The sequence below is a fragment of the Glycine soja genome, chromosome 10, assembly GCF_004193775.1.
Source record: "Glycine soja cultivar W05 chromosome 10, ASM419377v2, whole genome shotgun sequence".
In the NCBI taxonomy this organism is placed as follows: Eukaryota; Viridiplantae; Streptophyta; class Magnoliopsida; order Fabales; family Fabaceae; genus Glycine; species Glycine soja.
Genome location: NC_041011.1, coordinates 42,465,848 through 42,694,596, shown reverse-complemented (window position 1 = coordinate 42,694,596; position 228,749 = coordinate 42,465,848). Strand labels below are relative to the sequence as shown.

The window sequence follows — 228,749 nt, the reverse complement described above, 5'->3', positions numbered from 1 at the left end:
ATTAGTTGCGAAATTTGGATATATTTAACGGATTTTCAATATATTCAAGCCTTTATTTATTTTTAAAAGAATTATTGTCATATATTTGTGATTTTGATCAAGTAAAAAAAGCATGAGATTCTGCTTATTATTTAGTTCAAGAATTATTGGCATTTGAGGGTGAATAAATTCTGATTTTATTATTCAAATTTTAGCCGTGCAAAAGACAATTGGAGCTTTCATGGTCTCCATCTTTTATATATTATCTTGTCATATAGCTGCTGTAATATTCAAATAATTAGTTGTTTTTATCATTTTTTTGCCTGAACTAAGCTAAATGAAGACTACAACACAGCCTGCTAAATGAAGACTACAACACAGCCTGAAATACAACATTCAGTTAATTACGATGTTGAAACTTGAAACAATGTCATGTCTCTCCACTACCAAACTAACTTTTGGATCAGACCATTTAAAATTATATTTTCACAACCACTTTAACTTGAATTGGTTCCAAAGTATCCTTAATTTGTCCGAATCATATCTAAATTTATTGTATTATAATAGGTGCAAGTGTGCAAATATTTCGATGCATTTCTTGCAATATCTTGATGCTCTATACCTCTTAACTTCTTTTTCTTTGTTAATACCCAATACCATAGAGAAAACTATATCACCCTTTTCGGCTAAAGCATCAAGTATGAGTGGAAAAAGGAAAGGAATATCATGGAACTATTTCTTAATGGTAAAACTTGAAAGTCAGATGAAAAAGGGATTTCTACATTTTTATTTATTTTTGGTGGCAAGAGATTATTTCTACATATGCTGCTTCGTAGCATGCTTCTAGACATCACTTTTTCCCCTTATCCATGTGACTGTTAGCTAGAATTAACTTCCAAATCGAAATATGCACCGAATAATTGTTTTACAGTAATAACTATGAAAGTTAAAAAATGTCATATAATCTGTAATTATAATTGAATGATCGATCGTATAAAAACGTTTTAATGTGAGTGCATAGAATATTTACTTCGTACCAAATCACTCTAATCCTCCTGCTTGAGTAGGGTATTTCCCAAACACTAAAGAAAGTAATTTTCAGTTAGAACTGATCATTCACTAAGCATTGTTTCTAAGACATTTCCTTCAATGATAGAAACATAACATAAAAAACAGTCTCTATTCACTAAAAACGTTTCAAGAATGAGTGGAACAGCCAAACAAACTGGTCATATAGATCAAAATTCTACTCCAAAAGTTCCTTATTATTATTCTCACCCCACAACAAACTTGATGTGCTCAAATGTTCTGCTTTCCATCCTTCATTAACTCTCTCTATAAACTCTTCCACTCTTCTCTTCAGCTCATCATCATCTTCCTCACTGTTGCAGTCGCAATTATCATTACCTTCACTTCCAACTTTGTCCACCACCACTTCTTCTTTGGCATGTTGTGACACTTCTCTTGCTTGTGGAGAAAATGTGTTTTTGTTTACTAAACTCTTGGAAATTGCTCCTTCTATACCTGTGTTTGTGGGCATGGACAAACGGATTTGTTCACTCTCTTGATCAAAACTAAGCTTGGGCTTCAAGTCCACTAGGATAATGACTATGATCAAATTGCAGAAGCAGAAAATGAAAGCATAGCTAGAAGCTGCCTGAGTGATGTACTCAATCACAGAATCTAACATGGCTATGGAATATGAAAAAGTAAGAAGGCGAAAGTGGTTTGCTTGAGTTAGACGCGAGTTGAGGATTTTAGGTCTATTTAAAGTGGTGTTTGGATAGACGCAAACGTGGATAGAACCTTCTTTTTTTTTATATATAGCAAATTTTAAGGTGAATGCTTTCCGAAAAGAACAATACAATATATATATATATATATATATATATATATATATATATATATATATATATATATATATATATATAATTTTTTTAACTGTGTTATGATTAATTTCTATAAAAAATCTGATTAATTATTTTTAATGAAATTTTATTCTTTCAATTATATATTTTTTTCATTTACAAGCTAAAACATAAGAATCAGTCTAGTTCTACTCGGACTAACGAGGTTGATGCATATCTGTAAGTGGGATGTTTGATCCAACTGTACGTGGGGCTTTTATTCTATTAAATTAATAATCAAAAGTCTGTTGTACTCACATGCAATGCAACTTTAATTCTTAATTGGTCATAGCCACATTGCTCTATGTCATCAACTTAGGCATCACCCACCAAACTTTATTATGCAGCATTCACTTTTCTATCTCTGGATCCTTGCCCTGATTGACTTGTTAGTCATTTTCTCTCTCAATAATCATGGGCAGTTAGAATTAAAATAATACTAGATTGATTGCGATTTTCTGGGGTGTTGAAGATCTTCAAAAATTTGGACCATGATCCACTGAAAACGACCAAGGACCTAAGTAACTAAACCATTTTGGCTGTTGTTGGCTAATTGTTTTGTCTTGTTTTGTTTGCTTGAAAATGTTACAACTGATGTTCATGGCTTGTCTATTATATTTGGTGGCCATATAAGAAATGTGGATATATAAGCATAACCTCATTGAAGGCAGGATGCAACGAACCAAAGAAAGAACTATGTAAGACAACGAAAGCAGTCCTTTTATTATTGAGGATGAATAATGTATGACAATTTTGGAATGAATTTTTCTCCTTTGTTTTTTGTTTTACCGAGTCATCGTCGTACAAAGGAAAAGTGCATACAATCACTCTTGACTCATTCTTTTCTTTTTTAGATAAATACCTTTAGTTTTGAATCATCTTAATTAGTCCTTTTGCTTAAGAAATTCTTAAGTTAGGAATCTTCTGACTTTAAAAAGCATTTATAAATAAATTTATATTTACTTTACTTCAAGAAAATCAGTGAAGATTTGGTGTATACGTCTCGATAAATTTTACATCCAAATCAAAATATTGATGCCAGAGTCAATATAATTTGCTTCAATAGAATCTGCCTCAATCACCTCTAACATGAAACCAAATAGGTTATAAATAATGAACTCACCATGAAAAATTATTAAAGGAGAGTGCTACTGATAAAGGCAAATGCTTTTGCTAGAAATTAACGCAATTTGGGGCCAAAACAAATGAGTAAATTTGTTATCAACTGATTAGGTTTTTCTTTACTCATTTATGGACATAACAAATTAATTATAATTAAAATGAAATTCTACCATTTTTTTTTATTTTATTTTCATTTCTAACGTAATAAATGATATATTATTTTGTAGTATGTTTGAAAGGCAGCTTCTAGTTTAGTTTTTTTTTAATAAATGAAAAACTTATTTGACTATGGTAATAGAGTTTGATAAACAATTTTATTTTAGTAATTTGTAGCATTTCCTGAGACGATAATAGCGTTTTAACTTGTAGTTTCTAATATACTATTTCTTTTTTATATTTAAATTACTTATTAACTTTACTTTTTATCTTCTTTTTTATAAGACAAATTAAGTTTTATTAGTCCTTTTTTATCTTTCTGCTTTCACAAACCCGTACATTTTAATTTTTAACTACAAGCTAATTTTTAAATTTCAGTTCACTTATTAACTACTTTTACCAAACATGAACCGATGGTTTTGACTTTGTATTTGCTTACAATCCAAATTAGATAGTTTCAATGATAATATAATGACTTTGTATATATTCATCAAAATTTATCTTTTAAATTGGGAATAGGGATAAACAAACACATCAATATCATTTTTTAATAGGGATAAACAAACACATCAATATCATTTTTAATAGCAAATGGGTAGTCAAGTAGTTATTAGATTTCTTTTACTTGCCAACGTTTCAAATTAAAAATAAGTTTGAAACGAAAATGATACAAATAAATTAAAAAAATGAAAAAAAAAATATTTAATGACATTTACAGGATAGTAGACCAAAGTTTGAAATTTGTTTTGTGCACCACACAAGTGTAGTCCCCTCCCTCCCAAGACTCCCCTAGCACCAGGCCTATGCTAAGGTCATTAACAACTTCAATGTGAATTATATCACCTTCACTAACTCAGACTCTGGTGTACTTGGTCCCTTGTTATCCTCCATCAATCTCCTCATATCTCTATGCTTCTTCTCTTACCCTCTCAACCAATTGGCTAAGACCATTCATCAACCCACACAGTTTTATGTCAACTCCAAATCAGTAGGTAACACTACCCCCCAAAATAAAGTTCTCATCGTTCTTTTTTTTTCGGAAATTATGTATCTCTCTCTCCTTTAAGGCTAGGCCTAAAAATATTGTTGTAACTAACGTATAAAAAGGACAACAAGTTGTAACTCTAAGTAACAAATGTTAACAACCAACCAAAAAATCAAGTATTGGAACTCACGTGAACTCAAATTTGTGAATCCTGATAATATTTAGTATTAGAGTATGTGTGTGTTGTTGTACTTGAATTGATGTGGGACTCTACTGAGTAGTGAGTATGTTATCTTCTCCCCCCCCCCCCCCCCCCCAAAACATTAAAGAGAGGTGTGGCTCAAATTTCTTCTTTCATACTTATCTTTATCTTTTAAAAAAAAATCCACAGAACAAAATGGATTGTGAATTAAAGTTCTATTTTCATAAAAAAAATAAGCAATATTCCCTTATAAAAATAAATAAATAAATTATATGTAGTATGTGGTTCACAATTAGTTTCTAGTAATTGATCCATATCTTGCATGCCCTTTAGTTGTACAAAGTACACTGACCCCAAACATCATTGTTCTCCGACATTAGGAATTAGGATGTTGAGAAGCAATAGAAACATCTGCTGAGTACTGGGTCAGTGCAACTTTGGTTTCTGTTATGTTTTAAGAGTTGCTACCAGTAGGATGATTGGTAAGCATTTAGTAACGGTATCACAGTTATCAATATTGAAAAATGGACCTGCCAACTGAAACAGCGAAGTTTCAATAATTGAAAAAAGAAAAATTATAATTTAAAAATATATATAAAAATAGTTTGAGTTGATATTTACTTAAATAGTGAAATACATCTCTAATTTTATCCATAAAATTAATAATAAATATTTTTGAACTTATTTTTATTAAATAAGTATTTACTAGAAATTAAATATTTAAATAATTATGTGGAAAAAAAATTTCGACTCCTCCTAAAATACATTCCTGAATTCGTTTATGCCTAATACCATGTTAAGATCATTATTAACTATTAACTATTCAATGATAATTGTATCACCAACTCAGACTCAAATGCACTTTATACTTGGTTCCTAAGGTTAGCAACTAAACAAAAATAAAATAATACTATCCAAAGCGATTTGATCTAGTGAAAGCATGTTAGGTTCATAAGGTTCAAGTGTGTATAAGAATACTCCATAAGAAGATCTTTGGCATGGGAAAAGTATATCCGCGGGAGTATCATGTCACTCATTTTTTTTCTTTTCTTTTTCCCCACACAAACCAAAAAAGAAAAAAAGAAATTTGGGCGTGAATTCAATTTCTATTTTCATTATAAAAAAAAACATGTTCTCTCCTTATAGAAAAAAAATTGTATATTTTGCATGTGCCATTTAGTTGTACAAGCCCACGTCATTGTTCTCCGACCTTAGGAATTAGGATGTAGTGCTGAGAAGGAATAGAAACATCTACTTGCATGTACCCTTTGGTTGTACAAGCCCCAAACATCATTGTTACTTTGGTACTGTGTTTTTTAAAGGTTGAAATGTGGACATTTACTAATGGTATCGCAGTCACAGATATTGAAAAATGGACATGCAAACTGAAACACTGAAGTTTACGACAAATTGAATGTTTTAATTGATGGGTTTTGTTATATGTCCTTATTTTCTCTATGCAAAAACATTTAAGAAAGTAATTCGTGATCCATTGTCTAACAACTTTTAACTTTTCTTGGAATAATAGGTTCTTGATATGCTTTCATTCTTCTCAATAAAAAATAAGAGTTAAAATTTCAGTTCATAGATTGGGTTTGAGCATTGTCCATACTTCAATTCCATTAACCAACAGAGTTTGTGAGTGTTTCTTAACCTAATTTTGGAAGCAGAGTGTAGTTGCTGCTTCTTATAATCTCGTTAGTAAATATGGTAAATGGAAGCAACTGGTTAAAAGCAATATTATTGTAGTCATTCCCTGTTTTAGTGAAGTGTGATTTTTATATTGTTGTAGGGATTCTATTATTTCAATAGAGAGGGTGATACTTCTATTCCTGATGCTACGACTAAAGCTGAAGAATTTGCTCAAAGGTGGGTCTCTTAATACGTCCCCTTTTCAGTCCACTTTGAGAGCTTGGCTGCATGACAAAGACTTTTTTTTTTTATAAAATAAACGACAGGAATAATGTTTCTAGTGAATCTTAGGCTTGTACTGTTTACTTTGTGTTATATTTATATATAATATTTTAATTCAAATTAATATGAATTAGTATTGCATCTTTTGCTGACACATTTCCTGCAAAAAGGTTTGCTAGAATTATTGAAGATTTCAAAAAAGATCCTGCAAGGCAAGGCGTGCCTCTTGATGTCCTTGTATGTTCTTTAGCTATATACAAATAACAAAATAAAATGCAGCAGTTTTGGTTACATGTCTAATTTCTCCCTTCTTCATTTTCCTTTATTTCTCTCTTTTTTCCCGGGTGTTCTAGCTTCCATGCAAACTTCGTGAGCAAATCCTTAAAGAACTGGGATTCAGGGATATCTTTAAGAAATAAAGGTAAGATTAACTGTGCAATATGGGATTCTGTGTGCAAAAAGCTTATACTATTCAGTTAAAATGTTGAAGAAAAGCATGCATATATTTTATTATAGGGGTGAAATAATGTAACATCTGACATGAAGAATACAGTGAAATTTAATGGCATTCTTCTCTTAATGTTGTTGGCTAGAGGCCTAATATATATTAGCCAAAGTCGAAGAAATTTAACATCATTAGTCTTCAGTAGGAGGGGGAGGGGGAATGGTCTTGTGACTAACAATAGACCATGTTGTTTTAATTTACTCAAGATTTGTAATTCCTCTTTGATTGAATGCAACAGGATGTAGAGAATGCAAATGCCATATCCCTATTTGAGAATGTTGTTCGTCTTAATGATGCCATTGTAGATGAAGGGAAACGACTAGAGAATTTAGTTAGAGGAGTTTTTGCAAGAACATACTTGATCTTGGTGCTTCACATGTTGGTTGATTTTCTGTGTGTAATTTTGGTCACTTCTGTCGTAATGATTCTCAATATAATAAACCCCACAAACTGTGAATAGGCTCAGTAAGAAATTAACCAAACTCAATACAGAGTTGATTTAATACTCAAGGAACAGTAGCTGTAAACTTGCATTCAGTAACAGTAACAGAATTACATAAAAATGACTTGTGTTGAATAAAGGTTCCAGAGAAGGAAGAAGAAAGTTCAGAGAGGAGGAGGAAAATATCCAGAGAGGGAAAGGGGATGAGTTCTCAGCATCTTCTTGCATAGTTCTTTTCCCCTTCCGCCAGTGACTTAAATCCTTTGGTTAGAAATCTTGCTTCTGGTGCTTTAAGTTGTAGCAAGCTGATGAGTCATCAACTCGTATCTCACATGCTGCAACTGATTTATCTCATTCAGCCTCTGACCTGGCACCTTTTTCAGCTTCATTACATGTCAATATCTGAAACCATGAGTCTTGGAATAGACTGGACCAGCCTACCTGTTCATGCAAACATTGATTTTAGTTGCTTAATGTTCCTTGTTACTGTATCAACCCTTAATTGCTCCACTTTCCCATTGTCTGGTTTGGTTAAGTCACTCTTCACTATAGGAGTGCATGGTGTGGCTGATGATGTTGAGAATATGATGATCCTTTGCTACTCTCGATTGACATTTGACAGTACTTGGCTAATTGTTAGTGACATTTACTCATTTTCTTATCTATCATCCATGTACAGAACCATAGGCTGACAATTTGAGTAGGAAACCAAAACTAACTTCATACTAAATTTATTTGCCTAATTGAAGAAGCCAGTTCTTGTTATTTATTACAATCATGGCAGAGTTTGGACCTTGGAGGATTATATAACTAGCTTTAGTTGATCGTTACCTTTTTCTTCCCTCAATTTCTTGAAGCTTGCAGAGGTTTTCTCTAGGGATGGAATGTCTTTTTCGGTTACTTGTCAAAATCTTGTCACTTGACCTTGGGTTATTGATGATCTTGAATCTTTCAAAATGAAATGGAGCAAGAAGTCCTGGAAGAAGGCAAGTGTCGTATGGCTAATGAAATATACAATTTTATGATGGATTTTATGTCTTCTGCTGTTTTTTTCAGGGGTGGTATCCTAATCTCTTTTACATTGGCAGGTAATCATATTTCTTGATAATTCTGGTGCAGATATCATTTTGGGTATTCTGCCATTTGCAAGGGAGCTACTTCGGCGTGGGAGTCAGGTTCACTAGCATTTTTTCCCTCTATCGTTTGAGTTTTTTGGTCAGGCTGTTTAAAACCTATACCATAACTAAATATTGTCGTTTGTGGTTCATCTTTCTTATGTTTTACTTTAGGATTTCAAATAGGGGAGGGACAGGGAAGGATATTGGTAGCCTTTTTATCATTGAGCACAGTAGATCAATGTCTTGAAATACTTGGATTTGTTTTGCATTATAGGAATATAAAGGAACTAAGGATTTTTTTAATTTTAAATAATTTATAGTAAGTATTTTAACTAAATCAGCTTAACTCTTATTGGTGGTTGACATGATTCATTTTTAGTACTGCCTTGCTTTAGGTGTAATAGTATTTGCCCATTTTTTAAGATCTGTGTGAAATTGCTCTTAATGATCGTCTGCTTCAACATATTTTATGTGATCTGAATGCAGGTTATATTGGCTGCTAATTACTTACCTTCCCTCAATGATGTGACTTATGCTGAGCTAATTAAAATTATATCAAAGGTAACAAACAATTAGGTCTGGCAGTTTATGGTATGACAAAGTTCTTTCCTAACTCTATCATGTTGATTGCCAGTTAAAGGATGAAGAAGGACGTCTCGTGGGTGTCGGTACTTCAAATCTTCTAATTGCCAACTCCGGAAATGATTTACCTGTAAGAAAATTAGAAGTATATTTTCTGTTATATTAGGAAAGTTCTGGTTACTATGTAGTTATTGGCCTATGATGTCAGCTCATTGACTTGTATGGTGATTACATTACTTTCTTCTTTCTTGTTTTGTTCAATGGATTGCAGGTTATTGATCTTACAAGGGTGTCACAGGAACTTGGAAACCTTGCCAATGATTTAGATCTTGTCATCTTAGAAGGGATGGTAAGCTCTTCCTTCCACATTATATGCTTTCTGTTGGGTTAGACAAGTTGCATATTCCAACAGTTGGGTTGAGCAAATTTTAAGCTCTATTTTTGGGTTCTTAGTTTCTTCAATTTTTGCTTCAGTGATGCCTCTACACTTATCCAATTAGCTTTATCACATTGGTGCTTCGTAAACATTAAACACCGACTTATTTCTTTTGACAGGGTCGTGGAATAGAAACAAATCTCTATGCTCAATTTAAATGTGATTCCCTCAAGATTGCTATGGTAATGCATTTTATCATTTTTTACTTGCTTTTTAGCAAATGAATAATTGAATTCTGATGATTTCTATTCTTTCATATTTCTTTTTTGTCATTATTTTATAGGTAAAACATCCTGAGGTTACAGAATTTCTTGGGTCACGTTTTTATGATTGCGTGATCAAATATGATGAAGTTTAGAGCTTAAAATTAAGGCTGATTCTTTACTTTGATAAATACCCAACACTACATTTGCAGTTAGTGTAGGCTTATTGTTTCAACTACATATGCTTCCAACTTTCCAAGTAATCAAAATTCAAAATTTTAGACCCCGTTCGGAGTGGTAGTAAGTTTTTAATTTTTTGTTTTCAAATGTAATTTTTAAAATAAAACGTGTCTAATAAAAATGAAATTAAATTAATTTTTAATTCAATTTCAAAACAGTTTTATATTTATTATCAAAATTAAGAATTTTTTTTTTGTAAATTTGATTTTTAGTTTTAATTTTTTAAAAAACATTTTAACCACCATCACTATACCACTGTCACATGATTCGACCTTTATTAAAAAATAAATAAATTTATATTCAACCTTAATTGATCCATATGACCTTACACATGCTTTCTCCCTTAGGCATGATCTTAGTTAGATCGGTGAGTCACCAATTTAACCGCAAACATGATCGGATCGTACTGGATTGCATCGAGTTCAATGCATGATTGATTCGATAAGCAACTCAATTGGCCAAACCATCGGGTCGCGATCGAACCAGTTCAGCCAGTCTGATCGATTCAAGTTTTAAAACATTATCATCACCATTCTATTGCTACTATAATCACCATCACCATCGTCGTCATCACTATTTCAGCCCCACTATTAGCGTCATAACTACCACCACTCTGTTACCTCTGTCACCACCATTATTTCATTATAAAGTAAGATAAGATAAAATAATTGACTTATTTTATTTATCTTCAATTTGTAACATCTTTTTAAAAACTTAAAATAAAGAATAAATCCTAACTCAAAACTAAAAACAAGAAATCAATTGGGACCTTAATTTCTCAAATCTTACTATGACTCTTTGTTCCAACGCTTATAAAACTTTAGAGTTCATGAAGTTACAGTGATTGTTGAGTTAAAAAGTTATTTGGTTCATTTAATTTCAATTATTGAGAAACATTTCCCATATCATATAAATATTGTAAATACTTTTGAGTATAGACTATCGTTTATTATGATTCACCATTCATTGAAAATAGTATAAGGTTTGTGTTTTTATTAAAACTTAGTTTGTTGTATGAGCTTGAAGAGACTTGAGATTATTTATTGGAGAAGCAACTGAGAAAAAAAATACTAGAACATTATTTAGTGAGAAATGTTAATAGAAAGTTAAGCATTAAAAGTAATATTAGGTTGTGAGAAAGTTCAGTATAAAGATATTGCATGCGTGCACCCTTTCCCCCATTACTTATGTATTCTATTGCACTAACATAGAAGGTAGGTTAGCATTGTATAGTTGAAACACTTGATTTTAAATTCGAAAGGTTTTATAAAATTGAACATCATCTGTCAGATGACAGTCCTTTCTTAGCTTTGTCTACTTATGTGTTCAACCATTTCAAACTTCTAATATTATCTACTTTAGAATTATTTAAAAAAATATTTGCAAAACACACGCACAATTAAGTGCCTTCTTTATATTTTCTTTTGTCTTGACAACAATTATACAAGTTTGTTCTCATGCACTATTCACAAATTACATTTACCTTGAATTTAACGTGTTCCGCTAAACTAATTTTTGAGGAATTATTTTTTCGCTTGTTAGTTTGTGCGGAGCTTGTGAAAATAAAGAATATTAATGCTTGTTTAATTTTCAAGAATATTTTTTTAATCTTTATTAATAATTATATAAATATTATTTTTTTATACAAAATCTTTAATAGTATTTTTTTTAGTTGTTTATGAGATTTATTTTTCACCATGTTTATGATCCTTTTTGAACATCAATTGAATTTCATAATTTTTATTTAAGTGAATCTAATAAAATAAGTTTTATGTATTGACTTAGCAAAAAATAGTTTAAAATTGTGTCCCAAAATTGAAACTATTAATATTTTAGAAGAATGATCACTTTGACTTTAACAACATAAATGATTAAATTGAATTTTTTTTAAAATAAAAAATTAAATTAAATATAATAATATAAAAAACATAAAGGACTACAAGTTTATTTTAACCTTATATATTTATTATATTTGTTTCCATTGAACATGATTGGGACTGTTCACATGTTAATTTGAATCAGATTTTGGGGAAAATGAAATTCAGACCAATCAATTTTCATGGGTTTGTATTAGTTTAAATTTTCCAAATCAATCCAATTAAGAATAAGTTGGTTTGGTTCGAATTCATCGAGTCTCCTACTATGCAAATGTGCAATTTATTTATTATTCTAAAGAAAAAAGTACCATGCTGTCATTAAAATGTGTAAATATATTTTGTTATAATTGACTTGCATCAACTAAATAATAACAAAAAATTACAAAAACCAATATATGATTATACCATAAAATTCCATGCATAACAATTAATAAAAAAAAATCACATTATTGATTTATTGGATTGGTTCTTGTTTATCTTGTTTGTAAATCACAAATCTAATATTCGAATCAATCACCATTAGATTTAATTGATTTGGATTGGGTTAAATCTCATTAGACTAAAAATCTGAACTAATTTATTGATTTGAATTGAATTCTTGGATTGGTTTGGTTGATCCAATCCGATTAACACCCTAAACCCAATGCTTCTTTTCTTTCCCAAAAGTGGTGGGTGCAATCCACATATGTGCAAAACAAACTAAGCAAACTGGAAAAAAGAGGACACAACCACTTTACAGTGCGTGTGCTTTAATAAACAGAATGAAACGTATTCCATAAGAAAATGGATTCGTATAAATGGCTATGATTAAAGCAAGATTCTGCTTTTTCTATTTTTAGTTGCAATTTTCTTTGTCAAGCCCTTAGTAAGAAGACTCACAACTAACTTGTTGCGAAAAGAGAAGAGCATCGGTGAATTGCAACAAGGATGAAGAGCATAAACTAATCACCCCATAGACATAGCTTGGGTCGTATTAAAGTCAAAACTCTTAAGAAATCAAATTATCGCATGTGTCTGTCTCATATATCAATACAACTAAAATAAAATTATGAGAATAATTGTTGATCTCTAACTCTCTTCAAAGTGGTATTCAAGGATTCAAATGCTTGCTTTGGGAAGCTAGAATATCCGATTAACCAACTCAAATTAAAAAGTATTGCTTTGGGAAGCATTACTTAATTTACCAACTTACATAACGGTGCTTTTTTTAACTAGTGTTATTTTAGGTGTGATTTATATAACGTTTTTGTAAGCATTATCTAAAATTACACACATGTTTAGATAGTCTTAATTGCTATCATTAAACAGGTGAATCAACTTAAAAGAGTTATTTTAACTTAATAAAAGGTTTTGGGTTTGAGTTTGAGTATGAATATGCAACTATGTTAAATATTTGAAGGGAGAATTTTGTCGTCCATAATAATTTTATTCAACTTAAATAAGATGGTCTCTATTAAAAATTACATGTAATCTATACCAAAAAAGATAGTCATATCTCTTATGCGCTTTTAAGGGATAACTGAAGCCAAAAAAAATGGTACTATGTGAAATACTTTTTAATATAGTAAAGTGTTTGACATTATGTGCACATTCTTTGGTGAAACATTCATTCTAGCTTTGTTGTTGTTATTGTTAGCAGTGGGTGGGTGGGTGAGAGTGGGGGTTAACATTTCGACCTTAAGGTGAGTTGTTTTGGGAGAAAATTTGGACAGAACATTGGTCGAATCCAATTCCAAAGACGCCAAGAGGCGATTTTGGTGGTGAGCTAATGATATATGGGCATGGACTCAATCCTAGACAACTCCTTGTGGTACTTGAATAATTGGGTCTAAGGGCCCTCGACCAAGTTTTGAGTTTTTGTTTGAATGTTGGTTTCATAACAGATTCGAACCCCACGAGTCCATGATAGCTCCCTTCTGTGCCTTATTATGTTCAATCAATGCTCTACCGTTTCTTTTATTTTTCTTCATTTTGGACACTATTTGATTCTAGCTAGCTAGTTCTTTCTAGTTTCTAATCAATTAAGCTCCCCTTGCTGGATTTGGCGGAATGCATGTTATTGTTGGATGGTTAAGTAGAGCCTAATTGGAAGATCTTTTATTAATGGGTTAGAAATCCAAGATAACGGGCTCTGTCATCACTTATATACCAAAAGAAATGCAGATGGTTTAACTATTTGATAATTTTTAATTAGATTTTTGAATTATTTTTTAATTAGGTTTTTTAATTTAGATTTGTTTTTGATTAAGTTTTTGTCGTTAACTTTCTTTAATGCAATTAACGGCAAACACCTAATTAAGAAATCAATACAAGTTCAATGTTTTTTACCCCAAAAATATAAAAAAAAATAAAAAAATTACCCAAATAATACAAAAGTAAAATTATTTGCTTAAATTATACAAAATATCGTTTGGGGGTGAGAAATTGATTTCTCACACCCCAATTTCACAAAACACAACTTTTTAAAAAATTGTTTCTCAATGTTGAGAAATCGGAAGCCAATGCAGTAATTTCTCATCATGCTTTTTTATTTTTTTTCATTTTTTTATAATCTTTTCTTTTTTATTTTTTAATTATATATTTATTTATTTTATTTTAAAAAAATTAAACTGTTTTTTGTTTCCTTTTACTTTCCAATTTTATCAATTTAATTTTAAAAAAAATATGAATTACTTAATTCCTTTAATAATTTTATGGGGGTGAGTTTTTGTATTTTTGTGTTCATGTTTATGCTTTTTATTGATCAAATAATGGTTTAGTCCCATAAATTTTATGTAGATGAATTTGATGGTATATATAATAATGCTTCAAAATTATGTCTGAAAATGCAAAAAAAAAAAAAAAAAAAAAAAAATTGGACTTGTGAATTCCTTTAATTGTTTCATGGGTGTAGTTTTTTTTTTCAATTTTGCTTATGTTTATGTTGTTTTTTTTTTTTTTGATCGAACAATAGTTAAATCTCTATAGATTTCATGCATATGAATTCAATGATATAACTTTCACATATAGGATATGTCTAAAAATATATGAAATTGTTGTTCTCCAAAATGCATAAAAATTAGTTTTTTTGACTTAGTAAATTCATTTAAGTTTGTCAAGGTGATCACTTTTTGCTTGATTTTGCTTCTGTTTACATTATTTGTTGTTCGGCCTATATTTTTCATCTAGATGAGTTCAATGATACAATTTTTATAAGTTGAATCTTCCTAAAAAAATCTTTCAAAATCGAGGTAAAAAAATTGCAATGCTTTATCTTTTGTCACTATAAATGAATGATCTTGAGTGCATCATTTTCTAACAACCCAACTTGAATTTTTTTAAATGTCAATATTAACTACATGTAATTATTAATAGTATTATTTTGTATTATTTAAGATGTCGTTACGTATAACATAGGTTTATGTAGTACATTAATAAGAGTAAATTGATATTCATAGTACACGACATTATATTTTACTTAAAAAAATTAATGTCGTTTGTTTTCATTGGTTTCACATATGTGAACTTGTCTATTTTTTGTTGGATTTTGACGAAGTTATCCATGTTTATGTAGCTAAAATTATTCATGGGGAACAATATATTGCTCTTCCTGAACCAACTCATTATAATTAAGTTTAAGATTTATTTGATTTATTGATTGGGAAGTGAGATTGTTAATAATGGATGTTGAAGAACTTCCCACAACTTATGTTGATGTTAATTTAAATATTATGTTCTATTGTTTGTAATTTAATTATTCTATTTCATGTAAATTTAATATTTTTTTAATTAAATCGAAGCTGTAGATTAAATACAAATTTTATTAACAATTAATTTAATTTAATTTAATTTAATTTATAGAAATAGTGAAACAATTTTATAAAAAATATGAAAATGAAAATAAAATGGAAGTCCACTAAAGAAAAAATAAAAAGCAAAAAAAAATAAGATTATAAAAGTGAAAAAAAAAAACATGTTGAGAAATCAGTGGATATGCCACCGATTTCCCAACATTGAGAAACAAAATTTTTCAAGTTATTTTTTGTTAAATTGAAATGTGAAAAACCGATTTACTCACCCTTAATTTTATTTTGTATTATTTCAATAAATAATTTTGTACTTGTATTATTTGAATAATTTTTTATTTTATTTATATTTTTGGGTAAAAAACTCTACAATTTGATGGATCCAATTGAAAAAAAAAATATATATATATATATAGAAGTCTAATTAAAATTTTAAATAATTCAAGGACTTACTGAGTAATTCTCAAATTCTTTTCAAGTATTCTTCTCGAGCCTTTAAAGGTTATTTATAATCCAGTATTGTTACCTCTCTAGGCGAATATTATTACCTCTTTAGGTTGTAAACTCATTATTCTCAACCTCTACATGTTTTTTAACTAGTATTCTCATATTTCACAAGCATCAATCCCCTAATTGCACTTTTAGTTTTCCCTTAAAGATTGTGTACCTAATGCAGCCCTTCTAAATAAAGTCTTCAATTAAACAATATTTTTCTATGATTTTTAATTTACTTTTAAGTTAATTAATAGGTCCCTAAACTATATAATTTTTTTTAATTAAGTCCAAAAATATTTTTTAGTTAAGTCTCTAAACTTTTATTTGTTTTTTAATTAAATCTTTATCGTTAATTCTATTTAATGGAGTTAAAGATAAAGACCTCATTAAAAAATAAATATAAATTTAAGGACGAGAAAAAAATATAATTTATGAACCTAATTAAAAATGATCAAAAAGTTCATAGATGTACAAATTCATTTAAACTTTTTGATATAATAAAATAAAAATAATATATGAGTGATTTTATATGTTTTAATCATGATATAAAAAATTTAATTATTTTAAAGGACTAAATTATATGTTTTAAGATAAAAAAATAATAATAATTAGACAAATAATATATACCTATGTGTAATCCTTAAATGAGTGATTTTATTTATCTTAATTTTTTAGATTAAATTAAAAAAATAAAATTATTTTTATAAAATGTTCAAACTAGTTTTTTCACCATATTTTTACTAATCTTTACTATTTTTGGAATTAGTCTCTTTTTTTTTTTAGTTAACAGCCTGGTCAGTGGATTGGTGTTTTTTTATTATTTATATAAGTCAGTAGATTGGTTTTCAATAAAACCAGCCAACCCAGTTTTTTAAACTATGATATAGTCTAATGGTCTAACCACAAAGTGATATATTGATTTATTTGCATTATAAATTTATAATGACAAGGAATATTCTAACAGATTCATTCAACAATACATACCACAACTAATATATCATTATCAACATTATCTAAAACCTAAATCGCATTAATCATTTCAATTTTCGCAAACAAAATCTCATAATTAATTGGTGTTTTGTGAATCTTCCATATGTATAGCGATATCAAAAGAAACATGTGAGAAAAATGAGGATATACCTATGTTCATTCAGTATTTTACAGACACAATTAACATGGAGCGTTTAAATGTTGTTCATTGGCAACGTTATTTTTTATTCGCGAATAGTTTTCACATGGCATGCTATGTTGGCAAGTTGGGTTATCGTAGAATTAAAGTCATTCTAATTATTACACTTTTACAAAGCCAAATCTCCGGACCAAACAAGGAAAAAGGGATTATTGATTGAGTGTTTGAATTATTATCTGTACCTTTCTTGTTGATAACAAATATAAGGCCAATATTTAAGAGATACACATGTGGTAATATTAATATGTATTGTGTAATCATTTACGACAATGATAATTAATTATAGCCACATATAATACGTGGGAGGAGGAGGGGTATCTGACCTTTTTTATCGCGTGGATGATGATGGATTTTGATTAATCTTTATCCTCCAAAAAGTTGAAACATGAGTTTCAAAAATGTTTTTTTTTTACCACCCATATTCGATAATCATCTTATCTAATTCTCACAAATTGCATGTATCAACTTGTGGTGTCGAATTTAAATTCAGAATTTAGTTATATAAAATACTCGGAATCAAAAGAATATTTTTATTGTTTTTAATAATTCTATCCTACTTTAGTTTATTTCCCTTAGAAAATACAAGTGGCCGGCCTATATTAAAATAGTAGACATCTAATTACTTAAAGTGAGCCAATAATGTAACTGCATTTTCAAAAATTTGAATTCAAAATCTTTAATCAAGTTAAAACAGTTTAATTAGTTTCCGTACATTTTTACTGGTAAAAAAATTATTGTTTTGTAAGAATTCAGAGCTGTGAAAATTGTTGCATGACTCATGTTATGAGCGCGCAGAATTTGGTATAGTACATGGTGTTATTTTAGATGTTTAATTCTTATAAATTGGTATAACCCCATTTGTTATGTAATTAATAGGAAATAATCGCTATGCTCCTCATAATATAAACACACTTGCTTCATCTCATAAATTATCTTGTGTTTGTGGGTGCGCATGTGTGTATTTACTCTGTTTTAGAATTCTGATTATTATTATTATTAACCGAAAGACATATTAGCATTTGCAAGTTGGTTAAAACACTCAAAGTAAATAAGGTATAATCATATATGTTATCACTTTCAAATTATAAAATGGAATTGTGTTTTTAAAATTACATATAAAGTTTAGAAAAAAATTTGCAGAAAGTTTAGAAAACAAATACGTTAGATTATATATGTTAAAAAACTATATTAGGTTTCACTATTTTTAAACAGTATGCTAAATTATCTGTAAGAATTAAATAAATAAACCACATATCTAGTTTATTTAAATATTTAAAATCTCAAGACATGTCATACTTTTTCTGTGGTGTCAATATAAAATTTTCTATTAAATTTCCGCTGAGTTTAAATCAAACAAAAAAAAAATGCTTAATGTTCAATATTCTATTTTTTTAACTTCTTTATTAATTAATAAACATAAGAAAAAATAATTATACATTAATAGCATAAATATTTTTATACAATCATCTAATCACATAATAACTTGTCTTTATAGCAATAAGGTTAGAACCTGTAAATATATCTAATTTGTTCAAAATTTTCACTACTAAAACCTAATTTTTTATGATGAGTGATGACATTTGTTTAGTAATATCTCTCATAGAATGCAAATATAAACTTGATTATAGTGTTCTAAATGCTTAATTATTTATTGAAATAAAAGACAAGTATATATTGTAGACTTTTTTTAGGTATTTTTGTCACATTTGAATATGCAAAAATTGTTAGAAATTTCATGTTTAAATATAAATTCATCTTAATGTGAATGAGAAGTTTAAGAGAAAATGTATGTTATTTCAATTTATTACTTATCTATAATTAACACGGTTGTCAAAATTAGATTTGTTTAGTGGAAGAATCAGAAATTCGCTTTGGTGGTAGAAATACGCATAGATCTTAGACAATGGTGTCCAATGTCAGGTGGTATGTACCTACAAACACTCTTTTTGAGGGAGAAAAGTAAGTAATGAGATTAGAATTAGTTCTATACATGTGAGCGTTTTACTTATATACCTAAATTTGGGCAAGAAAGTTAATTAAACATTTATAATCACATGACCTTCATGACTTGCCTTAAGGGTCACGCGTGTCATGCATGCCCCCTACTAAAGATATATGTCAGCATGTTGATAGTTCTTAGTTTGCTAGTAAGTCATGTTGAACATCGAAGGTCTTGATGATGCAAGATCACACCAAGATATGGTCCAAAATAAGATAAAAACAAGACAATTCATCTTATTAAATCGAAAAAGAATCAAGTAACTAGTTCAAAAGCCAAAAAAATCAGTGGAGCAAAACACCAATCAACTCAATGAAGAATCAACCAAAACTAAGTAAGAATAAAGAGCAAATGTGGTTCGAAAAAATGTTTTTATCATGATTTTTTACTCTAATGTATTTTTTAAATAAATAAAGGTTTTTATATTATATTAAATGCAGGAGAGTTTTGTGGAGCAAAATTATCTCCAATACTAGAAAATCATTTATTTTGGTCCCGATACATACTATTTCTATTTATTTATTTTTTACTTTCTATAAATACCATTTTTTTTTATCTCCTTTAGTCCCTCTCATCTAAATTTAGAGGGACTAAAATTGATTGAAAATATTATGTATATAAAGACTAAAATTGATTATTTTTAAGTACAAAGGCTAAAAAGTAAAATTTAAGCCATTATAAGGATAAATGAATAATTAAACTTAAAAAAAGCTTATATATCTTTTGTTATCTGATTTAGAGCCAATTGACTTAAAGCCCCGTTTATTCTTAATTATTTATAAAAGTTTTACTCTCTACATTTCTATTGGTTTGTTGCGGTTCCTAATTATTTTATAGGTTCAATTTTGAGATATTGTCTCTCTTCAAAAAATAAATATTGATATACTGTGGTTGTAAGAATATTTTACCATGTCAATAGTTGTAAGAACATTTATCAAGTCAATAATTTAGAAATAATTTTAAATATAATTTTTTAAGTGATTATTATAAATATTAATTATTTTAATTACTACAAATGGCAATTCATAATTATAAAATAGTTTAAAGTCATACAAATTGTAATTGAACTCTTATTTTATAGCTATGTTTGCAAGAATATAGCGTGAATAGGATTTGGCTTAAGTTTTACTCAACACTAACTAATGAATAATTTGTCTAAAAGACATAAACGGAAAGGTAAATATACTCAAATGGACATAAAAGAATAAACACGAAAAAGCACTCAATCATGTTGGTTTGCTTGATTATCTGAGTACATCACTGCATAATTTGCAAAACTTGAGCCATTATATGACAATAAAATGCCGTCCTTGCCTTGCTAAATAATTATCAATACAACGTCTTGTTCCCACGCCCCCTCTCCTTCTTTTTCTTCTCTTTTTAAAGCCGAATAAGACATTACAACTTATAATACTTGTAAACTGAAGTCTGTTGTTAACAACCACATGTTTTAGGTGAGGTTATGCCATCGACCCTCCTTACCAAAACCAGGTATTTAAAGCTTTGACTTATCATCCTGATCATTAGCATCGTCCCCCCCTTTTCTCTATGAAGCTTATTAGTATCATCAATTGCAAGGGATTACCTATTTATGTTTTGAATAATTCATTGTGTGACAATTTTAAAAGAATTCCAACAACACTCTCTTTAATATATTTCTTTTAATCAAGGAGTTATTGATCTGAGTAGAGTTAGATTTGACTTTCTTAAACAAAATATTATATTTGAGTTGGGGATGAAAAACATAATAATAAAAAAAGACATCACTAAAGTGTCAACTAAGTTCTTCAATTATTTAAATAAAATTAATAAATACGTATGTTGCACTAATAATATAACTATCAATATATTTCTTTTAACACACTATTATTAATTAATTAATTACACAAGTAAGACTCATTAAATAAAAAAGTGAGACCTAGAAATTTTGTAAAATATATCTTAACTAATAGTAAAGAGTGAGTTATAAAGTGTGAACAAGTATTTCTTACAATTTTATAAGGTATAACAAAGGAATGAGATGGGATGGTTTTCTGGTTGGCTATACATAAACTCCAAAGTATTTTGAATTAATTTTTTCATACTTAAAAAATTTCTATATATATATATATATTAAAAATATTTATTATGATAGTCAATAATTAATATTTGAGCATCAATTAAAATTTAAACTTTGGATAACTTAACTAATTGACGTGAGTTTCACTTGTATTAATCATTGTTGAATATGTAAATATTTATTTAAAAAGTATAATTATGTTTTTTTAAACTATCCATCTTAAAAATATTATTATACTAATTTGAAGTGTATTTTTGAAATGTATATAAAAAAGTGAAAATACAAATAATCATACACGAACGAATATCAATTCTTTTTATACTCAAAATAAAATATTATATACTCGTAGAATATTGGCACGCTGGTTTCACCTAATTATATAGGAGAAAGAAAAGAAAAAACAAACAGAAGTGAAAGAAAGGCATGCATGGACATGTACATGTTTGTTGATAAAAAATACAAAATGGGTTGACTCGTGACTCACTCATTCCTTCCACTCTCCACCAAACCCAACAACAAAACGACACGTAGCTTGGCCCCCTCCTTTTCCTTTTCCTTCTTCTCTCCATTTCCATGCCATGCATCCAATTCTCCAAACACCAATTCTCTCTCTCTCAATATATATATATACACACACATACCAAAACCAACTCTCCTCCTGTCTTGTTCGTTTCACTTTTCACTCACACAATTCTTCAAACACCTTGCACCAAAAAACAACGACAACTTCTTCCAGTGCATGGAACTCCGGCGACATCGGTGGCGCCGCTAGTAATTAATAATGGCTTCCACAGTCGCTTCCGCGATGGCTTCCACCTCCGCCGCCGAGCCCGACCCCGATGCGGCGGCGAGGAAGCGCTACGAGGGCCTTCTCACAGTTCGCACGCGTGCCATCAAAGGCAAAGGCGCGTGGTACTGGGCCCACCTCGAGCCCATGCTGCTGAACAACGCCGTCAAGCTCAAATGCTCCCTCTGCGACTCTCTCTTCTCCGCTTCCAACCCTTCCCGAACCGCTTCCGAGCATCTCAAGCGTGGCGCGTGCCCCAATTTCAACCACTCTTCGTTGCCTTCACCTTCTCCTATTTCCACTGTCCTCTCTCATTCCCATTCCAACAACGGCAGAAAGAGAACCTCCACCTCAACCTCAAACTCTCCGAACCAGGACCACTCTGTTCAGCATTTGGTGTTGTCTGGTGGAAAAGATGATTTGTGTGCTCTCGCTGTTTTCGAGGACAGTGTCAAGAAGCTCAAGAGTCCTAGGAACTTGTCGCATGTTGCTCCTCCTGAGTTGACCAAGGACCAGGTTAACTCTGCTGTTGAATTGCTGGCAGATTGGTTCTACGAGTCTTGTGGCTCTGTGCCTCTCTCTGCTCTTGAACACCCAAAGTTTCAATCTTTTCTCACCCAGCTGGGTTTGCCGGTGACTCTGTTAAGACGAGAGATATATGGGTCTAGGCTCGATGATAGGTTCGGATTGGCCAAGGCTGAGTCCGAAACTAGAATGAGAGACGCTATGTTTTTTCAAGTGGGGTGTGATGGTTGGAAGGGGGAGGATGGTGTGGTGAAGTTTATAGTGAATCTTCCCAATGGTACTAGCGTGTTCAACAAGGTGGTGTTTGGTGGTGGTGGAGGAGTGGTGTCTTCTAAGTATGCTGAGGAGATTTTGTGGGAGTTGGTGAGTGGCGTTTGTGGGAGTGATGTGCAGAGGTGTGTGGGGGTAGTTGCAGACAGGTTTAAGGGGAAGGCGTTGAGGAACTTGGAGGTTCAGAACCATTGGATGGTGAATGTTGCTTGTCAGGTTCAGGGGTTCATGGGTTTGATCAAAGATTTCAGCATCGGTCTACCACTTTTCAGTGTTGTCACTGAGAATTGTCTCAAGGTTGCTAATTTCATCAACACTGAGTCTCAGGTTAGGAGTAGTTTCCTCAGGTACAGGATGCAGGAGCTGGAATGTGCTGGGCTGGTACGAGTTCCGTCTCCGAAATGTCATGTGTTGAAGGACTTTGCAGCATCTGTGTTTCCAATGCTGGAGGACATCCTGAGCTGTGCTGCAGTGATCCAAATGGTGGTGTTGGAGGACACGTTTAAGGTGGCGTGTATGGAGGATCCACTGGCCAGAGAGGTTGCTGGAATTGTTCAGAGTGAGGGGTTTTGGAATGAACTGGAGGCGGTTTATTCGCTGGTGAAGCTAATCAGAGGAGTGGTTCAGGACATTGGGGCGGAGAGGCCATTGATTGGTCGGTGCTTGCCTCTTTGGGAGGAGGTTAGAACCAAGGTGGTGAAGGAGTGGTGTGTTAAGTACAGTGTTGCGGAAGCACCTGTGGTGGAAATACTTGAGAAACGGTTCAGGAAGAATTATCACCCTGCATGGTCTGCTGCATTCATACTTGATCCACTTTACTTGGTTAAAGATGCAAGTGGAAAGTACCTTCCTCCGTTCAATTGCTTAACTCGTGAACAAGAGAAAGATGTAGATAAGTTATTGACAAGGCTGGCTTCGCGAGAAGAAGCTCATGTTGTGTTGATGGAGCTCATGAAGTGGAGATCAGAAGGGCTTGACCCACTTTATGCACAGGCTGTGCAGATGAAACAACGAGACCCGGTTACCGGGAAGATGAAGGTTGCAAATCCACTCAGCAGTAGACTTGTTTGGGAAACTTGCCTCAGCGAGTTTAAATCCCTTGGGAAGCTTGCAGTGAGGCTCATTTTTCTGCATGGAACCTCAAGTGGATTTAAGAGTAATTGTTCTTTCATCAGGAAGATTTCTGCAAATAAGCACTCCAGAGTTTCCTTGGAAAGAGCTCTGAAAGTGGTGTATATTGCAGCTCATGCCAAGCTTGAAAGACGAGACTTTTCCAATGAGGAAGAGAAGGAAGCAGAACTGCTTGCCAGGGAAGGTAGTGATGATGGTATGCTGGCTGAGGTCTTTGCTGATGCACCCCTGCTGTAATGTGCCACTTTTCAACCCCTATAGAATTCTGTAATTTTAGGATTTATCATATTTTTTTTCCAGAGCTGTTCTATTATTTCCCTTATTCCACGTGAAAAATATTTTGTGACTTGTGATTGAAACAAAAAAGGATATTGGAAGACACCTGACTGTTATGTCATCTTTTATTCAAATGAATCATCTCCATTTTCCCCATCTTTTATTTGGATTGCTTAGGTTTGTAAAGGAGGAACAATTGCTCGTTAATTAGCATAACAACAATTCAGGGAAGAGGATGGCATAAAGCCTCTACTTGAATAATTTGTAATGAGAATTGTTTTGAGCCATATTCTAAAATTAATTTATAATTTATGATAACTTTTAAAGCTAAGCTTCATTAGATCTTGCCAATGAGACTGTATAAAATTGCTCACAGTGAACTAAGTCCAAGTTCAGTCTCCACCTCGTCTGTGAAAATCGAAGTACTAATTGCCAGAAATATTCACTACTAAAACATGAATTAGATCAGTTGAATTACTGAGCCATAGTCTCAGCATCTCTCTGGATTAATTATTATCGTTAAATTTCTGTGGATCTGTTGAAACTGATATGATGTTGATGCCAAGCACTGAAGCAAGATATTAAGAAATTTAAAGCAAACTGAATTGGGGGTCTGTATAAAAAAACACAACCACAGTAGGAAATATTGTGGCTGGAGCAATTTCCTCTTTTTGCGTTAAAAGACCATTTTGTCTGTGGAGGAAGCTATTAACTTAATGTCCTCATTTGAAAGTGGAAAAAGCATCCTACAATAGTCAATGACTTTTGTATACGCATCTAATTGATGCTTAATGTCTTGATATGACATTACACTCTGCATAGTCTAGATTCTGGTTGTCCTGATCAATTGTTTGAGTAGAACAAGATGAAATATCTTACAGTTTGACCAACTGACCTTTATCACATCCAAAGACCATAGTTTTCAAGTTTAGTTTCCGAAGTCAGTTGACCAAAAGATCCAATTGCTCGATATAGGATTTTGAGGTACACATAGGTTCTTTACCAAAAAAAAAAAACTTTCTTCGTGTTTGTCAAGTTCTGAACTACTTCAACAATGACGCACTAGCTAGTTGGACTTACCCCTAAAGTTTTGAATTTTGATTGACAAAGAAGGGCATATATCAGCAATTATTCATATTTTGTTCAAAGAGAATTCTCGTGTTCTTACTTATTACCATCAGATGAAACATTTCGCATTCAGTAAATCAGTTAACATCATTCCATGAGTCAACAGATATTAAGAATAGGAACCAGTGTGAGCCGGCAACTAAGCATAAATCCACTTTCAAGAATTCTCAAATTCCAACTTCCAAGTGCAAGAATTTCTGAACAATATTTGTTATTTCTTAGTCTCTCTTTTTCTGAAAAGACTGTTTATACATGTGATTGCTTCCCTATTGTGAAGGGGAAACTTGTCGCAAGCCAGTTTTTGGCCTCACCGTCTAAAGTTGATACAAGTATAGGATTCTTCTATTTCCAACATTTCACAACATTCTCACACTACCATCCCCTTCTAATTTCTTTTGAAGTTCTAAAAAGAAAAAAAATATATCAACAGGAATAATCCTAGTAATGTTCCATCATAACGAAAGATTATATAATTCTGTTAGTATATGATTCTGTTATCGCAGTTCTGTTAATCAAGAATTTTTCTATCAAAATGCTCTGAAAGACTAAATCAATGAAGAAAACTGCTGAAATTCATAATATTTACGTCGTTATGGAAACACATCTAGCTCACAGAATATATGATTTACACATGCCAGTATATGTTCTTGTTAGATGAAGTTTTCGTCATGTAGAAGGAAACTACAAAATGACCCAACAGTGGCAAGCAGGCCCCCAAAAATGAAATGTTACTTTTTTGCTGCAGAGGTGGAATTGCTTGAAGCAGTAGGGTGGGTGGCAAACCGGACTTGGTCATGACGTGGGTCAACCTCGGAAGAACATGAGAAAGAAAGAATCTTTGTTGCCGCAGAGGCACTTCTTCTTATAGATAAATCCGGCATAATCTACTGGAGTGTTTGTTTCTGACAAAATGGTGAGGTCCACCATGGAGGAAGTGGCTGTCCATGTCACACTGCTTTGGTTGTCATGGTCAAAGAAAAGTGAGGTATGAGTGGCCATCCTTTACATCAATCCACTCTCTGTTTCTGTGTGTATTATTGTTTTGGCTTAAGCTAATGTCCCACAACCACAACCCCCCTTGGTTTTCAAAACCATTAATTTTTGTGATAATATATGCTTTTTCAAATGGGGGCCTGATGTTAACTGTTTATCTTAACGTTGAAAATTGTATGTAGGTTTGCAGAATGAACCGTTTGGCTTACCATGATTGCTAAAAAGTCTAGGGGAAAGTTGAAACAAGGAAGGAGTGTAGGGAAAGAAAAACAAAGGGAAAGCAAGGAGGCCTGTCGGCATAAGGTGGTGCATAATAGGGCTCAGGTGAGGGGATAATATTGAAATATGCTACATAAATAATAAAAGCATTTTTTGCATGAATGATATTGTTTAGGGGATATTTCTTGTTTTTAACCATGAACAGTAGGCTGGTAGTTCTAGACTTGTGGTGGTGATGATATCTCAATCTCATAATATCATTCTTTACTCTTCTTGTCATAGTCATATCATACGTACATGAGTCCATTTTTTATGTCATACTTTTGCAAACTTGAGAAATTGATGTAACCGTATTCTGACATATGACGCATACCATCAATTTAATGCATGTAGTCTCCACTTGCCAATAATTAAATAAATTCTTTACCATATATGTTGGATGAAAATGGAACTATGCTGACCTCTCCATTCGTGGATACAGTGCTTTCAGAAATATCCTGTGCATGCATGAGGCAACCTTTAATGAATTTATCTCCCAACGTTTCAGAGATTATAAAAAAGGCATGTGCATGTTAGAATTTCTCCTCACACCTGAATGAAGGTTGGAAATTATGGAAGTTACTGTGCCTCCTTAAATCACTGGCAAATATTCAAATACGGATGTGAATGAAAAAGTTATGTTGGCTGACTGAACTCATTAGTAGATTAGAATACTGTATTGCTGATTTGATAATTGATTTAACATTGTAATCAATTTGGTGTAGAGACGGTGGATCATGTCGGCAAAGGAAAGCAATTCTGACTGCCTACCAACTCAAAGGTATTTGTGTTTTTATTATTATTTTTTAAATTTTCCTTTTATTTTTGTTAGTTCTTAATTTTCCTTTGCTTGTGTGGTATAATTTCATTTTTCATTACAGACTGGGTCTTGTATTAGAGAGCAGAATGTGATGATTGGCACAGGAACATGGACGTCTTTTTTGCAAGAGTCTTCATATTTGTCATGTTCCCTCATGATTAATCTTCTTTTTCAATGCCTCTTTTTCTTCCTCCTACTTAACACAATCCTTCTTGTTTCAAATTTGGGTATGGTGCTAGGTGGGCCATACTTTTATTTATAGAGAGAACCAAAGTTCAAATCTTGCATAAGGTAATTGTTGTTGGCGAGGCTTCCTAGTCGAGGCAGTGCTCGAGGGGTTTAGTCAAACTTGTAGGAATACTTGGCAAAATAAATATTGAAGAAGGGAAGATACATGTATGTATGTATTGTATAATTTCAGTGATATGTTCTAGTATTTTGACACCTAAAAGTATTCCATTTTTTTTTCGTTATTGCTCTTCATTAACAAAGGTAAAAGGAGCTTTTTACTTATCATGTTTCTGGTGATCATGGAAGTGATCATGAAAGAGTTAAGTATGGGAACCGTTGGAATCACGCACGCTGTTCTAGAGATGCAAATTATGGGGTTTTAGACACAGTTGATATTCCCTACCTGTATTTATAATGCTAATCACCTGCAACAATAACAAAATCTTGTCTCACAAGATAATGTTAGCTATATGAATCACAAGACAATATTCGACATGGTTAAAAATCAAAATTTCTAGAGTATTATTAAGCCTAAGCCAGAGATCTCTCATGATGATTTTTTTTTCTCATGTCTTTTTTGGTAAACTCTCTTCTCCTTTCCACAAGACTAAAAATTATGCAATCACTTTTTTAACTTGTGCTTCTTGTAGCTTTTTTATATATATTTGAACTACCTTAATGACTGTCATGTTTTTATTTTTATTTTCAAAGGGTGTTACATTAATATTTTCTCGTATATAGTTATTATGTATTTTATTATCTTTTGTATGATCACACATTCATCTTATGATGCAAATCAACCGATAAGCAAACAAACTTTGGACTTTATAGTAGTATTTTGTTAGATTTGAAATTAAATGTGTTATGATGACAGTGATTGAATGTAAGTCCAAATTCATCTAGGTTTTGCTTTTCTATCAACCAGCCCTAGGCTCCCCCTTCCCCCTTCAAACAAAATCTGAAACAATGAAACTCCCCAACCCATGTTCATCTTTGTTTATATTTGTGCTACAATGGGCTAAAAGTGATTAGAGAGAGATGTGAATGAGATGCAATTTGGATCAAACACTTGCTACTAATTTGGAAATTTTATATACTCCATTGCTACCAATTGATTGGAGTGTTTCATTTTATTTTTTTAAGCTTTAGTGCTTGTTTAGTTTCTTAAAGTCATCGGGACTTTCCCACCTCAAAAATATTTTTCCTTTCATATTTTGTGCATGGGAAACCAAATTTTGGCACTATTGCGGGGTGAGAAAACAAGCAAACAAACAGACACACCGTTCGTAAAGCTCTTCACTGATAATTTTGTTTCAAGAAAAAAGAAAAGAAAAATTCCAATAATGATGCTGCAAATATAGTAGTGTTCAAATGCTTAATTATTTAGACATGACATGTTTTGCTTTTAAATAGGCAGACAAGGGAGTTAGCTTTATTTTATTATTTTGTTATTTTGTTCGTAACTACTTCAGCTAATTTGGATGTATAGTAGGTTGAGTTTGTTTCAAGGAAAGTTGCTTCTTTTTTTTTGGTTTGGAGTGGAAAGTTTCGACTAAACGTATTTTCCATTTAATGTATGAGGAAATTGTTATATCAATTTTTTATTGGAAAACGTACCATGTCTTGCAAAATTATTGGAGTTTTTTCTCTCTTAAAAAAACCTAAATAATATTTTCAATGAAATTATTTTGCTAATTTTCCCAAAAAAATTACTGAAAGTTGGGTCATTAGACTGAAGCATTTTTTGTATGGAAAATAAATGGTCAATTTAGTCTAATATTTGAATTTGTAACTCACTATTTTAGTCTTAGAAACAAAGAAAAACTTAAATAAGTCTTCAATGTTTTTAAGGTTTTATTTAAGTCCCAGAAAGTAACATGTTTTTCTCATTTTGGTCTCTAAACTAATGTTATTGTTACTATTTAAGTCTCCAAAATGAGAAAAAAAATTCAGAGATTGATTATGCCTGAAGTTTGTGTTTGCCAAATACGTCACAGGGAAAGAAATGTCACGATTCTGGGGCTCATACTGAATTCCAATCGAGGATATCTCAATTGTATGGTTTTTGTTTTTGGTCTAACTAGCTATTTGGTTTCAAAGAAATCAAGTATCAATTTCATATAGTACGAAACAATGACATGATATCATACTATTCTCAACTAACAATTATAATTAACTCGGTTAATAATTCATCATCTCCCAATCCTCCTTTTTTATCTGTTTTAAGCAAAACTAACAAGTGGTTGATGAAAGTGGCACTAGGCTAGGCTTTGATATCTTAAGCATAATAATTAGGTTCGAATCCTGATTCATAAATATGAAAAATTCTTGTTAGAAGGGGGCAACAATGCTAGCAGATCTTTTGGTAGAGATTTAAAATTGTTGATGAAGGGCTGAGGATACTCCTATGTAATAATATGCGCCAAAAATAAAATCTGCCTTAAGCAAATAATCCAACTGGATAGACATTTCCCATAATTAATGGCAGAACTGATTATAACTTGTCAAATTAACTGCATGCAATTGTTATTTTACTGCTTTTCACTTGTTAGGAGACTTACTTTAAGTACAAGGCATTATATATTTGCCATTTCTATCACATGGTATGTAATTACTTTTGCAGTTTCCACTTAACGCTTGACCCTACAAACATTGCCAAGACAAATTCTCTCTGCATAAGATTTCTTTCTTTTCTCATCCTGTCTTCTCTGATTCCCCCACCAATCTTTGCCATAATTGGCTCTTGTATAAGTGGCCCCGATTTAATTTGAAAAGAAAAATTTAGGAAATAATGGTGGTACCATATACTATTATTTCTTTATTACACATAGACCCTCAAATTTTACATTGATTATTACATGAGAGGATGGGTCCTAGCATATTGGACAACAGACAGACTAATACATAAAAAGGGGATGGGGAGCTAACAATTTAAGGGTGCACACATGATATCACCAATCAGCAAGATTTTTAATACTCAATAAGGTTAGACTACTTTGGGAAAGTGAAACAACCAATAATCATTCGCACTTGATAGCTAACTATACCCTCAATCTGAAAGCAATGGATGGAGATCTTATAACGACACATAGTTCTTCATCCCAAGATAATGCTGTGTTCCAAATTTTTATTTTTTTTTCATCTTGCTATAAACAATTCAAGAAGGTTCGAGCTCAAGGATAATACAGCTAGCTTAGCATAAAAGGAGAAAATAAAAAAGACATTAACATTTAGAAGGGAAATTCCGCTTTAATAATGAATTCTTGTCGTTTTTACAAGTTAGAACTTAACTCTCAGAAGAAAGAACAAATTAAAGTAATGTAGCCATCAAATTTCCGTTATACCTTACCTATAATGATTCTTATATCGTGTGTGATCATTACGAAGCTTCATGTTACTTATCTATAGCTTCCTCAATTTCTTTCATAGCATTCCTCTCTATTTCCATAATTACTGTTTTACATCTCAAACAATATTGGGTACTTCAACTGACCCCCCCCACACACACACATATATATAAACTAGATAATTTCAAAAGGTCTAAAGTCACCTAATTAACCATATGATGCTAAGATGCTTAGTTTTAATGTGTATTATATATAGTTTGAAGTCTTCCATAAGTGCACATTACAGTAACCTATTTTGTACTCATGATAACATGTGTAAATAAACTTTTAATTAATTGATTTTCAAAATTTATTATAATTTTCTGCAATAAACTCCAAGCTAGTGGGGATTTTAACAAAGTTAACGACAGATATGATGAGTTTCAATAAAATCATTTGTACTTAATTTTATTAAAATACAATCATTCATATCAGACACGGAAACCCTTTCTTCGAGCTCGTGTTAAATAAAAACTTTGCGAACAAATATTATTGCACTACTTTGTGCGAATTTCATAGCTTTAAGCCTTTAACTACAACTTCCAGTTGTCGAGAAGTTGTATGATTAAGAGAAGAGATAATCACGGATCTTGTTTTTCGTTGAAAAAATACACTTTCAAGCATTGACCTAGCCCTGAAGCCCCACTTAAACTCAAAATCGGAAGCTTGATTAGTGAAAGGTGAAATAAGTTAATTTAATTATACATCTGTTTAGTTTTGTAAGTGATAAAAAAAATTATACAATTGTTTACTAATTTTTGCATAATTTATTTATTTTTAACAATTTTTTTTAATGTATACCAATAAAATTAGTCAATAAAAGAATTTTCTTTTTTATCTTATTACAAAGTGTAATCTGTTGACTAAAACATTAAATAAATGTTATGTCTCTTTTCAATATTGTAACTCGTGACTACGATGCTTACAATTGTATATTTACATGATTCGGAAATTATAATAATTTTCTATCAATCCAATGTTGACACTAATTTGTATGAGATTTGAAAAATAAAACTTTTTTCCATCCAAGAAATTAGGATTTAACAATTAGATATTAACAAAGCCAAATAAAAAATTGTTTATATAATAACTAAATTTTAATGAAATATAATATTTAGATAAAATTACTATTCACTTTGTAATTTTAAAAAGTTAGGAGATAAAATTGATTATATAAACTTTAATTTGATAAATATAACATTCAGATAAGATTTCTTAAAAGATATATTACTATTGATTTTATAAATAAAAAAGTTAATGGATAAAACTAATTATACTATAATTTTAGTTTAATAAAATATAATATTCAGTTATAAATCAGATTTTTATTGAATAAAAAATAAAATTTTATTAAAATAAACAAATAATAACCTATTAATTTTTTAATTTAAAAAAATAAAATCAAGGGGGGCTAAGGCCCCCCACGGCCCAACGTCCGTCTGCCCCTGTCACAAATTAAACTAAATAGTTTATGAAATTCAACTAGAAAAAATAGTGAACTTAAATTAAGTTAAACATAAATTAAAAATTAATTTGTATACAACTTAACATATATAACTTATTAGATTACAACTGAACTTAATCAATTCTTATTATGTTGAATTTGAGACAGGTTTAATTCAACTTATATAATTCGATCTTGATTGCTTTTGGTTAGTGAACAAGTATCATTGTAAATCATACTCAAAGGCTCAAAGCTTGTGACATATTTTACCAAACAAAATTTTTTTTTAAAAAAAAAGACAAAACCAAGCGTTGACTCAGCTTCTGTGTGGCATGCCCATCTGGCCATCTACTATCTAGTACCACCTAAAAATATTTTTCCCTATTAAATTACAACAAAAATAGTAAGGAAATTAAAAAAAAAAAAACAAAGGAGAGGTCCAAAACACTAAGAATTATAGACATGTCAAAAACCCACAAGAGCTAATCGGCTACTATACCTAGAACTCACAAAGAGGGAAACCAGAAACATATAAAAGTAACGTTAGCTATGCTCTGTCTTCTTCTTCTTCTTTTTTAAATCCATTCTTAATTAGTTAAACGATTCAAGAAGCTTAAAGTTCAGCGAGAAGAATAGAAAGGAGGGAATAAAAAAAAGTTATAAATTGATAAAGGAAAATTCTATGTAAATAATGAATATTTTTGTCGTTTTAGTTAGAACTTAACTTTCAAAAGAGAGAAAAATTAACGGAGTAATCAAATCCCCCGTTTACCTTGCCTAATAATGCTTATCGTGTATGATCATTACAAACTTTCTCTGCTTCTTTATTTTTATTTTTATTGTTATAATTCGAATTCCCAAAAGATATCATTGTGCTCGATTTCGTATGAAAATAACATATATTCCATCGGCCACTTTAAACGTCCTGAAGCTCCACCTAATCATATGCTAATGTTCTCATGTTTACTTGTTTCATTATAGTTTGTAATCTTATCCACATATCCAAGCTTGTCATTTTTGTTCATTATACATTACTTAACCTAGCTATTCTATAATCATGACCTCATGTGCAATATTTTTTTCTTCATATTTTATTCTGTCTACTTTCACAACGTTGCAATCAACTCCAAGCTGCAGTGGATTTTAGCAAAGTTGAGGACATTACATGATAAACTCCAATAAAGTAGTTTTGCATTTCACTTAAATTAATATGTTTTAGAAGCTGCGTGATTAAATTTCTAAACCTCTTGAGTTAAAGTCGAATAATTGTTGTTGTAGTATATAAAAGTACAACTGTTCACATTTTTCATTCATCATCATGTATTGCTTTAATCTATATATGTACGTTTAACTCTCATTGCTTTACCTCCAAACTCCTTTTTCTTTTTCTTTTTTTGCATTTCTAAACTTCTAGTTGAGAAATAGCTGCATGATTAAAAGAAAGCGAAATCACGGATCTTGTTTTTGGTTCAAAAAATACAGGTTGTTGATCAAGCATTATAGCCTAACCCTGAGGCCCCATTTAAAGACCAAATTTTAGACCAATTTTTTTAAAAAATAACTACTTTTCATCATAAAAGTATAACGCGACAAAGTGATAAACAAATTACGACAAGAAAATGTTAATAATTTGAGGCCAAAGATTTTGTATTACAAAAATTGTCATCAGAAAACAAAGGCTTTTTTTTTTTAGAAAAGGACGATAGTGAGAGCTAACTTCTAAACAACTTTAGCTTTTTAAAACCTTCATGAAAGCTTGGTTGCTACGCAGAACATTTTGTTGCATTATTGGTGCAATTGTCAACTTACGTTTGTATTCTTCATCCAAACTAACAAAAACAACTCTCCTGCCAACAAAACATTAAAAATTTAGAGAGAAAAAACAAACATAACAAAAAGTGAAATTAAACAAAACTCTAATTAATTAAGAACAAAAAGATCACTCGTATCTATAGGAACAATGCTTGCGTATCTGTTCATCATATTAATTTTTATTAATTGGAGCCATTAAGTTTGATCGGATAATGTAGTACCCAGAGGTGTACCATGGATTTGGAAGTTTACATGGATATATCGAACAGATTCAAGGTGAAAATGTAATTTACAGCGGATAAATTAATAATCATGACTTAATTAAAGACGGGTGTCTAAATTCTAATCCATTTGTTAACTCGAGATGTCCAAACCTACTTGATTTTTCAAGATACATAATCATCAATTTAATATTCTTCCCATAATAAATATATACCATAATAAATATATACGTTATCCCTTCATTGTCAAATTTTAATAGAGTCTTCCCATGTCATTTTCTTTTACAACAAATTAGTCCTTGGTCCTCAAAACGATCAAGATCAATATTGTTAAAATCTAATATTCTAGGATGATTTGATACATTTATTATTGTCATAATGTATTTTTAGAACATTAAAATTAAAGGCAACTAAATTTATTATATTATTATAATATAGTGCCACCACTGATGTTTATTTTAGAAATATAATAAAAAAATTATGTAAAATATGATCATGAAAAATGAGATCAAGAGCCAGTAGTCTCTTTTTTTATAAAAGCCAGTAGTCTCTAATCCAATTATGCAAAGAAAGTGTATAAAACCTAACTGTAAATACATTCATTAATCAATAAATAGCTGTAAAAATTACTAAACATCTTAACAATATTCTTGTTACCCCTTTTAATTAAGTAGAAAACTGACGACTGTAAAATTTATGGGCTAATTGATTTTATTTAGTAATGGTGTTAATAACAAAAGTGATCGTGTTAATAGTAGCTCCCAAGATCTGGAACAGACCAACCCTTCCAAGCCCAAACTGAAAATCCAAAAAGAAACCAAACACTGATTTAAAACTATAAATATGGACATCTTGACAAAAATATTAGGCAATTACTATTTTCACTCCCCTTTATACTAATGCACTCCCCTATAGAAACATGAGACGTGATCAAAGTATGAATATGATGGAGGGTATGCCTGAATGGATTTCAATCTCACGTTAATAAAGAAAATATGATAATATCATGTTACAAGGAATTGCAAAATTATTATAGTAGAACCTGTTGGAAATTTTCTATATATATATAAAAAAAGAACCTGTTGAAAATTATATTAACTATTGTAGAAATCCTATTTTTTGTAACAATTATACTAATTTATTTCAAATTTCAATGGCTATTTTTGTTGTTGTTAATCAATGGCTAATTTTAAGTGGTATAATTTTAGTGAGTCCATAGACCGTGAGATTTGTAAGTGACAGGTGTCTCACTATTTTTATTTTTTTTCCATCTACGGTCATAAATCATCCAGAAGCATATCCCAACAGGAAATGGTTAAGTCGACAACATGTAGTTATTGGCTCAGATGACATGCGTGACCCATGACATGAAGGAAAAGGAAAGAAAAGAAAACACATTCTAGAGCAATTTCTTCAAGTTGTGGGCTGTGGTTTGAACTTTTAGGGAGAAAAAGAAAAATATATATATATTAATAAATATTAATTATTAATTTATTAATTTTTTTAATAAAAAAAATTAAACTTACGATATGTTAATTATTTTCTTTCTTCATATTTTTTCATTTAATTAATCTTATATCTCCTAAAAAATGTATTAATTCAACTAATTTTCTAACCTCACAATCGAATACTAATTACTAACCCACTTATCTAAGGCATATATGGTAACGTTAATCTTCTTAGTTTTTAAGAAGGAATAAGTTAATAAATAATATCTGGATGTCTTTAATAATTAATTGTAGTTATATAAAAATATTTATGCGGATGATGTATTCTAAATTCTAATTAAACTCTAAGAATCTTAGTGAATATTCAGTGAGAAAACTAATTTATCGTGAGAGTACACACTTTAAATTTTAAATTATATAAACAAAAAGAAAAAATATATATTTTTTGTCGTTATATTTTTCATTATTTTTTTTTGTCCTTGAACTTGCATATCTTCTAATTTAGTCCCTAATTTTTTTTATAAAAAAAAACTTATTTTTAGTTCTTCCTCACATAATCTTCACTAATGGGTTGTGTCTAGTGTGGCAAGCAATGTATTTTTTTTTAATTTCTTTTTCTAAAAAAATTAATTAAAAATATGTGGAAAATTGATTATTAATTTTTAAATGAAATTATCTAATATTACTTTCAAACACATCGAATCCTAATTTTCAACGACTTCTTCTCTATCTTGATTTCAACTTTCATTCTTCAATATTTTGTGTCACATATATGTTCTTACATCTTCTAATTTTGTTTGTTTGTTGAGTGTAATTTTTAAACAAGATGAGAGTCCCCCTTAGTAATTCCCATAGATTCGTGGACACAAAGAAAACAATTAAGAAAGAGTAAAGTTTTTTTTTATTTTATTTTGATTCTCTTTAAAAATAAAGCCTTTAGTTTTTTAATTCAAAATACCACCTAGAATAATTCATTGTCATGTTTATAAAAGAAAAATAACAATAATCGTGTAATCTATGTGTCACATAATAAACAGCATCAACATCATATGTGAGGAGGAATTAAAAACATATTTTTAATAAAATTTATGAACATGGAACAATATGAAGTTTCATAAACTAAAAATATATAAAAACTAAAAACATATTTTTCTTAAATAAAAATTTACTTTGATATTTTTAAAAGTCTCATGCTTTATCTTGATTGAATTTATATATATATATATATATATATATATATATATATATATATATATTCAATCAAGATAAAGCATGAGACTTTTAAAAATATCAAAAAGTAAGCTTTAGTTCCGTATAAAAAAATAGTTTATATATAAAAGACACAATTTATGTAATATCAAATTGTTGATATTTGTTGTTAATAGTAGTCTCATAAATTAATGTTTTCTTCAGGAAAAAAGAGTTATTTTTTCTCTTGATTTGTTTCGATGATAATGATATAAGAAAAGAGACGTGGTAGTGTGTTAGTAACACGCTTTAAAATATATTTTCATTAAATAAGGAGTGTGATTCAATTTTTTTTAATAAATAACAAAAAATGCGTTAAAAATGTATACGTAACATAAATGAAAAACAGAGAATGAAAATAACCTTTCAAATACAATGTTATGAACCTAGCTAATTGCATGTAGATCGAACGAGCATATTTAATCTCATGGCAGAACATCGAAATATGCAGATCACGAATTATTTTGTTCTCCTTTTTTTTTTCTTTCTTTTATGCTACGGATATGTTTGAAGACGAAGATCGTACAGATACATGCATGCATGCATAAATTACAAGAGGTAGATGACAATGGTACCGGATAAGGTACCATACTTGGCTCATCAATGAGGTATGCTGACCCATAAAAACGTGTCCACTTCATGGATACACCCAAAAACTATTGAACCATAATGTATAGACCATAGACCCACAACTTGTCTATACTTTAGTTTTTTTTTTTTTTAATGTTTTACATGTCTCATTAATTTAATTCTTGATCATATATTTGTATTCGTGTGTTGAATTCGGCTCCGATACATTTTGCGTCCTTCTCAGAACCCCACGTTCTCATATTCAATATATTGCTATATCCTATTAGATTCTTCAAATATCAAATTGGAGAAAACCATGGAATCGGGGAATTTGTATTAGAAAATTGTAAAGAGAAAAACCAAGGAAATTTCTTTGTTTAAGACTTCATAAACGGTCCTCCAATTTTTTTTTTTTTGCACCATCCTCCTTAGTCCCCAGCAGAATCAGACAAATGGGGGGCATATTATAATGCAATTAAATTAGAGACCAGTAGACAGAAAATTTACTCACCCTTGTAAACAATGTTCTTGGTAGGGGAAGCAATTGAATGTGATCTAGATCTTTGTTTGCTTTCTCTAATGCAGAAAGAATCAAACAGCGTTTTCTTAAGTACCATAGCCAGCTAAGTCTATCTTCTCGAGGGTGTTTGGCGTTGGCATGTCTCTAGGGTCTACCAATCCTATATTTTGCTTACAACTTGGTGTTTCTCTCCCTAATTTAATATAAAACCTAAAGATTTTGCCCAAAAAGTTGGCCTTTGGACGTTCAAAACTAGGCCAATTTAAGTTTCATGGACCAATAGAGTCACTTAATTAGGAGACAACACTTAATTTAAGAGTCAGGTCTTTTGTAAAACTCAAATAGAACCAAGCTTTTTAGTTTTTAGGTTTGTTAAAAAAGGTCTGTTTATCATGTTTCTATACAGATTTTATATTTCATACAGATTTCATAATGATTTGATACTTTATAAAAGAGATACAACGATTTATTTAATCAATTTGAAAGTCATTGTTTAATTAGATACATTGTGATTTTTTTTCCATATCCTATTTTATTAACATACTCCTAGTAAACGAATAGGAAAAATATGTTTGGACGCTGAAATGCTAAGTAGACATTTAGCTAGTTAGTGAGATAGAATATATATATATATATATATATATATATATATATATATATATATAAAGTATGATAAATGATATAATGTGATAAGAAAAAAAAAGAGATATTAATGATGGATATTTAAAATATCATTCACAAGATAAATGATATTTAAAATATGAACACCCATATATCACAAATACATACTTGACATTCTTTTTTTCTCTTTATCCTTCTCTTTTTATTAAATAATATCATCTACAATAATTATATTTTTTTCTGTTCATTCTTTTTTATCTCAAGGTGTCAAATATATAACTGTTCATAAATATTTTCCTAAATTTTGTACTTAATAGTTATTATTTTAATTACTTTTAATCATAATTACTCATTTTAATTGCATGGTTGAAATTTGATTTTTTCGCATTCTCCTTTCTTCGTGATACATTTCCTCTCTCTTTTCTTCTTTTTAATAATTTCTATAATTTTTTGTATTAATTTAACTGTTAAATATTGACATATTATTTCAAAGATAATGTATAACAAATTTTAGATAAACCAGACATTTGTAGTTATGTAATTTTATCATTTATATTTTTCTTGAATTTCTTTAAAAATAATATATGTTAAATTGAATTTATTTGATGAATAAAAATTTGTAGACTTGATCAACTTAATAATAAATTTCCATTTAACATTTAGATTAATAAATTTAATATATAAAAAAGTTATCGAAAAAGGTTATTTTTAATTAAAGTAATTTAATCAAGTTTTGGTTATTGAGAGAAATAAGATAAAGTGTGTGTGTGTTTGTGTTTATGTATGATTATATATATAATCTAAATTTATAATTCTCAGTTGGCTGATAAATATATATGTGTTCCAAACTTCCAATTTTCATTTATTGGCTTCCATTTTCAAATTAGTAAAACTCAACTAAATTTCAACTAAAGAGAAGAGTAGTGTATTAAAAAGTGTGTTGGATAATAGGTTTCAGATACTCCTCTTAAACTAGATATTAATTAATTTACTCTCCCTTTGTAGTTTATTTTTCATTTTCATTAATTATCTGTTCAAAATTACGAGAACATTGACGTTAAGCTTTTTGCTACATATCCGTGATTCAGTACATTTTTCGTTTGCGTGAATCCACACTGTGATAACAACTTCCTGAGCAAGAGCAATGTACAGACAATCCGTGCAACCAAGACACTGTACATATTAAAGATGAATGTGCTTATGTCTGCATGAAATATATGATTGTTCTTTTCTGCCTGCACCTAACACACGTTTAGTTGGTGATCGAAGACATTAATAGGAACAAATTCGTTTAAACCTTTCATATTACGGAATGGTTTATATATATTGTTGTCTTTCTATTGTAAGGCAACGTTTATATTAATATTAATGAATGTGTTTGGGGACTAATGTAGTAATGGACATGTCCGGTTAAAAATATTGAATGTATTTTTCTTTTATGTATACACATTTGTATTGTTTGTGCCAAGAATGAGAGCCTTGAAGATTATTAGTAATAGGTACGAGGTATACCAATTTCTTAATTTTATGAATTTTTTAATGCTAATTAATTATTATAATTTTGGATATATAAACTCTTAGAAAATTGTTTTGGGAATAAAACTACCAAATATTGAAGAAATTAAGGTTATTTAATTCATTAGTTTCGTCTCATACTAACAAATAATTTAAAGTTTAAATTAGGATTTTCTTCGGGTAGAAATTATTTCATATAAATATCATAGTAAAAAAATATCTTAATGAAATTGTCACTTTAAGAAAAACATTACCTAATCCTTCCTTCATGCTGAAACTACTTATGTAATATTTCCTAAATAAATAGAAATCTTGATTAATAAACTCTTAATGAGTTTATCTTTTTAACTATAAGCCAAGGTTATTATTGAATATTTTTCTAATGCGTTGTCCCAATATCCAGGAAGCTCGCCTAATTAAGCTCCAGTTGGTAGACAGAAAGATTGATGAAATCAATTAGTATATATACCTACTTCGTTTCTATTTGGCATGGAATATATGTGTGCATGTGTTTCGTCATTTGCCTTTTTTCTTAATCTCAAATCTTTTTCCGTGGAAAATTATGTATTTTCTTCCTGTTAAATTCGTCTAATAGAAGAAAATTAGCAAAGGAAGAACTGTTTTTTACCTGAAAGAAGGGACGAATTTGGGTGTATATATATATATATATATATTGAAGAAATAATCTCTATAATTAATATATTTAATGATATATACAAAAAATTCTATTATAGATAATAACTAATTAATAATAATCTTCAAATAAATAATCCAACATAGGAACCCCGACAAAATCAAATAAGCATTGTTTTTTGGTACATACATGTCATTTTGCATATTATCATATAATTTTCTGTCTAAGCTAGTTGGAATGACACATGACCCACTATGTCCAGCAGTGAGATCCCTTAGTTCCTCCTATATATTTATAGCACAAGAACCAAAGCCAAGGCACTCATCATCATTTGAATCAAATCTCAGAAAATCCTCTTCCACTCAACAAACCCTCAGAAGAGCTAAAGCAACCACTATGGCTTGCTGGTCTGCAGAAAATGCCACAAAGGCCTACCTCAGCACTTTGAAAATGGTGAGTATTGAACTGTTGATTATATTAGTCTCTTAACTCTCTAACAACATGTCTAAAAAAAACTCCTAGCCCTCTTCTTAAACTCTCTCTTTATATATATCTTCAAAAACTTTACATGATAGTATTGTTTTAACTGATTGTTGGCTTGTTTTATTCTTCAGGGTCAAAAGTGCAAAGAGCCAGATGTAGCAGAGTTTATATCAGCACTAGCTGCAGGAAACAATGCACAACTTATGGTTGTGGCATGTGGTGGTGCAGCTGACTCCACCACACTAGCATTGGTTGCTGCTGCTAACCAAACTGGTGGCAAAGTCATTTGTATTGTCCCTAGCCATGAAGAGCTAAGAGCTTCCAAAATTTCCATGGGAAGAATGGCTTCTCATCAAGTTCAATTCATGGTTGGAGAAGCTCAAGAAGTGCTTTTAGAGCACTATGATCAGGCAGCAGATTTTGTGCTCATTGACTGCAACCTTGAGAACCATGAAGAGATCCTTAGAGCAGTTCAAGAGGGTAGGAAGCAAAATGGGACAGTGGTTGTAGGGTACAATGCATTTAGCTGCAGAAAGTCTTGTTTGGCATGTGGTTCAAAAACTCAGCTTCTGCCTATAGGAGGAGGTTTACTTGTGACAAGATTTGGAGTGAGTGAAACAAGTCCAAAATATGGAAACAGAATTATGGGAAAAGTCAAAAGCCGTTGGGTTGTAAAGGTAGATAAATGCACAGGCGAGGAACATGTGTTCAGGGTCAGATTTCCTCAAAGGAAAGTGGTCCAAGCTTAATCATGTGCATGTATGGTAGTACAATATTAGCCTCCTCCAACTCCTCACCATTTTGTTCTAGGCAAAAATGAGTGCTAAATTTTGCTTCTAATATGAAGTACTAGGAGTAATTAGTCCTATTTTACAATATGTATATACCAAATTATAAAACATAAATTGGATAAAATTGGTTGAAAAGTTTTGTTGTGTTTAATTTGCATTTGTTCTAACCAAGAGAGAATGAAGGCCACGCATAATAGACCAGCAATATTTACTAACTCTTTGTCAAATTAAATTGTCCCTTTCCTCTGAGATCCATGCAAATATATTCCATGTTAATTACCTTCCCCGAAGGTTCCTTTAAGACATTTGAAATCACGGGGGCATGCATATATGCGAATCTTACTTAGAAAATCTCTATTTCGGTTGAACTTTGAATATAAAACCCATAAAGAAGATTGAGGAAAAGATTGATTCGTATCAGAACGTGTGCATACTATTATTTACAATAGAATAATCAAATTATAGATCTTTCAAATTAACAAACACATCAAATACGATTTTATAACTTTTTCAATTTTAAAATTAAGAAACTTCCTCCTCAATTCCAATTTTTTACCACTTGAGATTATGTCGCATCAAGCATTATATGAATTGAAGGTTTTTTTTTTCAAAAAATATATCAATAAATAAGCAGTATCGTTTTCTTATCTTAGTAACACCAAACATTAAATCAACTAAACGTGAAGTTGTTTCCGTTTAACCAATAATCTCAAAAGCTTTATCTTCTATAATAATCATACCTCTGACAAGATTGTCTCATACATGTAATCCATTTAGCTCAACCATAAGTCTCCAAGAGTTTTATTCCACATGATAGTTTTATCTAAGTCAAACAAAATTATTTCATACATGTTATTCATTAGTTCCAACTTAACTAGTAATCTTGAGAGGTTTGTCGCATATAATAATTTTATCGCCTCATTCCATATTCAAAACAAGCTTCTTATCTCAGTTTTCATTCCAGACCAAAATTTAGTTCATTTGTTCTGTAAAATTCTGTAAAAAAACAATAGCATTTTGTTTACCGAACAATCTCCTAAATGATCAAAGAACTAAATTGTAATAGTGTAAAAAAAATACATCATTATCTAATCATCAAATAACACATAATAATTATTTTAAAAATCATATCTAAGATAAATATTAATTGAGAGTATAAAATGTATCAAAATTAAACTTGTTCATAAGCCAACCCATTTCTACTTGATTATAGTCAAAACTAAGGCACTAAACATCCACGTGAAGGGGATTGAATAGCAAAAAACAGACCTTAGACCTAGTTGCAGCATGTCCAAGGTACACACAACAGGCTGTAAAGACAACAATAAGAGTACCTTAAATACATTGTTTTGTTTTGTGCTCCTCCAATTAAATTACAACCAACTGGGCCGGACTGCTGCTACCTGCTCCAACGTGGGGCTTGTGTAGTTTTGTCTATGAAAATTACAGCACAACCCTTGACACTAAGCTGGCTGCTTAGTTGTGTATTAGCATCAGATAAGAGTGTATTAATAATTCATTAACAAGCAGCTTAATTAGCACTCAAGAACAGCTAATCCATGCCTACATGTTTTCGGAATCACTACCAGCATTAACATGTGGAGTGTGATGAGCTTCAGAGAAATATTGTCTTCAGATGTTAATAACAATAGCTTGATGTGTAGTACTATTTTGCTGTGTGCAGTTAGTTATAGGTTATTGCAGTGTTGCTGCTTCCTAATCCTACACTGCTTCTGCTTTATGGCCTGTAATGATAGTTAAGAATTGTCAACTCTACCAACATCAATATATAGAGGACGGACACTAATAATTTGATATATCAAAATTAAAGAGTTTCTTAGAAAGTTCTATTTTTAAAAACATGATAGATTTCCAATTTACACACACAAGGACATAAAAATAAGAAAATATATTTTAGAAAAGATAATAGAGTTTAATAGTGTTATACACTTTCCAATTTTGTATAAGTAAACAAACTTATCATATATAATAATTTATAATTAGATAATAATATAAAATTATTTTATAACGACTTTAACGCTTTTTCTCAAAACAATATTCTATATTAATTTTTCTTTACTTTACTTTTTCCATGTACTTAAATATTATTACCGTCGGCCAAATTGGCCCAGTCAGACTAAACCAGCAAATATGTAACTCACAAAAAATTTGGATCAAGCTGGACCTGATTGCTTTTCATACCTTGACCTGATAGACCGGGCACGGGCAGCGGGCAGACTGCCCATTTTCATAGCTCTACTCATATTCACCTGAAAATATTCAGAATTCATCCAGTGAAAAATTTAGTATGTTTTTTGTTCTCTAAAATTAAAATGTACCATATTTTATCTGAATTACGATTTGAATATCTGAACTTATGTATTATTTTTTTATATCGGTTATACACATATATAAACAATGTAAAAAATTATCATCACAGGTTTAGGTCGAGACTAAAAAATGATACGTTTTAATTTTATGAGAATGAAAAAAATATTAAAAGAATTTACTGGAATAAACTTTGAACATTTCTTATTTATGAGGAAAAACGTATTTTAGCAAAATAAATATATAATTGTGCACTAAGAATGCAAATTATGCAATTTCTCAGTTTTCTTTCGGAAAATTGAGCATACGGTCCTGACTGACCCATTGGGCTAGGGTGGGGTTTGTTGTATTAATTATTTGACCCAGTACACAAGTGAGCCCAAGTACCCATAACATGTGGGAACATCCATCCTCTGACAAGTCTTGAGTCGCACAAAAACAAAGGTCTCCTACCCCATCTTTCTTAATAAGGGTAGGCTCTCTACCCCAGTCTCATCATATATTCATATTATATCTCCTATGCCTATCCTTTTGTTGTAACAAATATCCACTACTAATAAGGTATCCGTGTTTTGCATTTCCTTTTATATCATTCTGGAAGATGAGCACTGAGCATGGTTCCACAGGAAAAGGAAAAAATTGCAGTGATACACATCCTTCATTGAACATTTTACGTGGGATTTTTGTTACCTATATATATTTTTTAACTTAGTTTTAATGAGTTTAGCAAAATAATAAACAATTCATCCTTGATTTTAATATTTTAACTTAAAAGTCCATAATAATTTTATATGTTGATATACCCAACGCATTTAAAAGTTTTTTCATTAAGTATAGATGAGTGAGGACGAGCCCTGGTGCAGCGGTAAAGTTGTACCTTAGTAACTTGTTGGTCATGGGTTCGAATACGAAGTTTTTTATTAAGTATAGATGAGTGTAAAAAAACATCAGGACTTTGACTTGGTTAAAGGCTCGGGTCCCCCCACATATAATTGGTGGTAGTAGTAGTTGTACCAAAAAAACTATTCATGTAAAAATCTTCATAAGGTATGTGATGTGTGTATTGTGTAGTAAAAATACTTGGACGATAAGCACAGGAAATCATAGATCTATATCTATATCATACAACTGTGTTAAATACTTAAATAAAAAAAATTTATCATCAATAATAATCCTACCCGACTAAATCATTACTTTCAGTATAAAATACTTGTGAACTAAACCAAAAATATCTATATTCGTTAGTAAAAATAATGTTCTACCGGGTGCAAAATCATTCTCAGGATGAAGGAATGAGGTAATAAAATTTTAATGATTGAAATCCGGAGTCTAGTTCGTCGGATTTTTTGTTGCGGACTGAAAATTCTGGAAGCATTAACCTCGTACAGAAAAATACATTCGACAATCAAAGAAATGTCCATTCTCTAAGATACAACCTACTACTGTCCAAAGCATTCAAATAAAAGCTAGTCCTTGGATAAAGTTAAATCTCCATGAAAGGCCACAAGCATAACTCCATAAGCAGTTGGCACTACCTAATTATCATCATATCAGCTAGTCACCACATAGGTAAAAGGGGTGATGTGATAACTAACTTAGTAATCATGAAAATCAGAAACAGCTACTACAATTCCCCAGTTCTTGAACAATGCCTTCCATGGATGGCCTCTCAAAAGGAGACTCATGGGAGCAAAGCAAAGCTATCTTTGCCAGTTTAGCTGCTTCATATTCGAAGTATCTTCCATGGAGATTTGGGTCCATAAATTCTTGGAACTTGGAGGACTCTGCAGCAAGTCTTATTGAGCTAGTAATCTCGTGCTTCCCTGAAAGGATCTGGAAAAGCATCACCCCAAAAGCATAAACATCGCTTGTCTCAGAAAAGCGGCCAGTTGTGGCGTATTCAGGCGCCAAGTAACCCTTTGCTGCACTTCCCTTGAGTGCAGAGAAGACAATATCGTTAGTGAGAAGCTTGTACAGGCCAGAATCTGCTAGCAATGGATTGTACCGTTGATCAATGAGAACTTTGTCAGCTGAGATGTTTTGGTGAACCAAAACGGGCTTGTTTGCTTTGTATGCATGCAAATATGCCATACCTGAATCAAGAAAAAAATGGTTTAGTATATAGACCTCAAACAGAAAGCATAAGTAAGTACATTTAATTACATTATAAGAAGGTAATTTAATAAGGATAGGGTAGAATAGAATGGTAACCTTTAGCAATCCCTTTCACAATAGAAACTCTAGTTGACCATTCAAGGACTTCTCCATCTCCTTCCTTAACATCAAGGAAGCGTGAAAGGTTTCCATTAGGAACAAAATCATAAATCAGAAAGCATTCGCCTCGTCCCCTTGAACAACAAAATCCTCTCAACCTCACTACATTATCACTCCTCAGTGAGGTCAACATGTGCAATCCCTTCATAAACTCGCCTTCATCCGACTTGCAACTAGTTTTGCTGATGCTCTTCACAGCAACAACAGATCCATCTCTTAAAACTCCTCTATAAGTTGCACTAAAGCTATTCTTACCCAACAGATTCAACTCTGAGAAATACTGAGTAGCTGACTCCACTTCCTCCAAGTTGAACCTCAAACTCTGGAACATCTCTTGACTATAGCCATTGAAATTCCTACTATCAGCCAAAGGGTCCCATCCAGTAGAGTACTCAAGACTGACCAAAGGAGATCCATTTTTCCTATATGCACCAATGGCTTCATCAGTGCTTAGATGACTGTCACTGATATGAAAAGAATCTCCAAGCTTTTGTTTTCTTCGACGATATATTGTGAATGTCAAAACACCAATTGCACACAGTGCAATCATAACCACAAATATGCTAACTGTAATTGATGTGGATTGATTGGATTTTGATGAATTAAGGCACTGAGCTCCCCTGCAAGGTAACTTCACATTAGCAGTTTCTGGGATATCTCTTGTGGCTGCTCCATAAGGTTCAGGTCTGCTAGGATTAACATGATCCGAAGCATTGCAAGCTTTCAGGGATGAAAACCCAACTCCACATAACCCCAGATTGTATTCATACAGAAATCCATCATCTAGTCTCTTAAGAGCTTCATTAAACCAAAAAAATGCAAATAAACAACACATTTCAGACAAGCAAAACATATTACTGAAAAAATGTAAAGAATCAATGAGATTAAACAAGTGCAGTAACATCATTATTACCAGGAGGTACATTCCCAGAAAGGGTATTGTTGTGAACATCCAAAACCTTCAGTGAAGGAGCATCAGCTAGGCTAGTGGGAATGGAACCAAAGAGATTATTAGAGCTCAAATCTAGCCTCACCAGCATACCCAATTCACCTAGATTAGCAGGGATGGCACCAGTTAAATTGTTAGACTGCAAAGCAACAACTCTCAGCTTTTCCAAAGCACCAAGCTGTGTAGGAATGCTTCCTGTCAACTGATTATAACAAAGCTGCAAAACTGCAAATCAAGTCACAAGGGAAAAATAAGCACAATGCCAAGTAAAGTACGAATCACCAATAGAACACTATTTTGAATCAAAGCTAAAGATATCAATAGGAAGAAGTCAAATACTGGGCAGCAACTTTAGTTTTTGAACAAATACTAAATAAAGAGAATCAACAGAACTAAAACTGATCTTTCTATCTTACTATTAGTGCAAAGTTTGCCATAAAATACAGGATTCAGAAGCCAACGTTCAAAAGAACACTATTTTGAAACAAGAGAGCTCAATGCTCACCACTTGAGGGAATAAAGCAATAGAAATGGTACAACTAATAAACAAAACCAAGCTCAAGCCTTTCAGTGAAACCCATCACCAAACAAAATTTAAGTACACACAAAAAAAAACTTTTAATACGTCAATTTTTTTTAAAACAAAGATAGAACCATAGAAGTTTCAATCTTGTCCAACAAATCAAAACTACAAACCTTGCAAGTTCTCCATGCTGGCGATCTTACGAGGGATTTCCCCGGACAGATTATTCACATTCAAATACAAATCAACAAGCTCAGTCAAGTTTGCAATCTCTCTTGGTATCTCTCCATACAAAGAGTTATAATGCAAGTAGAGTCCAGTCAAGTGCTTTAGGCCAGCAATGGCTGCTGAAAGCTTCCCAAAGAGACCCTTTCCCTGCAGAGAAATGTTTGCCACCTGACCCTTCTCATTGCATGCTACTCCTTCAAAAGATCCATCACATGGGTCACCATTGATACTCCAAGAGGGTAGATAGAGGCTCTCTGGGTCCAAACTGGCCTTCATATCCATCAGTGCTCTCAACTCTCCATTCCCACACACCCATGTTGGGTTTGAGAGAAGAAACACAAGAGAATACAAAAGTGGTAGTACTGAAAACTCCATTCTCAGTTCAAAAAAGGCTTAGGATTCAACAAGTCCTGAATTTTTTGGTTTTTTAATGACAATCTATGTAATGTAACCGTAACGCTCTATGTTTCTGTGTAAAGGAAAGAGGGTTGGAGAAGGAAGTGGAAAAGGCACAGACCAGACAAGTGAAGTAGTGAACAGGTCAAGTCATAAATCAAAGGCAGTAAAAAGTGGTGTTCGTGGAATGTTGGGACACTTGCAAAAACTCAAAACTCGCCATTTTCTCTTGTACTCTCACTCATGCGTCATTATAGAATACTTTATTCATATCATTATCATAACGTAAGTTAGTAGTATTAAGTTAACACTTTAATCCTGTTAAAATAATTTTTAAATGATTGGCATTATCGACATAATTATCATTTCCTTGCAAAGTGCAAGATACACACTGCCAAAATGGGATAGTGAATCTAGAAAGTGGAAAACAATAGGGAAATAGATCATCAAAGCATTGAAGAAAAAAGGAGTAAAGGTTTCTTTCTTTCTTCTTTGTGGGGCTTATGGTGTGTATGTGCATTTTCCTTTTAGAAATATTCATTTCTTTGATTCTAAATTTTAGATGGTATACTTAAAAAAAAAACATTTATTCACAAATACTTATAACTAAATTTTATTCAGAACTCGCGATAGAACTAATTATTCATGCATACACATATGTTGCTTAGTAATTAGTATTCCCTTGAGCATGAGAATGCATTGCAACAATGTGTGTGTAATTGATTAATGTTTAATCATTATAAAAAAAAGATTAATGCTTATTATTGTTAGTAGCATCGGTAGTAATTATATATTTTTAGCTATGTTATAATATATCCTGTTGCTTTTCTTATTTCAAACGTCAGTAATAAACAAACTTTGAATGAGAATATTGGAAAGTTATTCTCTTTCCTTTACATTGATACGTGGTTGAAATTTTCTTCCATATTTAACTTCAAGCAGCAAAACTATACCATATCAAATAGGATAATATAACATGACTTTTTTTTGTGAAATAATATAGAATTTTTCACCCCGATAATATTAAAAAAAATTAAAAACTTACTTAAATAATATAATCCAAAAATTATTTACATAAATAATATAAATAATTATTTAAGGCAAGAAATCGATTTTCCCAAATCAATTTCTCACCTTTGTTTTATTTTTTTCTTTCATTATTATGTTATTTTTTTATTTAGCGTCCGTCGAATTGACTTAAATACATGTTTAATGCTTAGTTTTACAAGTATATTTTTACTTAATTTAGTGTTAGTTAAGCTGATACAAAATACAAGAAAGTTGCTTCAAATTTGTGATTATAATATATTTTTCATTTTTGTACTTATATTTTATAATCTTAACAAAAAATTGAAATAAAAATTAATCAAGTATATATGAATGAAAAAAGTACTTATGTTTGTAAAAGTATTTTTTAAAAATAAAATAAGCAATTTTGTATCTTTCTTTTATTATCTAATATAGGTATTTATGTTGACTATCGTGTAAGATATTTATCTGATATTAAACATCCTCTACTTATAAGTCTAGTCATGAAACATGTATTTAAGATTAGTTTGACGACTTTTAAATAAAGAAATAAAAAAATAAAACGAAAGTGAGAAATTGATTTGAAAGAAAAATTTAAATAATAATTTATATAATTTGTATAAATAATTTTTGTGTTATATTATTTGGATGATTTTTTAATTTTTTAGTGTTATTGAGGTGAAAAATTCAAATAATATAACTTGATATAAAACCACAAGACCACAAAAAATATAAGAATAATGTAAATAAATCAATATAAATAATGTGTTCTGGAATTATTAACATTTACGTGTTCAAATTTGAAATTTTCAACCGTTTCAGTTTTTTTTTTTCAACTGAAAATGTGGCAATTAATAGGCAGGGAAATTAATGTGTGTCTGCTTTATAGGTCCTACTATTAGTGATATCAGCCCTACGTATGCCACGTGGATAGTTAGGGAGCAGGTGAGGTACGCGCGTAGCGCGTGGCTATTGGCGAATGGAATGCTTTTCAAAATTCAAATTCCCTGTTATCCGGCCTACAGTAACTAAGCTGAAACATATCCTCTGGTTCTCCACTTCATTATCATTATTGCAAATAAAATAATTCTTTATAATGACCAACAAAATATCCTTTATCCCTATAATTTGAATTCAAACATTATAACAATAATCTGAATAAAAAAAACATTACTGTAAATAAACAATAATCTGAATATCTTTTTATTTATTTTAATTATTTTATTATTATTTTTTATTTTTCTTATTTAATTTCCTGACAAATGAAGAAATAATAAATAATGAAGTAAAAGTAAGTATATAATTATTATATTATAATTTAAAACAACAAATAAAAAAGTAAAATCTAAAAAATAATATTTTTTTATTTAAACCACAAGTATCTTTCATTAAAGATAATTATATTTAAAATATGTAAAATTATCATGAACGATAAAATTTAATGTAACATACTCAATTCAAACATTAAATATATGATTAAACTGAAATAATTTCAGATAGTTTAATCACGTGTTTGGTTGTGTCTAAAAAATAATATGTACTTAAGTTTTTTTCATGGAATAGTAAGCACTTAATAAGAAAATGTAATAATACATTGGTTGTTCTATTCTCATCTACTATTGAACCTGTGATCTACTATTTGACTAGAGTAAATTTGACAGGCAACTTGTGTTTGCTCTGTTAATTCTCTGAAAACAACTAAACAAGCTAGTTGGAAAAAACATACTCACCCTACACTATAATCATTTGGTTAATGTAAAAAGATTTTAGTCATTTTACCCAAAAGGAGCATTGATAAAGTTCGTGTATGTCATTACCAATATGCATGAGTAAATTATTATAAGTGACCCAGCTCCTTTTCCTTTTTGTTATTATGCACAGGACAGATTCCCATTCCCCTACAAACAAAGATAACAAATGTTAGAGATTGGAGTATAATGTTTTGTGAAGCATGCATAGGAAACTCTTTTTGTGACTGGGCTTGTTTGATTTCAGTTTCAAATTTGGGTACTTGAGAAAGTTATCACACACTCCCCAAAAAGGGACGTTTGGCACTGTATTTAATATATACTGAATAGAACAGTGCTGCTTTTGAGGCAATAGCTTGCTGTCATAGGTCGGTCCCATCCAAATTTTAGACCAACTCAGAGGATATCTACTGGTTTCGTGCATGCAACCTTAGTATTTTTTCTCCAAACAGAAATTGTAAATAACATTGTGTATAGTGTGTACTATAAGGATACATTAGATTTGTATAATAAAATTATAACATAATTCATATAACACTTTTTGTCTGTCTCTTTTTATCATATTATTACTTATTTTATTTTTTAAGTATATCTTACTTATGTAAATTGTTGTATACATTTACTATATTGATATAATTTCTCTTATAGTAAATCAGAGTTTTGTGCTATTGAATTTTTAGTGTTTTACTTTTCAATTACTAGTACTTTGCAAGAAGATATATTCTTCAATCCTCAGTGCTTTGCTTTTTGCCAAATTTCTCATGGTTTGTACTTTGGAGAAGCACTAAGCAAATAGGCATCTCTTAGAGACTTACACGAATATAATGCCATGAACGACTTTTTACTCACTTTCCATTAAAAGGAAGGAGGAATGATAAATTGATAGGCCATGCTTTCACTTTACGAGAAGAAAAAGTTTTTTCTCCTCTCTTTTTTTCTTCATGTACTTTTTGGAAATGAAATATTAAAATATTAAATTAACCATTTGGATTCAACCTAAAATGTATATGTTAATATGATGGGAAGTAAAATAATAAAAAAAAATTAAGAGATTTTTTTAACAGATGAAAATAAAAGGAAAAAACATAAAGATTTTGCTTATTCAAATGAGTGAAATTTAGCAAAATAAAAAATACTAAATTAATTTAAGGTTAAAATATATTTTTCATTCGTATAAATATAGAAAAGTTTAGAATTCATTACTAAAAAATTTTGAGCTTTTTTTTTGTCTCAAAAAATTAAAATCTATTAATTTTTGACTTAGACATAGGTTTGGATAAATTTGAACCTAGGTATCACTCTTTTATTGGTTTTATTGATAGCTATGGAAAAGGGTGATTTTTAGGGGTTAAAAATTGCCACAAATTTGTAAATTCATCTTTCCTAACCTCCTATTTTCCTATTTTTTTTATCTTCTTTGTCCACCAGCCTAATCCAAGACAGGGGTGAATTCGGAAGCCAAATTGTTGAGTTTATCGGCGATGTTTGATTCCAATAGAACATTGAAATTAATATTCGTAACGTTGAGTTTGAGAGTAAAAGAGTTAGGTTTTCGGAAGAAATGAGAATTCAAAGAAGAAGATGATGACATGGTCAATAAGGTGGTGTTAACCATTGTAGTTAAACAACATCTAAAAAAGAAAAAAAAATATTTATTTAAATTCAAAGAAGATGACGAAAGTTAGGAAAGAGGGACTTACAAATTTGTATGTATGTGGAGTCCTACATTTTGTGGTGGTTTTTAATTCCTAAAAATAACTCGCTCTCACAATCATCAATGGAATCAATGGAAGAGTAACATGCAGGTTGGAGACCTAAACTTGCATCCGAGCCAAAAAGTAACAAATTTCAATTTTTTGAGGATGATAAAAAGACTCAAAATTTTGAATTGACTAATTTTGATCATTTCAATATTTATATGGACGAAAAAAAAATATTTTAGCTTACAATTTAAGTTAAAAAAAATATCATGTAGGCTTGAATTCTTCTAAGCTTGGTTCCGGATAAAATATAACACATTTGAATTTTATGAAAACAAAAAACGTATCAAAAAATTTGTAGGGACATATTTCAAAATTTTTAATATTTATAGAGACGAAAAACATATTTTAACATTAAATTAATTTAATTAAAAAAATGAAACATTTATTAAAGTATTTATTTCTTAATATAAAATTATTTTTTATGTTATAAAATATTGTTTAGGTTAAGAAAATTAAACAAAATAAAAAATCTTGGGTTAGTTACATAATCCTTAGGCAAAAGTCTAACTCTTTTTTCTCACCCCAGGAAATAACAACATTATAATGAAGTCGATTTCAAGGTCATGTAGCAAAATATTATACCCCACCCCACCAGACCACCAATACGTACCATTTTGTCATTTGCATTTGGTAGTATTCGAGCAACCCACTATTAACATAGTACGTAGGAACTAGAAAGGAGCAAGAGCCTATAAGTATCCGCTGCATATTTGATTTAGTTAAAAATATGTATTTTAATATAAATTAAAAAGATAAAAATAAAATAAACACAAAAATAAGAGTTTTGATAATATTACTTTTATCTCAAACTTAATTTTATAACTGAAAATCAAACATGTTGTTAGTAGCCAAGTTTAATTTAAAGGTAAACCCTACGTCATATCACGGGACAAGTTCTATGTGAAAAATCATGGTCATGCACCTCTGATTCAATGCACAATGTGCAGTTGGCTATTTTGGTTTGCTTGATGCACAATCAGCTACATAACTGCATAAGTATAATCCACAAAAGTGTTCATTTGAGATAGTAATTAATTTCACTATTTTTGGACGTTTTCTTTGTCTTGGAGGACATTTGTGATAACATAACAGTTTAATATGAATATATTTTGAGATTAAATTATATAGGAATTTATAATTTTTTCTTTTAATTTTTTCTTTTTGAGCAAATAATTGTTAGATTAACATCATTTAAATTTTTGTAAAAAAAATATTAAAAATGATGAATTTATAATGTCTAGTGAGTAAAACAAAACTAATTAAAGAAAAGAGAGTTAATTAATCGAGGAAAACAAGATTAATTAAGGAAAGAAGACTAATTGAGAAAAATATGACTAATTAAGGAAAGAATACCACTTTAGGAAAACAAGACTAATTAAGGAAATCATAATAGTTAAGGAAATCATAGCTAATTAAGGAAAGTAAAGACGGGTTTGGTGTAAGAAACCTGATAATCTGCCCCTATAAAAGAAGAAAAGAGAAGAAGAAAAAGACACACTCAAAGAATACAATTCTTTGTAAAAGACAAGACTAGAAGAACGAAAAACAAGCATTCAGAGTTATTTCTTTCTTTCATTCCCTTTATTATCTTTTCCTTTTGCAAATGTAAAGTAATGACAATGGTAGACTAACTTTCTAACATTCTCATCTTCTGAATTTTCTTTTACAATAATATTGGATTTTTTTATCTTTTCTGTTTTTTTATTTAAATTCTTGTTTGATTTAAATTTTTTGTTAATTTAAATTAATGTTTTTCAACAACTTTTTTAAATCTTTTTCTTAATCAAATATTCATCTACCTAAGTACAAACAAAGTCTCTGTGAATATGATATTTGGATTTCCGTCTTAACTTTACTACTTGAGACGAATTGGTGTACTTGTCAATCCATCAACGGGATATTGAATATATACCATTTAGGCGTATGTGGTGGCTTTATTGGGAATTTAGGATACGATGAGTTGTGGTCAACATCAACATGAAAAATATATGTAACACCTCATTTTTTGTAAAATAAACTAAAAATGATTTTTTATTTAAAAATAAATAGTTTTAAAAAAATGATGAGGTTTTTATAATTAAATAAATAAGGAAAATAACTTTATTAATTAAAATAATAATTTGAAGGAAAATAAATAAGATATTTTATTTATTCATTCGATAGGAAATAAAATAGAGTTATTATTTATAAAATAATAAAAAAAAGAAAAATAGAGTAAATAATAGGTTGAGAGTACCCTAATTATAAATAGAGATATGTTAAGTCAGTTTTCAAACGATACGTCTTTACGCTTTTTCTTCTTCTCAATTTCATCTTTTATTCTTCCTTTCCCAAAATCCTTTATTTTTTCCATATACACTCAAACTTGTCTCAGTAAAATGACAATCTTTAACTTGTTAACCGTTGGATCATCGTGAAATTTGAGTACCAGATTTGAAACTCATTTTCGAACATTATCATCATTGGAATTTGCTAAAAATTGTCTTAAGTGAGAGAAATATCCTTTGCATCATAGCTTTATTTTTCCCGCATACACCCAAACCTGTTTCAGTAAAACTATGATCTAAAACTCATTAATAGTTGGATCGTTGTGAAATTTAGACACCAAGTTCACAATTAACGTTTGCAAAAATCCACCGTTGAGATTTGCTAAATAATATCCATAAAGAGAGAAATGTCCCTCGAACGGAGACAGTAAAATAAAAGCTTTAATTCCTTCTTTTTTCGCTCTAACGCTTGGAAACCCTAATAGAGAAACTAGAGAAAAAGCTTTAGGAATCTTAGACAACTGCTAGAGATGCCATTATCACTGCCAGAAATACACACGTGAGCCCGCTTAAAGGTAAGGGATGAATTTATTGCAATTAGGATTATAATAAACATGTGTAGGGATCCTTAGAGGATCAAATTGAGGTTTATTTTGGAATGTTTATTGTATTGTAATTCTTCCAGTATGATTATGTGAAATTATTTGAGAGATTTTACTCCCTATATTGTGAGAAGTATTTTTGTATAATTTATTTGTGTTTTGAATAAGATTAACGTTATAAATAGTTATATTGAGATCATGAAATTGTTTATAAGTGATAAATTTAATATGTGATGAATTATGAGATAACATGTTGCTTTGAGATTACAATATTGTTATTGAGATTGAATATAAGTGCAAAGTTGGACATATGTTAATTTGTGAGATACACGTAAGCATGTAATGATAAATTGTGACATTATGAGATGTTAAATCGTGGACATGAGATTTGGTTGTGAATAAGTGTATGGTTAACACTTGATGTGACAATACTTGTGTTGTGAGCTGTGAATTATACAATAACCCAACTGGTGTTTACCTTGAGAAAAGTGTTCATGCGCAACGTTAAAGGAAAAATGTAAGATTCCTAGTTAGGAACCTAAAGTGTTAAATTATAACTTAATGTGTTAAACGTGTTTGAAACACGAGTGTGAGGTCGTAGGTATTGTATAATTCATGAACAATGTCTGCGTGCAAAAATTATTTTAGGGGTTAGACTTGAATTAGGAAGGTGGGGCAATAATGGATTTTTCGGAGTCTAGGCCTTGGAGGTAAAGACACTTGGTTTGAGTGCTCCTTTAAGTCTATGTTGATCCCATATAGTTGGAGCATTCTCGCAAAACAGAATGACAATGAGTGGTCACCTTATGATTTTACTTAGTGAGAGTGACCTAACATACACATTGTGTGGTGTGTCTTATTATGTACACCTAAGCGCCCCAGTGTGATTTTTCAGTGACATGGTACCACATTATATATAGTTTTTCTTAGTATAATTGTTGCATAATATTTGCTAATTGTTTATTATGAAATTGATAAGTGTTATTACGTCTTGACCCGAGTGTGTGATTCATTTGTAATATGATTGGTGATTGAAAAAAAAAATTAAATGATAAAGTGATGAAATGACGTGAATTGTATTAGGTTGAGCTATGTTATAAATACTTTTATAATTTATTTTGATAATGTCTTTGTTTATTTGTATTTTTTTTTGGAAATGTGATAACCCACTCCCTATTTGCTATTTGTGCTTGGATCATATGATGATCTCGAACCTTATGTTTGTGTGAGCTAGGTAGATGACTCTAAAGAACCTCATGCTAGAGGGCCCTGAAACATAATACTTTGATAGGAAATGTGAACCTTATATTAATTGCATAAAGCCCTGGACCACATTGTTTTGAGTCGAGATGATTTTATTTGGAGACATTCTATTATAATGTTAGAAAAGTGAATGTGAGTCTTTTACCCTTTTGAAATATTTTTATTTAAATGTGTTTTAAATTTTTTTAATTAATTTCACATTTTTATTTTTTTATTATTAATACATATATGTATGGAGTAGAAGGTGCCATAATATCTCCTTTTGATAGAAATATATATTCAGAAAATCCAAAGGGCCAAGCCAGTGACATGTAATGCCCCGGAAAACAAGTGTGAAAAAGAAAGGATAAAAAAAACATATTGAAGAGAAAAACCAACCTAGATGATAACCATAAAGTTCTAATGATGGAGATGGACCCAAATACACAACTATGCAATTACCTCAGATTGTGCATCTGAGCCCACTCATCTATTGTTTAATCAAATAGGATGCTACAAAAATCACTTCCTTGTTCTTCTATTAATTTCTAAGATAGTCTGAATGATTAAACTTTAGAAAGTGAACTCTCTCAAAAGCTAAGAAGTTGAATTTCTCATACTATACGTTAGCTTCAAGAGAAAGAACAAATTTATATAGCCCTTGTTACTTAGTTTTTCATTCAATCATTACTCAAAATAGCTATGGCAAACACAACATGTTAGTGTGTGTTTGGTTTAGACTTAACACAATTTTCAATGCACCCCAACGGAAAAGTATATCCTCTTATTACTTTGAATTGATCAGAAGTTTGAACTGGTTCAACATTTAAACAAACATGCCGTTAATAGTTTTAAATGTACGGGGAAACATATTGTGAGTCTTGAAAGGAAAAACAAGATGTCATGTTAAAGGATTTTAGAGATTGAAATAAAACATGTCAAGTGTATCTAATTGGTTGGTTGGGCGCATTACACATGTTTAAGGACGTAGGCAAGGTGGTTGATTGACCAGCAAATGACCTTGTTCAGTAAAATTTTGAAAATAAGATATGCCGTCTGTTCCTCCCTTATTCATAGCCTAACATTCAAATCGTGCATTGATGAGTTTTCAGCTTTTTATTATTCTTCATTCAAATTGATGGTAGGTAGCCACTTCCCACTGGTATTATAAGCACTAGTGTCAAAATGGATTAACTCATTAAGACACCAAGATATTTCCTTTTTTCCCAATTATAAAACCCTTTAGATTAACTCATCATTGTTGACAAAAAAGTTATAGCATTAAAGTTGTTAATTATTTGTATTATTCTTTTATTTTATCCACTTACTTTCTCATTAATGTTTGGAGAAAAAATTATTAAAAATATATAGAAAAAAATAATTAATGTATAAAAAAAATTAAAAAAAATCTTACAAAAATAGATAAACAAATTTTTGAAAGAATCTTATAATTAGAAAAAATAATAATGTCATTTGAGTTGGAAAAAAATATTAAGATCCCATATTAATCAACCCAATCTCAAAATCGGTTAAACTATGCATGCTGCTGGATCGTAATGGGTTGGGCTAATTATTTACCCAAAATTTTCTATTTTTTTCATTATTTGAATTTATATATTCTCAAATGATTTTTTGCTGAATGATTGCTTATTAAGGGTTAAGAATTGAAGATAAAAATAAAAATAGCAGAATACAATCCCTAATAAATACTTTCCATCCCCTCCCTGATCTCCTCTGCTATAGACAGAGAAAAAAAAAAACTAATTTATTTAAACTGATTTTTTTTTTATAAACGGTTAGAGCTTAAAGATAAAAGACATCGATGCGTTACATACTTGTCAATTTTAATTTTGTTGATGTAACTGTTAAATAAATAAAAAAGAGATCATTTGGGTCATGTTGTTGCTTGCAAATCAGACTGCATAATGCCATGCCTTCTGGTTTTGGAAGGTGAAGCTTACTGTCTTCTATTTGCGTTAAAATTTGTCAGCTTTCTTGAATTGGAGATTGTTCACTTTGAGATGGATTGAAGACATTGGTGTGTTTTTTTTTTTTTGCAAAGGTTTTTTTTACAAGATTCATTCAGTAGCTGAAGAATTTTCAGAGTTGGGAGTTATTATTTCTGAGTGTTGCTCTCTTATGTCTAGTAATCAAGGAAGAAACAATTAAAAAAAACACAGAACATTAGATAGGACAAAACATGGGAGCAAGAGTGTTTACCACATCGAACTGATGGTTAAACTCCAATTGTGTGTATCTCAGTTCATATTTAATTATGGGTTAACGCAAACATCAACAAAGTTATAATTTAAACTTGTCACTGACTTTTCAAGTTTTATAATAGTTTTAACAAGTTCTGGATTTTCCTCTGATTTAGGTCAACTAAGAAACCCTTGTTGTGATTTTCTGCAATCAAAAGATATCCTCATGCTAAGGTGCCTATTAAAAGAATTCAAGTAGTGGAAATTATTAACTTCCAAATTTAGAATCTATTTCTATTTGGATTTTGTAGCATGAATTCATTTGGAACCATGATCAAGTTGGATGCAAATTTTGGAAGAACTTCATTATTAAGGTCAAATTGTAGTTGATGTGACTCAGGTTCTATAAATTAAGAGTAATTTGGCTTCCAAGGAATAAAGTAAAATGCCTTAAGTCTTATATAGTGAGATGTATTGTACATTTAAGAGTGGAGAAGAGCATAAAGATGATTGATTTACAGAGTTGGAGCCCTCTCAGCGGAGCCAGCAATCACAGTGAGCAAGTTGTTACCAAAAGGGTCACTGAGATGTTTTGCTAAGTTCTCAACTGGACCTTCTCCAGTGACATATGCTTGGAAGTAGAAACCAAGCATTGCAAACATAGCTAGTCTACCATTCTTAATTTCCTTCACCTTTAGAAGTGCAGCTTGGTCTGGATCCTTTGCTAGTCCCAATGGGTCGAATGGACCACCCGGATGAAGCTTGTCTTCCAAGTCCTATATGGAATATGTCACTTTCAGTAAATCAACTGATGAATTTCTGTTAAACTATATGAATAGGGTGGTAATATGCATTCCCATCATTCACTTAAGTCTGAATTAAGAGAGATCGTTTGAATAAATAATAACCTTCCCTTTAGTAAGAAAAATGTTACATACCAGGCCATTAATAATTCTGTAGTACTCAGCACCACCCACAAGAACTATCTCAGCAACAACAGCAAGAATAAGATTGATGGGGATAGGTTTCCCGAAGTAGTTCAATGTACCCCCATCAAGAAGCAAAGCTCCAGTCTGCATTGATTCCATGAAGATCAGCTCAATGTAAACAATACAATTCCAAATTTTCAATTAGGCCATTTTAAAATATGCTATGTGCTAACTGCTAAATTAAAAACCTGTATTGAAAATTAAAATAGATTATTAGTTATTCAATAAACAAGATTAATTCAAGACTCGGTAAGAAAAAAATGAATGCAGAAAATAGAATATAACGTGTAAAATAAATGGAAAGGATGTTCAATCTGAAGTCAATAGAATGGTATTTGTCCATGGCATGAACTCAAGTAAATTGGAGTTGTTCTGCTCATGGGAGAATAAGGCTCCTGTTTTGCAACTGATCACAGAAGTGCTCCTAGCAGGCTGTAGCTTAGCATCAGAAACTTTTCCAAATTTTACAGTTTGTTAAGGCAAGGTGAAGTTTGGAAAATGTTTTAAGACCCAACAAATTTATACACAACATATGATTTCCTTGTGAACTAAGAGCAGTGAGTTGAAGAAACATATTTTTCCCATGTCTAACAGCTTTCACTCACAATTACCTCCTAGGCTCCTACCCAAAAGGAACAAGAAAAAAAGAGGAAGCATTTTATCAATTACAATTAAAAGATATTAAGCATATTTTTGGGTTCGAGCAAATGAATTTCACCCAAGGAAGCATCAACAAGATTTACATATTGAATTGAGGCATTCCTTTCCCGGCCCATCTTTCAACTACTATCCACTTTCCAGCAGATAATATGTATAGCTAGAAATACCAAATACATGTATAATCGCAAGTTGTTTACACAAAACATAGCTTAGACCTGTGTTATGAGGCAGATCTAAATACTTAATTTGTTGAGTCATAAAATCAGTGCATTAATGAAGTTAACAGGGGTTACAATTGACAGATCTTGCAAACCTTGAACCAAACAGCCTCAGGACCACAGTTAGCTCCGTATTTGTTAAAGGCCTCAGGAATGATGAATCCAGCAGCACCAAGCATTGCCCATCTGGCATGAATCAACTCAAACGCCTGGTACCTGCATCACATCGTCAGATAATCTAATATAAGCATATAACGAAGAAACTAAGCATTTCAGTGTGTATATAGATATCTAATTTTCTGAGTCTACATACTTGGCGAAGTCCTCTGGCTTCTTGCTAAGACCAAACGGATCATAACCATAACTGCAGGCATGAAAATCAACAAATTAGACCTAACAATAAGGATTAAACATTATAAACATTTCAGTAATATCAAGTTTTCAATTCAATAGTTCACATGTCAATGAGAGTTGTAGCATGAAAGAAAAGGAAACTAGAGAGATGAAAAGACATACTCTCCAGGCACTTCTCCGGTCAAGTACTCGGGGATCTCAGATCGGTCCAAGAGACCCTCAGGCAAGAAGATCCTTCTGTCAGGACCTGCCACCAAGCGAAAGCCAAAAGTTAACAAATTATGAAATTAAAACCCTTCTACTGATACCTCCGTGCTAATACTTTAAGTAGTTAGCAAAATGAACCTCTTGACATATATATAATACCCTGCATTAGTTTCTTTCTTTATTTAAGCCATTAGGCATGGACTATTAATTAAGTTGAGCATAACTCCAACATGCACCCTTCCTACTCTTTTGGACATTATTTACCATCAACTTGTCTGTGTCTGGATAAGCATTTTGCATAATTGATTAAGAATGAAACTGATTTCAGTTAAAATTGATTTTAAATCTTTTTATAGTAAAAGCTAGCAGTATAATTTTTTTTATCCAACAATTTCTCACTGTGAAACTAAACATGAGAACATTTACCTAAAATCATGTTAGCTAATACTTCATCATGAAACAAATGGATGATATAACATTAAATATAAAACACTATGTATTCATTGTAAAGAAAAGAAAACGAAAATGTGTAGAAACAAATGGCCATTATTGGAGTTGGAGAGTGACTCACCATACCACTTGGCGAGTTCCTCATTGGCGGGGGATACAGCGGCAGGCTTTTTCTTTGGAGGTGGAGCTGGCTTCTTCTTGGAGAAAAGTGCGACGGTCTTGAAGGTGGCAGGTGTAGTTGGTGATGGAGCAGACCTGGTTGCGCATCTGAGGTTAACGGGGTTTCCAAGGATTTCTGACATAGCCGCGGTGGAAGCCGCCAGGGAAGCCATGCTTTCGAAACTAAGGAGGTGAAGGAGCTAGCTAAGCTATATGCATGGAAAGGTGAGAATGAAGAGGAAGATACTATATGCATGGTTTGGTGGATGTGCACGTGCCACGTGGGATTCATGATCCTGAGCTCTCATTGGTTTGCTTGCAACAATGTGTAATCCAATGCAACAATGTGATTGGATTTACCCTCACACGTGGAAGATGATGGAGCTTACGTGTGCTGCTCCTGGGCGTGTATGTTTCTTATGTTTGGATAATGTGTTTTATCCGATATGATATATTATATTATATATCTCATGTCATGGATGGTCCATATAGTGTTATCAGAATTAAAAGTTATGCAATAAATTTGGTGTGACTTGGCAGAATTAAAGGTTGAACTGGTGACTCAACTTAATTGATTTAATACATCATGTATTTTTTTTAAGTTAAAGAATATTACTCACATGAAAAAATTAATTTAAATTTTAATTTGTAGATTTGTTTATTTTACTTTTTACTAAATATAATTATATCTTAAAATTTGAAATCATAATTAAAGCTATTATTACTTATTATTTGGCTTCTTTCTCATGGCATTGTTATATATTGTATTTAGCTTATCTCATATCTAATGGACTTACTAGTTTAAAAAATGACTATTCTTTATGAGAATAATGATGAAATGAATGAAAAAATAATAATATTTTTTAAATAAAATAGATTTTACAAAAATAGGATACACAATGCATAACAACACTAAGGATCCAAGCTTTTGGAAAAAAGAAAAGTAATTATAAAGTGTGCAAGCTAATCAATTTCTAATGAATTAGTAATATTATACGTAATGCCCTAAAGTGCACCTAAAAGCTAAGTATTAATTAAGTTATATTTTAAGTCTGTTGCATTTATATCTAAGATGCTAAATAAGGTATTTGATATTTCTATATAGAAAAAGGGATGACCTAAAATATCATGCCATGTATTCCGAGAATGAATAAAATCATTTTTTTTATTATTTGTTTTTAATGTTTTCCATCTCAATCATACAAATTGAAAGATAAATATTTGACAACCACTAGTAAAAGAATCTTGGATTTTTTTTAAAGGAGAATCTCGGAAAAGTTAAGCATTAGATGTAACACTTTTATATATATATATATATATATATATATATATATATATATATATAATACATGATTAAAACATGTAAATATACTTATGAATAAAAGATATTGTTAAAATAGATAAAATAAATAAATATTTTGAAAGTTGTTTTCATTTTTCTTCCATCCTTACACAATGCTATCATAAAGTGCCAATTGTAAAGAAATAACTTACACAAAAATTAAATAATAAAAAAAAACTAGAAGGAATAATAAACATTAATATTGAATCTCACCCACCTTTAAAGTTTAAATATAAATGTACCAAAATCATTACAATTGTAACAAGAAATAAATATTCATCACCCCCTCAAAACATCACATCGTATCACTATAAGATTTTATACAACAAAATATTACAACACCAAATATAAAAAAGGAAAAATCATTCTATACTCTATACTCAGAGTAGTCACTCTATAGCTACCTACGGCAAAGACATACCTTTGGAAAGGTCGCTCTCATCTCTTGACGAATCGCATATGAAAGCTTCGGGGTATAAGTCCACTGGTTGAGGTAATTCTTTAGTGTTGTACTTGTACTTCTTAGGTTTCTTTGATTGAAAGCTTTTCTATTATCATCATTTGTTTCTGCCTATACTCCATAACACCTCTCCTTTATATCGATTGCAGTTGAACATTATGCCTGATCTATTACTAACAATTATTCCTGATGAAAATGACTATTTCAAGTAGCTTTTTGGTTGAGGCAAAAAAGCTTTAAATTTTAATATACAGTTTCTTCACTATGTTCTGAAACTACTTAAGAAAGGACAAAGGCATTATTAGCCTTCTGAGACTGGATAAATTTAAGTAACTCTTTTCATAGAAATATAGGTTCGCACTCGGCTTGATTGTTCTTTTCCTCTTTGGTTTCTTCCCCAGTTTTCCTTCCTGACTGAATGCCCATTCATACTTTCCAGAAGCCCAAATTTGCAATAACTACATAAATTTAGTCTTTAAGCCCATCTCTCCGAATTAATAAAAGTTACAAATACATCACACTTTTCTAGATAAAATTGTACAGATATTATGAATGCCACCTTCAACTCCACTATAGGTTCTTCCAAATGTTTAGACTTTGGAGTTACATTCTGTAATTTGAAGATTTCAGTTCATTTGGTGCATGTTTATGTTGTCATATGGATTTTTTTTAATAAGCAAAATATATTATTAATGAAAGTGACAATAATGATTTAAGCGCAAGATTTGCCTAAATAAAGACAGCAAAATTTGGTTCATATATATATATATATATATTTATTTATTTTTTATTTTTTTTCTCTATTAAATTTGGTTCATAGGCTCTGGTGCATATTATGTGTCATCATATTGCTCAGAAAACAGGCCCTTGGTAAGTTGTTAGTGACGTTTCACCAATATATAAACGAGCTTCTTATGTATTTTTAATATCATCTTTCCAGGATATTTCATATTATGACTGATGGTGTGTCTCTTATCTTTTTTTTTTTTTGCAGGTTAGAAAAAGAGATGAAAAATGTAAGGTCGTGATAGAAAAGTCTAAAGCATATGATAAATGCCAAAATTGATTTTTTCCCTTGCCTATAATATACTTCCTTTTGAAGCAGTTTAGGATTGTTAAATTGTTTAGAAACCAATTCAGATTTAAAGCTATAAACCTGCTCAGGATTATGTAAATTATGTATTTCGTTATTACATTATTATTATCTATGTGTATATCTTCACTTTGAAGTTACACCCACGTGCCCTTCATTCTTAGCACTTTATGTTCCGGATTTAAACAATTTAAAACATGACATCTGATTAGAGTCTACCATGAGAGGGCTCACTTTATCTTATGGATTTGAAGTTTTCTGCCCTCTATCTTTTTTGTTGTTCTCATTTTTTTGGTACAACAGTGATTATGTAGTTTGAGCTTATGATCTCATTTTAACTACTCAAAGCCCCTCCTCAGTATACCAATCCTAATGGCTATCGCTACTTTATGAATTCAAATTCATCTCCCTTAATCAATTTGAAAAAGATATTTTGCTTCAATCTCTACTACACAAAAAAAATGGAAGATTTACACCACCATTTTAATGCTATTTTTGGCTAGTTATAAGGCCTAATAGATATATGAAGCGCATGGTTGTTTCCAGAAAGATGCCAATGAGATGGCATACACCAATAACATTAACGTGTGGGCAATCCTAAGTTTCAAACCACGCAATTTCGTCGTCTTCTAGCCCCACCTATGGAAATTGTCAATTATATTTTGACCGTGTCAAAATCACGGTACTCTATACAAAGCAGCTAAAGATTTTTGGATTGGGATTATCTTTTCCACGGCATGAAAATTATGATATTTGCAATTCTTTATTTTGCATCTACTTCATTCTTGCAAAGGATTGAAGTTGACCTATTCTGTTTCATTTTCTAATTTCTATGGCTCTACCAAGTGTGAACTGTGAAGGTCTCTGAAAACATGAAAATCTCTTCATTTTTACAATTTTACTCCATCTTCAACGTTGGGGCTACCTATGTTAAATTCATTGCAATTTTTTTTTATATCTTACTAATACTTTTGCATGAATTTAATGTATATGTACTAACGGTTACACCGTCATCTAATAACAAATTATCATTTAAATCATTTTAAAATAATTATTTTAAAAGTCAATAAACTTATCATACATGATGGGTTATGATTAGATGACCGTGTAAAACTTTTTACATTGTCACTATATAATTCTTTTTCTCTTATGTTTTATGAAAAAAATTCTTTTGTAAAATAGATGAACTTAAACATTTTGTTGTATTTATAAGTAACAGCCGAATTTAATTATTTTTATGCATTTCTAACTTTTTTTTAATGAATATTTATACCTACATATATATCATTAATCAATGGTATAATATGTTTAAAAGCCTTCTGCATTGATAAATGAAGTAAAGACAAATGTATAATTTGTTTGCATAGGATTTCAACATAATAGCATGCATATAATGATAAAGCTCAATGCGTGGATTGTCACAGGCCTTGGTTAACAGATCTAAAATAACACCAATTTGAGTTGACATTAACATTATTAAAAACCAATTAGATAGCTAACATAGCAGGCCATGGCAATTTGTGTTCTTTACTCAGCCGGCAAACTCTTTTATGTCTGTTAGTTAGTCATCCTAGTATGTAGTTACTCTCTCACGCAAACCACCTACACTTCAGTTTTGTTTCTCAGATGTTCCAATTAGTATTCTTGATGTTATTCTGTTTTTTTGTTTTTGTCTGCTTTCAATGATAAAGTGATTCTATAGAAGTGTTCATGTTCACTCTGCTAACCTTCCAAATTCCAATATTAAACTATGGCCGGCCACAACATATGCATGGTTGCTACGTTTCTCCATCCTTTTAATTTGTGTCTTAAACTATTAAAGCCATTCTCCAATGGCCATAAACTTAAACTGGTTCTGCAACAATTACAGACCACCTTGCTTCTAGTTCTAGCATTCAAAAATATCTTAAAGCCATGTTCTACTTCCTCAAAAGATTGTGCCTTTTATGTTTCCTCTTGCTATCCTTTGATGTTTCACTGTGTTCATGTGCTTCACTCAGAGACTTGGCTTCTTGCTTGGATAATCACGATATCAAAAACTTTACCACGCTCCCTTACAAAGAACATGATCATTCCTCTGCCTATAATTACTACAAAATTCTCAATTTTTCCATCCAAAACCTTCGGTTCGCAGAACCCGTGATTCCTAAGCCGATAGCCATTGTACTGCCAGAGAGTTTGGAGCAGCTGCAGAAAAGTGTAGCATGCTGTAGAGAAGGCTTCATGGAAATAAGAGTAAGATGTGGTGGACACAGCTATGAAGGGACTTCATATGTTGCTGATGATGGCACTCCTTTTGTCATCATTGACATGATGAATTTGAACCATGTTTGGGTGGACATGGAGACAGAAACAGCATGGGTTGAAGGTGGTGCAACATTGGGAGAGACTTACTATGCAATCTCTCAGGCAAGCAATGAACATGGATTCTCAGGTGGGTCATGTCCAACTGTTGGAGTTGGAGGACACATTGGTGGTGGTGGATTTGGAATTTTGTCTAGAAAGTATGGTCTCGCGGCAGATAACGTGGTGGATGCCCTTCTAGTCAATGCTGACGGAAAATTGTTCGACCGCGAAACCATGGGAGAAGATGTGTTTTGGGCCATTAGAGGAGGAGGAGGTGGTCTTTGGGGGATCATTTATGCCTGGAAAATCAAGGTGTTGAAATTGCCTCAAGTTGTAACTAGTTTCACTGTATCAAGAACTGGCACAAAAAGGCATGTTGCCAATCTAGTGCACAAATGGCAAAATGTAGCACCAAACTTGGAAGATGACTTCTACTTGTCATGCTTTGTTGGTGCTGGCTTGCCTCAAGCTAAAACCAAAGGGTTATCAACAACATTTAACGGCTTCTATCTCGGTCCTAGGGCCGGTGCCATATCCATCCTAGACCATGCCTTTCCTGAGTTGGGTATTGTAGAAGAAGAATGCATAGAAATGAGTTGGATTCAGTCAACTGTTTTCTTCTCTGGCCTAAGTGATGGAGCCTCGGTCTCTGACTTGAACAACAGGTATCTGCAAGAAAAACAATATTTCAAGGCTAAATCAGATTATGTAAAGAAACATGTTCCTCTTGTGGGCATAGAAACTGCACTAGACATCCTAGAAAAGGAGCCTAAGGGATATGTTATTTTGGACCCTTATGGTGGAAAGATGCATAATATAAGCAGTGAATCTATTGCTTTTCCCCACAGAAGAGGAAACTTGTTTACAATTCAGTATCTGATATATTGGAAAGAAGCTGACAATGACAAAAACAGTGATTATGTTGATTGGATAAGAGGGTTCTATGCTGCTATGACTCCCTTTGTCTCATGGGGTCCAAGGGCTGCGTATGTTAATTACATGGACTTTGACCTTGGAGTGATGGAGCGGATTAGCAATGGTGCTAATATGAAAGATGTTGTGGAACATGCAAGGGTTTGGGGTGAAAAGTACTTCTTGAGTAACTATGACAGGTTGGTGAGGGCCAAGACTCTGATTGATCCTAACAATGTTTTCACCAATGACCAGGGCATTCCTCCCATATCTTTGACCATTTCTGATGTCAAACCACAGAGCAAATAAATGATGCCATATTTGTAAAAGGGATTAGCATATTCATTTGAATTGTGTGATATCACTGTGATCCCCTGCATTTGTGAGCAAATTGCATTTCATGTTAGATTGAGCTTCAATCAATTGTAGTAACTACATCAATCTACGACTAGTCAGTTAGAAGTTGAATTGAATGTGGACCATATGCAAACTCTAGATTGGTTGAAACATGAAATGAAATATCTCCCAATATCTTTTCTTTTTTTTAATGTTATCCCAACAGTAAATTTTTACAACAGTCTCTACAAAAAAAGAGATAAAAGAAAAAAAGAGAAAAAATGTTATAAAATAAGTGATGTAATGGGAAAAAAGTGGGTAGAAAGTAGAATAAAATGGGATTCCAAATTGTGTATCCCTTTTTGTCCCATTAATGGATGCATATTAATTTTATGTTTTTTTTTTAATTTTTACAATTTTTTAATATTATAATTATGCATAAAATGTTTATGAATTAATTGTTGTTTATCATTACTATAATAGTGTTAGATCTAATTCTTATACAGGAAATTAATTTTCATTTTATTCCTCATGAAAATATTTTATACTTCATTTTGTTTTTATATGAAAAAAATTATGCTTTAATTCCAAAATATATATTTTTATTTTAATTCTTATAAGATTTTTTTTCAAGTACCATTATAATTTTAAAAGAATAATAAGAATGAGTTTATAATTTTTTTGAAAATATATTTTTTCATGTAATTATTAAAATGAAAACGTGCGAAACACGGGGCCAAAATTTTAGTTTAGCAAGAATTGAGATGTACGTGAAAAAGATGGCATTCATAGAACTCTTTCTTATGGAAGGATTTTTAAACATATTATTATTTATTAAAATTGATTGAAAATTATAAAGATATGACTTAAGTTGATTAATTTTAAGATCTATATAATTTTATATTTTAAAAATAAATTTTACCCTCCGTGTTCCTTGTTCTTTTTTTTTAATGAAGTGTTTTTTTTTTCTTTTTGAAGACCGTGTTCCTTGTTCTTTTTCTGTCTTCTCTTTTCATCACATACCAAAATGTTGGTGTTAAAAATTGTATTGTTAATACTTGTCTTCTAAAAATGATTCTTTTAACACAGTTTTGAAATAATAAAAGTTATTTTTTATTTCAAAATTATATTTCTAGGCACCTACATATCCACGATTTTTTTTTTTATAAAAATAGTGAAATATAATTATAATTACATATAAACATATGGTGTCATCAAATAATTAATGAAATTGCTCCATTTAATTTCCTTCTAGAATAATGGATTGTCTGGACTCTAGAATGTGCAGAAGATGAAGAATGAGTGAACGGAAACAAAAGATAAATTTATAGAAATTGTGAGGAATCTAACTCTAACCGAGGTAGTGAGGTACGTAGCTCAAAAAGGTGTTCCCCAAACCAAGGTAGCTAAATGGCATCATCATTTGTGGGCACTTTATTACCCAACAAGTTCACACAAAACAAACACTTATCATCTGTTCCTGCAAGTAGAGGTGCTCCAACAAGGAGAAGAGTACACTTAGCAACAACAAGAGCAGAGAGCATGACTACTGTCATAGAAAAACTTGGCATCAAGATTGAGAGGAACCCTCCTGAGTCCAAGCTCACTCAACTGGGTGTTAGGCAATGGCCCAAGTAATAAATATACTTCTTTTCTTTATTATATTTCTCTTTTTTGTTTCCCTGTAATTTCTGTTTTTTTTTTTTTCATATGATTTCAATTATTTGAATGGTATTTTGGTTTTCTTTCATTTTGCTCGAGTTGAGGTTTGGATTAGGATTTTTTTTTCCTTTCAGTTTTTGATGAATGAACGAATCAAGCTAAGTGCCATAGGATTGAGGTTGATTTTGTTAAGGTGTTTGTATTATGACTGTGGAGAAATCATAGGAAAGAGATTTATGAGGTTCTTACTTCTTACCTTAACCATTCAACAAATTAGGTAGACATGATAGAAGTAACTAACTTTTTAATTGGCTCTATAGAAGTTGCAAAGATACAAGCTTTCATTCTTCTATCAAATGCATCTAATCTCTCTCTGACTCTGTGTGACACACATATGATGTGTAACAGATGGGGTTGCCCTCCAAGCAAGTTCCCATGGACATATGAAGCCAAAGAGACTTGCTATCTTCTGGAAGGAAAAGTGAAGGTCTTTCCTAGTGGGTCAAATGAGTCAGTTGAAATTGCTGCTGGTGACTTGGTTGTGTTTCCCAAAGGGATGAGTTGCACTTGGGATGTGTCTGTTGGTGTAGACAAGCACTATAATTTTGAATAATAAGAACTTCCATGAATTGATGATTTTGTTGGATATAATAAGAAACTTTGGAGTGGTATTTAGCTTTGAAGGTGTTTTTCTTTGCTTCTGTTTCTCTCGTGCCTTTTGTTCTATTTCACTTGGTTCCCATCAAAATAATTTGTGATACAGCATTAACAATGGTTTGGTTTGGTTTCAAGTCTGTTTAGGCTCCAACCTCATTCAACCTTTCCCTAAAATTTGTGACCAAACAAGTTAAGTTGGACAAGAGTCTCCTTGGATTAAAATTCTTAGTAGCTCAAACAGCTTCCTCCATGGAAGCAATATTTTGCATCTAATGGATATTTAAGGGAGAGTGTGAATATTTTGAGAAGTCAAAAATAGCATTTGCTATACACATGGGTTGAGTCTGAAACTATGAACCCGAATTTAAGGGACTATGGCTACTTACTTGATAACTTTGTGCCGTGGTTGTTTATTGTTCCCTTTCAAAAGCATTCATTCTCGGATCAAACTTGTTTTTAATTTTTTTTTACGTCTTTGCCTTCCTTGTTGACATGAGCGAGTGATGAGTTTGGGTTAAGCAACCAAGTGTCTTCTTGGGTTTGTTACCATGTTTTTCTGGTACAGCCTAAAAAAATGGGAAAAATTACAACTGATTTTGTCAAACTTTTTTGAAGCAAGGTTTTATTAATTAGTCAGCAATCTATGTGGAACTTAATTAGCACCCTTGAATTCTTAGAAATCTACTTTATAAAAGACTTGGTTTCATTTACTCGGGACTAATTAAGAGCCTGTATTCACATGAGAAAAAAAATAAAACCATATTAAAATTACAAGAAATAAAGATTGAGTTTAACTTTGATACATGGATACTGTGAAGACTTTTATATTAATCAATAATCATATCATATGTGACAGTTCATAAATAAATGGCTATTTTTTTTAAAGTATTGATACATATAAGTTCTAAATAAATTTATAAAGATATACTTATGATAATCCATACTTGGATAAATCTAAACAAATACGTTACCTATAAAAGCAAAACAAAAAAAAACTAACAGACCAAATCCTACGTTGAATCATACATGCACCTGCTGTAGGCCGTAGCATTGTTAAGATTTCACCCTCAAGACACACTTCAACAACAGAAGCAGTGACAGAAAGAGGAGGAGATGACAGGCTCAGCAGATCCATTGGTGATATCATTCGGTGAGATGCTCATCGACTTTGTTCCTGACACATCTGGTGTCTCCTTGGCTGAGTCTTGTGCCTTCATCAAAGCCCCTGGAGGTGCCCCTGCCAATGTTGCTTGTGCCATATCCAAACTGGGCGGCAATGCTGCCTTCGTCGGCAAGGTTCTTAATTTCTACAAACAAGCATTTTCCATTCTGCATTGAGATTGTTGATTATTAAGTTGCGGTCAAGATTTCTTTGCATTCCTTGATATTGGGAATGTAGTTTGATGTGGTCACAATTGCGATGGCAGACACCCCCAATAAACTTCGGCCCATATCTCAATCGCAGATTGTTTTTTAAAACCTTGTTGATTATTTTCTTTATCGTTTATACTTAAAAAAAGAAAAAGTAATGATTTCAATGTGACAGATGGGAGATGATGAGTTTGGAAGGATGCTAGTTGACATTTTGAGAAAAAATGGGGTGAACACAGATGGTGTTTGCTTTGATACGGAGGCAAGAACTGCATTGGCTTTTGTGACATTGAGGAAGGATGGAGAGAGGGAGTTCATGTTCTATAGAAACCCCAGTGCAGATATGTTGCTGAAAGAGTCTGAATTGAATATGGGTTTGATTAAGCAGGCTAAGGTATTTCACTATGGATCTATTAGCCTGATATCAGAGCCATGCAGATCAGCTCACTTGGCTGCCATGAAAGTTGCTAGAGAAGGTGGTGCTTTGCTGTCCTATGATCCAAATGTGAGGCTTCCTTTGTGGCCTTCTGAAGAGGCTGCTAGGTCTGGGATCAAGAGCATTTGGTTTGATGCTGACTTCATCAAGGTGTACATACATAAAGCTTTTTAAAGTTTTTTACATTTTCTGGAAGCCTGGAACATAATGAATTGTAGATTTTGTAGGGTGTGACAGAATAAAGGAATTTAGATCTTGAACTTGTTCTATTTTTTTTTTTTTTTGTTGAGTGGTGGGCCATTTGTAATTGTTAGCAAATTAGTAGAATAAGAGGATTCTCTACTCTCAAAGCTTGCATTTTTTTTTCTCAAGTGATGGTACGAAACAATTGATCATTGACTATGTAGGTGAGTGATGACGAGGTGCATTTTCTAACACAAGGTGATCCTGAGAAGGAAGATGTTGTCATGACCCTGTGGCACGACAAGTTGAAGATGCTTCTTGTGACAGATGGAGAGAAGGGTTGCAGATATTTCACCAAGGTACTATCCACCCATGTTTTGAAAATAAAGTTTGTTTGGCTAAATAGATATGTAATTATGATTTTACATATGGACAATTCATCAATATTTTGTTCATTCGCAACAAAATCTTTTCTTTTTACAATGGTTAAAAAAAAATACTTATTTTTAAGAGAGATATTATTTCACCAATCTAATCACAAGTATCTAATATATTGATACCTAACAATTTACCACAAAGTTGCGGCGAAGGGTATAACTTGTACAAATACCTTTGATCATTAACTGGTTGGTTACGTTTATGTAGTAATTAATGATCTTGGCTTGAGGTTTGCTATACCATTCAAGATGGTTTTTATTTGTTTATACACATTTAAGCTGGATGTCCTTTTATGGTGTGGTACTGTAATCTAAACATAGCACCTTTGGATATTTTGGTTTACTGTAGAACTTCAGAGGAAGGGTTACTGGATTCTCAGCCAAGGTAGTTGACACAACTGGTGCTGGTGATTCTTTTGTTGGTGCACTTCTCACTGCTGTGGCAAGGGACCCTAACATATTTCATGTATCTCTCTCTCTCTCTCTCACACACACACTAGCATTAGTTTTCAAGACTAGCTTTTATTATCGTCTCATTGGCTGATATCTTTGTTTTATTAAATCTAATATGAAGAACGAACCAAAATTGAGGGAGGCTTTGACGTTTGCAAATGCTTGTGGAGCTATGTGTACAACACAGAAGGGAGCAATTCCTGCACTTCCAACCGCTGCAGAGGCAGAGAAGTTTATTTCCAACTCTAAGGCCAAATAGACTCTCCTTCCAAATTTGATAGTCTTTCTGGAAACTACCCATTCATTTTCATTTTAGAGTTTCGTTTTATAAGCCTTTGATAACCAATGACTTGAAATTGTTGTTTCTGTTTTTGAATAATAACCAACTTCTTTTCTCTTTTTTGCACAATGGGCACTTATAGTGTAACACTCGTTTTTTAAAAATAAATAAAATTTTAAAAAGATAATGAGATTTTTATAATTAAATAAATAAGGAGAAATAATTTTATTAATTAAGGTAAATAAAATAAATATGTATTTTTAGAAAATAAAAATGTTGTTTTATTTATTTATTTAATAGGAAGTAAAATAAAACTATTTTTATGAAATAATAAAATAAAAAAAATATAATAAATACTCGACTCAAAACCCTATTTATAAATAAGGACATATTAGGTCATTTATTATAATTATGATATGTCCCTAGTACGTAAATAGTAAAATTGAGACTTCAATTTTTTTTTCTTCTAACGCTTGAAAATCCTAGTAGAGCAATCAGAGGAAAAATTTGAGTAATCTTGGGAAACTGCTAGAGACATTATTATCGCTGTCGTATTACACACGTGAGCCCCGCTTAGAGGTAATGAATGAGTTTATCTTAATTGGAGTTAGAATGAACATGTGTAGGAATCCTTAGAGGATCAAATTTGAGTTTATTTTGGGATGTTTACTGTATTGTAATTCTACCTTTATGATTATAATCATGAGATTGTTATGTTTGACGGATCAATTGATGCCCTAATGCGAATTGGTTGACGAAATTGAGTGCTCTTGGTGTTTTTGAACCTTTGATTTTAATATAATTATGTGAAATTGTTTGAGGAGTTTTACTCCCCATGTCGTAAGAAACATTTTTGTATAATTTGTTCGTGTTTTGAATAATATTTACTAGATTAGCATGAGAATTAGATTGTTGGAAACATTTTTTGTCATGTTTTGGCCTTATAAGTTTATTATGTGTCAATGATTATAATATATATATATATATATATATATATATATATATATATGAATTGTTAAAATAAAAATAAATTAGGAATTAATAGTTCAAATAATAAAATTAAATTGAATGAAATTAATAAATTAAGATTCAATAATAAATACTTTCAATTCATTTTTAGTTTAATTATTTATTAACTCATTTTAATTGGAAATAATATAGTTCAATTTAATATGTATATGTTTTATGCCATGTAAATATTAATAGTGTGATGATTATATGATTCATAAGATGTGATAACATGTTGCGTTAGAATTATAACATTGTGATTGAGATTGAGTATATGCAATAAATTGAGTATGCGTTGAATTGTAAGATACATGTGTATTGAGATTTTGTACACATTGAGTATTGAGTTATGAATTATATAATCACATAACTGTAAGACTGTTAGTTGCTATTCATGAGTTATTATGGTATTGGAAATTTGCAAGAAAATAGCAACGTGCCTCAAATTTATGGTTCTTTTTGTGGAAATTGTATTTATTTTCTTTCTTGTGTGATTTTATAGAGTAAAAATTCCATTTTTGTGACCTAATGTTGATTTCAACTCAGTTTGTAGGCCAAAGAAGTAAATGTGCAAAAAGTTGTTGATGAACTCGCTTAGTGAGGCAGATTGGCTAAGCGAGCCTCATCCGCTTAGCGAGGCAGTCAGCTCGCTTAACGGATGCAAAACCTCAGAAGATGATAAGTCAGAGATCAGCACGCTCAGCGCACAGCCAGCCCGCTCAGCGAGGACATTGTCTCTTCTCACGCTTAGCATGTCCAAACTGGCTTAGCAGGTTTTCACTTACTCTCGCTCAGCAAGACATGCTCGCTGAGCAAGCCTTCGTGTGCTGAGAAGTCCAAGAGTCTTTAAAACACTGAGATTGGTGGAAACAAAAGGGCATGAGCACCACAACCAGAGGCTAGCCAAGCATTTGCTTCATGAAAAACATAGAGAAATAGGGCTGAGAGGCTGGAGAAGACATTCTTCTTCATCTTCTTCCATTTTCTTTCACCAAAAACATTTCTTTCTTTGTTGTTTTGAAGCTTTACTCGTAATGGAAGGCTAGAACTTCTTTGTTGGGGAGCAGGCTACTGAAACTCTTGATGTAATGTTCTAAATATCTATTTAATGTTATTTTATGGTGTTCTTTGCTTTTATCTATACTTATTTTACATGTTTGTGGCTTGATCACCCATTTGTATATGTTGTTAGGCTTTTTAGTGTTGGAAAATACTTTAAAACCTTAGAACTTGATAGACCAAGCTAGAAATCTGTATATTTAGGAATAGAGTGCAATAATCTAGTATATTTTACACTGTATGCTTAGTGCAACTCTTTTAGAACAAGTTTGTTGAGGAATCAAGAACAAAAGCTAAGAGAGTTAAGTTCATTCATGTGAGGAATCATGGTCTCAGTATTTTCTCGGTGTAAGAACACTATGATAACATTAAATAGAGAAAAACCCTTTTATACGACAAGAGAATTTTTAGTAGGAAACTCCCCAACGCTTTTATCTTGATATTTGTTGCATTTTACAGCTTTCGAGTAGTTTACTTTTGTCTAAATAGTTAATATTGCAGAAAACTTATTTCACCACTTAATCTTGACCTTATTTCAAAGTTAAGAAGTGTTTACATACTGAATATACATAGTCTAGGTGAAACAAATTCCCTGTGGATACGATACTCGATCTTACCGTTTTATATATTACTTGTGCGAATCGGTACACTTGCCGACTACCCGAACAAAGACCCTTTAAGTGAGATGAGTATTGTGATGGGATCCATTATGAGAACCCGACGAGTTGAATCACTTCGAGGCATGACGAGTTAAAATGATTTTGAAAACAATTGAGTAGTTGTGTGTATTGCATAGTTCAAACTCTAGTGGCACATATATGATTTTAAATGTCTATTTTAATGAGATAATTAATCATATGAATATAACATATTAATATTATTATTGTGTGACATGTATATGAAGCATAAGGCGTGATAACATGATGTCTTAGGATTATGAAAGTGTGATGAACTGTGTGTTAAATTGTGAGATCACATTGAGATGTTGTGCACATTGAGTTGTGAGTTATGAATCGTACAATCACACGACAGTAAAACCCTTTAAGGGCGATGAGTTAATACGCGACGAGTATTGTGATGGGATCTAGTGTGGAAACCCGACAAGTTTAATCACTTTGAGGCGCGATGAGTTAAAATTATTTTGAGAACAATTGAGGAGTCATGTGTTTTGTATAGTTTATAAATAGAGTTTGTATGTTAAAAAATTTTCTAGGTTGAACCTACATCAGAAGGGAGAAGCCCTGACGGACTCTTCGGAGTCTAGGTCTTTAGGGTAAATACACTTGATTTGAGTGTTCCTTTAAACCTGTGTCGATTCCACATGGTTGGAGCATTCTCGCAAAATAGTGTGACCTGACTGGTCTCCCTATGTTTTTATCTAGTGAGAGTGACCTGATTTACCAGTGTGTGATTTGTCTTGTCATGTACTCCTAAGTGCCTGGCAAGGCTTTTCACTGAAATGATACCACATTGCATATAGGATTGAGTCTTAGTGTATTTGTTGCATAACATTTGTGTAATGATCATTGTGACTTGTTACGTAATGATGGGTAATGAATTGTGTGAGTGTGAGATGTTGTGTTGTACTTGAGATGTGTTGATCTGATCACACGATTAATGTGAATGTGTGGAATATGATTTTGTAATTAAATCCTTGGGACAAATGGTGTTACGCAATGAGTGGTAAAATAATGCAAATTGTGCTAAGTCTTGTTATACTTATATTATATATATGTGCTTTCATTTATCTTTACCTATTAGGAATGTAATAACTCACTCTTTGTGTGTTATTTGTGCTTGAATCCTATGATAATCTCAAAACTTGTGTTCGTGGGAGCAAATGATTAGGTGGATGACTAAGGAGAATCTTGTCCTAGAGGATGAGGGAACACTATGCTTTGATAGGATGTGACATCGAGGCTTAGGATTTTATGTTATTTTTATCATATGCTATTTGAGATATGCAGTTAAACATAATTTACTTCTTTGTTTTTCATTGGAATTTTAGTTGTAATACCAGTATGATCTTTGTTTGGAGTCGAAACTCATTTTTATATTCTTACCGATAAGTTTTAACTTGATTAAATTGTGAATACAAACTTTTTACTCCGTTGAGAAATTTTATTTTTAGTTGTGAAATAAATCTTTTTAAATTATTCTCGTTGTTTCATATTTTCTTTCACTATATGTACGTTGGGATAGAGGGTATCACATATAACATCCTAAAAACGAAGATTATCCAATCAAAATATAATATACTGGCTTAACACAAAAAAGATTAATATATCATCAAATTAATTTATCAACTCTCATAATGCCATACGAATATAACATACTGGTTTTGTCGCAAGACATTGTTGAGCTCCCAATATAAATGGCCCACCTGATTTTTTTTTTTTTTTTTTATTGTTGTATGTTTGTATGGTATCCCAAACTTCAATCCTACCCATATCAAATCTTCGCCTATACTAACGACTGAACTATTCATAACTCATTTGGATAGATTTTTCATATCTGAGAAACAACTTTTCATGTGAAACATAACGAATTTCAACATTCGTCCAAATAAAAAGGGGGAGGGGTGCAATAATACTTCATAATCAGTCTGTGTTTTTAGTTTTTTAACCTTTGAGAAATGTTAACACATTTCTAAAGATACAAAAATGTTATATACTAACAGTATAAATTTTTTTATACAATTACAGTCCACCCTATATGTAGGTAAAACTTATGTAGATCTTTTCTAAAACTCTTTAACACATTCTCCTGTTAGGTAAAACTTATGTAGATCTTACCAAATATGTAAATCCCATTCTCCATTTAGTAGATTTCATTTCCAGACTAATGACACCCATGTAAATTTTGGCCAATAAAAAAAATGCTAAAAAAAAGTTTAAAAAAAAAAAAGTATTTTGCTAACACCCCTTAATATTAGTGGGGCAGCAGAAGAGAAAATTGTCTCAAAATAGAGTTTCATCAAAACCAATTGAAATTTTGGATGACGTGATGCCTAAATTAGCAATGCTACATACTTCAATTTTTTATCTCTTTCCTATCCAATGTACATAAAACAGAAGCTACACCGTTATACAAGGGATAATTACAGCAGATTATGAATGTGATTTTTACAGATAACAACAATGATATATTATACACCTTGATTGTGGTAAATATAATATATAATATTACATGCTCACGGCTCTTGATGAAATTTCTGATTCCCCTTCTTGTAAGTCTGGCTCAGCTACGTCCCCGTTAACCTACAATACATGAAGCAAATCAGGTCAAAATCACCTATCACATTCTCATAGTTCATCACTATTGCAAAACATCTGTATGAAATCCTTTATTAGCAGGGAGTTCACAAGGCAACTTGGACAGACCAGCCAGCACAAAAAACTAAATCTAAAGCATCAACAAACATGTATTCAGCCGCAATATCATACCACTGAACCCTCAATCTTAGCCAGGTACAGTTCCAAAGCACCATCTCCACAAAGAATTTTTCCTCCACAACCAGGGGCATTTACTGATCCTACTGACTCCTCATCAACAACAACTGCATCAATCAGTTCATCTCCTGCTTTAACATCTGGAATCTGATGCATACAAGCACTCAATATATTAGTTTAAGATCAGAGGGACCACTGATAGTCTTAGATGCTTGAGGACAGCAATATATTTTATAAGTAAAAAAGACTTTTTCGTACCTCATACATAGCTTCGGTTAAAATGCTTTCCAGTAGTGCTCTTAAACCCCTCGCACCAGTTTTTTTGGCCATTGCCTTCTTTGCAATCAATCTATGAGCTTTCTCTGTGAAGTGTAGCTTTACCTGAAGTTTAGGGGTAAAGTTTTAGACGAATTTACTTCTTACTGCCGACACTCCCCATCACTTGCTTGCACTCATAAGTCATAACAAGTACATTAAACACTCATACAACTCAAAACTGGAGGAAGGGTAGAAGGGAGTAGCTTGAATGATTCTGAAACAAGCTGATCATTTAGTTGGTTGGGACGATCCAGATAATAGTGATAACTGCTTGAGTTTTCATACCACATTCAAGCAAACCAAAACTCAAAATGTATGTATTTGAGATAGAGAGAATAAGGAAGAACTGCTTACATTATTCGTGTTAAATAATTTCTTGTACTGCTTAGCAAGAGCATTTTTTGGTTCTATGAGGACCTGTAAAGCCAACATTTCAATAGTCATATGATCAGATCTGTGCAAAATCTAGAAATTTATTCTGAATTCTAAAATAGGCTTATGCATTTTCATTTAAAATTAAATATACCACAAGACAAAAATCAAGAATTTTAAACTAATAGACACCGACACTTTTTTATTTAATTAAAACGATAAAAAGAATATATGGATGACAAATTATAGGTCCACCGGAGAGAATCTCATGATTCTTTTGTACATGAGGAAATCTTAAGTTCTTAACAGATCAATACCCAAAAGTTACAAATCCATTCTGAACTGCCATATCCTTATCCTAACTTCTTGTTCCTTTTGCATCTCGTAAACTAAATGTGAACCAAGCGCTTGCATATGTCAGATGGCCATATTGTCAAGCTGTCATTCATTATATTGTTTGATAAATCCAAAAGGAAATGGCCAGATTAACATCCAGCTTTTTAAGAAAATATATTGTTTTAAAAACAATCCCTTATGCAATTGGAGATATTCCTAGAGATTTAATGCCTTTAGAAGGCTAAAAGACCATAAGGTTTATTGGTCTTGTATATATGTGTGTATCAACAATGAGTGAGAAAATCAGAAAACAGAATGACCATCATAAAAAGACAAGCAGAACTAGGCCTTGGTGCACTAAACTGCTAGAAAAGGCAGGAAAAGCTACAATAATATCAAAGATATGAACAATGAGTATAATACCTGCATAAGTTGGTCTTCAGTTAGAGCTGACAAGCTAATTAAGATTGGAAATCATCCTATACACTCGGGTATGAGACCATATGCAATAAGATCAGCACTTTCCACCTGAAAATTACTAATGTTAATTTTAGATGCATTAGGAAGGTTATTGGCTATTATAGTTTTATCTCTAACTTTTGTGTTTTTCTCTACTGATGTAGAAGTAGGGGAAGTGCACAACATAATAGCTAAGTTCACAATTTATTAGGTTTAATTGCTCAAAGTATCTACCTATCAAGTTTTACAGGAAGGGGAATAAAAAAGTTTTAGTCAGATAATCATAGTGAATTCTCACCGACTCAAGTAAAGATGATGTGACTGCAGCATTTGTAATTCCACCAGCTCTCATATTGGAACGGACAGGTGCTCCAAAACCAATTGAAGAATCTTGTCGTCTGGTTTATTTCACAAATAATCAAAATTTGATGAAAAATCTAGCAAAACCAAGAATGCAGAACATTTGTGAAAAAACATTCTTACAAGACAAAAAAAAAATACCTCTCTGAAATGGTTTTCTCAAGATTAATAAATGCTCCACCACATATAAAAAGAATGTTCTTTGTGTCAATCTGCATATCATAAAAAAATGAGTGGACAGTAATGCAAAAGAAAAACAATGAGTAAATGATTCCAGAATCATATGCATACTGCACTAGGTGAATAGGTGATCAACTGATCATTGAAGGTAACTGACATTGACAAATACTTGCTAAGGGGATGAAAGGCTTCCTAAGGAAAGAATCCATCTTACATTTTCATCTTTCTAATTATCCTTGAACCACCTATAGCCTCTGATGTGTCAATGCATTAGTGCACTTCAGTTAATTAGATGATCGTATGGTCTTTAAAAATAATAACCTAATAAAAAAGTGCATCATTCTAAAGTGTTTCAGGATACAAAGACAACCCCCAAAAACATACCAGACAAGAAATTTTGAAAAACATACCATATCATATCCAAGTACTAACAAGAAAACAAGTAACAAATGTTGCACTTTCTGAAACAACATACCTATATGTTATCACCCCGTGGATGCTTCCACGCTCCTTTCTCAGGAACATTTACTATCTAGACAAAAAGAAATCATTCCAAGTTAAGGATACTATTAGATGGCTCTAACTCTCCTACAACGAATTATTTTTTCAGAAACATTTAGTGATTTGTAAAAAATGACAATGTTGCAAGAAACAGACAGGAGATGCCATGACAATTTTATCAACTGCTGGAAACTGGATCAGAAACTAGAAAAGAAATTATTTTTATTGAATATTTAGGGTATTAAAATAAAGAGATCAAGTTCTCTCCCCACTCTCTAAGAGTATAATCTTTTTTCAAAATGCCAAATAGATCTCTCTCTCAACCTCTTGTCTTATTTATAGGCAACATGTCTTCTTCAAATTATTTCAGGACACTAACCTAATTAACTAGCTAATGTAACTAACTAATTAATGACTATGGGTACCTAATAAATACTCAAATTCTACCCAGTATGTATGTCTGCAGCATAAGTTTGTCGTATGAGTTTGCAATAGAAATCTCAAAGATCAAAATGGCCTTACTGAGAGAACATATGGAAAGAAATTACTTATATCACGTTGAAGAATTCAGGCGTAGAATAGGATATTAGCTTCTTATGGTCATTATTTATGGGTTATTAAACAGGAGATAAGTACTAAACGAGTTCACTTAGAACTTCATTTACATAGAAGCAAACCAAATATCAACAATTACATTTTGGAATTATTTTACTTACAGTTCCTTCCAGCATTTTTAATAATGCCTGCTGAACACCCTCACCAGAAACATCCCGGCTAATATTCAAGCTCTCAGCCTGTAATATTTAACAGTTAAAAATTAAAAGCCATAGCGGACACATGTTTATGAACTTAGCCAATTAAATTAGCAAAGAACCTTCTTAGTTATCTTGTCCACTTCATCAATGTAAATAATCCCTTGTTGAGCAGCTTGAACATTGAACTCTGCTGCCTATATGAGAAAAATAAAAGTCATAACAAAGAGATGGCAAGTAGAACTAGAAACAACATAAGATATCTTCTGAGAAGTCTAAAAGCAAATTTGACAAAGAAAAATCTAAAATTATATGCAAGTAGATTTTAATAACAAAAGTATTACAACCATCAACGATTGAAAAGAAAGCAAATGTAATATGATTTATATAGAAGTGATTTATGACCAAAAAATATTTGTACTAAATGCATTTGTATAGCAACACGTCTTGAAAAAGACCATGGACAGTCCTTTGCCACAGTTGATGAGGAGCTTAAGTTAAACTATCACTAGCTTCCTGACATCTACATGCAGATTATCTGCTATAAACAAGGAAAAGCACCAAACATAGGGAACATCGTTACATACATTAGCCCAGAAACAAATATGTGGGAAGCATGGTAAAGTTCATCAAAAAGATGTGCTGAAAGTGTGATATATGTTTGTAAATGCTATGTAAACTTAGGAGAGCAAGTGAACATTTTTAAAGAACAAAAAAGAACTTGTTCATTTCAATTTGTTCAAACAACATTATACTTTACAGAAAAGAAGAGAGAAAGAAAGAAAGAAAGAAACCCGTGGTAGATTCTTTGATAGTGGTTATAAACAGCTACAGAGAGGACCTTCTTGGCCATGTGCTGGCCAATAACAAACTTGTCGAGACCCTTGAAGATTTCCTTCGGAGTTGGAAAATCCCTACCCAAATTGGACCCTCCGACCCACCCAGCTTTGTTGTCGTCCCAGGGCCCAATTGGAGTTTGCATAGCCGAAGCAGCGTCGTGATCGTGAGGCCAATCCTCTGGTAACTCCCCATTGCTGTAGAAGCCCGCTATTGAAGTTGATGGGGGAAGAAGAGAAAAGAGTGGGGATTAAGTTGAGGTGCAGCTTCCTCTTGCTCCATGCGGAGAAGATTCGAGACATAGAGACATAGAGACAGAGACAGAGATGAGAGCGGATTGGTATTACTTTGGTAGGTCGGGATAAGGAAAAACAGCTTTGGGATCCGTTCGTTCGTTGTTGTTAATTCCATTTATTTGCGCTCTTTTGTGGTCGAATGAATCGGGCACCCAAAACCAGAACGAAAAGGATTGGAAAGAAAAATACTACTGTAGTTCTGTTTAATAGTACGAAAGGAAACTGCCAAATCGACCTCTAGTTCAGATATATAAAATATATTAGGGTGTGTTTGGTTTGTATTTTCATTTTCTGTTTTCATTTCCTATTTTTATTTTCTGAAAATTGTTTTCATTTTCAAAAGATTAGGTTTCTGTTCAACACTGAAAACAAAAATGTATTGTTTTCATTTTCTGGTTGTTTCCTGTTTTCATTTTCACTGAAAATGTTTTCAGAAATCCAACCAAACACATTTTCATCACTGTTTTCTGTTTTCAGTGAAAATGAAAACAGAAAACAACCAAACCAAACACCCCCTTAGTCTCTTTGATTATTTTCTTTTCTGTTTTCATTTTTATTTGGAATTAGAAAATAATGATAAAAAAATGTTTAGGATTTCTATTTTTTTAGTGAAAATATTTTCTCAAACGAATTAAAGACAGGAAACAATACAATCTCATTTTCAGCGTCCTTCAGTTGAAATTCCAATAATCTCATCTTGGGTAAAATGAAAACACGGTGACAAAAAATATAATTTTAAGTAAATCTAAAAATACATTTTCTTTTAAAAATGCATTTTCAGTATTTTTATTTCTTGAAAGCAGAAAACAAGAAGTCAAACCAAATATGTTTTTAGAATTCTAATCTTTTGAAAATAAAAACAATTTTCAGAAAATGAAAATGCAAACCACACACACTTATATAGGTTAAAATATGTTTTTTAATTTAATAAATATCAACAAAATTAGAATTGATTTTTTACAAAAATTTTAACATGTTTTTCGTTTTTGTAAAATTGGAATGCGTTATTTTTTTACTCGTGGTAAGACTTGGATGAATCCGAGTTTAAGTGATGTTTTTTTAAACTTAAATTGCTAAAATATGTTTTTCGTCCCTATAAATATCGAAATGTTCGAAATCTATCCTTACAAATTTTTAAGTCTTTTTTCATTCTCGAAAAATTGAAATCTATTACTTTTTGGCCCGCAGATAGATTCAGGTATCTAAACATACGTGTGATTCTTTCATTGGTTTCATTGATGATTATAAGAGTTGATGATTTCCAGGGTTAAAAATCGCCACAAAAGGAAAAAGAATCCACAAATTTGTAATTCTCTCTTTCCTAAGCTCTTTCTTCCTTGACTTTCTTCATCTTCTTCATCCACCAGGCTAATGAGAGAGAGAGAGAGAGAGGTGAATTCGGAAGTTAGGTTGTTGAGTTTGTCGGTGACTTTGATTCCGGTAGAACATTAGAATTGATATTCGTAACATTGAGTTTGGAAGTGAAGGTGTTAGGTTTTCGAAAGGAAGGAGAATTCAAAGAGAAAAAAAGAAGATGACATGATTAATAAGGTGGTGATAGCCATTACAATTGAACAATACACTTAAAAAAGAAAAAGAAATTTTTTTTTTATTAAAATTTGGAGAAGTGAAGAAAGTTAAGAAATAAGGAGGTTAGGAAAGAGGGATTTACAAACTTTTGACTTTTTTCTGCATTTTTTGTTGTGGTTTTTAACCACTAGAAATCATTCATTCTCACAACCATCAATGAAGTAATAAATTTCATTTTTTCAAGGATGAAAAAAGGCTTAAAATTTTGCAGGGGGACGAATTAAAAACATTTCAATATTTATAGGGATGAAATACATAATTTAACCTATAATTTAAGTTTTAAAAAATGTCACATAGACTTAAATTCGTCCAAGTCTAACTTTGAGTTAAAAAATAACACATTTCAGTTTTACAAGAACAAAAAATATATCGAAAATTTTACAAATTTCAAATTTTTTTATATTTATAGGGACAAAAAATATATTTTAACCTATTATTTATCTAATGATTTCTTAATTATTAAAGATCGATTGAATGTTAATCTTTGTGGAGAGATACTTTACCATCCATACTTGTTTCATAAGAGTTTGCGTTTTGGATATGCAAATGAAGAGATTCCAACAAAATGATCTTCCATGAAGGTATTACTATATTAGTGATCTATACAAAAAAAAATTATTAATGTATGTTATTCAGAAAATATTTATTACAAAAATAAATAAATTTATTAAGTATAATAATTTTGTGAAGTATGAAATAATTTTACACTGTTATTATATTTATTATTTATCTTTTTGTTATATTCTTTATAGCATTTTTTATATGACTTTATCAAGTTCAATTAATTTTTTTAGGGAAATCACATTAAATAACTTATGAGTTTAATATTAGAGGTGTTTGTGGTGTGATTTGTTTGATTTTTAGAAAAAAAATAATTTGAGCCAAACATAGAATTAAGATGTGATTCGTTTGGTTAACAAACCAAATCACATATTATAATTTGATTCGGTTTGATTTTGTAGATTTTTTAAAATTTTTTTCCATATAATTCAAATTTATTATTTTAACTTTTATTTAACATTAATATAAAATGATATTTCTAACTTTTTTTTAACATAATAATAATTTGTATATCACTTCATATTTTACCCTACTTTTTAACAATGTTAGTACATCATTTTTTAACATATAAAAATAAAATATACATCTTGATTGTAAAGTAAAAAAAAAAGTAGTAAATTATTTAATACTTATTATTAATTATCACAATAAAAAGTAATATAATTATAAAATGTGATTTATTCGGTTTGGTTTAATTTTTTATAACAAGATTCAAAAACCAAATCAAATAAAAAAATGTGTTTTTTAGTTTTTTGTTTTGTGTGGTTTTCAATTTTTTTTGATTTTATGATTTATAATTGGTTTAGTTCAATTTTTAATACCCTATTTAATATACTCATGAATTAATAAAAAATTATTATTATAAAAGTAAATAAATGTATTTATAGTTTGTAATTAAAGGATAATATCAAAGATCTTTATAATATTAACAAATTATTAATTCAAGTAACATTAAATTCAACCTTGTGATGACTCATGTTGGAGCGGAGATTAATTATAAAGGTGTTAATAGAAAATAATTCATTATTTTTGACGTGCACTTGTATGCATAAATGAATTTTGCAACACTCATAAAAAAAGAGTTTTACAACGCACACAAACCTAAACTAAGATATATGAAAGAAAATGAAAGGAAATAAACAAAAGAATGAAAAATGCGATGATATAAATATTTTAAATAAAAAATCTAAAACTAACACATTTTTATAAAGCATATTGGTTGATTTGGTTCTTTAAAAACTCCGGTCCATATGTGGCCATAAAGTCCAGTTTGAAAAAAAAAATTAAATATATTTTTACTTCACGTAATTAGTAATTTTTTGTCTTTATAAAATTATTTTTTATTTTAATCATGACAAATTAAGTTTTTATTTTTATTTTTAATCTTTAAGATATTTTAGATTTTTTTTATTATTCAAAGTGTTATTTAGAGTGTCTTAAGGATTAGAAATAAAATATACATAATTTTCATTTTACAAGGAATAAAAATAAAAAAATAACTTTGTAAGGATAAAAAACAAAAAAATAGTAAATTATAGAAACTAAAAATATGTTTTAAAAAAACTCGTAGATCCACTTTATAAAAACAGTTGGCTAACTGAACAGTTTTTAAAAAATGGTTTGAAATTGGATCAATTTGATTTTAAAAAAAAATCAAATTTTGCACAACCCTATATTGAGCAATTATTCAACATCGATATCACATAAAAAATAATATATTTTTATATTCTAAATGGATGAAAACTAAAGAAAACCTTATAAAAAATTAAAACCAAAACATATTTAATTTAAAATAAAAATTCAGTTTAAAAATATCCAAACCGATTTAATAAATCTGTATTCATTTAAATGGATTGGATTTAAAACCCAAACCACTTAAACAAATATGGTTTAAATATGAATTGAATTTTAAAAACCTAATGTTCACCCTTAGTTTTTAATTAAACAAAAACTCATTGAAACGCCCCATTTGGGAAGTGTGAGTGTGAACTGAGAAGTAAATAACAAAGTTTCTCTATTCCTAATTTTGGTATCTCTTTTGGGAAGTTTTTATTTAAGTAATCTCACACATGTCTACTCCAATTGTTGGCACCCACGTCCTTTGACAACTTTTGAAACTTCTTCATCATCCAACATCATTCTTAAGATCACATTCACCAGGCTCCACTCTTCTTCAAACCAGTCAAAAACTCAAATTGTCCCTCACAAGTGTGTTCACCGCTTTTGAAAGTAGAACCAATGGGTGTTAACGACATAGCTGGGGTCATGCTAAAAGAATTAAAGAACAAAGTAATCAACCTTTATTACACTTGGATTTTATTGGACTTTAATCAATTATTAGTGTTAGACTCATGTTTTATTAGTTCATAATCAATCATCAACTAGCAACAAAAATCTTTTCTTAACGTGTAATTGAAATAAAATCAGTTGATATTCATGAGAGTTAGAAACTAAAATGTAATTGGTCGCCTGGACGAATATATCAATTGTTATTTTGTTTTAGTGATTGAATGCAATTAAGATGTGAATGAAAAATCAATTGCCATATCAGTCACTATTATTTCTTAATAACATTTATAAGTTTAAGCCATGTTATGACTGATTTAGCATCTATATTCTTTGCATTTGAATATTTTGGTTGCAAAAATGGTCACCATTTGCACCAATAATTTTGGTCACTATTCCACTTTTTTTCAAATAGTGTGCTTTTGTTTTTCCAGTAAACTCAACTTCAATCCCTACAAATTTTTGCCAAAACATGAATTTGAAGAATTGTTTTAATCCCTCTAGGTTGATGTTTTACAACCAAGAAAAATTCTTTTTAAAGTGTTTTGTGTGGTCCAAACTTTGACAACCTCAGTAACATGAGCGCTGTATACTCCACATGACCTATCAATTTCCATAAAATGCTTCGTCCATGGATTATGATGATATGTCATTTTTTTTCTTCCAAATATAAGCATCACCTATGAACCAAAAACAGAACCATACGTACATCGGTACATTGCAATCCGAAACTAGTGATAGGGTCGACCCAATTATAAAGTAACTAAAGTTCAAACTTTAAGTTCACCGATAAAATAAATTTGCTTTTAGCTTTTATGAAGTAAAGAAAAACCACATTTATTAGAAAAAAAAAGTTGTATATGTTGAAGAAAAGCCTCAATATATAATTTTTCATTTAAAGTAAAATATTTTTCTTCAAATTTTCTTTGGGACCTCACTTGGCGTTCGACCAGCCCTACTGCAATTTGATTTTAATTATAAAAAAAATTAATTTGAATCAGTAAGTCTTGCCTATCCCCTTTTACAATGTGTAACTCACTTGTAGTTGAAATATAATTTAAATAACAGTTGCAGAATAACACTGCAATTTATAATAAATTTGTCTTTCAAAATGTCTTTTATTTGTAATCGCAAGCCACTGTGTTGGAGATTTGATTTTATAAGAGGGAGGGCGGAAATTCAAATGGGGAGTATAATAAGGGTTTTAGTTGAAGATTTTAGATGAACACATGGCCTTTTTTTTTTTTTGAAAGCAGCCCATGCCCTTACTTAATTAACGTGACATAGGTGATTTGACTTTTCATTAACCACATTAGCATCAAATAACGGAAAATCAATGGAAAAACGTTGAGGACTAATAAGGAGAAAGATTTGTCAAGACTAAAATAGAAAATTTGGGTGTGTAAGAATATCTTTAGTGAGAGATTTTAAATTGAAATCTTAAATATATTTTAATAGATATATAGTGTTAGGTAAAATTGAAGATCTCTTTCAAAATCTTTAGTAGATCTCACATGAATATCATTTTTAAATATTTTATTTAAATATTTATTAAATTAAATATAATTAATAAAATATATAAGGAAAAAATTTATAAATATTAAGAAATAGGAAAATAAGCATAAATTTAATTTTTATTTACAACTAAATGTTAAACAAATAAAAAATACATAAATTTGATAATAAAAAAATGCAACACATGCTAAAAACAAATTAAATTTTATTATTGTTGTGGTTGTAACGTTCCCAAATATGTAATATATATATATATATATATATATATGCTATGTCTGTGATTTTGATATTAAAGGTGTTGTTTATGCATGATTCTGGCGGGGTGGGTGAACAAAGAAGGAGGCTAACCATCATGGAAGAGGGTGAGTGAGTGAACGGGGAAGAGGATAAATAAAATAAAATAAAGTAGGAATAAAACAAAAACAAAAAAAACAAAATATTAGCGTCAAGTATCGAGTTGACTTCAAGGAAACTTGCAGTTGCCACCCAGTATTTTAAATTTAATTGATTTTTTGAAAAACTGATACATGAGCTCTTACGACTTACATTGTGTTTGAACTTTGAAGGATTAGCTTGAGATTGCTGCAACTTAAAATCTATGGTGGCAAGCAGAAGGAAAATTAACAACCTGCTCAGATTTATTATAGAAATTTCTAAGAAATAAATATTACATTTTATTTGATAAAAATTATATTGGTGATAGACATTTCTATTATTTTTTATTATCTGAAATAAAATATTAATTCAATCACCAGTTTCAAGAAGGTTCAACACTATTGATAAATGACCAAATTTCTTAAGTATAAGGGTTTGATTTCTTGGTCCTATCAACTTTCGTGATCTTTACATATTAAAAGTTAGTCGCATAATTTTCTTTTATACGGAATATTTTTTTTAAGAAGAAAAAATTTGTTTAAAATCAGTAATTACTTTTATAGAAGTCAATATTTATAAAATAACTATTTATTAAAAATTATATATTGGAATATTAATAGCAGAGGATGAAACCCCCCTATAAGTTTCTGGGATCTTTGAGCGTTCAACATGGATGCTTAGATTATTAATTTGCATGTTTAAATCTTAATTCAAAAATATAAATTGAATGTGTTTGAGAAATTTATAAATGTCTTGTCTTTTATCATGACTTTGAGTGTCAAATTATACTTTGAATAGAGATAAAACAAAAAAGTTAATTTCCTTTTATCTATGTCATGATCGTGATTGACCAACCAAACTGAATGTTATTGCCAAATGAATGGAGAGGTTTAATATGCTGTGTGTTGAAGGTAAATAGTAAAATATTATCAACTTGATTTGGTGGTCAGATAAATTGAATAAGGTAACATAGAATAATTTATTCTATCATATTTTACATAAGAAGACAGATAAATTGAATAAGGTTCTTAATTTATTTTAATTAGAACTCAAAGATATCAGAGTTATCATGGCTTTCCTTTGTCCATTAATTATTTTCTAGGGGTTAATGGTGACGCAATTTTATAGTTGATAATCAGCAGCGACGTATGTAGGTTACATTGCAGACTAATTAAAAGTTAAAACATTATATAAGCGAAGCCAATGCTGGTTATGGAAACAAAGAAAACAAGTTTAAGCAAATATCGATTGCAGTAATGGCTTCAATGAATAACCAGAAAGAAATTGAGCTTTTTGAGGGCCAAACTCTATTGTACATGCAGCTATATGGCCACCTAAGACCTATGTGTCTTAAGTGGGCTGTCCAATTAGGTATTCCAGACATAATACACAACCATGCCAAACCCATTACTCTTTCTGACTTGGTCTCCACTCTTCAGATTCCACCAGCTAAGGCTGGTTTTGTGCAACGGTTCATGCGCTTCTTGGCACACAATGGGATATTTGAGATCCATGAGAGCCAAGAAGAACATGAATTAACATATGCTCTAACCCCTGCATCAAAGCTTCTTGTCAATAGTAGTGATCATTGTTTATCTCCAATGGTTCTAGCCTTTACCGATCCACTTCGGAACGTTAAATACCATCACTTGGGGGAATGGATTCGTGGGAAGGACCCCTCAGTATTTGAGACAGCCCACGGAACAAGTGCTTGGGGGCTTCTTGAGAAAAACCCTGAATATTTTAGTCTCTTCAATGAGGCTATGGCAAGTGATTCCCAAATACTAGACTTGGCACTCAAAAATTGCACTTCAGTTTTTGAGGGGCTAGATTCCATGGTGGATGTAGGTGGTGGAACTGGAACCACCGCAAGAATTATCTGTGACGCATTTCCTGAGCTGAAATGTGTTGTGCTTGACCTTCCTCATGTTGTAGCAAACTTGACAGAAACCAATAATGTAGGTTTCGTTGGTGGTGATATGTTCAAATCTATCCCTCAAGCTGATGCAGTTCTACTAAAGGTACAAATATATCTTAATGTCCATTTGCTGATTTGATTAAGAAAAGATTATTGCAATCAGGACTCAGGAGACATAGTTCTTTTTTTTTTCTTTTTGTTTTTTACACTCTTTGCAGTCAGTTTTACATAATTGGAACGACGAAAATTGCATAAAGATCTTGGAAAAGTGTAGAGATTCTATTTCAAGCAAAGACAACATAGGGAAAGTGATTATCATAGATACAATAATAAATGAGAAGCTAGATGACCCGGATATGACTCAAACAAAGCTTAGTTTGGATATAATTATGTTGACTATGAATGGAAAAGAGCGAAGTGAAAAAGAATGGAAACAACTCTTCATTGAAGCAGGATTCAAACACTACAAAATATTTCCCATCTTTGGTTTTAGATCTCTAATTGAGGTCTATCCATGAACATTTATATGATTTCTGTATATCGCACTCAACATGTTATATATATATATATATATATATATATATATGAACATCCTAAGACATCGTTATTATGCATTTAATAGTTTGCGCGTGTTGTGAGTTGAATAAAGCTAAGATGGCATATTGGCATTGTTAACTTCTGTTGGAATTACAATATGTTCCTCACCGCTAGGCGGTTAAATGTTCTGTGTACGAATCTCTCAGTCCTATTTGACCAAAATAAATTGAATGAACATGCAGCGAATTTAATAAGTATACAACCTTTTGGTATGGCTTTCGTTTCTCGTTTTCTCTAGTGGATTTACATTAATTAGCATTATTTGAATGAAAGTAAATAGCAATGGATCGAAATTTAGCTTTGGCCTCTACACATAGACCTTTTTGATGATTTTTTTTTATTATTGACTAAAATATATTTTTCGTATTGAAATATTTAAAATTCTCCTTACAAAATTTTTGATATGTTTTTCTTCCTTGCAAAATTGAAAAGTGTTATTTTTTTTCGGACGTAGCTTTGGGTAATTTGAACATAGGTATATGAAAAATTGACCATTTTTTAAATCTTTTTAGTATTAGTTATTACTATAATCGATAACTAATATAGAAAATGTTATTGTACATTGATTATAATTATAATCGATGTGAAAATTCGTCGATTCCCCATGATCCTACGAGAGACATCAACAACCCAAGTTTACTATGCCAAACCACCACCGCACAAGCAAATCCAACATCATCATCAATCCATTGCCATCGCACAACCAAACCCAACCACCTCCATCAATTCACCACCACCAACCAACACACAACCAAATCTAATCACCACCATCAAACCAAATTTGTTGATCTCAAATTCCCTCTCTCATGATGGTTGGGCTAGTGGCGCAAAGGTGTACATACACTCGAGTTTGAGTCGCATTGGGGTTGGGGTCACATGCAAAGCTGATTGGACCAAGGGTGGTTGCGTGCATTTCCTTTGTGGTCTTGGGTGTCATGACGGTGGTGGTGGTGGTGGTCAAGGAGGTGGGGTATCATGCACGATGCACAGATCTGACGCGAAAAGGTCTCGTGCGGAGGAGGACCAAAGTGGCTATGCATGGTCTTTAGTGTTGGTGGCATGTGTAACTAAGAGGGCAGGGGTTGGTGGTGGCATAGATATGGTCTTCGAAGGAACATACGATGCTTTAGGGTTCAATAAAAAAAATAATAAATTTTGTGAAAAATATTTGGAAACATGTTGGGCACTAATTAAGGTCAGTCATGACTCGTTCGGGAAAGTTTTAGGCCAAAAAATTACATATTTAGATTTTATGAGAACTAAATATACTATAATTTTGCATGAATATAATGAATTTCAAAAATATATTTTTAATCTTTAATATTTTTTAATTTTTGCATAAGTGTTTTCATCTTGTTTTTTTTTTAAAAATGAGATGAAAACACTTAAGCAAAAATTCTTAGGTACTACTTGCATCCCAAATTTCAAATCATAAATTTCCCTAGTTCAACATTGTAGCAATATGGGTTTGCAATTTGATGGAACTTTAGTAAAAAAAACATAAGGTGAAGAAAAGGCATTCGATTTAGGGTTTTGTAGAAAAAAGCATGGCAACCTCTATTTTTGCTTCTTAGCTATTGTTTTAGAAGCAAAGCCCCCATGACCAAAGAAAAATTGGCCTAAGTGGGATGAGCTACTGAGTTGTTCTTGGTCAAGGAGAGCCATTAATCTTTGTTGTTGGGCTGGTGTGAAATGAAAGCCTAGTCCATGTTGAGTTTCTTCCTTCATGTTGCCCATTTCTTCTTCTCATTTGACACTGTTGACTGCTCTTGCTGCGCAGTTATGGAATCAGGGCTTGCTCAGATAGCGTAGATGACCCGGAGGGTATCCATGCTTGGCGTAACAGTCATTCATGACGTGTCTGCCATGACTGCAGTACGTGCACATCTTGTTTCTTCTAGCATCTTGAGGTAGGTTGGTTTTGTTGATCTCAATCGATACTGTTGAAATTTTCTATTCCAATGATTAATGTGAGCTAATATTATAAGACAATTATATTAGCTATTTATCATTAACGAGTTTTATTTTATGTGATCAAATTAAGTGAGTCTCTTAGACAACTAAATAAAATGATATGGACTTAAACGAGTAGATGTCAGTGTTGGCCCATTAAGAAATAATGGAAACCGTATTAAGTTAATACGCTATAAGAAGGCTTTGGTCTCCAATATACCGAGTCATCACACATAATTTTTCTTTCCCCCATCTAAAAAATTACGAAGGTCCTATTAAGGAATGAAAAGATTCTGGTTGAGGATGAACCATGAAACCATCACTTACTTACAAATTCAGATTCCGCTACATTTTTTTTATCAATTATTATAGATTCATATATTTTTAAAATTCTTTGATAATCTAACGTAATGTGTTCTTAGTGGTTATATTGATATTTTATAAGGATCTCCTAAAATTCTAACAGATCCTCCTCCTTGGGTCTTAGAAATTTTTTGGCATTTATCAACGTCGGCAAATTTCCCCAAATGGGGTATTTTTATAAAATATTTCCCCAAATGGGGTCGTTTTAAAAAATTTTACGAGGGGGGGTTGTTTTTTACGTAAATTGCATAGGGCTCTTAGCAAACCGCCATTGGCAATGGCTAGTTTGCTGAGCATCTCCCACGTGGCAAGGAAAACGCCAGTACCATTGGCGATTTGGTAGCAGGTGCAAGTCGCCAGTTCTCCTGGCGAGTCTGGTCACAGGTAAGTAAAACCGCCAGTTTGACTGGCGGTTTTGCTTTTGCAGGATTCAGTTTTACTTTTCAGAGAGAGGCATGTTGTTCCAGCCTTTTCAGATAAAAGAAGGCACGTTTTTCAGGTAGGGGAGTTGCAATTGCCATTGGCGACTTAAAGGCAAGTTGCAACTCCCACCAGCGAGTTAGAGCACAAGAATTAGCCACTTCTGGTGGCGATTTAAGGCCTATATATACCCTCTCAACGTTGCTGCGTGCTCTTTTTAAAATTGTGATTGTTTAGGAATTGTGCTTATTTGCTTCTTCAACGTTGCTGAGTACTCAGATTTAAGGGCTTTATATACGTGAAATTCATCTCAACATTGCTGAGATTTCAGTTTTTAAAATTGTGAGTGTTTAGGAATTGCGCATAAAGTTTTGTATTTGGTTGTTCAGTTTTAAATATTTGAATGAGGCTATAATTTGTGTTATAATTTTTTTCAAAACTATGAGTGTTTAGGGATTTATCTGCATAAGGTTTGATATTTGAGGCTTAAAGATAAATCCCTTGTTTGAAATTTGCAGATGCCCTTGTTTGATTTTGCGATCAACTTCACACAGTTACTATTCATGTTTGCATTATTTTAAAATTTTCATAATAAATTCATTTATTGTGTTATTCACAAGGAGGAAAAAAAACAATAATACTTACCATACTACAAATTTTAGTATCATTAATATAGGTTATGTCTGACTAGAATAAAAACGTGCATTTTGAAATTATGTTAAATTTAAACATACTACTTTATTTATAGGTTACTAAAGTTTTTTTAATAAAATAAATATGAAAACATGATTAGTGTAAATTATTTATATTATTACTTAAAAAATAATAGGTTCCTTTTTTGGAAGTAAAAATAACATGTTCTTATATATATTAAAAAAATTATAATTGATAATACGTTCCTTTTTTGGAAGTCAAAATAATACATTCCTTTTTCGAAATTAATAATTTGTGTTATAATTTTATGTAAGTAATTATTTATAGCAGTTTGAATGTATAGTTTTTATTAATTTTATAATTAAATTAGATTTATAGTTGATTTTGTAGTTTCCAGTAAAATAATTTGTATGAAATTTTTTTTAAAGTAATTTTTAATTAAAAGTAAATTTCAGGTTTCAAGTAATTTTTTTTAAGTAATTTTTTTATTTTTTTAGTTTACAGTAAAATAATTTGTATCATAATTTTTTTAGTAATTTTTAATTAAAACTAGATATCAGCTTTAAGAAAATTTTTTTAAGTAATTTTTTTTATTTCTTAGTTTCCAGTAAAATAATTTGTATTTGTATTATAATTTTTTTAAAGTAATTTTTAATTAAAACTAGATTTCAGCTTTCAAGTTATTTTTTGTAAGTAATTTTTTTTATTTCTTAGTTTCCAGTAAAATAATTTGTATGAAAATTTTTTTTTAAGTAATTTTTAATTAAAAGTGAATTTCAGGTTTCAAGTAATTTTTTTTAAGTAATTTTTTTATTTCTTAGATTCTAGTAAAATAATTTGTATGATAATTTTTTTAAAGTAATTTTTTAATTAAAAGTAGATTTCAGCTTTGTAATTTTTTTGAAGAATTTTTTTTATTTCTTAGTTTGTAGTAAAATAATTTGTATTATAATTTTTTTAAGTAATTTTTAATTAAAACTATATTTCAGCTTTCAAGTAATTTTTTTAAAGTAATTTTTTTTATTTGTTAGTTTGCAGTAAAATAATTTGTATTATAATTTTTTTAAGTAATTTTTAATTAAAACTAGATTTCAGCTTTCAAGTAATTTTTTTAAGTAATTTTTTTTCTTAGTTTGCAGTAAAATAATTTGTATTATAATTTTTTTTATTTCTTACATTTTATTATTTTTAATTTATTATGAATAATTAATTAAAATATTGTTTTTGTAGGTACATGATGAATTCGGTTATAACAGTGTTGTATTTCAATGAAAGGGTATATGAAGATAATGATGTTGTAATATTTGAAGGCAGTAGAAAAGCGATTCAGATTAAACGTGGAATTAGTTTCAATGCTTTGAAGAAAAAAATTGGAGACAAGGTAAAGTTAGAAAATAATGAAATTATTTCTGCTATCAGTTGTAGATTTTTAGTGTCAGGAAAATATATTGCCTTGCAAATTTGCGATGACAAAGACGTTGAAACGATGCTGGAAAGTTTTAAACAACAACAAGCAATGTCAGTTCTAGAATTGTACATAGAAAAGGATGTGGCTGGTGGTTCAATGTTTCATTCTGCAAATTCCCTTACATCATGTGAAAATTATGTATCTAATGATGACACACAACCGCCAACAAATATGAGCAATTTAAATCTTGACGAAGATGATGATCATGATGATGATGATTATCTTGTGTCTAACTCATACGTTGAAGAGTCGTTAGACGAAGATGACAGTGTTGACGGTATATCAGATATAGACAATGAAGTCCCCGACATGATTCCACCAGTAAGAATTGTTCACCCAGCAGAAGGTATGATTTCCTCTTAAAAAATACGTCAATACATTTATTATTTGACGACAATTGTATTAAAGGCCAAATAAGTATGATTTGAATTTCATTTTGTACTATAAGGTGTACAAGGAATTCAGAATTCATTTTGGAATGATGCTTTGCATTATAATAATATCAATTGGAGTCATCCTGATGAGGAGGACATTTGTGGTTTGGAGATGCCATCCAGTTTTAATGTTGGCCAAGAATTATATGTTGGCATGGAATTTGATAGTAAAGATGCGGTCAAGAATGCGGTCAAACAATATATTATGAAGGTGCATCAAAGTTTCAAAGTGGTTGAAAGCAAATGGGACAAGTATGTGGTTTGTTGCGTGAATAAATATGTAGATTGTCCTTGCCCTTTCTACATGAGGGCAATTCTATCTAAAAAAACTGATTCATGGAAAGTCACTTAATGGGGTGGACCACACACATGTCTCAATATGACCATGACCCAAGATCACGAGCAACTTGATTCAGATTTAATTGCCACTTTTGTAGTAGGTACGTATTTTATGTTCATATTATGTTATTGTTTAGCCTTAATTGTCATTTAAATTTTGTTATTCTATTCACAGGCATGATCAGAGAAGATTCATCCATAAAAATTTCATTGATTCAAGAGAGGATTAACAGTCAATTTGCGTACAAGGTGTCGTACAAAAAAGCTTGGTTGGCGAAACAGAAAGCCATTGCTATTGAATATGGCGATTGGGATGAGTCATATGTGAAACTTTCGTCGTGGCTAACACACATGCAAAATCATTCTCCTGGATCGTATTTTCAAATACTACATGACGATTTTATCGTTGGAAATACGGTTAGTCGCGAACACCGCCAATTTCATAGAGTTTTTTGGACTTTTGGCCAATGTAAAGAGGCTTTCAACTACTGTAAGCCAATCATACAAGTTGACGGCTCACATTTGTACGGCAAATACCGTGGGACCCTCTTAATGGCCACATCACAAGATGGAAATGGTGGTGTCCTTCCTCTAGCATTCGGTGTGGTCAAAGGTGAGACGTTGGCAGCGTGGTCATGGTTTTTGGCACACTTGCGTGAACATGTCACAGATAAAAATGGTATTTGTCTGATATCTGATCGACACGCGAGTATAAAGTCCGCTGTCGCTAACGAAGCACTTGGCTGGCAACCTCCCCACGGTTATCATGTCTACTGTGTGCGACACATAGCAAGCAACTTCAATCGAAAATTCAATAATGTGAAACAAAAAGAAATGTTGAAGAAATTGGGTAAGATTTCATATTTGATGGTCATGTTTATTTTACTTTCATTTATACTTAAAATTGTTATTCATAACTATTTTTATGCAGTCTACACTCCTTGCAAGCACATTTTTGATCAAAATTTAGAAAAATTTCGTGAACTGAGTCCAGCCATAGCAACATGGATTGATCGCATCTCAAAGGAAAAATGGACGATGGCTTACGATAGAGAAGGACGTCGATATGGCCACATGACAACGAACCTCTCAGAATGTATCAATAAAGTTTTAAAGGATTGTCGCAACATTCCCATAACAGCATTGGTGAAATCAACGTACAGTAGGTGTCGAAATTACTTTGTTGAGCGTGGCCGCCAAGCCCAAAGACAGTTAAATGAAGGCCAAGTATATTGTTCAAAGCTTGTTAAAGAACTGAGGAAAAATCAAGAACAAGCTTGTACGCACATCGTTCGCGTATATGATATCCACTCCACAAGGTTTGAAGTAGAGGAGAGCTTCAACCCTATAACGCAACGTGGCGGACAAAAGTGGGCAATAAACTTGAATGGTCGTCATTGTCAATGAGGAAGGTATTCTGCGCTTCATTATCCATGTTCACACATTATTGCAGCTTGTGGTTACGTGAGCATGAACTACTACCAATATATAGATGTTGTTTATACAAACGAGCACATCTTAAAAGCTTACTCCGCACAATGGTGGCCTCTTGGGAATGAAGCGGCTATTCCTCCTTCTGATGACGCATGGACACTTATCCCTGACCCAACTACAATTCGTGCGAAAGGTTGGCCAAAATCAACAAGGATAAGAAATGAGATAGATTGGGTTGAACCATCTGAGCACCGAACAAAATGCAGTAGATGTGGAGCCGAAGGGCATAACAGGCGTCGCTGTCCAATGCAATCTGAGCGTGGGAGTTGTTCAAATCCTTGATTTATGTATGTTAGTCGAGTGACTTGTATTTGTTTATGTTCTATTCAATGTATTGAATTTCTGGGGTTCAATGAAATCGGTAGTTAAAAACATTTTGCCTTTTGTACATGACTTATTTGTGGGGTTCAATGAATTCGTTAGTTAAAATCATAAACATAAACCCTAAACCTAAACCACTAATTTTGACCCTCAACCACTAAACCTAAACCCTAACCACTAACCCTAAACCCTAACCACTAACCCTTAACCTCAACCACTCCCTCTAACCCTAACCCCTCCCCCTAAACCCTAACCACTAACCCTAACCCCTCCCCCTAAACCCTAATCTCTAACCCTAAACCCAAACCCCTACCCATAAACCCTAACATCTAACCCTTAACCCTAATTTTTTATTACACCCGTTACTTATTTTGATTTATCTACTTTAATTTTTCTTTATGACTTTATTTATTATTCTAGTTTGATGCACGACATAAAAATAGTCATTATGATTACTAACCCATAACCCTAACCCCTAAACCTAAGTCATAAACCCTAAGTCCTAAAACTAACTCATAAACCCTAAACCTAACTAATAAACCCTACCCTTAACCCTAAACCATAACCCTAACCCATAACCTAACTCATAAACCCTAACCCTAACTCATAAAACTAGCCCATAACCCCTAAACCTAAGTGATAAACCCTAAGTCCTAAAACTAACTCATAAACCCTAAACCTAACTAATAAACCTTACCCCTCACTCATAACCCTAACTGTAACTCATAAACCCTAAACCTAACTCATAACCCTAACCCATAACTCATAACCCCTAACCCAAACTCATAACTCTAACCCATAACTCCTAAACCCTAAACCTACTTTAATTTTTCATTTAAAAGTTGAAAATGGTGTTTGTCGTTAGTCAGTACCATTACTTATTTTCATTTGTCTACTTTAATTTTTCTTTACGACTTTATTTATTATTCTAGTTTGATGCGCAACATAAAAATAGTCATTATGGTGTCCGCGATGGTGATTCCATAACAAATAGTCATTGAAAACGAAATTCCACAACACATTCCATAACAAGTACTATGAGATACCATAAATTAAGTTTGAAATTCAAATTACAAAGATACAACACAAATTTTAAATAGAGACATAAAAATCAGTCATTATGGTGTCCGTGATGGCGTGAGCCTGTGCCACATGGTCGATCCCACCTTCGGGCTTCACGATCAGGATTTCTTCTTGCCCACTGTCGCCGCCCTTGCTGCTCAGCCTCAGCAGAAAACTCGTGACGCAAATCAACACCTAATAAATCACCCATATCAGGTATTGCTCCGAGTACATTCCATTACGGAGCTAATGGGGCATTAGGTGTTGCCATTGGGGCATCATGTTGCTGCGAAGGGTTCATGGTCGGCCATGAAAAATGAGGATGTGGTTCCGCAACACCACCAAACGAATGTTCGCTTGCAGACATATCAGTATCATGACCTTCGAAAGGATATTGATACATCTGCGAAGGATACTGAGAAAATGTTGGTGACGTATAGTACATTCCATGGTCACGCTGCTCCATTTGTTGGGAAAAATCTTTCGCTTGAACAATCTCTCTTCGTCTGTCAAAACCTCGAGTTTCCACACTGGACGGAAGCATGTGAAACTGTTGTGGGTGAAATCGACGCTCTGATTGTGGACCATGTGCCACAGGCTCAGTGATCCTCTCTTGCTCTTCGGATAAAATCGTCAGCTTCTCCACATAAGGCACGAGATCATCTACTGTCCATGTGTTACGCCCTTGTGGTGACACCATATACTGCAATGTCTCGGCAACTTCACCCTGCAATTATTAGGGTCAGCAAATTAATGTCGATGCTTTAAAAAAAATTGAAGTTAAATATTTAAAAAGAAATAAATACCAATGTAGATGTCTTTGCATTGTTTTGGTCGACAAACATCTTTGTTTTTCGCCTATACCAGACCATGTAATCTGAGTTAAAACTCAATAGGCCCTCCTGTCGAGGATAAATGTCGACCCTAAAGTCAGCTCGATTATTCCACTGACTGATCATTGGGGCCAACAGCTGGAACCAATTTTCATCTTGTTTGCCTTTCAGCGTTAGCCCATGGATATTATGTGGTTGCGAAGGAGATTCCGAAATAGGTTGTTGCATTCCAAATTGTCGCAACACTCTATCGGGTTGGTGCCACTCTACAACATGGAAACAAATGAGTGGCACCACTGCGCACCACGCCACACTACAAACCAAACAAATGAGAGGCAACATCAACAAAACAGTTGTTGTGTAAGGCTCCCACAGAAACTGCATACAATAAGACAATTATTAATTTTGACTTAAACATGACATTTTATTTATTATTTAACAAATACATAATGATCTTCTTACCTCATGTCGTTTCATGATATCCAATTTGCGACGGAAAACTATTAGATCATCATTGCCAATATGTTGGTTTCCACGTCGCAGCCACCTACAAAAAAAAATATGAAATAATTAGTGGGCGACGCGTTACATTATTGATTATTTTCAAATGAAGTTTTTTTTAAAACAACAAACCTATGCCCCAGTGGTTTATTTTCTAGTATAGGAGGAGTCCTCTTTGGAGCCAAAGTCGTGCAGCGTTCCTATGCCCACATTTGGATCAAGATGCACATACCTCCGATTGATTTAATTTTGTAATCGGTGACGCTGCACATCTCTCTATATAAATAAGCAAGCATGGCAGGTCCCCATGCATACGTGCTGCACTGTTCAAAGTTCCGTAAAAATTGAAGGTACCTTAGGGAAACTTTACTGTTGCTTTTATCAACAAATAGAACACCTCCTATGAATCTGAGGATCCATGCACAGGTAAATTTTTGTAGATATTCTACGTTACCGTCATGGATATTTATTTCTGAGAAATGGTGAGCCAACCAACTTAATTTTACCACACTGCCTTGTAGTTCACCCTCTTGTGGTCTGACGCCCAACAATTCTTCACACAATTCGCCCCAATCAAGATTAGTCTGACCAATTAATGGTGCCCCATCAACCGACAGACCTAATAATACAGAGACGTCTTGAAGAGTAATCGTACACTCTCCGCATCTCATGTGAAATGTATGGGTCTCGGGCCTCTATCTTTCAATTAAGGCAGTAATTAATGACGAATTTATTTTGAGGTAGCCCATCTTCATTATCCAGTAAAAGCCAGATTGTCGAAGCAGAGGAATAATTTCCTCTGGTATCTCTTCTTGACCTTGATAAATGGGGACAGCTCGTCGAATATGCAATTTTCTGTCTGGTTCCCCATTCCAAACATGTTCTGAAACATGTTTGGGTTGCATCCATAAAACGTCTCCTTCTATTAGACCAGACTTGATTTGTATACTTGATGAAGACGAGGACGAAGATGCCATCGATACTGTAAAAAAAAATATATAATCACAAAAATTGACAACAAAAATTTAAGATAAAAAAAATTAATTTGACTTACAACAAATTAATTAAAATGTCACTAAATAACAAAATACATAAATTTGAACAACAAAATACTATACAAAATTAAAAATCTTTAAACTGAATAATATTAACATTCTAACAAAATTATAAATTAAATTACATAAAAAACATAAAATACTAACTAAAATACTAACTAAAATACTATACAAATAACAAAATTAAAAATTTAAATACATAGATAAATTTAAATAAATTACCAATTATTTTCCAATAAATAAAATTTAAATTAAATTATATATATTACAAGAAAAATTAAAAAAAATTTAAAAACTATATATATTATTAACAACGTAACATATATTCCAAGAAAAATTAAAAAAAATAAACTAAATAATATCAACATTCTAACTAAACCTAACAAACTATATATATAACATAAATAATATCATACAAATCTAAACCAAATAATAATAACATATCAATTAAAAAAATTTAAACAAATTCATATTAACAAATTAACTACAACTAATATACGTATAACACAAATAATTTTATTATTTTAGGATACTACTTAAAATTTAAAATTATCACCTAAACTAAACAAACATACTATATATATATACTAACCAAAATCTACACAATATATAAAACAAATAATACCATACTAATTTATAAAATCTAAACAAAATAATATTATCAAAAACTAACCTAAAGCACAATTAATACTAACTTAACATATGTATATTAATCTAACTAATATTCTTAAAATAATATTTATAAATTAACTAAAACTAACCTAACATATAATAATTTACAACTTACAAAAATCTAACCTAAATAACATTAATATCTCAACTAAAATTAATTTAACATATATGTATATAACATAAAAGTATATAGCAAACAAGATAAAAATAAATTAACTAACCTCAAATACGTACTAAGAAAAGCAACCAAAAGGTGTAGGCCAAAGAAGAACAAAAACTTCACCTACAAAATATAAAAAATGTATCAATTAATATTAATATATCAATTATACTTAAACATATATATCACACAAAAAAAATAAAAATGTTCAGTTAACAACATAATTACCAATAACACAGCCCTTGGCAACAAAATAATATGAGTTCACTGGAGGAAGCAAATAGCAAAGGGAGGAGAAGGAAGAAGCAATGCAGTGAAGATTCAAAAACGAAGCAACTAACGACCTCCTGCATTGCTTTATAGGGAAGAAAAAAAAATTTTGAACAAAGCAAATCGCCACCATAACTGGCGATTTCCTGCTGCGCCTGCAACCTGCACCACAGCATAGCTGCACCGCCTAGGCTACGACTGAGCAGTCCTGCAAAGCCAACCCGCTAGTCAAACTAGCGGTTTCCAAAACCATGCACAGACTCGCCAGCAGGGGTGGCGAGTTCAAGCTTCTATGGACTCGCCAGCAGGGGTAGCGAGTTCAAGCTTCTATGGATTCGCCAGTGGTACTGACGTTTTCCTTGCCACGTGGGAGATGCCCGGCAAACCCACCATTGCTAATGGCGGTTTGCTAAGAGCCCCATGCAATTTACGTAAAAAACAACTCCCCTTGTAAAATTTTTGAAAACGACCCCATTTGGAAAAATATTTTATAAAAATACCCCATCTGGGGAAATTTGCCTATCAACGTCATTGGCAAAGCTGTTTGGTTCCCTTTTGAGGGAGTGACAAATTGCTGCCTTTCATTTTGAATCACCATAAAAAAAGACTTTATTAATAGTAGTAAGATTCTTCATAAGGAGGACTTGTGAACAACAACAGTGTATATATATATACTTCTTGGACCAGTTTCTTATATATATCCCTTTCTTTCGTATTGTATATATTTTTTTTCTAAGTCACACATTATAAGTATTTTTCAATCCATTAGATTAGATATCCGTTCATGATATATAATTGTTATTGACACAAGAAACTTTTAAACATGATAGAAATCGAAACCTTAAACTATTATGCTAATCCCTTGATTTTTCACGTTATATATTTATATACATGTAGATGAGGAATTTATCTAAGTAAGTTTTCATCTGGGTCCTATGATATAAGACTTTCTAGTACTCCTTGAATTATAATACTCTCTCGTAATTAAGTAAAACCACCTCCACCAAGCAGAAGCTACTCATATTACGGGATGCAGACGTGACAGGAAAACAAACATTTCAATAATAAATCCAAGCGCAGCCCCAGTTACATACGAGAGAGAGAGAGAGAAAAGCTGGGTAGATTCTTTTTGCTTGGAATCAATTTCATGATGATGATAGTGTTACGGTATTTTCGTAATTAATTAAAATTCAGATATTAGGGTTATGCCATCGCTTACCATAGTTAAACAATTATTTTCTAGTGATGGAGCCATTTTAGTTGACAATGCCGAAGGATTTAATTAGTCAGCTACGTCTGTGTAACGTTGCTGGTTAATCAAAGCATTATATAAGGCAAGCCAATGCTGGTCATGGAAACATAGAAAACGAACGAGTTTAAGCAAATATCACTTGCAGTACTAATGGCTTCAATGAATAACCAAAAAGAAATTGAGCTCTTTGAGGGCCAATCTCTTTTGTACATGCAGTTATATGGCAACCTAAGAACTATGTGTCTTGAGTGGGTTGTGCAACTTGGTATTCCAGACATAATACACAATCATGGAAAACCCATTACTCTTTCTGAGTTGGTCTCAACTCTCCAAATTCCACCACCTAAGGCTGGTTTTGTGCAGCGGTTCATGCGTTTTTTGGTACTCAATGGAATATTTGATACCCATGAGAGCCAAGAAGATCATGAATTAGCATATGCTCTAACCCCTACTTCAAAGCTTCTTGTCAGTAGCAGTGACCACTGTTTATCTCCAATGGTTCGGGTCAATACTGATCCACTTCTGATGGGTGCATTCCATCACTTTGTTGAATGGATTCGTGGGGACGACCCCTCAATATTTGAGACAGTCTTCGGAACAAGCATTTGGGAATATTTTGAGAAGAAACCTGCATATATGAGTCTCTTCAACGAGGCTATGGCAAGTGATTCCCAAATGGTAGGCTTGGCACTCAAAAATTGCACTTCAGTTTTTGAGGATCTGGATTCCATGGTGGATGTAGGTGGTGGAACTGGAACCACCGCAAGAAATATCTGTGACGCATTTCCTAAGCTGAAATGTGTTGTGCTTGACCTTCCTCATGTTGTAGAAAACTTGACAGCAACCAATAATTTAAGTTTTGTTGGTGGTGACATGTTCAAATCTATCCCTCAAGCTAGTGCAGTTCTACTAAAGGTACAAATATATCTTAATGTCTATTTGCTTATTTGATTTGGAAAAGAATATTGCAATCATAGAGACATAATTCTTAATTGTTTTTTCCCTTCTTAACTTTAATTGCAGTGGGTTTTACATGATTGGGATGACGAAGATTGCATAAAGATCCTGGAAAAGTGTAAAGATTCTATTTCAAGCAAAGGCAACGGAGGGAAAGTGATTATCATAGATACAGTGATAAACGAGAAGCTAGATGACCCGGATATGACTCAAACAAAGCTTAGTTTGGATATAATAGTTATGTTGACTATGAATGGAAAAGAACGAAGTGAAAAAGAATGGAAACAACTCTTCACTGAAGCAGGATTCAAACACCACAAAATATTTCCCATCTTTGGTTTTAGATCTCTAATTGAGGTCTATCCATGAGCATTTATATTATTTCTGTATATCACACTCAACATGTTTTTTATATATATATATATATATATGAACATCCTAAGACATCGTTATTATGTATTTAATAGTTTGCGCGTGTTGTGAGTTGAATAAAGCTAAGATGGCATATTGGCATTGTTAACTTCTGTTGGAATTACATTATGTTTGCTAGGTGGTTAAATGCTCTGTGTACGAATCTCGATCATTCCTATTTGGCCAAAATAAATTGAATGAATAAGTAGTGAATTTAATAAGTATACAACCTTTTGGTATGGCTTTCGTTTCTCGTTTTCTCTAGTAGATTTACATTAATTAGCATTATTTGAATGAAAGTAAATAGCAATGGATCGAAATTTAGCTTTGGCTTCTACATACAGATCTTTTTTATGATTTTTTTTTTTAAAAATATATTTTTCGTTCCTATAAATATTGAAATATTCAGAATTCTCCTTACAAAATTTTTGATATATTTTCCTTCCTTGCAAAATTGGAATGTGTTGTTTTTTTTCGGATGTAGCTTTGGATAACTTGAACATAGGTGTATGAAAAATTGACAATTTTTTAAATCTTTTTAACATCGGTTATTAATATAATCGATAACCAATATAAAAAATGTTATTGTATATTGATTATAATTATAATCGATGTGAAAATTCCTCGATTCCCCGTGATCCTACGAGAGACATCAACAACCAGAGTTCACTACGCCAAACCACCACCGCACAAGCAAACCCAACATCATCATCAATCCATTGTCATTGCACAACCAAATCCAACCACCACCATCAATTCACCACCACCGACCATCACACAACCAAATCTAATCACCACCATCAAACCAAATTTGTTGATATCAAATTCCCTCTCTCATGATGGTTGGGCTAGTGGCGCAAAGGTGGACATACACTTGGATTTGAGTCGCACTGGAGTTGGGGCCGCACGCAAAGCGGATTGGACCAAGGGTGGTCACATGCATTTCCTTTGTGGTCTTGGATGTGGTGATGGTGGTGGTGATGGTCAAGGAGGTGGGGTATCATGCACGATACACAAATCTAGTGTGAAAAGGTCTCGTGCGGAGGAGGACCAAGGTGATTGTGCACAGTCTTCAGGGTTGGTGGCATGTGCGACTAAGAAGGCACGGGTTGGTGGTGGCATAGATATGGTCTTCGAAGGAACATACAATGCTTTAGGGTTCAATAAAAGAATAATAATTTTTGTGAAAAATAATTGAGCACATATTGGACACTAATTAAGGTTCGTCATGACCAGTTCAGAAAAGGTTCCGACCTAAAAATTGTATATTTAGATTTTATGAGAACTAAAAATATATTATAATTTTGTAGGAACGAATTTTAAAAATATATTTTAATCTTTAATTTTTTAAGTTGTTTTTAATAACATGAGTCACATGAACTCTAATTAATACTTTTCTTTATTTAAAAATGAGATGAAAACACTTAACCAAAAATTCTCAAGTACTACTTGCATCCCAAATTTCAAATCATAAATTTCCCTAGTTCAACATTGCAGCAATTTGGGTTTGCAATTTGGTGGAACTTTAGTAAAAAAAAAATAAGGTGAAGAAAAGGCATTCGATTTGGGGTTTTGCAGAAACAAACAGGGCAACCTCTATTTTTGCTTATTGGCTATTGTTTTAGTTTTGTGGGTTTACACGTTCTAGCTCTTCTTTTGTTTATCGCTGGGGACTATTGGCTTTTACTTTTCCCTACGTGCTTCTATTCTCTATTTCTTTGGCCCGGTCTTGTGTTCTGATATTACAGATCCATGCAAAAGCAAATTAGCAATTTTGCCAAGACTACTATTGCCTCTCGTGCAAGTATTGATCAGAAGAAGACTACTATCGCCATGGTTGGATCTTTTAGTTTTAAATGGAGTCAGATTGTTTTTTATTATTCATTTTTCATTTCTTCTTTTTTCTCTGTCTTTCTGGATTTGTCCTCGTCTTCTCTTTCACTCCAATTCACGCAACTTCCATCTACGCCGCCGTCGATGGCAACACCTCCAAACTTTTGTTTTACCGACAATTGTTGCTTTACGATTAACAACAGTGTGTCAAATTAGAAATTAACTTTAACCAAAGATTCTTAAACATTCCCTAATATTCATTGAAACCTTTTGTAAACCAAAGGGCGAAAGCAAAGCCCCAGTGCCTCACCGTGAGTAACATCGGTCATCCTACATAGAATCTCCAACCTGGTCCGATGAAAAAAAAAAAACACACCATTTGAAAAGAAAGAACCGTTTTTAAATCATAATTATGAAAATTGACCCAGCCTTGGTCAGTCAAGATCTATTATTAATAAAAACTAACAAATTTAATATATATTCTATCTATTGTATGAGAAAAATACTTTTTATAGTATAATGTCATTTTGGATACTTCAACAGTTATTTTGTTAATATTTTTAAATTTGTAATATGAATTTATCAATCAAATATTATTATATATATATATATATATATATATATATATATATATATATATATATATATATACCAAATTAATTAGTGATCTATTCGATCGTTATCCCATTATCTCAACCTTGGTGATCCAACCGATTTTCACATTGATTAAAGTTGAAATTCAAGACTGGCCGTTGTTTTTAATCTTCCTAATAAAAGATATCCTGGTAGGATTGCATACTTTATCATTAAATTAAATATATGTCAAACTCCAATTAACTTCTTCTGCCACTTGATAAATGTCGTGGACCATTGAATGTTGTACATTAAATTTTTGGATAAACTATTTATTATTGGTGCTTAAAATTTATAAAAAAAATTATTTTTAGTCTTTTAATTTTTTATTTTCGAATTTTTTTATCCTTAATTTTAGTTCTTGAGTTATTTTTTTCATCTTTATTTTTAATTATTTTAAGGAATTGAAAGTAAGAACAGAAAAAAAAATTAAGAACCTAAAAATAAAAAAAATAAAAAACTAAAAACATAAAAAAATATAAGAACTAAAAATAAAAATGATAAAAATTTAAGGACTGAAAACATGATAAATGTTAAATTTTTTTAGTCTTCATCATCTGTGATTATTATTTTTCTATATTTGCTGGCAAACATTGACCTGCTTAGGCAGATGCTGGAATAACGCACATAGACCAATTCAACATACAATTAAGCAGTACTATTGCAGTAAGTTCCGGGAAATGAAATTCCATCTATCCTTTTGTAATTCTTCAGTGCAAGTAACTAGTATTTATGTTAGATATCTGAACGAACTTTTCAGTATATATATCCTTTAAACAGTACAAAAAAAAATTGATCCAATCCCCCCTACAATATACGACAGAGCTTTATAAGACTTTCTAGTACTCCTTGAATTATAATACTCTCGTAATTAAGTAAAACCACCTCCACCAAGCAGAAGCTACTCATATTATGGGATGCAGACGTGAAAGGAAAACAAAAATGCCAATAATGAATCCAAGCGCAATCCCAGTTACATAGGAGAGAGAGAAAAGCTTTCCTTAGTCAAACAATTATTTTCTAGTAATGGAGCCATTTTAGTTGACAATGCCAAAGGATTTAATTATTCAGCCACGTCTGTGTAACGTTTCTGGTTAATCAAAGCATTATATAAGGCAAGCCAATGCTGGTCATGGAAACATAGAAAACGAACGAGTTTAAGCAAATATCACTTGCAGTACTAATGGCTTCAATGAATAACCAAAAAGAAATTGAGCTCTTTGAGGGCCAATCTCTTTTGTACATGCAGCTATATGGCTATCTAAGACCTATGTGTCTTAAGTGGGCTGTCCAATTAGGTATTCCAGACATAATACACAACCATCCCAAACCCATTACTCTTTCTGACTTGGTCTCCACTCTTCAGATTCCACCAGCTAAGGCTGGTTTTGTGCAACGGTTCATGCGCTTCTTGGCACACAATGGGATATTTGAGATCCATGAGAGCCAAGAAGAACATGAATTAACATATGCTCTAACCCCTGCATCAAAGCTTCTTGTCAATAGTAGTGATCATTGTTTATCTCCAATGGTTCTAGCCTTTACCGATCCACTTCGGAACGTTAAATATCATCACTTGGGGGAATGGATTCGTGGGGAGGACCCCTCAGTATTTGAGACAGCCCACGGAACAAGTGCTTGGGGGCTTCTTGAGAAAAACCCTGAATATTTTGGTCTCTTCAATGAGGCTATGGCAAGTGATTCCCGAATAGTAGACTTGGCACTCAAAAATTGCACTTCAGTTTTTGAGGGGCTAGATTCCATGGTGGATGTAGGTGGTGGAACTGGAACCACCGCAAGAATTATCTGTGACGCATTTCCTGAGCTGAAATGTGTTGTGCTTGACCTTCCTCATGTTGTAGAAAACTTGATGGCAACCAATAATTTAAGTTTTGTTGGTGGTGACATGTTCAAATCTATCCCTCAAGCTGATGCAGTTCTACTAAAGGTACAAATATATATTTTATAATGTCAATTTGCAGATTTCATTTTGAGAGAATATTGCAATCATACATAATTCTTATTTTTTTTCCTTTATTTACTTTCTTTGCAGTGGGTTTTACATAATTGGACTGACGAAAATTGCATAAAGATCCTGAAAAAGTGTAGAGATTCTATTTCAAGCAAAGGCAACAGTGGGAAAGTGATTATCATAGATACAGTGATAAACGAGAAGCTAGATGACCCGGATATGACTCAAACAAAGCTTAGTTTGGATATAATTATGTTGACTATGAATGGAAGAGAGAGAACGGAAAAAGACTGGAAACAACTCTTCACTGAAGCAGGATTCAATCACTACAAAATATTTCCCATCTTTGGTTTTAGATCTTTGATTGAGGTCTATCCTTGAACATTTTTATGATGTGTGTGTCACACTTAACGTGTTAATTGTATTTAATAGTTTGCGTGTTGTGAGCTGAATAAAGCTATGATGGCATAGCATTGTCTCAACTTCTGGTGGAATTACATTATGTTCCTCCCCGCTATGTTGTTAAATGGTCTGTGTACGGATTTCTCATTCCTATTTGGCCAAAATAAATTGAATAAACATGTAATGGATTTAACAAATATACAATGTTTTGGTATGGTTTTACATCTTTACCTGGCTTTTGTTTCCCTTGTTAACTTGCTAGGGAAGGATTTACATTAATTCTCACGGACCGCTTGCAATTGCATTCCAAATTTCAAATCATAAATTCCTTGTTTAACATTGCAGCAATTTGGGTTTAAATTTCAAGTTGGATTTACAATTTGGAGGAATTTTTATTAAAAAAAAAAAATGATGAAAAGGCATTGGATTTGGTTTCACACAAGCAACCATGCAGGACAACCTCTCCTATTGTTTACGGTTACATGATTCTAGCTCTTCTCTTTTTGATTATCTCAGGTGGCTAGTGTTTTTTATTTAGCTTTTATTTTTGTATGCTTCTAATCTCTGTTTCTTTGGCCAAGTCTTATATTGTGATATTACAGAGACACATTTAAGCTGATATCAGAGGCATGAAGATTACTATCAAATAAGGCTGAAAGTTTTTTTTTTTTATTGAAAAATGTTAATTAGAAGATATGAATCCGCAATCTCTCCCCCCTCCCCCTCTCTTTCTCCCTTTATTCTTCACCAATCACAGGGCCAACCTTATATATCCAAGGCTCACATATGATGAGAAGATAAATGCAAAAGCGTGTCAACAATTTTGGCAAGACCTCTAGTTTAAGTACTGGTTAGAAGAAGACTGCTAAAGAACATGCTTCAACCTCTGCCCATGAGTCAACAAAACCAAATACACTTTGAACTGCTTGTCATCGATGCAAAGTGTAGTGTAGTACAGATAATCACCTAAGAGTTTATCTTAACCTTAAACTCTTGTGCCAAAACTGCCAAAATCTGGCTGTAGAAATTGCTTTACCTTTAAGTGATCTTAGACGTGCGATAGCATGTAAACTGGTTAATGATGTCTTTTTTTGTTTTTTGAAATGACATCAGGCAAGTAAAAGAGGGATTCAAAAATTAAACGTCACTGTAAGATTTTTTTATAATGTGGCAAGTCATTGTGATTGTTAGTGTAGCTACCATGTCATTAAACAAGGTCCATCAAACCGTAAATGAGACCTAAAGATATTTTCTTTGGGATAAATACTCAAATTCTTCTTGAAAATATAATGCGATAATAAATTAATAAAAATTTAGAGAATAATTTGTCATTAAATTGTCTCAAGTGGCTGTTGTTTTTTCATTTGGCTTTTATTTTTGTTTGCTTCTAATCTCTATTTTTTTGTCCTAGTCTTGTGTTGTTATATTTCAGAGAATGGTGTGAGGATGTGGGCTCATATGGTTTTGGCCTTTAGCTCCATAAGAAAGTAAAACTGCAAGACATAGAGAATATAGAACAAGAAAACTCTTTCATTAAGATATTAGGAAAGGCTATACAATACTGAGCACACTCATCATCAGCAAAGATCAACAAGTAACCCCTACCACCAAAGGTCTTGGTGGAAGTGGAACCCTTTTTATTCACAAATTAAACACAGAATTACAAAGCGTCTTTCTTTTTTATCACAGATCATTTAATGACATTACTCAGAAGGACTAACATAACATGATCATTTAACACTAATTCAAAGCTCCTGCTTGACCCCATCACTGTTGAGGTTACCTTGTTGCTGATCCTCTCCAGCAATGCTGACCAACCTGGGACCTTTGATCTTATCAGGTGACAACTTGTCAAGTGTCAAAGTGAGCACCCCATTCTCCATCTTAGCCTTAACAGAATCCAAGTCCACATTTTGTGGCAACCTGAACTGCCTCCAGAACTTGCCATAGGACCTCTCCACTCTATGCCAGTGATCCCCTTTCTTCTCCTCTTCCTTCTTCCTCTCACCACTCACTCTCAGCACCCTATTCTCCTCCACCTCTATCTTTATCTCTTCTCTCTTCAGCCCCGGCACGTCCAGCATTATAACATGCCCCTCTGGTGTCTCCTTCCAGTCCACTCTAGCAGGTGACATAGCCATGGAGGGTTCATCTTTGTCAACACCAAATGGAATCTGTTCCAGCACTCGAAACGGGTCCGGGAAGCGATCGGACCAGAGATCAGCCAAGAGAGTGGTGGGAGGATCTATGAATGGGAGCAGAGAACCATTTGCTCTGGCAACAAAGAGCAACAAAAATGACACTAAGAACAAGTTTAGTTGTGGCAGCCTCATTTCTAGTACTAAGGGAAGATGTGGCAGACAATAATGGATAATAGTAGAGACTTGGTTGGATTTTGGTACTGAAATTTGTTGAGTCTTCAAGCTTGTGATGACGACATAAGTTCAAGTCAGGAATATATATATATATATATATATATATAGCATGTTGAGAGACAAATGTGGGGAAAAGTTAGGCTGGTTCTTGAAGAATCCATGCCATATGGATGCTACAGAGTGAAAGGGACTTGTTTTAGTGTAGAGAGATGAAGAAAGTTCTACGTTAATTTGGAATATGATTTGGTGTTTGGAAGGAGAACCGTAAAAGAGGGTGCAAGAGTTTTCCAACGTGTTCCAGAGGCTTCATGTGTTACTTTGTCAACATATTGGTCATATTCATCGGACTACAGCTTTTCTCTTTAAGTAATGTTTTGGGCAATTTCACACTAAGTTGGGATTAAGTCCAATATCAATACCATACCTACTAGTTACGTTTTCGGCTATTGCTTCCTGCACCTCTTTTATGGTTTCTGGAATGGTCAATCCCGAATGTAAAATTATATTCCGAAATGAATCTCTTTTTTTGGCTTTTGGAATGACCAATCCGAAAGGTAAAAGAACATTCTAGATAGGGTGCAGGAAGCAACTTGGAGGTGCAGGAAGTAACAACCTACATTTTTCTAAAGATTGGCACAATGGGAAGGGGATTTTATTTCCTGCACCTACCTTTTTTTTATTCCTGTACCTCCATAAAAGAGTCAAAGATCAAAGACAAAAATGTAGCCACAAGCATACATTTTGAACATAATCATCAAGAATGGTTAGAAAATATTTATGAGCATGTATAGATGTTTTAGAAAAAGGTCCACCGTAATAGTAGTAGTAATAAAAAGGATACGGTTAACCAGAATGAAGTCAATTCTAAAATATCAGAACATTCAAAACCATATATCTTTTCAATGTTTCCACAAGGGATGTAGTAGCTTGGAGTCCTATGATTGTCGGTTGCTACCTAAATTCATTGCTGCACCCATGCATACTTATATGTAACAATGTTTTTTCCTACTATTTTTTTCCTTATTAATAACAAACAGCAAGAATACTAAAGATGAGCCAAAAATACTAACAACAGATAATTCATGGTTGAGCATCAAGTGTATTCAATTTAATTTTGGTAAATAGGAAGCAGAAATTCGTACATAATACATTTAACTGCTTAGCGATGAAAACAAAGATCCACAAAGTTGACAGTGCTGGACAGCTCACAACATATGAAATAATGCTAAATAAATACATCATCAAAATATCTGGGGATGGTGTTTCATATACACCATAAAACAGGGCCTAAGGATAGACCTCAATAAGAGATCTAAAACCAAAAATGGGAAATATTTTGTAGTGTTTGAACCCTGCTTCAAGAAAGAGGTGTTTCCATTGTTCTTCAGTTGGCTCTTTTCCGTTAATGGTCAACATACTTATATCCATACTGAGCTTTGTTTGAGTCATATCTTGGTAATCTTTCTTTTCATTTATTACTGTATCTATGATAATCACTTTTCCTCTGTTGCCTTTGCTTGAAATACAATCTTTACACATTTTTCCAGGATCTTTTTGCAATTTTTCGTCGTTCCAATCATGTAATGCACTTCAAAATAAAATAAAAGAAAGAATTAAGAAAAACGTCTTTGTGATTGCAATATTCTTTTGCAAATCAAACCAGCAAATGGATATTAAGATATATTTGTACCTTTAGTAGAACTGCATCAGCTTGAGGGATAGATTTGAACTTGTCACCACCAACAAAACTTACATTATTGGTTCTTGTCAAGTTTGCTACAACATGAGGAAGGTCAAACACAACACATTTCAACTTAGGAAATGCATCACAGATAATTGTGGCTGTGGTTCTAGTTCCACCACCTACATCTACAATGGAATCTAACTCCTCAAAAACTGAAGTGCCATTTTTGAGTGCCAAGTTTACCATTTGTGAATCACTTGCCATAGCCTCACTGAAGAGAGTCAAATATGTAGGTTCTTTCTCAAGGAGTCCCCAAAGGGTTGTCCCTAAGGCTGTCTCATATACTGTGGCGTCCTCCTCCCCACGAATCCATTGCCCCAACTAATGAAATCTACTCATCAGAAGTGGATCAGTGAGCAACCGAACCATTGGAGATAAACAATGGCCACTATCATTGATTAGAAGCTTTGAAGCAGGAGTTAGAGCATATGTTATTAATTCATGATCTTCTTGGCTCTCATGAATATCAAATATTCCATTGTGTGCCAAAAAGCGCATGATCCGCTGCACAAAACAAGCCTTAGCCGCTGCAATCTGTAGAGTTGAGACCAACTCAGGAAGAGTAATGGGTTTGACATGGTTGTGTATCATGTCTGGAATACCTAGTTGCACAACCCATTTAAGACACATAGATGTTAGGCTACCATATAGCTGCATGTACAAAAGGTTTTGGCCCTCAAAGAGCTCAATTGCTTCTTGGTTATTCATTGAAGCCATTATTGCAAGCGATATTTAATTTGCTTAAACTCGTTTGCTTTGTTTCCATGACTAGCATTGGCTTGGCTTATAATGTTTTAATCAGCAACTTTACGCAGACCTCACTGACTAATTAAATCCTTTGATTTTTTTTCAGTTTTTGGTGGGTGCCAATTTTGTACAATTGCTTGAAAATTGATCGAAACCAATGGCATTGTCAACTGAAATTGCCTCATCACTAACCATATGGATTTGAACCCCTGCAAAAGAAGATCTCCATCCAGTTTTTCTCAGTCTTATGCAAATGCCGCTGGCTTGGATTTATTATACCATCCAAAAGTCATGGTTTCACGCACTTGAATCCTCTGCAGCAGTGGTCTTAATGGTTATTGAAAATGGGAGTATGAAAAACATATTTGTATATAATTAATTATGAAAGGTTTATATGTTGCTGTAGAAACTGCATGGCTGTAGAGAATGCAAATTTTGGCTTGGTTTCCAGCATTGAAAGGCATTAATTAGTGAACATTTCCTACACTCGTATTCTTGTGGAATTCGGTCATTCAGTGTCACAAAAGCAGCAGGCTTAATAGGATAAAAGATAAAAGGAAATTTGGAGGACGAGAGGAGAATTCTAACATTAGGTGATAAAGAAATAGCTTTTCATTTTTTTTTTATAAAAGAAAAATATATACTTGTATTTCACTATTTTTTAGTTATCTCTTATCAGTTTAAATAATTGTAAGTTAGTTCCTAACCAAGTTTAGAAACATAAAATAAGATCACGCAAAAAAATTATATTAGGACACAAAATAATGTTTTGTGAAAGAAATGAGCATTAAATAATAAGAGAACAAACTTTTATAGAAACAAAATAAATGAATTTTGTTTGTGATTTAATTATTTTAAATTAGATGATAAACAATATATATAAGCAAAATTATGAATGAAATTTTTTGTTATATAATTATTTTAAATTAGAGCATCAATTAAGAAATTATTTAAGAAAATGATAGGATTAAAATTGTCTTTGAGAAAGTAATTAATTTTAATAAGATACTAATACTAACAAAGTCAATATAAGTTAATAATGTAGCTGGAAAAAATTAAGTATTCTTTCTTTAATTTTAAGGTTGACTAAATAATAGTAATTGACAATAAATAACAAATACTTGGTTAAATTTTATTAACTTTTAAAAAGTTAACATAAGTTAACTAATAAGTATTTCTTATTTAGTGTTAAATATATTTTTTTATCCTCTGAAAAATATACTAGATTTTATTTTAGTCCTTTCAAAAAATATTCTTTTAATTTGACTGCCAAAATTTTAAAAATACTATATTTTAGTCCTTTTCTTAATTCATTTAGAGCATCTCCAATGTATAATTATTTATATGAAATACTTATCATAATTTTGTAAGTATTATAATTTCATATAGATTTAAATATTTTAAATAAAAATTCACTTTGATGTTAAGATTGCTAAAAGAAGTACTTAAACTAATTTTTTGGGTCCTATGATACATGAAAATATATTATTTATGGTATAATGTTGTTAAAAAATGATTGCTTATATAAGAGCATCTACAATATATAGTTGATTAGATGAGTTACTTATTTTAATTTCGTGGATCTTAACATTTCACATAACTTTAAGTATTTTCTAATGTTAAGATTGTTAAAATGAGTATTTAACTTAATTTTACGAGTTTTACGATACTTGAAAAATATATTATTTATGATATAAATTTGTTAAGCAAAGATGTTTATATTAGCAATGCTATATCATCTATTTTAAAAATAAAAATAAGCAGTGATATAAATTTGTTAAAAATAAAAATATTAAAAAATTAGAATGGAAGTGAGAAATTTTTCTAAAAAATAACTTTTATTCCCATAAAAATATTGGATTTCTAACATTTTACAAGAAAATAGAGAGAAAAGAAATCACTTAATATATATTCTTGAAAATAAATCATGCCTGAGAATAATTTTTTATAACTTATATTAAACATTCAAATGATATATTCTCAACTCATATCCTTGGAAATAAATTTGTATGACTACCCCCTTAAATGATCTACTAATATTGAGGTCCATGACACGTGTGAATTGCGGGTTTAACGAGTTGTCCTTATATCAAAGTTCAAATGTTCAGTTCTACACATAAATATATCCCGTGGACTCTTATTATGTTTTTTTTTTCCTCCTCACAATACGTGGCTTTATTGTTACTTATCATTTTTTTTATGTTTTTGAATTATTAATTATTCTCAATTTTTTCTTTCACATGGAATTTTGTTCTTATCTGAAAAATCCTTTCTATGTTCTGTTTTAAATTTCTAAATCTCAACTTTAAATATGTTTTTAATTTTTTTTCATATTATTTGACTATTTGTCTTTCTAAATCTTAATTTATTTTTCATACAGATATATTTTTTCCCTTTTTGGAAATAAATCTCCTACCTTTCATTTTATCCCTTTCTCAATTCTTAGTAGAAAATTGGCATTGACATGTGATTACGATTTATGTGAACAGTGTGAACAAATATTAACTAGGAAATAAAGGATTATTTTAATCATGCATTGCTTTTTTTTTTTTTTTAAATAATCAGTTCTTCCACGTGAACATGTAATCGTGAACACTTAAAAAAATAAAAAGATAAAGGAATGTTTAGTTTGACTATTTTTATTTTCACTAAAAATAGAAAATGGTGATCAAAATGTATTTGATTAGATTTTTGAAAATATTTTTAGTGAAAATACAAAAAATAACTAGAAAATGAAAACAATAAAATTTCGTTTTTTAAGTAAATCTAAAAATATAAAAAAGACAAGAAATCAATATATCATAAATTTTTAATTTTTTTATTTCCTAAAAACAGAAAATAAGAAGTCAAACCAAACATATTTTCATAATTCTAATATTTTAAAAATAAAAATAATTTTCAGAAAATAAAAATACAAACCAAACACACCCTAAATTTGCAAATAAAGCAAAATAAAAAAAAAGTTATCTTAAATTCAATAAAAGAAAGATATAAATTTTTTTATTTTTATTTCTAAAAATGCAATGCATCTAGTCATCTTTGGGATCAACCTTGTAAAAAATAAAGGTTTCCCATTTTTGTTAAAAAAAAATACGAAAAAAACGTGGTCTAATATGCATGACCTATGATGGCGGTAAACTCGCTTAACGGCTAAGATTTGCGATCCTTGAAATTCTCTCTCTCTTGCAATTTTCCAAAACAGGCGAATGCCCAGAACGAATATTTCTTTTTTCCTTTTTCCTCTTTCCAATACTGTAAGAATGATTTAATGTGTTGTGCGTATAAATACAAACAAAAAATACTGATCCCAGATTAATCCAACGACGACCATCAAATCTCACCATCCACACAGAAAAACACACTACCAAACCCTAATCTGAAACCATCGTTCCCTCTCTTTCTTTCTCTCTCTTTACATTCTTTCTCTCTCTATCAACCTCCAAACTCCGATCCCGTATTTCTCTCCTCGCTACCCGATCCAGAGGCTTCAATCCTTTCCCCGTCGAGATCTTGCTTCACGCGCCTCCAACGCTGGACCACGCGCCTGTTTCCGCCTCCATCATGGTCGTGAGCGGAGGGAAGGGCCTCAAACGCGCCGCGAAGAAGAGAGTCACCGCCGATTTCTACGACTTCCTCACGTTCCCCACGCCGTCGCTCGCCGAAGCTGAGAACTTCGCCGGTGGACCGTTCCGCTCCAACGTGCGCGCCTTTCTGACGAAGCACGCGCTTCTTCCGCCGCCGTCCGCGCTCTTCCCGCACCTGCTGACGTGGCAGATCGTCTTCCGCGTCGGCGAGCTCACCGAGGGCCCCGACGCGCCGGTAGTGTGCCTCGACGTCGTCGAGGAGGACGTCGCCAGATCCAGATCTGTTTACTGTGATCAGTGCCGAGTTTTCGGTGAGTTGACTCGCCAGTACTTCAGCCGGTTCTTTTTTTCCATGAATCGCTTTGGTTTTATCGCTTTTTTCAGGTTTCTCTTCGGTTCCCGGTTACTTGAAAACATGCAAACTGAAAAGAATGAATCGATTCCCCGAAATTATCGTGTTCTTTTCGCGATATGACATTTATTTTATTTTTATTATTTACTTTAATATGCCAATTACCAACCCAATCATCATCATAAATAATGAAGTTTATAACTATGCTTACAGCAGAATAATATTCAGTTATTGAATTATTATCTTTATAAGAATTAAGAAGGAAAGTGTCTAATAAATTATAACTAGAAGTGCATGTGTAACGTATCGTCGACACGGTGACGATAAGATCCAGAAGAGATATATTGGAAGATCAGAAGAGAAAAGAAGGGGTAGGTGATTGGTGGGGCCTATAAGAAATTGGGACAGATGGCAGGAATGTGAGCTGCCTCGTGTCTGTCATAATTTTGTGGGCCATGTTCTTGGCTGTCTTTGTTGCGTGACAGCTATGATTATATCGTCATCTTGTTAATATTAATATTAATATTTAATATATTGAAGATATTTAGTCATTGTTGTTGTCCAACTTTGCTTCTGTCTTTTTTGCTTAGTACTGACGTGCTTCTCAAGTTATGCGCGCCCCGCATACTGATCTTTTTTGATAAATCATAATTCTCATAAATCGTAATCATGCTCTTTCCTAGTTTACTGTTTATGATTTTTATTATTTATTTATTACTAGTAATTCTTATTTATGAGGACATTCGCGTGGGTTGTCAATTTTTTTGGTTAATTTGTAATATTTGTTATTTCTTTGAAACTTATGGATTTATTATTTAGGTTGGAGCGGCCATCCGGTGTGCGGGAAACGTTACCATTTTATAATCAAAGCCGATGGGAGCTCCATTGGTGGGTACCACAAGCCGTGTATGTGCTGTGGAGACATCTTGCATTTGTCAGAATCCAAGTGAGTAACTTCATGCTATCCAAGCAGTTTTTTTTATTATAAAAAATCTATTTCATGAAACCTTTGTCATCTTTTGTTTTTTTTTTGTTTTTCCTTTTTTGCTTGTCAATTGATGTCTAGAGTAACTGATAACCGAATAAATTGGAATATGTCTCTGCTATTCTTATTTCTGTCAATTTTTTGTTAGCCATTTACTGCTAATTCGCCTACTGTTTCTTTTATTCTAGATTCAAATTTGGGAATCAAAGTCTCGAAAATTAGCCGTTCTCTAAATGAAAAACATTATAGCTTCCGAGTTAATTTTCTAAGTTAATCTGGTTGATTGCTGAAATGGAATGCCTATATCTTAGAGCTCAAAATTTGTTGGGACTTTGTGTCTTTGAGGTTCCTTTGATTAATTTCAATTTACTACGAGTGAAGTAGTTCTGTTAGTATGAAATTTCACCTTATGCCGAAGGAGAGGGTAGTTTCCTTTCGTTTGAGGCTCAGTGCATGTTTGGATTTGCCTTGTTATTTGTTTGAAAATAGCTTATCACCAAAATGGTGTTAAGCAAAACTTATTTTGGATCAATGCAATGCTGCTGTCCCTGATCTTACATTTTGGGTAATGCTTTCTTTCTATCTTCAGATGCAAGTCATGCAACCATGTCACTACCACTGATGATGTCGAGGATTGGGTGTACCACCAATTAGAGAACACGACTCATCTTTTACATGGCGTAGTACACACCAATGGATATGGGCACCTTCTTCGGGTTAATGGCAGAGAAGGGGGCTCTAGATTTCTTTCTGGTATTCATATTATGGATTTCTGGGATCGCCTATGCAAGACTCTTGGAGTCAGGTTAGGATTCTTGATTGTAATTACTCATTTCTATTCTTTTCTGACTTGTACTTCCATTGTCCTGGAGCTAATTCTTTTCTGACACTCCTCACCTAGTTAGCAGTGAGGTGGGGAATAATGAATATTTGTTTGGTTATTTGTATTTTATATGGATATAGCTATGAGTTAACTCTTTTGTTTTCTTCACTTTTGTCATGGGCAGAAAAGTCAGCGTGATGGATGTTTCAAAGAAATATGGGATAGAGTATCGCTTGCTTCATGCCATTATGAAGGGACATCCATGGTATGGTGACTGGGGTTATAAATTTGGCTCTGGCAGCTACTGTCTTACACATGAATCATACAAGTCTGCTGTTGAAAGCCTATCCAATCTACCCTTGTCCACCTTTTCCCAGGGAAAGATGCCTGACTCTCGTGTGCAGGATATGATCAAATATTACCAATCTTTGTCAGAACACGAGCTTGTAAATATAAGGGACCTCTTTTGTTTCATAATGGGTTTGATTGGTGATGCTCACAAGACTGCATCAAATGTTGATGAGACAACCTGCAAGAAGCGTCGTTTTAATGCTTCTGGACTGTCAATATCTTGGGATAAGAGTGACATTGAACGTGTGGAGCAAGCCATGATCAGAGTGCTGCGTGCAGTGTCTGAGTCTAAGTGGGTGAGCTGGCGTGCTCTTAGGGGCGCAGCCTCCAAGTTGGGCTCTCCAGAGCTGCTTGATTATTGCCTTGGAGAACTGGGAGGGAAAATGGTCTATGGTGGAATGGTTGTTAATAGCCGATGCAATCCTCAAACTGGAGTTTATGAGTTCAGGTTAGACTTCAATCTAATTACAGCTTGTTTTACGTGGATTTTCCTTTGGACTGTTACTAAAGTGTTTGCATATAAAATCCATTAGCACTCTCTTAATATTGAGGTTGGGTCTTGATATATTGATGTTCTTTTCAAAGCATTGATGCTATATTTGTATTATTTGCAAGATTCTCTTCCTTCTACTTTTATGCGATGTGATCATGTGTAACGGTTCTGATATTGTGGATTTGTGGTATTTTATTTGCTTTAGAGTTGAGGCTGCAACTGGTGCTTGCTATGGAATTTTAGCAAACAATAATTCTTCAGGCTCGAAGTATCCATCTGAAGAAAATCTCCTACAATGCTTGAGATATTTATACGACTCTTTGCTTCATCCTCAGATGATGGTAAACTATGAAGCAGGGACAAGGACTCTTGTAATGAGCTCAGCTCAGAAGCTTTTTGACTGCAAGCAGTTTGTAAAAGATTATAATCCTGAGATGTTGCCATTGTCAGACTCGCAGATGTTTCGCCTCTCATGTCATGTTGAACTTGTAGATGAGTTTGAAGATTCAGAAGCTATAACTCCACCAGAATTAATTGTGCTGCCCCTGAATGCCACGGTGGCTGAGCTTAAGAATCAAGCAGCAAATGCTTTCCAAGATGTATATCTAATGTTCAGAAGATTTCAAGTTGATGAGCTACATGGCTATAGCGGTGTCGACGATTCCACCCTGGTCAAGCTCTTGTTAGGATCGAGAGATGTAGTTTGTGTCCGAGGAAGATGCATTGGGAAAAATGGGTTGAGCAAGTTCCGAATGGAACGTGGACTTGAGAGGTGGACGGTAGATTGCAGCTGTGGAGCCAAGGATGATGATGGAGAGAGAATGTTGGCGTGTGATATATGTGGAGTGTGGCGACACACCAGGTGTTCTGACATCCACGACACTGATCCTGTTCCAGCACGTTTTGTTTGCCAGAAATGCCAACACTCTGAATCAAAACTCAAATCTAGTGGGCACTGCAAAGATGAGACTGTGACTAACGTTAGTGGTAGTAGTTGCTTCAGAAACGGCTTGCCAGTGCCATCTGATGTTATTTAATTAGTCAGATAAGATGTGTATGAAAAGCTCCTTTTTCTTCTGTTTATTTTGCTTTGGCCTGAAAGTACCTGTACATAACACAGATAGGCCTTAGAGGTAGTAGGTTCAGGGACGGGGCATGTCTTGTTCATATTTCAGCAGGTTCTACCTTCGGTTGTTTATTTTGTGTATATAGTCTAACCTGTGAAGGGTGGAGAGGGGAAATGTGAGCATATTCAACTTTCTTTTCTTCAGTTCAAAAGGAGCTTCTTGGTATATTTAGAGCACATTTTAATGATTATATGGGTCTTCTGACAACTCATCTATTTCAACAATTTTTCTTTATAATGGTGTTATTTTTAAAAGTTGGTTAAAATAGGTTTTGCAAAGTATCACTTCATTTTTTTTTTTAATTTTTAATTATATTTTTCTATTTTATCTGTATATCAAGGATTTTAAAACTGAATTGGTTATTGAACTGATAGAGTCAATTCAGTTTTAAAGGTAGTCCTATAACATTGTTGCGGGTTTAAATTCAATGATATAATATTTTCTATATCAGCGGTAATTAAAAATTAAATAATTAAAATTAATATCATTAATAATATTAATACTAGTTAAGTGTATATTTCTAGTCCCTAAAGTATCACAATTAGATAATTTTGGTGCCGTGATGCCATGTCGCTATGTCGTCGCCATGTCAACACGTGTTAGTGTCAATAATTTTGATTAAAACTAAAATTGTATAATTATAATATTTTAAAAATTAAATTCACATAATTAAAACTTGAGAATCAAAATTTCACAAAAACTTAGGATTACTACAATATAAAAGCTTTGTTTTAACAGTATTAATGATTTATTTATCTTTTTTTTTTACGGCAAGATTTATCTTTGTTTTGGACTACTATAATATAATTAAGCATATATTATTTATTTATCTTTGTTTTAACAGTATTAATTATTTATTTATCTTGTGTATAAGTACATGACTTATGGAATATTAAATATATATTTTGAAGTGTTAATTATTTAAAGTAAATGTTAGTGTTTTCCCGGGATAAAAAAAACTAAAACCAATAACAAACTGGTTTAAAGGAATGCACTTGCCATAAAAAAATATATTTAAAAGTATAAAATATTTCAAAGGAAAATTAAGAAATCTAGCGTTTATTAGATAAGTTGTGTGAATTATTATATATTTTATGTTCTTTGTTTTTAATGTCTACGAATAATTTTTTTATTAAAAAATATTTGTTCTTAATGCATTTGATACAGTATATAGGATATAAGAAGAAAAACTTGTGGTTAAGGATATTCGACTATTGATTGAAAAAAATAAAGTAACAAATTTGTCAGAAAAACTATAAATTTTTATGAAAAACATAAAAGTTATTTAATATTTTATTTTAAAGAAATTAAAATAATTGATGTTCCTTAAAATTATTTTAGTTGAAACTTGATAATTAATAGTAATAATCTTATATATTTTATGTATATAAATTAGAATATGTATCTTGAAAGAAAATGTTTATAGCAGCTGTCATTCTTGAACAAAAATATTTTTAATTAATTCATTTTTTTAATTCTTATCTATTTCAATTTATCATTTTCAATATTTTGAATTCTAAGTTAAATTTCAATATTATTTTAAAATATTAAAAATTAAAAATAACATTATATCACATGTTTATTATAAATATAAAATATAATTTAAATGATATAAAATATTTTATGCAATTCAGGTGTTAAAACACTAGTATAATTGAAAATTCAAGATGGCATCACGCTCTGCTTTGCAAAGTAAGCAGGCTTGAAGTGAGAGAGGACTACCATAACAAACGTGTCTACAGCACTTGCAAAAACAAGGACGTAAAATACTAAAAAGAATTCTTGCTTCATGTTGGACAATATTCCCCTCTTTTTCATTATCAAGTTTCTTCCCACTTTCGCACAAAAATTGAACGACACTCATATTTTGTACTTTTTTCCTCTTTCAGAAATCTCAATGGCATCAACATTCATAAGTCATAACGACCCCACTTACTCAGGTTTAGTTTTAGAGTTAATTACGTTAGATTACATGATGGACAAATAATCAGATGACAATACACATGAGTTGAAGAACTTAAAGCATAAAGTTTGCAATTAAGTTCTGAAAGTTCAACGTATATACTATATAGGCGGCCCTATAATGTCAAAACACACTTTAGGTTAAGGGTCTTCACGGTTACTTTCACGCCTAAAAATGACAAGATGGAAAACCTTGTAATAGTTATTGAGTAAATAATTTATGTATTAATGTGACGGTAAAACATTTTTACATTAGCATTCGACAATGACTAATTCACCAATTATGGTTGGTATGGATTTTAAGATAATTATAATAAAAATTAATAAATTTTTCATATATAATAATTGATGATTAAATAAAAATAATAATATTAATATTTTTTCTCTTATAATATATAGATATCTTAAAATTATGAAAAAAATACTTTCTAATTAACTGAGAGTATAAAAATTAAACTCATAAAAATATATATGGGTATGAGGTAAAAGACGGTTGATGCTTATACATTTCGAGTTTTTTACCCAAATAATATAAGTATATTAATTATTTATCCAAATAATATATTCAAAAAATTATTTACATACATAATATAAAATATTATTTAAAGTGAGAAATCGGTTTCTCCCAAATCAATTTTCATCTTTTGTTTTTTGTTTTTATTTAAGAAATCATATTTACATATATCTTAAGTATATTTTTAGAAATCAATTGAGGAATCAATTTCTAAATATTCTTTTTTTAAAATCAAGTTAAGAAATCGATTATTAGAGAATCGATTTTCAAACTACTTTTTTTTTCTATTTTTTTGTGTTATTAACTATATATATTTATGTTTTGTTTAAACTGAAAATAATATTATTTTATATATGTTATTAATTTTTTTTAAAGAAGAAATTTTTTATATTTTCAATTTATTTGATTATTAAAATACATAATTCATCCACTACTTAATTGAAATTAAAAAACATATTTAACCAACAAGTTGAAATGAACTAAAATATTTAAATTACAAAATAGATATAAAATTATAAATAATATAATAAAATATTTAAATTTAAAATAATACAATTTTTCTGATTTTCTCAAGTTGTTTAAAACATATTTTTTGTATTTTAAAATTTACTGTATTATTTAAATTTAAATATTTTGTTCTATTGTTTGTGATTTTATATCTATTTTGTAATTTAAATATTTTAGTTTAATTCAAAATGTTGGTTAAATATATTTTTTTAATTTTAATTAATTTGTTGATTAATTATATATTTTAATAATCAAATAGGATGGAAACACAAAGGTGTCAATTAGTTTTTAAAATTGTTCGACATTAATAGTCATCTTTATTGATTCCTAAAAAATCGTTTTAAAAAATTATCATTTTAAGATGATTTTTAAATAAATAACTATCTTAAAATGATACTATTTTAAAATGGTTTTCAAGTTAAGATTGTCTTAGAATAATAATTTTCCTGAGACAATTTTAAATTGAACCGTATTAAATACGAAAATCATCTTACAATGTTTTTTTTTTAACTAACAAGTACCATTTAAGACATTTTTTTTAAAAAGTCATCTTAGATTTTCTTTTTAAAAAAATTCTAATACGGTTTTTCTATTATGTTAATATATGGCTTACGCGTTAAGTTTTTGACATTTGGCCACGGGCTTTATTGATTCATCCTTTTTCTCTATTGGCCATTCCCTTTGTCCAAGTCTAATATTCAAAATACTAGGAAAATTCATGGGATCAGATTTTATTGTGTTAATGTCAAATGACACTTAAGAGAGATAGAGAGAAGAGAGAAAAATATAAATATAATAAAATATATTAATATCTAATATCTATTGATATAGAAATACAAAAATAAAAAAATTAGAGATATTAATAGGATGTTTGACATTTAGGAGTGTCTAAATATTATTACTAATTGTTTTATTTACAATATTTTTTTCTTTTACAATAACAAGTTATTGCATATGGTGTAATTGTGTGCAGGAGAAGAAAAAAACAGATTGTGTAGATGTGTACCCCATGAGTTTCACTTGTTTTTTAACTAACAATAGAAAATTATTTAATTTTTTTTTCAATACTCGTGGATTATATACTCCGTTCTCTTTAAATTAAAACATTTGAGAAGTATGGCTAGTTTTTTATAATTTATTTTAAATTAAAAAATGCAAAAAAAAACTAAATAAAGATAGAAAACTGTAATGAAGGGGTTATAAGTGGGATTTGTTTCTACTAAAATTAAGAAGGGGTTTTCTCATCTCTTTACAGAAGTCGGATAAAAAATAATTTCTATTTAGTTAATAATATAAAACATTGCAATAACAGTACATCAAAATTAAATTCATAGTAATACGTTCCTTCCCTGTCAATTTTCGGTGATAATGACAACCAGTTCTGTGTCAAAATGTCTAATTTATATATATATATATATATATATATATATATATATATATATATATATATATAGTATCCTTGCTTTTTCAAAGTGAAACCAAGTAATTGAAGACTATTTGAATTCTTACGTATGCAGTCGTATCTTGAGGATATCTTCGTTGACCTCTGAATCGAATGATCTAGAGAGGTTTTTCCATCACTGCTTACTTGCTTTGTTGAAGCAACAAAAATGGAGAAGTCATTTAGAGAGGTCTTTTCATTAATGGAATTCACATTTATAAACTTCTATACACATAATTCTCGTAAATCATCATAAATACTAGTTTACTTTTTCAAAAAAAAAATCCAACAAAATTAATAAAAGTAAATAACAATTTCTTGAAAATAAATTGAAACAACACATTAATTTATTGATTCCTTTTAATGAAAAGAAGGAAACTTTTCCTATTGGTTTACTTCAAAGTTTAATTTTCTTATATTTTCTTCTTTCAAGAAAAATTTTCAATTTATACAAAAGCTCATCATCTTAACATCTTATCTCACATAAGGATTTCCTCAAACATTTGATACATTATAACTGTACAAGAGGACAATATATCAATATAAGAGCATGAGATGAAAGATCATGGCATAAAATGACGGAAACACAAATGATAAATTAAGGAACTAATGAAAGAAAAACGATGTTTTATTGCTGACCAAAAACCAAATGCGACAAATGAAAGAGACGGCTTTGCTACTTTGCATAGGCCAATGACTTGGTGCACCAAAATACAAGTTAAAGCATCTCATAGAAAAATAATTAAAATAAAATAAACACTAAAAAAATCAACTTGTTTTCTTTGTTGTTCTTTTCAACTTCTTCCTCGGAGAACCATGGTTCGTGATTTTATTTTTAAATGGCTGTGAAGCATAATTTCTGAGCCTCTGAAGGATCTTCCTTTCATTGATGCGCAGCATCAAAGAATGATACAGTTTTCTCTCTCTAATTAAACTACACCTTCCCAATGCCTCAATATCATCTTCAATTGATTTCAAACCATAGAGACTCTCCCTCATATCAGAAAGCGACAACAGGGCATCACAAACTTTTTTGGGCAGCAAGGATTTATTGTTCATATTAAATGCTTTACTAGGAAAGATATCACCATTCAGAAGGGTGGTTCCATTTGATTCATCATAATTTCCGGCAACCGATACTGATAGGTCTAACTTATGGTAGGCATTATCTGGTAATAACATGATGTGTAACAAACTGAGGAGTTCAATCTGTGGTTCTCCATCAAATGAGATCTCAAAATAGTCAGAGTCTTGGCTGCCACATACAGAATAGCCTAACCTTCTCCAAAGGGAAACTCTTGCTCTACTGTGGCGGTCCGAAAACACGGAAGAACACCATTGAATTACCAGTTCCATATCTATGTTTACAATATCATAGGAATTATCTTGCTCAGTAAATCCATATCTATGAAGCAAAGCAGCATTACCCAGTATCCCATAAGTATTAAATACCTGTTAGGCAATAGGAATTCTTAAGTATTAAAGCACCTTTTAAGGGAAGAATAAGAGGTTGCATCAAGAGTAGCATACTAACATTGGAGGTTATTGAACGTTTCAAATCGGAATGAAAATATATTTTTCCAAAACTATGAGCAATAAATAAGCATGTATTACTCCGAGGTTCAATTCTATGACTATGCACGACTGATCATTTATTCATGGAAGCAAAGAAAATCACATAACTGAAAGGAAAATTCTAACCTCACTTCCACTGCTGACATCTTTTGTCATAATCATCTCCAGCATAGAAGTATCACTCTCACTAAGTGAAGAACTATCCAAGTCACTGACATTGCAGTTCCCATTATTTAACGCAGTCATATCTATAGAGGAATTTTGAGCCAATGCTTCCTCCTCGACAATGCCCTCATCATTGTTACAGCCATCAACATCAGTATCAGATTCATCATTAGAGGACATGGCAGTGAAATGCACATCCTCAGCGCCTGTTTTATGATTGAATCTAGAGCAGAAGACAGTATTTACATTATTAGATATATGCATTAATAGAATAGGAAAATCTTCAGATCTGGATCTTATACATAAACAAGGAAGCACGGACACTACAAAATTACAGTTGTGTCATGTCGGTCATGGACACTTCAAATACTCTAAGTTACATTTTATATTGTTTACCTTTATTTCTTACACTTTTGTAGCAATACCGATGGGAATATCACAATAATTAGAAGACAACAACAACAGTCTTATATGTATACAATGATTCATTCAAAAATAAAACATCAATTTTATCTTTTGAATTAAAAATTTTTTGTGCTAATTTTATATATCTTATTATAGTTGTGGTGTCCTGCTATTTTTAAAATTATCTATTGTCTGCCATATTGTATATGTATCATTTGTTGTATTTGTGCTTTCTAGTTTCTAGCACAAAAATCACTTTATGAAGATTACACATACTCTCAGTCTCTTTGGAAAGTTTCGTTATTATTCTTTATCTAAATTAAAAACATCACAAGATATTGATACTATAGCATTTCTTGAATAGTATAGTATACAAACACAAACAAGCATTATTTTCTAGATACAATACATTTCTCAGCCTCTACTAAACTTGAAAAGGCTTCAAGGCCTCTATATTATCACTCAACTGAGATTGAAGAATTGCATGCGTCCTTGAAACCACTTACTTACAAATTTGAGTTGGAGCAAAGTTAAAATGTAATAAATGGGTGTACAATAAGACTAAAAAAGAAAAACATGTTAATGACCAGAAGCTTTACTTACAGATCTGCCAAGGGAACCATGCCAAAACCATGGTAATTATCAATCTCAAAAGACCGTGAAGATATAAGACTTTTTGCTGCAAAGTATTGTTCTATGCCAAAGAACTTTGGATTTAGTTTTAAAGGTGCTAAATCCAATATGGGGAGAATATTCTCTTTCCAGTACTATAAACTGCTTGACATAGTTCAGAATATGAAAATTTCAATGAGATTCTAGAATGCAAATGCCAAAAGTAAAAAAAGTTATTCATGGGGAGCTCAGTTAACTATACTCGAAAGACAATCTAATAAGCAAAAATTCAACCAAGAAACAAGCAGCATCCTCTTGCCATTTTCACAAAAAAATGTAACAATTAGCAATCAAAAAACGAAACATGTATTGACATGACTCTATATGGTCAATTTTAATTCACCCTTCATGAATGATTAAGCTGAACAATACAAGGTATACCAGGTGAAGCTCAGTACCACACAAAAGCTCGTTTACTTCATCGAGGGTCCAAACAATTGGCACGCACTCTTGGAAAGGCAAGAGTTGAAGGTAGCCAGCAAAAGGGGAGTCCCCGCCCAAGCTTCTCTCATACATGATGGCAAATGCTAACCCCAAATGACCATCCAAACCAGCCTCTTCAATGATCTCACGTGCCCCACTAGTCTTGGTGGTGAGGCAAGCTTCCTTTGGCATCTTACATCACCTTCCTTCAACTGGCACAATGCTCTCACCGCTACTCCCTCTTCTGGGGTGTCCACAAACTCTAGTGCATCGCTCCATTCGAACCCCTTCGACTTCATCCAACGCTTGAATGCCCTCAAACGCCTGTGCAAAGAAAGACAGAGCGAGTTGTTCAGACACAGAAACAAACACGTGGTGTGTTTAACAGCAATGTGAAGATTTTAACTTGCGGCGTGTGTGGCAAATGGTTAAATCTGGAGCTAGTCGTGTTTTTTTTTTTTTTTTTGCCTTGGCATGGTTCAGCAACAAAGACAGAGAGTTAATGATTTTAACTGGTGACTGGTGAGGGTGGGAAAGCTTCGATTTTTTGCATACCCTTTGGGTTATTTCGTTCAGTTTTCAATGAAAATGAGGGAGAAGAAAGATAGTGGTCGTACCTGGAAGCCATATGTGGAGGAAAGGAGAGGTTGGGTGTGGAAAGGGTTTTAGAGTTGCAAGTTGCCACCATCAATGCTGCAGTGCAGTTTCTGCCTTTCTGGGTTTGGGCCTTTTGTGTTGAATAATTCCAAAAGGCAATAACTTTCTGCACCTCAAAACTTTCACCTTGCACCCCATTTTATTTAAAATTTAAAACAAAGTTAAAGCCCCAAAATACCCCTTCGTCCCCTATTCTTCGAACGGCCAAAAAGGCCTAGTTTCTTTCTCACTTTCTCATTTTTCTTTTTTAAAACCAAGAACAATGTAGGATACTTTTATAAACTATAATTTCATAATTAAATTATAATTTTAATAGTGAGCAGGCTCTATTTTTTTCTATAATGGAAGTGGATTACTCTTATCAACTGTTTAAACCCGTGAACTAGTTTGGCTCGCGGGTTCTAACCCACTTTTAACAACTCTATGCCTGGACATACCATGAGAAAAAGAAAAAGGGCTTTAGACTTTGTCATGGTGACTTTTAAACCCCCATAGTTAGCATGATTTTTTACAAAATGCTGGAGATAATTCTTGCCAAGCTTTCCTTTGCCTTTGAGAACAACAAAACATCACCCGAAAAAAAAATGTTGAAAGATTCAAGGCCCATTCCTAAGACCTGCACAATTTTCCAAACACCTTCATTTACTACTTCCATAATGGTTAGAGAAAGTTTTTTCCATACACATACAAAAATAAAATATATGTATTTTTGTCAAAGAAAAATGGAACTCACTCCTAGTCCTAGCTAAGTAGCACACATTACACAACATATTTGAAAGGGAATACATTGGTCACAATGACACGATTTAACATTTTTAACTATGGTGGTGTCGTGGTTTGGCTGTGTTTCGTATACTTGTGGGTGGATTGCACAAATCACGAGACACAACATTAACATAATTGCTTTTAAAAAAACATTAACATAATTAAATAAGTGAAGTTAGATACATAATACCTTCATTCATACCATACATGCTTAAACGACAGCAAGAAAGAGTCTCACGCAGCCTCCTCAAACATCAGACCGAGAAGAGGAGTCAGACACATAACGTAGCAGAAAGAAAGAGAAAAAAGAGGGTCTCACTCGCGCTCCGGAGGTGAAACAATCCACAATTTCTAGGGTTTTCTTTTCCAATTTCCACAACTGTGTGTTCCTTTGATCACACTTTTCTCATTTATCTCTGTCTGTTCCGAGTAATGTTTTCCACTCGTAGTAGTATGTAGTATATAACGTGAATTGGGTTTCGCATTCTTCTCATTGGCGGAAACATTTGTTTCCGTTCTCCGAGGTTGGGTATCCGTATTTCTCTGTGTATGCTTTACTTGTATTTTAATTATTTTCGAGATCTGTTACTGCTATTTTCTTTTTTTAGTTTTCACTCATCGTTAATGGTTATTCTTCACTTTTTCATTTGCTTACTTCATACGCTTATTATACCGTTGTATGTAACCCAACTTTAACTGTATGTATGCAACTGCGGTGTCTAAGAACCAATTGAAAATTTTCAAATTGGTTTTTGTATTTGGTTTTATATACTGTTAATTTGATTTGGCGCTGACTATATTCAGATGCTGCTGCATGATGCATCAATTACTGTCTCCCTCATCTCTTTGTCTTCGTCTTCCTGTTAGGTTTGAATGTTGCTGTTGTGTGTTTCAATGTTGGTGATGCATTTGTTGTACATGCTTGTGATAATTGTTGTGGCCTTGTGTGGTTTCCTAAACTGTTTTTTTGGCTGGTTGCAGTTATTGAGTTTTCTATAACAAAACAGGCTGTAGAGGTAGGGATTCTGTTAGCTGCCACTGCCAGATTACTTGCTTCTGAGTTTTATGACTCTGTTGGGTTTTCATTATGAGTGGTGCACCTAAGAGATCTCATGAAGAGTCTGTTCATTCATCTTCAAAGCACCCGAATGAAGATTTGGGTACATATTCCAAGTTGGTTTCATCGTCAGTTTCAAATGAGTACCATATGCCTCATGATATAACTCAGGACTCCCGGGTGGCAAAAGTGCCTCGAACTGAATTTCATGATGCAGATAGAAGATCTCCTCTTAATCCTGTGTATCGGATGTCGTCACCGTTGAATGATTCTCGTACAGATCATCCTATTGGCCCTGAGAACAGGATTGAATCAAGGGATTCCAAGGACAATAGAGATCTCCGGTTTGAGAACCGCGATACAAAGACAGAGAAGAAGGAGTTGCATGGTGAAGCAAGAAGGGATCCTCCAAGTGCTAAGAGTGAAAAGGATGTGCGTGTTGAAGGTAGAGGAGATGACAACAAGGATGTCAGGCATGATCGGGATAGTCATAATGATCCGAAAGGTGACACCAAGACAGAGAAAGATGGTTATAATGTGGTTAGCAGCCACTTGAATTGGAAAGATTCAAAAGAGTACCATAGAGGAAAAAGATATTCTGATTCCCCTGGTGGGAATTGGGACACATGGCATATGTCACGTGGAAATACACAAGGCTCAGTTGAGGTTGGGAAGGAGAGTTCAGCAGCAGGAGAAAGAGATCATGTTGAAGCTCATGAAGCTGTTTGTGAGAACAAAGTTGATCCTAAAGGTGATGATAGATCTAAAGAGAAAGATAGAAAGAGGAAGGATGTGAAGCATAGGGAATGGGGAGATAGGGAAAAAGAAAGAAGTGATCGTAGAAACAGTCCACAAGTAACAAACAGTACCGGTGACTGCAAAGAATCTGCCAAGGAAGATAGAGATGTAGAAAGGTTGGAGAGGGAGAAAAAAGATCTTCCAAAAGAGAAAGAAAATTTAACAGAGAGGGAAAGGGATCAGATGAAGAGAGAATCATGGAATGGAATGGAGAAAGAGGTTTCAAATAACGAGAAGGAATCTGTTGATGCATCAGATAAACTAACTGAACAAGAAATTGTGTTACCAGAGCAGAAGAAACAAAAAGAAGTTGATAGCTGGAAAAATGTAGATAGAGAAGCTAGAGAGAGGAGAAAAGAAAGGGATGCTGATTTAGAAGGGGATAGGTCTGATAAACGTACCAAGGGCCTTGACAAGGAATCAAACGATGGGTGTGCTGATGTAGAAGGGGTGATGGAGAAGGAGAGGGAGGTCTATAATTATAGCAGTCAGCACCGTAAGAGGATACAACGATCTAGGGGAAGCCCTCAGGCGCCGAACCGGGAGTCTTTTTTCAGATCCCATCCCCAAGACAAAGACGGGTACTTTCTTCCTTTACCTTTCTTTGTTTTCTGATCGTTTGCAAATTTGATGATCCAGCAAGTATCTTTTCATTATCATTTGAGTATCTGTTCATTTTAATATTAATTGTACTTTATACCATTTATGTCGGGTTATAAAAATTGAAGCTTCATAATTCTTTGTTAGAAGTTTCTTTGTCTCAATTGATTGAATCTTACTTCTATGGTATTTTTAGTTAAGGTTCATCATACTATATTTTCTTTTTATTAATTATATCTGGCTATATATTTTTGCAGGTCTCAAGGTATGCTGTCATGTTATATCATTGGCTTGATTTAATGTAAGACTACAGAATTTATACCTTCATGAAATAATGCAGGTTTTAGCCGAGATTGCTATTATTGACCCATTGCTTTATATGTTATGATTTATACTCTTCTTTCATATTTATGCATCTCATTTACACTTCCTTCTTAATGTGTTGTTTGCTGTGATCTTGTTATCATTTGCTAATCTATTAATGGTACTTGGTACTACTTTTCGATGGAAGAGAGAAAATTAAAGCTTGATGCTTCTGCTACTCTTTCCTTTGCATGTCCACTACATATAATTTCTATTATTTCAGGTAAAGTAGAAGTTTCTTCTGTTGTTTATAAAGTTGGCGAAAGCATGCAAGAACTGATAAAGTTGTGGAAGGAACATGAATCATCTCAATCTGAAATGGAGAAAAATGGTGAAAGCTCTAATAATGGTCCCACTCTGGAAATTCGGATACCATCTGAGCATGTAACGGCTACAAACCGCCAAGTAAGTTTATTTTTGTTTGTTAGTATTATAAAATTGAAGAATGTGTGTCTTCATTTTTTTTGGAATGGATGAGGGGAGTAGGGACTGCGTTGGTGGCTTTATTTTCTTATCACATTGACCATTTCTCTTCCTGTTTACTTGATGCTAATTAAATTTTAAGTCTTTGTTGTTTTTTTTTGTTTTCTCCAGTTTTTTGGCATTTTCTGATGTTTTGTATACTTGTACTTGCCCATTACACCACAAAAGTAATTGTAATTTTTGTTAATTGTCAAAGACAAGTCAAAAAGGTTTGAGGATTGTGATCCATAGTGGCAATGTTTTTTATTTTGTTATTTTTTTTCTTGGTTATTTCCCCTATTTTCTTTCGTAATGGTTATATCCCCTTTGCTTTATCATGTGCTTGTTGATGTAGTAAATATAATGTCGATATATATTGTTAAAGAAAATTACAAATGAGTGCTTCGCCATTGAGATGGTCAAGATGTTGACCTGAAATCAATTGATGTTCACTATGGTATTGGCATCATTATTATATTGTATACCGTTAAAGTAATTGCTTTTTGCAAAGTGATTCCTTTTATTTGAAAGGTGTTGTGAGAGTCATCTCCCCTTTTAAATGAAATGATGTATGTTTTGCAGTTTTTTTTTTATCGGCATGTTTTGGTGTTTAAGTTATAGGTATGGTAATTCTCTGTTCTTTTTAGACTTAAATACTTAATCGTAACTGTGATAAATCCCCTTATCTACAACTATTTTGGCCATTATTTTTGTGTTTTGAAGCCTTGGTTTAAATTTAGTTCTAAAATTGGGTTTGAGTCCTCTAAGTACCCTAAGGTTGAAACATATTATTAATTGTGCTTTTTCACAAATTTTGTAGTCAATTTTCTTAAATAACGTTGATTCTAATTCTTTCATGATCTGAGCTAGCCTCTATTAACCTTTAGAGTTGAAATTTTTTAAAATGTTGTTTGTCTATTCATCCAGGATGCTCTGAGACATCAATATCCATATTCTGCCAATTATCTGGTACCTCTTGATTTATTCAAATCTTCTGCTTCTTCCATAGTTCCACCTGTATGGACTGCGTGATTTTTTTTTGGTCAAGTGATGCCCTAACATACAAGGCCTTAAAAGATTAAGAGTTAATACCCTTGCTTGCTAGAGTATTTTTACAACCAAACCACTGCAGGTCTAAACTTTTTCTTTTTCTTTTGAATTGTTTTCAATATGTAAGCCTTCCTATACTTCTGTCCTACAGCATGTTTTTTACATTGAGCAGTTGAAAGGTTGATGGTGATTAGGATTAGATACCTGATTTTTCAACTCTACTTCATACATTACTCCATAGCCTTGAGATAAAAATTAAGCTTCCTTGTTGGAGAAAGAAATTATTAAGAAGGCATTGAAAAAAATGTTTGTTTTTGTCTGTTTCTTTAGAAAATCAAGAAGGCATTGATTATCTTCTCTTCAACTTGATCATTGTCTCTAAGCCTTGGCATTGTAAGGTTGTGGGTTCAAATCCTGACTACAATCTCTCTGCTTGTGGGGATAAGGCTACATACATCTACCCTCCCTAAACCCCACTAGGTTGGAGCCTCATGCATTGAGTTGCCCTTTCATTCTTGTCTCTTGATATATCCACTATGTGAAATGAGAGGGAGCATCAATGGAGTGAGGGTAATTTAGTCAAATGTAGCATTGGGTTATTTGGTATATTTTTAATCCTCGTGCAAAAACCTTAAATGACAGACATTTTGAAATAGAGACCTATTTAATTTACCATTTTGATAAAATAAAAAATGTACATGACTGATTTGTATTTTAGGCGTGGAAGAAAAGTCATGTCTAGAGCATTAAACTAAAGAATGTCGGTAGTGGGGAACATTTTGTTTGATGCTCTAATGTTTTGATGAAATGAAAATTTTCTGTGGCTTATTTCCCTTGTTCTCTGAATAATTTCAAAATCTAAAACAGGAAAACATTCATGATTTCCCTATAAATGCTGCTATCCATGTCTTGAGAGTTACATTATTATATTCAGGTCAGAGGTGGCCAGCTTTGGGGGACCGATGTGTACACATACGATTCAGATCTTGTTGCTGGTATATGTCTTCAAAAAAAGATGCATTAGCCTTTTCTTATAAATGACAGTTCATATATTTGGCGATAGTATGGATAATTGCAATTTTGTTGCACCTGCACAGTTCTCATGCATACCGGTTACTGTCGCCCAACAGCATCTCCACCTCATGCAGCCATACAAGAATTGCGTGCAACTGTCCGTGTGCTACCTCCTCAAGATTGTATGTCCTTACAGCATGCCTTTAATTTTATCTCAAAACCATTGTGTTTTGTCAAAAATACTTTTCAGAAAAAAGCTATTTAGATCTGGGTTGCTTCTTGACAAGTTTTGCTCACATAATGATTATTTAAAATCTCCCAGTTGAACTTTAGTTTGCCATTAAACTATTTTAAAAGATTTATGTTTGAGTTCTTTTCTAATAATTAAATATTGATCTAGAACAATCAAGCTGAAATACCTCCTACATCCCCTCAAATTTTGCTCAGATGCATCCTTGAGAACCTTTTATTCTCCAATTTAAATCTGGAATGTCTGGGATTTTATTGGGGTAGGACTTGACTCGTATGAACTGAAATCTACTCCATGTACCATTACCAAATGAAGATATCGTTACTCTTATCACTGTCATGCATACTACACCAAGCACCCTTGTGAAACTTATTTAATTACATGTGAATAATTATTTTCTTGGAATTTTATATATTTATTTATCTTCTTATAGCAGGAAATTTAGCCTATTGTTAGTTTTTTTTGTTTTCTTTCTGCTTTTGCGGTTACAGATACTGTTTACAGTTGAAGCTTCATTTGGATAATCTAATGTTGTTAATTATGTATGTAATATCAGGCTATATTTCTACACTGAGAAACAACATACGTTCCCGTGCTTGGGGTGCAGCAATTGGTTGTAGTTATAGAGTTGAGCGGTGTTGCATTGTGAAGGTAGTATCAGAACCCCTGCAAAGTCTCCTTTTGTTCTTTGCAATTTTCAGCCCATGAAATTATGTGATTCATTGCAGCTTCATACATTTTAAATGTCATATAATCTACTTCATTATTTTCCATAACAGTCAACAGATAATATCCTTTTATTATTCATTTTGATATCTTCTGTTTTTAGAGAGAAGTTACCGAGTTTTGCTTGAATGTTTTAGTTCTGGTTTCATAACATGTTAAACTTCCTAATGAGGGTGGAACAAGTGCTTGGGCATAAGATGGGTCTGTACATCTACCATTAACACCTGCATCTGTGCCAAACATTTACATGGACATATGTATAAATTTATTATTGGTTGAACCTGGAATCTATCTATATTAAAAACTTAATATTTAACTGCCTATTTTGTTGATCTTCAGAAAGGAGGTGATACTATTGATCTTGAACCTTGCCTTACACATACATCAACTATTGAACCCACCCTTGCTCCAGTGACTGTTGAGCGGACAATGACTACCAGGGCTGCAGCTTCGGTTTGTCCAGCATCTTATAATAAACACAACTTTGACTGCAAAATTTAATCAATAATTATAGCTTTAGGTTATGATCCAGGCCTACTTCATTTATGTTGGTTAATTTGGCTTTAAATTTTTGTTTGCTTAACATTTTATTTATGTTGTTCCATATATGGAACTTTCTGACTCCTGCTTTTTTGCTTTTCAATAATTCAAGCATGTAAGTTATTGATTTCTTTTTATTTTTCCCCCTTTTTTTAAGTTAAGGTTTTCGATGCTTTTAATTACTGTTTGTATTTGGGCTGTTCAATACTTTAATTGATTAAATTCTATTTTCTGGCTTCAGAAATTCTGCATTGCTCTGCTTTCTAAATTTGATATATTGTTTTTTCCTCCAAGAAACTGGGGGGAATGGGGAACTGGGGGAAACACAAACTGCCTTTTGTTTTTTTGCACTGGATCTGTTTTCTGTTGCACCTTTCAGGAGTTAGCTTTCTATTGGTTGCTATATATATTATGTTATTAATCTCTATAATTATTCTTAAGAAAAACTATTGTATTCAAGAATTTATTTTCCACACATGTTGAACTCTGGGATTTGTGTTGCTATATCTAGAAATTACCATGATGTCTGTTATTTTTAGAATGCATTGCGGCAACAAAGATTTGTTCGAGAAGTCACAATACAGTACAATCTCTGCAATGAGCCATGGTACGCAAGTTTTTTTTTTGGCAAAGTGACTAATCTGATATTTTTATAAACAAGTTGACTGATCTAATATTGTAATGTGTGTTTTGTGCAAAGAATAATTGAAACTAATTTGTTATTTTGGTAATGCAATGTGGATTATGTTGCTGTATTTCTTTTCCTGAATTAGATACCTGACATGCAACACATTTTCAGATTACTGTGATTAGTTTATAAACCTACTATCTATACTCATGATTATAATACTTTAAATTGTCAGGATAAAATATAGTATAAGCACTGTCGCGGACAAGGGTTTAAAAAAGCCACTCTACACATCTGCTCGTTTGAAGAAGGGAGAAGTTTTGTATTTGGAGACACATTTGTCCAGGTATTTTTTATATGAAAGTTCTTGTTCTAAATCAGTGTCTGTATTTCAACTGTCACTCCATTAATTGTTAAATGTCACATGCAAGTGCAACAGGAATGTGCTTATAAAAATGCTACTATATATTGAATAAAATTTCACTGTTATCAGTGTTATTTTCATGTATAATTCATTTTTTTATCAGTCTGCCTTTTAATTTGTGGAATTTGAAGAATCCATGATGATGATCTTGAAAAGTATTATTGGTCTGTTCCATGATCTTCTTGAAAGTCTGAGATCTTGTTGAAGTTTAGAAGAAACTTCCTACTGCTGTTCTTTTAATAACAAGTGATTTCTGTGTAGATATGAACTTTGTTTTACTGGAGAGAAGATGGTCAAGGTTACACCAGCAACCCAGTTGCATGACCCTGTCACAGAAAAGTCTCAAAATCACCACCCACATTCTACAAATGGTGAAAAAAATGATTGTGAGAATGTCATGATTGATGCATTCAGGTGGTCTCGTTGTAAGAAGCCTCTGCCACAGAAACTGATGCGTACAATTGGCATCCCTTTGCCTATTGAACATATAGAGGTATTTTTAAATCACTTCTCATTTATTTTCAACTTGCATTTTGAATGTCTCTTGAATTTTCTCCCTGATTCATTATTGCAATGTTACTCAAATTACGTGCAGAATGCATATTTAAACTTTCCAATTGTATCATAATTTATATTCTGCACTTGCTGTCCAGTTACTGGAGGAAAATTTGGACTGGGAAGATGTGCAATGGTCGCAAACAGGTGTTTGGATTGCTGGAAAGGAATATACCTTGGCACGAGTGCATTTCTTGTCAATGAATTAACTTTTTTGTTATTTTGGGGGATGGAGGAGTTAGTTTATAAAACACTTGTGTTTTTTTAGGCAAGATGGTGAAATGATATACTTGGAAAGATGTTGTCTCATGTAACAAAAGATAGTTTATGGGGCTTGGATATTGGTCTCCAATAAACAATAAAATATCACTTACATCGTGTAATTTTCCTCTCATGGCTGCAATTGTTACTCTTGCTGTGTCTAAAGTTCAAGGGTTTTATGACACCACAGAAATCGGGTGCATACGTTTAATAAATGGAGAAAGGTATCATAGTCGTAGCCCATTGGAATGAGTCGAATGACAACGTGAGTGCTACATAATCCAATAAGTTTATAAACTACTAGAATGACATCAAATTGCTAGCTGAGCCTCGTTTATTTAAATGGTATGAAAAGCCACACGAGGCTCAAATGTGAACAACGAAAATCACTACTGAAACCGAAGAGAGAAAAGCTCCACTAGGCCATTGTGCCTCCTGGGTCCTGATACAACCAGTTGCTTTTGGAAGGCATTGCATGACACCATTGCAAGGTAATGCTGATACAAAAAAGACATCCACGACAATACGAATCAATCATCTAGTAAAATATAAATACAACCCAACCATCCTTTCTAATTACATACATTTAAACGAGAGATGACTAGACAAAATATACGCAGTGCACAACAAACTTCACCCTTGCCACAAAATATTTTTTGTTGACCTAAACATCAAACACCAAGGTTTTTAAGAGGTCATCAGTCCCACGCAACAAACCAAATCAAGTCAACACTACCGGACTCGCATGATTTTTCTCATCAGTTCGTTCCACTGATTTAGAAAGTTACGCCACAGCCGTAGCAATTCAATTGCATAACCGATAACACAATTTTTTTCAGCGAAGGAGGCAATAACATCAGGAAGTTAATCATTTTCGGATGGTTCATTGACTGGTGGCTAACTGCCCCAGATAAAATTATGAAAAGGAAAAAATGCAGCTATGCCTATTTCCTTCTGAATCTATGAATGGCATAAACTCTCAGTTGCACTTCTCTGATAATAGAGCCAGTAACTGAATAGCTCCTTTGCATTTATGAATAAACTGATTGGCACCTCTACCCATAATGCTGCAATCATAGTAATCGTAGACAGATAAACTTAAGAATACGAATGTTGCAAAAAATTGTATGTCATTCTGATATATCTGCTTCATAGTTTTAGAAAGCATTTCAAATTTCTCATCGTGCATAAAACAGCAATCCCAGCAATAAATTTGAAACTATGGGAATGGGGATTTAGCATTCAAAATTTCAAATCTATAAGTATATACATCCCCTCTTCAACCCACTTGACTGTACAAAAGCATTTCCACGAGCAAATTCAACCAGAGGAAACACTCAACTTGCACTGCAACCATGGCAACCTCTTCTCACCCTTGAGAGAGATGAAAATCTCACGGGCACACGAGTTGTTCTCAAACAAATCCAAAGCAAGAAAGTAGAGCCGTTCATCAACCCCTTGCAACTCATCCAACACCTTAATGCACTTGCTTATGGAGAACCTGTCCTCATTCTTCAAAATTGCATTGGCCCTCATCTTTGAAGCAGCAGCAATCTCCAGCATGGCGTCCACGATGGCGTCGCCGTTAGCCTTTCGGCTTCGCTTCCGGCCACCGGAACCAGACGGCACAACAACAGGGTGACGCTTGTGTCCCTCCAACGTATGCACATCTTCACCAGAGCCAGAAGTACCATCATCCTCCAAATAAGCCATTACCACTGTAAATAACACAATGATAACAATATAACATCATTCAACATTGCAACCATGCCAATTGCACCGAATTCTCAATGTACAGTACAATTCACCAACAATGGGGGCAATCATCACATGAAAATTCAGAACCGTAGAAAACAAGGAACCCTAAAACTAAATCCCACTGTGCATGCAAAGTTAAACAGACCCAGAATGAAAAGACAACGTTTTTAAGGTTCAATTAGGTTTGCAATGAGATTGAGGGAAAGGAACGAAAAATCGTACCTTTGTCGAAATATGATGTCGATTCCGCGAGTTATGGCAACAAAGCGTTGGGGGAATCGCGATCTTCTTCGAGACTTGGTTACTGAAAACGCATTAGTAGACGTTCGTTCGATGCTCGAAATCACTGTAACTTTGAAAACCCTAACACGAAGAAGATGGAGGATGAAGACAGTAACTGAAGCAGTGTCTTGAACTTGGACAATGCTATATGCCGTGTTCCTTTCTTTAATTAAACCAAGTTATACCTATACCACATTTATGTTTTTTTCCTCTCATTTAATATTTTATTTATGAAAAGGTTAATTAACTATTTTCTATCTTTATTAACAACAATTTCCGTACGAATATAATACTTATAAATATAATGACACAAAAAAATTACTTATAAATATAAATAATTTAAATCTAAAAATAATAATTAAATAAACTTAGAGAATGTATTTTTCTTTAGTTTAAATCCCTAACCGTCGTAAAGTATCCTTTCATAATAAATTTCTAGACTCTAAGTGACCATTGCCATGACAAGATTACGTTAACTTAATAAGTTATTGGTAGCAATCATTTTAAGATAGTGTTTGAAGACAAAGATAGGGTTAAACCCATATGTTAAACCGTTGATAACATATTGCAATGATTATTAGCTCCATAGAAAAGCTATGATTTTCAACCTTTTGGAAATGAGAATCAGTTTTCTCACAATGAGAGAGTGTTTGAAGGGTATTTTGGAGACCCTTACATGGTATTAATATTTTATATGAACGAAGCCTAGGGTGAATAAGTGGGTCATGTGATCTATGGTGGATCATTTTAGTACATCCTTGAATTCATCTAGTCCACAAGTTAATTTGGTACACCCTCTGCACATGATTTTTTTCCTCTCCCTTATGTCTTTTCCTTTTCTCTGATCGGTAACCAAGGGGCCAAAATCCCTAACAATTAATTGAAATTAAATCACAACTTTGGTGAAAATAGAAATGCTTGGCAAACCCACAACAAAACCAAAAAATGATTCAATTCCATCATAATCTCTCCATAACCAATAATCTGAAAGATGTTCCTTCATTTCATTGTTTGATAAAATCCAAGATGGTTAAGTTTGCAGTTGTGATTTTGTCAGACAAGAATGAAAACAAATCTGAAAATTTATTTCCAAAGAGCTTACTTAGCTCCGAAGCTTGTAGCAAAGATGATGAAACTTTGCAACTTTGCCCTCAAATTTAGTGTAACTAATAATTACAGACAATCTATTAATAGAAGCTTTGGTGGCAAATTTCATATTCCACCTAAGAGATATTGTTGTGATATATTCAATATGAAAAATCACTATTTGGAAACACCCAAAACATTTGGAAGTTATGCCATAATCGCTATTGACATAGGCAAGACCCACGGAGGCGCACTTGATGGCACTGTAAGCTTTTTTTATCTCTAAGATTTCTCTCTCTAACGTGTGGGGGGTGTTGATCAAGAGAGAAAAGGTGAGGAACTTCAATTGAAGAAATTGGTAAAACTTGACGCAAGGGAAGATCCATTAGTTGCTCCTGGTGCTTGTGCCTGTACCACGAAACCGAATTAGATCTCGCGACGGTGACAATAGCGGAAAGCATTGCTTTAACGGGACAACAATGGTGAATGACGACGGCAACGACACTTTCCAAACGAAGAGGAAAAAGGAGGAAGGGAGAAGGAGAAAGAAGAAAAATCTTGTGCAAAGAGTTCACCAAATTAATGTGTAGACTAGATGAATCCAACGGTATACAAAAAATGGTCCACCATAGATCACATTATCCACTTAACCACCCTAGGCTTTGTCTTTTATATGTAAGCAATGATTACTACAAGATCAAATTTGTTCTAGTTGAAAAATATTGATAAAGTCATCGATGAAGAATCTTGGATGAATTTTGACCACTACCTTGTAGATAGGACTTGGGTTTTAGATTAATTTGTTTCATCACATGATCATATTGATAAAATATTGGTTTGGATATGTTCCCTTGTTAGCCTAGGAATGAAATACTATGAAGAGATTATTCTTCTAGCATTAGCTATAATTGTGAGTAAACCTATTCATCTTGATGTTAGAATTGTTGATGTATTAAGGGATAAGTTTAATTTGCCGGAATTTGTGTGAAAATTAATCTAGGTCAAGGTGTTATAGGAAAGGCATGACTTAGAAACCATTGGTTCCACATGTTGAATATCTTCTACATTTTTACAAGAGATGTGATCTTTATGATCTCATTATAAGGAGTTATGAAAATTCGAGTATAGAGTACTACACCAACAGTGACGACTAAAGTAACCTAAACATGCATAGAAAACACAATGCATGTGCATGACAAAGGCCAACATATAAACCCTAGTCATGAATGCACATATAATGGTGATCGAAACCTTTACAAGGATTGGTTTGTGGTCATAAACAAAACGACAAAACAAATCCAAGCGACGTGATGACAATAGTGCCATAATAAGGGATCTTCAATCAAGTAAAGTTGAAACAACTAGTAACAAATTCACTTTTGTTAAGTTATAATGACAAGGCAAACAAGGACAAAGGAGTAATTTTTGTTAATATCCATAATGAACAATTTAGGTTCAACAATTTTTAATAGTTCATACACACAACGTAATGTTGTAAGCTTATATATAGTAGTTGAAAAATTTAAGAACCATCACATTGAATTTTTTTTTAAAATGCATTCAGATACTTTTATTTTAACAAAATGAACTAATGATATTTAACTCGATTAGACTACACCGATAGAGATAAATTTAGAATTTATAAAGAAAATATTTTGTATATGTTATATTTATAATAAAATCGTTGAACAAAAATATTTGATTAGGAGGAATATAGAAACTAATAAGTAATGGTAAATAAATAAAAATAACCTAAATTCATAGGAAGAGATTGAAAATCAGAAAAAATAAATCTTAGCATATTTATATTATTGATTATTTATAGATATTGACGGAAGAAATTTAAGTATTGAATAATAAAATTATAGAAAGTAAAATTTTATTTATTTGAATAATTAATTAATAAATAATTGCTTATCAATAATGTAAAAAGTAAAAATCTTGACAGATGTTACAAATTAGGTGTATAAAGGTGTAATATATTTACACACAAAAAAAAAAATGTATAATACGAGAAAGATATGCGTTTCATGAGAATAGAGAATAGAGAATATAACGGTTTTTTGTCGTTGAGAATCAAGCGGATCTCTCAAATTTAATTACTATTTAAGTTGTATGTTGTATAATATAAATATTTATTCTTATATAATTACTATAGTAAATAAATATTTTAATATATAAATATAATTTAAATTTATAGTAAATAATTTAAATTATAATATAAGATTATTTTTGTTATTGATAATTTTTTCTAAAATATTATTGAAGTTTAATTCAATGATAAAAGATAAAAAAAAGAAAGATTTCTAAATCCTTTTGATATTTAAATCCAAATTATTCAAATTTACAATGTATGGTACAAGAATACATATAGTACTATAGTAGCATAAGTTTTGCCAGGGAATTCTCCCACCATTTTGACATATTATAGGTCTCAAACGGACATTCCTATCAAAAGTTATACCCGTTTCAAGTTCAAACAATTTTCCATACAAAAAAGCATTTTGTCATCACGAATGACGGAATACGCCACATGGCCAATGTCTCGCCAATTCCACTGGCGAATTCCCCACCACTCGCCACATGTCCAATTCGCCAACTAGCGAAATGCCTCCAAAAAGTGATTTCCTCCGGAAAAGTTTTAAAACAAACCCCTTTTGGGAATAAATTTCTAAAAGGAACCCACTTTGGTCAATTTGTATGCTTTTGTGCTAGTGCTTCTGGATGTCATACATGATACATCTAAATCTAATATGTTTGGATTGATATCTGTGATTACCCATGTGCATATTGTGTGTTTACAATTTACATTTTTCCATAAAATAAAAAAGAATTGCATTTCATGATTTAAATGTTCGCAGAACCATGCAAGTATATTCCATTGCATTGCCTTAGGTCTTTGAGACTTATGATTGTTGTTTCTTTCTGTGTATGACCGATTAATATTTTTGAGACAACAATATTCCCTATTACTGTTAGTATCAGAAAGTTATTGTCTTGTAATCGTGATATGTTATGTTTAATGATGTGTTTTGTACTGTCATGATGTAAGTGGAAGAGAAAGGATTAACTGCTGAGACAGCTGACAAAATTGAAACTTTTGTCAAAGAAAAAGGACCTCCTCTAGCATTGTTGTCTAAATTTAGAGACGGCAGTGCTTTCTTAAAAGATGATGTTTCCATTGCTGCATTGAATAACCTGGAAATTTTATTTAAACTTCTGGATAAATCAAAACGTCTTGATAAAGTGGTTTTTGACTTGAGTCTTGCCCGAGGTCTTGACTATTATACTGGAATTATATTTGAAGCTGTCTCTAAAGGGGATACTCAGGCAATTCTCATATCTTTCAGGATTTAATTACTCATTTCGTTTCTATAGTTACAAAAAATTTTCCTTTTAGTCCGTATACGTAAAATAACCCCTTTCAGTCCCTGCAATACCATTTATAATTAAATTTAATTCTGATTCAAGAAACCTATGGATGATATATGAAAGTATATTGAAATCCATGAATCTTGAAAGTGACTTACCTCTTTGATAGACATATTTGTGCATATACTCTTTTCTATATGTTTCATTTTCATGGTTTTTTTTATCAAAATCTTCTGCTTATAACTTTAGTGATGTTTGGTTCAATTGCTTCTGGCGGCCGATATGATAACCTGATGGAGATGTTTGGTTCAAAGAAAGTTACAACGATTGGTGTAAGTCTGGGAATAGAGAGAGTTTTTGAAATAATGGAGCAACGTCAGAAGGATCAGAACCAGGTGATCATAATGCTTGATAACTATGTTAGTTGTTTATGTCAAAACAAAAAACTTTCATTGATTTTTCTGGATATCAGATCCCATCTCAACTCCAATTTTGCTACAAAATTTAGTGAAGTTACCATGCTTTTTGACTATTTAGTAATAAAAGGCTCAAAATAGAAAATACTATTTGCATACAGGGTAGATATTAGATAATTTTCCTTATGCGTTGGATGAGTAGACATTTGTGGAAATCAATGTAAATGACATTGCAGCTGAATTTGATTCACTTTGCTGAATTTAACCTCATCCTTTTTTGACAATGAATCTGAACCAGCCCAATTTTTGAACCCTGGGAGGATGCATCTCATCACTAGAGATGTTTGCAGCAGAGTTTTGACTGACTTTCACCTACAACTAATTTTTCTGTTTTGGTGTGGAAATTTTGATAAAACTGATCTCTCGTTTCCAATTTTCACAAAAATTATACTCCCTTATCCAGTTTTGAACTTCCGGGTTATTTTCTGGCCTAGAAAGTTGGAATGAATGGTACCACTGTCTTGCCAGTATTTACAATATTCGTTTTCTCTTTCTCTTTACAGCATGATATAAATTTTTGTTGGTTTTTAAGTTAGATGGCTCGACCAACTAAGATAAAAGTTCTAGTGAGCATATTAGAAATGGAGGATGACCTAATACTAGTTGCAGAGCTAGCAGGTGAACTGTGGGATGCTGGGGTGAAAGCAGAATTCTTTTTAAACAAAAGCACTTTGAGTATGCAAACAAATCAAGGATCCCTTGGATGGTACTTGTTGGTGAGCGGGAAGTAAAAGAAGGCGTAGTGCAACTGAAAGATCTCGAGGGCAGTAATCTTGTAAGCATTGTGGAGGAACTGCGGAGACGGTTGTACCCATGAACGAGGTTTTTACAAATACAAAACATTTTATGTTTCATATTCATTTGCAAAATTTATTTTTTGCTTGTGCAAATAAATTTTACTAAGTTGTGAAAGAAGATGTTTTTTTGGTGAATTGTGAAAGAAGATTTGATGCTTCAGTTTATCATACCCTTTTGTGTAATTTAAAATGATTAGTTTTACTTCTAATTTGACGTGTATATCACAGCACAAATGTTTCCTTATGTGCAATTGTTCTACGTTGACAATAAGAAACTATATAGTTTTATTCCTCACTCTGGCATCAACAATCGCACTCTCAAGTGCCACTAATCGTACCACAAACCACCTTAATAACCATAAGTATCACCTCATCATACAAAATCATTATTCTTTCGGGTATTATTATTGCCAAACATGTTAACACAGCTTCATGTGATTTATGTTTTCCAACGGTGTACCTAAACATGCGATTACTTGATGAATATCAGAATATGGTAATGACAAAGGTGACCGAGACAACTATTAAAATATGATTTTTTCTAACCAATTTAACCAGTGACAATCTAAATATAAACCTCCAAAGGACAGAAAGAATAAATCTAAAATGAGAAACTGAAAGAAATTTACATGAGAATGGTTGAGTGGTGCTGTCAAGAGATAAAAAAAAAGTCAAAGAAATTATTTTTTAGGAGCTGCACTACAAGGGCTTCAAATTTCATGTGTCATTTTATTCTCGAAATATTTAAGGTTTTATTAATTTTTCAACTCTAAATATCAATAGGCCTATTAGCTCAGTTGGTTAGAGCGTCGTGCTAATAACGCGAAGGTCGCAGGTTCGAGACCTGCATGGGCCATTTTCACTTATTTTTTATTCTTTTAAAGGAATGCTTGGCTTATTCACTCACGTGCTCAACTTTTTTCCCTCACGGATTCTAGAAATTAAGAAGTTATGTATTTCCCGAAACTATTTCATAACAACTGTTCTATTAGCTATCATTTGGTCAGAATAAACAATTATACAACTTTTTTCCACACTAGTTTAAGGAATCTATACGCAGTTATGGAAGCACTTAGTTGTGGCAGTCAGTGAACCTGATTCCAGCATATGCTTAAAAGTTCATTAATTTCCCTCTCGCTGGAGTGTGGTCACAACTCACAAAAATGGATGCTCCACTCTTCAGCAACCATATTCATTCGGAATATAAGTCCATGTGGACTTCATATGGAACGAATGTCTTTCATTCTAGAGGGGATATATGCTTGATAAGTGAAAAAGAACCATGAATGTTTCTATCTTGTCTCTTTCGTTATTGCTTTTGTCTTATGGAAAGAATAAACTTTATTTCACTCTCCAAGCAACAGACAAAGGCACAAATTAAGCGGCTTCAATTTAAATAATTTATTTATATTTAGATGGATATATATACACATTTTGAGTAGTGCTCTTTAGCACAAATTGAACTTTACAAGAATCTTATGAAGTTGAATTTAACCAATCAAGTCTAGGAACATATGTTGACGTCTTCCTTTTCATGTAGAATAGCTGCTTAGTTGGGGTTTCTGCCCCCTCTTTAACCAAAATGATGAATATTAACTAATCACGTGACAACTATAAATGAGTGAAAGGAGAAGAAAAAAAAACAGTTTTGTCACTTCAATACAAAAGGGACATCAGTTCCTCTTTTTATGAATTGTTTTCCTACTCCTTTTGACGTTTTCATTTTCCTATCTGTTCTTTTCAATTGAGTACATATGGCTTATATTTTGGAAAATGTAAAACACTAAAATGGTTTAGATTCAATGAACTTCACAAGTCACCCCCAATTAGCTTAACACCAAGTTTTAATTTCAAATCATAAAGCATTAAGTTTATAAATTATTTTACTTATATAATCATTACCTGTTCATTTCTTGTTAATGTAATTTGTTTTTAATAACCTGCATCTCCCTCTCACATTTGGATTTCAAATGTTAGTCATAACATGGGGTATATGTATATATGGTCATTCACTTATTAATTACTATAATAATATAAGAGCATCAAAATTTGCTTATGAGATTCTTAAAGTCAAAAACAAGTTCTCGTGCAACTTTATGATTGGAATAATTGATATGTCAATTGTTAAAAATTTCTTAAAGTCAAAAGAAGTTCTCGTGCAACTTTATAAGAACAATTGCTAGTTATGAGATAATTGTGGGTCTCATTTTAACTTCATAATTAAGGAGAATATTGCACCCGTTGGAGAGAAAAATTGTTAAAATTCTTAAATCTTATCCGATACTGTATGACCTTAATTATGATGACTATACTGATGCAAATGCTCTAAGGTTTTGGTAATTTGATAGGTTATGTGTCATTAAGACTACTGGTAATATTGGTTAATTATGCATATAAAAACTAATTGGGTTAAACATTCTAAATTTGGCAAAAACATGGGTTTATATAGCATTAACCACGTCATCTACATCTAATACAAATAATAAGTAACTAAACATTAAGGAGATGGATCGTCTCAAAAAGTAAAAGAAAACACAACTATAGATACGATCATATATAAGCTAGAAAAGGCTAAAACCAATAATTAAATTGTAGAGATATATTAATTAATTATATTGTGAATACATATATCAGATAAATCTATACATCATCAGTAACTGTCAGCAGCAAAGTGGCATCACCATTCCAGAAGTGAGTTAGCATTTCTAATTAATCAGATCTAAACACTGTAGTGGGCTGGGAAAGAATTCCCAACAAAATCATTCTAACGTCAATCAAACTTTTATACAGAATTTTCACTCTTTCCTCAACAATCTCAACCCCATGCCCCAGTTCCCTGCAGCATATCTTAAGTCTCTCAACAGCATACTTCATCTCCTTTTCCCTTTTACTCTTCATCTGCTCCTTCAATTCTCTAGCTGCAGCCACTGTCTGCATCAACAAAGAAGACCAACTTTTCCTTCTCTGCACCCTTTTCTTCTCAGCTTGATTTATCAACTCCTGAAACAATCTCAACCATGAAGAACTCATAGGCTGAGAAAACTTCATCAGGGGCAATCCATGTTTTGGATCAAACGATAGACCAAGCTCAAGAAACCTACAACACAGCAAGGCCATGGCCATAGAGCCACACATAACCTCACTGAGTTCAGTTTCATGACACAGCTTTTGCCGCAACATCTTCTTCAAGCAACAGCCACGGTGTTTCTCCATTGCTTTGCATCTCTTTTCCATGCCTTGACATGATTCCAAAAGCTCCAAAGCACGAGTTATAGGCTTTGCAGAACCACCCTTATCGACCAAATGAACGACCACTCTCAATGAGTCCACGTACTTATTGATGTGATCTATTTTGTCCATAAAATAGTTGCATTCATCAAGCATCTCAACGTTGTCTTCTAGGTACTTATCAACAGCACCACGGTCAGCATAGTCTTTGTAACAAACGTTGGCAAGAGAATCTGAGGCAACTTTCTGTGTGGTGATGGCAGCATCAAGCAACTGAGCCAACCCTAATTCACCTTGTGACCGGAGGGTGTCCAGCTCGGCGGTGAGTTCCCGGTCGAACAGGGTTTTCTCCGGCAAAGGGGCCACTGCCGCCGGCGCTCTTGGTTGAAGCTGCCGCATGGGGAGGCTCCTTAGGATGGTTGGTGCTCTCATAATTGGTGTGTAAAATTTTTGTATATACTTGATTTACTTAATTTGCTATGCGATGTGTTAATTTAAGGTACATGCATGTATAACTTGACCAATTGGTAATGTGGTGCAATATATTTATAGAGAGAAGAGGAAGGCATATATCTAAAAGGACATGTGTCAATATTACATGGAATATAAACAAATGTGATAAAATGGATCACACCCATAAGGTGGCTTCTAGCTGCAATTGGTATGTAGAAAAAGGGTGAAGGTGGGGACCAAAGTTAATTGAAGTTTATAGCTAGCTTGGATGCCGTTGAAAGGGGTCTGAAGGGCCCCACTTATTAATTTGCGGTGAAGAAAATAATTGGATGACAACGGTGCTCCTTTTGCTGAAAGTGAGCTAGCTGTACCGAGAGTGCGTGGTGTATCAAGACACTACCACGTACAGTACTATTCAGTATGTGATGGACCCAACTGGCTTCACCAATGTGGGATTGCTTCCAATTATTGGGACACACTATATGCAGCATGATAATAAGACTATGCTTATATACAAACAAACCTACGGTGCCATAAATTGTTACTGTCATATTTGACTAGTATCCTTCTAATAGTTAAATTTATTGAACAATATGTGCCCTTAACACATATATATCCTTTATATTCAAATACCAACTATAAGTTTTTACTCAAATATGTATATTAAGGACGATCAAGCACATGCCGTGAAATTGTTTTAACTTGATCAAAAAATTTATATTTGAGTCTTGATTTTGTAAATATATAATTATATTAAATATTTTATTCAATTTGAATAAAATTACGTTCATTAGTAAAAAAATATTTATGGTCTAAACAATTTATATATATATATATATATATATAACTTAACATCAAACGATTCGTATTAAAGATCTTCAACTAAAAATATCTTTCATATATATGCATAACGACTGCATTATCTCCAAATAATTAGAAACTTGGATCAACAATGACTTGCTGAGTTAACTCACTGAATTCTAGAGGAATACATAGAGCCGCATAGAATATACTATCAGAATGGTAGGCGCATAACAAACACTCAGTACAGATGAATATTAAATAGCTGAAGGATCCAGTTTGCAGGATTTGGTTAAGGCATAATGGACTCAGTCTTTAAGAAAGAGATTTATATATGGATAATAAAGTTAACTATATGCTGTAAGGATGATCACCAATATAAAGCTGCTTTTAAAATGTAAGTGTAATTTTTTTTTACATTGTAAGTGTAATTTGCATTTTGATTTTTTTTTTCAGTTTAATTTATAAAAAAGTCACTTTTTTCTTTTATATTTTTATTTTCAATCATTTTACAACCAACAGTAAAATGATAGATATTTTTATCATTTTTTATACAAATATTTAGATTTAAGAAAAAAAATGAAAACAAGATAGCATTTCTATAATTAAATCAACCCTAAAAAGTTGGACGTACTTTCACAAAGTTCGTTGCTAACAACAAGGGCTACTCACTCAAACCTTCACTACTGGAACCCTCCACATCACATATCTCACATGGCATGCACCACACGAATCTAACATTTGCTTACATTGTCTCTCTGTTGGCCACGTTTGAGATTGGCCTATATTTTATGTATAAACTTGAGGGAATATTCAGCGTTAATAAAACAGGTCATTGGAAATGCCCATAAAAAATTATCCAAAAACAAATATTGTGTAAAGGCTGTGCCTCTAATTCAAGTTATATATTTAAAGTAATTCAAAACCTGATCCCTATTTCCTTACACACAAAATAAAAATTAATTAATTCTATTTTCTACTCTCTAATCAATTTTCATTGCTTTTATGATAATGTTTTGTGGGATTATTGATTAAAAATTAATCATTATATTTAAGGAGCAAATGAGATTGTTCAACAACGCAAAATTTTAAAGTGAATTATGCACTAGTTAATATAAAAAAAAACAGATATTAGGAATAAACTGATTTAATTTTTATTCATATAATATGCAAGGTGTGTATGCACCCCTATTTAGCAAAAAATAAAATAAAATCGAATACTCAATTAAGTGACACAAAACTGTTCTAATTAGACTAGTTGTATCAAGTTCAAGAAAATGAGTAAAAAGTGAAATTCTCTTCTTGTTAAACAAATAAAACAACATAACTCTAATAATATGCAAGGCACTTTCACAATTGAGCATATGCATGAGATTATAAAAATCAATAATAAATGTACAACAAAAGGTCGGTGTTTTCTTTTTTTAGAAAAATAAAAAACAAAATAACTGAAACAATTAGCGAAACATGTTGAAGGAAATCCTTATATATGCATAATGTGTAGTGACAAGTAGGAGTAATAAAAAGCGAATAAAAACCCGTTCCATATGATCAGTATCAACGTATGCATATAATTGAAGCTATAAGGTCTTCAATTAAAGTACAACAATTTGTACAACAGCCTTTACAAGGGACTAATGCATGCATATGAATTTTAAAAATAGATTTTCAACATTTGGGGTCTGAATTAAGATCCACAAATCCATCTGCATGATATATACAACTATTGGCAAATCATCTGAGAGCACCAATCCTGTAATTAAACTTTGGTTTCAGTCGTGCTTTCGAGCCTTAGAGAACAACACACCTGTGGCAGCAGGTGCAAGGATTTCCATACTAATTAACTCCATATAATTTCTCTTTGCTTAATCAAGTTTTTTTTATTAAAAAAATTAAGTGAGGATAAGCTCATTGTGAATGATATATCATCACAAGTTTTATAAATAAAAAAAATGAGAACCAAACCTATATATATAAAAAAGAGTGATTCAATCTTTTACCAATTGAATTAAGAGACAAATCTCTTTTATTTTTGTATCTTGATGGAATCCATCAACTTTAACCATATATGGAAAATTTCCAACGAGACTACCACTATTAGTCTATTAAGTTCACAATAATTATAAGAATGAACAATAATACAGAAGGGAATAGCAGTTTTCAATAAGTGTAAGTCATTATTAGAACTTAAAATATTGTAATCGAACAAATGTATGCTAATACTATTAATATTGTAACTGATTCAATGGACCTATCGTACAACAATACGTACAAAAAAATAATTATGAATTGGTACGTGACGGGATGATGCATGCATGTGAATTTTTAATTTGGATCATTAATGACAATTTATAATGCACTATACATCGTATTTACCTGATCTGTCTCAATGGTGTTACTAAAATTCAAAATAATATATAAGTTGAAATAAGCTTTATAGTTTCTGATAAGGTTGACATGTATATATCTATCTTTAATATTTAAAACACTATCAGCTTTACAACAACAAGAACGATAATTTATGATCCTACGTTAATCAAAAGAGAACAATGTAAAACAAGTTATTCTTTATCACTTTACAAACTTCCCAAGTGTTGAGATGATAATTGATGTAACTTCTCGAGTTCTCAAGAAAGATCTTATCAAATATCAATTTCATAAATTACTTCAACAATATTTTGTACATAAATACATTTCAAATTTAGGTTAATTTGTCTGTTTAAAGTTTAACATATATAATATCAAGTTGGGAAGTATTCAATCTCAAACTTAAAGAATGCTTCGGATCGACATGAGCAAGAATCAAGTGAGGGTATAAAGACCTCAATTGAATACGGTGAAAGAGTCATATATGATAGTAGTCACCTTAAGTCACTTCAAAGCTCAAGTTAGTGTGTGTAAGTACTAAAGAAAGAAATTTGATTTAGAATCGGTGAGTATCTCAGCAATGAAAATTACTACTTAAATTTATATATGCATGTCAACTGCTTAATTCCTTGAGCTTTCACCCTAATGCAAATGCCTGAGAATTGAACAACATTACCAATCTGCTGGTGTTTGTGTATGATGTTACCTGCAAATTGGTACCTATCTGGGCCTATTTAATATTGAAAGATTTTAACTATGGGCTTAGCTGACCAACTGTGGGGGATTGTTATTCTCACTCCATTTTTGTTATTCACACCTTCTTGTGCTTTTAAAAAATTATATTCAAAATATAATTTAATGTAAACATATTTTCATTACATAAAATATACAATAAAATCATATTGTAATTATAATGTAGGAAGTGCAAAAATACTCACAATGAAAATATGTTTTCATTGTATATTTTATACAATAAAAATATATTTTCATTGTTAGATTTTTTTAAAACTAGTTAACATATATTTATTTCAAAAAACAATTTATACGTACATTCTTAAGTTTAATTAACCAGAAGACAAACGTTTACATTATATTTTAGTTATGAAATTAGAAGTTGTTGATTTTTTTTTTTTTTACTATACAAGCTACAAACAACTTTTGCTTTTTTTCACATACGCTATATCTTTTTTTTTTTTTCAAAATGGTTTCTTAACCTTCAACAAATAATATCATAAAACCATTTTCAATATACTAATTAGGCAACATTTTTTTTCATCTTAGACTTACAATATTCAGAAGTTACATTAGAGTTCAACTAATTAATTAGATTGTCTCAACACCTATTATTTTCCAGCAATAAAGCTCCAATAATTGATCTTCTTTTAAGAAAATGAACTTTTTTCCTCTTTATTTTTAAAAGAACCTTTTTATCTATTGAAATAAATGTTCATATAATCAATGAATATCAAATCCATTTAATATATATATACACTAACTTACACATTTTTATTTTTTAATACAAATCTGTTAGCAAGTTATAATTAAATAATATCTTGTTCAACTAACTCAATTAGATTTTTTTATTTTTTAATATATATTTCATTAATATATACAATAATACAAATAAAAAAAACTAATTTTACCGCAATTAACTTTTAAAAAATTTACAAACTTATAATTAGTCATTCAATAATTCATTTTTCTCGTCTTATCCTATCTTTCTTTTCCATACTACACCAATCCGATATTCGAAGGCCATACTAAATATCTAGTTAGGGAACCAATTATTTATTTACGTTGTTTTAAGGAACCTTTTCAATAGTATTTATATTTAAGTTTTTAATAATTGTATTATGAAATTGACTTGGTTCGGTTCGGCGGTACCCTACACTCTGTTGTTGTGTTGCTATACCCCCGGTGAGCGGTGACCTCTTCCGCTTTCATCTTCTTCTGTCCAGGATAACTAATATACCCTAATACCCATTTTCTGTTTTGTAATTTCAAGTGTAAATTTATTATCTTTTTGTTGATATAGTGTTCGGAAATGAGGTTAAGGAGTTTCAAGTTTGAACCTTATCTATGTGCCTGAAGCTTGATGCTTTAGTCGTATAGTAGAATCAGATAGCATTGGTTCTAGTTCTACGTGGGCCTTTAACCTATCATACAATACAAGTTTGTTACTTGAGTTTTAGTTTGTTGGATTGGTCACTTGTTTTATGTTGCTTGCAGAGTCAAAGGAGTATTTTGCAGAATAGTAAGGCAAAGTAGTAGTAGTAATTGCTTTCTTTTCATTTGAAACTGAAATCTTCATTATCAGGATTCTCATCATCAACTTTAACATTGCTACAATTTGTTCTCATGTGAATCATGGTTCCTTTCTTTTGTTTTCCTAATTAGATAACTAATGCTGCAGATATTAAGCTGGTTACTTTGGTCAAAGATTTCCGGCATCTCTGTCATGGCAACTAGTAAGTGATGATACAGTTACATTTTTCTCTGTTGTTTAGTCTGCATTTTCTAAGGAATTTGTTCATGTTGGTTATTTTAAGTCACCAATATATCGTATATGTTGGTATGCGATCTTCTTTTGTGGAAAACATTTTTCTCCTTTAAATAATATACTGATTATGTGTTTCCTGCAGGACTTCAGTTTGAGAATAATTGTGAAGTTGGAGTCTTCTCAAAACTTACCAATGCCTATTGTTTGTTTGCTATTGGAGGTTCCGAAAACTTCTACAGGTTCTCATTCTTTTTGAACTAGTGAAAATACACCTCTTTGTGCTTGGTTTCAAATGGATGGAAATTGCCATAACATTTCTCCATATGAATAAATTAACGTGCTGTTTGAAACAGTGGATTTGAGGCTGAGTTAGCAGATGTTATTCCTGTGGTCAAGACCTCCATTGGTGGCACTCGTATCGTTGGTCGTCTTTGTGTTGGTAAAGTTTTTTTCCCCTAGTTGTTAAACACTCCTTGCCTTGGACTATAAACCAGTTTGAATAAATCTTTCAATAAGCACTTCTAGGAAAAGAAAATCAAGAGATAAAATGAATCAAACTTCTCCCATAAGTTAAAAATAGCTTGTGCACTTCAGCTTTTTGTGAAGTTAGATGAGAGAGCTTCTAAAAAATTGAGGTGGATAAGTTGATTTTAACGAAAAAAATTTGATTCATTTAACTTCTTATTTTCTCCTACTATAAGTACTTCTAGAGGAGTTTATTCAATCTGGATCTCTGCCATTGCCTTTAAGTGATGGTTCCACACACTCTTTTTCTGTCAGTGGCATATTCTTCATTTAGTAAAAGAATAAAAAACAGTTACATCAATTTATTTTATTTATTGATTTATTAGATTTAGACCTGTCATAATTAGCTTCCCTATTTATTGGTTTGCAGGAAACAAGAACGGGCTTCTCTTGCCCCATACCACCACAGACCAAGGTGATTCCTATTATTCTGCTGTTTATTTCTATTCACAGTACTGTTTGATGCTATGTTAATGTCAGGTCTTTGCCTCTCAAAACATCTTTGTACCCAACCAACCACCAATTACTCCAATCTTTCTTTTAAATAGCATTGGCAAACTAATCTAACCTCAATTTTCGGGCGTTGTAAATGGTTAAACATTTGTGTACTAGATGTATGAGGTTCTGATTGTGAATGATTGACAGTTCATCCATGGTATACCATACTAAGTACCTTCATATTTTGTAATGGAAGTAAGAGTGATCAAAAGTTGGTCTTTTAGTCTTTGATTTCAGTATGTCATTGCATCATAGATGCTTGGTTTTCAAAGTTCATTTAATAAAATGATCAAACTTTTAATTTTTGAAAAGGACTTTTTGGCAGTACTGTATTTAAAAGTGCTATACATATGATCCTACCCCTCATTTGCCTCCTCCACAACAGTACGAAAATAAATTTTAAGTGGTGCAGAATTAAAAGCTATTCATTCTTGATTCATGCAAAGTAACTGTTGCTGGTGACATAGAATGGAACTCAGCTCCAGTTATGATATTGTACTGACTTATGGTATTGATCTTTCTGACATGGCTGTTGCTGAAGAGCTTCAACATTTGAGAAACAGTCTACCTGATTGTCGCGGTGATTTTTGGATATCAAGCTATTGATTAGCATTGACTCGCAATTTAAGATCACCACCGATCTTTTATTTTTCCGAAGAAAAGGGAGAAAGCTCGAAAAAACCCTATTTTTGAGAGATCAAAGGTCCGGGGGTTGGTTACGCAAAGGGAAGGTACTAGCACCCTAAACGTCTATAGTACTCTATAGGAACCTCTTGCTTATTTTATCTTTATGCTAAATTAATTATTTGTTTTGAAATAAATGCTCAAGTGTGAAAAGATTAAAGAGATAGGTTCGAGGGAAAGGAAAAGAAATGTTTTTGTTATTTTTATTGATTTGGAAAGACAAAGTCTTTTGCCTACATACCCGAATGGGATCAAAATCATGTAGTTCGGGGTAGAAAGTCAAGTGATTGGTTTTGATTGATTTTAAAGTTCGAAAAAAAGAAGAGTTTAGGCAAGATAAGAGGCCGAAAAGGCATAGAAGAAATAAAAGAAGTGAGTTCGATTGATTTTAAATTGAAAAAAAAGTTAGATTGATTAAAGGTTGATTAAAGATTTGATTAAGAAAGAAAGGATAAAGATTGACCCTTTTTTTGAAATTTCGATTATGGAAAGTTTTTTTTTGGTTTTTTTGTTTGACTCTCTTTTTTTTTTTTTTTTAGTTATACGGAGATAAGTCTAAACGCGCCGGATCCCTTAAAATGACGTTGGATCAAGTGAGGGCCCTTTTCCTCGGATACGGTTCAAATCACATGATCGTCCTCGGCGGAAAACATAAAAATAAATGTGAGTGTCGGTGCAGATTCTCATTTTTATTTTTATTTACATTGGACCTAGATACATTCTAATTGACAATAATAAATAAAAATTTCAAATGCATTAAAATAAATATGCTAGAAGAAATAATAAAATGCATGAAATACAAAACAATAAATACATATGGTGCATAAAATAAATAAAGAAAATAAAACGCAAGACATAAAAATAAATATGATGCTGGAAATAAATAAAAGAAAATAAAAATGCAAGACATAAAATAAACATGATGCTAAAAATAAATAAAAAATGCAAGACATAAAGATAAATATAATGCTGGAAATAAAATAAAAGAAAATAAAAATGCAAGACATAAAATAAACATGATGCTAAAAATAAATAAAAAAAAATGCAAGACATAAAGATAAATATAATGCTGGAAATAAAATAAAAAAAGAAAATAAAAATGCAAGACATAAAATAAACATGATGCTAAAAATAAATAAAAAATGCAAGACATAAAGTAAATATGATGCATAAAATAAAAATAAACAAAATAAAAATGCAAGACAAAAAATAAATATGATACTGGAAAATAAAATGCAAGACGTAAAATAGATATGGTGCTGGAAAATAAATAAAGAAAATAAAAAATGCAAGGGCATAAAGTAAATATGATGCATAAAAAAAGTAATAAAAAAAAAAAAAAAGAGAAGAAAAGGGGGTGCAGAAAGTAAAATACTAGAAGGAACAGAAAAAAGGAAATGGGCTCAAAATAAAAAGTGGGCTTAACAGATCAAATCTGAATCGTCAGATTGATCGAAGCGTCCAGATTTGATCATGGGGAGGCACAGTTTTAGCCATTAGATCTTAATCAAACGTCACAAGAGAAGAAGAACAAAGTAAAAACCAAGAGGTGAGACGCATCTGATCAAAACAGGGGATAACATTGGCCGTTAGATCTAGGATCTAACGGTTCAACCCTGATGGTCCATGGGGACACAGAGATCCGCGTGCACCATAGTATTGGTCATGGCAGCAGTATAAATTCGAAAATAAACCCTAAAATAACATAAATCCAATTTCTTCCTCTCTCTAAAGAAACGCTTCAGAAGCTCTCTTCTCTCTCTAACCACACACCGCCGGAAGCTGTTTACCGGCGCAGTGGCTGGCCGGCCATGGGTGGCGGCGCCGCCGCGTCGGAAAAAGAAACTCCTCCTTTTTTAAAAAAACTACATGTTTTGAATTCCTTTTTTTCCCTAGTTCTCAAATCCACCGTTATTTTTTGAAAACCAATACTGATAAAGCCTAGATCTAGCCTTGAATCTTAGAAAAAAAAAAAAGTGAACTACCTTTGTTCTTATGTTATCGTTTAAGCTTCAGAGTGGAAACGGTTACAGTTTGGGTTGTGTGGGTGTGGGTGTCGGCTGATGGTGGTGGTTGGTGTAGGCTTTAGGCCGCGTGAGTGAGTGGGTTACTGTGTTCGCGTGGGTTTCTGTTCTAACGTTTCGATTTCTAGGGAAGGAAATGAATAGTATGAGCAAGATGATTTTGGTTTTTTCTTGTGTTGGTGGTTCACGGAGGGGGAGGGTGGCGCTGAGTGGTGGCTCTGAGTGGTGGCTCTGAGTGGTGGCTCTAGGCTGATGGTGGTGGTTCGCGGAGGAGGAGAGTGGCGGTTGAGTGGTGGCTAGGCCGATGGTGGTGGTTCGCGGAGGAGGAAAGGGGCTGTTGAGTGGTGGCTCGTGGTGGCTAGGCTGTTGGTATTCTGACTGTTCGTATTCACCTCTGCCCTCTCTCTCTCCCTCTGACATGCACAGTAATTAATGCAGCATTTAAAGGACATAATTAGGGTAAAAAACGAAGAGCCCCTCTGGGCCTGGACCGAGAAAACTGAAAAGAAAAAGGAAAAAGGAAAGGAAAAGGAAAAAGAAAGAAAGAAAGAAAGAAAGAAAAAAAAAAAAATAAAACAGCAAAATAAAATAAAATAAAAATAAATAAAAAAAAAAATAATAATAATAATAAAAAAATAAAAAAAACGAAAAGAAGATACTAATAAAGATATTAATAAAAAAACGGAAATAAAAAAAACACTTAATAAAAGGAAAAGAAAAGAAGAAAATAATAACTAAAAAAATAAAAATAATAATAATAAAAAAAGGTAAATAAATAAATAATAATAAAAAGGGGCGTCTTCAAAACAAAATTGAGGTATTTTAAAATACCTCCCTGCCGAAATTTCATCTGAAATGATGGAAATTTCCGGCTTAAAAGACAAGAAAAAAGAAATAAAAACGGGTCAAAAATGGGGTATGACAGATGCCCCTATTTAAGTCTCTTCGTTACGGAGATTTAAAAGTGAAACTTTTAAAGCGACGGGTCGAAGAGATTTAAATACAGAGTACACCATTTTTGACCAATTTCAACTACAAAATGCTATGAATGCACTGTTATGCACGTAATGTTGCGAATGCTTGCGATGCAAGTATGAATGCAAGACGAGGTAAATGGCTTGACTGGGAATAACAAAACCAAATGGTACCCGATTTTGTTAAAGAAAAGGGGTCCGACTGGGGATCACATGGTTTTACTGGGGGTAAATGTCAGCTGTTCGGGTTATTGCCAAACTAGCCAACTGATAAGGAACAAAGATAAATGTCAACTGTTCGGGTTATTGCCGAACTAGCCAATCTGACAAAAACAAAGATACATATCAACTGTCCGGGTTATTGCCGAACTAATCAACTGATAAGAAACAAAGATAGATGTCAACTGTTCAGGTTATTGCTGAACTGATCAACTGACAAGAATTGAAGATAAATGTCAACTGTTCAGGTTATTGCTGAACTAACCAACTGATAAGAAACAAAGATAAATGTCAACTGTTCAGGTTATTGCCGAACTAGTCAATTGACAAGAAACAAAGATAGATGTCAACTGTTCAGGTTATTGCCGAACTAGTCAACTGACAAAAAGACAAAGATAAATGTCAACTGTTCAGGTTATTGCTGAACTAGTCAATTGACAAAAAACAAAGATGAATGTCAACTGTTCAGGTTATTGCCGAACTAGCCAACTGATGACATGAAACAGAGGCAAATGATGCACAAGCTGTTCATTAAAGAAATTGCCACTTGGCGGAGAGAGGGTGACACCTTTGGATCAGACCCATTGGGGATGACACTCGGGGAAATAGAAGGTTACAAATTATTCATGATTGATTGAAATGAAAAGATAAATGAAGCAAGACTCATGATGGTTAATGCAGCCATGTACGCATGATATTGTCTTTATTGTATATGCATGAATGTGTATATGTATGAATGCCTGAATGACGACACGACTTGTATGACTGTATGGAGGATTGACTTGTATGATTGTGTGAATGATAGATTTGATGGAACAAGATTGGACAGGTAAGATGGAAAGTGACCCGACGTCGCATCACAAACACTTGGCAATCTTCAATGGGGATGATGCCACCAGGGTGTATCAAAATAGTGACGGGGTAAAGCCCGGCGTATGCAGCAACTGATGGGGAATAAACATTTCTTGGGAGAACGTGCCAATCCCAAAATACATGGTAGAAGAGCTGGTGCTTCTGTGGTCATGCTTATTATTATTATTATTATTATTTATTTTTTTTTTTTTTTTTTAGAAAACAAAAGCAATTGACCACGTGCAACCTGCAAGGTTTACCCATTCTCATGGTAGCTGTTGACACACCCTTCATCTATTCACGAGTTCAAAGAAAAAGTGTTTTGTTGTTTGTGCTTCTCAAAAAAGACATGAAAGAAAATTTATGATTTTGAGAAATATTTTGTTTCAAATGCTACCATAAAAAAGGAAAGGTTTTATAAGCTGAATAAATGAGAATTCCAAATGAAAGGCAACAGGCTCAAATTTATTTGAAAGAGTGATGACCTGCCAATGGCATGGCTCCACTGATCTTACAAAGTTTTGGAAAATGGTAAATATAAGTTGAAGGTTCATTGAACACAATAACCGTTGTTCCCTCTGACAACCTTGAATTCCACTGTTTGGATGCTTCAGATTCAGGGTCTCCCTGACATTCCATTGTGCCCCAAATGAACAAAGATCATCTCGATGCAGTTACTTTGTCTTTTGATCTTTAACTTTTGCATAGATCGCCCTTTCGGGTTTTCGACCTATCAGGCTAATTATTTTTTTGTTTGATGTCTCTAATTTTTGCCTGGGCCGCCCTTTCGGGTTTTCGACCCACCGAGACGCTCATTTTTGCCTAAGCCGCCCTTTCGGGTTTTCGACTTACCGAGCTGTTCTTTTATTTTTAGACAAAGTATTTCTTGACTGCATCCGCATTCACGGGACGAGGGAGCTCATCCCCATCCATAGTTGTAAGAGTCAGTGCACCACCAGAGAAAGTTCTCTTGACGACATATGGGCCTTCGTAATTAGGCGTCCACTTGCCCCTAGAGTCGGGTTGGAAAGATAAAACCTTCTTGAGAACAAGATCTCCTTCTTGAAACACACGAGGACGAACCTTCTTGTCGAAAGCCTGCTTCATCCTCTGTTGATAAAGTTGTCCGTGGCACAAGGCTTTCATGCGTTTTTCTTCAATTAGATTCAACTGATCATATCTGCTTTGGCACCATTCAGCTTCTGATAACTGGGCCTCCATTAGAACTCTCATCGATGGAATCTCAACCTCCACAGGGAGTACTGCTTCCATACCATACACCAAAGAGAAGGGGGTTGCCCCTGTTGAAGTACGCACTGAAGTACGATACCCATGCAAAGCATACGGTAGCATCTCATGCCAGTCTTTGTATGTGACCACCATCTTCTGCACTATCTTCTTGATATTCTTGTTTGCAGCTTCAACTGCGCCATTCATCTGAGGTCTGTAAGGAGAGGAATTGTGATGCTCAATCTTGAACTCTTCACACAAATCTTTCATCATCTTGTTATTCAAGTTCGTTCCATTATCTGTAATGATTCTGTTGGGCACACCATAACGGCAGATGATCTGATTCTTGATAAAGCGGACCACAACTTGCTTAGTCACATTTGCATAAGATGCTGCTTCAACCCACTTGGTGAAGTAATCAATAGCCACTAGAATGAAACGATGCCCGTTTGAAGCCTTCGGTTCGATTCTACCAATCATATCGATGCCCCACATAGAGAAGGGCCACGGAGAAGAAAGAACATTAAGTGTAGTTGGTGGTACATGAATTCTGTCAGCATAAATCTGGCATTTGTGGCATTTCCTTGCGTGTTTGCAACAATCTGTCTCCATCGACATCCAGTAGTAACCTGCTCTCAACAACTTCCTTGCCATTGCATGTCCATTGGAGTGAGTACCAAAGGAGCCTTCATGTATCTCATGCATCAAAAATTCTGCTTCTTGCTTATCTACACACCTGAGTAGTACCATGTCAAAGTTTCTTTTGTACAAAACATCCCCATTTAGGAAGAAATTACCAGACAATCTTCTCAAAGTTCTCCTGTCTTTGTTGGATACTTCGGGTGGATATTCCTGGCTTTGAAGGAAACACTTGATATCATGGAACCAGGGCTTATCATCAACAACCTCTTCGACTGCAAACACGTGGGCGGGCCTCTCGAGGCGCTGAATTCTGATTGTTGGCAAATTGTTCCGGTGACTCACTTCGTACATGGAGGATAAAGTTGCTAACGCATCTGCCATCTGGTTCTCATCACGAGGGATGTGGTGAAGCTCCACTTTGTTGAAGAAGGTTAGCAAATGCTTCGCATAATCTTTGTATGGAATCAAGCCGGGGTGGCGAGTTTCCCATTCTCCTTTGATTTGGTTGATTACGAGAGCTGAATCCCCGTAAATGTCAAGGTTCTTGATTTTCAAGTCAATGGCTTTTTCAATGCCCAAGATACATGCTTCATATTCTGCCATATTGTTGGTGCAATCGAACTGTAACCTTGCAGCGAAAGGGAGATGATTACCTTCAGGAGTGATAATAACTGCCCCAATTCCATTGCCAAAGACATTCACGGCTCCATCAAAAATCAAACCCCATCTAGACTCGGGATCTGGACCTTCTCCAAGCAATGGTTCATCACAATCCTTCATCTTCAAGTGCATAATCTCTTCATCAGGAAAGTCAAACTTGATGGGTTGATAGTCCTCAATTGGTTGGTGAGCCAAATGATCAGCAAGAACACTTCCCTTAATTGCTTTCCGGGTGCGGTATTCGATATCATACTCGGATAACAACATCTGCCAACGAGCAATTCTTCCTGTCAGAGCGGGTTTCTCAAAGATATACTTGATCGGGTCCATTTTGGATATTAGCCAGGTGGTGTGGTTAATCATGTAGTGACGAAGACGCTTGGCAGCCCAGGCTAGTGCACAACAAGTTTTCTCAAGTAGGGAGTACCTGGACTCACAATCTGTAAACTTCTTGCTCAAGTAGTAGATGGCATGTTCTTTCCTTCCGGTCTCATCCTGTTGTCCGAGCACACAGCCCATAGAATCTTCTAACACAGTCAAGTACATAATCAGAGGCCTTCCTTCAATTGGAGGTATAAGAATTGGAGGTTCTAGCAGATAATTCTTGATACTATCAAAAGCCTTTTGACAATCTTCGGTCCAAACAACCCCTTGATCTTTTCGAAGCAACTTGAATATAGGTCCGCACGTGGCTGTCATGTGCGAGATGAAACGAGAAATGTAATTTAGACGCCCAAGAAAACCTCTCACTTGTTTCTCTGTTTGTGGAACCGGCATTTCTCTAATGGCCCTGACCTTGTCAGGATCTACTTCAATACCTTTCTGACTGACAAAGAAACCTAAGAGTTTTCCAGATCTAACACCAAAGGTACATTTGTTGGGATTCAGTCGAAGTTGGTACTTTCTCAGCCGTTGAAACATCTTCAGCAAGTACTCGACATGTTCTTCTTCAGTGCCTGACTTGACAATCATATCATCCACGTACACTTCTATCTCTTTGTGCATCATGTCATGAAAGAGAGTGGTCATGCCTCTTTGGTAAGTGGCACCTGCATTTATCAACCCAAAAGGCATTACCCTGTAACAAAAGGTGCCCCAAGGCGTGATGAAAGATGTCTTTTCTCTATCTTCAACTGCCATCTTGATCTGATTGTACCCAGAGAAACCGTCCATGAAGGAGAAGACCTTGGACTTTGCAGCGCTGTCAACCAATACATCGATGTGAGGTAGAGGAAAGTCATCTTTCGGACTAGCCTTGTTCAAATCCCGGTAGTCAACGCACATCCTGACCTTGCCGTCCCTCTTTGGAACAGGCACTATGTTGGCTAACCATTGGGGATACTCTGATGTGACAAGAAAACCTGCATCGATCTGCTTCTGTACTTCCTCTTTGATCTTGAGAGCCATGTCAGGGCGAGTTCTTCTCAGTTTCTGTTTGACCGGTGGGCATTCGGGCTTCAAAGGCAAACGGTGCTCCACAATACGGGGATCCAAGCCGGGCATATCTTGGTACGACCATGCGAACACATCGACGTATTCTTTGAGTAATTCAATCACCCTTCGTTTGACAGTTGCCTCAAGCGATGCCCCAATCTTGACTTCCTTCTTATCTTCCTCGGTTCCCAAGTTAATCACCTCTACTACCTCCTCATGAGGCCGAATGGTTTTCTTTTCATATTCCAATAACCGAGCAAGTTCCTTCGGGATTTCATCATCCTCCTCCTCTTCAGCCTCGTAGACAGGAGATTCGTAGTTGGGAGAGGGTGCAGGGTTATTATGTTCAACGGGCTCATAAATGCCTAGTCTGCATATGATTGATGATTGATTTTAGAAAATGAGTGAACAATGCGGACTTTTTATAATTAATTGAAATCAGAAAACAAAAATAAAATATTTTGGGTTTTTTGTGTTACCATTTTCCAGAAAGAGCAATAAGCATAGATATCGGGATAAACCACATTTTCCATTAATAAGAGTAGTGCTTGAAACAAAACAGCCCTACATAATTGCGCTTTCGTCCTGGGCAAGACGAAAGGATCCTTTTTTGAAAAACAAACAAACAGAAAAACAAAGACACATTACTTTGATGCATGAACCACTGAAGGGATGTCAACCGCGTCCCAGTTGCGAACAAGTTTTCCAGGTGTGACAAATGCAAGCACTATCTCTTCAGGAGCATCTTCCAAGACAGCATTGGCTTCTGGCGAGTTGTTGATGAACCCGGCGCTACAAAAGGTGCTAGTAATGGAGCTTGATCCAACACTGTTCGTTGCGGATCCTGCAGAAGAAGCAAATCCCAGTCCTTCACGGTTTTTACTCTCCAGCAACTGCACAACTTTTCCCCATCCTACACCTGTTCCTTCCTGCACCACTTTCTGTGCGCTCTTCCAAGTAGCAAAAGATACTTCATTTTTCTCTGGCTTTTTACCCTCTAAAGTCAGGCCTTGGAAAGAGGTTCCTTCTGTTTCATCAGCACCAATAAAGGAAAAAGCTGACAAATGACTAACCAACAAGGCTTCCTCTCCACTCACAGTGATCAATTTCCCATTTCTGACAAACTTCAGCTTTTGATGCAAGGTGGATGTCACGGCCCCAGCTTCATGGATCCATGGCCTACCCAAAAGGCAACTGTATGCGGCTTGGATATCCATCACCTGGAATGTAATTTGGAAAACAAACGGCCCAATTGTAACGGGCAAATCAACCTCCCCGATAACAGACTTTCTTGATCCATCAAACGCTTTGACAACCACCCCGCTTCTTCTCATGGGAGGCCCCCGGTAGGAAAGTTGGTCTAATGTGGATTTGGCCATTACATTCAATGAGGAACCAGTGTCCACAAGTACATTCGACAGAGCATCTGACTTGCAGTTCACCGATATATGTAACGCCAGATTGTGGTTCCTCCCCTCCTCAGGAAGCTCTTCATCACTAAAACTTAAATTATTGCAGGCAGTAATGTTTCCTACTATACTGTCCAATTGATTAACAGTCACGTCCCTCTCCACAAAAGCTTGGTCCAACACCTTCATTAGAGCCTCACGGTGTGCTTCTGAGTTCAATAGCAGAGACAAAATGGATATCTTAGAGGGAGTTTGCAACAACTGGTCTACTACTTTATACTCACTCTTCTGGATCAGTTTCAGAATTTCGTCATGATCAGAATTCTTGCTAGTCCCATTGGATTGGCCTACTTCCTTCCTTGTACCGGGGCCATTCACTGTCGCCTGTTTAACTGCCGGATCATTCACTTTCTTTGCAAACAATGTGGGGATAACACGTCCATTCCTTAGAACTTTACCGTCACTAGCAATGTTGTCCACAGAAATCGCAGGAGTTAGAGAGGGCAAAGGCACCTCCTGCCCACCTTCCAACATCGTGGCACTATACTTGTAAGGGACCGCTTTTAGAGAAGCATACGGCATAGGTCCTGGCAAGCTAATCACCAGTGGAGTAGTAGTTGATTCCCCACTGTTATAGCTTATTTCCAACCGCTGAAACTCAGGGGTGATGACGCACACTTCCTTGTCCTTCCTCGTGATGATTAGTTCTCTATTGTCTATCAGCCTTTGTATGTCCTCTTGTACCTTCGGGCATCCTTTTACATTCACAGGACATATTTCACACGCTGCATGATCATGGTCAAACAGAGCTGCCTCGCACATCTTGATATGTATTGGGACCAGGGGAGTTCGGACGTGCTGGACGTTCAGGATGACACCGTCTTCATCACAATCTTGTATCATGTTGACAGCAGGCCCATGGTTCGGCAGAGGGTTCGCCTGAACATTGGGATTCTGATCTTTGAAGGATAGCAAGTTGGCCCGGACTAGTTTTTGCACTTCATTCTTCAGGACATAGCAGTTTTCAACGTCATGACCTGGGGCCCCTTGGTGGAAAGCGCAGGTTAAATCATGACGAAACCAGGGAGGTAAAACATCTGGTGTACGAGGGGGTGTTCTGACCTGGACAAGGTTTTTGGCGAGCAGGGCGGGGAGTAAGTCAGCATATTTCATCGGGATTGGATCAAAGGTTGTTTTCTGGCGGTTTTGTGAATGATATGGTTGTTGGGGGGTCTGCGGGCGATTTTGTTGTTTTTGAGGGTATTGTGGCTGATGGTATTGTTGTGGAGGGTATTGTTGTGGAGGGTATTGTTGTGGAGGGTATTGTTGTGGAGGGTACGGGTAGGGGTAATGTGGCCTTTGTTGGTGATATGATGGGTTTGGGATAGTGGATGCGACATTCGCAACCTGACGATATGGGGTGAAATTCTGCTGAGGCTTACCATGAGCTACCATTCCCACCTCTTGATCTTTCTTCTTCGCAAAGTGGCCTCCAAACTTCTTGGCATTACTTGCGGCAGGGGTACTTTCCACAGCCAAACGTCCCTCTCGGACACCTTCCTCTAATCGCACACCCATGTTGACCATTTCAGTGAAGTCTGTTGGTGCACTTGCAACCATTTTCTCGTAATAAAACTGGCTCAGGGTCTTCAGAAATATTTTGGTCATTTCCCTTTCTTCCAACGGCGGGACAATCTGGGCAGCCACTTCCCTCCAACGCTGGGCATACTCCTTGAACGTTTCCTTCTCTTTTGTGTCATCGCACGGAGCTGATCACGATCTGGGGCCATGTCCAAATTGTACTTATACTGCCGGATGAACGCTTCACCCAGGTCATTGAAAGTACGAATGCTCGCACTGTCCAAATTCATATACCACTTCAGAGCGGCCCCAGTCAGGCTGTCCTGAAAGAAATGAATAAGCAGCTTATGATTGTCAGTATACATGGACATTTTCCGCGCGTACATCACCAAGTGACTGCGGGGACAAGAGTTCCCTTTATACTTCTCGAAGTCTGGCACCTTGAACTTGTGAGGGATAGTAACATTTGGGACCAAGCATAATTCACAGGCGTCCTTCCCGAACAGATCTCTTCCTCGGAGGGCTTCGACTTCCCTTTGCATACCATCAAATCTTTCTTGGAGTTCTTCCATCTTGTCGAAGGCTACAACATTTTCAGCTTGGAAAATTGGTTCAACCTCTTGTTGAATAGTGTGAATCAGTGGAGCTGAATAAGTCATTGCAGCTTGAGGGAAAGAGGTACTGGGTTGCGGAACCGGTGCTGATTGCTGAGCAAAAGGAGGTGGAGCTTCAGATACAGCGGGCTGGGAGCTTCCACAGACTGGAGGTGGCATTCCCCATGTACAACCTGGAGGCAAAAAGAGGGGTGGAGAAGTCACCGTAGATAGCGGGGTTGTGCTCACCAAAGGCTGCTCTACAGCAGCGGCGGCAGCTTGAGAGTTCTGGGCTGACAGGAGTGCACTCATCATGGTCGTCAACCTATCCATTCCCTCTCGTAAAGTGGCAACCTCCTCCCTGAGACTCTGATTTTCTTGTTCAACTATATCCATCCTCTTCCGATTGGCCCTAGTGTTGTAAATGCGAGTTGGTTTGTGGAGAATTCGTCGGGCCACTTTCCTTGGGCGGCGGTTGATTGACTCCCCCCTTTTTGAAGTAGTGAACACAGTGTGAGACTCGATTTAGAAACCATGAATGCAACATGATGCATGCTTATGCTTATGCAAAAAGAAAGGGAACAAATTATTATCGAAGAACTTGTTAGAGAAATTGTAAACATCATAAACTGAAACACTTCACTTAAGCATTGGAATATTACAAAGAAATTTTTTTTTTTTTTTTTTTTTTTTTTTTTTTTTTTTTTACAAGTCAAGAGATTTCGGGAGCTAAAATCTAAACATAAGGTCCTAAGAACTTCAGACTCAAACTCCCGGAGTAGATGGATCCTCGGAATCTGAATGTGCACGGGAGAACAAATCCATAAACCTCCTCTTCCTTCTAGCATCTCGGTGGAGCAAAGCGTCTTTCCGACGAAGCAAGTCGTCCTTCTCAACCATCCTCTGGTTCTGGATAAAAAGCTCACGGCTCTGTTGGGCTATCTTCCCCTTCAAAGTCTCATTCTCTTGCTCGAGCTCCTGGCATCTCCTCTTCCAAGTTTCTTTTTCTTGCCTTTCTTTGGTTAATTGTTCATGAAACTCTTCCTTAGTATCAAAGGGGATAGGCAAGGATGATGGTGGGATGGTGGACGATAGGTATCTAGGTAAGCGGTAGGGTAGGCCAAAGCTCTTGGTCCTATCAATAACCCACTGGGTGTAAGATTCATGTACATAGTCTGATTTCTTTCCCAACTGACTTCTGTTGAGTCTGCGGATAGCGCTCCAAGCTTGTGCGAATCTTTCCCTTTTGTTCGAATGATCTCCATGGTTAAGATAGAATTCATTAGTCAAGGCAAAGTTGTTTGGTTTTGTCTTTATCGGGTACCCAAATTGTCGTCGAGCGAGAAGCGGGTTGTAGCTAATTCCGCCACGCATACCCAAAAGAGGTACGTTGGGATATTCACCACAACTCACAATAATCTCTCCAACATCACTAGCTGCTTGGTACCAAACAATGTCAGATGGGTCAAGAGTCATGATTCGGCGAGGCCAAGAAAGCTTATCATCATTGGTCTTGAAGGCACGGGATTGAGGTAAGTGGAAGGTAAACCACTGATAGAGTAAAGGTGCACAACAAGAAATGGTTCCACGGCCAGCCTGGGTACGGTCATGGATAGAATGGTAGGTATCGGCGAGTAGAGTGGGTACGGGGTTCTTTGTAAGAAAGATCTTAATGGCATTGATATCGATGAAGTTGTCAATATTTGGGAAGAGTAAAAGGCCATATATAAGGAGGGCTAGGATAGAATGGAAGGCAAGTATACTAGCTGCTTCAGCAAATATGGAGGCTTGTTGGTAGAGGAAGTGGGTGGGAAGACCTTGGAGGCCTCCTTTAGAGGTAAGGTTTGCTTGGATGATAGAGGTTTTAAGATGGAGGGCGGCTGCGATGTCGGAGGGTTTAGGGGTAGGCTCAAAACCATGGAAAGGTATCTTGTCTGGTACGGGTAAACCAACTAGGTAGGAGTACTCTTCAAGTGTGGGGACAAGCTGGTAATCGGGAAATGTGAAGCAATGGTAGAGCGGGTCATAGAACTGAACCAGGGTCTCTAGGCATCCTTCCTCAACATCTACTCTAAGAATTCTGAGCAACTTCCCATGATGAGCTTGAAAATCAACTGGATCACTTACTAAAGATGCTAGCTCCCTTAATCTCAACAGGTCTGTTTTTTGAAAAGGTACTTCCTAGTGCTTCTCAGTGGGATGTCCATATCTACAAAGTTTACAAAAAGCTTGTCTAAGTCCTTCGATAATTTGGATGAAAAAAAAGAGTTTATGCATGGATGCATGTATGCATGATTATGCCACAGTATGGAGAAAACATGGTGAAGTTAAGTCCAAAATGTTGGAGTTAAGGGTAAACACGCCATTTGGTAAGGACTATGGTTTCATATGTACCTGTATCACGGGTTCTACCAAGTTCCCAAAGTCATTGACCACTTCCGGATATTGTCGGATTACGGGACTACTCCCGGTCCAACAACGTCCATAGGAAAGCCTCGTTTGAGTGTAGTATCGCGTATCAACCAATTCAAGACTACTCTTGATTAGCCACCGCACTACGTCCTAAAAGGCTAAGATGGGTTAAAGGTAACTAAAGGTCCTCAACTTCATAGGTCGCTTGGAAATATTAATGCTGAACACGACTACTCATGCCAACATAGTAATATTCCCAAGATCCCTCCATTGAGCGGGGTTATCACATGTGCCACATCCGAAACTCACTCTCGGAAAGACACTATGATTATACCACCATCCTATCTTATGTTTCCCTCAAGTCCGGGTGTAGGACTTATCTCACCACTCACGTAAAAGATAAACACTTAGGCACGTATTTACAGTTTCAAATAATAATAAAGCATAAAGATGAAGAAAAACAAGATAGGTTTAACCCACTTAGGAGTGTGATCCCCAGTGGAGTCGCCATTTTTCTGTCGCGGTGATTTTGGATATCAAGCTATTGATTAGCATTGACTCGCAATTTAAGATCACCACCGATCTTTTATTTTTCCGAAGAAAAGGGAGAAAGCTCGAAAAAACCCTATTTTTGAGAGATCAAAGGTCCGGGGGTTGGTTACGCAAAGGGAAGGTACTAGCACCCTAAACGTCTATAGTACTCTATAGGAACCTCTTGCTTATTTTATCTTTATGCTAAATTAATTATTTGTTTTGAAATAAATGCTCAAGTGTGAAAAGATTAAAGAGATAGGTTCGAGGGAAAGGAAAAGAAATGTTTTTGTTATTTTATTGATTTGGAAAGACAAAGTCTTTTGCCTACATACCCGAATGGGATCAAAATCATGTAGTTCGGGGTAGAAAGTCAAGTGATTGGTTTTGATTGATTTTAAAGTTCGAAAAAAAGAAGAGTTTAGGCAAGATAAGAGGCCGAAAAGGCATAGAAGAAATAAAAGAAGTGAGTTCGATTGATTTTAAATTGAAAAAAAAGTTAGATTGATTAAAGGTTGATTAAAGATTTGATTAAGAAAGAAAGGATAAAGATTGACCCTTTTTTGAAATTTCGATTATGGAAAGTTTTTTTTTGGTTTTTTTGTTTGACTCTCTTTTTTTTTTTTTTTTTTTTTTTTAGTTATACGGAGATAAGTCTAAACGCGCCGGATCCCTTAAAATGACGTTGGATCAAGTGAGGGCCCTTTTCCTCGGATACGGTTCAAATCACATGATCGTCCTCGCGGAAAACATAAAAATAAATGTGAGTGTCGGTGCAGATTCTCATTTTTATTTTTATTTACATTGGACCTAGATACATTCTAATTGACAATAATAAATAAAAATTTCAAATGCATTAAAATAAATATGCTAGAAGAAATAATAAAATGCATGAAATACAAAACAATAAATACATATGGTGCATAAAATAATAAAGAAAATAAAACGCAAGACATAAAAATAAATATGATGCTGGAAATAAATAAAAGAAAATAAAAATGCAAGACATAAAATAAACATGATGCTAAAAATAAATAAAAAATGCAAGACATAAAGATAAATATAATGCTGGAAATAAAATAAAAGAAAATAAAAATGCAAGACATAAAATAAACATGATGCTAAAAATAAATAAAAAAAAATGCAAGACATAAAGATAAATATAATGCTGGAAATAAAATAAAAAAAGAAAATAAAAATGCAAGACATAAAATAAACATGATGCTAAAAATAAATAAAAAATGCAAGACATAAAGTAAATATGATGCATAAAATAAAAATAAACAAAATAAAAATGCAAGACAAAAAATAAATATGATACTGGAAAATAAAATGCAAGACGTAAAATAGATATGGTGCTGGAAAATAAATAAAGAAAATAAAAAATGCAAGGGCATAAAGTAAATATGATGCATAAAAAAAGTAATAAAAAAAAAAAAAAAAAATAGAAGAAAAGGGGGTGCAGAAAGTAAAATACTAGAAGGAACAGAAAAAGGAAATGGGCTCAAAATAAAAAGTGGGCTTAACAGATCAAATCTGAATCGTCAGATTGATCGAAGCGTCCAGATTTGATCATGGGGAGGCACAGTCTTAGCCATTAGATCTTAATCAAACGTCACAAGAGAAGAAGAACAAAGTAAAAACCAAGAGGTGAGACGCATCTGATCAAAACAGGGGATAACATTGGCCGTTAGATCTAGGATCTAACGGTTCCAACCCTGATGGTCCATGGGGACACAGAGATCCGCGTGCACCATAGTATTGGTCATGGCAGCAGTATAAATTCGAAAATAAACCCTAAAATAACATAAATCCAATTTCTTCCCTCTCTAAAGAAACGCTTCAGAAGCTCTCTTCTCTCTCTAACCACACACCGCCGGAAGCTGTTTACCGGCGCAGTGGCTGGCCGGCCATGGGTGGCGGCGCCGCCGCGTCGGAAAAAGAAACTCCTCCTTTTTTAAAAAAACTACATGTTTTGAATTCCTTTTTTTCCCTAGTTCTCAAATCCACCGTTATTTTTTTGAAAACCAATACTGATAAAGCCTAGATCTAGCCTTGAATCTTAGAAAAAAAAAAGTGAACTACCTTTGTTGGGGTGTTCTGACCTGGACAAGGTTTTTGGCGAGCAGGGCGGGAGTAGTCAGCATATTTCATCGGGATTGGATCAAAGGTTGTTTTTCTGCGGTTTTGTGATGATATGGTTGTTGGGAGGGTCCTGCGGGCGATTTTGTTGTTTTTGAGGGTATTTGGCTGATGGTATTGTTGTGGAGGGTATGTTGTGGGAGGGTATTGTTGTGGAGGGTATTGTTGTGGAGGGTACGGTAGGGGTAATGTGGCCTTTTGTTGGTGATATGATGGGTTTGGGATAGTGGATGCGACATTCCAACCTGACGATATGGGGTGAAATTCTGCTGAGGCTTACCATGAGCTACCATTCCCACCTCTTGATCTTTCTTCTTCGCCAAAGTGGCCTCCAAACTTCTTGGCATTACTTGCGGCAGGGTACTTTCCACAGCCAAACGTCCCTCTCGACACCTTCCTCTAATCGCACACCCCATGTTGACCATTTCAGTGAAGTCTGTTGGTGCACTTGCAACCATTTTCTCGTAATAAAACTGGCTCAGGGTCCTTCAGAAATATTTTGGTCATTTCCCTTTCTTCCAACGGCGGGACAATCTGGGCAGCCACTTCCCTCCAACGCTGGGCATTACTCCTTGACGTTTCCTTCTCTTTTTGTGTCATCGCACGGAGCTGATCACGATCTGGGGCCATGTCCAAATTGTACTTATACTGCCGGATGAACGCTTTCACCCAGGTCATTGAAGACTGGAATGCTCGCACTGTCCAAATTCATATACCACTTCAGAGCGCGCCCCAGTCAGGCTGTCCTGAAAGAAATGAATAAGCAGCTTATGATTGTCAGTATACATGGACATTTTCCGCGCGTACACACCAAAGTGACTGCGGGGACAAAAGTTCCTTTATACTTCTCGAAGTCTGGCACCTTGAACTTGTGAGGGATAGTAACATTTGGGACGCAAGCATAATTCACAGGCGTCCTTACCCGAACAGATCTCTTCCTCGGAGGGCTTCGACTGTCCCTTTGCATACCATCAAATCTTTCTTGGAGTTCTTCCATCTTGTCGAAGGCTACAACATTTTCAGCTTGGGAAAATTGGGTTCAAACCTCTTGGTTGAATAGTGTGAATCAGTGGAGCTGAATAAGTCATTGCAGCTTGAGGAAGAGGTACTGGGTTGCGGAACCGGTGCTGATGTGTGAGCAAAGGAGGTGGAGCTTCAGATACAGCGGGCTGGGAGCTTCCACAGACTGGAGGTGGCATTCCCCATGTACAACCTGGAGGCAAAAAGAGGGTGGAGAAGTCACCGTAGATAGCGGGGTTGTGCTCCCAAGGACTGCCTCTACAGCAGCGGCGCAGCTTGAGAGTTCTGGGCTGACAGGAGTGCACCATCATGGTCGTCAACCCTATCCATTCCCTCTCGTAAAGTGGCAACCTCCTCCCTGAGACTCTGATTTTCTTGTTCAACTATATCCATCCTCTTCCGATTGGCCGCTGGTGTTGTAAATGCGAGTTGGTTTGTGGAGAATTCGTCGGGCCACTTTCCTTGGGGCAGGTCGTTGATTGACTCCCCCCTTTTTGAAGTAGTGACAGCGTGTGGAGACTCGATTTAGAACCATGAATGCAACATGATGCATGCTTATGCTTATGCAAAAGAAAAGGAACAAATTATTATCGAAGAACTTGTTAGAGAAATTGTAAACATCATAAACTGAAACACTTCACTTAAGCATTGGAATATTACAAAGAAATTTTTTTTTTTTTTTTTTTTTTTTTTTTTTTTTTTTTTTTTACAAGTCAAGAGATTTCGGGAGCTAAAAATCTAAACATAAGGTCCTAAGAACTTCAGACTCAAACTCCCGGAGTAGATGGATCCTCGGAATCTGAATGTGCAGCGGGAGAACAAATCCATAAACCTCCTCTTTCCTTCTAGCATCTCGGTGGAGCAAAGCGTCTTTCCGACGAAGCAAGTTCGTCCTTCTCAAACCATCCTCTGGTTCTGGATAAAAACTCACGGCTCTGTTGGGCTATCTTCCCCTTCAAAGTCTCATTCTCTTGCTCGAGCTCCTGGCATCTCCTCTTCCAAGTTTCTTTTTCTTGCCTTTCTTTGTTAATTGTTCATGAAACTCTTCCTTAAGTATCAAAGGGGATAGCAAGGGATGATGGTGGGATGGTGGACGATAGGTATCTAGGTAAGCGGTAGGGTAGGCAAAGCCCTTGGTCCTATCAATAACCACTGGGTGTAAGATTCATTACACTAGTCTGATTTCTTTCCCAACTGACTTCTGTTGAGTCTGCGGATAGCGCTCCAAGCTTGTGCGAATCTTTCCCTTTGTTCGAATGATCTCCATGGTTAAGATATGAATCATTAGTCAAGGCAAAGTTGTTTGGTTTTGTCTTTATCGGTGTACCCAAATTGTCGTCGAGCGAGAAGCGGGTTGTAGCTATTCCGCCACGCATACCAAAAGAGGTACGTTGGGATATTCACCACAACTCACATAATCTCTCCAACATCACTAGCTGCTTGGTACCAAACAATGTCAGATGGGTCAAGAGTCATGATTCGGCGGAGGCCCAAGAAAGCTTATCATCATTGGTCCTTGAAGGCACGGGATTGAGGTAAGTGGAAGGTAAAACCACTGATAGAGTAAAGGTGCACACAAGAAATGGTTCCACGGCCAGCCTGGGTACGGTCATGGATAGAATGGTAGGTATCGGCGAGTAGGAGTGGGTACGGGGTTTCTTTGTAAGAAAGATCTTTAATGGCATTGATATCGATGAAGTTGTCAATATTTGGGAAGAGTAAAAGGCCATATATAAGGAGGGCTAGATAGAATGGAAGGCAAGTATACTAGCTGCTTCAGCAAATATGGAGGCTTGTTGGTAGAGGAAGTGGGTGGGAAGACCTTGGAGGCCTCCTTTAGAGGTAAGGTTTGCTTGGATGATTAGAGGTTTTAAGATGGAGGGCGGCTGCGATGTCGGAGGGTTTAGGGGTAGGCTCAACCATGGAAGGTATCTTGTCTGGTACGGGTAAACCAACTAGGTAGGAGTACTCTTCAAGTGTGGGGACAAGCTGTAATCGGAAATGTGAAAGCAATGGTAGAGCGGTTCATAGAACTGAACCAGGGTCTCTAGGCATCCTTCCTCCAACATCTACTCTAAGAATTCCTGAGCAACTTCCCTGATGAGCTTTGAAAATCAACTGGATCACTTACTAAAGATGCTAGCTCCCTTAATCTCAACAGGTCTTGTTTTTTTGAAAAGGTACTTCCTAGTGCTTCTCAGTGGGATGTCCATATCTACAAAGTTTACAAAAAGCTTGTCTAAGTCCTTCGATAATTTGGATGAAAAAAAGAAGTTTATGCATGGATGCATGTATGCATGATTATGCCACAGTATGGAGAAAACATGGTGAAGTTAAGTCCAAATGTTGGAGTTAAGGGTAAAACACGCCATTTGGTAAGGACTATGGTTTCATATGTAACTGTAATCACGGGTTCTACCAAGTTCCCAAAGTCATTGACCCTTCGATTTGTCGGATTACGGGACTACTCCGGTCCAACACGTCATAGGAAGCCTCGTTTGAGTGTAGTATCGCGTATCAACCAATTCAAAGACTACTCTTGATTAGCCTGCAAACGGTGCTCCACAATACGGGGATCCAAGCCGGGCATATCTTGGTACGACCATGCGAACACATCGACGTATTCTTTGAGTAATTCAATCACCCTTCGTTTGACAGTTGCCTCAAGCGATGCCCCAATCTTGACTTCCTTCTTATCTTCCTCGGTTCCCAAGTTAATCACCTCTACTACCTCCTCATGAGGCCGAATGGTTTTCTTTTCATATTCCAATAACCAGCAAGTTCCTTCGGGATTTCATCATCCTCCTCCTCTTCAGCCTCGTAGACAGGAGATTCGTAGTTGGGAGAGGGTGCAGGGTTATTATGTTCAACGGGCTCATAAATGCCTAGTCTGCATATGATTGATGATTGATTTTAGAAAATGAGTGAACAATGCGGACTTTTTATAATTAATTGAAAATCAGAAAACAAAAATAAAATATTTTGGGGTTTTTTGTGTTACCATTTTCCAGAAAGAGCAATAAGCATAGATATCGGGATAAACCACATTTTCCATTAATAAGAGTAGTGCTTGAAACAAAACAGCCCTACATAATTGCGCTTTCGTCCTGGGCAAGACGAAAGGATCCTTTTTTGAAAACAAACAAACAGAAAAACAAAGACACATTACTTTGATGCATGAACCACTGAAGGGATGTCAACCGCGTCCCAGTTGCGAACAAGTTTCCAGGTGTGACAAATGCAAGCACTATCTCTTCAGGAGCATCTTCCAAGACAGCATTGGCTTCTGGCGAGTTGTTGATGAACCCGGCGCTACAAAAAGGTGCTAGTAATGGAGCTTGATCCAACACTGTTCGTTGCGGATCCTGCAGAAGAAGCAAATCCCAGTCCTTCACGGTTTTTACTCTCCAGCAACTGCACAACTTTTCCCCATCCTACACCTGTTCCTTCCTGCACCACTTTCTGTGCGCTCTTCCAAGTAGCAAAAGATACTTCATTTTTCTCTGGCTTTTTACCCTCTAAAGTCAGGCCTTGGAAAGAGGTTCCTTCTGTTTCATCAGCACCAATAAAGGAAAAAGCTGACAAATGACTAACCAACAAGGCTTCCTCTCCACTCACAGTGATCAATTTCCCATTTCTGACAAACTTCAGCTTTTGATGCAAGGTGGATGTCACGGCCCCAGCTTCATGGATCCATGGCTACCCAAAAGGCAACTGTATGCGGCTTGGATATCCATCACCTGGAATGTAATTTGGAAAACAAACGGCCCAATTGTAACGGGCAAATCAACCTCCCCGATAACAGACTTTCTTGATCATCAAACGCTTTGACAACCACCCGCTTCTTCTCATGGGAGGCCCCCGGTAGGAAAGTTGGTCTAATGTGGATTTGGCCATTACATTCAATGAGGAACCAGTGTCCACAAGTACATTCGACAGAGCATCTGACTTGCAGTTCACCGATATATGTAACGCCAGATTGTGGTTCCTCCCCTCCTCAGGAAGCTCTTCATCACTAAAACTTAAATTATTGCAGGCAGTAATGTTTCCTACTATACTGTCCAATTGATTAACAGTCACGTCCCTCTCCACAAAAGCTTGGTCCAACACCTTCATTAGAGCCTCACGGTGTGCTTCTGAGTTCAATAGCAGAGACAAAATGGATATCTTAGAGGGAGTTTGCAACAACTGGTCTACTACTTTATACTCACTCTTCTGGATCAGTTTCAGAATTTCGTCATGATCAGAATTCTTGCTAGTCCCATTGGATTGGCCTACTTCCTTCCTTGTACCGGGGCCATTCACTGTCGCCTGTTTAACTGCCGGATCATTCACTTTCTTTGCAAACAATGTGGGGATAACACGTCCATTCCTTAGAACTTTACCGTCACTAGCAATGTTGTCCACAGAAATCGCAGGAGTTAGAGAGGGCAAAGGCACCTCCTGCCCACCTTCCAACATCGTGGCACTATACTTGTAAGGGACCGCTTTTAGAGAAGCATACGGCATAGGTCCTGGCAAGCTAATCACCAGTGGAGTAGTAGTTGATTCCCACTGTTATAGCTTATTTCCAACCGCTGAAACTCAGGGGTGATGACGCACACTTCCTTGTCCTTCCTCGTGATGATTAGTTCTCTATTGTCTATCAGCCTTTGTATGTCCTCTTGTACCTTCGGGCATCCTTTTACATTCACAGGACATATTTCACACGCTGCATGATCATGGTCAAACAGAGCTGCCTCGCACATCTTGATATGTATTGGGACCAGGGGAGTTCGGACGTGCTGGACGTTCAGGATGACACCGTCTTCATCACAATCTTGTATCATGTTGACAGCAGGCCCATGGTTCGGCAGAGGGTTCGCCTGAACATTGGGATTCTGATCTTTGAAGGATAGCAAGTTGGCCCGGACTAGTTTTTGCACTTCATTCTTCAGGACATAGCAGTTTTCAACGTCATGACCTGGGGCCCCTTGGTGGAAAGCGCAGGTTAAATCATGACGAAACCAGGGAGGTAAAACATCTGGTGTACGAGGGGGTGTTCTGACCTGGACAAGGTTTTTGGCGAGCAGGGCGGGGAGTAAGTCAGCATATTTCATCGGGATTGGATCAAAGGTTGTTTTCTGGCGGTTTTGTGAATGATATGGTTGTTGGGGGGTCTGCGGGCGATTTTGTTGTTTTTGAGGGTATTGTGGCTGATGGTATTGTTGTGGAGGGTATTGTTGTGGAGGGTATTGTTGTGGAGGGTATTGTTGTGGAGGGTACGGGTAGGGGTAATGTGGCCTTTGTTGGTGATATGATGGGTTTGGGATAGTGGATGCGACATTCGCAACCTGACGATATGGGGTGAAATTCTGCTGAGGCTTACCATGAGCTACCATTCCCACCTCTTGATCTTTCTTCTTCGCAAAGTGGCCTCCAAACTTCTTGGCATTACTTGCGGCAGGGGTACTTTCCACAGCCAAACGTCCCTCTCGGACACCTTCCTCTAATCGCACACCCATGTTGACCATTTCAGTGAAGTCTGTTGGTGCACTTGCAACCATTTTCTCGTAATAAAACTGGCTCAGGGTCTTCAGAAATATTTTGGTCATTTCCCTTTCTTCCAACGGCGGGACAATCTGGGCAGCCACTTCCCTCCAACGCTGGGCATACTCCTTGAACGTTTCCTTCTCTTTTTGTGTCATCGCACGGAGCTGATCACGATCTGGGGCCATGTCCAAATTGTACTTATACTGCCGGATGAACGCTTCACCCAGGTCATTGAAAGTACGAATGCTCGCACTGTCCAAATTCATATACCACTTCAGAGCGGCCCCAGTCAGGCTGTCCTGAAAGAAATGAATAAGCAGCTTATGATTGTCAGTATACATGGACATTTTCCGCGCGTACATCACCAAGTGACTGCGGGGACAAGAGTTCCCTTTATACTTCTCGAAGTCTGGCACCTTGAACTTGTGAGGGATAGTAACATTTGGGACCAAGCATAATTCACAGGCGTCCTTCCCGAACAGATCTCTTCCTCGGAGGGCTTCGACTTCCCTTTGCATACCATCAAATCTTTCTTGGAGTTCTTCCATCTTGTCGAAGGCTACAACATTTTCAGCTTGGAAAATTGGTTCAACCTCTTGTTGAATAGTGTGAATCAGTGGAGCTGAATAAGTCATTGCAGCTTGAGGGAAAGAGGTACTGGGTTGCGGAACCGGTGCTGATTGCTGAGCAAAAGGAGGTGGAGCTTCAGATACAGCGGGCTGGGAGCTTCCACAGACTGGAGGTGGCATTCCCCATGTACAACCTGGAGGCAAAAAGAGGGGTGGAGAAGTCACCGTAGATAGCGGGGTTGTGCTCACCAAAGGCTGCTCTACAGCAGCGGCGGCAGCTTGAGAGTTCTGGGCTGACAGGAGTGCACTCATCATGGTCGTCAACCTATCCATTCCCTCTCGTAAAGTGGCAACCTCCTCCCTGAGACTCTGATTTTCTTGTTCAACTATATCCATCCTCTTCCGATTGGCCCTGGTGTTGTAAATGCGAGTTGGTTTGTGGAGAATTCGTCGGGCCACTTTCCTTGGGCGGCGGTTGATTGACTCCCCCCTTTTTGAAGTAGTGAACACAGTGTGAGACTCGATTTAGAAACCATGAATGCAACATGATGCATGCTTATGCTTATGCAAAAAGAAAGGGAACAAATTATTATCGAAGAACTTGTTAGAGAAATTGTAAACATCATAAACTGAAACACTTCACTTAAGCATTGGAATATTACAAAGAAATTTTTTTTTTTTTTTTTTTTTTTTTTTTTTTTTTTTTTTTACAAGTCAAGAGATTTCGGGAGCTAAAATCTAAACATAAGGTCCTAAGAACTTCAGACTCAAACTCCCGGAGTAGATGGATCCTCGGAATCTGAATGTGCACGGGAGAACAAATCCATAAACCTCCTCTTCCTTCTAGCATCTCGGTGGAGCAAAGCGTCTTTCCGACGAAGCAAGTCGTCCTTCTCAACCATCCTCTGGTTCTGGATAAAAAGCTCACGGCTCTGTTGGGCTATCTTCCCCTTCAAAGTCTCATTCTCTTGCTCGAGCTCCTGGCATCTCCTCTTCCAAGTTTCTTTTTCTTGCCTTTCTTTGGTTAATTGTTCATGAAACTCTTCCTTAGTATCAAAGGGGATAGGCAAGGATGATGGTGGGATGGTGGACGATAGGTATCTAGGTAAGCGGTAGGGTAGGCCAAAGCTCTTGGTCCTATCAATAACCCACTGGGTGTAAGATTCATGTACATAGTCTGATTTCTTTCCCAACTGACTTCTGTTGAGTCTGCGGATAGCGCTCCAAGCTTGTGCGAATCTTTCCCTTTTGTTCGAATGATCTCCATGGTTAAGATAGAATTCATTAGTCAAGGCAAAGTTGTTTGGTTTTGTCTTTATCGGGTACCCAAATTGTCGTCGAGCGAGAAGCGGGTTGTAGCTAATTCCGCCACGCATACCCAAAAGAGGTACGTTGGGATATTCACCACAACTCACAATAATCTCTCCAACATCACTAGCTGCTTGGTACCAAACAATGTCAGATGGGTCAAGAGTCATGATTCGGCGAGGCCAAGAAAGCTTATCATCATTGGTCTTGAAGGCACGGGATTGAGGTAAGTGGAAGGTAAACCACTGATAGAGTAAAGGTGCACAACAAGAAATGGTTCCACGGCCAGCCTGGGTACGGTCATGGATAGAATGGTAGGTATCGGCGAGTAGAGTGGGTACGGGGTTCTTTGTAAGAAAGATCTTAATGGCATTGATATCGATGAAGTTGTCAATATTTGGGAAGAGTAAAAGGCCATATATAAGGAGGGCTAGGATAGAATGGAAGGCAAGTATACTAGCTGCTTCAGCAAATATGGAGGCTTGTTGGTAGAGGAAGTGGGTGGGAAGACCTTGGAGGCCTCCTTTAGAGGTAAGGTTTGCTTGGATGATAGAGGTTTTAAGATGGAGGGCGGCTGCGATGTCGGAGGGTTTAGGGGTAGGCTCAAAACCATGGAAAGGTATCTTGTCTGGTACGGGTAAACCAACTAGGTAGGAGTACTCTTCAAGTGTGGGGACAAGCTGGTAATCGGGAAATGTGAAGCAATGGTAGAGCGGGTCATAGAACTGAACCAGGGTCTCTAGGCATCCTTCCTCAACATCTACTCTAAGAATTCTGAGCAACTTCCCATGATGAGCTTGAAAATCAACTGGATCACTTACTAAAGATGCTAGCTCCCTTAATCTCAACAGGTCTGTTTTTTTGAAAAGGTACTTCCTAGTGCTTCTCAGTGGGATGTCCATATCTACAAAGTTTACAAAAAGCTTGTCTAAGTCCTTCGATAATTTGGATGAAAAAAAAGAGTTTATGCATGGATGCATGTATGCATGATTATGCCACAGTATGGAGAAAACATGGTGAAGTTAAGTCCAAAATGTTGGAGTTAAGGGTAAACACGCCATTTGGTAAGGACTATGGTTTCATATGTACCTGTATCACGGGTTCTACCAAGTTCCCAAAGTCATTGACCACTTCCGGATATTGTCGGATTACGGGACTACTCCCGGTCCAACAACGTCCATAGGAAAGCCTCGTTTGAGTGTAGTATCGCGTATCAACCAATTCAAGACTACTCTTGATTAGCCACCGCACTACGTCCTAAAAGGCTAAGATGGGTTAAAGGTAACTAAAGGTCCTCAACTTCATAGGTCGCTTGGAAATATTAATGCTGAACACGACTACTCATGCCAACATAGTAATATTCCCAAGATCCCTCCATTGAGCGGGGTTATCACATGTGCCACATCCGAAACTCACTCTCGGAAAGACACTATGATTATACCACCATCCTATCTTATGTTTCCCTCAAGTCCGGGTGTAGGACTTATCTCACCACTCACGTAAAAGATAAACACTTAGGCACGTATTTACAGTTTCAAATAATAATAAAGCATAAAGATGAAGAAAAACAAGATAGGTTTAACCCACTTAGGAGTGTGATCCCCAGTGGAGTCGCCATTTTTCTGTCGCGGTGATTTTTGGATATCAAGCTATTGATTAGCATTGACTCGCAATTTAAGATCACCACCGATCTTTTATTTTTCCGAAGAAAAGGGAGAAAGCTCGAAAAAACCCTATTTTTGAGAGATCAAAGGTCCGGGGGTTGGTTACGCAAAGGGAAGGTACTAGCACCCTAAACGTCTATAGTACTCTATAGGAACCTCTTGCTTATTTTATCTTTATGCTAAATTAATTATTTGTTTTGAAATAAATGCTCAAGTGTGAAAAGATTAAAGAGATAGGTTCGAGGGAAAGGAAAAGAAATGTTTTTGTTATTTTTATTGATTTGGAAAGACAAAGTCTTTTGCCTACATACCCGAATGGGATCAAAATCATGTAGTTCGGGGTAGAAAGTCAAGTGATTGGTTTTGATTGATTTTAAAGTTCGAAAAAAAGAAGAGTTTAGGCAAGATAAGAGGCCGAAAAGGCATAGAAGAAATAAAAGAAGTGAGTTCGATTGATTTTAAATTGAAAAAAAAGTTAGATTGATTAAAGGTTGATTAAAGATTTGATTAAGAAAGAAAGGATAAAGATTGACCCTTTTTTTGAAATTTCGATTATGGAAAGTTTTTTTTTGGTTTTTTTGTTTGACTCTCTTTTTTTTTTTTTTTTTTTTTTTTTTTAGTTATACGGAGATAAGTCTAAACGCGCCGGATCCCTTAAAATGACGTTGGATCAAGTGAGGGCCCTTTTCCTCGGATACGGTTCAAATCACATGATCGTCCTCGGCGGAAAACATAAAAATAAATGTGAGTGTCGGTGCAGATTCTCATTTTTATTTTTATTTACATTGGACCTAGATACATTCTAATTGACAATAATAAATAAAAATTTCAAATGCATTAAAATAAATATGCTAGAAGAAATAATAAAATGCATGAAATACAAAACAATAAATACATATGGTGCATAAAATAAATAAAGAAAATAAAACGCAAGACATAAAAATAAATATGATGCTGGAAATAAATAAAAGAAAATAAAAATGCAAGACATAAAATAAACATGATGCTAAAAATAAATAAAAAATGCAAGACATAAAGATAAATATAATGCTGGAAATAAAATAAAAGAAAATAAAAATGCAAGACATAAAATAAACATGATGCTAAAAATAAATAAAAAAAAATGCAAGACATAAAGATAAATATAATGCTGGAAATAAAATAAAAAAAGAAAATAAAAATGCAAGACATAAAATAAACATGATGCTAAAAATAAATAAAAAATGCAAGACATAAAGTAAATATGATGCATAAAATAAAAATAAACAAAATAAAAATGCAAGACAAAAAATAAATATGATACTGGAAAATAAAATGCAAGACGTAAAATAGATATGGTGCTGGAAAATAAATAAAGAAAATAAAAAATGCAAGGGCATAAAGTAAATATGATGCATAAAAAAAGTAATAAAAAAAAAAAAAAAAATAGAAGAAAAGGGGGTGCAGAAAGTAAAATACTAGAAGGAACAGAAAAAAGGAAATGGGCTCAAAATAAAAAGTGGGCTTAACAGATCAAATCTGAATCGTCAGATTGATCGAAGCGTCCAGATTTGATCATGGGGAGGCACAGTCTTAGCCATTAGATCTTAATCAAACGTCACAAGAGAAGAAGAACAAAGTAAAAACCAAGAGGTGAGACGCATCTGATCAAAACAGGGGATAACATTGGCCGTTAGATCTAGGATCTAACGGTTCAACCCTGATGGTCCATGGGGACACAGAGATCCGCGTGCACCATAGTATTGGTCATGGCAGCAGTATAAATTCGAAAATAAACCCTAAAATAACATAAATCCAATTTCTTCCTCTCTCTAAAGAAACGCTTCAGAAGCTCTCTTCTCTCTCTAACCACACACCGCCGGAAGCTGTTTACCGGCGCAGTGGCTGGCCGGCCATGGGTGGCGGCGCCGCCGCGTCGGAAAAAGAAACTCCTCCTTTTTTAAAAAAACTACATGTTTTGAATTCCTTTTTTTCCCTAGTTCTCAAATCCACCGTTATTTTTTGAAAACCAATACTGATAAAGCCTAGATCTAGCCTTGAATCTTAGAAAAAAAAAAAGTGAACTACCTTTGTTCTTATGTTATCGTTTAAGCTTCAGAGTGGAAACGGTTACAGTTTGGGTTGTGTGGGTGTGGGTGTCGGCTGATGGTGGTGGTTGGTGTAGGCTTTAGGCCGCGTGAGTGAGTGGGTTACTGTGTTCGCGTGGGTTTCTGTTCTAACGTTTCGATTTCTAGGGAAGGAAATGAATAGTATGAGCAAGATGATTTTGGTTTTTTCTTGTGTTGGTGGTTCACGGAGGGGGAGGGTGGCGCTGAGTGGTGGCTCTGAGTGGTGGCTCGTGGTGGCTCTGAGTGGTGGCTCTAGGCCGATGGTGGTGGTTCGCGGAGGAGGAGAGTGGCGGTTGAGTGGTGGCTAGGCCGATGGTGGTGGTTCGCGGAGGAGGAAAGGGGCTGTTGAGTGGTGGCTCGTGGTGGCTAGGCTGTTGGTATTCTGACTGTTCGTATTCACCTCTGCCCTCTCTCTCTCCCTCTGACATGCACAGTAATTAATGCAGCATTTAAAGGACATAATTAGGGTAAAAAACGAAGAGCCCCTCTGGGCCTGGACCGAGAAAACTGAAAAGAAAAAGGAAAAAGGAAAGGAAAAGGAAAAAGAAAGAAAGAAAGAAAGAAAAAAAACAAAAAAAAAAATAAAACAGCAAAATAAAATAAAATAAAAATAAATAAAAAAATAATAATAATAATAATAATAAAAAAATAAAAAAAACGAAAAGAAGATACTAATAAAGATATTAATAAAAAAACGGAAATAAAAAAAACACTTAATAAAAGGAAAAGAAAAGAAGAAAATAATAACTAAAAAAATAAAAATAATAATAATAAAAAAAGGTAAATAAATAAATAATAATAAAAAGGGGCGTCTTCAAAACAAAATTGAGGTATTTTAAAATACCTCCCTGCCGAAATTTCATCTGAAATGATGGAAATTTCCGGCTTAAAAGACAAGAAAAAAGAAATAAAAACGGGTCAAAAATGGGGTATGACACTGATCAAGTTGCTGTTCACCGTATAGAAGAAAGATTATCCGCTCTGGGAAATTGTATAGCATGTAATGACCATGTGGCCCTCACACACACTGATCTTGACAAGGTATTGTCTTATTATAAATTATAGTCTTTTCTTTCATATGCTAATCTCTTATACTAATTTAGGATTGGAATTTGATTTGGAGACAGTTATATTTGCATGTTGAGCATGGGTGCTGAGTAAAGACATGGCCAACATGTCACATATTTGCTTGTCAATCTGAATTGATCATTTAAATTTTTGAATTTGACTGCTGTAAAGTAAGAAAGTGTATAATGCGAGAAAGTATGTATATACCCTTGAGAATTTAAGTATCATGTAAACTTAGCCACTTTAAATCGAGGGTGGATACACCCCTGCATTTTAACTTCACAGACTTTCTACTTTATCAGAGAGCTAAATCCAAAAATTTTAGGTTATGATCACAACTCACGAAAACTGTAAATAGTTTTCTATAAAAGGCATGGACAAATTTTCATTGAGAAGTTTGCTATCATGTGTGGTAAGACTAGGTAACTTGACCACTCTAATCCAAGATGATTCTGTCCTGCTTTATTATTATTCATCGTGAAATTTTTGTTCAGGAAACTGAGGAGATGATTGCAGATGTTCTTGGAGTAGAAGTTTTCAGGCAGACTGTTGCAGGTAATATTCTCGTTGGCAGTTACTGTGTATTCTCCAACAGAGGTGGTTTGGTAAGTACAAGACCCAATGTTGTCCTCTTGAATATCCTGATTTCAAAAATGTGTACTATAATTTGTGACCATACACTTTGTGCAGGTCCACCCTCACACCTCCATCGAAGACTTGGATGAACTTTCCACACTTCTTCAGGTTCCTTTGGTTGCCGGGACTGTTAACCGTGGTAGTGAAGTAATAGCTGCTGGGATGACGGTAAATGATTGGACAGCATTTTGTGGTTCAGACACCACAGCAACAGAACTTTCAGTGATTGAGAGTGTTTTCAAGCTGAGAGAAGCCCAACCTAGTGCCATTGTCGATGAGATGAGGAAATCACTCATTGATACTTATGTCTAAATTTTTGTCACTTTTCGTACCATATTGTACTGCTTGTTGCTAAAGATATTTCAGTTTGTTTCAGTTTTTCGCAGGTAAATAGTTTGTGATAGTTCTGTCATCCAAAATATGAACACGCTTATTTCAATCAAGAATCGTGGTTTCCATTAATCGTATGTGATCTTTTATTTCAATTTTTGGATGTCGTCCATAAATCAAAGGTTAGATATGGATGTTTTTACGTTACATGGACACCCTTAGCTTCTTAAATTTGTATTTGCGTCCTAGGTGCACCGTGCACCGTGCACCACTTATGCGGTTTATGATGCAACATTGTTATTAACATCTTAACATAAATGTTAAGTTTTCAAGAACTAATTTATAATCTTAGTAATCTAAGTAACATGATAATTTAAATTGTATACTAATTGTTTTAAAGAAATAAACATCAAATTAAACGGTTATCATTAAAATATTTTTTTTTAACACTTAATGTATTCTTGAGATGGAGTATATTAAGAACTCCTTCATTTTTTGATATAAAGACACAAATAAAAATATCAATGTTTGTTTTGTGTTACACAATTTCATAAGAGACGAACAACAAACTGATCAACTTTCAGAGTTCAAAACATAGAATTCTTATGTGTTGTTGATGAAGAGTTAGTCCATCAATCAAGGGGAGAAGTTCAAAATAATGTCATAAATGATATCACAGCTATTCAAGCTACTAAGGAATAGACAAGATTCCAAGATACATTAGCTATGAATATGTTTGCTAACTATCAAGTTAGAAGAAACTTTGCTTAGAGATAGTTCTTATTTAGATGTAATTTGTTATTACAGACAAACTAACTTTGTGTGCTTTGTTACTATTGAACTTTGCTATTGAAGATAGACTTTTTGTACTTTGCGATTGCATGAAAACTTTGCTTGAAATATTTTCTATGATTGTGCAGTGGACTAATCAAATGAATAAAGTAGGTTGTATCTAACATTTGTTACGTGCAGGGTTAACTTCAATGGAGTCATCTAATAATAATGAGGAAACAAGAAATTATTTTACATGAAATTTGGAGATGGAACATGTGTGTATTGGCTAATGATGTACCGAGAGATCAAAGGAATTTGGGCAATAAGGGTGATTGAGGTTGGAAAAAGTCAACATTTTGCTATTTGTTATTCAAAATAGATTGGATTTGACTTTTCTTTTTTCCAGTCGCATAAATCGGCTAAACCGTTTTGATTCAAGGTGCTTCAAAACTGGGATGATATAATGGATTTGTGTGCTAAAGATAGAATCACGGGTCATGGAGAAGAAACTGCTATGGATGTTGATGAAGCGATGAATAGAGAAACGAGTGAAGTGAAATTCATGGGTTTAGGTGCTACTGTAGACTTAGAAGAACCAAACTCTGATACAAAAGGAAAAATACAAGGTTCAACTTCTTCTGGCACACATTCTCACCCGGGAAAGATCAGAGAAAAAGGAGGAATAGCAGCTTCTTTGGATAAAATGACCAACTCTTTTGACAGAATGATAGAAAAAATGGATGGTAAAGTCGATGATGAAGATACTCAGGAAGTGTTACTTGACATAGCTTTGATACCAGATCGTAATAGAGACAACAATGGGCTAAAGATGTTAAATGGTTAGCTGATGATCCAAAGCAGTCAACTATTGTGTAAGCCTTTCCAATTCACGAAAAGACAGATTATGTTTCAACACATCTTATAAAATGAAACTTGGTGAGTAACCTTTTGTCTACATTTTCCATTTCAACTCTCAAATTATAAAATTGTGTATTTTTTATGCCTAGTTGAAGTGATATGTTCACTATGGTTATTTGTCTTGCTTGTTGTAACTTATATTATTTTGTTTCTTTTATGTGAGGGTATTGTGAACAAGGAATAGAGAGGAATTGCATTCTTACAAAGCAAGAAAAAAAGTTGATTATTATAAGTGAAGTGGCATCAATGTTGATGATATATGATTTTAGGTCTTGATATGGATTAAAGTATTTTTTTTCTCTTACGAACAATGAAATTAATATCAATATTTAAATCTTGTAGAAGATAATTGTCCTTAAATTAATTAATTGTTTAATTTCAATATGTTTTTCAAAATTATTGCGAGACTAGGTAATTTTTTTTTTTTTTAACAAGAACAAGGAATTACATATCATTCATCTTTAATTTTGCAGTATTGTTTAATCCAAGTTTTTTTGTGTGTTACTACAAGAATATTGTGTAAGATTCAAAATTGTTTAGTATTAAAATTATTTTGATTATTTAATTATTAAATATTAAAAAAATGATTATTAAATATTGTATAACGTTAAATTTATTTTGAATATTTAACTATTTAAAAAATGACTCATTTATTTTCATTCAATATTGAAATTTTAATTTTTAAATAAATATTTAAAAATGAAAATTTGAATTTCATTGAAATTGAATTACTTTATCCAAATAAGGAAATTAAAATAGAAGAAATTGAGTTGTCTCATTCAAACAAAATATTTACAAAATGAAAGGAATTTAAATCAAGGCAATCAAAATGTTGTGTATTTGAATTTTGTAAAAAAAATTAAATTCCACATTCAAACACATAATAAAAGAATTGTAATTATTTATTTAGGGTAAGGTTGTGTACATCCATCTTTCCCAACCCCAAGTAGGTGGGGCCCTCATGTAGTGAATTTTCACAACTCAAAATAAAGATAAAAGAACAAAGACAAATTTGAAATTTAAAAATCTTGACCATGGGGTAGAGGATACTCACAGCAACTAAATCCCCAAATTGACTAGTGAATTTGGTACCTATGCAGCTGTTGACTATCTCCAATACCTCCTGCAGTTTTATTCACGTTAAGATTGTGTAAAAGAGAAACTAAATATCAGTAGTTATGTATGTGTGTATATATATTTATCTACTCTAGAATATTGGTGAGTGCCGTTAGATGAAATAACCACAAAAAGTTAAAAGCAAATCTATCAAACATGAAGTCAAGAAGCTCAATCTATCAATTCCCCTCTGGTAGGTAAAAGGGTTGTACTCATGTTTATAAGCTTTTAGGCCACATCAACTAAGCCATTTTGTTATGCAAGTATCCTCTTAAAACAACAGAGGCACTAACTAGCTAAATCAATAAGAAAACAATGTCAATTTGCTAATAGTAATTTTATTGTATATCCATGGCCTTCCTAATAAATACATTTTACAAATTGCTAGAGGATTCCAGTAAACCCAATTCCATTACTCTACTGGGAAGTTCCTTGAAATTATCGGGCCCCAACTCTCACAAACTATTTAAACAGCCACCTACTTAGACACTTTTTCTACAAACCAGCAGCGTGTATTGTTGAAAAGGCTCGGCTCATTGTAAATTTTTGCAAATCATTTGGAATAAGAAAAGGATGTTACCCTCTTCCACTCCTAAGAAATGAGAAGAAAAAAGTAGCGACAAAACTTACGATCTTTGGCATCAATGGGCATAGCAATTTTATCAAAGGACAATAATGGCATCCTCCAAAGCTTTGTTATAAGCTGCATATAACATTATTATAAAATTCAGCATATAGAATCTGATATCCTTTTAGAAAAGAAAAGAATCATTTTTTAATACTTAGAGAAACATTACCTCGGCATATAACTGTAGGATGATAATTCTTATCAATGAGTGCTTCAACAACATGAAGCATATCACCAGCAGGAAGGGGGGAGACAACATATAACCCAATAAATCAAATAAAGATCTGTCTCTCCATTAAGTACATAACAAAATCTAGAATTCATCAATCAAGAGCCATGACTTGTTACTAAACCATGCAAAATATAGCAAAACTGATCGGTGGAATATTCGCCTTCAGATTCAATTTCATAATAAAATTATCAATCATTAAAAGAAATTTTTCAGAACAGGATGACAAAAGGTATAGAATTAGATGAAGATTCAATACTAAAAAGAAAGCATCTACAATTCTACATATGCTCAAAACATACCAAGAATGATGACTGATGTTGTCCCATCTCCAACTTCTTCATCTTGGGTGCGACTCAATTCAATCATAGACTGCATCCATCCAAATAATAGCAGTATTAGAAAATTACACACCAAACAGCAACTAAAACCTTACAAATTCCATTGTCTGATGTTTACAAATTCCATATCTTCTACCTATGGCTTCATTAAGGACAGAGGCTTCAAAATTTGGTGTTTACAAATCTGCTTATGGTGGAGACTAATCAATAAGCAATGATTGTATTAGCATACATGAATGATTATCACCATTGTGTTACTCCAAGAATCAAGCCACTTTAAGCACAACTCACACTCCTACCAAACTTGGAAGGAAATTAACGAAGTGTAGGTTTAAATTGTGGTTGATTCTTTCTTGGGTTATTGTAATTTTCAAATGATGTTGACTAATGAACTTTTTTTTTATTCTGTTAAAGGTGGTGTCAGAGACAAAGATTGTAGTTTGTTTTAAGGGTAGTCTCGAAATAAAATACTTTATGCAACATTGATTTTAAAAGTTGTCTCAGATCAACTAGTCCAATTGAGACCTAGTGTAATGGTCGATCCGAGTATGACCCAATCGTTTTGTGGTTTAACCAGTGGTTCTTGATCTGAACGGGTTATAGTGAAAAAAATAACACCTCTTCATGTCTTATATGGTATCTAATCATTTTTTGCTTTTCCCCGTACATGTCTTGTTAGTTTTTCTGTTGTGCACGTCTTCCTATAAAAATCACACTTCTAAGGTTTGAAGCCAGTACCCTGGACCCGTAGTACACAATTTTGCCATTAAGCCAACAATATTATTTAGTTATTAATGACATAAATAATATATATATATATATTAAAAAATATATTATTTGTATCGCTTTATGTGGTTCAATTATCGACCTATTGGTCCTCCTAGTGATCCACCAACCCGATGCTTTGACAGGTCTAGTTTTTTAAACTATGATTGTGAGGCTCCCTAAATAGAAAAAAAGATGTAATTTGTCTACTCTCAATAATCATGAGTGAAAGTTGTACTAAAATAAGAGAAGAAAAAACCTACTTGGGACGACCTAATGGTGGCAAGGATTGGTTACTATGTATGAGTTCATAGATTATAATCTTAGTGGAATGTAGAACCATTATACACAAAGAGAGAGTATAGATAATGAACTATTTGAGAAAATGAAAATGTGTAAGTTCACTTGTTAGAAATTTTATTTCTTTTTTTAATGCATAAATTTTATTTATAAATATTGATCTTTCATTAATTTATTAAAATATTGTCATGTCTTTAACATCTATGATTAATGAATATTAGATATGGCAATAATGTACTTGAAAAGGTATAACCTATATACTTGAATGGAATGGTGATGATCAGAATCATTACAACTCTTATTGATTTCATAAAAAAAAAAAAATTATAACTCTTCCTGAAAAATATGATTTGAATGAAAATTACTCTTGAAAAAACATTAAATAAAAAAATTAACGTATTTAATGTTTTCAAAATATAAAATGCATTCAATTCTTATGGTACAAAGCAATTGAGATTTGAAATTTTTTTTATTTTCATTTAGGCATCTTAATCTTAATATATGCTCTTTATACCCCCTTCATTCCACATTATATAATGTTTAAGGTTTTGACATAAATATTAAGAAATACAATTAATTTGTTAGATTTTAAGGAAAATATTAAGTAACTTCCTATCATTTATCTCTCTAATTAATGACTCATTTACTCTTTTTATACATTACTCCCACTAATTAAGGGTAGTCTCGAAATAAAATACTTTATGCAACATTAATTTTGTAAATAATTTTTTTCTCTGAAACATCATAAAATAAAATAAAAGTATAAAAGTAATGTCCTCAATAATTTCGCCCCCTTCCCCACCTAAAACGAGGTTAAAAGTGTAATTATATGAAACAAAGTGTAACACATTAATTACACTTTATTTCATAGTATTAAAGAGTGAGTGTTGAATATTAATTTTTAGAATTAAAGCTTGTACTGTTTCCATTTTTGGGAATTAAATTTCCACTAATTTTGTACAATCCAATGCATAGTTTGAAGACTAATTAATTATCTATGAAAATGCTTTCAATGCAATGTTTGAGATAATTAAATTAGCTTTTGGCCTTCTCCCTCAACCACAACACAACCGTGATAATTACGCGTACTTATTTCTCCACAAATAAATCTCTTTGAATTCCAATTGAAGAATAAAAAAATAATTTAGAGGTCGAAGCAATGAGTTGGGAAAAAGTTCTTTGTTTTAATTTTTATGTTAACCAAATAACTGGTCATCCTTGCCGGTTGTGACAACTTCACTGTGTTATAATTCTATAACGATGACCCCTGTATTTTTGTTTTATTTTGGACATGCAGGCCTCATTTAGATTGCTTTGTTGATGGTGGTAGCTTGTAAGTATGCACTCATGTAACTTTTCTTCATTAAATAAAAATAGTTTTTTTTTCTGTCAAGAAATTAAGATAATTGTGAAATTGGTACCGATAAATTATTTATTTTATTGCATGTGTTTTTGCTATCTAGACAATGTAGAGTGATTCTCGTTATAGCAACTAGAGAAGTCATCCATTTTTATTTCAAGCAACTTGTGAAGGACGAAAGTAAGAAAGTCTTTCTTATTAATTTTAAATGTTGTTGGTTGCCTTATTTGCAAAGGGTGATATTTTTCTTTTACAAAAACCATTAGTCTACCTTCTTAGAGGACCAAAAATGATAACAAAAAAAAGCGAAAAAAAGACAAATAGTTATTCACCTAACAATAGTAATAGTAATCCTTTACATGGTTCATTCTTAATTTAAATGTATCTTCTTCTTTTTTCAAAAAGATGAAAAAAACATATTTTGAACTCATCAATTATAAAATCCTGATTTTCCACCTTTTTACAATACTCAAAGTGATAAGAACAAGAGAAATGCAAATAGTTATTCATTTGGTCTTTGTTTTCTTTATTTTTATTTTATTTAGGTATTATTCTATATAACAACTTGAATTCCTCGTACCTCTGGTCATTCAAAATGTTTGCTTTTTTTTTTCTCTCAATTTTATTGTGCAGTACATTTTTTTCATGCATTATTTTCTGCCTTCCATTACTTATCCTCTTTGCAAACCATCTTCAGGGTTGCATGCCTTTTTAAATACATATACACTTCAAATTGGGGGTTAAAATGAGGTAAGCCAATTTTATAAATATTTTGTTTTGTGTTATTCTGGTTATTGTTAACGTCCATGGTGATTGAATAACACTTTGTTTCTAATTTTGACTTAGTTTTACATTTTGCTCATGCAATTGATTATTTATAGATGATTAATTAGTATTATATTTCACTTAGCCCTTGTTAGTATTATATTTGACAAAGACATGAACCTGTATTCAAGTTTCTAAACAATAATAACTTATAATAAGATAACATGAGGGCTAAGGGAAATATATTTGACTTAGCAATGGAAAAGTTATAATATAGAGAAGAGACAAATCACTTATATTTCTGAAGGATTGTTTGATTAATTAATTAATATTACATTTCACAAGTGATGAGAGAAAATGAACATGGGAGATTAAAAATATACATATGTTAAATTTGAGGAACTAAAAACATAATTAAATTTAAATATTTATTATATTATATTATTTAATTATATTCAAGAATAATGTACGAGAAAGTCCCAAGGTTATCAATGTTGATTTTGGATGACAAACACATTCCTTCATATGCTCACTCAATTCTTAAAAACAAGATCTTGTTTTTACAAAGTTGTTGGTGAAGTTGACATAATGAGACAAGTCTAAGTTCACGTGAAAATAGTAATTGCTCGTGATTTAGAGCTTTGTAACTTTAAAAAAAGAAAAAACCCAAAATCATAGAAGGTTTTGTACATGTGTTGCCTAAAAGAAATGAAACTCATAATTAAAGGAAAAATATGCATAAGGTCACCATCATTGAGGAAGACCTTGTTAGTATGGTTGATTTTGAGGTTATCGAAACCAACACGGGTGGTGTTGATGTTGAGGTTTTCAAAACAGAAAACGAGGAAATCTCCATGTAAAAGTTGTGAATGTGGCAGAGTAGTGGTGGAAGCGGACAATGAGGTTGTTGATGCTAAAGGTGCATCGACAAAGAGCAATTGACCAAATCAAACGGCAAGGAAGAAGAAAGTGGCATGAGAGAGAGTAATAAACCAATTAAGAAGATAACAAATCAAAATGTGTAACAAGGACAAAGAAAATAACGTGTAAAATGAAAAATATTATAAGTAAGACTCATTTTAATATAAATGCATATTAGATGAAAAATAACTATAAAGTATAATATATAAACGTGATATATAGGACCTACCAAAATTCAATCAAGCAACTCCATCTAATAGAGTTGCAAATTGAAGTTACTTTAAATTTGCACATCTATTGTTGGATCTTCCAAGCAACTACCTACTTGCAATACGAAGGTGACATCCCTTTATCAGCGATAGACATGGACTCACTTGATATTAGGTGAACTGATAACACTACTTACATGTTTCACTCAATCGATGTTCATAAATACTAAAAGGTTTTTACCCTCAAAGTATGTTGTATTTTTGAATTATTTTACTGTTTTTAAACTCCAAAACATACTTAAATGTTTGAATATATGTAGTGATCACTTTATCACGTGCTAAAACACAAGAAATTTCTTGATCGTTAAATTATAAAAGAATCTTCATAGCTTGTCGAACCCAAATAATATTAAAGATATTTTTTTTAAAAAATTACATGACTAACTTGTAGCTTAACTCATCGTTGATCTAAAGGCCAAGCAACAAAGAACAAGATCTCTAAAACCAACAAGAAAAAAAATCCCAAGAAAAAAAATATTTTTTTGAATATCACGATCTAATATTCTGAAAAATAAATACAATTCCTAAAAAGTTTCATACACATACATCATGAATAACTTATAATTTATAATAGCAAAACAAACACACCAATATTGTTTTGCCAACCAATACACACACGCAGAAACAATTATCAAAAGCAACAGGCAAAATCACCACGAAAAAATGTAACCATTTAAATAAAAAAACGAAGAGATAAAACTTGAAGCCGTGGATTGCACTTCACTCCAAAGGAAGTATGATATAATTTCCATGTTATTAATCTGTGGAAAAAAATCATTGAAGTGGAAATGTAATCACACGAGGAGAAGAAAAAATAAAAGAAAAGGAAGGAACCAATTGAGTTGAGCCAAATTCATGGATGCATGTATCTATTAAGCAGCCAAATAGAACATATACGAAGAAAGGGCTCTAAGATTTTTTTTTTTGGGCTTTTGTAATATTATTATATTTATTTTATTTTATATTGCAAAGAGAGGAAAAGACCAACTCAAACCTTTGGTTAAACCAAAAACTAAAACTAATTTCCAATCCAAACGAAAACCAATCCTATGAATGAATCCTACGACCGAAGACCCACACCAAAGTTTTCTTCTAGTTTCTATCCTTCTTCATTTCATAACCATCACATTCATCACTCTCCTCTTTCTTTCATTTCTTTCACACCCTTCTTTTGTTTTCTTCTGTTTTTAATTTTTTTCCCCTGTTCTTCTGTTTCTCTCTTCTCTTTAGGGTTTCAAAGTCTACCATTCCTTCTTCCCTTCCAATTACCATACCAATTTAAACCCTCCTTTCATTCGATTTCCTCACCTCGATTCCCAGTTTTCTCGCTCTAGATTTCTGATGCCGCAGCAATTTCAATCTGATTGCCGTCTGCGAGGGCTGGAATCGGTTGTGGACAGCTTAGAATCACTTTTTTTTTTCTTATTCTTTTTCATTTTTTGACGAAAGAGGAGGTGCAGTTGTGGGAGTGTTTCGTGGTTCAGTAGTGAGTGGCTTCTGAAGATTATGATTATGATTTAGAAGTAACCCTAGGTATCTGTGTAGGTTCATGGTATTTGGTGATTGATTTGGGAGTGTGATTTTGATTCCCTATAGTTTTTTTTTTTTGCTTTGGTTTTTTTGGGGGAGTGATTACTGATTGGAGAAGAAGGGGATGGAGAATGGTCACGATGGGAAATTGACTGAGAAATTCTCGGGCTTGAATATCAACCAGCACGGTCAGCAACACGAGCATGATCAATCTAACCTCTCTTCTAACAACAATGATAACTTGTATCAGGTCATGAAGGCTGTTGAAGCTGCCGAGGCCACTATTAAGCAACAGGTACTTTGGCTTCAACATGTGCTTCGTTATAAGTATGATTCATTGGGTGATGCTTGTTCATTATTTTCGTATTAGGTTTTTTGATTAACCTGTGTTGCCACGCGGTCCATATTTTCAATGTTTAGATGATGACTTATTTAATTGTGTATTTGTGTGTGTATGTTGTGGTGCTTGCCTGGCGTTTTTATTACCGACAATCTTTTATGTATTGAAAAGCGAAAACGAATATACTTGGATTTGGGTTCACGAGGCATTATTAGTAGGGATAGAGTTTGATTGGTATTCAAGGTTTTAAATTGTGGCAGCGGTCATGGTTGTTGGATGTGGTTCGTTGGGATCTTTGATACCACAGGAAATTGTAGACAATTGTGGTCGATGCAGCCACATTTGTGGTTGTGTTGCGGTTGTAGACACCCCAAAAGCTATGACCCTAAAAGACAACGTTGTGGGCCCCAGAAGCCATTACATTGCAGCCGTAATCACGCACAGACTGTTTTTTAATCACGCTCAGACCGTTTTTCAAAACCTTGGTTGTATTTATTTATATAATATGATATATAAACCTGGTTGTTCTTCAACTCTAAATAATAGAGTTATGCCCGAGTTATACACTCACAGTCGTCTCTGGTTTCTTTCTCTCTTCCTCTCTTGTGGTTTGATTGCTGTCACAATGGGGTTTGAACTTCTATTCTGCTCTTAAAAGGAGAACGTTACTGTTGCTTGTGGTTAGGGGTGAGCATCGTCGGGTAAGGGCCAAAGGCACCCAATCCTCTCAAACCCGATGAAAAAATAATTTGATCCGTAACCGACTGTTCAAGTCTTCGGTTTTGTTGGGTTTGGATGGTGTGGGTCACGGGTAATGTGGGTGGGTTGTATCGGATTACTGGTAAGATGGAGCAGGTATCAGCGCCCTTGTTACAGTAGTGTACAGCCACAACCGCAACGAGATTCATATCTTCCATGTAGATGACGAGATCTCATTTTACAGTAAAGAAAGAAGAAGAAAATGAGAAACATGATTTAGAGTGTGGAATGGAGGTTGCTAACAGCAACTTCACTTGATGGAAACTTTCATTGAACGCTTTCCAGTTCCCACATGGTTGCCATCTACAACGTTATTTTTTGTCGGAGAGGCTTCTATGGTGGACTTGGTGCCATTGGTGGTGGAATAAGGAAAGTTCACGAAGAGCACTACGGTGAAGAGAGGAGAGAGTAGCTTCTATTTCTAATATTTATTGTAAAATTAGATTAGCCATATAGGACAAAAGATGCACTCAACTACACCGTAAAAATGTTAAATGAGTTTGATTATTTAGTCAAAATATATTAAAAGAAAAGATTAATGTAAATAAAAGGTGAATTTGTGAACTGTAATATACTAATACTACATGAATGCACTGTCCTTCATTATGTGCTTTTTTGCTTTCTCCAAAATTTTGATGTGACTTGACACTTGACAGAGGCAACTAAGACAGCTTCATAGAGGTAGTCCAAAGTCTAAACTATTAGATCATCTAGGCTCTTTTAGTTTGTTTGGTTGGATTTGGGTATTGATGGAATGCATTTGTGAAAACTGAATCTGACCGTTTGTAACCACTTCAAACTGAAATTTTTATTTTTTAAACCCGTGGACCGAACCGATTCGACCCTATACTTACTTTTTCTCTTGGGAATTTTGGGTTTTGGTTGGGTGATACTTTCATGCTCATCCCTACTTGTTGCGGTCGTAGGTTCACACTGGTAAAATGAAATGGTGGCTACTTTCATGTCATACCTTGTTAGATAGGGTATTAATGATGCAACATGCTTCTTTTGACAGGTAGAAGAGAATAGCCGGCTTAGGTCTGAACTTCTGAGCAAAATTCAGGAACTGGAAAAATATGTAAGTTCTGTATTCTGTGATGGCATCTGCTTGATTTACCACATTTATTATTGGTACTGTCTGTGTTATCATACGGGCTTTCTTCTTCTATTCATTTGATTGCTTAGCTGTGTACTAATTGCTTTCTGTTTCTCTGCTCTTTGAATGTGAATTTGTTTTTACTTAGGTAGGAATTGCTAGCTGGAACCTTTTTGAGCTGAACTGAGGACACTAATTGATTTTCAAATGTCCATGTTCTAGATTCTAGGACAATCTTGGACTACTTATATTTTGATTTGAGGATGGGACCATAATAATAGTACGGAGATTATAAGTGTGCATTCCATGCAGATGTGTGTTTTGGATAAAAAAATAAATTCATTAACTCAGAAGATAATTACAAGGAGTTTGGAGGATAAATGGTTAGGGCTAGAAATGAGTTGAGTTGAGCCGAGCTCGGATCAGCTCACTCGACTCGATAAGAAATGACTTGGCTTGCAGCCCGACTTGAGTTCGAAATGAATCTTTTTGGCCTGAGCTCGACTTAATTCAAACTTGTGAGCAGCTCGGTTCAGCTTGACTAGGTTTAAAATTATAATTATTTTACATACTTTTATTTATTTATTCATTTATTGTGTACAATAAAATTAATTAAAAATAATTATATCAATTTAATAATATAAAATATATTATTTAATGTGTGTGTGTATATATATCGAGTTGGTTTATAAACCAATTGAATCGAGCTATAAGTAGCTAAAGTTTAACTCATTTATTTAACAAGTTCAACGTTTAACTCAAGCTCAACTCATTTGGTTCATGAACCAAGTTCAATGACTTAATTGTTGAATTGAGTTTCGAACAATGTTTGAGTTGGTTCGGTTCATTGCTAGCCCTATAAGTGATCCTCCTTAATGTAAAAGAAGACATAAAAACAAAGAGGGAAAAAAAAAGAAGGAACTTAAATGGACTAAAGCTTCCCAATCCCTCAACATATACCGGGAAATATTCTAATTTTATGGATACACAGTTCAAATAACAAGTAATTTTGAAAGTGAAAATTTATATAATTAGTTAATCACCTTATGATCTTAATTAAGGCCTTATCCTAACCAAGAGAAAGTTGGAATATTCTCTTGGATACAGTTGTTTCTACTCTTACCTTTTCTTATATGTCCACTCCACTCATCCATCATCCATGGATCCACATTGGCATTCTTTTTGCAGTTACACCACTTATTTTAATTTTTGGTCTTGTTGGTGCTTCACTGCTCAAAATTAACTATGTTAGGGCGTCTCTAATGCTGGTCTTATATCTCTTTGGTAGAATTTTCCTTTGGTAGGTGGTTTGTGAGCCCAAGTTAGGTATAATCTCTGAAGCATTTTTACATTTCATCCACCTAGCTTGAATTTTATGTGTAACATGACCATTAAAATCCTAATCAATTCCTAAGATAGACCCAAGATTTAGATGGGCAGTGATATTTTTGGAGCCTTTGTGGACTTCAGATGATTATTGTTGTACACCAACAGGGCAACAATGAAGAAGGGGCAGAAACTGTTACCATGTGGGAATAGTTCTTGTATTTGAAGAAGTTCTAATTTCCCTGCATATGCAGTAATGTCATGAAGCAGATGAAAGAATTCAATTGTGTGCTTCATCTGCAAAATCAAGATTTCTGATAAGCGATGCTTTTCCATGAACTTATATTTTTAAAACTTTATCCTCCATTCACTTTGATGAGCATTTTATCCTCTTCCCCTGATTTATGACATGGGAAAATGAAACTTTTTTAAGTAAAAGATGAAATATTATTTGAGAGGAGTATAATAGGCTCTTAAAAACAGCAATTTACATCCTCCAACTAAAACCTCTATTTACAAATTACACTTTTTAACAGAGGCACGAAGATTCAGTGGATCAAAAATCACATTTGGTTGCTCAATGGAAGGAGCAGGAGCACGGATCTTATGAAGCTCGTCAATCAGCTCCATCTATAGGTAATTGAGTATATAAGCTCAGTGTTACAAGGGCCTCTTTTCTAGCGATCTAACCAGTAAACTAGTTGTCCACCAATAACAAACTTCAAATGGATGCAGCCAGAAGCAATACAGGTGGCCATTCTGAGAACAGTCAAATAAATGGAACATTGAGAGTACAGCCAAACGACCAGTTGCCTATGGATAATACTGGCTACTCTCAGTTGTCTTCACCATCTACAAGGTCAATCTCTCCAAGCAGGTATGTGATATCAAATATCAATTATCGTGCTAGAGCTACATGTGATTTCATATTTATTCTATATGTAAGTAGTGTTAAAGAAGGGTTGTGTAATTTTAGAATCCTGTATTTGTCATAGGCATCTACTAGAAGGAGTCCTTGATTCCCGATTTAATTCGCCTCGGCAAGGTTTGATGCCAGGGGCTGAAACGAATAATAATAATAATAGCTTATTGAAGCAGGTACTATCTTCAGTTCTAAAATTTCATATTTAATAAGAGCTCGATATTTCTGGAGTCATATGTGTATCTATTTAGGATCTGGCCATTAATAAGGTTCGGGAACATGAAGAAGAGATCATCCTATTAAGGAAACATCTTTCTGATTATTCTGTAAAGGTAAAAGGTGTAAAATAGTTTTGCTTTAAGCTGTGATCCATAGATCTTTAGAGTATATTTTGCCTCAATGTCCATTTTGGTGACTGATAATTTTTTCATATCAGGAAGCACAAATACGCAACGAAAAATATGTCTTGGAAAAGCGCATTGCATATATGCGTCTGGTATGCATGAAATTTTGTCAAAGTCTTTGTGAAATTCCTTAAGCATCTTTTATGTTTTGCACTTTTCCTTTTATTTGATTGAGCTTCTGCTCAAATAAATAATTTGTAATATTGCTGCTAGGCCTTTGATCAGCAGCAACAGGACCTTGTAGATGCTGCATCAAAAGCTTTATCATACCGACAAGACATAATTGAAGAAAATATACGTCTTACATATGCATTACAGGTTATTTTTCCTACTTTTTTCCTCATTGTTGGTGTGGTGTGTGTTAAATTTTGCATGGTTGCTATAAGTTTTTTTCAATGAGTCTCCATGGACAGTAACTTGTTCTGTTATGTGTTTCAGAATCAATTTTTAAGTTTTTGCATTTTCTTTTTCTTGTCAGGATGCACAGCAAGAAAGATCAACATTTGTTTCATCTTTGCTGCCTCTTCTTGCAGAATACTCCCTGCAGCCTCCTGTTCCTGATGCACAATCAATTGTTAGCAATGTCAAGGTCAGCTTTGATATGTTTCCTTTTTGAAATAATTAAGGCTGCTACCCTTGTATAAGCCCTTCCATGTATAACCTACAAATATGGCACCTGGATGTAATTGGACTCTCTCTCTCTGTTGCTACCAAGAAGAAAAACCCTTGAAGCTAAACTATCATGATATAAGACCTATGAAGGGTAGTTTAAGATATCCATGAATTTCACTTTGCCTTTTCCTCATTTTATTTAATATATTATGCTGGACTCTTTGTTTTCTTCTTAATCTTTATAGGATTATATATGAATAGAAAAAAGTTTATTGAATTAGAGAAACAGAATAATGCAAGACTTGAGGACCAGATATTCTCCTAGTAAAATAGAATAGATTTTTGGTATAACATGTTGATGGATATTATACACATGTTGAGTTGCATTTTCCAGTACTAAATCTGCCATATGATCTTTGGTTTCAAGCATTTAAAGAGAAACTCTTAAAATTTGAAATAATGCAATTCTACTTGAGTTGCGGCACTGTGCAGATTGAATCGATCTCTAACAACCTGACTGAAACTTGCTCAAATTTTATAGACAACAGCATTTTCTAACCATAATGGCTCTGATGTGACCTGCATCAAGCTTTTGAAGAGGAAACACGATAATTTAAACACAATAATCATGTCTTTTGCCATTTGGGTGCTTACTGGTTCTGAGTAGACATATAAAAGAATTTATTGTCACACCATAAAACATCCCATTTCAAAATTCAGGCAACATTCTGTTGCTCAAATTGGTTATTTGGGCTTATAACAGCAGTTATCAAATTTATGGAGGTCTATATTCATTTTATGAATAACGCACTACTATCAGCATAGTGTGATTCCCATGGTTCAATCTAACTCACAGGTGCCATACTATGAATCAAAGGGTATACCAGAATTTCTGAGGTTGTTTTCTGTCTGGTAATGGAAGAAGACCTGTTTTGCTTCTGTGTGAAACCAAAATTGTCAATGGCAAAACATGCTACAAAATAGTCACCCCCCAAAAAGATAGTGTCCACTGCAGCAAAGATTGTGGTGTAACAAAAAAAATTCAAAGATTTGTAAAACATATATAATATATAGTTAATAATGCTACTAATTTTAAAATTTTATACCATAAAAAGTATATAATAAACAATTTCTACACTCAAACTTTAAAACCCAATTATCAATTATCAGTCAGTGTTATAAAAAAGTACCAATAACAGACATCTTGTAAGCAGTGTTGTTAAAAAGTGGCCATGGTGGATTGCAATGACAGATTTTTCACCGGGCTCCAATGAATGGTGGTGGTGTGGCGGGCCATGGTGGTCATAGTGGAAGCAGTGGCCCTGTTTAATGATAGAATAAAAGAAGACGAAGATGATGGAACAGAGTTGAGCAGTGTAAATCTGATAAGGAGGAAAAAGAAAAGATAGGTTTTGGGCATTCTGAGCTCTGACCTGACCAAGCCTAGTTTTAAATTTTAAAAACCCTAAAACCCTGGTCAAAACAGGCCCAAAATTAAAAAAAATCTAAACTCCCCACCAATCCAGGCCTCAGAACATTAAAAAAGCTGACCACCTGTCTAAAAACTGACAACCCAAACAGCTCATATCCTCTCTCGAACATTCAAGGACATGCCGCAAGCTTCCAGTGACCTCACCACCCACTTCTAGCAACCACCCAGCGATGATTGTAACTGATGATGGGGATCTCTGGGGACTATGATCTCTGGTGTCTGCCTGTCTCTAGCTCCCTCAAACTCACTCTTGTTTGTCTCTGTCTCAGCCAACCCTCAACCTATCCCCTATTTGCCTTTGACCTCTGTTCTCTTGACGTTTGCAATTTTATTTCTTTAATTATATACACACATGCACACATATATGCTTTGCTTCTGCCATATGCTTCAATTTCAATGCTATCTGCCATATTTACATGGCAGATTTTCGGCTGGCTGCCATAGTTTGCCATCCACCATCAATAGCACTGCTTATACACATAACTAAATCAAAAGAAAGATTTTGTTAGTTGTTTCTTTACAAGAAAAAGGACACTGGTATCATTTACTTAAAATACAAGAGACATTGATGAAAATTACTAAAATAGAATATAAAAAACAGATGTTTTTATGAAAAAATATATTTTTCAAGTGCAACTGCATTCTGCAGAATAAGATAATACTAACCTGTATGTCCCTTTTGATTTCTAAGCCTCAATTTTACTGTTCTCAAGTCCGTGCTTGATATGTTTTTCCCCCCTTAAGATATCTTGACATGTCATTCATAATTAGCATAAAAAGTGCTTGTATTTTACTAGGAGCTGTTTGTTTGAATCTTCCCTATCTTGATGAAATGAATAAGTTTTTGCAAATGTATTTGAATCTTCTGAGTATGAGTATAAGTATCTGAGATTAATATTAAAAAATGATGGGGAAATTAATGACCAAAACTTGGTGGTTAAAACTGAGAAAGACACTATAAGTTATACAACACCTAAATGTACCTATCAAGCCCAAAGAAAAGTTTTATCATATTACTATTATATGATCAACTATATTCTATGCGAATGAATGTTGGACTTTAAAGGGATGAGAAAAAAAAATGGGACTATGGGAGTAGAAGAAATAAGTATCTTAAGATAGAAAATCCGTTAAAGTGGTTTGGGCACATGAAAAGAAGACCACTAGAAGCTTCAGTGGAGAGTAGATCACATTGTTCTTAACCCTATGTAAAAGGGGTAGAGGGAGATTGACAAAGAAATTGGAAGAAATTATTAGAAAGGATCTTATGGTGAATGATATTGTTGAAAGATACCTGGGAATCACCCAGATTCTGTAGGATCTCCTAATAGATAATTATGTAGTTAATGCTGTACTATTTTAGGATAGTGAGTAATGTGTGGAACATGCAGATTAGGCAGGAATCAGTCATAATTTCTGTCTATTATGGACATCTATTTCCACTGTTGTACCTTAGACTAGGCTAAATCTATATGTACAGAGAATTACAATCAATAAGAAATAATTCCTCACATTTTGTCCTCTCCTTTATTATATAAATGCCTATCCTTGATCCATTGTGGGGTGACTTACATAGCCATGCTCCAGGCCCACATAGCCTTGGGTGTGAGGGGTGTGTGTTGGAAAGCCGCTGTAGTTGTGGTCATCCCTAGTCCGCATTGTCTTTGAAAGGGCTACCTAAAGAGGGGCTGATCAGAAAGACTGCATGAAGCTTTATAGTGTGGAGCCACTGAGACGTTGGCTCTTGGTTGAGATCCTACAAGCCGGTTTTGTGGTCTTGAGTTAGGCCCAATGCCCAAATTCTAAGATATCCCTACGAATTTGATTTTTAGTTGAACCCAATGTGTGTGATTTATATAGTTGCCCTCACATAGTGGGATAAGGTTATTATTGTTGTTGCATTTGCTTTCTATTCCATTTTTTGTGGTTGGGAGTGAGAAAGTTTAAATTGTGCACCTCCCATTTCCCAAGCAGTTTCTTGATATCAGACTCGGAAAAGTCTGTTGAATTTGAATCTCTGTATAAAAGGTCATATGACAATACCAATAATTGTCTCTTTGTCTGTTTACTTCCAAATTCTAGGATCTTGGTCATCTTGAACTCACAGTGAATTCTTTTTGTTGGCAGGTTTTGTTTAAACATTTACAGGAAAAACTTCTTCTCACTGAGGTATGTTGGGTGGATACTTGTGTGCTTTGTATTCCTGTATGCACTATTATTTTTTTTTTCAGCAAACATAATATATATATATATATTAATAAATAAATTGAGTACCAGAGGTACTAAGGTACAGCTATATAATTGCCCTTACTCTGGTTCCAATACAGACTAAATGGAGTCTGGTTAGGAACCACAGCCAGGCCATACCCTGATGTTAAACTCTACTATTAATCTATGATTATATCCTCTAGTGATACACAAACCCTTCTCTTTTTGATTTGTTGATAATTCAATAGAATTAGTTCTTAAGTTTAGTTGGACTAGATAGTAGATATTGTTGAAATTTTGGAATGCCTACTTTCCCTTTCTGCTAGAGGAATTGATTTTATTGGTTTATATTTGTTCTTTGTTACAGTCAAAGCTAAAGGAGTCACAATATCAATTGACACCTTGGCGTTCAGATACGAACCACGCTAATGTTGCCACACAATCACAACCTCACTCGATTGGTGCACCTTTGGCAACTTCAGTATGTTCATATCGTGATTTTGTCCCTTTTCCTTGATATGCTTAAATAAAATTCTAAATAGTTGCATTTTTTATCAGAATAAAAATGGCCTTGAACTGGTACCTCAGCATATGTACTCTCAAGTAAAGCCTCAGGTCTCTGTTGATGCTCAGGCAGGCACTGATTGGGGTCTATTGGGTCGCAACCAGAATGGCTTGAGTGGTGGTGTGGCAACAAGTGTTGATACTGATGATTTGGGTAGATTTTCACCTCTTGCAAGCAGGTGAGCCTGGTCAAATGGAGACTGCTACTGTGAACTGAATGTATTGGTGGGTTCTGTTTTCATGGAATTTTTGTTAAAGTGGTCCTGATGCATGCAATGTTGTTCCCTTCCATTGGACTGAAGTGGATAGTCTATTCTTTCTAGGCAATCTGTTTGGCACTATTCCTAGCAGATGAGAGATCTTATTATTGAAAAATGGAGACTTGTCTTTTTAAGCTGTTCCATAATATGGCATACATTTTTAATGGCTCCATCGTTATCTAAACCAATGATATTATCAGTGAATATAAAGGTTGACTAGATTTCCTATTGTTATCCTTGAAATATCTGTCTTAGAAAAGGAAACTTGTGGTATGCAGATTGGTGAGATCTCACATCAACTGTATATATGGTCAAAGTAGAGCTTACATAGGCTTGGACAATCCTCACCTCATGAGCTAGTTTTTGGGATTAAGTCAGGGCTAACTCAAATTCAAGATGGTATTAGAGCTTAGGTGTTCTAATATAAAATTCTACTTGGACTCACAGTTTTCCTAGTGCAATATAAAAAAAACAGTTCTACAATCTCTACTCTCTAGATGTCCAATCCTAGGCGTGAGGTGTTTGTGTTGAGATATTGCTATTAAGGCTTAGACAATTCTCACTTCATGAGCCAGTTTTTAGGGTTTATTAGGCCCAGACCAAATTCTGGACAGGTATTATTGGGGTACTTGAATGAAGCTTTCTGCATGACATGTAGCTGTCCCTGGGACGGTGGTTGATATGTGCATTTAGCTGTCCTCAGTCATAGACTATAAAGTAGGAAATTTAATCTTGTCTTCTGCAATGTTGCCAATTGCCAGCATATAATGGTTCATAATGCTGCTCTAATATTAGTAGATCATTGTAGTGTATAATTGGCTCTAGGTTTCTAATTGGCTTAGGTAGAAGTTTTTCTGAAGTCTTACATGCAGGCTTAGATAATTTTTTCCCCTTAAGTCTTACATGTAGGGTTTGTTAGCTCAGTTCCTATTATTGATAATTTTTGTTGCCTGTTGGAGTAAAACTACTCCAGAACAGGTTGCTTGAGTGATACTGATTTTCAATAGCAATGGGTGCCTCAGGAAGGGATATTGTTCTGATTGCATGGGTGTTCCAATATAGATAAAATGAATTCCTGCTTGGTTGTTGGCTTGTGATAAACTTGGTTATCTACCTTGGCTTATTTCATATAACCTGGAATCCATGTGGTCACTCACAGCTTGTTAAAATTTGTTGATTAAAATAGAAATTCTCTCTTGGTTTTTGTCTCTTACAATTTTCCTATTGGCAAGTCTTTTAATAAATTATAAATGCTAATTTATATGATTCCCCTCTCTTTCCATTTATCTTTGCTATGTCATCAGTTCCTTAAGTCGAACTAACTTCTAGTGTTTCACCACCAGGAGGCTGGAAGTGTGAATTTTTTAGTTGTGCTATTTCAACTATTCATGTAACAGTGTGATAAAATTTGACTTTCTTTGGGCTGTTGGAAAATGACATCTTTGCTAAAATATATTGGCCATTTCATTTCACAGGAATTCATCAGCCCATGATGCATCCACCCACCTGGTAGTTACTCAGGGTGATACTCGTCCTGCTCATTATGGAGACGAAGTGACTAACAAACAGGTCACATTTCGTGTCCCCGTGAGCAACAATGAAGTTGATGATCCTGATGGAGATGGAACACATAGTATGAGAGAAACATCTGCTAACTGGAGTTCTGGCAACCCTCCTTATACAACCACTGTTGATGATCCCAGTTCTTCATATTCTCCTTATTTACCAGCAGTTCTTGAAGAACCTTCTTCTTCATTTTCTGAGGGTAAGAATTAATCACCTTTTGAGCTTTACTATACATTCAGAGCCTTGCTGTTGGCTATTCCAAATTGAATAAATCATGATGCAGCTGCAGATGAAGATCCATTGCCGGCTATAGAGGGTCTCCAAATTTCAGGAGAAGCCTTTCCTGGAAGGGAACTTAAGGCAGGCGGATACTCCATCAATGGCACTACTAGTTGTAATTTTGAGGTGCATTTTATTTGTGTATAATTTGGAACTTGTTTCTTCTTGCTTTATGTACTTAAAAGAGTTTTTCATTATATGGTAATGTTTGATATCTTTCCTAAACATTTGACATTACCTTGTGTCCCTTCTTGTCGGAATACCAGTGGATTCGGCATTTGGAAGACGGTTCCTTTAATTATATTGATGGTATTGTTATATTTCTGCGTAAGATTATGTTCTCCCTTTCTTCTGGTATTGTGATGAACTCAGTCATGATTTGTCCAAAATACAGGGGCAAAGCAACCAATCTATCTTGTCAATGCTGATGATGTTGGTACATTACTTGCCATTGAAGTCCAACCTCTGGATAACAGGAAGCGCAAGGTACTTTTTTCATCTTACTATAATGGCAGTCTTACATATGTATGCCAAAAATGAGTGAATTGTTATAGTGGGGCTTGTATTTATTATGTTACGGGATTTGCCTGATATGCAACTTATCCCAAAAAGTCACTTGTGCAACCCAACAAGGAATTAAGAATTTCAAATAGATCTATGGTGGAAATAAGCAACTACTACTTGTAATCTTCATTGATCATTCAGTGGATTTGGGTATACTGGGGGCAGGGTTTGAGCTTTGATTGCACTATAGTGCATTATGCTTAACAAGTAACTTCTGAAGTGGGAAGCTAAAACAGTTCATGAATGTGTATTTTGTAAATTGAGTTAGACAGCGTTTAATTTTCTGCTAATGGATGTCTAGTCTTTTTTTACACTGTATCTCATGCATTCTCTGTGATTATAGGGAGAACCTGTGAAGGTTTTTGCCAATGATAATAAAAAGATTGCTTGTGGTGAGTATCTATATCTTAATATTTCTGAAGTTCGGTTGTTTCTTCCTTCTGTGTAACTTGAATGATTTACAGTAAGGGGATTGCAAGTTTGTGGTGAGTTTTACAGTGAAGTGTTGTGCATTAGGGTAATTTACTGAAGTCTTTTTGTGATTAAGCTCCTATCATTTGTCATGTGTTTTAGAAAATGGAAAAAAATATATAAAAGGGAATGATGGTTGTTGTGACTTGTGAGAAAGAAATTGTTATTTTTACCCTGCCAAAGCAATTATAAAAGAGTAAGGGTATGTTTTAGAGTTAGGAAGGAAGGGGAAGGGATCAAGAGAGAAGGAAGGGTAAGCTAAAGGAAATGAATGGTAAACCTTTACCCTGTTTTGAATGTTAACAATGTACAAGTAAGAGGAAATGAAGAGTTAGTTAAATTTAGATGATTGTATCGTTCTTCTAAAAAAACTAACGAAATTAATCCAATATGCACCCATGTATGACTTGGGAGAAGTAATTAAAGCATGTAAGGGAGGGTTATAAAAAGTCTTCATTCCCTTTCCCTCCTTTTAGAAGACTCCCAAACAAGGGAAAGGCTAACCTCAAGTCTTCCCTTTCTGTCCTAAATCCCTCATCCAAACATGTCCTTGGTGTTCTGACATCTTCAATATGAAGTTTAGTTTTCTAATTCACACCTTATACAACATCAGTTGTTCTTGGAAAGGGGTATTGTACCATTATGGTTGTTGGACAATTTTAAATGGAGAGTGTGTCTTATTAGTTTATTTGTATTTAAGACAAATATGTATAAAAAAGACAGATATAATTTCAAAATTTGTGCATTCATTGAGCTGAAGTTATCAAAAGTAAATTTAATGATAGAAATGTTTATTAGAGCAAAAGATATTAGAAACAAGGAGGATAAGATTTCATCCCAAGAGAGAAGTTAAAATCGATCTAATCTGAACTGATCTATCTGCTTTGGATGTGTCATACACGTCTTGATTTCAACTGTAATACGAGTTTTCTTTTGTCTCCCTTTTTACCTTCCTATTTAGTGCTGCAAAATTTGATGAGTCCTAAAATAGTTTATTGAGTTATTCTCTTTTGTTATTTGTTCTCAGATCCCGAAATGCAGAACCACATAGAGAAGGCTTTTAATAGTGGACATGCTTCATATAGAGTTTCTCTTTCGGTAATTCAATGAAAGTAGTTTTCTTAATTGTTATGAATTTCCTTCGAATGTTGGTGTCAATATTATTTTACCTATTAGTCTTCTTTATGAAGAACTCCTAACAGTTTTATAAATATTTTTGGCTTGATATTACAGACTGGATATCTTGATATATGGGAACCAGCGACATTGACCATTAAGAGGGAAGGTTATAGTATCAAATGCAGTGGACCAAATGGATTTGTAATCACAGAAAAATTTTCACCGTCCACCACTGTAAGATGTTTTATTCTTTTATATTCTGTATGGATATTTGGCTAATTTATCATTGATTCATCATTCCAGGAAATGAAGTAAAATTCTTTAATGAAATATAGGCAAATCTTTGGAGAAACTTTCTGACAGTATGGCTTGATGTTTGAGAGTAATAATCATAATGTTGTGAAAGCAACACAGCATGTTGAATCTCATGGCAATTGGGTTTGTCTGAGGATATATATTAGCTATCTAGAAGAATGTTGTCAGATTATAATTACAGACTGTCTGTGAAGTTGTAAGAAGCATTATATTGGAAAATATGTGATTGTGTGATGAACTGAGTTATAATTACAGACTTTCTGGGTTATGTACTTGTGTTGGATGAACTGAGTTATCTCACCAGATAGGTATGATGGAAACCAAAAAAGAGCTCATGAATTTGACAATCAGATCATTTTTGTTCCCTGTTTATTTCTCTATAATAGAGCTTCTATTAAATAATTAATTGAAGTTCTAAGAAGTATGATATTTCTGAATTTGTGATTGTCTGTTGAACTTTCTGACCTTTGTTTAGAGTTATCTCTCCAGATAGATATCAATAAAAGCCTAAAAGAGTTCGTGAAGTTGACAATAGATAATTTTTTACCTTATTTATTTCTTGATGACAGAGTTTGTTAATTATTTTAAAAGGAAATAACTGTTGAGAGTTGAGACATTATATTTAATGAAAGTTAATCAACATTGTTGCTAGCAGCATTCCCTAAGATACTTTGAAAACTGTTGTGTATTTAGAAGACTTGATCTTGAGTGGTTAGCTAATTTTTAGATATCCCTTCTGCATTTACTTCTGTAGGTTATGATTCCATATGGACATACTTCAGAGTTTATTATAATTGGTTCCAGTGGTGCTGAACACCTTTTAAAAGCAGAAAACAACACAGATTTCAGTGGGTAAGTAGTCTCATAGTTGCTTTGTTTCGTATGAATGTATGTTTATGGATATGGAATAATTTTTGGAGGAATTCTTAGATGCAGTTGTGTTTTTACTCTAATTAAGTAATAATATTTAGATATGGGTTGACATGAGTCACATGACATGAGAGACTTGCCCAATGTTTCATGTGTGCATTTATTTCAGCATTGACTGTAATGCTAAATCCCCTCAGGAGATTTCACCATCTAGCTTGCTGTGCTTCGTTATCTGCTAATGAGAAGTGATCATATTATACGGAAACCTTTTCCTTTTTTTTATTGATATGTTTATGGATATGGAATAATTTTTTGGAGGAATTCTTAGATGCAGTTGGATTTTTACTCTAATTGGCAATTGAGTAATAATACATATATCTGTAAAATGAGAGAAAATGTAGAGGGATAATAGACTGAAACTGTATCGGAGTACACAGCGGATGCTCTACTATATAGTGGTCATTATAATAAATACTGATAATGAGAGGATATTCAGTTTCCTCTAAATCCGATATGTTTCCTATAAATCAAATCCTGATAAATCTATACATTAAATATTTCTGATTCTCAACATTTATTGATATGTTTATGGATATGGAATAATTTTTTGGAGGAATTCTATGCAGTTGGATTTTTACTCTAATTGGCAACTGAGTAATACTAATACATATATCTGGATTGACTTCACGAGAGACCTAATTTATAAGCTTAAGCTGACCTAATACTTCAAAATTTTGAACCCTTTTGAAAACACTAGAAAGTCCAATCTCCATTCTCTCTCTTAAGCATCTGTTGGATAGAAGGGAAGCCGAATGGGCCTTTGGCGTCCTTGGTGTTTGATAAATGAGACTTCATATTCAGTAGCCAATATGCTTTTGTGCCTTCTTGTTTGTGGTAACTTCTGCATCAATCTTTAAATGTAATACAGACCTTGAGCAGAATTTTAATGTTTTCTTTCGTAATAATATACTTGTGTATTTGGTAATCTTTGTCACCCAAAGTTCATTGCAATTCTGAGAAGTAATAATTTTAGCTCTTGCTTCTGTTCGTTTTGGATAACAAAGGAAATACATATTTTGCTGAGGATGCCATAGTTTATTTTTTTCTGCAAACAAATGGTGAAGAAATTCTTTATAATATTAGAAAAAATCTATTTCTTTTTTAATTACTGTTCAGATCCCTACTCCCCAGTGTCAACTTTGTGGAACCTCAAGTTGTAAAGATAATTAGTATGGAGAAAGAGAACTAGACAAGTGAACAAACTTGTAATGTGTTACTATTAATTTGCTTACTATGCATTTGGAATCATTATTCTTTAATCTCTATGTAAAACAGAGAATTATCTCTTTAAGCAAGAGAAGTATCTCATGCCAGGTTTTCAAATGGTTGTAAATTGCAATTTGTAATCTTGTTTGTGATTTGTCTATTTCTGAATGTTTTTTCTGTTTTGTCTTCTGCTTTTAATAATATTTGTGGTTCTCCTTTTGCAGTGCTAGAGACACTATTGTGCTCACTTTGAGATTATTCATCCGGAGGAGGGTATATATAAATTTTCTCCTTACTTTATGTACTACTGATTAATATAAATGTCGTAGTTTATATGCTAGAAAATTTCCATTTGGCCTTCTGTTTGCTTGGTGTGTCATGTTATAACAACAACAAAGCCTTATCCAAAAAAAAAATGTTTTTTTGGTGTGTCATGTTATAAACACTTAAAAATTTGTTTTTCTTGCTCAACTGTGGCATGTGCCCATGCACTTACCTACGCATGATAAACCAAAAAAAGGAAAAAAAGAGATGTATAAAGGTAGAGCATCAGTTTTCCTACATCATAAAATTTGTTTAGTTTAGCCCTCATTGTTAACGATGAACTCTACTGTTACTTATGTAGAAACTAGAAATAACTAGCATTGATTGCATATGTTCCCTGCTTGGGTAGTATGGGATTGTTTAATTAGATTCCTTTAGTTCCCTTGATTTGAAGTCAACTGATATTTATAAGGTCATGATTCTAACCTGTCCTTTAGTCTTTAACTTATTGCTTCAATTCTTATAATTGTATTGAAAAGTCAGAAAGAATATTACTTAACTTCATTTGTTGTTCATGTATTTTGTTTAATTCTGTTTTTTTCCGCCCTTTTTCATTTGTTTTTACTTTTTAGAGAAGAATATCGTGAGCCAGCTGTGAATAGTATATAATGAAAGGTTTCTTCTGATTTTTCTGATTCAGCAGCCTGGGAAAAGGAGAGTAAAGAAAAAGGGATTATTCTTTTAACAGTTGAGAGGGAATGTCAGGTGCTTGGCAGAAAATCTCTGCTGTGCGTGGAAAGTGCGGACCGAGATGGGGATTGGGAGTTGTTGTGTGCTACCTAAATTTTGCTCCTTTTCATATTCTATAATAGGGCAGAATTAGCTTGAGCTGTAATTGTGAATTTATGCAATCATTTTTTTCTTCTTTTTCTTTTTCAATATTTAGCAATTCTTTTTTAGCTCTTTTCCTTGCCATGTAAGTCCATTGTTGTACTGCATGTTGCTCTTGTCATTTTGTGCATCTCTTTGGGTGGGCCCTTTTGCAATGTGCATGTATTCACATGCTATGTCCGCCCACTTTCATTAACTAAAATGGTTCAGAGGAAAATGATATAGTTGTCGTTTGAATTTCGCGGAACATGTCCCCTATGTCAATGGTCAAATGGTCATGTGTTTATTTTAAACAAATAAATTGGTTACTTTGTCCAAGGGGTGTTAGGGTGTTTTAAAACAATATTATTTTCTGTACATGATGGCATTGCAGATAGGCTATTTGCATTTGGAACGAATATCTTTGATAAAATCATTTTCTAATATCCTCAACCATAATTAAAGATTTGGAAACTTCTTTCAAATTTTAGTCTTTGTAGGCTTGAATTATTTGATGAAACTTAGTCTTTTTCAAGGATAATCCAATATAATAAACACTTGTATCATCATAAATAGGAAAGTAATAAAATATTAAGATTTGGATATTTAACAGCACAAATCCTCCATTAGTGCGTCATTCTTGAATTAGTTTGAAATTTCTAGCCATGTTGTGAAAGCGAGAGATATTAAGAAAAAAATTAAATTAAAACTTAGAAAAGGGAAAACTTTTTGACTCCTATTTTCAGGCTGGGAAAACAATTCGAAGCATAGACTATTCACAAATTCTTCAATAGTTTGTGCAAAATTTTAGAAACCACATTGGTATAACTGCAGTCCTTCCTTCCCCACCTAAAGTCCTATATATACAGTGGGGTGGTTTCTGATTGTATGCGAGTTGTTTGATGTACCAATATAGCATGATGGTTATAATTGTTTAGGACTGGAAACCAGCAAAACTCTAGGTAATTGCACTGCAGTTTTTCTAGTGGTGGGTATATAGAGTTTGACCTTATAAATAAGACTGGATTGGGATCTTATATTTTAGATTGGGAATTAAAATTGCTCCCTTCACAATTGTTGGCTCCTATCATATATGCGAAAAGACCAAATACTCTTGTTAATTTGTTGGGAAGTGTATCAATTTGTTTTATGTAGTAAAAGACTTGGAAGTTCGAGTGTCGAATCCACAGAGACTTTGATCTTGGTTGTAGTTAAAGTGATACACACCCAATTATTGAACAATTAGAAGTAGAAGAAATAAAGAATTGTAAGTGTGAAATTTGAGGGTAAAAGAAAAAGGTAGCAAGAAAAATAAACAATAATTTAAATGATGAATTCATAATGTGATTATGTTGGGGCCTAAGATGTCAAAATTACTTGTGATGTAATATTGATGATTTTTCCTATCTAATGAAATCTCTGTTTTCACCTACATTTATTTGGACACTCTATTTTTGGTTTCATGCATGAAAAGTCTAATTTATTTATTTTTTTCTCTCAAATTTCTTTGTAAAGATAAAAATAATAAATCACATTAAGATCAAAGATGTATGAAATAGGCTAAATGAATATCAATCTATTTTTAACAATGATTTCATTTAGATACCCTTCACCAGTTCTTTAGAAAATAACCATTTTTAATGCATTATCCCCTAAATATTATATGGATGATCAACCCATAATAAGCAAAGAAGCACAAAGAAGAGTAATAGAAACATAATTACATTAAATAGATAATAGAAAAGGTTACATTACAAGAGTTGACCTGCCAGACTCCCAACAATTGGGGTTTAGCCTCTCATAGCCATGAGAGACTTTACAATTCAAAGGTTAATATGGATGAAAGAAGGGATTGGATGACTAGAAGAAAGGAAGGGAAGAATGACTAAAGAAGGAGAGTCTCCCTTATTAGAGGTGTCTAGGCTTTGGATTTCTTCACTAGAGAGCTCTGAGACTCGGTGTGTCTTTTCCTTCCGTTTCCTACTCCTTTTATAGGCTTAAGGTAGCTTACTTTTCATGTTGACTTTGCGCTGAGCTTCACGCTGACTTTGCGCTGAGCGGACACTCCTAGGCTTAGTGAGAATGACGGTTTAATCACGTGCTTAGCGTGATGTTCGCGCTAAGCGTGGCCTTGGGCTTTCTCGTGGGTCTTTTTCGCGCTAAGCGTGAGCTGGTTGTTAAGCGAGTACACACACTGAGCTGGTCTTGTGCGTTAAACGAGCTGTCCAATTCTTCCAACTTTTCTTTAAGGTTTTTTCTTTCATTTTTTACATCAATTTTCCTCTAAAACACTTGAAATATTTTTCTTTTGACTTTTGCTGATAAAAAATAACATAGATATTAATTTCTTTATTATTTCATTAAAAATAATAGTAAAGTGAAGAAATTGTAATCATTCTTAGCCAAAATTGACTATCAAATTAACTCAAATTTTGCATTTATCACCTTCCCTCCTTAACTCCCTTATTAGCACCCACCCTTCTCCACCAACCTTTCTTCCTTTCTTCTTTCCTTGCTTCGCGAAGTTCTCTACATTGCACTATTTTTTTGTGTGTTTGTTATTCCAACGGAATCATGATTTTGTTGTGCAATTTTTGTTGTGTTATAGACTTTACAACACGATAGAATCACAATTTTGTCATGCTACAAATTATGTAACAAAATGGAATCACAAAATTTGTAATTTTATTGTGTATTGTGCAATGGAATTGTACTTCTGTTGCACAATGTTTTTTGCACCCCTATTAGTATAACATAAGTGTGTTTTTGTTATACAAAGTGGGGAAGAGTATTTTTGGAAATTTTGAATGTTGGTAGGGACTAATAGCAAAGGTGGTAGGACCACTAATTGCTCCCTTTTAGATTTAAACAATTTTGCCAACTTGGTTTGATGGACTAGGCCACACTAATATAGTATAATTTTTTAAAAAGTCGAGCTTATTTGACTTAGTAATTTTTATTATTTATTATTTTAAAATTTTCTTTTGTAATTTTATATATATCTAATGATTTATAATAGGCCAATTTGGCCCTTGGCCCGGTGGTTTGACATATGGTTAAGATGGACCAACAAATTTTCAGTCTCTGAGAAATTTGCTTAACTTTTACATCCTACCCCCTCAGAGTGCCCCTTTACAAATATTCTCAACAGACATTTTGGTGTGCGCTGATCCCATGAGAGTAGCACATAACAAAGCAAAGACATGCACAGTAAAATATCAAGTAACCTATTGAATAACTTCAGGGTTTTAAGATTTATAAGTTCAAGGCCTTATACTCATACTGATCAGATTCATTCAGAAAACTAAATCTTTAGTGTTTGGAAAGCTCTTTTGTAGAGAAAAATATTTTTCTTTAAAAACTACTTCAAGAAGTTACAAAATTTGGTTATTTCTCTATAAGCACTTAATTGGTTGAGGGGTGTAGAAAATTCATGCAAAATCAATGTTTTAATAGGATGAGAATAATAGTATAAAAATGTAAAACCATGCCAAATTATAACTCAAGAAAACAGTTCTAATATAGTGCAAATGAACCGGGTTTCTCAAGATTACTGTTCACATAATCACATCTAAACTTATGATTTATTTTTTATTTTTTTAGAGTTTAATGGTCATACACTCTGATTATGTAAAATACTTTTACACTATTGTTTAATCATAATTTACCATTAATATAATTTTTAAAATAATTATCATAAAAAAATGAATTTATCATACATAATATAAGTTGTGATCAAAAGATAATATAATTTTTTTTTATAATTTTAGTGTATAATTTTTTATATATTCTAAACTTATGATTCTATCTTACAACTTTTTCTTATCAAAGTTATTAATTGATGACACATATGAATCATAAGATAGACCCAATCCAATCTAATAGTTTTTCTCAAAGTGCATCATAATGCGCAGCCTAGGATTAGTTTTCAAATAAAGCCTTAGAATTGCCTTTTTGGGCACATGTTTTTTTTCGTCATATATGATGGGAACTATCCAATAAAAGAAAACTACAATATCACCTTTCCTTCTTTGATTATGAAGAACAGATCACTCCTCTTCAACTGCAAGTGGACAACGGCCGAAACTTTTCTGTATCACAAAAGCATGCCAAACAACTTTTTTTTGGTCTCATAATTTATTTGTGAATGGAAAGAATAGTTTATCTTTATCAACTTTAATATCCTTTTAAATCTTTTAACCATGGACAATGTTGATGTACAGTATAATCTCCTTTATATATTGTTTTGCGAATCAATAAATTAAATATATCTTTAAACAATACAATGTCCCAAAACCTGCTTGAAATGTAAGCATTTTTTTTAAAATATTTACAACAATTAATTTGAGGTTTGAGAGATGAATTATGGGATGCTTCTCTACCTATTTTCCTTAGTGAACAAATTGAGAGAATGATAAGCAAATTGCCAAATTCTATTGGGATGATAAAGTATAAGGGTATAAAATCTTTCAAATTTGGCTCTGGGTGACCTATCTTGGAACAAAACATATTAATTAAATATATCAATTTTACATGCCTATGAGAGTCATGTTGACCAAAGTTTCACATGCAGGACCATGTAATCCTCGAGGTGGCGTGGGCGATTGATGGAGAGTAGGGAATCGTATTAGAATTTGGATGGATAAGTGACTACTACTTTATGGGGCCAATTGTAAAAGGTCCATATATAGAGGTGAAAATACGAGACAAAGTCTTCTTATGGTGGAAGACTTAAATTGATAAAAATACTAGTTAGTGGAATAGATAGTTGATGTTCTCTATCTTTTCTCATTCTAATAATGTGGTGATAATATTGTAGATTCCATTATGAAAAGCTAGCATAAGGATGTAATATTGTTTTGGCATCATATCTCAGATGGTTTTTATTTAGTGAAGTCAAGGTATAATCTCTTTATGGATAAAATATTTCCATCTTAAATGTTCTTCTTTAGTTAATTTATCCAATGATATTGTTAGCCGGAAAAAAATGATGGTTTATAAGTACTATCCCTAGGTATAGGGATGCAGTGTGGAGAGTTTGCTCCTATATACTTCTGATAAAAAAATAAAGGTTTTTTTAAAAGATGAGTTTAGGTTGATCTAATTTGCCCAACAATAAGAGATTATTCTTCAAGCTCTCTTAGTTTAGTCAAATATGGCTTACATCCCCAAAAGAAATTCACATCAAGAATTGAACCATTTGGCTTCAATGGATACATGAATTATGATTTTACAATCAAACAACATGGAGGGTATGCATTAGCTCTTTAAGTGCTTTAGCTATATGCTGGTTTAGTAGAAACCACAGAGTGTTCAATCATTGAAGCATATATATGGTAGGCAAGCTAGCTAATATATGCACCCTAGCAAGACTAGTAGAAGTGGTAATTGTTTTTTGATGTCGTTTCTTATTTGGTTGGATGAGTTACCTTGTTAATTTACATCCAACATGGGTTAACTTGGTATAATATTTACATCTTAAGCTAATATTAATATCGTTTTCTAAAAATATAAAGATTTTAGAAATTAATGCTTATAATTTCAAGTAATGAAGAATCTCTGTACAAAATAAATAAATAAATAAATAAAGAATTCGGTTGTCTTTTATTAATATCTAAGATTTGAGTATTGTAGATAAAAATTATAAACAATGCTTTATTTCTTTATATAGATTCACCCATTTTAATATCTATGGTTGTGCGTATTTCTTTTAGGTGTACTGTGAATTTTAAATTTCCGAACCTTCAACTTCGTATTCTTGTTGACCGAAATTTTAGAAATGTACCTTAAATAGTAAAGTGTAAAAAAGTACATCAAATTATTGGACTATTTTTTCTAGCAGTTAAATTTGTTGGGGTTTAAAGTAACAACGCGTACCCCAATATAGTAAAGAATAAACTAAATACCTTAAATTATATATAAATTATTAGCTTAGGAAGAGAATTGAAATGGTAAAAAGAGATACTTGGATATGATTCTTCATTGGTAATAGAATTGAATTATAGAAAAGAGAGAGATGTGGGGTGAAAGAGTGAATCTTCAAAGATATTTAAAGGGTGGAGTACGTAGCAGCAATGTGTATGGACTGTGCCTACATCCATTCCCTTCCACTCATGGTGTGATCTGGAATAGAAGTCGGTGCCTAAAAAAAAATGTTTTTTTTCCCTCTCCAATAATGTTATTATATATACATGTATTTTTTATATTATTATTATTATTATATCACCTTTTTAAAAAATAAAAGAGATATTTTAATATATTTTCCTTATTTTTAACAAACATATAAGGAGTACATAAAAATATTGATATGTCAATAAAAAGGTTTTTTTTTTTTTTACTTTTCTTACTAAATTAAGCCTATAAGGGCATACTCATCAAATGTCCCGTCCCAGGCCATTTAATTAGATTGGATAGAAAAAAGGAACCAAAGAATGCATAGTTGCATGCTCATCATATCTATATTTAATTTATATATATTGTAACACTTGTGGATTCCACAAGCGTATGAAGATTCGAAAAGAATAATAATTCTTCGAAGACAACATGATTAATGAGACAATTTACAATCAAACTCGGGAACTTTTAGAGCGAAATGGTGGCATGCCACTTTCTACATGGCATCGGAGCGAGACTAGAGAGCAAATCATGTATGATACTGATAAATAGGACCAATATATATACATATTGGTTGGGAACATAAGTATTTTTTTTTATAAGAGAGAATCTAGCTTGAATTGTGGAAGATTATTATAAATGATGAAAAATTTCTCTAAATATAAATATTTAATACAACTATATATTTAAATTTTGAATTTTTAAAACTAATAATAAAATTGGAATAACTCCACGATATATATTCTTAAAACATCTTCTTAGTAATTATTTTTATATTAGTAAAAATTAAATAGAAATGAATTTAAAATTTTGAAATATGCTTTTTTGTTTAGTAATTATCTTCTTTTAAAAATTTCATCAGAAAATTTTAACATGATTTTATAATAAAAAGTTTATAATTTTTAAATTTGGTGTTAATTAAAGTTATAAATTCAAAAGTGTATAGAGGTCAGTTAACTATTAATTTTATGAAATAACTAATAATTATTTTATTTCATTGAATTGATATTTTAAAATTTAAATAATATTAGTTAAAAATATTAGATAAAAATATTTAATTTATAAGCGAAATATACATAATTAGTTCAATGTCTTCACCAAGCCTTTCCATAGATACTCCTTTCCTTGTTTTATTACCATGTTAGGATTTGAGAACACACACAGTCCAACTGGTGGGGAGGATTAGCGTGTGTTTAGTCCACTGTTATTCTGTTAAGTGATTATTAATTCTATTAGTTACTAGCTGACCAGCAAGACTCTTTTTGCCTTTATTGATATATTGCTTATGTAAATCACGCCAATATGTTAATTTATAAAAATAAGATTTGAAATTATTGTCAAGCACATTCACAAGGTCGGCAGTCACTAATGACAATTGGCAGCTAGGAATTAAAACGAGACAGATCACGGATCAAGAATAAAAGAGATAAATTTAAAATTTTAATATTTATTTTTATCCCTGTTGAATTTTATCAGATTTTGGTATATTAATATTTAATTATATTTTAATTCAAATAATATATAAATATAATGAATAATAAAGAAATAAAAGTTTAAAAAATTTAATAATTCAATTATATTTTTAGTTAAATATATATTTTCAAATTTTTTATTTAATTATTTAACTATTAAACTAATTGATTTATATTTTCAAAAGTTATAAAAATAAAATCCTTAATATTTATTATATATATTATGACAAAAAATTATAAAAAAATATAATACTGACGAGTATGAATACAAGTATAATTTCACACTCATCTTTATCTTCCTTAAATAATTCTAATAATACCCATATACAGTTAAAATAAATACTTCCTATTCAGTTTGGATGAGTACGAGTACCCACAAGTACAGGATTATTTATCATGTTTATTGAAAATATCGTGACTTGAATTT

General features: G+C 33.3%; 18 protein-coding genes, 4 long non-coding RNA genes, 1 other non-coding gene and 3 pseudogenes across 27 annotated transcripts; 18 read left to right on the top strand and 8 right to left on the bottom strand.

Moving 5' to 3' along the window:
• Nucleotides 1-1,667: 1,667 nt before the first annotated feature.
• LOC114371781 (uncharacterized protein At2g17340-like) lies at nt 1,668-9,742 on the top strand. Its single transcript, XM_028329121.1, has 11 exons — nt 1,668-1,688; nt 6,144-6,220; nt 6,436-6,502; nt 7,009-7,137; nt 7,596-7,847; nt 8,301-8,387; nt 8,817-8,891; nt 8,965-9,042; nt 9,184-9,261; nt 9,468-9,530; nt 9,632-9,742. The coding sequence occupies exons 1-11, from the start codon at nt 1,668-1,670 to the stop codon at nt 9,704-9,706; spliced, it is 1,002 nt and encodes a 333-aa protein (XP_028184922.1). The 3' UTR covers nt 9,707-9,742.
• A 12,050-nt stretch (nt 9,743-21,792) lies between these two features.
• On the top strand, nt 21,793-24,347 carry LOC114372069. The gene has a single exon (XM_028329462.1). It carries the CDS (start codon nt 21,977-21,979, stop codon nt 24,143-24,145), a length of 2,169 nt encoding a protein of 722 aa, XP_028185263.1. The 5' UTR covers nt 21,793-21,976; the 3' UTR covers nt 24,146-24,347.
• Nucleotides 24,348-41,353: 17,006 nt separating this feature from the next.
• LOC114370892 lies at nt 41,354-42,458 on the top strand. The gene is made up of 2 exons (XM_028328296.1): nt 41,354-41,486; nt 41,648-42,458. The coding sequence occupies exons 1-2, from the start codon at nt 41,430-41,432 to the stop codon at nt 42,263-42,265; spliced, it is 675 nt and encodes a 224-aa protein (XP_028184097.1). The 5' UTR covers nt 41,354-41,429; the 3' UTR covers nt 42,266-42,458.
• Nucleotides 42,459-45,920: 3,462 nt separating this feature from the next.
• On the bottom strand, nt 45,921-49,228 carry LOC114370078 (probably inactive leucine-rich repeat receptor-like protein kinase IMK2). The gene is made up of 4 exons (XM_028327361.1): nt 48,555-49,228; nt 47,823-48,083; nt 46,847-47,707; nt 45,921-46,728 (listed from the first exon to the last, which is right to left on the bottom strand). Exons 1-4 carry the CDS (start codon nt 48,982-48,984, stop codon nt 46,247-46,249), a joined length of 2,034 nt encoding a protein of 677 aa, XP_028183162.1. The 5' UTR covers nt 48,985-49,228; the 3' UTR covers nt 45,921-46,246.
• An 11,035-nt stretch (nt 49,229-60,263) lies between these two features.
• LOC114372149 (chlorophyll a-b binding protein CP26, chloroplastic-like) lies at nt 60,264-63,150 on the bottom strand. Its single transcript, XM_028329575.1, has 6 exons — nt 62,857-63,150; nt 62,241-62,325; nt 62,038-62,088; nt 61,820-61,940; nt 60,796-60,930; nt 60,264-60,633 (listed from the first exon to the last, which is right to left on the bottom strand). Exons 1-6 carry the CDS (start codon nt 63,065-63,067, stop codon nt 60,373-60,375), a joined length of 864 nt encoding a protein of 287 aa, XP_028185376.1. The 5' UTR covers nt 63,068-63,150; the 3' UTR covers nt 60,264-60,372.
• Nucleotides 63,151-64,584: 1,434 nt separating this feature from the next.
• Nucleotides 64,585-65,952, top strand: LOC114369618. Its single transcript, XR_003657672.1, has 2 exons — nt 64,585-64,729; nt 65,691-65,952. It is a non-coding gene; the product is annotated as an uncharacterized LOC114369618 (long non-coding RNA).
• A 1,365-nt stretch (nt 65,953-67,317) lies between these two features.
• LOC114370941 (reticuline oxidase-like) lies at nt 67,318-69,590 on the top strand. The gene has a single exon (XM_028328346.1). The coding sequence runs from the start codon at nt 67,704-67,706 to the stop codon at nt 69,354-69,356; it is 1,653 nt and encodes a 550-aa protein (XP_028184147.1). The 5' UTR covers nt 67,318-67,703; the 3' UTR covers nt 69,357-69,590.
• A 1,103-nt stretch (nt 69,591-70,693) lies between these two features.
• LOC114369427 lies at nt 70,694-71,750 on the top strand. Its single transcript, XM_028326660.1, has 2 exons — nt 70,694-71,017; nt 71,454-71,750. The coding sequence occupies exons 1-2, from the start codon at nt 70,794-70,796 to the stop codon at nt 71,656-71,658; spliced, it is 429 nt and encodes a 142-aa protein (XP_028182461.1). The 5' UTR covers nt 70,694-70,793; the 3' UTR covers nt 71,659-71,750.
• A 128-nt stretch (nt 71,751-71,878) lies between these two features.
• LOC114369426 (probable fructokinase-5) lies at nt 71,879-74,984 on the top strand. The gene is made up of 5 exons (XM_028326659.1): nt 71,879-72,998; nt 73,249-73,659; nt 73,917-74,051; nt 74,479-74,595; nt 74,704-74,984. Exons 1-5 carry the CDS (start codon nt 72,816-72,818, stop codon nt 74,839-74,841), a joined length of 984 nt encoding a protein of 327 aa, XP_028182460.1. The 5' UTR covers nt 71,879-72,815; the 3' UTR covers nt 74,842-74,984.
• A 187-nt stretch (nt 74,985-75,171) lies between these two features.
• On the top strand, nt 75,172-77,007 carry LOC114370920. Its single transcript, XR_003657953.1, has 2 exons — nt 75,172-75,441; nt 76,417-77,007. It is a non-coding gene; the product is annotated as an uncharacterized LOC114370920 (long non-coding RNA).
• A 2,877-nt stretch (nt 77,008-79,884) lies between these two features.
• LOC114370262 lies at nt 79,885-84,970 on the bottom strand (annotated as a pseudogene).
• A 7,363-nt stretch (nt 84,971-92,333) lies between these two features.
• On the top strand, nt 92,334-93,831 carry LOC114370796 (isoflavone 7-O-methyltransferase-like). The gene is made up of 2 exons (XM_028328183.1): nt 92,334-93,140; nt 93,256-93,831. The coding sequence occupies exons 1-2, from the start codon at nt 92,376-92,378 to the stop codon at nt 93,553-93,555; spliced, it is 1,065 nt and encodes a 354-aa protein (XP_028183984.1). The 5' UTR covers nt 92,334-92,375; the 3' UTR covers nt 93,556-93,831.
• Nucleotides 93,832-98,426: 4,595 nt separating this feature from the next.
• On the top strand, nt 98,427-99,313 carry LOC114370360. The gene is made up of 2 exons (XM_028327676.1): nt 98,427-98,838; nt 98,941-99,313. The coding sequence occupies exons 1-2, from the start codon at nt 98,511-98,513 to the stop codon at nt 99,276-99,278; spliced, it is 666 nt and encodes a 221-aa protein (XP_028183477.1). The 5' UTR covers nt 98,427-98,510; the 3' UTR covers nt 99,279-99,313.
• Nucleotides 99,314-106,971: 7,658 nt separating this feature from the next.
• On the top strand, nt 106,972-108,434 carry LOC114369283 (isoflavone 7-O-methyltransferase-like). Its single transcript, XM_028326482.1, has 2 exons — nt 106,972-107,800; nt 107,909-108,434. Exons 1-2 carry the CDS (start codon nt 107,036-107,038, stop codon nt 108,209-108,211), a joined length of 1,068 nt encoding a protein of 355 aa, XP_028182283.1. The 5' UTR covers nt 106,972-107,035; the 3' UTR covers nt 108,212-108,434.
• Nucleotides 108,435-111,849: 3,415 nt separating this feature from the next.
• On the top strand, nt 111,850-113,319 carry LOC114370383 (isoflavone-7-O-methyltransferase 9-like). Its single transcript, XM_028327708.1, has 2 exons — nt 111,850-112,667; nt 112,773-113,319. The coding sequence occupies exons 1-2, from the start codon at nt 111,903-111,905 to the stop codon at nt 113,070-113,072; spliced, it is 1,065 nt and encodes a 354-aa protein (XP_028183509.1). The 5' UTR covers nt 111,850-111,902; the 3' UTR covers nt 113,073-113,319.
• A 1,284-nt stretch (nt 113,320-114,603) lies between these two features.
• LOC114370729 (22.0 kDa class IV heat shock protein-like) lies at nt 114,604-115,682 on the bottom strand. The gene has a single exon (XM_028328123.1). The coding sequence runs from the start codon at nt 115,424-115,426 to the stop codon at nt 114,839-114,841; it is 588 nt and encodes a 195-aa protein (XP_028183924.1). The 5' UTR covers nt 115,427-115,682; the 3' UTR covers nt 114,604-114,838.
• A 1,067-nt stretch (nt 115,683-116,749) lies between these two features.
• Nucleotides 116,750-117,929, bottom strand: LOC114369685 (annotated as a pseudogene).
• A 3,208-nt stretch (nt 117,930-121,137) lies between these two features.
• LOC114370456 (PHD finger protein At1g33420-like) lies at nt 121,138-125,881 on the top strand. 2 transcript variants are annotated; one of them, XM_028327815.1, is made up of 5 exons: nt 121,138-121,854; nt 122,715-122,841; nt 123,470-123,685; nt 123,888-124,502; nt 124,753-125,881. In XM_028327815.1, the coding sequence occupies exons 1-5, from the start codon at nt 121,521-121,523 to the stop codon at nt 125,582-125,584; spliced, it is 2,124 nt and encodes a 707-aa protein (XP_028183616.1). In that variant the 5' UTR covers nt 121,138-121,520; the 3' UTR covers nt 125,585-125,881. The 2 variants fall into 2 exon arrangements, with proteins under 2 accessions (XP_028183616.1, XP_028183617.1); XM_028327816.1 differs by lacking the exon at nt 121,138-121,854 and adding an exon at nt 122,463-122,558.
• Nucleotides 125,882-130,705: 4,824 nt separating this feature from the next.
• LOC114370131 lies at nt 130,706-134,087 on the bottom strand (annotated as a pseudogene).
• Nucleotides 134,088-134,907: 820 nt separating this feature from the next.
• LOC114372683 lies at nt 134,908-143,621 on the top strand. Of its 2 annotated transcripts, XM_028330369.1 has the most exons (13): nt 134,908-135,092; nt 135,742-137,196; nt 137,473-137,480; nt 137,802-137,983; nt 138,968-139,009; nt 140,025-140,085; nt 140,188-140,286; nt 140,911-141,005; nt 141,420-141,533; nt 142,160-142,227; nt 142,484-142,594; nt 142,934-143,165; nt 143,326-143,621. In XM_028330369.1, the coding sequence occupies exons 2-13, from the start codon at nt 135,848-135,850 to the stop codon at nt 143,434-143,436; spliced, it is 2,472 nt and encodes an 823-aa protein (XP_028186170.1). In that variant the 5' UTR covers nt 134,908-135,092; nt 135,742-135,847; the 3' UTR covers nt 143,437-143,621. The 2 variants fall into 2 exon arrangements, with proteins under 2 accessions (XP_028186170.1, XP_028186171.1); XM_028330370.1 differs by lacking the exon at nt 138,968-139,009 and having other exon boundaries at nt 134,913-135,092.
• Nucleotides 143,622-144,599: 978 nt separating this feature from the next.
• On the bottom strand, nt 144,600-145,698 carry LOC114372684. Its single transcript, XM_028330371.1, has 2 exons — nt 145,469-145,698; nt 144,600-145,206 (listed from the first exon to the last, which is right to left on the bottom strand). Exon 2 carries the CDS (start codon nt 145,199-145,201, stop codon nt 144,809-144,811), a length of 393 nt encoding a protein of 130 aa, XP_028186172.1. The 5' UTR covers nt 145,202-145,206; nt 145,469-145,698; the 3' UTR covers nt 144,600-144,808.
• Nucleotides 145,699-152,041: 6,343 nt separating this feature from the next.
• Nucleotides 152,042-152,115, top strand: TRNAI-AAU. The gene has a single exon. It is a non-coding gene; the product is annotated as a tRNA-Ile (tRNA).
• Nucleotides 152,116-159,974: 7,859 nt separating this feature from the next.
• LOC114371186 (eukaryotic translation initiation factor 6-2-like) lies at nt 159,975-193,408 on the top strand. Its single transcript, XM_028328626.1, has 9 exons — nt 159,975-160,025; nt 160,522-160,576; nt 160,751-160,847; nt 160,962-161,047; nt 161,504-161,548; nt 162,173-162,199; nt 192,157-192,260; nt 192,782-192,892; nt 192,978-193,408. The coding sequence occupies exons 2-9, from the start codon at nt 160,567-160,569 to the stop codon at nt 193,233-193,235; spliced, it is 738 nt and encodes a 245-aa protein (XP_028184427.1). The 5' UTR covers nt 159,975-160,025; nt 160,522-160,566; the 3' UTR covers nt 193,236-193,408.
• LOC114371187 lies at nt 178,846-191,719 on the top strand. The gene is made up of 2 exons (XR_003658029.1): nt 178,846-178,952; nt 191,171-191,719. It is a non-coding gene; the product is annotated as an uncharacterized LOC114371187 (long non-coding RNA).
• Nucleotides 193,409-195,879: 2,471 nt separating the features above from the next.
• Nucleotides 195,880-197,549, bottom strand: LOC114370201. The gene is made up of 5 exons (XR_003657790.1): nt 197,396-197,549; nt 197,221-197,290; nt 196,859-196,870; nt 196,692-196,764; nt 195,880-196,068 (listed from the first exon to the last, which is right to left on the bottom strand). It is a non-coding gene; the product is annotated as an uncharacterized LOC114370201 (long non-coding RNA).
• Nucleotides 197,550-202,657: 5,108 nt separating this feature from the next.
• Nucleotides 202,658-221,004, top strand: LOC114371119. 3 transcript variants are annotated; one of them, XR_003658013.1, is made up of 22 exons: nt 202,658-203,464; nt 205,284-205,346; nt 207,227-207,326; nt 207,426-207,567; nt 207,686-207,788; nt 207,864-207,944; nt 208,049-208,108; nt 208,230-208,334; nt 208,495-208,605; nt 212,248-212,289; nt 212,696-212,809; nt 212,887-213,071; nt 214,628-214,917; nt 215,002-215,123; nt 215,264-215,306; nt 215,392-215,483; nt 215,905-215,953; nt 217,060-217,140; nt 217,266-217,385; nt 218,221-218,318; nt 219,827-219,875; nt 220,570-221,004. XR_003658013.1 is itself a non-coding variant. In XM_028328547.1 (22 exons), the coding sequence occupies exons 1-22, from the start codon at nt 203,294-203,296 to the stop codon at nt 220,609-220,611; spliced, it is 2,250 nt and encodes a 749-aa protein (XP_028184348.1). In that variant the 5' UTR covers nt 202,658-203,293; the 3' UTR covers nt 220,612-221,004. The 3 variants fall into 3 exon arrangements, 2 of the variants coding, with proteins under 2 accessions (XP_028184348.1, XP_028184347.1); XM_028328547.1 differs by having other exon boundaries at nt 215,008-215,123; nt 217,060-217,130; nt 220,567-221,004; XM_028328546.1 differs by having other exon boundaries at nt 202,659-203,464; nt 217,060-217,130; nt 220,567-221,004.
• The last annotated feature ends 7,745 nt before the right edge of the window (nt 221,005-228,749 follow it).

Excerpts from the sequence above, each read along its gene's own strand:
- LOC114371781 (XM_028329121.1), top strand. The coding sequence starts at position 1,668 with ATGGCTATGGAATATGAAAAA. Across the intron at positions 7,848-8,300 it reads TTGACAGTACTTGGCTAATT|GTAATCATATTTCTTGATAA; the intron begins GTTAGTGACATT and ends TTACATTGGCAG. Across the intron at positions 9,531-9,631 it reads ATTCCCTCAAGATTGCTATG|GTAAAACATCCTGAGGTTAC; the intron begins GTAATGCATTTT and ends ATTATTTTATAG.
- LOC114372069 (XM_028329462.1), top strand. The coding sequence starts at position 21,977 with ATGGCTTCCACAGTCGCTTCCGCGATGGCTTCCACCTCCGCCGCCGAG.
- LOC114370892 (XM_028328296.1), top strand. The coding sequence starts at position 41,430 with ATGGCTTGCTGGTCTGCAGAAAATGCCACAAAGGCCTACCTCAGCACT. Across the intron at positions 41,487-41,647 it reads ACCTCAGCACTTTGAAAATG|GGTCAAAAGTGCAAAGAGCC; the intron begins GTGAGTATTGAA and ends TTTATTCTTCAG.
- LOC114370078 (XM_028327361.1), bottom strand. The coding sequence starts at position 48,984 with ATGGAGTTTTCAGTACTACCACTTTTGTATTCTCTTGTGTTTCTTCTC. Across the intron at positions 47,708-47,822 it reads TTCTGGGAATGTACCTCCTG|CTCTTAAGAGACTAGATGAT; the intron begins GTAATAATGATG and ends GGTTTAATGAAG. Across the intron at positions 46,729-46,846 it reads TGTGAAAGGGATTGCTAAAG|GTATGGCATATTTGCATGCA; the intron begins GTTACCATTCTA and ends TTCTTGATTCAG.
- LOC114372149 (XM_028329575.1), bottom strand. The coding sequence starts at position 63,067 with ATGGCTTCCCTGGCGGCTTCCACCGCGGCTATGTCAGAAATCCTTGGA. Across the intron at positions 62,326-62,856 it reads GGAACTCGCCAAGTGGTATG|GTCCTGACAGAAGGATCTTC; the intron begins GTGAGTCACTCT and ends GCTTGGTGGCAG. Across the intron at positions 62,089-62,240 it reads ACCGGAGAAGTGCCTGGAGA|TTATGGTTATGATCCGTTTG; the intron begins GTATGTCTTTTC and ends TCATGCCTGCAG.
- LOC114370941 (XM_028328346.1), top strand. The coding sequence starts at position 67,704 with ATGTTCTACTTCCTCAAAAGATTGTGCCTTTTATGTTTCCTCTTGCTA.
- LOC114369427 (XM_028326660.1), top strand. The coding sequence starts at position 70,794 with ATGGCATCATCATTTGTGGGCACTTTATTACCCAACAAGTTCACACAA. Across the intron at positions 71,018-71,453 it reads GGTGTTAGGCAATGGCCCAA|ATGGGGTTGCCCTCCAAGCA; the intron begins GTAATAAATATA and ends GATGTGTAACAG.
- LOC114369426 (XM_028326659.1), top strand. The coding sequence starts at position 72,816 with ATGACAGGCTCAGCAGATCCATTGGTGATATCATTCGGTGAGATGCTC. Across the intron at positions 74,052-74,478 it reads GTTGCAGATATTTCACCAAG|AACTTCAGAGGAAGGGTTAC; the intron begins GTACTATCCACC and ends GGTTTACTGTAG. Across the intron at positions 74,596-74,703 it reads GGGACCCTAACATATTTCAT|AACGAACCAAAATTGAGGGA; the intron begins GTATCTCTCTCT and ends TCTAATATGAAG.
- LOC114370796 (XM_028328183.1), top strand. The coding sequence starts at position 92,376 with ATGGCTTCAATGAATAACCAGAAAGAAATTGAGCTTTTTGAGGGCCAA. Across the intron at positions 93,141-93,255 it reads CTGATGCAGTTCTACTAAAG|TCAGTTTTACATAATTGGAA; the intron begins GTACAAATATAT and ends CACTCTTTGCAG.
- LOC114370360 (XM_028327676.1), top strand. The coding sequence starts at position 98,511 with ATGCTGGAAAGTTTTAAACAACAACAAGCAATGTCAGTTCTAGAATTG. Across the intron at positions 98,839-98,940 it reads AATTGTTCACCCAGCAGAAG|GTGTACAAGGAATTCAGAAT; the intron begins GTATGATTTCCT and ends TTGTACTATAAG.
- LOC114369283 (XM_028326482.1), top strand. The coding sequence starts at position 107,036 with ATGGCTTCAATGAATAACCAAAAAGAAATTGAGCTCTTTGAGGGCCAA. Across the intron at positions 107,801-107,908 it reads CTAGTGCAGTTCTACTAAAG|TGGGTTTTACATGATTGGGA; the intron begins GTACAAATATAT and ends CTTTAATTGCAG.
- LOC114370383 (XM_028327708.1), top strand. The coding sequence starts at position 111,903 with ATGGCTTCAATGAATAACCAAAAAGAAATTGAGCTCTTTGAGGGCCAA. Across the intron at positions 112,668-112,772 it reads CTGATGCAGTTCTACTAAAG|TGGGTTTTACATAATTGGAC; the intron begins GTACAAATATAT and ends CTTTCTTTGCAG.
- LOC114370729 (XM_028328123.1), bottom strand. The coding sequence starts at position 115,426 with ATGAGGCTGCCACAACTAAACTTGTTCTTAGTGTCATTTTTGTTGCTC.
- LOC114370456 (XM_028327815.1), top strand. The coding sequence starts at position 121,521 with ATGGTCGTGAGCGGAGGGAAGGGCCTCAAACGCGCCGCGAAGAAGAGA. Across the intron at positions 121,855-122,714 it reads TGATCAGTGCCGAGTTTTCG|GTTGGAGCGGCCATCCGGTG; the intron begins GTGAGTTGACTC and ends TTTATTATTTAG. Across the intron at positions 123,686-123,887 it reads TGCAAGACTCTTGGAGTCAG|AAAAGTCAGCGTGATGGATG; the intron begins GTTAGGATTCTT and ends TGTCATGGGCAG.
- LOC114372683 (XM_028330369.1), top strand. The coding sequence starts at position 135,848 with ATGAGTGGTGCACCTAAGAGATCTCATGAAGAGTCTGTTCATTCATCT. Across the intron at positions 141,534-142,159 it reads CTACCAGGGCTGCAGCTTCG|AATGCATTGCGGCAACAAAG; the intron begins GTTTGTCCAGCA and ends TGTTATTTTTAG. Across the intron at positions 142,228-142,483 it reads AATCTCTGCAATGAGCCATG|GATAAAATATAGTATAAGCA; the intron begins GTACGCAAGTTT and ends TTAAATTGTCAG.
- LOC114372684 (XM_028330371.1), bottom strand. The coding sequence starts at position 145,201 with ATGGCTTATTTGGAGGATGATGGTACTTCTGGCTCTGGTGAAGATGTG.
- LOC114371186 (XM_028328626.1), top strand. Across the intron at positions 160,848-160,961 it reads GGTTCCGAAAACTTCTACAG|TGGATTTGAGGCTGAGTTAG; the intron begins GTTCTCATTCTT and ends TGTTTGAAACAG. Across the intron at positions 192,893-192,977 it reads TCTCCAACAGAGGTGGTTTG|GTCCACCCTCACACCTCCAT; the intron begins GTAAGTACAAGA and ends CACTTTGTGCAG.
- LOC114371119 (XM_028328546.1), top strand. The coding sequence starts at position 203,294 with ATGGAGAATGGTCACGATGGGAAATTGACTGAGAAATTCTCGGGCTTG. Across the intron at positions 214,918-215,001 it reads TTCTTCTTCATTTTCTGAGG|CTGCAGATGAAGATCCATTG; the intron begins GTAAGAATTAAT and ends ATCATGATGCAG. Across the intron at positions 217,131-217,265 it reads CATATAGAGTTTCTCTTTCG|ACTGGATATCTTGATATATG; the intron begins GTAATTCAATGA and ends TTGATATTACAG.